At 41.2% G+C, this 288,358-nt stretch overlaps 10 protein-coding genes and 2 long non-coding RNA genes across 22 annotated transcripts; 5 read left to right on the top strand and 7 right to left on the bottom strand.

The window, feature by feature from the left end:
* The first annotated feature begins 30,093 nt into the window (after positions 1-30,093).
* Positions 30,094-30,678, top strand: LOC120552976. Its single transcript, XR_005638072.1, has 2 exons — positions 30,094-30,139; positions 30,282-30,678. It is a non-coding gene; the product is annotated as an uncharacterized LOC120552976 (long non-coding RNA).
* A 53,288-nt stretch (positions 30,679-83,966) lies between these two features.
* Positions 83,967-101,406, bottom strand: il17rel (interleukin 17 receptor E-like). 2 transcript variants are annotated; one of them, XM_039791852.1, is made up of 18 exons: positions 101,320-101,406; positions 95,627-95,654; positions 94,890-95,039; positions 91,886-91,992; positions 91,225-91,339; positions 90,864-90,908; positions 90,289-90,428; positions 89,738-89,809; positions 89,594-89,648; positions 89,320-89,483; positions 88,691-88,735; positions 87,386-87,443; positions 87,063-87,199; positions 86,480-86,539; positions 86,332-86,389; positions 85,501-85,632; positions 84,951-85,007; positions 83,967-84,415 (listed from the first exon to the last, which is right to left on the bottom strand). In XM_039791852.1, the coding sequence occupies exons 3-18, from the start codon at positions 94,954-94,956 to the stop codon at positions 84,300-84,302; spliced, it is 1,428 nt and encodes a 475-aa protein (XP_039647786.1). In that variant the 5' UTR covers positions 94,957-95,039; positions 95,627-95,654; positions 101,320-101,406; the 3' UTR covers positions 83,967-84,299. The 2 variants fall into 2 exon arrangements, with proteins under 2 accessions (XP_039647786.1, XP_039647785.1); XM_039791851.1 differs by lacking the exon at positions 101,320-101,406 and adding an exon at positions 97,024-97,527.
* Positions 101,407-101,547: 141 nt separating this feature from the next.
* Positions 101,548-126,703, top strand: LOC120553454 (protein phosphatase 1H-like). The gene is made up of 10 exons (XM_039791853.1): positions 101,548-101,811; positions 107,003-107,192; positions 110,458-110,829; positions 113,880-113,992; positions 114,858-114,942; positions 116,304-116,422; positions 118,933-118,996; positions 119,914-120,021; positions 123,716-123,867; positions 125,171-126,703. Exons 1-10 carry the CDS (start codon positions 101,573-101,575, stop codon positions 125,316-125,318), a joined length of 1,590 nt encoding a protein of 529 aa, XP_039647787.1. The 5' UTR covers positions 101,548-101,572; the 3' UTR covers positions 125,319-126,703.
* A 5,202-nt stretch (positions 126,704-131,905) lies between these two features.
* LOC120553531 lies at positions 131,906-133,203 on the bottom strand. The gene is made up of 2 exons (XR_005638182.1): positions 132,866-133,203; positions 131,906-132,542 (listed from the first exon to the last, which is right to left on the bottom strand). It is a non-coding gene; the product is annotated as an uncharacterized LOC120553531 (long non-coding RNA).
* A 2,068-nt stretch (positions 133,204-135,271) lies between these two features.
* Positions 135,272-156,913, bottom strand: LOC120553489 (ubiquitin carboxyl-terminal hydrolase 15-like). Of its 4 annotated transcripts, XM_039791966.1 has the most exons (22): positions 156,814-156,913; positions 155,921-156,048; positions 155,430-155,560; positions 152,831-152,957; positions 152,533-152,678; positions 151,106-151,167; positions 150,485-150,574; positions 147,050-147,197; positions 146,553-146,726; positions 145,805-145,963; positions 145,315-145,539; positions 145,153-145,236; positions 144,792-144,886; positions 144,102-144,290; positions 143,738-143,856; positions 143,290-143,565; positions 142,853-142,923; positions 141,940-142,055; positions 141,665-141,814; positions 141,220-141,323; positions 139,706-139,794; positions 135,272-137,836 (listed from the first exon to the last, which is right to left on the bottom strand). In XM_039791966.1, the coding sequence occupies exons 1-22, from the start codon at positions 156,900-156,902 to the stop codon at positions 137,477-137,479; spliced, it is 3,132 nt and encodes a 1,043-aa protein (XP_039647900.1). In that variant the 5' UTR covers positions 156,903-156,913; the 3' UTR covers positions 135,272-137,476. The 4 variants fall into 4 exon arrangements, with proteins under 4 accessions (XP_039647900.1, XP_039647901.1, XP_039647902.1 ...); XM_039791967.1 differs by lacking the exon at positions 150,485-150,574; XM_039791968.1 differs by lacking the exons at positions 150,485-150,574; positions 151,106-151,167; positions 152,533-152,678; ... (2 more) ...; positions 155,921-156,048; positions 156,814-156,913 and adding an exon at positions 147,546-148,167.
* Positions 156,914-157,468: 555 nt separating this feature from the next.
* Positions 157,469-170,280, bottom strand: LOC120553077 (sodium- and chloride-dependent GABA transporter 2-like). Its single transcript, XM_039791155.1, has 15 exons — positions 170,167-170,280; positions 169,479-169,670; positions 167,571-167,705; positions 167,153-167,293; positions 166,986-167,073; positions 166,763-166,895; positions 166,462-166,596; positions 165,504-165,607; positions 164,682-164,806; positions 164,453-164,565; positions 161,213-161,350; positions 159,795-159,897; positions 159,547-159,647; positions 159,223-159,393; positions 157,469-158,584 (listed from the first exon to the last, which is right to left on the bottom strand). Exons 1-15 carry the CDS (start codon positions 170,177-170,179, stop codon positions 158,435-158,437), a joined length of 1,842 nt encoding a protein of 613 aa, XP_039647089.1. The 5' UTR covers positions 170,180-170,280; the 3' UTR covers positions 157,469-158,434.
* A 1,777-nt stretch (positions 170,281-172,057) lies between these two features.
* On the bottom strand, positions 172,058-194,991 carry kdm5a (lysine (K)-specific demethylase 5A). Of its 3 annotated transcripts, none has more exons than XM_039791148.1 (29): positions 193,696-194,991; positions 192,875-192,952; positions 192,250-192,372; positions 191,934-192,104; positions 191,278-191,469; positions 189,579-189,657; positions 189,369-189,460; positions 189,096-189,263; positions 185,305-185,424; positions 184,966-185,124; positions 184,462-184,643; positions 184,082-184,244; positions 183,862-183,981; positions 183,554-183,748; positions 183,149-183,330; positions 182,880-183,004; positions 182,646-182,796; positions 182,357-182,477; positions 181,942-182,118; positions 181,304-181,482; positions 180,991-181,129; positions 180,647-180,826; positions 179,541-180,101; positions 179,250-179,408; positions 178,581-178,709; positions 178,343-178,490; positions 177,912-178,132; positions 177,199-177,675; positions 172,058-173,089 (listed from the first exon to the last, which is right to left on the bottom strand). In XM_039791148.1, exons 1-29 carry the CDS (start codon positions 193,840-193,842, stop codon positions 172,766-172,768), a joined length of 5,262 nt encoding a protein of 1,753 aa, XP_039647082.1. In that variant the 5' UTR covers positions 193,843-194,991; the 3' UTR covers positions 172,058-172,765. The 3 variants fall into 3 exon arrangements, with proteins under 3 accessions (XP_039647082.1, XP_039647083.1, XP_039647084.1); XM_039791149.1 differs by having other exon boundaries at positions 177,921-178,132; XM_039791150.1 differs by having other exon boundaries at positions 189,096-189,254.
* Positions 194,992-195,488: 497 nt separating this feature from the next.
* On the bottom strand, positions 195,489-198,914 carry LOC120553078 (aldo-keto reductase family 1 member D1-like). Its single transcript, XM_039791156.1, has 10 exons — positions 198,801-198,914; positions 197,761-198,029; positions 197,445-197,612; positions 197,219-197,335; positions 197,009-197,086; positions 196,585-196,707; positions 196,319-196,428; positions 195,998-196,163; positions 195,787-195,869; positions 195,489-195,707 (listed from the first exon to the last, which is right to left on the bottom strand). Exons 2-10 carry the CDS (start codon positions 197,857-197,859, stop codon positions 195,665-195,667), a joined length of 987 nt encoding a protein of 328 aa, XP_039647090.1. The 5' UTR covers positions 197,860-198,029; positions 198,801-198,914; the 3' UTR covers positions 195,489-195,664.
* On the top strand, positions 198,233-210,592 carry trim24 (tripartite motif containing 24). Of its 3 annotated transcripts, XM_039791151.1 has the most exons (20): positions 198,251-198,328; positions 198,665-198,967; positions 199,448-199,566; positions 199,686-199,833; positions 200,287-200,419; positions 200,574-200,690; positions 201,160-201,274; positions 201,377-201,523; positions 201,741-201,855; positions 202,982-203,121; positions 203,322-203,594; positions 204,144-204,266; positions 204,411-204,558; positions 204,690-204,747; positions 205,346-205,472; positions 206,561-206,862; positions 207,763-207,874; positions 208,718-208,792; positions 209,229-209,390; positions 209,970-210,592. In XM_039791151.1, exons 2-20 carry the CDS (start codon positions 198,694-198,696, stop codon positions 210,537-210,539), a joined length of 3,258 nt encoding a protein of 1,085 aa, XP_039647085.1. In that variant the 5' UTR covers positions 198,251-198,328; positions 198,665-198,693; the 3' UTR covers positions 210,540-210,592. The 3 variants fall into 3 exon arrangements, with proteins under 3 accessions (XP_039647088.1, XP_039647086.1, XP_039647085.1); XM_039791154.1 differs by having other exon boundaries at positions 198,233-198,967; positions 204,204-204,266; XM_039791152.1 differs by having other exon boundaries at positions 198,234-198,967; positions 200,290-200,419.
* Positions 210,593-212,568: 1,976 nt separating this feature from the next.
* LOC120553673 (fibulin-1-like) lies at positions 212,569-224,300 on the top strand. Of its 2 annotated transcripts, XM_039792327.1 has the most exons (17): positions 212,571-212,825; positions 213,054-213,162; positions 213,919-214,054; positions 214,215-214,368; positions 215,821-215,889; positions 216,004-216,093; positions 216,448-216,585; positions 216,749-216,886; positions 217,570-217,713; positions 217,850-217,972; positions 218,139-218,264; positions 218,396-218,515; positions 218,608-218,739; positions 218,846-218,969; positions 221,801-221,943; positions 222,671-222,811; positions 222,945-224,300. In XM_039792327.1, the coding sequence occupies exons 1-17, from the start codon at positions 212,771-212,773 to the stop codon at positions 223,082-223,084; spliced, it is 2,082 nt and encodes a 693-aa protein (XP_039648261.1). In that variant the 5' UTR covers positions 212,571-212,770; the 3' UTR covers positions 223,085-224,300. The 2 variants fall into 2 exon arrangements, with proteins under 2 accessions (XP_039648262.1, XP_039648261.1); XM_039792328.1 differs by lacking the exons at positions 221,801-221,943; positions 222,671-222,811; positions 222,945-224,300 and adding an exon at positions 219,323-220,278 and having other exon boundaries at positions 212,569-212,825.
* Positions 224,301-225,471: 1,171 nt separating this feature from the next.
* On the top strand, positions 225,472-235,985 carry atxn10 (ataxin 10). Its single transcript, XM_039791800.1, has 11 exons — positions 225,472-225,674; positions 226,263-226,454; positions 226,731-226,816; positions 226,910-227,006; positions 227,386-227,550; positions 227,768-227,848; positions 227,950-228,100; positions 228,277-228,394; positions 228,837-229,021; positions 232,386-232,449; positions 233,843-235,985. Exons 1-11 carry the CDS (start codon positions 225,547-225,549, stop codon positions 234,025-234,027), a joined length of 1,452 nt encoding a protein of 483 aa, XP_039647734.1. The 5' UTR covers positions 225,472-225,546; the 3' UTR covers positions 234,028-235,985.
* Positions 235,986-236,068: 83 nt separating this feature from the next.
* On the bottom strand, positions 236,069-244,740 carry wnt7ba (wingless-type MMTV integration site family, member 7Ba). Of its 2 annotated transcripts, none has more exons than XM_039791798.1 (4): positions 244,374-244,740; positions 243,002-243,228; positions 239,353-239,624; positions 236,069-238,235 (listed from the first exon to the last, which is right to left on the bottom strand). In XM_039791798.1, exons 1-4 carry the CDS (start codon positions 244,454-244,456, stop codon positions 237,753-237,755), a joined length of 1,065 nt encoding a protein of 354 aa, XP_039647732.1. In that variant the 5' UTR covers positions 244,457-244,740; the 3' UTR covers positions 236,069-237,752. The 2 variants fall into 2 exon arrangements, with proteins under 2 accessions (XP_039647732.1, XP_039647733.1); XM_039791799.1 differs by having other exon boundaries at positions 244,384-244,740.
* Positions 244,741-288,358: the final 43,618 nt, after the last annotated feature.

Genomic DNA, 288,358 nt, shown 5'->3' with positions numbered 1-288,358 from the left:
AAAATTGGGGTTATGTGATCTTTCTTATTTGGAAATCAATTCTTTAAATTGTGAAAGCATGAAAACTTTCTTTTTACCATCTTAAAAATGATAAGTAGAAGAAACATAACATTTTTGACACAAAATTCATAAAACAGGATCTAACTACTTTATTAACATAAGAACCAGTCCTCAATTTCTGGACTAAAACACCATCACACGTGCTTATGCGTTGGTATGTAAATACATACCCTCCTACACACACGTACTCACTGTACATATTACAGTAGGCCTCAGGAGTGGAGAGGGTGTGTGTGGGAGGGTGGGACAGGGACGGTATAGCTGTAGGGAACAATGGGAAGCTTTCTAGGGCCATTTCCAGTGTGGTGTAAAGAGCAACACCATCTGTGACTGGCTCTCTAATGAGCACCTTAATGGGCTTGGAACCATGTGGCTTCCTCTGTCTCCCCCCCGTGTGTGTGTTTATTTGTGTGTGTGTGTGTGTCTCTGTCTGTCACTCACACACACGCAGAAGTTGTCACCTGCACTGGCATGACTAACATGTGCTTCTATGTGCATCTAACATGCGTATTTCTCCCATTGTCACACTTTCTGTCGCATGCTCTCTCTCTTGCATGCTCACACACACACACACACACACACACACACACACACACACACACACACACACACACACACACACACACACACACACACACACACACACACACACACGAGCAGATGTCACCCCCAGGGTTGCAGGCATCATCAGCATGATACCTTAGCTAATAGTTTCGTAGGACCTGGGGCACGGCTCTCAGATCATAATGTTATGTGGATGCCAATATACGCTGATATGGTGCAATTTTAAAAAGGGATCGACACAATCCACATGCTTGGGATTACACTGATCTCAGGTTATTGTACAGTGAATGTTTCTCAATCTAATATTGAATTATATCCATGAGGGCTATAAACGTAGCTCCACGCTGACTCGTAGCACTGAGTGCATGGCGGGCACGGTGGAGTTTTTATTAAATTGTAAATACTGCATCGTGTTGCTTGCTGCACTGTAATGAAGACGACATACAAAGTAAACATGTTATATGACTGCATGCTTTGCATAAAATTGCATATTAGGAAAATATGGATATTTATGAACCACTGTCTAAATCAATTACCAGAATGGGGAAACGTCGAGAATGTCTTCTGTCACATCTTAAACAGTAGCAGTAATGATCTGCTTTAGTTTGGTATAAATTAGACAGTTCCCAGCCTTTACCATGACATAAATCAGAGAAATTGAGTGGTAGAGTGGTAATTTATGCATAAATAGCAGCAGGGTGGGGAAACAATGCCGCTAAATTGTGGCTCAAAGGAAAACTAAGTGATATCAAGTAGATGTAGCCTCAATATGTTTGGGAAAAAGAAGAGAAATGAGATGCCAGATAGAAAGAGAAGGCGGTATACCTTTTACACTGTAAAATTAAAAAAATTAGATTATAGAGGCCAAATAACACCAAACCCATTTTGATTTGTCATGTTTAAATGGTAAAAGCTGGTGAAAAATGCAATTTAACAGTTTTTGATGTGTGAATTAATGATTGAGGTTTACACAATAATTGGTAATGATTGTAGATGCACAATAGATGCAAAAAGAGACAAAAACACTGGTAATCACAAAACAAAAAAATGTATTGATTGCAATTATAAATTAATATTCATATATGGTATATATATATATATATATAATGTATAAAATGCAAATACACTAAGTATTACACTGAATGCATTTATTTCATTGATTTTAAATTGTCTCATGAGATGAAAAAAAAAGAAAAAAATGAACATGTTGTTAGCATGTTTTCTGTGTAGAAATCCACGCAGGCATCTTGCTCTAATTTTTGTGGCCCCTCGCTGTTTGTAATTCATCAGCTGAATACATTAACAGTCTACACCACTCTGTTAGGGTAGTGAATCTGGCTAATTACTGCTTTCCTATTGTTTCTGTAATGAATTCAGTTTATTAGCATCTCCAAAGAAGCTCCGCGCTGTCACATGGCGCTGTGTAAAACCATTTAATGAACTGGTAGCGACAATTGGCGCAGGGTCAGGGTTATACCCCTCGATAGAGGCTCCTGTTAGTAGCATCAAATTGGTTTAATTAATTGTTGTTGGTTTTTTCCTTCTAGTTTGGTTTCTTCCATTTGTGCCTTGCTGACTGTAGCAACGGAGAAGAAAAGGGGAAGGGGGTCGTCCACTCACAGAGGAAATTATTTTTCTTTTTTATCGTTTTTTAAACGCTTGTGCAGGCAGACACGCATGCTTGCACACTGGACACCCTGGACACACAAAGTGATCTGTCCTCTTTCCCATGTTTTCCTGTCGCCAACATTTTTTTCATCTATTGTTATTGCTTTTATTCCGTTTAATGTTTTTAGTGATTCATTGTAATCTATGTCTCCCTGTTGAATCCTATTAGATTGGTAGCTGAGATAACCCATTCTTCCCGTGGGGGTTATTACAGTTTCATCTTATCATCTTTAACCTCTGCACTTCCTTCTCTGTGTCTCTCTCTCTCTCTCTCTCTCTCTCTCTCTCTCTCTCTCTCTTTAACCCACGTTCCCTCGACCCTTCCGCCCATTACTTTTGCAACTGCATCCCACAATATGTGCTGCTTTGCTAAGCTAACGTGTTGGCAAGCCAGCTGGGCCACATCAGCTCATGTACAAAGCTCGCAGAGTGTAATAAGATGCTTTCTCTCGACATGTTCTTGATACAAAGATCCCAGCTTATGAACAAGAGAGGAGACAAAAAGGTCCCTTGCAACCCAAAGTGGCAAAGACAGATCAAGGAAAAAGGGGGAAGGAAGAAGGGAGGGTAAGGGGCTTTTAGGCCTGCAAATGGAGGTCCAGAGGGAAACAGGGTTAATGTGACGTCTGCGATGAATGCATTGTCAGGATGGATGGATGTTTGTGTGCATGGGACACACCAGCAGGGCCCCAACTTGTCTCTGGGGCCTGGTACATTATTTGTTTCCCCTTTTGCACTTCTCTAACTGCACACATATACACACACACACACACACACACACACACACGGCACGCTCGGGGGGAAAAGGCATTATTGTGGCTGTCATATCAGACAGATTAACAAGAGCGATAAGGACCATAACATTAAAGGAGCTTCGCTTGACTTGTTCAGTCAAGGATCTTTGGAGGTATGAATGGATAGGGGTGTGTGTGTGTGTGTGTGTGTGTGTGTGTGTGTGTGTGTGTGTGTGTGTGTGTGTGTGTGTGAGAGAGAGAGAGAATAAAGGCCGGGTATCGTTCAAAAATGTTTGATTACGGTACTGATACCAATACCGTGACGTCAATACCGGTTCCTGAACGATACTTTTTATCAATACCAATTTTATACAATCCATTTTAACAAAGAAATAACAATTTAACACATTACGGCACAAATATTTTATATATTTTTCAGTTCAGTTTTTCCTGCCCGGCCTCTACGACATGTAACGTTTAGACAGCCAATCACCAGCATTAATAGGTAGTAGCATGCTGCATGCTTCGAGATTTACTCCTTAGGTATTGAAATTTGGTATTGAACGACAAAGCATTTTTCAATACTCGATACTAAGAAGGGCAATTTGGTCGGTGCCTAAAAAGTATCTAATTCAGTACCCAGCCCTAGTGGGAATGAGGAATCATGATGCCATCCTGATCATGATGGCATCAGGGCCAAGTCAACATTGCAGGTTGCATCAGTGCAGTGCTTCCAGAGTTTCCATATCTCAGGATATAGGAGGATCTGTTTTCATCAGCATTTACTAGTCTTGCCTCAACATGTTGTACAGACAATGCAAGCACTGCAAGGTGCAAACACAATAACACACAAGCCTATGTGGACAGAAAAACAACGTGTCAATAGACTGCAATCAGACACACAGAGATAGAAGACTTTTGAAAGGGTGATGAAATCTGCAGTTTACTCCCCAAACTGTGACTAGTTTAATGCAAATGCAATCAAATGTGGGTGTGAAGAGCACCCATTTGCTGCCAGCACCTGCAGACACACATCAAGGTTTGCAACAGGGGGGCTTTCCCCTCTCCAGATTCTCTTGAAGTTGTAACACATTGCCAGTACTATTTGGGTGACGAGAATGAACTCAACTTCTCTACTTGCTTTTCCTTATAAGAAAAGAAATACAACAAGTTATTTAAACAATTAAAGAATGGAAAGTAAATCAATGCAAAAATATAGTTAGTTTTAGGTTCTGATGGTCATCGAAAATAATTTCCCCCTGGGATTATTAAAGTATTTCTGATTCTGATTCTGATTCATAAAATGTCTCAGGCAGAGAAAATAGGATAGGTCACACATTCACTTTTTGATTTTTATCCTGATAAAGAGAGAGTTGTGATTCAGCGCCGGCGACATCAGCGATTCAACAGATGCATTAATTAATCAAGCTGCAGACATGGTATTAGCCTCACCCTGTTTCTGACCTCCTTAAAATGATGCTGATAATTTGTAGATGAACAGATGCAGGAAGTATAAATCATTTTAAGGGAGATGTTCCTGATATAGTACTCACACTACTTGTGCAGTATATATATAGCACGATGCAGAGCTGCGTTGACATATAGAGGACTGGTGGCCTACACCCACGCCTTCCTCACCCACAGTGTTAGATCAGGAGCCCAACGACAAGGGAGGGATTAATTAATCACGGCAAAGTCAAATTTTTCGGAAAAGGTAAACAAAGTTTTTGTTGACTGAGATCCAGACCCACTGCTCTGACCCATGATATCTCTTTTCATCAAAACATTCTGTTTTACAAGAAGAGAAAAGAGAGGGATTTTGAAACACTCAATTTAAATAAATAAATATATATAGCATATACCAAGAGATAACTAAAGAATGAATACAGGATCATTGAAAAATGTTCTTTGTCACTGTGCTTTTACAGTGAGGTAAAAGGGTGAAAACTCAAATTTGATTATGATTTTAGTAAACAAATACAATACGGTTGTCAGTTTTCTGGCTCAACAAAACATTTGATATTCTCTGTTGGTCGTGACATTTAAACACACTTGATATAAAACAGATGACTAATTATACAACAATTATACAAATTCCTATGAAAGCAGGGTCAAGAAAGTCAGCACATTAACTCTGGTTGTCGAAATCTGAGATCTTATTGAGGACCTTTATCATGCGCACTCACAGACTTGATTCAATTGTTCCATTGTTAATTCTCCATTTAAAGGTTTTCTGCCCGCCACTGAATAGGTGAGCTGTTCACGCTGCCATTAAGACCTCCCGACCTTATGAAAATATTGTCAGAAAGGCTGTCGGTGGAGAGTTTTAGGTTTAGGGTTACACTGTTGGGTTATGGGGTGGGATTATGTTAGCAACAAATAGACAAGTGACACTTTGTTGAACACCTACTTTCTGTTACCTCATTCATGTAGTATCAACCCCAGACTCTTCAAGAAATGTGGTAGTAATTAAAGTGACCACTAATAGTTTTGTGTTCAAGGACAATTCCGGCGCAAAATTAACCTAGGGGTTAACATGTGTACCGAGTCGAACGTTCTCTGAGACATCTTTTCATGCTAATCGAATGCATCTCGAGCTTTAAACAAGCTACCGCAAAATCGGTGGTTACCTGCTAACGCTAGCTTTTGGGGCACTTGGTAAATCACTATTTTATAACACTAACAAGGCTCAAAATAGCACCACACTTAAACAGTAGCATAATGAGGGTCCGATTAGCATGAAAACGTGTCCCAGAGAACGTTCGACTCGGTACACATATGTTATTAACCCCTATGTTCATTTTGGGCCACAACTGTCCTTTCAGTTCAAACATTCTGAGTAGGAAAAGGCTGTCAACAGTTAAAGTGCAGGCTGGATGCATAATTTCAGGCAATTTCATGCATGCATGAAGCATATTCTCAGTTTGCCCCTCTGTCTTAATGTAAAGTCCAACCTAGTATTGGGCAGAATAGCATAGTGTACACAGTGTGCTCTGCTTTTCTGGGTCATTGTTTTGCATTAGTGGTGTATTTTTAAATCTCTGCAGATAACTGGACAAACACAGATGATGTCACAATATTTCTAAGACACTGAGTCTGAGTTTGGAAGCCAAAAAACATCAACAGTAATCATCAGGGTTACAATGAATCTCTTGGGGGTAAAACAACAGAGACAATGAGACAGCATTTGTAACACACTGTAGTTATATCATGAGTGAGTCCCTGTGTATTCACAGCTCTCCTGGTACCGACTTTAATCAATGCCAATCACAAACAAATTAGCCTCGCCTCAGCGCACCACCTCTCTCCTTCCTCACTGACTACACTGGTTTCTTCCCCCAGCCATGCACATCAGAGACATCCCACATGGAAACCTTTCAGAAGACATCCCTGTAGATATACAGCATGTGTGTGTAAATGGCGAAGAATTAGGTTGCATAGAGAATGCCAGAATTTAAACGTGTAAGGCATGGAAAGCATTAAAAAGGCACCAAAGGCGTAGAACGCATATAAAAGAGCGGACATGTGCCTTGAAAGGCACAGGAAACATATACATGGAAACATAAAAGAGCCATAGGAATATTTCCACGTTCACTTACATATCCATGAAAGGTGGCCATTTTCTGAAAAACATTTTCACTGGATGAGTCAGATATCAACTCATCCTGAAAAATGGGTTTTCACAGTTAAAGCGAAAGGAATAGGATTTAATTCCTATGTCTCCTCAATAGAATTTGCTTGGTACTGTAATACACTTTCAATAAAATAATCCGAAGCATGGCTATCCCTCAATAAAGCCCATCTATACTGTATGTACACTGTTCCACTTGCCTGCATGCAAATGCCAACCTAACAGCGGTCTGTATGGGAGGATCTGTGCAGGAGGTGTTTAAACATCGAAAAACTAGTTGACAGTAGTTCATGCTAACACCAGAGAAGAAGCTAATTACAGAGAGGTGTCAATGTGCTATATGCTTGCAGTGTTTGTGTGTGTGTGTGTGTTTGTGTGTGTGTGTGTGTGTGTGTGTGTGTGTGTGTGTGTGTGTGTGTGTGTGTGTGTGTGTGTGTGTGTGTGTGTGTGTGTGTGAGAGAGATAACATACATCCAAGAGTGTGACTACAACCACAGTGCTGAAGGACGGTACTATATGTCACTTTGTGTGTGTAGTGTGTATGAACCAATAAACACACCTCAGCAGCATGTGCTAATAACTGGTGTGAGCAAAAAAGGGCGGGACTGCATCACAGCAGCCACACACACACACAGGCATGCACGCACGCAAAAACAAACACAAGGTACATATGCAGAAATACACCCACATACAAACTGTAGACATATGCACAAACAGTTGCACAATATGCATACTTAAATGCAACACAGACTATCCCCCACAAACCTCATGTTTCATCATACGTTGACACATGCAGCCATACAATTTTTCATCCTTTCAAGTCCTACTGTGAACATTTTCTTGACGGTCGTCTGCTTGCATATATGGGTGTGATATTGGACTCATTGATTTGGGCTTACTGGGTTGTATTTGTGCAGGGGTGGCCACCTGCAGTCATCTCTGTTGACGGTCGCAACAGATTTATAGCAAGGCCCAGACACAGATCAATGGGTGGAGGAGTGAAAGCAGGAAGGAGGGCTTTTGTCACTGTTCCTTACTATATTCAAGTAGGGTGGAGTTGTGTGTGGACACGTGTGGGGAATTTTTATGTGCCTAGTATATGACCATGTGCCTACATGCGTATTTGCATAGTGCCTATCCACAATGTAGACCTGCATGCATGCGCACAATTTGTGTCTCCTGTGTCCATTTCAAAGAATCCATTGTACCAACATCAACATTATTTAGATAGAGACACTCCCCTTCAAAATGTCTGTGCATGCCTTTGAATCACATTCATAGTCTCCTAAGTAGCAGGAGTTGAGAACAAAGAAAACGGACTAATAAGCTCCAAGTTGATATTTAGCATCTTCATACTGAACAATTGTCAAGCCCAGATTTGATTCAGTGTTTTGTCTTATTGTTGGATCTGGTATTTCACTTTTGTGATTAAAATGTATATAAAAAGGCAACCCTACAGTTAACCCTGAGTGGTAAATACACACAGGGTTAACATTTCATGGGAGCAAGGATTCATTGCAAAGTTTGTATGTAACCTTCTGTACAGTAACTGGACTACTGTAGATAATAGTAGTTACAATATTACTCTTTTTATGTTAAAAAATGACTGCTGTACCTAGGCCACTTAGTCACGTAATATGGGAAATGTGAAGAAACAGTTGCAAAATCCCAGTGAATCAATGTCAATAAAGATTTTGGATTTGAGTTTGCCTGCAACCTGTACAATATGTTACTAGCAAGTGGTAGTGGTAAGTCAATTGCATTACATAAATAGTAATTTGGTAAATTCCTATAATGATAAGGAACTATATTTATTTTGTGTTATTATAAACCTAAGCTACAAAATGTTTTGTAGCAAAAAGTGTCAATGAATAACTTCAAAGGTCTGATCTGGGGAAAGGATTCAAGAATGCTTTGAATCGTGTGATGAAAGCAGTGATGAAAAGACCTGGCAGATAATTTTTTTGGAGGGGAAAATAATGGGGCCAAGAATTGAACCTTGAGGAACCCCACATTAAAAGATGATAGCCTTGTATGCAACACATACAAAGAGCTTCCAATTTTATGAACAAGAAGAAATTAGTTGTTAAAACATTATGGTCAAAAGTATGAAAAGTGGCTCTTGTATCAGGATGTTTGTCAAACCTTACTTTATTTTATGTTCAGTGTCAGCACTGAACTATCTAGATAAAGTGTGACCATTATGTTTTGTCACTGGTGCTAATATCTTTCTTCTTTGGAACTTAGGCTTCATTCTCCTTGAGTAAACACTTGCAGGAGGCAAGCATTTATTACTATTGATGCTATAGTTAAGAGCTGCGAATGTCAAGCAACGAGAGCTTGACGTTTAATCAGAGCCCTCGAATCTCATTAAAAGGCTCACTGTGCAGTCAGTGAGCCTTTAATTCACACATGCAAACACACGAAGCCAAACACTTTAGTTCAATCCACCCTTATTGTTGCTCTTTATCCAGTCGCAGTTTAAAATAAAAATAATGACAGCTCTGTTCATCTCCATCTCTGTCATTTGATCATTTGTAGGTTAAAATTATCATAAGTTAGACATAGAAAGGAAAGAAACAGGGCAGAAGAAATTCAATTAAACAAAAGTTGTACACAAAGACAGAAAGCAGGACTGATACGCAGAGGAAGACAAGAATGAGACGGTAGGACGATGAAAAAGACATGCAGGAAGTGAAAGAAGTGAATGAACATGTGAGGAGACAAAGAGAAAGAGAGGGACAGAGTCCCTGGTGTTTTTATCTCCGCACTAAATGGTGAGAACTGAGCTCGCTCCCATCGCTCCCTGGCGACCAATCAGTCTTAGTGTGTCTGCAGGGGGGCGGCTAACCGGTTCACACCCGGCTGACACAAACTCCGTGCCCTCACCCAGCCGGCGGACCACCCTGACAAAAGACACACATTCATATACAGACACACAGGGAGGGAAGGCAACAGAAAAAAAGATAGAGATACAATTACATTAATGTCTTCAAACTACGGCAACCATATTCAAACACACACAATGTATGCGGGATCAAAACAGATATATAAACATTTACAAATTCACACACACACACACACACACACACACACACACACACACACACACACACACACACACACACACACACACACACACACACACACACACACACACACACACACACACTTCATATTCTTGGCCCGTCGTCTGCCCTTCCTCTCCCCTCTGAAACAGTGAGCTTCAACCGGAAGCCCAGCTCCCATTCTGAAGAAAGAGAAGCTTTTGTGTCCAGAACACAGAGGCCTCTTTCTCTAGGCTGTGTAGTGTTTGTGTGTTTGAGAAAAGAGTGTGTGCTGTAGTGTAACAAGTGCAGATAAAAGTTAAGAGTAATTGAGAGAGAAGAAAAGGGAGGGACGGAAGAGGAAGAGGAAAAAAAACATGAGAAAACCAAACTGGGATCTTTGTCAGAAGTTATTTGGAAAGGATTTTAAAAGATGCTGTCAGCCTAAAACAAAATGCAAATTAGGGCCGCTGCTTTCTTGGCAGCAGCATGGTGACATCACCGCGTGTATGAGCGCAATATAAAGTTGCACTTTACTTTTCACACCATGTTTTACTTACTGGAGAAAAGGAGGCTTGTTGGCCATGTCTAGACACTAAAGCCGCTAACATGGTGCCTGACTGTCTCGCTACTGTGAGGCTGAACAAGTGCCGTCTTTCTGGCTGACAGGTCTCAGAGGAGAAAAGGGGAGGACAGTTTTGTCACGGTACTTTAGGGGTGAGAGTGGGCTGCACGGAGAGTGAGAATTTTTTTTAGGATCGTTGATTAGGAGGTTGATTTATACGTTTTAAGGTGGTAATCCCTCTTCCTATTTACCCACTTTATGCACGATAACTTTGCTGCTATAGGATAAGGTTTTGTAGAATTGAGTGTCTAAGCATGAGTTGCACCCCTTGGGTCATTTTTAGTTCAGTCCACTCGTGTTTTTTCACAGATTAAATAGAACATTTTAATACCAAAAGATGTATAGCTTTAAATAAAAAAAATCAACTCCAAAATCACAGTAAAACAGATGAGATGTAAGAGCTTTTCTATGCTTTTGGCATTTTGTTATGACTGAAAACCTGTAGAAGACAATCTCAAAGAAATCTTTCAAACCTAAACAGAATTTAAAATTTTTTTTTTGAGTATGGTCAAGGCCTTTAGGCGTAAAAACAAAACTGCTCAAAAACTTGGGAAACTTGAGGAATGACCACCATGCTACAAAAAACTGTTTAAAGGGGATGACTCCACCATGCTGCCTTCATCAGCATCATTGATCTCTGACGATGTTGGAGGCTCAACAGCCAAACGAACATGCACTGTCATCCCATTTCTTAGAAAGGAAACCACCCGGCTGTCTGGTTGTAAGACTTGAACTTTCACCATCTTGCTTAACTCGGCCAGACTCCTCTGAGCAACGAATAACATCTCGTAATCTGTTACTTCTGCCTCCCTCCATGCCTCCCTGATCTCCGTAACACACATAACCTTTGACCTCCATAACATGTAAGTCCTGCTCACCAGCATTTTCTGGGCCTCAGACCCCAAAGGAAAGTAAAGGGATGACAGGGGTAAAACTTATATATGCATGTGCTTCATTGACACATACCGTATGTATAAATAGTGATAGTATGTCCGCCACAAATATATTTTTTATTTGGATGTCCCAGTGCACTACGGTCCTTTTTAAATGTAACCTCTACTGTTTGCCCGGAGAGGGGAGATAGACATGTGGTAACCATGAGACAAATATGGTTAAATGTCAGTTATTGTAAGTTAAAAGATATTTATTAAAATTTGCAATATGAGTAGATTTAGATCAGTAAAGAGTTCATTATGCTTGAAACAACGTACGCCGTATGAAGTGTTGTCTGACCACATTTAAAGGTGCAAGTGTTAATACCTGTTCTGAATGTATAAAAACTTGAAGGCATGGCAAAAAGCGTGCCATCATATCCCTTTGGTTGACTATCACTGCCTCCCAAACTGCTCTGTGTATTTGTAGTTTAGACGTGATAAATCGTACAAATGGGGAAAGGGCAAACACTTTCGGAGTACCCCCAATGGACTGCAAATCAGCAAATCAGGATTTATTTTTAGCGCTTGGTTGACATAGCTTATTCACCTTATAAAACATTGTCAATTTCGAAAGATTTTCTAATATAAGGTGGCTACAGAGCATCGAGTTAACGAATGAATAGTTGCATGCATGGATGAATGGCAAACAGATGAACGTATACATAAACAGTGTAGTGGGTTGTTAATCTCCAACTAGCAGGATAATCCCATCTTTCCAAAGGATATCCTCCATGGTTTGACATGCATACTTTCACAGCAGGATGGAAGCTTTTTGCAGATGAGTAATCAATAGCCTTCGAGCTGTATTGAGCTTGCATGATGCAGAATTTATGCAGAGCGGCCGCTGGCAATTTGTCAATTGAAGGTTGTAAAATTGACTGCCGTCTTGGGGTCCAGTGTGATTTCAGTCCACTGTAGGAATAGTCAGAACTCATGTGCATGTACAAGCATGAACACACACATGTCCAGTGCATACCAGCTGCTCTGTGGGCAGCCAACGTGCATTCACATACAGTAAGCTACACCCACACGTCCCCCTCCATCCTGCAGTAGTCTTCCCCGCATTACCCCAGGGATGTGACTCAGGCCCCTTGTACAGTAAAAGCACTCTAATGTGGCAAGAAACACAAACACACAAAACACTTTGCCATCTGGGACTCATTTCCCCCCATCTTGAACAGCTGTGGCCGAAGCTTTCATGTGTTGCAGTGGGCAGGCGGAGGAATGCCGGGCGAACGTCCCTATGTGCTCCAGCAGAAGGTAAATTACAGGGCGCCGCATCGCACCATAACTCAGGAGAAAACGCAGCGGCCGCTTTGGAGTTTGCGGCTAGGTCTGCATTGAATCCTCTCGTTTTTGACATTTCTTTCCCGGTTGGTTCAGATGTGCAGTGTGAGTGTGTCTTTGTTTGGTGTGCATGTGCATTAGAGTTCAATATAGCCTTTAGCTACTGGTGATATGAAGGAAGTTCCATTTGCTTGCTACCGACATCAGTATAGTAGCATTGTCACTGAGCGTGTTACCATGCTAATGTTGGCATGTAGCTTAAAGTGTCGCTGTGCCTAAGAACAGCCTTACAGAGCTGCTACCGTGTATCAACATGTTTTAAAATTCCATTTCTTTTTCTATTCCTTTATTTAACAGCATTAATATAAATTTTACTTCGTTAAACAGGAGCTCTTTGTACATCTGCTAAGCCACCTAAAATACTTGTGGTTTGTAAGTGATCCAGCACAGTTTAGTGCCTCTTCTGAGGCTTTAAAGGTTGTTTTAGAGGCACAGTTACTTCACGTTGCCAAGAAAAAAGGTTTGTGTGAAACTATATATAAACTGTAAAAATTGTCCCATTTAAATATTAACTGGATTTTGAATATCGGCAGTTTCAATCACATTTTCCAAAACACTGTGTATGTGAAAGACAGAGCAACAGAGTCATAAACACATCTGTAGGAGATGAAAACCTGCTATTAGCATGTCAGGGAACACTGCACCACTCAATACACGCAGGCAATTACACACACTTACACACACACACACACACACACACACACACACACACACACACACACACACACACACACACACACACACACACACACACACACACACACACACACACACACTTTTTCAGAGTGCTGAACCCAGCCAGAGGGGAAACAATATTATATCAGCATTTAAAAAGTCGTCAAGGGACAGCAAACAGGCTTCCACATGTCTCCACCTCGTTGCGGTGCCATATTTTGCTATCAAAAGCGGTAGCGTAACCCAGGCGTTAACGCTGCAGATTGCATGCAGAGCTGTCACTCAAACATCAACCGGTGCCCCATACAATCAAACGCTGTAAGCTGAGATCAGTGGCGCAGAGCTGTGAACTCGATGGCTTCACTGAAAATGAGAAATAAGAGTTTTTAGCAGCCGCTTTTAGCGAAGTCATCACGAAATGCCTGCTTAGTGTACAGTTCACAATCAGTAATGTTATCCCTCTGTCCTCCTAACAATAGGCCTGCCTGTTCCCTCTGCCATCTCTCTCTCTCTTCCTCCCTTGTTTGTCTTCTTTCCTCTGGATCAGCTTTTTGGCTAATTATTTGTCTCTTATTTCTTTCTTTCCCTCAGTAACTACTTTTCATGTGTCATTTTCCCAGGGGTGAAATGTAACTAAGTACATTTACTCAAGTATTATACTTTAGTACAATTATGAGGTACGCTATTGATACCATTGATGACTATAACAGTCTATGATTGATAACTTACCTGAGAAGTTCCATTTTATGCTTCCAGTCCACTACATTTCAAAAGGGAAATTACTTTTAATAGTACTTTTTACTCTTCAAATATTTGTACTTACTATTAGGTACATTTCTGAAAGCAGCACTCCTACTAGTATTTTGACAAGATAGTATTTCTACATTTACTTAAAAGAATACTCCACTGATTTAGCTTTGCACTCGTTGAACTTGTTGAACCCACGGTGGATAGTTTAAAAAAAAGAAAACATTAAAAACGATGGCGCCTGGTTCCTACATTAGCCACAATGCAACTACAGAGGTCTGGTAACCTCACTTCTTTCTTACTCTGCAACTTTTCATTTTTAAACTTGTAGTCTTCTGCCACAACTGACGTTGACTCAAGTGACATCACTTGAGGACATTTATCAGACTTGGTGCAGCTCTATCTAACTATTTTCACATATGCAGTAGCACTAGTCAAAACCTGTAAAAAGAGTTTGATGTTTAGAATCAGTGGAGTTCCCCTTTAAGAAAATTATCTGAACACTTTTTCCACCAGTGTCTGTCCCTCTTTCATATCCCTAATCACTTCACTCTCAACCTCTGTCTCTTTCTCCTAAAATCACCTCTCCTTCTCTCTTCATCCCATCTCTCCTCATTTCCACCTCTCCTGTCAGGTGGCCGCTCTGCTGTTATCCACACATAACTACTGGTGGTCTAATCTTTCAGTTTGCTGTTCCTTCTGTCGTATACCATTTTTAAATCAGTACAACCAAGTAGACTAATCCCTTTTTATTAGCCCAGTTAACCTATATATAGACCCGACATGTACACACACGTCGACTGCAGACACAGGAAACGGGGAGGAACGACTGTAGTATTAATATTAAGCAGCTTAGCTTGTGTAAGGGACAATGTCCTTTAAAAATACCACAGAGGACTCAGAATGGACTATATCGACCAAACTGAAATTTTCCTTGTGCACGGAGGCTGGAGAGGGATGAAAAGGAAGGAAATAAAGGGTGTAGAGATTGCTTTCAAGGTAAACGTGGGAGTAGGTAAACATGGGAGTAGGAGTCTAGTAGGGCAGCTGTGAAGTACACACACACACACACACACACACACACACACACACACACACCTAAATGCCACTCACATCAAGTTTTGTGGTTATATATAACTGAACTGAAGGGGCACAGGGTGCATTTACTGATGAAAAAACAAACAATTGTGGGTTGATATCAGAGGCTTCACTGCGGCCCCTGTGTGCATGGATTATTTTTCAATGCAAAAGCCACAAAACATTTGTTTTTCTTTTTTCTTTTTTGTGCTCAAGCTGTTGTGATAGAGGCGTGAACCATGAAAAATGTAAACCACATCAGAAGAGTTATTGAGCTGCTTGGGGAATCGGAGGCTTCTGCGCTACGATTAAAGAAGTAGGTTTTTGATCCCTTTGGAGCGTGTTCTACTATTGACTGTTACGGCTTACAAATTGTCTACAAATTGGCAGCGGATTGAGATTTGATTTATGGGGAAAATACATTATTTCAAGCTGGAGCTCTGGTCATTAAAAATAACTAGATTTCAGATCTTCACAAAATGCTGCGCTGCACTGAAATTGGCCTACAAAATATCTGGGACTCTTTTCATACGGTGAATCCACTTAGGATGATTAATATGTCCCCCTACATTCAATATGGATTCATTTAAAAATAATGCTGTGTGTGTGTGTGTGTGTGTGTGTGTGTGTGTGTGTGTGTGTGTGTGTGTGTGTGTGTGTGTGTGTGTGTGTGTGTGTGTACTGTACGCCCCCAGACTTCTAAAATGGTGCAGTAGAGCAGAACCCCTCTGTGTGTGTAGTGTAGTATCCTACGCAGCGCTTGGCAAGAGAGAGCAGAAGAGAGAAATTTGACAGAGTGCCAAGCCAACCTCGTTTCCCCCTTACTCGGGGTGTGTGCGTGTGTGTGTGTGTGTGTGTGTGTGTGTGTGTGTGTGTGTGTGTGTGTGTGTGTGTGTGTGTGTGTGTGTGTGTCTTGCAGTCGCAGCAGTACTGTAGCAGCACTAGCCAGCTTGGCTCAGCTCACAGCTCCCGTATCTCCGCCCTGCACTTTATACATGTAACTCAATCCTCACCGGCGCACAACGTTACAGTCACTACACTACAGCCCGCTTTAAAACTTACCCCACAAATTCACACAGATACATGGTATGTACATGCATGTGCATACAAGCTGTATTGGTCATTTTTAGCACACACACTGTAGATCTCACCCCATCCCACTCCTATAAGCTGTAAATAGCTTACTATATCAGGGACACACAGAAATATCACAGGGGCTAATAATAAGACTGTTAAATGTGATGTGATTTTTGACTACCTTTGTGTGTGTGTGTGTGTGTGTGTGTGTGTGTGTGTGTGTGTGTGTGTGTGTGTGTGTGTGTGTGCGCCTCGACCCTGACTGTTCTCCTCACCACAAGGAACTCATTGACCTGAATCGGTGCAGAGCCGCGCCCCTCCTCAGGGCTGCTGCAGAGACTCTATGGATCCTCTGGTGGCCACAAAGGAGAACTGCACCCTGGAGCCTAAGAGCTACAATATCAGAAGCCTGACTGACTTATTACCACTAGTGGAAGAAGTACTCAGAAGTACCAATACCACAGTGTACAAGTACAAGTATGCATTGTAATTAAGAAAGTACTTGTTCTGCAGAAAAATGGCCCCTATGAGGGTTATATCATTACAATATTTGACCGTTAATACAGATGCATCAATGTATAAGTAGCATTTTAAAGTTGCAGCTGGTAGAGGTACTTTAACTACTTTGTATAATTAGTTTAGTAGTTTATTCTAGTTTCCCAGCATACCACAATTATCTTTTATCGGTTGCATTTTATAAGCTGTTATAATATTATGTTTTATTAAAGCGTAATCTGTGAAGTAACTTTAGCTGTTAGATAAAAAAGTACAATATTTCCCTCTGACATGTAATGGAACAAAAGTACTAAGTAGCATACAATGGAAATACTACCAGAAATAGTAGAAAATCATGCTGAAGTACAGTAGTTGAGTACTTAGTTACATTCCACTACTGCTTACTACTCATGCATTTATAATCCTGTATCATTGGTTAGCATTTACATATTGGTCATCACATATATGGAAATAGTTCCTCTCTGAAAAGCTGCATTATTCCAGCGCTGCCTGTCAACATTGACAGGGTAAGTGTGCGTGTGGATGTGCATGTGTGAGTGTGCGTCTCCCAGGATGCAGTGGGTTAATCTGTCAACCGTTGGATGAACTCCAGTGTTTAATGGATTAGCCTTTCGCTGGATAACTGGTGGACAGACAATGGGGATTACTTTTTCTTGCCAAATTGCAGTTAGGAAGGATGGAGGACTGGACTGAGGGACTAATGTACTAACGTTTTTGCGGCCACTTCAGTCGTATTTGTTTCGCAACGTGCGCGTAAAAGCATGGCGAGGCATGTACAAACATGCCGCACTGAGATAAAAACGCAGACAGCCTGTCGCGGGGACTGAAAATGGCAAATTGCGCTTTTCCGTGTCATGCATATGCATTCATGGGAGGGTCAAGGGGAAAGTGAGAGTTTTCCATAAAGAGTTGGGAGGGGAAGCGTAAAGTGCCCCTAATTATGTATTCTGCCGTATGTACAAAAACCTCCCATGACAGCGCGCCTTTATTTTGCGGTGAAAATTGTCCACCTCTTAAAAGCAGGTGTAAACCAGGATGCGGGTGGCCTCACATACGCCTCCTGGTAAAGGCAGCAGTAATCCGAGCACGACGAAGACATAGGTCAAGGAGACGAGCTGAAAGGATTTTTGCCACAAGGATCACACTTTTTCAGTTGAGTGAACACGAAATTATTAAAAGGTCTAGTGTGTAACGTTTGTAGTTGTTCATTATCAAAATCTGTATTGCCCTTTACAAACAAACTTGCCCTTTTTTATGAATATTGACCACCAACGTTAATTCCAAGTATTCATATTGGCTTGAAATTTTACATTTGCGCTTGCATGAACTGGGGTAGATGCTCCATATTCATTCCATTTAGAAATACGTTAGCCGGTAAGGGACATACAGCTCTGCCTTTCGCGTTTTTGAGTCACAGCTGCTGCTAATGGTTATCGTAGCTTTCCGGCCCACATTGTGAACATTGGAGCTGCTTTGGACGCACACACCAAATCCCAACTAGTTAATTATCCTCCGGACCGCTGCAGTCTCCTTTTCGTTCTCTCTCCTTTCCGTCGTGTGTCACTCGTGGTGTGAAGCGCGCATCCGTGCCACTCTCCGACATGCACTCCAACAACCACGGCTGATAGACGGCCTTTTGTACACCTTCGCTTTTTGAAGCGTGAAGGCTATCGTAGCTGCAATACGTACTTTGAAATGCGTGGCGAGCAGTGCTGCCACAGTTACTTTGAAAAAGTAACTTAGTTACTTTACAGATTACTTGATTTTAAAAGTAATTTAGTTACTTTACAGATTACTTGATTTTAAAAGTAACGAAGTTAGATTACAAGTTACTTTATTAGTTACATTCAGCAACTGCCGATAACACCCCCACAGCCTCAACATAAAAATGACAACCGGTTTACTGTGAGGCAGCTCGGCGTTGCCAGTAGTAGGGATCTGGTTTATTATGGCACGAAAGAGAGCGAGTCAACCGTGTTTAAGGACAGCATTTCCTCTACAAAATAGGCCTACTGCCCGACCAACTTCTTCAACTCTCCCCCACTTACTGGTTTTGCACCGATGTCCAGCTTTTGTTGTTTGGGTGGTGGGGGACCTCCTTCTCTCTGCTTCGCACCACCTGCTGGGACTTGCTCTGTAAGTTTGACTGCAGTGCTGCGACTCCAAATGTTTCTTCAAATTTGACGTAGTGTTTTTGTAGCTAGATAGCACTTTGTCGCCACCAGCACTGGGTGTACAACGAACCTTAACATTGCCGTCTTTAGCTGACACAAACTATAAATAGTGACTGTATTTCCAGCTAGAAAGCACGCATCTCCTTCCTCCCTCCATTGTTGTTTACGTTTGTGTCGCTGCGTGGTACACGTGAACGGTCCTCATGCTGAAAACGTGACTTGTCGCATAGGTGACTTCACTCCCCAAGACGCAAGAAGAAAGAAAAAATATATATTTTTACTAAGGAAAATGACAAAATAGTAACGCACAGTGACCTGGATAAGTAACTTTAATCTGATTACTGGTTTGGAAATAGTAACGCGTTAGATTACTCGTTACTGAAAAAAGTGGCCCGGTTAGAGTAACGCGTTACTAAGTAACGCATTACTGGCATCACTGGTGGGGAGAGAGAGTTGATTGCGATATATGATCTCAACGCTAGATGGGAGAAATTCCTACACATTGGACCTTTAAGCGTTACAGAATTAGCAGCCATCCAATATTACAGTTACTGGAAGAAATCAAAGATGACATTGAATCTCCGACTCCGCGTTCACATTCCATTCCAGCAGTTGTTAAATTCCTCGCTACATTACGATCAGCAGTGGGAATATTGCAGTCTGCACTCAGCCGTAACATAGCACCAGTACTTTGCTACAGCGCAATTTACGGTATAGTGGGTGGAGAAAGGCGCTGACTACCCGATGAACTGCAGGTATGGTAAATATGACATGAGCTGAAGTATCACAGCATGCGCTTTCTGCGGGTTGGCCATGCCGCTGATAACGCTACGTTTGCAAATGTACGTACATGAGGACCTGAGTGTGTGAATGTTTAACTGTCTGCCCCGTCCCTCTAAGATGACTCTGGAGGGTCAAAGGTCATGTGTATTTTCTCTCTAATTAAAAAAACCCATGTCTCAGAGAGAATGCAGCTTATAAACTATAAAAGACAAGAGATATTATTTCTGTCTCACGGTTTGTCGTCATGCCACTACTTCGCTACGCAGAGGCTGTCAGCTGGTGGCAGAAAACTTCCAAAAACCTATTCTTTACACAGATGCAGCCATCTTTGAAGTTCCACCTTTCACACCTCTTGTTGTAGCTGTGGTGCATGGTCATGAAATTACTTGAAATATTTGATTAACGGCCGTTTCTACGCAATAACAAGAAGAATGTCGTTGCTGTCTTGTCTTTAGCAACTTCATCACAACTTGGACAATGTTGTGCACAGTCCACTAATTATTGCCTCCGCCAAGGACATAAAGTTTTCGGATTGTTTGTTTGTAAGTCAGCAGGATAATGGAAAAACTACTTGCCCGATTTTGTGGGTGTAGCATAGGCCAAGGAAGAACCCATTTAATTTTGGAGCGGCTACACAATGTCATTTTTCACTTTCGTTAGCAATGCGAGAGAGGTTTGGGGCTCTCCAAGTGCCCTTCTAGTTTTAACTTAGTGCACAATTTGGGGTACATGTTAATGGTTTGTTCTTGGTGGGGAAAATGCTGTGAATAATTACATAACCACATAAAATAATAATTAGTCCATCATCAAGAGAAACTTTTATAGACTGACTATTTTAAATATTAAAAAATATGTACAAATAAATAAAAAGATTTAAAAATGGGTAAATATCAGGATTATAAATATTTGCAACATAAGCACTCTGTAGTTTAACAGTTTTTTTGTGTGTGTTATTTTCACTCATTCACTTTAATACATAAACAGTTCAATTGGACTGGATTTTTTCTTTAAATACATTTAGCTTTTACTCACTGACAACAACTTCATTTGACTCCATTTTCAAACACATTTCCAGACACACAGCTGCACTTTGGAGCCTACATTTAGCTCTAATGGTTGGTCAGAGAGCAGTTGCTCCAGATCAGCCAGGGGCAAACGCCTCGGTCTAGGGCACCTTGACTTTAACTGTGGAGGGTGGAAGCATTATTTCCTCTCATCCCTCAGCACAAAGCGGCTTCTTTAACCTTTGCCATTGGAACTAATAGAGATAAAAGACCGTTTCCACGAAAAAGCGGATTCCCTTAGAGGGGAAAAAAAGATTTTATTGGATTGTTATTCAGAAATCCTGTGATGAAGAAGAAACATTCAATGTTGTCAGTCTGGCTCATTGGCCCCATTTAACAAAAAAAAAATGTTTAGGGAATAATGCCAGAACAGCTACAGGATATTTTTTAAGGTTTGTACTCATTATGCTGGTGTTCTTGTCCAGAGTGCAGTGGCGCTGCCAGAGATGTGGGGTTGCTCGACGTTTCATCGAGGGTGCTCTGAAAGTTTGAGTTTCCCTTTACACACGTAGCCTACACACACACACACGAAGATACGCACCCACCTCCGCAGCAGTTTACTAAGCGAGCGAATGAGAGAGAGATTGATTGTTTTTCATGCACTAAAGTTGCCAATACAACAGCACCATAGAACTCTGATTAGCCCACCAAACATATTTCAAATACCAGCCAACAAGCCGGGATTACACAATCATTACTGCAGCTTTCATACAGTAGCTTATATTTGCAGAAGAGTCGTGCAACAGGCCAAATACACCACACACGGCCAACTACACACAAAAACATACACGCATGCATCCTCACACAGTATTCATACTTGCACACATGGTAACAATAATGTAACGTTTTTCATATCTGTAGTGTTTTATTTTTTTAAGTTTTCAGGGCTATAAATAAACCAATGTCCTGTGCGCTGGATTTAGGGATCCATTTATTCACAGTTCTGTAAATCACATTTTCACTGTAATGTTCTACTAGGAGACAGAGATAAGCGTGAAGTTCTTGCATTGACCCCGATTAGATGACCCCTCACCCACTGTGGCCTCGCTGTGCCATACCCGTTTACAGCAGGGTAACGTTGAGCATCCTCAGCACCAATCACGGCCGGCCATGGTCAGGTCATCTTCCTCCGGCCGCTTTTCTTCATCCTGGTTGGTGACATAAATAAACCACAACAATTTCTTCGGGGTGCTGAAGGGGTGCAATGGGAATCCTAGGGGTAGCTACAGCACCCCCAAGCCCCTCCCTGGCGTCGCCTATGCCAGAGTGACATGGCATGTATCAAATCTGTCACTTTTGGTCATCTCTGGCGCTGTTGGGCGACGTTTGCTTGGCTAATGATGGCCTCAAACGTTTCCTCTGCTCATCCACATTAAGTCTTTTTATTATATGGCACCTTTCCACATGATCTCCTCAACCTTGTGTCTTCAGTTGACTTACAGGAGGGAGGAGGAGAAGAAGAGTTAACTCTCACTCCACAGCCAACCAGCTGAAGGTAAAGCGTGCAAATTTGCAGTCCAGTAATTGTTCAACTTTTGTTGGTGGCAGGTTAGGGCTTGCAGGAACACACATGGGTACACATAATTTGAATGTTAGTCTTTGTACACAATGAGCAGCCTTTGTTTGCGCTTGCATTATTGTTCCAGAAGATTTGCATATAGTTTATAGTGGATGTTGTCACGAGAGTTTGCAAACCTCTTGCAAAGTGTTAGATACAATACCTTCTTCTGCTGAGATAAATACTACCTTTAACCTTGTGTTGAGAGATTTAGATTTCTTTTTCCTTTCTTAGTTTCCAATTTCCTTTACTTCAGACAGTGTTTCCACTGCGTGGTACGGCTCTGCTTTACTTAGCTCTCCTTGTTATTTTTGGGTTTTCTATGAGCAAAAGTTTTGTATAGTACCTGGCACTTTTTAAAATATCACCTTGGTCGAGGTTTCAAGCGAGTTGAGCCAATACTAGAAGGTGGAGCCAAGCTACCCTCAATAGTGACCGCAATTTGCGTTTACTCGCCCCAGTTTAAAAAAAAAAAAAAAAGGCAGCCCTGCAAAACTACGCCGTACACTACGCCATACAATTGGCGAAGTGCAGACATTCCTCGGTTTGGTCGCACATGAAAGGATTCAGCGAGTGTCGCGTTGAAGATGATATCATGGCAGTTTCACAGGACAGCACTATGGCCCTCAACTGAGAATGCCACAGGTACTATATACAGTGGAATACGAAATAGAGAAAAGGACTCGGTACCAAAAGTGAGTTAAGTCGAGTCGATCAAAACCAATACCATGTAGTGGAAACACGGCATTTGACAGGAACAGGCACATGGCTGCTGCAGGATCTAACATGTGCCCTGCACACACAGCTGACAAGCAAACACAACAGGCTGCAGGCCTTCATGATCAGGTCTACATTGCTGCTCATTATCTCCTTTCCTGCTTGACTGTTCACATGTATTGTAGAATGCAACCCGTAAATAATAACTGAACATTTGCACACAAGTATGGAAAAAAAAAAAAGTCTCATATTTGTTTTGTAGTTCAGGTTAGGCCACATGCTTGTGAGTTTGACTGAACTGAGGCAGTCCTCTTGTGGTTCAGTCTGGTCTGGGAAATCCCAACAGTACAAAAGATTTACTTAAAGGAATAGTTTGACATTTTGGTTAATACGCTTATTTGCTTTCTGGAGAGTTTCGATGAGAAGATCAATTTAGACAAAGCTTAGCTAGCAGTTTCCCCCCTGACTCCAGTCTTTGTGCTAAGCTAAGCCAAGTGCCTACTTGCTGTAGCTTCTTACATGAAAGTTGTGTCAATTTTCTTAAATTAAAGCGTCTGCCAAAAAAGAGAATAAGCATTTTTGCCAAAGTGTTGAATTATTCGAAGTTCAAGAGAAGGCCAAAGATAAGTCATTTGCGCCAAATGGAAAGGGGTTAAAATTGTGTCCCACATTCGTTTGCCCAGTTTGCAAATAATAAAATTCAGCTTTTTACAGTTCACACCGATTTGCGTCGTGACATTTTCCACTACAGTGTGAATGTAGCCGTTACAAATGAAGCGATAATAATAATAATAAGAAGAAGAAGAATAAGAAACATTTTATTTATATAGTGCTTTGCGTAGTGCGCAAAATACACTTTACAGTAAAACCAGCAAATATACTGTAAAAGATAAAAAAAGGATTCTAATTTGCCTCCAAAGATTCACTGTCCTCATGTTTCTTCCCACAGTTCAATAAATAGTTAATTTCTATTTTCTGGTCACACGACGTGTCTGGGTGAGACACAGAACATTCCAGCACTCTGTGTACCCGGTATCACCAGGTTTGCTCCGTCAGCCGAGTAATTGTGTAACGCAAGAGATTTTTTTTATTTTTTTGAGGGTTGTGTGTGGTGTGGGTAAGTGTCTTATGATTTTGTGTTTCTGTACTTTGTGTATGTTCCCATTCTGTCCTGTTCTCACTTTTTCTGTTTAAAACTATCATGGCTTTCCTTCGACACACACTCACACATAAACAACCTGAGTCATCCGCCAGCAGCTGCCTTGTTTTCATGCAATTCTCTGTTTTTTAGGAGACCATTGTGTAACCTTGTTAGCGCCTGGGCTCTGCATGTGGGAAATGTGTCAGAGCTCAGCAGAGAGCTACGATTGGCTCACAGGGCACACTCCCCCGCCGTACAGCCCTTCCCATTGCCTCCAAACCCGGTGTGCTCAGACGCTTCGCCGTGGTCACCATGGCAACTGCCACTTCAAGAGAGTAGCCTCATGTAATTATCCCCTTTTTCCTCCTTATCCCTTCTCCTACTCTACCTTGTGTTTTGGTCTTTTTGCTTCTATCCGTCTTTTTCCATCCTTCTTTTTCGCTTGTTTGTCTTTTTCTCTATTTTCCATCATGACTCGTCTCACTCACTATTTTGGTGTCCGTCTTGTCCTTTTAAGGACTGGTACACGTCTTGTGGGTGTAAAAGAGGGAGTTATGAGGGGTTTGTTTAAAGGGCAAAATACACTTGGCTGTGTTTTTATTGGAAATTCCTTATATTATAATTTAGTCTTTATACAAAATAAAAGGTCATTTCTGTCATGAGGATAACAGTCTGGAGCCTTTTTCCAAATTTACATCCCTCCATCTGAATCCCACTGCCTATTTCTGGCTGCTCACTGATACACACATACACATGAAGGGCAGCTATAACTCAAACATACACACGGCATGTTTAAAACATCAGGACCACACACTCTTTCCATGATTTATTGTACACAGCCTCAGTAATTAATTGTTTAAGTGAAGGTCATTTATTATTTTCACCTATTAAATCCATATTTGGGGGAAATGCAGAGGACATCCCACATTAGAATAACGACTACGAAGGTCTCATCTAATAAATCAAATGTAGTAACTGAATATTGAATAAGTTTGAACTGTAGTACAGTATTGATAGGCTAAATCTCCTGAGAGTGACCGATATTGACAATATATCGTTCAGGAATCACGTCACAATTTTTTTTCGAACTTGCTTTCACACTCACAAGCAGCGTCATTTTTCCAGTAAAGCAGGTGAAGAGTGTGTGTGTGTGTGTGTGTGTGTGTGTGTGTGTGTGTGTGTGTGTGTGTTGTTGTGGATTATCAGTGAAATGCCACAGGCAGATTCTTGGAAAGCTCAGCCTGCAGCGTGACCGTTTCCTGCTCGCCCAGCGGTAATCACATTGCTCCTGACTGACCATCCACTCCGTGACTCACTCCTTCCGACACTCGCTCGCACTCCTTCCATCCTGCCTCCTCCTCTTCTTCTTCCTCACATCTCTCGAGCTTTCGCTGCCTCGCCTTCATCACAAATCAGTGGTAACGGAAAATAGATAGAGGGGTGATGCTGTTGGGAGGTGTGTGCTGAGGATGGGAGGAGTAGTGGGAGAGCCCTGCTGTTGAGCAAGCGCATAAGACCTCCTCGGAAAGTGTGTGTGTGTGTGTGTGTGTGTGTGTGTGTGTGTGTGTGTGTGTGTGTGTGTGTGTGTGTGTGTGTGTGTGTGTGTGAGAGAGAGAGAGAAGAGAGGAGACACCACACACCCATAAGCCCCTTGCAGAAAGATCTGCAGAATACAAAACACTAAGGGGATCTCTCCATCTTTCTTGTTGACACACCGACACACTCACATATGTGCGCTTATTCAGTCAATAATCCAAAATAAGAATCAAACAAACAATCAGTCAAGACAATTGGAGATGGAAACTGACACAGTTTTAGAGAATTCTTCCTGTTTTTAGAGAAGAGGAAGGAGGGATGATGCAGAGGAGGAGACGCGAGAACGAGAGAAGAGGGGAGGCGCGGGGGCGGAGAGGGGGAAAACCTGCATTGCAACACAATCTGAATTATTCATCGACGTCTGAGTCGGTCGCCTCAGACGGAGAGACGGAGAGAAAGACAAAGAGGAAGGTAAAAGGAGTGGAGAGAAAGAGGAAGAGTGGAGGAGCATGGGCGGAAAAGAGGAGGTAGAGGAAGAGGAAGTAGTGAGAGATGGAAGAAGAGAGAGGAAGGAAAGAGGAGACAGCAGTAAGGGTGGATAAGGAGGAGAGAAGAGAAGGAGGAGGAAGAAGGGGAAAAACAGAGGAATGAAAGGAAGATAGATGGGAGGAAAGTAAGGAAAAGAAGACGAAGGAAGGGTGAATGCAGGAAGGGAGGGAGAGCAGAGACAGGGGGAGAGAGGGAGGGATGGCGCAGTAGTCTGAACTCTGTGTTCCCGACACTCGAGTCACATTTGCACTGTCTGCTGCCCTCCCCGGCCTTGCGCACACACACACACACACACACACACACACACACACACACACAGACAGACAGACAGACAGACAGACAGACAGACAGACAGTACATCACAAGCAGACGTCAGTACCAAACAGCTTCACATGCAACAAGCATCTCCGTCGGAGGCAGACCCAACAGCTTCAAAAAAAGGATGCATCAAACAGTCGCACGCACACACACACACACACACACACACACACACACACACACACACACACACACACACAGGGAGACAGAGGGTTAACTACACACAAAATGTGGGAGGATCTGACATATACTGCCAAGAGATGGAGAGAGAAAGGGAGAGAGAGACAGATACAGACAGCGGGGGAAAGACCGAGGGGGAAGAGAGACAGAGAAGTCAAATGAGGAGATGAGGGAGAACAGTATGGATAAAAGGCACGGACACAAACGCACAGAGATTGTAAAATGTCAAAGAGCATTCCAAGAAGAAAGCTACACAAACCTACCTGCATGTATTGCATAAGGTAGCTTTAAAATTGAAGCTAAATAGTTATGAGAGGCCGTATAGGAGGTAATTCATACTTCTGTCTTACACACACTATCATAATCTTGCATATACACCACTATACACATACACACACACATATTATAATCCTTTTACATGTATGTATGAAGGGTATAGTAGTGTGTGTGTGAGAGTATAGCATTGTATGTGAGATAGTATAGTAGTATATGTGAGAGAGTATAGTATGTGTATGTGAGAGAGTATAGTAGTGTATGTGAGAGAGTAGCTATAGTAGTGTATGTGAGAGAGTATAGTAGTATGTGTGAGAGAGTATAGTAGTATATGTGAGAGAGTATAGTAGTATATGTGAGAGAGTATAGTGGTGTATGTGAGAGAGTATAGTAGTGTGTGTGAGAGAGTATAGTAGTGTATGTGAGAGAGTAGCTATAGTAGTGTATGTGAGAGAGTATAGTAGTGTATGTGAGAGAGTATAGTAGTGTATGTGAGAGAGTATAGTAGTGTATGTGAGAGAGTAGCTATAGTAGTGTATGTGAGAGAGTAGCTATAGTAGTGTATGTGAGAGAGTATAGTAGTGTATGTGAAAGAATATAGTAGTGTATGTGAGAGAGTATAGTAGTGTATGTGAGAGAGTATAGTAGTATATGTGAGAGAGTATAGTAGTATATGTGAGAGAGTATAGTAGTGTGTGTGAGAGAGTTTGATTGAAACGGAAGGGAGTTTGATTGAAACGGAAGGGAGTTTGATTACTCAGCTCCTGATTGGTTGACAAAGAAGAAGCGGTATTTGACGGTCAAATTCGAATCATTGTCATTGGCATAGTTTGGCTGAAGTGGGGTTGTAATGGATAGAGAGAGGCTAACTGAAGCTGTGGGTCTTCTAAATAATAATTTAGGAAATGGTGAGCTATTGTCAACGATGTCTCGACAATTAAATTAAGTCCAACAGAGCTCTGATTCGGAGATGCAGAGATTATTCAGGGGTGGAACTGCAAATCCAGTCAGACCTGGCGCCCGGCTAGCACTGCTACTTCTAGCTAGCTCAATGCAACACGGAGGACCCCGCTACCAGATGTGCCGCGAAAATCCAGGAAGAGGTAAGTTGATAAATCTGCTTACATAAGATGTATTGATTGATTAACCACAGTTTATTTACTGTACAATGTACATTTGACTTTGACTAGGAGAAAAAGCTAGCAGCGAGCAGCAGCAGTTATCGAAGCATATTGGTAATTGTAATACCCATTGCGGCCGCTCCTGTTATTAAATTTCAAACACATTGTAATTTGCTATTCAGTGCGCAGCTTATTGCAATGTAGTTCTGCATTTATTGGTTGTCACCTATCTTTGGGTAAAGAGAGTAGGCGAGGGCTTTTACAGCAAAGATAGGTTAAATAAGAATGCTCGGTCTTCCATCGGCTGGCTAGCTAGCTGAGTTGCAATCATCTGACTGGGTGACGATATTTAGCCTGTGTGTGTCTTTGAGTACCATGAAAAGCGCTATATAAATAAAATGTATTATTATTATTAGTAACGAGTGCAATATACATGTTTACATATGTTTATTACAGTGAATAATAATCTAAATACTACTAAGCAGGGCTCTCAAGTGCTTATTAAGCATTTTAGAATGTCACTCTTGCCTGTCTTCAAAACTTGAGAGCCCTGATTAAGTGTGGTGAAGCCACATATTTGTTTTATATTTCTGCAATCTGTGTGATTTGTTTCTGACTTTCATATGAATGTTTAAACCAGGCTTGGTCAGTGCTAAATATACTACTGTGATTAAAGGAGTTAAATAAAAGATGTCATTCATATAAATTCATGCATCACCTAATTTCATCATCACATACAGGCCTGGCCTCCAGGAAAGAACAGTTTAATATAGTTTAATATATCTAATCTTGTGTTGTTCATACTATACAATGATTTATTACAGATTATCTGGCCAATGCTGGGCGTCTAAGGCCTTTGAAACGCATAGAAGACAAAGATCTCTTGGTGGAGGATATCATCATGTTTCAGCTGGTTCATCGAGTTAGTGGAGCACTTCAAAGGTTTGTGTAACTCCATTTTTTAGCAAACATAATTAACCCTTCTAAGGTGTTCATATTTTTGTTCCACAGCCAATGTTGGACCCACCACATTATTAGGTTTTTAAATCAATACAGCCATAAACATGTATATAAAAATACTAAACAGAGGTTTACTTAAGCTCAATTACCAATGATAGATACATCATTTATGGTTCATATTTGCCATTTACTCCAATTATAAAAAGGTAAAAAAATAAAAATAAAATAGAAACAAGATTTTTCATTCATTATCATCAATCATTATCATTATTGGTGCTTATTTCTTAGAACTTAATCAGAACAGGTAGAAAGTACTTGAAATGTAACAATTTTTTAACTTTGTGTGAGAATAGCAGGTACAAAGTTTCATAGCACCTACAATTATTACACTGTAATAATTACACTTGGGTCCAGTAGACCCGAACACCTCATTTGTATTAGTTATGTGTAGGGGGGTGTACCGTGTACACTAATTGAAAATAAGTTATTTTTTATGTTCTTCAAAGAAAATGAGCCAAGGCCAATGAGTTTGAGTTAGAAGAAATAATAAATAGCATCATTTTTATTTTAGCAAACATTGAAAACGGGTCCCACAGACCTGAACAGCTTACAAGGATTAAGAATAATGAAAGATTTTAACATATTTTTAAAAGTCAATGTACAACCAAACACTCTGAATAAAGGCTTGCATGTATCATATAAAATAACTTAAAGAACATCACGTTTTAGATAGTTGTCAAAGACAAGGCCTTTTTGCATAGTCAACAAACACTGAACTGTCTTATAAGTCATCCCTTTCATGTGCTGTGTGATAATTTATCCAATTTGAAAAATTATATTTCTATCTTCTCATGATACATTTTTACAGGTTCAGGGTGGGGATGAAGACTCTTGGTGTTCTTGATGCAATAAGAATGCACCCAGATGCTTTCAGACCGCTGTTTTGTCATGAGCCATTCCCACTCACGCGCGGATGTACTAGAACTGTCAGCAGTGGGCAGGAACAAAAGAAGCGCAGAGGAATGTGTGCATTTTGGAGGGACTACCTGCTGGATGTTGAGGGTAAGTATTATTGCTAGTTATGGAATAAAAATCTTTTCATATGCCCTTCTGTCTGTCTTTGTCTTTCCCTCCTTTTTAAAAGTTTTCTACATGCTAGGTTTAATTTTTGGTTTTGGTGTTCTTTGGTGTATTTCTTTTTCAGAGCAAGAGGGACCCTTGCAACTTGGGGGTATCCTGGCCTTTACGATGGGAGCAAATGATATTCCACCCCTGGGCTTCTCCCCACTACCTTCAGTGGTTTTTCTCCATGAGCTGCCCCTCAGACAAGGCCGTCATTTACCCACCGAAAACATGCATTAACTGCCTGCGGTTGCCAGTCCTGAAAAAATTCGAGGATTTTAAGGAAACTATGGATTTTGCATTAAAAAACACTCAGGGATTTGGTCAGGAATGACTTCCAAGAAGTCCTTAATATACATTATTAAAATCTGTTGCCTGTTGAACTTGACTAAATTGAAGAGGCATCGTTGTCAATAACTCACCATTTCCTAATACATTATTAATGTCTTGTTTAAACAATTAAAAATGGAATAATCATCCCCCCTGCTATTGTCTTGTGTACTGGTAAAATTTATATTTTAACTCAACTATACATGGTTGAGAGAAGGCAAGGTATGTGTATAGGGTGACTGATTTTATTTTTACTTGGTTTTTAATTCACATGTGTATGTATGTAGGTATGTATGTATATATATATGTATGTATATATGTATATTTGTATATCTGTATGTATGTATGTGTATATATATATATATATTTATTTTATATATATATATTTTTGTATTATTTAATTTTTTGTTTTTTCTGTTATTTTTTTAATTTAATTATTTTTATTATTTATTTATTTATTTTTTAATTTATTTATCTTTTCTCTCCTCTTCTTTAACTTGTTGGGGTAAGGACAGTCGTGCGCTACCTGAAGTCATTTTGGTGTGAATGGTGGTTTATTTCCTTCCTGTTCTGACTTGTATGTTGGTTATGTTCTATTTCGATAACAATCAATAAAATCTATTTATAAAATGGAATAGAATAATCATTTGACTAAAAAGAAAACTTTTCACTGGCCTTTTATTAACCTTTATTAATTGCCTTGACACTAATGAAGTTGCTCACTGATAGAGATCACTAGGCTAAAAAAATAATAGAATGCCATGGTTACCGTCATTGGCTAGTGGGTCTACAGTTTCTAGAATTCTGTTCATAACTGTTTAATTGAAAATAAAGTCATTTTCTGGAACAACAACATTGAAGTCTCAAAATGTACTTCATTCATTTCAGCGTTGTCACTCCTAACTAAAATGTTCTGCACTGCTGCGCGCAACTCGGATCGCGAGCCCGTGTAAAATGATAGAAACTAAGGTCCCGTCAGGTCCTGTCGGGTCCCGTCGGGTCCCGTCGTGTTCGGTCAAAGATCTTCAGCTCTACACCAAAGCTTCCCTGATTGTCATCCTCTTCAAACTGCTGGTTAATCAATAGCAAGAAAGAGATCGTCTGAGTATGTTTGTTTGTTTGTTTCTTTTGTTTGTAAAGCGTCTTTGAGTTCCATGTAAAGCGCTATATAAAACTTATGTATTATTATTATTATTATAATTATAACCATTGAGCTCAGAAATTAATCTTTCCAAAATGTCATGTCCCAAATTGTCAGTTTCCCTCACAATTCTCTGAACACACCGCAGTGTATCAGTGAAAAAGATAGTAATGTTTTCCTCATTACCATATACTTCCACAAACAAAAACTGACCTTGAAAAAGAAACTAAATAAAATAAGAATAAATGTTTTCGTCCAAAAAGGTTGTTTTTTTCCTTAAAGTTTATGCTGCTTGATTTAAATGTTCCTTGTTCCTCTGAGTTGGTGCTAGCTGTACTTTCAAAGCAGCAAGCCCACCAGATAATGATAATTTAAAATGGCCCCTTTAGCCAATGAGGAAGTGAGAATTTAAGCTGTCTTCCTGATTGATCAAACCAACTTCCTTTTCAACTATACTCTCTCACACACACTACTATACTCTCTCACATACACCACTATACTCTCTCACATATACTACTATACTCTCTCACATATACTACTATACTCTCACACATACTACTACACTCTCTCACATACACTACTATACTCTCTCACATACACTACTATACTCTCTCACATACACATATACTACTATACTCTCTCATACACTACTATACTCTCTCACATACTACTATACTCTCTCACACTACACACTATACTCTCTCACATACACTACTATACTCTCTCACATACACTACTATACTCTCTCACATACACTACTATACTCTCTCACATATACTACTATACTCTCCCATACCACCACTATACTCTCTCACACATACTACTATACTCTCTCACATACACTACTATACTCTCTCACATACACAACTATACCCTATCATACATACATGTAAAAGGATTATAATAGTGTGTGTGTATGAGTATAGTGGTGTATATGCAAGATTATGATAGTGTGTGTAAGACAGAAGTATGAATTACCTCCTATACGGCCTCTCATAAAATAGCTCAAATGATATAACTATACAATGAAAGATACTTTAATGTGAACAAATAGCACTTCATATCGGCATCCTTTCAAACGCACAGCAACAGGCAGGTTCATACAAAATGTACAGACAGTGTGTGTGTGTGTGTGTGTGTGTGTGTGTGTGTGTGTGTGTGTGTGTGTGTGTGTGTGTGTGTGTGTGTGAGAGAGAGAAACATGCTGTGCATCCAGACAGAAATACTGAGAGATCATTTTAGGAGAAGGAAACAGAGGGAGGGATGTGGGAGAGGAGAAAGGAGAGAGACAGCACTGCTGCAGTGTGAACTCTTTGTCCCTGACGCATCGCGTGCACACACACACACACACACACACACACACACAAAAATAGATATAGCATGCAGAGGGAATGTCATATTAATGCCAAGCACAGAGCCAGGCGGCAAACGCCAGACATTTATATTACATGGCTTTCCTCCACACACACAGCACTACACATGTCAAAGTTCAGTTATAGTACATTTGCCATTATCTTTTCTTTGTCTCGTTAGAACACACAGTGACCTGAACCATTCCCCTAATTTGCGTCAAGATCAGCACAGTATATTGCTGCGATTGTGCTCTCCAACTGCTAGGATTTAAAACGTCTCAAATTATGTTTGTCGGTCACTTCGCAACAGAGATACCGCGATGCTGTCAATCATTTTGGAGCAAGTGAGCGAGTAAAAGTTCTTTTCAAAAGAGGTTATTATAGTTTCGCTGAATACCATCTATTACCAGAGTCCCAAGGGCTTCATAATGCACACTGCGGACCATGCATCAGATACACGCGCGCGCGCACACACACACACACACACACACACACACACACACACACACACACACACACACACACACACAAACACACACACACACACACACACACACACACACACACACACACACACACACACACACACACACACACACACACACACACACACACACACAGAGCATTCAATGGAGTATTAACATTATATGGGTGGGGTTATGTGAGGACAGCAGCGAGCAGAGAGGGAACATGCAGTTCCCTTTAGGTTCTGTGCTTTCCTTTCAATTCATGTTAAACAAAGATCCTGCTTAATTTAGCTTTTAATATCAGCTACATGTAAAGGTAGATATATGGATGGATTGATGAATTGATGAATTGATTGTAGAGCTACAATTAGTACTATTTTGATAGCCTATTAATCGTAATAACTACATTTTCAAACAAAAAATATATGACAGTGAGCTGAATATCTTTACATTTTGACAAATTGTAATGGGCATTTTCACAGTTTACTAATGTTTTATAGACCAAAACAATTATTAGTAGTAGTTGCAGCCGTCATTGATTGATTGCCTTATTTCATACATGGAGCTATCATTCTTCTATTCTTGAGCTGGCAACACTTTACCGCTGTAAAGTGGAAAATGACATCAAGTAGACTTTTGTGTTTGTATCATCAACACCTGAAAAGATAGTAGTCCCTTCTCTGACACTTATTTTTTCAATTGTGTCGATCCAACGCCTTGAAGGAGAGCTACTGTAGGGTGAATAGAGGAAGCTCATCTGGGACTTGCGTTTGTCATAGAAACAGTGGAATAAAGCAGGTAAATATCTTTGTTCCGGCACAAATCTTTAAGGGTTCAGTATGATTGTTTCATTGGCGGTTTCAGACGCTGTGCGACTATCTGAAACGTCTGAAAAGCCCTTGTGTTCGAAGTGTACTGAGGCCTTCAGTCATTCAATGGTATCAACATGTAATAGTAAACTGTTGGGAAAGTGGAAGCAGAGCGATAAATTCAAGCCACAACCCATTTATCTTATGAGCTGGTAGCAAAGCAGGAGTTTAACTATAATAATTGGTACCCTGTACAGACTTTCTTCTCAGCACTACTCAGGCCAGTGGTGGTGATCAACATACAGTATGATGTGCTGCGAGTTCGCTTTCCGAGGAAGTCTTTGTATACACTCAATCAGGGTTCCCCTGGCTTGTGTCAACAGCCTTCACGCGTTTCTGTGTGTGTATAAAGGCTATACTCCCAATGCTTTCTGAGGTATTATGTGATACTGTATTCGTCTTTTCATATGATGATTAAACCTTGAGTGCTCAGGAAAGGACAAGCAGGAAAAAAAAAGAAAAGTGAAATGGTTTGTTCCACCACCTCGAGGCAAACTCTTAGATGATCTGGCTTATAAATCTACTACAGCTCATTTTGAGGATTTTCTAACTGCTACTATGTGGTCCTGTAGCTGTGAACGCTGAGAATCATCGGTTTTATTTGGAAGATTTTTTTGTGGTGGTGGGGTCTATTTTAACAATCTAAGCGCATGGCGTGAAGCGCATGGCGCAGGTGCGTTTAGGGCGTGAACGAATCGACTTTTGCTAGTTTAACGGCGGAAAAAAGGGTCTGTGCGCCGGGCACATAGTTCAAAAGGGTTGTACTTAGTGTCTTCATTAATTCATAGGTGTGTTTTGGGCGTAACATGCAATAAACCAATCAGAGTGTCATCTCCCATTCCCTTTAAAAGCCAGGCGCGTTTGTACCTTGGCGCATTGCTATTATGATGGCAGATTTGCTATTTCACATTGTAATATTTTTATTTTTAATCTTGCATGTGTGCCTGTGTGTGTAACAAGCACCGTGTGCGCGCGCTGTGCACGAGCCTAGGAGCATTTTACTAATGCGCTGTTAAAATAACAATGAAATGCTGCGTTATTGACTTTAGACCAGGTTTTTGTTGGTCAATGGCGCGATCACTTTCCGCTGCCTCAAGATAGCAATACGCCAAGAATTCACCTGAACACACCTCCCTGTAAGACCAGCACGCCCATGGGCGCAAAGATGGGCGCAGGTGCATTTGCTATTTAAACGACATGGGCACTGGACGGGAAATTGACAACTGCGTCGGTCATAAACTAGCAAAGACACTTGCGTCGGGCTACACACTGCGCCGGGTGCAAGATAGGGTCCTCAAAGGACACGCAACCTAATTCAAAGAAGTGTACTCTGAATATTTTTTATTATTTATTTTCTCCACTTTTGTGGACACGTGTTTCCATTAGCGCTAAATCCATTAAATGATTACTCGATGTGCAGAAAGAACCAGTAACATTTTTGATAATTAATCATTTCTATCATTTTTAGGCAAAAATACCAAATGTCCCTAAATCCATTTTTTATTCCAGCATCTCAAATGTTTTTCTTTTGTCAGATATGATAGTTAACAAAATATCTACATGTTTTACTGTTGGTCAGACGAATTAGCCAATTTTTCAGATTGGTGTTTTGGAAATTGTGATGGCCATTTATTATTGTTTTTGACGGACATGTTATAAGAATTAATCGATTAATATAGAAAATAAGTGGATTCAGCGATAATGAAAATAATCATTAATGTAGATGCAGCCCCAGTTTGCATACAAACAAACGATAAACTAGACATCTTCATGATTTTTGCTTTTATTTGAGACTGCTATTAATCCCAGGGATCAATATATTAAGCACAACAGAGCAACACACATACAAAATGTAACCACAACATAGCCAGGCACATTGGTGACATGTCACTGGTGTTGTTGTCATGATTCCTCTCCTCTTTCCCTTTTCCCATCCACCCCTCTCTCTTTTTCATCCCCATCAGCCAAATCCTATCGTCCATGTCTATCCCGGGCTGTCCTTTCTAATAAGAATTTGTTCTTGAGTGGCGCTGGCTTGTTAGGCAATGATTGCATGAAAAAAAAACAAAAAAAAAAGAATAACACTCCAAATTGTGGAAAGAAAAGCATGGCATCCTTTTGCGTGACTGAATGTGTGTGTGAATGAACTTGATGCACACTGTAATAATATTTTGTCCTCCATCAAAGAGGGCTGTAAATGACAAGAGGATAAAAGGCACACAACTGGATCTGCCTTTGATGTACAGTATAAAGATATAGCTTTAGCATATAGCATATACCACAACTAAGTGAGGCTCATCTGAGAACATGATGACTGCTTTTCATGATGCAAATATCAGTTGTGGTGTATAGCTACAAATAGTGACAGTTATTTCTGACAGGCTGGATCAATACACTTTCAAACAAACTGTCGTATTTTAATGGAAGGAATGAGCGAAAAATAGCAAGAGAAAATAAATATATGAAAGTGTGCATGCAGAATGAGGGAGCACTTGTATTGCTGCAAACACCCTCTGAAATTAGACGACCGTTGCGTGTGCAAAGATCAAATGGCTGCAGAATAATGAAGCTCAACTGACTCTGCCGATGGTTTTAAAAGTGTTTGGGTCCATTAGCTCAGTGGCATGATCTGGGTTTGATGTCCATATAAGGTCGTCTTAATATTCCGTGTCTAAAATCGAAGTCATTTCAGTTAAGACTATGATCCATCCATATGAGCCACCGCTAATCCGATCACTGCAGTAGCCACAGTATAGCATGAAAAAAAAAAATGCAAAGGTTGTATTACACTAGACAGTCCCTGTGGTGTATATTTACTGCACGTGTGTGTGTGAGTGTGTGTGTGTGTGTGTGTGTGTGTGTGTGTGTGTGTTTAATACATGCTGTGAAATGTGCTCATGTAGCATGTCACCTCTATGTGTAAATACATGTATCAAACTACATTCTTGCATGTGTTTTGGCCCACTTGCATCGCCTGCGTGTAAATGTTTGCGTGCACACGTCGCACATCCGTGAGTGCACGTGGACAGGCTCCTTTCCAACGTGTGTGTGGCTCAAGCCTATTACAGCGGACGACTCCTGCGGTGCGGCTGGCAGGCAGTGAGATATGAGTGTTCATCTCTGCTCTTCATCCTGCCAAGCAGACCAGCCGCAGTCTGTTACTTAGCGGCAGCGGATGATGCTCAACCAGTGGTCTGCCACAGAGTGGAGAGAGAAGGCTATACATCAGCTGCCACATATAAGGAGACGGTTACCATTTACTGTATAACAGTGTCTATTAAGCTCCTAAATAGCTGCAAGTAAAAGGCAGAACAGGCCTGCAGGATTATGGAGATTTGTAATTGTTGTACTTGTGATCTCTCTTTAATTTATTTAATTTATTTATTTTGAGTAATGTTTAACTAATGCATTGCATGACACCGTGTTGGGTTTTATGCACCATCAAGACCATAGTACGGTCTGTTGTATGGTATTGTACAGTATCTGTTTGTACATGCTGTCTGTGTTTATTTGTTTTTACTATGGCTGCAGAATGGGTTAAGTGCCCAAGACAAATTTCCCATGATGTGGGACAATAAAGTTAATCTTGAATAACATTTTAGGGTTACATTTAGATTTGCTTTCAGTTTATTTTGGCACAAAATTGATAAAAGACATAGGCGGAAAAGAAAGGTTAACCTGGTAGCTAATAAATTCCTTTGGAGCTTTAACTGAAGGCTCTGGTGAACTATGAATTTGTTTTTTGTTTTCAATGAGATTCATTGTAATGTACAACAAAGGGAAATAGAAATGAGAAAAACCTATTATAGTTCAGGGTTACTTTTTGTTACTCCGTCAGGTGTTGCTGAACCACCTGCGCATCTCTATTCCATAAACTTTAAACATTTAGCTAATTCCACTTGCTACAATATATTTTTGTGGTTTAAAGAATAGATCAACATTATAGGAAATAAGAGTTGGCTGATGAGATTAATACCACTCTTATGTCTATACGCTGATAATGAATCTACAGCCACTAGGACACGGTTAGCTTATTGCACAAAGATTGGAAGCAGGGGCTAGTCTGGCTCTGTCCAAAGCTAACAAAATCTGCATTCATGCACCCCTAGAGCTCCAGTGTTTCCCCTTTAATTGTACAAGCCTGGAACCCCTGAAAAACATTTTTTAATGCCAAAAATAATGCCAAATATCGTATTGTGTTTCGGAAGTCTGTTAGTTCACATCTGTAACAGCAAGACAGTCAAGTGTGTTACCTAACCTTCTAAAGTCAGTTGAAGAGGTCAAGTGAAGATCACGTTGTTGGTAGCCTAACGATTACAAACCGGTTCGGTAGTCAACGACACCCTGACGTGCTGATGGAGCCGATGTTTTGTGTTTTTAGCTGAGCTGGACCACAGAATATTTAGTTTAAACAGATCAGTGATGCCGTTTTGTCCTCATTGTTCTACTTGAAATTTGCTGGAAGTGATGTAATATAGCATTTCATGTGGAGTGAGCACTGCGCTGGAATCTGTTTAATAAAAAATAACCTTTTAAATGCTACCTGGCGTGTAAGGAAATAACAGGAGTAATAGGTGAACCAGCTTTAAAAGTGGCATTTTCTTTTTAAATAAGTGCCATGTTGTGGATCCAATTCATGCCAATGTGAATAGTGATTAATGTGGATTTTGAAAAGTAACTGATACATATTTAAAAGGTGCCCTCCCACACATACTTCATTACTTTGTGGTAATGTCTGAAGTTCTCTAACATTTTTTTGTGGAAAAAATGCCTTGGTTACATTGTTTCAAGACATTCTAGCGTGGTATAGAAAGACTCTATTTGTGCCAGTTCTCATTAATATTCAACGAGCTAAGCTGCTTGACTCTGATTGGCTAACAGCTAGCCAATGAGAGCCTGTAAATATAGTTAAATTAAGAACAAAATTTGATGTGGTGGTAGCTATTAGGTAAAGTTTTAGCTGTGGGTGTTTATGTAAGCATGAAATTAGTTTCTGGGAAAAAACAAAACTGGTTCCATCTTAATTCATAAAGCTATAACATCTAATTTATTTAAGGCTGTAGCTCAGAAAAAGAAAAAAAACAACTTATCACAGCTAATGTATTGGTTGGATGTGAAAGCCAACACAGTCCAGACTACAACACAAACTCTGCACTCTAGGTGAAAAACAGCTATGTCATTACACAAACACTTTGTATTTCATGTTCGAAATCAATTGCAAATTAACCTTTATATATATATATATATATATATATATATATTGCCCAGGGATTATTAGCTCCTCCTTTGATGTCATTGAACATGTTGATGATTTTAACTCTGTTTGACAACCATATCGCCTGCCGGTAACCCCCGGGCCCGGACACCCGGAGACACATACATACATACATACACACACACACACACACACACACACACACACACACACACACACACACACAGAGTCAGTAACCATGAAATTACATGAACTGCCAAGATCAGGAGTCAACTTGATGTTGAGAGGTTTCCATGGTTACTGAGCATGCTCATGTGCCACAAACACACATATATAGGTTATTTGAAATACCTAAAATATTTACCCCCAAAAGCCTTAAATTAGCCTTCTAAAATGTTTTTTCACATCTTGACGTTATATGACCCAGTTCATAGAAAATCTTCATTTCATTTTTGATGAAGTCCATTGAGTCAATGCCAAGATAATTCTCAGAGGATGTTTTTTTATTATTATTATACCCTAACAGTGGACTGCAAGGTTTGTCTTCAACATGGACATTAATATACATCAATTGTCCCTGTGGACTGTATTTTGCAAGAGTAACTATTATTGGCTTGATGGTATCCTGATTTTAGCTTATAGCAGAGGACGGTGTATTCAGTCAATCTTCTGCCAGGCTAAAGGTCAACCAAACCATCCCTTCTTCCATTTAACTCCCTCTCTGGCCTCTTGGTAACCTCGCTGACGTTCAGTGGCATTTACAGCCCATTCCCGCTGCGCTCAGAGGACCTTATTACACTTAGGTCAAAGGTCAGTTTGTGTGTTTTTTTGTGTGTATGGGGGGGGGGGGGAGGACAGCACATACACACACAAACAGTGACCTCATCTGATGGTCATGCATCTGATCAATCATCTATCTGTGAAGGTATACTGGCTATTCTGTGTGTGTGTGTGTGTGTGTGTGTGTGTGTGTGTGTGTGTGTGTGTGTGGGGTAAGGAAGCGTTTCATAAATGTATTGATTGGATGAGGTGTAAACACAGAGGCGCTACTGCATTATGCATGGACCAAGTGGATGGTTGCATGTGCATTTTTGCATGTGTCAGTGAACAAATACACGTGAGCATGATTGCATGTGTCTCTAAGCATACGGGTGTGCATCTGTGTGTTTGTGTTTACTGTTTATATGCATATTTGTGTGTGTGTGTGTGTGTGTGTGTGTGTGTGTGTGTGTGTGTGTGTGTGTGTGTGTGTGTGTGTGTGTGTGTGTGTGTGTGTGTGTACTAAGTAGCTTTGGAAGCTGCAGCAGAGAGCACTGAATACAAAGACCCCCTTTAGACATCCATCCGTCAATCAAACACTCTCCAGGGGAACGTGTGTGTTTTATTTTATTTGTGCTTCTGTCAATCAGCTCCACTGATGGCCCACCCATCTGTCCGCCCGTCCATACATCGCCATTACACACCCTGTCAAAGTGAGTTGATGAAGCTCTGTATTCTATGGGATGCAAACAATGTGACTATAGTTTCTTTCACACATGAAACCCACAACATTGGTTGGGTCAGTTATTCTGGTGAGATAAGGGTTGTCTAAATGATGGATTTGATAACTTCATTTGCACTCATTATCCCTCCAGCTGGATTTCCGACATGTAAAGCATCACACTAATATATACATTTGAGGGGGACTTTAAAGCTACTCAAGTCAATATTTTTTTTACATCAACAATGGATGGAATGACAAAGACAAAGTTAGAAACTAGCTGGTGAACATGCTAAAGGTATTTCCCTCATGAGTTGGTGAAGACCAAAACACAGCTAAAAGGAGAGTGAATATTGGACTCACATTTCTCAGGTGGCCTGAATGACTCCAAACGAATGCTCATGATTCTTTGTTTCTGGTAGATATGTAAAGCAGCTGTTGGTTAACAAGTTTTTCATATCAACTAGCCTATATATGATGATGTTACAGTATGTCAATGTTGTGTTTACAACTTGTTTCCACTGCCCACAAGTGGTCAAACAAATCTGTTACTACAGGTTTTAGTGTAAATCTGGTAAAGTGGTTCACCTAAAAATCTGTTGAAATTGATTCATTAATATAAGATATACAAGTTTGAATAAATAATTTCATAGTTTAATAAATAGAATTTAAGGTTAAAACGTTAAGATTTATTGACCAGCAATGAAGTTATTGTTTGTTCAAAGAGAGAAATGCATATTGGGTAATGTTCATGTTTTACTGAATACAGCATTTAAAAGGTTAAATATTTGTTGTGTAATAATCTGTGAAAATGCTTTGAAAATGCCTGTAAGAATAGGAAGAAAGAGTCACACAAATGTTTTGTGAATTTATTTTATTTCTGAAAGTTTTGTGAATGAGCCAATTACATTTGAGTTCAAAGGAAAAGGAAGTGAGTAAGAGGGGAGAAGCGGGTTGTCTGCTGAATGAGAAATACTAGCGGTTAATGTAGTGAGAGTAAACCAGGCCTCTTGATGGTGATAGTTCTATCTGTTTGAGTGGACTACTCAGCACAAGAGGACAGAAAGAAGTTTAACTTAGCTGCTGGCTAAGTGGCTAGTGCTTTCGCATGGACTTTGCTAAGAAGCTAGCGGCTAAACCTGTGTGGAACTGCGAGACCGACGGACGGCGGACAAAGACCCTGACGGAGCCAGATAGCGTTACAGAGTGTGGACTTTGCCGAGATCGTCAGCTGTGGGAGTCTTCTCGTAAACCCTGTAAACCTTCTCTTCAACCTTCTCTTCATCTTCTTTTCATCGTGGATCTTCTCGTCATATCTCCTGCTGCTGTCGCCTTTCATCCTGCGCGCGTGAGGCTACATTTCCATTGAGTACAGGTGTCGGTACAAGATCTGTTCTGCCTGCACGATCCGTTCTGCACATGCGCAAAATGTTCGTGCATGCGCTGTTGTATGAGGATTTACGACACTGCACGATCTGTTCCACGCACAGCTAATTCGGCTAACCGCTAGCTGAGACAGCATGTAATAACTTTAAAAGACCCTCAAAATAAAACTTGAAAATTAACGTTAACATATATAACAGCTGTTACGTCAGTTCTACTTTACTTGTGCTCATTTAAAATGCAATCACTCAATATTTCTCTTTATTGTTATTACTGTAAAGTCTTAATTTAGCTGTAGCCTGCTTCTCCCATTAAGTTTGACTTAACGTTATTTTAGACTAAATCTAGCTGTCAGCTAGCGGTTAGCCGAATTAGCTGTTAGCTAAACTAACGTTAGCTTCCCGGTGGAGGCTAGCCATAGGCTAGCGTGGAACAGATCGTGCAGGTCGTATCCTTGGTAAAACAGTATTATCTTGCGCATGCGCAGAATGGATCGTGCAGGCAGAACGGATCGTGTACCGACAACAGGTACTCTTTTGTTTTGGCCATAGACCGTTAAAGAAATGGAACAACAGATCCCGTTGCTCTGGACGGAGACCAGCGAAGGCTATTAGGCCCGGGACACATATAGCCGACGGCCGACCGTTGACAGAAAACCCCATCGATATGATCAGTCGCGTCCCCAAGGTCCAAAAAACTGCCACAGAACAGACCAAAAAGACCAGAGGAGACGAGACGTAATACATCTCTATAACAGCAGGCGGCGCTAATCTGTAATGTCGCCCAGAATACGATCTCATATTGTACTAAAATAGTTCACTGAAACGTGTTTCTGAAAACATTTTAAGCGAGAAATAGGCCATGCAGTTGCTGAATCTGTCTTCATTTCAGCTCAGCAAAGGTCAGCTTGAGTGCGACATCACATCCGTGTCGAAAAACGAATAACCGCGGGTAGGCTACTGCTCTGCTTTCTGCTCAAGACTCGGCCATTGTTGTCATATAGCAGCCGAGCATCTCTAGCCAATTTCAGCCGCACAAGCTACAAAATAACTAATTAGGCGGTATTTAACTCATAATAGAGTTCGGGATCGTTTCGTCACGTCGCAATGCATTGTGGGAATCACTTTACGGAAGTAGATGTACTGTATACTGACTGTATATAGCATAGCTGTATAGTAGGCTGATAGTAGGCAGTAGGTAATTGAAATTGTAACGTTGGTCATTTGAGAATATTAGGTTTTTATTTAGGTTATTTTAAAAGGAGAATTCCGGCCAATTTTTATGTTAATCTTGATCGCTATAGCTACGCTAGTACTTTCGGAGTAGAAAAAACCAGACCCGAATCAGTGCAGGTAACACGGAGAAGCTGCAGCTACGTGTGGAAGCGCCCCTGAGCTAAAACGGCGTTGTCGGAGCAAGATTTAGAGTGCCTTTGTGCCTCTTAACAGATACAAAATAAAATTAATATGTCTGTGCCACATGAACAGTGCCCTTACGCATCAACAACAAATGCTTTTCAACTCCGACATTGTTTAAATTCACCTACCCTGGTCCCTGTCTCGAATCCTGCCCGAGGCTAGGTTTGCCCTGCTAGCTGATATCCGTTAGCTGCTAGCTGTCCGGTGAGTGTATTCAGACAGGCTTCTGTGATAATCATCCCAATAACTAAGTAACTAAATAAATAAGGGACGACCATCCAACCTCAAAAGGCTCTTCAGTGTGTTGTATATCTGCTATATTCTCCATTACGTTACTCCAAGCTTCTTCCCTTGTAAACAACTCCGCTCTTCACACACTACGCCCCAATCTGCACACTATTACCTTTTTTTTCAGCTAGCTAAGCTTCAGTAACGCGCCGTATTACTGTGCAAGCCACAGACATCATTTATCCCGTTTCCATGTAGTTACATAGTCATGTATATGGTCATAACCACTACAGTGCTCATTTACCAATTTTGTGGGGGAAATAAACTAAACTTTGATGATCTGTCCTATGCGGGACATCCACCAGACCACCGGGCGCTCTGGAGATTTTGTCGACTGCGGGAGGGGATGAAGGCTGCTTGCCTGGCTAAGGGAACTAGCTACCACACAGACTGACACTGACAAGCTCACAGCACTTTCACAAAGTTAATGTATTATTATCAAAGCTGGGTTCTTTTGCTTTGCTTTGTGGTCAACTCCGTTAGCATCGCGACGCTAACGTGATATTTTTTGACATACATACATAAATATGTCCTCATTTTTTAAGTAGCATTGTTTGGCTTCACTATTAAGTTTGTCAGTATACGGTATAGCCAACTTTTTTTTTGTCACGGTCCATAACTCTTCTCCGTGCCGGTGGAGGTGGAGACCGGCCGGCTACGCTATTATCTTATTCCCAACCGGCGTTTGCGTTACCTCTAAAATGGCCGCCGCTACCCACAATGCACCGTTCCATAACGTCTACGCCCGAGCTCTATAAGACTGTAGCGACATGCCTATAGGTAGCAGTATACAGTGCTATGTGTACGACTTCTTCATTTGGTTACAACAAAGACAAAAGTGCTTAAAATTGTAGAAAACCACAATGTTTACTATCTTTGAAAGTGAACTCGGTGTCCTCTGAGTTCAGACGACTTGACGAGTCGTATATACGACCTCGGGGGTGTTCTTTTTGCAACTTCCGGTTCGTAACACCGGAAAACGACTTGTAGATCAACTTCGGTGGACAAAAAGAACGCACCATAATTGCTCTACTATGCGACAGAAAGTTGCGTAGTTATGACACAATCGTTAGCCTATTTTTTACAAAAACGTCTGCTACGGAGCCATAACGTGAGGTACAAGGTAATGGAACATTTTATATATGGTCATGTTTCTTTAGAAATAAACAATGGACAAATAAAGTCTTTTAACACTTCAGATGTAAAGTTATTCGCTGTCAAAGTGACGCCAAAATGAATGGCAGTCAATGGGATGCTAACGGCGGGTGATGGCTTGGTAGCAACAAAATGGCTCCATAGGAGCTATGCTCTGTGGAGGCAGTGTCACTACCAGATGTGAGTCGAGTGCAGATGTGAGTTGCGCATGCGTCACTTTGCGACAAGTAGCCTACAAGATGCTAACGTTTTGAGCTAACGTTAACAATCAAACAATCATAGATAGCTAAAACGTTTTTGAAAGTATTTCCATCTTCTGCATGCGCGACTCACATCTGCACTCAACTCACATCGGGTAGTGACAGCAGGCTTATCCCCTTGGTTTTGGCCTGCATGGTGGAGCCGCCATTTTGCTAAAGGCTACAACGTACCCGAGCTACATGCAGGTCTGCATCATTTGGACATTTGAAGGGTATTTCAAGTTAGGCTAGGTTATTGTCGGCTATTTTATTTTCTTGGGCCCTTATGTTTTGAATGTGAATTCAAATGAATTTGTGCTCTGAAAGGTCACAGGACACATTTAATTACTGACCTACTTTTCCTAAATAAATCTTTTATATGTTTTTTTTTATAAAACAGTTGTGGTTAGTGACTATTTTGATATTTTAAGTAATTAAGAAAAAGAGTATTTTTGGTTTGAAAGTGGAAGTGCTTAAAGGATAAAAGCTATTCATATACATTTCATTTCACATTAAAGTGTGAATAGTAATGCTTAAATGGTGATTTAAAGGGAAAGAGTATTTCATACAATAAGTTAGTAAACACAAACACACACACACACACACACACACACACACACACACACAAAACATTGATAAGGTTATTAGAGAAATCCCACTTAGTTGATTAATTGGATAGATGTTTTAAAGAACTCAGGATAGCCACCTCTCACTATAGCCAAGCACGCTAGAGAGGCGCTACGTTGATATTTTTTTAAATTAAAGCTTTTTTCTTTACTTTCAATTTGTTGTAACAAAACAAGCCAAAGAGAGAGATAAAATGCCTCAAAGATGTATCAGCAGAGAATAGCAAGCAAGCCCTATTTCATGTTACACATTGTTGTTGTTTTCTTCCTGGGCAGGTTGTATAAGATAGGGTAGTTTTTCCAGTTCATTGCAGCCCATACGGTTAGTTGTACACACTTTAGTCATGCTCAAGTGGCTCAATTCGATGGTACATTATTCTCCATTTTCCCTGCGTATGTCAGCTACGGCTTTTAAACACCTGCCCTTTGATAAAAGAAAGCGTAAATATACACCAGATCACACCAACAGCCAACAGGTTACAGGGAGGGGAACTATCAAAGCTTAGCTTTGGACAAATTAGCCCAGTGAGAAAACAGCTAACAGCTAGCTGTTGTTCCCACCTGAAACAGACATAGAAAAAGCTCAGTACATGGTCACATACAGTATACACATGGAATTAGGCCCATTTGTATTTGCTCACTGACACACATTTTTTGTAAGTTTGTGTATGTGTCCTACTGTGTTTTACAGAGTGTGTACTGTACACGTGTGAACAAGATAGCTGCATGCAGATTGTGATCGGACATGTGTGTGTCCATTTCAACGTGCATGTGTTTTCAGTTTGTGTGGAACCTCACATGGAGGGTTCGCCTCCCCTCCGGCAGCTCAGTATGCCGGGACAGAGTTGGCGCTGGTGCCAAGTTCCACACTCCACCACACTCACCTCACATGGCTCCCAGTAGCTCTCCAACCTCCAGTTTTGGTTATTTAAAAAGTATTTTCCTAAATTGTACTTGGCACTTTGTGTGCTGAGTGAGATCCACAGAGCCTCTGAAAGCACCTCAAACTGCAAAGGGGAAATTGGACAGTTTTCCTCAAATCGTTACTTTTTGAAATTACAAATGTTTTTGAAAGATTGTTGTTTTGGTCATTTATGGCACTGAAACGGCACCTATTGCTGTAGTATTATCCCCCACCCCCCCGTTTCCAGTCCTCATGCTAAGCTAACCAGCTGGTTGTAGCTTCATATCCAACAGACAGACATGAGATTGGAGTGGATCTTTCTCATGCGCATTTCCCAAAATGTCAAATTATTCCTTGAGATAAACACAAACAGTAAAAATAAAACTGACAACTTTAACAGGTGGTCCGAGCTGTACTGCCTGTAATAGCTGTGACTTGTACTTTACAGATAATGTAAAACTATACACTCTCACCAGTCCCTCAATGTTATTTTCCACTTAGAAGTGAAAATATGCCATGATGATCATGCAAAGCTTCGGAGAATATGTGTGTATGTGCGTGTGTGTGTGAGCTGACTTTCATCCTGCTGTGTGGTAAATATTTCTTCAAGAGGATCATATCAGTCTCTTCCCAGAACAGCCACCCTGCCTTCAGCCAGAACTATTTGTTATTAACTCCACTATTATGATCTTTTCATCTTTGTCCATTTGCCTCCCAGCTTACAGTCAGCAGCTGAAGCCCCAATGTGTGTATGTGAGAGAGAGAGAGAGAGAGAGAGAGAGAGAGAGAGAGAGAGAGAAGAGAGAGAAACAGACAGTGTGTATGCCAAACAGCATGTGACAGAAACTCCATGCACACATAAGAATCAGGTGACGCCAAGGTCGGATCAAAACAATAACAGATGCGGGTGCACGTGCTCCATCCACACACATACTCACCTCCTTGCCGCTCTCTTTTTTCACAAACACACTCGTTTACACGCAGCTGTCAAAAGTTGACCTCTTGCAGGGATTGCTGGCTTTGTTTTCTCAGAGAACAACCGGTTTTACCCCGATTCTGCAAAACATTTTTAAGCCTCTTTTCCAGAAATTATTTAGCGACATCAATTTTGAGTATGTCAGCAATTATTTGAAGATTCCGTGGAAAGTTTTGTTGGCTCTCATAACCCATTATTAGTTAAAATAAAGTTCATCACTAAAAGGAAAAAACTTAAATTGAATGGAAACCTGAGAGCTCTTAACCATATATTGAGTGTTATGGAGAAGTGTGAAATTCAGGTAATATATAACATTCATACACCGTAATACCCGCTTCAAATGTTATCAGCCCATGAAATGGCCGCTATAGAGTTGTTATCACTACCATATATTTGAGGTGGTATGGCCCTACTCGTTGGCTCAGTAAGCTGTTATCATTCAATTCAATTTCATTTATAGTATCAAATCATAACAAGAGTTATCTCAAGACACTTTACAGATAGAGTAGGTCTAGACCACACTATAGTTTACAAAGACCCAACAATTCCAATAATTCCCCCAAGAGCAAGCATTTAGTGCAACAGTGGTGAGGAAAAACTTTCTTTTAGGCAGAAACTTTGAGTGGTGAGAAAAAAACTCCTTTTAGGGAGAAATCTCGGACAGACCCAGGCTCTTGGTGGGCGGTTGTCTGATAGTGCTGGTTGGGGGTACAATTAACAGTGGCAATTATAGTAACAATAAAGATAATGGAACTATGACTAGAAATAGTAGTTGTAGTAGTTCATGGCATAGCAGGGCACTGCAGGGCATAGCAGGATGTAGCAGGGCATAATCTATTGGTAAGCTGGATCACCGCAGGGAGGTTTGAAATAGTTAAGACAACAACCTACTAGTGGTTGTAGTAATTATGACGGGAGCAAAGGAGGAAGTCAGGTGACGTAGTATAAAGAGAAACAAAGTCCACGTAAGGAGGAGGTCGGGGTGGATGGACGGGTCAAACAAACACAGGACTTTGACCCCGTAGAACGCTTATTGTGTCCAGTGTTAAAGTGAAAGTGAAACTTTAGTTATTTCAACCCAAACTATGATCTTTTCCTAAACATAACCAAGTAATTTTGTTTCAATTCACAACGTTTAAATGTTTTAACATGTTTAAAACGGTGACAGTTTCACAACGTGCAGGATCTTGGACTGGATCTGGAATATTCTTGTATTCTTATCGGTGATCAATGTGACCATGTGAATAGCTTATGATAATGATAATGGCCTTCTGAACTTTCTAGTAGGTGTAGCAGGCCCCTTCTACCTTCATATCTATGAGGCTGATAACCACGGATAATGCTCATTCGATTAAGTGATAATCAAAACGGGTGTAGCATTCATTTGGAGTTGTTTTTATAGACGCTGAAAATGTCCCATATTTACACTATAAGCTTTTTTTCTTGTCTCTGCTACCTCCTGAATGAAATAGACTGATCTGATAATAGCAAAGTCACATGATAATCCTCTGTGGGTTCTTCACTAAAAGTGACTCCATTCCCATTACACACAGTCATGACACATTCTTAACATCAAAATATTGATTAGCGTTGCTTTAAACATTTTGTAACCAAACTATAGTTGAAATATCCTCACACTCAGCTGCAATTTGGTATCCATAAGTATCAATCACATTCAACAGTGAGTTCTTGCTTTCCTGCCTTATCTATCAGGTTTTCACCAAAAGCTGCAATCTCCTCATAGAGTGAAACACTCCTGTGGCTCTTTGTCTTTCAGTTTATCTGCCTTCCATACCCCTGGTTGGATCTGAAGAAATCCCCCACTGCTAATAGGATTATGAGGACGCCGGCCCAATGCAGATCAGTCCTGAGAGGGCTGGATAGGCTTCGGCTTATCCTCCAACTAAGGCAAAGGCTACAGATGGCTCCTTTTGTTGCATTAGAGAAAGGTAGAGAGACACACTGAACATACAGTATATACACTCACACTGTGTTCATCCCGTAGTCTAGTAAAGTTTGTGTGCATTGGTGGACTTTGGAAAATTTAAACACAGCAAGTGAAGTAATCCTGACTGGTGCTAACGCCACCATCTGCTAACGCAGAATCCATGACAAATGCCAAAAACCGCAAGTTTGACTTCCTCATAATGGAAACATGCAATTTAACTATGGAAAAACACCCCGTAGCCTGAATTGTTGGATTGGGACACAGTGTTCTCTACAGGTCGCTTTGCAATGTATGTAATGTTATGTTATTGTGGCTAATGTTACCATCGCCAGCTTCACGGTTGTGATATGTTTGACAGTAAGATGATTCCCACTTTATTACAAACAAACCATAATGTGTAATGTACTGACTGTACAGTTTATGGACATGCTGTATAACGCGTCTGGAAAGTAGTACCAACAATCTCCCCCGTCGAAATAGTTTCCCTGCTTCTGTTCAGCGGGTGTAGCCGACAGACAGTGACTGTGCCCTGGGTACAGATGACCGTGAGGTTGCGGTCTTTTTAGCGGCTGTTGCAGTGACGTTAAGCCCAGAAAAGGTGTCTGTCAGTCGGGCACAGAGCTCTGCAAGGGCTTTTATAACAGTCAACATAGCAGCATCCAGCAACTCCACTGCGGAGTAATGTCTGGCAATGTGAGACTAGCATCAAGCTAACATTGACATTGTGTGACGTTGGGTTTAGCGTTGTCAACCTAGCAACTCCCATGGCTTTCGACACTGGGGAGGAGGGGCCAGGGGAGACGACTCTTTTCAGTATTTTGAATTTGGACTGCAATAACCATTTTAAACGCTAGCTGTCAGTATTACATATTGGACCATTAATGGACCTTGTACCTTGTGATTGTTTTGTCAACTAACTGTTTCCAAGGCCAAGAACAAACCATCAGTTGTTGCTTGTGCCAAGCTAATCCAGTTGTTCAAGGAAAAATGTAATCGTTATTCAATATATTATTTGTAATTTCCTTACAGAACAAACCGTATCAGCCATCTGCCACCTCTATGGTTACAGTATAGTTTTAGGCCCTACTCGGGTCAAGGAAAAAGTACTTTGTTAGGGAAAGGTCGTCCTCATGCCTAATGGTGAAGTTGCATACCACATAAGCCCAACATCCCCGTTTCCATTCCAGCCAGTAAAAAGTAACCAATGTTGACTGTCATAGTAAACGCAAAACAACTAGCAGTCTACTATGTCAAAGTCACATGCTCTGTTGACTCACTCGTCCACCTCCCTATACAACAAAATCGTGCCACTGGCAAAAAAAACAATCAATTATGTGCAATATCAGCAGTGCTACTTTTAAAATCGGGCTGCCTTTATTGCTCCACAATTTTAAATTATTGTTTGGAATTCCCCTCCAGAACGACATACATTTTCTAATCTGACGCCCCTATCGGCAAGCTTATAAACAACTTTCTGATCTGACTACTTTATGGTTAAGGTTTGGTTGGGTTTAGGCACAAAAATTATGTGGCTTGGGTTAAAATAACTTTTTGGTTAAGGTTAGGTAAAGATTATGGTCATATTTAGAAGAATCCAACGTTGACTTTGGGTAGGAAATTGTCTGACATTTTGTTGACCTATCGAACCCCAGTCTCTTGCCACCTTTGGACTTTGAGGCTCTATAACGTATTTGGTCTTTTGCTCTGGACAAACCAAAACCATAATTTCTATGGCTGCATTGTCACCTTTTTAACGACTAATGTGGTTGTTTTTCTCTATTGTTGAAGCTAAAACCTGTTTGCCCTTTTGTATTTAATGAAACAAGACTTGCATCAATAACTGTTTTTTTTCGCAGCTCCCATTATGAGATGCATCCAAATTACCTCTTCATCTTCCGTTGTAAAGCTTGAACATATACCTCTGCAGTAGAACTCTTATTTCAAACATTTACGAGCGCTGACCTTCTACCTGAGGAAAGCTTCTCCTGCAGCTGATTTCCATACAAATCTAGACTGGCATTAGCCTCACAGGGAGGGGGGAAAAGGGTTTAATTTCACCCTTCTTAGTAAGAATCACCATCCATATTCCTCTTATCTCACCCCCCTGGCATTGTGGAGAACAGACTCACATGCACACACCGTCTGGATCAAATCTCTTCAAATCCAGTTGACACGATGCAAAGGTGAGCCAGAAAACAGATGTAGCCGGAGTGACCTACAGAAACCTTTTCATAGCTTTTCTTTGCTCGACTTTCCCTTTTATCCATTCAAATCCACTCAGAATGGAACTTAAGGCCGTTGTAAATGACTGGGTCTCTCTGCATGAATTAGAAGGAAGCAGCTTTTGGAGCCGGAGGAGTGTGATTGGGGTCGTCGGGGAGGTTGGCGGAGTAGAGGAAGGAGTCATTTGCATTTCTCCTCAAGTGACCCCTGGGTAAAAAGTCGAACACAGCATAAAAAGGGTTAATGAATGAGACATGAAGAAAAAAAATATATATATTATATATATATATGTGTGTGTGTATGTATGTGTATATATATATATATATATATATATATATATATATATATGCATGCACAGACAGATTTGAAATATTTACATTTTGACTACGATAGTCAAAAGAAAAGAGCAATTCATCGGTCTGCTCTGTTTGAATAGCAAGTGCAAGGTCACTGCTTTGTAAAGCTTTTATTATGTGAAAATGGGTTATTATGTTCTTTCACTGAAGTTTCAACTTCTTTTTCAGAAATAAAAAAACATTTAAAAAAATGTCAGTATAGAAGCTTTTGGCATTTTTTTGGGGTCTTTTTAATAAGATTCAATTCAATTCAATTTTATTTATGTATCAAATCATAACAAGAGTTATCTCGAGACACTTTACAGATAGAGTAGATCTAGACCACACTATATAAATTCCAAAGCCCCAACAATTACAGTAATTCCCTCAAGAGCAAGCATTAGCAGTGGCTATTGCGACAGTGGCAAGGAAAAACCTCGACAGACCCAGACTCTTGATAGGCGGTGTCTGACGGAGCCGGTTGGGGGTGTGATGAACAGTGGCAAATAATAGTCACTAAAGATTATGGAACAGTGACTTCGAAGGTCATCGTGGAAGTTAATGTCATAGCAGGGCACATTGTGTCATACTGAGTAGTGCAGTCTCCTATACCGGTTCCTGACTGCTAATCTGTTAGTGCTGTCTAAAGCATCCAGGCTTTGTTCGAATGATCTTCACTGCATTTATCTTGCCTAGTGCAAGCGCTGACACTACGCACTGCTCCCTCAACAACACCATCATCAGTAAAGGTGCTCGCATGAGAACAGACTCAAACCTCAGGCTCTGCTGTGTGCATTTTGTATTGTATTCTATGAATGAAACTAAAACACAAACAGAAAACGGGTTTCCCACAAACCATGCTCAAAATTAAATATGTAATTCCTAGGGTTATACTGCTATGATAACAAAATATATTTGACTGTAGAAAAGCACTCAACTGGATAGGTTTAAAAAATGTAAGCAACTCAAGCAATGACAGCACATACCTATGAGCAGATGCCACTATCCTGACTGCTGCGGCCGCCATTGGAGGATCGTAAAAGCTGCCATACTGTGTCAAAGGAGCCAACAGCTGTCCTTTGTCTGCAAGCCCTGTTGAGTATTTTGGGTATCACACACTCAACATGAAAAGGGTCTGTAAAAAAAAGTGTGTTCAACCACTTATGAAGAACAACTGCTGTTGCTATCTTAAATTCATACTTCATACTGTGAATTCCATAAAAATTGTAAGCTAGGTAGGTTTCTTTACACATGCATGCGCTTGTCAATCATCAGCTGTAACCTCTGTGGTGAGTTCAAGTGTGACATTAAATTAATTATCAAAAACATTTGATCAGTCGTCCTTTGTCAGCGCCACTTTTTTAAAGTCAGCTAGATGTGTCTGGGCCCTTAAAGCCATCCGTCCATCCATCCATGGATGAAGCTGATTTATAGTTGCCCGTAGACGCAGAGCATTGCGAGCATTTATACTTGTGTTTTACGGTGTGTCTGCATCTCTGTGCAATTACACCACCAAAACGTTAGTTGCAGGGTTTCTATGCCACGGTGTTGAGTTTCTTCAAGTACTCCAAAGAATGGTGACAGAAACTGAGTGGATCATGTTAGAGTTCAATTCAATTCAATTAACCTCTACTCGATTTGGTCCATGTTCACGGAGAAGGAGCAGCCAGCATTGCTACCAATGGACCAATCAGTTGTTGCAGTCTGCATGCCGCGATGTTTAGTTACATTTTATTTGCTCTTTTTGGGGCATTTTAGGCCTCTATTTGCACAGGACAGCTAAAGACATGAAAGGGGAGAGAGAGGAGGGAACGACATGCTGCAAAGGACAGCAGGTCGGAGTCAAACCCGCGCCTGCTGCGTCGAGGAGCAAACCCTTATATATGGGCGCCCACTCTACCAACTGAGCTATCTGGGCACCCTGTTTAGTTAGATTTTTGAAGAGGTGCACGTCAGGCAATGCCGTAAGGGTACGCATTTATTTCCTTTCTCCAAAATTGTTGCATTTTCTTTAAAGCAGACTGATCTCATGAATTGGCGTATGTATGGGCTGGGTTCGCACCTCGCGTGTGGCGATTTTTCGGCCGTTTTTTTGTTTTTAATTTTTTGTTTTTAATAAGCCTTACCCAATGTTTCTTTCCTAAACTCAACCATTTGTTGTTGTCGTAAGCGTGTTTTAGTCGTTATTTTCCGTGTTTTTGTCACTGTTTTGTTACTAAAGCCTTTCCCTGTGTTCTTTTCCTAAACTCAACCATTTTTTTTTTCTTGCCAGGCGTGTGACGTTGTTCTAGCGATAGTACGTCGCGTTCTCGCGATAACGCGCAATGTGGCGAGGCCACGTGGTGGGTCTGTTTACATCAGCTGTTTCCAGCGTGTATCATACACGTGGATAGCTGAAAATGGCGTAAAATAACACGCCATTTGGCTTTATGAAAGTGGCGTATATATTTACGCAAAGTCATGATGCCATGTTGTTTAAAGAATAAAGTGTGAAATTCCCAACAGAGATGACTGCTTCCATAAAATATCCACAGATGATCATTCATGTTATAGTTTCTCCCTTAACTTCAGCCAAATATATACAATAGGCTTCACAACTCTAAGCATGTTACATATACAGCCCTGGGAATACCTATGAGCCAGTACATAAAGGTTTACTTGCTCGTGAAAAAAATCCATAATCCATTTAGTATAACTTGGCTGAGAATGTGGGGGCAGCGCCACTTGGATTTGTATGGTAATGCTTTTGGCCCTCAGCCAAAATGGACCCTGCAGTTGAACATGAACAAAACACACACACACACACCTCTTCCCAGTGGGAAAATAGGGATGCCCTTTACGCTTTTGGATGGAAAAAGAAATATGTTTCAATTTGCAGCTCAGTCCAAATACACCACTGTAAACACTGTGTGTGTGTGTGTGTGTGTGTGTGTGTGTGTGTGTGTGTGTGTGTGTGTGTGTGTGTGTGTGTGTGTGTGTGTGTGTGTGTGTGTGTGTGTAAGTGAGGTGAGGGGCTTGTGAATAGGCCCATAGAGTTGCTAACCACAGGCTGGCCATTACACCTAGTTACCGTCACCGCTGGATCGACAAGGAGACAGACAGTCTGCAACACTGACAGAACTTCACTGTGTGTGTGTGTGTGTGTGTGTGTGTGTGTGTGTGTGTGTGTGTGTGTGTGTGTGTGTGTGTGTGTGTGTGTGTATGTGTGTGTGTGTGTGTTTTATATCAGGTAGGGGATCCCCTGAGCTGCCCCCATCAGTACCACATGGTTAATAGAAAACGTAAACCCTCCCGAACAGGGAACAAGGCGCAGATAGAGGGAAAGGCGCGCTTTTCTCTTTCCACAGAAAGAGTCCTCTGTAACCTGGAGCCCAGGACTTCAAGTCTGTCTCCCCATCTGTCTCTCTCTCTCTCTCTCTCTCTCTGTGTCTGAGGCGCGGTCAGTGATGAAAGAGGTATTCACATGATTTACGTAGGTAAAAGTATCAATAATATAAATATATAATAAAAATACTCTAGTACAGGGCCTGCTTTAAGAATGTCACTTAAAATACAGTATATATTTAACATAAAATTTAAGTTAAAAAGTACTAATTTTGCAGACAGAATGGCCCCTGTCATTGTTATAAAATTATATTTAGAAAATTACATTGTAAAAACATTGGCCCTGGTGGGTCACACCAGCATTTATGACTGTAACACATTTGACTAAAATCAGTTCATTTCAATTGAATCTGAGCAATCATTGGATCGCTGGAGTTAATTTACCATGAGGCGTTACTTCGGGGAACTTTGACGTGCATGTTGACCAATTTCAAAACCACCTCGATGGCCTTGAGAATGGAGAAAATCAGAGAATCCAAAAGGTATGCAGTCATATTAGCTGGGTTTCAACATCCAATTTTGTATAACCTTCTGCAGGAGTATAAACCGCTTCACAAAAGAGATGTGGCATGGTTTGCAGTTAGGAATGAATGATGTGTTAACTTACTGCCTGACTGGAAGAGCTCAAGTCTTCACTACGACCCTGAGCATCTAGAACCACCTATTTTGCAAGGATGTGGAAACAAAATTTGCCACTTTCTGGTGTTTCAACCAAATAAGGTCATAGAACATGTCATCCGACCACATCTAACCCTTGTGTTGTCCTTCGGGTCCCAGTGACCCGGAGGACAACACAAGGGTTATGTACTTCCATTTACTTTTTTGAGAATTGCTCTCTAAACCCTGTCTCTTGTAAAGTAAGTAAGTAAGTAAGTAAAGTTTATTTCTAGAGCACATTTAAACACAGTTTAAGCTGACCAAAATGTTGTACAAACAAGCACTAAGGTGCTGTATTAACCCTTGTTTTGTCCTTCAGGTCACCAGGACCCAAAGGACAACACAAGAGTCTAAAGGAATAGGTGTTTATACACAAAGCCTGCCATTACAGCTTCCTCTTGGCTGCATCCCACTTCCTCCCCAATCACTCTCGAAGAATTTGGGGTCTTCTGTGCATCTCCGTTGACTCCAGGGATAACAGTGCACACTTTTGGACTTTTGGTCTCTCCTTAAAAAGGCACCGAAAAGTGCAAAGTAGTTGCATGAAAAAGAGCTTGGGAAAGAAACTAAAATCCACTGTATTGTAATGTATTTACCCAAGCAAAAAGTACCTATGTGACTCTGAAATCTAGTGAAGTAGTAGCGTAAAAGGAACCGGCACCTCAAATTGTATTTGGGTAAAGTTCTTACGTAAATGTACTTAGGTAGTTTCTTTCCACCACTGGTCCCTGTCTGTCTCGCTCTTTTTTTCTGTACGACTCGGTTTTCTTTCCTTTGTTTATACACTGTGCTATTATTCTGTCGTAGCTTTCAGTTGGTCTCACTTTCTGTCTCCGTCTCTGTTGATACACAATATTGCTATTCACTCTCCTGTTTTTTTTACAGCTCTCTCTCCCTCTATTTATACACAGTGTTACTGTTCCCTCTCTTGGCTCTTTTAAGAGTCTCCCACTCTTTGACGCAGCCTTAAATGGAAAGTCTATACGTGCTGCCTATTTGTGAAGGCCAAAGAACTCCGTTCAACAGCTGAGCATTTATAATGGTTTGTTTATGTTTTAAAGGGCTTTCCACAGTAACCCGCTGTCATTTGTGGAGCCTAGCTGGAACGGTAGGCAACAGTAGCAGGGTGGGCACACACACAGACATACACTGCTGGGCTCGAGAGACAGCCTCAGCGATATGGATTTAATTAGTCTTATTATTCTAATCATAGGCTGTACATGACAGGCCGTGCCACAGAGAGTGGGGGCAGAAGAGGGAGAGGAGAGAGGAGGGTGAAAGGCAAAGAGGGGAAGAAATGAAGAGGAAAAAGGGAGGGAGCAAAGACAAGGTGGAAAAGACCACTGATTGCAAAGATAGTAGCGTGATTATTGTTAATTTTCAAGCCTGGAAATTCTATTTGAGTGTTATCCTTCCAGGAAAAAGCTAAAATTTTATAAATTGATCGCTGGTTGAAGCTCTCAATTTGTGCTTCTGTTTGATCGATATAAGACAGTTAGGGGTTTTGAGTGTTTGTCTGTTTGCATGCATGTGTGCATCAGTTTATGTTCTGGCCACATGTGCATGCTTACAAATCTGTGTGTGTGTGTGTGTGTGTGTGTGTGTGTGTGTGTGTATCTGTATTTAAAAATGGGGATTTCTGATTGACAGGTGTCAAGCCTCTTTGCATCTGTCTCTGGCATCACTAATGGAGCTGTGAACACAGGAGGTAGAGTGTGTGAGCGCACTTTAGGGCCCCCCCCCTGCAGCTTGATGGAGTAGTCCTCCGTGACACACACACACACTTGGGTGGAGGTGGATGGTGGGTGGGGTGGAGGGACCTCCTCCCTGCTTGTTAATTGCCCCTACTCCGTAACCCGCTGTGCTGCCATGGGGGAGGAGGAGGGTGAGGAAAGAATGAGTACTGTAAAGGGGGAGGGTCAGCAATGTCTGCCATCTGCTCTGACTCCTGACACCCCCCACACACACACACACACACACACACACACACACCGCCCTCCACCCTCCACCCTCCACCCTCCCCTCTTTGATGCACATCCCACCTTTTTTTAGGGTCCTCGGTGGATTGTTTCCTTTATTCCACAGCGAAAAGAAATCCTTGTATGTGTGCGTGTGTACCGCTGCAACCTTCAACAAACAAGTGGCCCACCCCCTAATTACATTCACTACAACCACAAATGATGCACACGTGCCTGTATGGTTATTAGACAAACATTCACATAATGCACAATGTACACTCATCGGTACAAAAGAAACATGATACCTAAAACACGCTCCTTACACAACGTGTCTGTTTATTTGTGCAGAGAGTGTGTGTGTGTGTGTGTGTGTGTGTGTGTGTGTGTGTGTGTGTGTGTGTGTGTGTGTGTGTGTGTGTGTGTGTGTCGCGCGCTAGGGCATAATTTTTACTGGGGACATGCCCCCCCCCCACTTTGCAAAATTGTGTTTGTGTGTCCCCCCCACACACACTTTCAAATTTGTTTGGCATTATTTTTTTAGCCGTCATCGCCACGGAGGAACAGGACACAGAGAGCCTGCCTGTGTGGACACGCATGCACACTCTAAAAATAGTTCACTAAAGAATAGAAATATCTAATGGTGGGATTTTGTCAACTTGATCAACAGCCTGTTATCTACCAGTTATAAATAAACCAATTCAACACTGCTAACCACTTTTGCTATATTTCTTTGATGACTCAAATGTACGCTCTAGTCGATTTTGTGTTTTGACCATTTGTGAACTGAACCGCGTCTCTTGGACCATGCTTTGTGGGTGTGACTTTTTTGCCGTGCCATCACCATTCATATCTATACAAACAATGTGTTTATGGCTAAATTGCTTACAAGCACACACCATTGTTTACTAGAGCACAGATTCTTCATAGATCTAGCCTCTTATTTTTGCTCTCAAAGCGCACCAGCTGCATGCCCCCGTACCCCCCCTAGGGGGTTGCAGGTCCAGTGAGCCTTCTCATCTTTTTTACCCCGGACCAGTTTGCATGCCTGTAGTGGAAATTGAATCTTACGTTATTTAAATTTTATTCACACACAAAACAATAGTGGTGAACATTTTTGACTTTATAAAATTATTCTCTCAAGTCTTGACGATTTGCCACTATAATAAACAATACAGAAAGTAAGATATTTTTCTTGTACATAGGTTAGTAGTATCACATTATGGTCCACTTATTTCCTGGACTTTGTATCACCATAGTCCCGGACTGTATATAGAAATGCAGGAAATGGGATTGACTAGAAAGAGTGGTAGGTGGAAATAAGGGAAAAAAGTGAAGGAGGCGGGGAGGAAAGCAGGAAAGATAAAAGGGCAGAGAGACACAATGCTCAGTGAGAGTGGTAACAAGTGTCTGGCTCTTTGTGTCTTGATGCATTGTTCCAGTGGCAGGAGACAGCCTGTCATGGGGACGTGATTGGCAACTAGATGAATTGTGGATCAACCTTAAAGTAGGCTCTCTCACACTCTCTCACACACACACACACACACACACACACGTTCCATTACAGAGCAGCTCAGCTATATTCATCCATTATTGACATGTAGTTGTCACTGTGGTTTGGTTTGAAAATGCTGAATTATATATCATGTATAGAATATAACATAATTTATACGATCCATGATAAACCTTTAATATTGAGGGATGAGTATGTCACAGGATAATCCTAAAGGGACTCGATGGATTTGATGGTTAAATCTCTCTTAAGCTGTACTCCCAATTAAAAAAGTGACTGTCACGTACTCTCACAAAGTGTTTGGTTAGGATGTGCCCGAGAGGGACATGACAAGCCTAGGCACTAGGTAGTCTACTAGCCCACGTTTTAATCAAGGTAGCCATGCTAGCAGCATGGCTCTATAGCATTGAAATTTGGTACAGACGTTCATGCCCGCTTCTGGATGAATTGTAATAATTTTAATGATCCCTAAATGTTCCATCGTGCCCTATTATCATGTCAAAATTTAAATTTGTCCAATAGCTGCTTTGATTAATGACCAAATATCAGCAGAAATAATGACCCATCATCGGCCTCCGCTGTGCTTTGTGTTTAGTGCAAATGTTAGCATGCTGACACGCTAAACTAAGATGGTAACATACATTATACCTACCTACTGTACTAAAAATCAACAGGTTAACGTTATCATTGCATGTTGCCATGTTAGCATTAACACAACAGTTTTTGCCCCAAACAGGAAGCTCTACATGTACAGCATGACATGACGACATACATAAAATGTGGGGGGAGGGAATGAGTTTTGAGTGACTTAATCTAAAGCAAACCAAAATGTGAGGCACAGCTGGTGTACAAAATGTTCCGCTTGACTGAAAATGCTACCTCAACATCTCTTAGCTGAAGGTGTTGGTGTGTGACCTCAGCTACACCTCCTCCCAAACCTTCGCCTCTCCGAAATGGCAATTATCAACAGTCCATCAGTGCTTTGGCATTAATGAGCTAGCCCCATGGGTATTGTAGTATAATTACAGGGCATTGACCCTCAGGGCCACTCTGATGTCCACACCGAGAGCTTTCCCCAAGAGGGACATCACAAAGTGCACTAAGAGGACTTCCACCATTTTAAAATCAGGTTTGTTTTTATCCGAACATGGCTGTCCGCTGCTTCACATTTACAGGCCATTAGACTCAACAGTCACAGAAAATAATGCAAATGCATGCAGAAATATGACTCGCACATGATTCACACATGCAAACACCACGATGTATGGTACGGGTTGTGCTCCCTGGGGATGTGCGCCTCGGAAAGGTCTCGGGGCCAATGGGGCCAAATCTGGCCCCTAAGGTGACAATAATAATAAAAGGTTGGAGGGGGGAAGAGGGGTGTGTGAGGTGGAGGGATCCAACCATCATGATTACAGCGGAATTGAATTCCCACAGGGGCCTTATATGTGAAGGGACGCGGGCTGAATGTAGGCCAACCATATGGATATGCTGTGATGATGAAATACATTGCTGTGGAGGTACACAATGTGCATCCCTCAAGCTGAACAATGCAATTTTTTTTTCCATCATTTACTACATAAAAGGCCAACGAGTTCATCTGCCATTCCACCACTGCTGCACTGTAACCGTAGTGTGCGGTGGCAGCCAGGGCGCTCTGCCAGTACTGTATTGTTTATCACCATATACTGTGAGGACTGGAATGTTGGATGCAGCCCAAGCTGAGTCACAAGCTTCATTTTCCTGGAAGAGATCATCTGCAGGAAAATAAATGTTTAAAGAACCTTAAAGGACGGGTTCACACTTTGTCAAGTCTGTCTGAAAACAATACTCACACGCAGATATGTGCCTTGAAATTGGTCAGTGTAATCTATGCTACTGTCTATACTGGCTGTGAAGAAAAACCCTCCCAAAGCCATTTTAAAGAGGAAATGTTGAACTAAAAAGACTTTTGCATAGATACTTGGGGAATTATTGAATGGAGTTTCATCTTTCTGTATCTGTCCAATCAGATACTAGACGTTTGACACTGCCAATATTGATCTTAAAGGTCTTAAAATGTCACGTAACAATATACCAGCCTCTTTGTTTTAGCAGTATACCATATCATAAACACACATTTTTGATGAGGATGCCTTAAATATAGATAGTGACAAAAGTATGTTCTATAAGTTAAAAAATAAATTTGTCAGTGGTCTTTCATGGACAAAATATGTAATGGATACACTGCAATATCTTGGAACTTAAGAGTTGGCTTATAAGCGGATACTGATGGGTCTGTGATGAGCTAAAAATCAGCCAATAATTGCAACATGGCTGATGTATCAGTTGGGCTCTAATAGGAATTTGTAGTATTAGTAGAAAGAAAATGACAAAAAATACTTAATTTTATTTGTAAATCACTCTTCAGAAATACAACCTGCAGTGAATGCCCATATGTGATATGCATGAAAAAGAAATCCCATATGGAGGTTACAGTGCATCGTTGGCATCGCCTTGGATTTTAAGTAGCAGTATATCACACTGATATACTCAGTGGTTAAAAGGCCAGCCTCACATAGCTGGTCAGTATGTGAGCCATATGTGAATACCAGCACTGATTTTCCTCCAAGTGTTGCGATGTATAGTAGGTGGTGAATGTGTGTCTTTTCCCACCTGTCTCTCCCAAACTTTATACTTTCTTTTCCACAGTAATCTCTTTTGTTCTGCTCTGACTTTACTGTGCATCTTATTAACTTTTCTTTACCTACCCTCATCTCTCTTTCTCTCCCCTGTGTAATTAACTAGTATCTCTTCCTTTCCCTTTCTTCTATCCTTCTTTGTCAATAAGTCAGTATTAGCAGATGCCTCTCCATCACACACACACACACACACACGATGGGATCCTGATATCTTGTATAGAACGTGTTGGGGAGTAACGGAACACATGTACCAGCGTTACGTATTCAGAATACAAATTATGAGTAACTGTATTCCGTTACAGTAACAATTTAAATAGTTTGTATTTAGAATACAGTTACATTGTTGAAATCAATGGATTACGTGACGATACTTCTGTTTCACGAGTTTATTTACGCTCTAAATAAATTAAGGCAACTCCATGCATTTCCCAGAAGCCCCGATATGAAAACGAAATAATGAGCTATTTGCTGTCAAATTCTCTGATATGAATGCCTGCATTGCATTGTGGAATATCTGCTTCGCATGAGCCCAGCTCGGCCCATATCGTGTTCTGTCTTACAGCATACTGTAATATTTCACCGGTAATAAGACCGAAATAATAAAGAAATTAATACCATGATAACATCTAAATAAATGTTGATAGATGTAGCATTATAGTTTAAAAATATCAACAACAAAGCAATCCAGATTCCCTAGTCATAAGACCAAAATAACATTAAAAGAAATAAATCTAAACCATGATAAAGATCTCATGAATAAATGTTGATTAAAACAGTGGATATTGGGCTAAAAATACCAATAATGGCAAAGCTTCTCTGCTGCAGCCTGACTGGCAGAAAGAATCGTGCCGTGATCACAAAAGATGCGTCCCATCACGAGAAAAAAAAAGAAGAGAGATAAACGTGTCCGTGTACACGAATCAATAGATAAAATTACGTGAACATTTCACGAACTGCCGTGAGACTGGGTTGCACATTCAGCCAGTTGGAGCAGAAGAACCAACCAGAATAGGCCTGTTTAGTAAGCAGGATTTGATGGCCGCATTCCTACACTTAGAAAATGCAATTCAATGTGGAAGTAATCCAAGTATTCAGAATATGTTACTCAGATTGATTAATGTAATGGAATAGGTTACAAATTACATTTTTGGGCATGTATTCTGTAATGGAATACATTTTGAAAGTATCCTTCCCAACACTGTGTATAGAATATGACTGTGGTCTAGTGCAGTGGGCCTGTAACAACAAAAGGGGGGTTGGCAGATCTTTTTGAAGCCATGCCAGTTCCTCTCACACACACACACACACACACACGCACGCGCACACACACACCTTATAGAACTGCAGGAAAAAGGCCTGGCACTCATCCACCCACGGGCCCCTAACCCCCACCCTCTCTGCTTAGCACACAGTGGGGGGTCATCACACACACACACACACTCCATCCACCCCCTGCAGAAAAAACAGCTTCTGTATTGTGTTTCCTAGTTATTCTTTTTCAGCCAATCAGAGCTCTCGCAGTGAAGACAGGAGCGCTGTGATTTGGGGGAGCTTTCACCCTAACAAAGACATCTCACCGGATCAAAGTGTTTGAGGGCTGACGGACAAAAAGACATGCAACACGCTTCAATCATGTTGAATCTTTGTGGTTTCATTTCATAATAAAAACACAAGGAGATCTCTTCATTTGAAGCCACTAAGGACGGCGATTAAAGGGTTTGTTTGTTTGGGTTTTGAGATACAGTATCTGTCTCTGATATTTCTGTTGGTGCCACAATACAATGAAGGTGAAGAGAATTTCATTAGTGGTGACATTTCAAGACAATTTAATAACATATCTTGCCTAGTTAAATGAGAGCATTGATACCATTCCCATGTCTGAATGTTACATACTGTATGAAGCTACAGCCAGCAGCTGGTTAGACTGGCAAAAAACATTACCACGTTATATGCAATTTTTTTAGTCCGTTCAAAAACTGAAGTGTAAAACAAGATTTTGTAACCTCCACAGAGCCAAGGTAGCCGTTTCCCCCTGCCTCAAGTCTTTGTGCTAAGCTAATCGACTTACTAGCAAGTGAAAGTATTTCCGAAGACGTCAAATTTTTTTTTTTTTTATGTTTTTCATGACTGTTAAAACAAGAAAAAGTAATTTCTTGGTGTAACCTTTTGAGTCCCAAGTCAGTTACATTTTAACCCTGCATTTTACCCTCTTTCGGCAACAATTTTTGTTCTGAGTGAGGTCATTGTGTCCCGGCTGCTGCATTTGCCATTGTTTTGTTGTTATCTTTGTAGTACTGTAGTGGTACTCTTGCCCATGTCTCACACACAAACACTCACACCGGAGTGTGGAATCACCGCAGATGGCCAAGAGGCACGTGGCTTGACCTCAACTACTGAAATGTCAAGGGTCACAGGTTGCCTTCCAACAGATGGACTGTGTGTGTGTGTGTGTGTGTGTGTGTGTGTGTGTGTGTGTGTGTGTGTGTGTGTGTGTGTGTGTGTGTGTGTGTGTGTGTGTGTGTCTCGAGGGTTGGTAGGGGCTGATTGTTTGCAAGTACTCACATGGCTTTAACGTGGCAACAAACACAAGCTAGAGGAGGGGCGGGAGTCGAGAGCAGGCCTGGCGTGTGCCGGGGTCAAGACAGGTCAGAGGTCAACGAAGCTGACAAAGGCCAGGGACTCCACTGAGGTCACTAGCTCGGGGCTTCTTTTGGCTTGCACAGCCTTTTATTGCCGAGCTACCAGTGACCTGGCATTCATGGCGCAATCCCTAATGATTTGCCCTAGTCCTGTTGAAAATGAGCGAGGTGACTGCTAATTAAAAAAGGCAGGAAGTAACGCTAAAGGTTATGTTTGATTATGTGGGGAAGGGATTATTCGCTCTCCTTTTCACTCGCTTTGAATTGAGGCATTTACGGAGAGTCCAGGGATGGAAAGAATCGCCACCACTGCCACAAAATATTTCTATCCAGTGTAAACACTGAGCAGAGAGAGAGAGAGAGAGAGAGAGAGAGAGAGAGAGAGAGAGAGAGAGAGAGAGAGAGAGAGAGAGCAGAGGGGTTACAGAGAGATAGGAGCCCATGGAAAAGGCCTTGTTTGCCAGCTGGGAGAGGCATGAGATCATTGCCCCGTGCTACTCTGCGCCATTATCCCCCTAAACCCTTCACTCCTCCTCCTATTACACCCCCCCCAACACACACTTACACACTCATCTGACTGTTCTGTTTATTGATGACTCAAGCTTGCCGTTTCTTTCCGGATACACAGTCAACACTGGAGCTCTGGCACCTCGAGGCCTAATGGACTGATCTCGACTGTTTACAGCTGTGCCCTTTCTAGAATGACTCACAAAAGAAACAAAGACGCCTCTGTGTGCGAGAGAGCTTTTCCTATTCTCATCAACAGGACCTACCAATGCGCACTGTACCTTTCTTTGAGAGCCCTTCTGTCTCTCCTCCTTCGACAAGCTTGTCTTCTCTCCGGGCTCCCTGTCGGCTCGTCCTCTCCCTGGCTCTCATCTGATTATCCCCATCTTTCATTCTTTCATCTACAGGAGGTTCTTTACCCTGTCATCTGTCACCACTTGGACCCACAGTACCTCTTACTTTCTTTCAACTCTGTTTATCTATTTATCCCTTCATTTTTTAATTACAGTCTCTATCCTCCTGTACTCTTCACCCAACTGTAATTTATGGGTCACTTGGAAGACAGGCTTACCAGATAGTACAGTTTTCTTTGGCCAGTTCCAAACTTCCCTATAAGAAGTAAATGTTTATGAATGTAGACTTTCCATCATTTTAAATGCCGGAGTGACAGTGATTTCCTCTAATCTTCCCATCCCCCCAATCCATTCTCTTTTTTTCACCCTTGAACCTTTCCCCTTTGTCCCAGTTCTCCGACTCTCCTCCTATGTACACGTACGCGTTTCCAGATACGTCTTTCCATGCATACCTGGGGACAAGAGTGTCTCTATATGTTAACACTTGCCTGTTTGGCATCAGCTTTCCACTCTCTGTGGCTCTAAGGCCTGTGTTTGTTTGTTTAGCGCAAAGCCCCGGCGCGAGCGCTGTGTCGGCACTCACCGATTAGCCCGCCTGGGAACAACACCCCATCGGAATGTCTGGAATTATACACAACAAGGATTAGCTCATCCCTGTCTGTTGTCTCTGGCCTCCGTGTTTGTCATTCTTTCACCGCATTGGCTTAGAGACAGAGATGGACAGACAGCTAGAGACAAAGATGAAAGCATGGTAGTGTTTACCTGAAGGCCTTAAGCCAAAACTATGTGCGAATGCCAGTCTGAAAAAAAAAAAAAAAAAAAAAGCTCCTGTTTTTTTTTCTTACTTTGTTTCTAATCGTTTGAGGGGAAAAGTCCACAAAAGTCTCCTGCTGGCACTGTACCTGGCATTTTTATCCCTGTGGATAACCAGCCATGCTTAGACAGCATGACATCATGTTCAGATAGTTCCAGCAAATCACAATAGAGTTTAGTTTTAAACAATCTGCAATGCAGCTTCAATATATGTAAAACACATTTTGAAAATGAGGGTGAAATTCTCACTTCTTCTTAATAGGATGATTCTCACTTTCCTCAGCATATTGTTGGAATCAGTATTCCACATTTTCTAGTCATATGTAAAACCTGCAGCTGAATGTATTCAATCTCCGAGAAGTTATCCACAACGCATTCTGGGACTTACAGGAAACCAGTAATTGAGGTAAAACTAGAGCAAGATAACGATCAGATAAATGTTGACTACACAACTCAATCACAAAAGAACAGCACTGAACAACACAGACAGAGGATGTCACAGATTGGATTTTTATCTTCAGCATCATCAGCCAGCCTTTAAGCCTCTTTACTGTATTGTAATTAGATTCCTTTTCAGGTAAATGCCTTGCTCAGGTGCACTTTAAGCATAGCAGCTACTTCAGTTGATTGCTGACATTTGAAGACTCTCAGCCACCTGTCAGACAATACTTTATAGTGGCTGCTGTGTTCATTTAACTGTCCAAACTTTCTCATTAGCCTGATTGTTTATTTTTTTCAATGATTTGCACCATGAACAGAAACCATCCATGCCTTCCTTGTGTGTTGCAGAGTCCCTTCATGTCAAGTCTTGGTGAACACAGCCATCTTGTGGCCACTGTAGAACAACATGTAGGGGCAGAGACCTTATAGGACAGTAACAAGTATGACTTGACTGTAAACGTAACTCACAGGCAATTAAATAATATCTACAGCATATTATATCAGTCTTTAGTCGTTTTAAAAGTTATTGTTTCATATATTTTTCTGCAACAAAACATCTCTTTAATGTTTGTGCTACTCCGTCTTCCTGGGTGAATGCACAAACTGTAGTAACATTTCTTCTAGCAATGATCAAGGGTTAAGTTTTCAGCGTACTGCAATTTTTTTTTTGCTTTGGTGCATGAAATTTATGCTTAGTCTAGAATATATGAATATATGTTTTATCTTGATAGAAACATAATCACCATGTTTTTTTTAAGCCGCTAAACTGTGATCCCATACAGTGGCATGACAAGGCAGCACAGGCCCCAGTGCAAGATGTTCAAAGTGGGACCGGCCCATCACAATCAGACGTCACATAACAATGTCAGTATCGAATGAAAGAAAGCATGCTGCTTTTAAACAACTAGCAACAGCAAAATGCACTGCACAGTTGACGCCTATATGCGATTATTACTAGGAAAACAGACTACTGTGCTATCGAAGAGGAGTCCTAATAGCAATCCCAAGATATTGATAGACTAGACTACTTGACAAAATCTGGTGTCGCAGCACCATCACAGTGAAACTTGACATAGATGAAAACGTAACTGTGACAGTGCAGCTTGACAAATATGAAAACATTATTGGTGACAGCGCACTTCGACAAAAACATTATTGTGGCAGCGCACCTTGACAAAAATGAAAACATCAGTGACGGCACACACGCCTATTGACAACATTACTTATATACGCGCATAGGCCTTATAAGCTATACACAGAATACAAGTGTGTAGGCTTATTATTAGTCAAATTAATAAATAAGTTCTACTTACATGATAGGCCGCAGTTGTCTAATGAAACCCTTTAGATCCAGCCGGCAGGCGCGGGCATTCTCGATAAACACGTCTGTCCCATTGAGCGCCTCAGGTAAGATTTAATAAGGTTCAATTTGGAAAGAAATTGCTTGGCACACGATACAGTCACTGGAATTGTTGAGAAAAGCAGTAAAATGTTCAGATTGCGCGCTTGAGCTAGCATTAGCATTAGCAGGTGTCTTATTCGTCTCTTGCTCATCAGAACAACACTTTTTTTTAAACTGCCTATTTTTGGAAGCTTTGCTTTTCTGTGCATTTTTATTCACCGTCAATCTCACTGGAACACTTGAACAGAACCATTGTTAGTGTTTTTAGTAACACCTATGCTTTTTCTACTATGATCAGTCACAAATGTCTGATGGCACCGGAACAATCCTGGAAGTGAAACGTTGTCAATATAGACTAGCCTATTGGTCACGACACACCTTGACAAATGATAAAAATATTAATATTTTTATCATTTGTTAAGGTGTGTCATGGCTAATTAGCCTATTGGTGACGGCGAACCTTGAAAGATGTCAGTGACGGCGTAACTTGACAAAAATGAAAACATTATCAGTGATGGAACACCAGCACAATGACAACATTATTCATGTATGTGCATATGCCTTATAAACACAAGTGGTTTATTATTAGTCAAATAAATAATAAGTTCTACTTACATGATAGGCCGCAGTCTTCTAATGAAACCCTTCAGATCCAGCCGGCAGGCGCGGGCATTCTTGATCGATAAGAATGGAAAGTCCAGATAAAACATGTCTGTCCCATTGAGCTCCTCAGGTAAGGTTCAGTTTGGAAAAGAATCGTTTGGAATTGTTGAGAAAAGCAGTAAAATGGTCAAATGGAGTGCTGGTGCTAGCATTAGCATTAGCAGGTGTCTTATTCGGCTCTTGCTCATTGAAACAACACTGTTGTCTTTTTTTCAAACTACCTATTTTTGGAAGCTTTGCTTTTCTGTGCATGTTTGTTCACTGTAACTCTCACTGGAACACTTGAACAGAGCCGAGGCATCGACGGCGCACCTTGACAAATATTATCGGTGACGGCGCACCTTGACAAATGTCAAAAATATTAGCCTATTGGTGACGGCGCACCTTCAAAAATGCCGGGGACGGCGCACCTTGACAAAAATGAAAATATTATCAGTGAGCACATCAGCATAATGACAACATTATTCATGTATGAGCATAGGCCTTATATACACAGAACACAAGTGGTTTTTAGATCTAAGCTGGCAGGCGCAGGCATTCTCGATCGATAGAATGGCAAGTCCAGATAAACACGTCTGGCCCAATGAGCGCCTCAGGTAAGATTTAATAAGGTTCAGTTTGGAAAGGAATTGCTTGGCACACGGTACAGTCACTGGAATTTTTGAGAAAAGCAGTAACACGGTCAGATGGCGCGCTGGTGCTAGCATTAGCAGGTGTCTTATTCGTCTCTTGCTCATCGGAACAACACTTGCTATCGTGTCTCTTTTTTTTTTAAACTGCCTATTTTTGGAAGGTTTGCTTTTCTGTGCATTTTTATTCACCGTCAATCTCACTGGAACACTTGAACAGAGCCGAGGCATCGACGGCGCACCTTGACAAATAGGAAAACGTTATTGGTGACGGCGCACCTTGACAAATATTATTGGTGACGGCGCACCTTGACAAATAGGAAAACATTACTGGTGACGGCACACCTTGACAAATATTATTGGTGACGGCGCACCTTGACAAATAGGAAAACATTATTGGTGACAGCGCACCTTGACAAATATAAAAAATATTAACCTATTGGTGACAGCGCACCTTCAAAAATGCCGGGGACAGCGCACCTTGACCAAAATGAAAATATCAGTGAGCATATCAACATAATGACAACATTATTCATGTATGTGCATAGGCCTTATTACTCAAATAAATAATAAATAAGTTGTACTTACATAGGCCGCAGTCTTCTAATGAAACCTTTTAGATCCAGCCGGCAGGCGCAGGCATTCTCGATCGATAGCATGGCAAGTCCAGATAAACACGTCTGGCCCATTGAGTTCCTCAGGTAATTTTTTAATAAGGTTCAGTTTGGAAAGGAATTGCTTGGCACACGGTACAGTCAATGGAATTGTTGAGAAAAGCAGTGAAGCGGTCAGATGGTGCGCTGGTGCTTGCATTAGCATTAGCAGGTGTCTTAGTCGTCTCTTGCTCATCGGAACAACACTTGCTATCTTGTCTCTTTTTTTTTAAACTGCCTATTTTTGGAAGGTTTGCTTTTCTGTGCATGTTTGTTCACCGTAACTCTCACTGGAACACTTTCCTACTGTGATCAGTCCCAAATGTCTGCTGTGAGAAAGGCCTATGGAACAGAAGAAAGCAGATAAATCAGCAGCTGCAGCAGAGAAGAAACTGCTGATGCATCCCCAGCCGCAGGTGGGCAGAGCTCCAAAGAGTTGACACTTGGAAAAGACACGTTCAATGTGTACGTTCCCTGGCAGAGGACTACCATTTAGTGAACAGTCAGTACAAGAAATGCACAACAATGCCATCCAAATCAAACACACCTGCAATGATTTGTCAGCAACAGGTGCGCACCTGTGGCTGTTAAATGCTAAATGCTAACAGGCTGATGGCGGATCCTCCAGCATGTGACTTCTGCGTTCACTTATGGAACTTTTACCTTCGGCGAGGTGTCTGAGGCCTCGCTGCCTTATTGTGAAAATAAAACCTGATTTGATCTTACTTACTTTTTTATCATCATAATAAATATGAACAAAGTGCAAAATATTGCCCAAAATCAATATCATCATATCTTACAAATGTCACACTAAAGGGAGCACTAAGGACTGATGTCCTATCTATGTACTCTGCATTTGGTATAATACAACATGTTTAGTCATTGATAATAATAAAAAAAAGCTTACTTCTGGGAAAAAAAACTGTCCTGAAGATGGCACTGTTTACCATGTATTTTAGTATTCTGTACACTGCCTTTTTATCATTTATCATTACTGTAAATTTAATAATTCTTAGAAAATCAGCAAGTGAAGTTTGATTCTAAATCATTATAAAATGTTGCTAAGCTTTTGTTCTGTAAATGTTTTACCATCAAGGAAATCATAACATAGCAAACATGGACTACATGTCCTCACAATTCGCTCATCATTTTGTGTTTTTAATAATATTGTTTTTCAATATTGATCAAATAGGGACATTATGTATTGCATACAAACATTATCTTGTACATAAAGTATGATTGCCTGCACAGTGCTTTTTGCATGTTGTGAGTTTTTTTCTGAGTCAAAATTGTGATTGTAACCAACATGTTTTACAGTGTAACAGTCAGCGATGCTATCTCTCATGCCAACCTAAATAAATGAGATCAGCGTTGGAATTCAGTGATCCTGTTTATGTTATCTGATGCATGATGTAAACACTCAGAGGTTGCCCCATCAGTCAGGTCTGGACAGAATGGAAAGCTGAAGGAAAATCCCACTTGGCCCTTTCCTGAGAACTGATAAAGAAAGATGATTGTGTTCACCAGTCAAAGGTTTCATCCAAAGTCTCAAAGAGGTGGGATACCATCAGGGCAGAACCACCCACAGGTCGCTCATCAGACAAGACCACACAGTCATGTTCCATTTACTTTCCCTCCGTGCAACAATGCTGTTAGGATTTGTTTTCCCCCATAATATTCTTTAATTCATGTTCTTGCATCCTTTTTCTCAGTGCTGATGTTTGTTGTTTATTGTCCTCAGTATGTCTGTCAGTTTTGGTGTTTTCTTTCTTTCTTGCATTGCTTTCCTTCATATTTGCTGCTTTCTTTCACTTTACCTTTGATTCTTGTATTTGCTGCTTCCTTTATTTTCTATCATTCTTTCTTTCTTTCTGTTTCTTTCTTCCACTTTTCCTTTCATTCTTGTATTCGTTGCTTCCTTTCTTTCTTTTGCTTCTTCTTTTTGCGAGCTGCACAAGCCTTTCCTTCACCTCCCAGTGGTATTCCAGCCATGCAGACGGTTTAGGATTTGCAGTCTGTAAATAGTAGGACAGTTACCTATTTTCTGTTGTCAACAAATTAGGATTACTTCTTTCACAGCATCCACAAGAATCCCCAGGTGCTGAGGAAAGCAAATCATATGTAATATGACAACAAAATCAAAAGGGAATCCTCGCAGACCAGGAAGCTCATATCAATATTCTTCAACAGTTGATATAAATATGGATATGAAATAACAATTGCTACTGTGCTTTTCCTATTTTAAAAAGGGAAGGTTTGGGGAAGATGGGAAGATGGACTTCAGTATTTATAAAATCTTGGCAATGGGAACTTAATGAAGGTTATAGTTGTGTTAACTCTACAGTGCAATACTTGGACCTGAGTGTCTTTGAACAACCGGACTTACAGGGTCACACTGACACTGTGCTGTCGTACTTTAAGTTTTGCACAGACAATGCAACGGTTGATAAACACATTTGTGTTTATCCAAACCGGAAGCCCTGGGTGACAAGTGAAGTTCAATCACTAATGAGAGCCCGAAACTCTGCCTTCAGGTCAGGTGACAGGGCCCTGTACAGCTCAGCAAGAGCAGCCCTGAGGAGAGGCATTAAAGGGGCCAAGGTGGCCTATAAAGAAGGTGAAGGAGCATCTTTCAAATACCAACCCACGGCAAGTGTGGCAGGGATTAAAACACCTAACCAAGTACAACACCACTGTGACTGTGTCGACAGTGTTGACGCCTCGCAGAGGAATTAAATCATTTCATCTACAAGACTCCCCACAGTCGCTGCCACCACAGACTGATAGCTCACATACACTGTCTATCCAAGAACATCAAGTAAGCCGTGTGCTTAGGTCTGTAAACACAAGGAAAGCTGCTGGGCCTGACGGAGTACCTGGCATAGTACTTAAGGCTTGTGCTAAACCAGCTCTCAGCAGTCCTTACAAACATTTTTAGTCTTTCCCTGACACACTGCACGGTCCCATCCTATTACTGTAAAGCCTGCCTCCCCCCTGCATTTGACCCACATCAATTTGCATACAGAGTTAATAGATCTACAGATGATGCTCCTTCCACAGGCCTCCACACTGCTCTCAGTCACCCCAAACATCCTAGACCCTCCTTTAGAATGATCTTCATCGACTACAGTTTGGCCTTCAACACCGTCATCTCCGACATTCTAGTTGGCAAGCTGGATGCCCTGGATTTCCCTCCTGCCACTTGTACCTGGATTAAAGATTTTATCACAAACCGCCCGCAGACCGTCAAAATCAGCAATCACAGCTCCTCCACCCATATGCTTAGCACTGGCTCCCCACAGGGTTGTGTGCTGAGCCCACTCCTGTATGCCATCTACACCTATGGCTGCACACCCACCCATACCACCAACACAATAACACAATTTGCAGACGAGACCACCTTGGTGGGGCTCATAACTGGAGGTGACGAGATGGCCGACAGGTATGAGGTGCAGCAACTGGCAGAGTGGTGTATACCACTGGTACTAGAAATCACTTGAGTCTTAACAGAAAAAAAACTAAGCAGGTGGTCATGGATTTCAGGAGAGACAAGGCTGACCCTGCCCCTCTCCACATCAATGGTGACTGTGTGTAGAGGGTCCCCACTTTTAAATTCCTGGGGACTTACATCTCTGAGGACTTCACGCAGGCAGCAAATACAACAGCGGTGGTAAAAGAAGGTCCAGCAGCGACTCCACTTCCTAAGGATACTGAGAAGGAATGGACTGGAGGAGAGGCTGCTGGTGAGCTTCTACCGCTCCACCATTGAGAGTCTGCTGGCATACTCAATCACCATATGGTATGCTGGCTGCAGAGCGGCTGAAACGAAAAAGCTGCAGAGGGTGATACAGTCAGCAGAAAGGACAATCTGCTGCCCCCTACCCTCCCTTGATGCCATCGCCAGCTCTTGTTGCCTCTCCAGATTTTAAAAGATTATCCATGACCACCTCCACCCCAGACTGCCATTCATTTTGACGTCACTTTGACAGTGAATAACTTTACATCTGAAGCGTTTAAAGACTCTGTTTGTCCATTGTTTATTTCTAAAGAAACATGTATAACAATGTATAAAAGGCTCCATTACCTTGTACCTCACGTTATGGCTCCGTAGCAGACGTTTTTGTAAAAATAGGCTAACGATTGTGTTATAACCAAGCGACTTATTGTCGCTTAGTAGAGGAATTACCGTATAGTACAGGAGAAGCTCGCAGGCAGTTTCAACTTACGTTAGCTGTTTAGGTTTAATTACTAATGTTATCTATCATTTTAGTTAGCAATAATTAGCCTGTGCCCATGTTATCTCCTTACATATACCTACACTCTCCGTCTCTGCAAAATTGGGAATGATTGAGATTTCTCTTGGCACAGCTACCAGAAGACTTACAACTTTCAGACAGGTTGCTCCCGTCACATTTACGGCGTCTCTCTCAGTTGGAGGCTGCGCAGTAACGCTCAGCGCTCACCGGAAAAGTGCTTCTAATATCCTTCACTGGTCTCTGTCCAGAGTAACGGAATCTGTTGGTCCATTCTTATATACTGTCTATGCACCACCCTGGACATCGGCTGCTCAGCCTGCTTGCCTCTGGGCGGAGGTACAGAGGCATAAAAACCAGAACAAACAGATTGAAAAACAGTTTCTTTCCATGGGCCATCAGAACACTCAACATACATCCAAACCATTAACTTGCCTTAATCATCCCGCAATAATATTACATTAATCATACACCATTTGCAATATATTTCCTGCCCCGTCCTTAGCGTTTTTGGGCCCTATCTTGCACTCAGCGCAATTGCCTTTGTACACCGACGCATGTGTCATTCCTATTTTGCACCCGACGCACAGCGGACCTTTCCCTCCACAGACGCACGTCGGTAAATTAGGGAATGGATTTGCGCTCCTGGGGGCAGTTCAGCGAAAAGAGGAGGCGTGTTCCGGCGCAAACGTTACTTTGTGCTATTCTGCAGTTTCAGAAAACAATTCCGCCACTGACCAGGAAAAACCTGGTCTAAAGTCGGGGGGCTTAGTCTAAAGTCAGTAGCGTTATTCAGCTGTTATTTTTAGGGCGCATGCTTGGCCATAATGTAGCGTGTGCACAACGCGCATACACTTCTCTCATCTACAGTTCCCATTTTTGAAAACCATACATAATTACAAAGGAAAATATTACTGAAAATGCGCTTCATGTGTTTGGATAGATCAGGAGGCACTTACAGTCCTCAAAAAGTCGCAGCATTCTTTGTCGCTTGTTGTGTTTTACACATTTCCATGAATCATGGATGTGATGATGACATAAATGAGGAAATATTAGAGGACTTAAGGAGACGGTGGGATTGGACACTCCGGCGGAATCTGGTCCGGGAGTAATGCGCGATGCGCTCCTGGTGGAGCGGGTGGACGGAGATGGAGTGGGGGGAAGAGGAAGGGGCACAACAGGTGCAGGTGGTGCGTTTGGAGGCCCATGCTCCATTGCTGCAGCAATCCTCTCCAGACTTGAGGAGATGCGCCCGAGAGGCCGCAGCAACATCGCCACCCAGCCAAGACGGGCATTTATTACTTTGCCGCATCTCGCATCGGCAGCTCCCGCTGGCGTGCGGCAGGCAAATCCGCTGTCATAATAGCAATCAGCCATGTGTTATATCTGTAAAACGTTCAGTATTGTGTCCTGTTGGACTCTGTTATGTTATGCACGGCAGGTGACAAGTTACTGTGCCTTTAAGGCTTACAGCAGTGTTTTACGGCAAGGGTCGTAAAAGTAAGGTTGGCGGCAGTTCAGTAAACGAAACATGAACGGAGCTACACGGTGTGGTTATTGAGTCCAACACAAACATAATATTTGGCGAACGAGGATGTCTGAACTCGTCTTACCACCACCGCCACCTTTCCTGCCTGTTCCTGGTGATCCCGCTGTCCCCTGGGATCGCTGGCTGACGTCGTTTGAGGATTATTTGCTGGCTTTGGGACACTCGGACCTAGCGGAGGCGAGGAAGTGCGCGCTCCTGCGCCATTGTCTCGGGCAGGAGGGACAGCGAATCTTCGCCACGCTCACCTTAGCGGATGATAAGTACGTCACAGCCACGGCCGCCTTGAAGGCTCACTTTAGCTCCGGAAGGAGCCGGCGGATGCACCGTTTTGAGTTTCGTCAGAGAACCCAAAAGCCGGGTGAGAGCGTTGCCCACTATTTATCAGCATTACGTGAGCTGGCTAGACTCTGTGATTTTGGGGCTTTGGAGGATGGACTTATAGTTGACCAGTTAATAGAAAAACGTAATGTAACCAACTGAGGGAGAGACTTTTACTAGAGCCAGACTCCACGACACTGGCGGACGCTTTAGTGATTGGAAAACAGTTGGAAACGGCCCTGATGGAGGCGCGCAAGTTCGGCCCGGGCTGTGCACGCCCCTGTGACATCATCACCACCACCGTCAGTTCAGCACACAGAGCCTGCAGAGACGGTTGACAGGGTGAGTGACAGTTTGGATGTACAGAGAGTGGACAGGGGGCCCAGGGAGAGTGGGCACAAGAGCTGTGGCAACTGTGGCTCCACTAAACATACAACCAGGGATCAGACATGTCCTGCCCAGGGGAAACGTTGTCGTAACTGCAACAAGTTGAACCATTTTGCACGCTGCTGTCGCTCCTCTCCTGCTTGCCATGATACTGCTGCTGTTCCCATAAACACTGTACAGACCTCACAGCCTTCGTTCAAGCTCTGCACATGCCGTGTGGGCACGGCTCTCATTCCACTCCTCGTGGACACAGGAGCAAAAGTGTCAATCCTGAACAAATGCACATATGACCGCTTTTTCAGTCACGTGCCTTTGGAAGCAGCGGCTAAACCCCTATTAGGCTACGGCCATTTCCCCATCTCCACTCTGGGTGTGGCTCGCCTCCCCGTCAGATATGATCAACAATGTGCACCTTCCACCAAGTTCTGCATCACCCGGAAGGGAGCCAACATTATGGGCCTAGACTTGTTCCTTGCTCTGGGTTTTACTGTGAGTGATGCTAGGGGCCTGCATGTCCTGCAGGCCGCGCCCCTGGCCTGACCGCTACCCAAAACTGTTCACTGGGCTGGGCCGCATGACTGGATTTGTACACCAGCCTACTGTTGACCTATCAGTCCGCCCTGTTATCCAGCCCCTACGGCGCATTCCCCTGGCTCTCCGTGATGCTGTGGAAGCAGAGCTGCATCGCCTGGTGGAGGAGGACGTCATAGAGCCCATCAACGCCTCTCCGTGGGTGTCTAACCTGGTGATAGCCAAGAGAAGGGGCGGTGGACTGCGACTCTGTGTCGACCTCACGGATGTGAACAAAGCCATCATCCCTGATAAGTACCCCCTACCTACGGCTGAGGAGCTCACTAGCCATTTCCACGGCTCCACTGTTTTCAGTAAGATGGACTTACGTAACGGCTACCTGCAGGTCCCTCTGGCTCCTGCCAGCATGGACCTTACAGCGTTTGTCACGCACGTGGGGGTCTTCAGATTTAAACGCATGGCATTTGGACTCTCATCAGCCCCGAGCTGTTTTCAGAAGATAATGTCACTCATACTGGCAGGTATCCAGGGCATCTCCATCTACCTGGATGATGTGGTGGTGCATGCCCCCTCCACCGCACTGCATGACGATCGCCTGGAGCAGGTCTTTCGGCGGTTCGAACAGCATGGGGTCACACTGAACTCTGAGAAATGCATGTTCGGGGTTGAGGAGGTTGAGTTCCTGGGCTTCAGGCTCTCAAAGGAGGGCATCGCCCCGATTATGTCCCACACGGAGGCCATTCTGTCCCTGCCAGACCCGCAGTCGCCATCCCAGCTGTCTTCCTTCCTGGGGATGGCCGCCTACTACCTCAGATTCATGCCACACTACTCTGACTCAACGGCCCCCCTGCGCCGGCTGCTCAGGAAGGATGTTACATGGGAATGGACCCCGGCCTGCCACGAAGCCGTGCGCATCATCAAACGGCAGCTCACGTCCCCGCCTACACTGACCCATTTCAGCTTGACCGCACCCACCATGGTCACCTGTGACGCTTCCGGGGTGGCGCTAGGCGCTGTGCTCTCCCAGACTCAGGAGGGGGTGGAACGCCCGGTGGCTTTTGCCTCACGGGCACTTACTCCAGCAGAGCAGAAGTATTCGGTAGGGGAGAGGGAGGCCCTGGCCTGCCTGTGGGCGTGCGAACGCTGGCATGTTTACCTATACGGGAGGCCTTTCACCATCCGCACGGACCACCAAGCACTGACGTCACTGCTGGCGACTCAAGGCTCGGGGCACCGGCCCATGAGACTGCTGAGGTGGGCTGACAGGCTGAACCAATACAACTTCAGTCTGGAGTTTATGCCTGGACGGGCCAACACGGTGGCCGACCTCCTGTCTAGAGCTGTGTCAGTGACGAAGGAGGCAGGCGGAGTGACATCAGACACAGAGAGCGACGAAGACTGGGTCCACATCCTGCATGGGCCCCTCAGTTCAGTAGTCACTCTGGCGGAGCTACAGCAGGCCTCAGCCGCTGATGAGGTCTTCACAACTCTCCGTACCTACGTCCAGGACGGCTGGCCTGCCGAAGTGGACGACAGGCTGCTGCCCTAACCCGCTTCCGCGAGGCTCTCTTGCTGGGGGCGGTGTGCCTGCCCCGTGGCCACCGTGCGGTCGTTCCGGAGATTCTCAGGTCCAGAGTACTACACATGGCGCAGCGAGGGGCACCTGGGGGTGTGGTCAAGGTGAAGCGCTGCCGTGACACAGTGTGGTGGCCCCACATAGACTCTGATGTTGAGGAGCTGGTACGTAACTCGCCTGCTGCCTCCTGAGTGGGAAAACTGGTCAGCCTGCCACAGCCCCTCTCACCCCGACCCCTTGGCCGTCCTCACCCTGGGAACATATTCAGGTCGACCTCTGTGGTGAACTTCATGGGGCACCTGCTCACGCTCGCTACTTGCTGGTTGTGCACGATCTTCATTCTAAGTGGCCAGAGGTTTTTCAGCTGAGCTCCATCACTGCACACTCAATCATCGACCGTCTGGACAACCTATTTGGGCGCTGGGGCCTCCCCGGTGTCATCACAACGGATAATGGGCCCCAATTTGTGTCGGCAGAGTTCACAGAGTTTCTCACGATGCGGTCTATAAAGCACATCAGGACGGCGAGCGCACCCAGAGAGTATAATGGCGGGGTGGAAAGGCGGAATAAAAACGCTCAAGAACGGAATCCGAGCCTGTCTGGAGGGAAGGGAAAACCTTCAGCGACGCACTCAACCAAACTCTCCTGACCATCCGGGCATCCAAGCATTCCACCACAGGAGTGTCACCTGCATTGCTTATGATTGGGCGCGAGCTAAAGCAACCACTGGACTGCTTGAGAGCTGAGCCAGCTCCTGCACGTGGGAGCCCAGGTCTCCAGAAAGCAAGAGCTCAGGTGAAAGGTTCGCAGGTTCGGATGAAAGAGAGGTTTGATACCACGCACAGAGTGCAGACCCCCTCACTTTCTGCAGGGGTTTGGGTCAGGGTCAAACACCTCCACCGCCAAAATAAGCTACAGTCATACTGGTCAGAGCCCCTGCGGGTGACTAAGCAGTTGGGGCCGGCCACTTACAGGCTGGAGAATGGGACTCGTTGGCACTCAAACCGCCTGCACAGAGTTGCAGCCCCCACAGTACCTCCATCACCTCTGTATCCGCAGCGGCTCTAGGTTGGCAGCCCAGGCCAAGAAGCTAACCGGGTGGGAGGTAATCCACCAGCACCGCCCGACCGCAGCTTCACGGTCCGGCGCCCTCAGAGAATGAGGGTCCCGCCTGTCTGGCATGGGGACTATGTGACATGATGATAGTGCCACTGGGGAATGTGGGCTAAATGTTATTTCTGTTTTCAGGGGGGTGGGGGGAAAATGTTATATCTGTAAAACGTTCAGTATTGTGTCCTGTTGGACTCTGTTATGTTATGCACGGCAGGTGACAAGTTACTGTGCCTTTAAGGCTTACAGCAGTGTTTTACGGCAAGGGTCGTAAAAGTAAGGTTGGCGGCAGTTCAGTAAACGAAACATGAACGGAGCTACACGGTGTGGTTATTGAGTCCAACACAAACATAATACCATGGAACAAGCGCCCTGCTCTTAAAGGGAATGTGAGATGACGCTCTGATTGGTTTATTGCGTTACGCCCAAACCACACCTAGCTACTTCAGACCAACCCATTTTAGATTTGCGTCGGGCGCAAGAGTCATTTATCCCGCCGGTATAATAGCAACAGCGCCCGAGATCCGCCCATAAAGCTACTTGCGTTTTGCGTTTCAGATCGTTAAAATAGGGCCCTTTATGTCTTAAGTCTTATGTCTTTTTATGTCTATTCTTGTTTTTAGCAATTTATTGTCTATCTTGTTTATTATCTCTAATGCACCTTCAGTTGTGGCACTCACAATTTCATTGTATGGGTCTCTGTGCAATGACAATAAAGGTTTATCCTTATCTTATCTTATCTTGAACTGGAAAACTATGAGATTGAAGTCTTTCACCTTTAGTTTGAAGATGTAAACAGCACATTGATTTTGATCAACTTAATAGTTTCCTGATGAGTTGTTCAAATATCCATTATTCAATGCTTTAGGCAACACAAACGCTAAGGCGGTAGAAGTGGCAGTTGTCCTGAAATGTGGGCAAAACTGCATGATTGTGATATCATACGTCCTAATTGGAAACATTGGGTGAACTTACCCTTTAAGCTAGTGCGTTAGCAGTAACTATGTTTTCAGGTTCAGGATCCTTTTTGGGTTAAAGCACCACCTGATACCTTCTGTGGATTTTGTGCTGAGTCACTATGAATTCTAATGATGAGAATCAGATGACCGTCAAATTAAATTATTTCCTCAACATGACTGGGATAAACTCTGATATAATGCTAGGCAAAGGTCACTCATTATTTCCCTAAATGCTTGCTTACATGTTGACATGTTTTATGATGATTCATGGAAGATTAAATTTATTTATACTACGAGGAAGCATTCCCTGTGTATGCAGCTTTTGGGAAAAGGCAAGGTGAACATACTTTCTCTTGTAATATATTTTAAGCCCTGAAAGCATAGAAATAGACTTTTATTATTTTTCTTCCCTTGTTTTACTGACTCATCTTGTTTTACATCCTTGCTTACAGTGCATTCAAAACCAATCTAGCAAGGAAATGTTTACCAGCACACCCGGACAAAAAGACTGACCCATTTAGAGTTTTACAGTAACAAGTTCCTTGTGTGTGAAATCCAGATAACATGGTGGATTGTTTATCACTTGTGTGCACATATGCGTGCCTTCTGAGTAGTGTCGGCACATAGAGGCCACTGTTCTCTTACTGGTACAGTGTCCTGTTTTGAGCAACTCAATTTGCATATGTAAACTAAGCGGAAATGAATCCCGGACACAGAAAGCTGTGAGTAGCACAGTAAAGTGATAGAGGAAGAGATGTAAGCGTGTTTGTCTAGATCTGAAGCTTTTCTCCTTCTCAGGCGACCGTGGGAAATCAAGCTAAAGCACTGGATGGTAATTATTAGGAACGAATGAGCCATGACTATAGAAACAAATAGGTGTCTGATCAGTATTCCTAATATAAGATGCTACTGATGCCCAGGACTTGTGTAGGCTGGTGATCTAACAGTGGGCCTGACATTAGGACATGCTTGCTTGTAGTTTACTTTGTATGGATTATGTGTTTGGATGAAATGAGAGCCAATATATGATAAGTTGAAAACTGAGGGGAATCTTTACAATTAAACAAATGAAGACAACTGAGTTCAACACATTAATAAATGTACTTATTGGGTTCAACTCAAACCTAAACCTGCTGCTGGACACAAGAGCGGTGAAAGCGACGAGAGTGAACCAAAACAGAAAAATTGCAATGAGCTGAAAGAGGATAAAATACTCCAGAGTTTAGGGAAACTGCAGAATTAGGTGATAATTTTGTGTGGGTACATCAGTACGAGCGACACCTTTTACTTTACCCCTAGTCATTTTATGCATTGGTAATATAAAACAGAGCAGCTTTAAAGGTCCAATGTGTAGGAATTTCTCCCATCTAGCGTTGCGATCATATATCGCAATCAACTCTCTCTCGCGCCACGCAGTTCAAAGTATGTATTACAGCTACGTTAGACTTCACGCTTTTTTCAGATCACGCCGGTCTCTTGCTCTTTTCAATATCCTTTTTCTTTTTCTGGGCAAAGAAGAAGACTCCTGTTCCTGAAATTTGGATTTTGAATACGTGTGGTCCTCCATGTTTCCTTCTTCAAACTTGCCGGGGCCGGGAAGCTACGATACCAATTAGCAGCATTAGCAGCACCTGTGAGTTTATCATGTGACCGCGAAAACGCGAAAGTCGGAGCAGTATGTCCTGTATGTCACTTACTGGCTAACGTATTTCAAGATGGCGCATGAATATGGAGCGTCTACCCCAGTTCATGCAAATGCAAATGTAAAATTTCAAGCCAAAAGGAATACTTGCAATTGATGGTGGAGGTAAATATTCATGAAAAAGGACTGTGAAGTTTGTGAACGGGCAACACAGATTTTGATAATGAACAACTAAACACATTACACACTGGACCTTTAATAACATGTGTTACTACAGTCACTTGACATGTGTTATGAGCTCCCATAAATACTTTTTTTTTTTTTCCTTCTGGTTATAATGGTTCATGGGGACTTATAAACAGCAGAATTATGTGAATTTAAGAAACATATGCAAACGTATTAAGGAAGTGGAGTACTTAAAAGGAAATAGAAAACAGCAGTACTGGCTTGTTGGAACAAGTGTTGGAGCCCCAGAGAGTTTCTTGGAAACCTGTTGCCTATGGGAATAGGGTGTGGATAAAAATCAAACAAACACCTTGCAGTACAATACAATAAATACCAGTTTGGTTTGTGCTCTTAGGGTTAAGGGTCAGATGTGGTGATTCCTGTTTGCTGTATCATTTCCAATTGTCATATTATGTAACGCTGTGAGTGATGTGCCACATTTATGGCTGTGACTGTTGTTTGCTACTAATACAATTATCTAAGATTTAAATGTATGGGCAAATGTTAATTATGAAAAAACATAATTTTTTAAAAACTGTAAAAAAAAAAAGGGAAAAAAATGCAAAGAAAGCAGCAGGTTTTATTTCATGTTTTGCATTTTTATTGAAAATATAAATTTAAATTAGGACCCGGAACTGACCGTTTAGCTGCAAGCTAAATGAACATTTTAAGTAAAAAAAAAAGACAACATACACATTAACTTCCAACACAAACAGAACACATAAAAAAACAGCCAATAACTATAACAAGCATACTAACCAGCAAATATACAGTAACATACATAACATTTAAAATATCTGTCCCAACATTACACTGCATTCAACAGAGAACTCATTTGGTTTGTGTAACAACTTTACAGTTTTATACTGTACATTACATGTATTGCTTTTGACCGGAGCACCATTGTTTGGTCAGTCAGAGAGTAGGTTGGCCTTCTCGGTGTTCCCACACTGTGGTGAATCAGGTATGAGGACCCCTCCATGGAGAACAGGTTGAGTTTGTAATACAGGGACCACACAGTCAGGATCTGTCAAAACAAAGGATTAGGTTCAGCTTTTAGGTATTTAAAAAAATGCACATGCTATGCAGTCACCAAAATTGTAGTCTTGCATTGCCAGACCTTCCTCCATAGCGCTGCTGCGGAGGGTCTGGCTAGTCCACACAGCACAACAGAAAAACGTGATCTGGTTTATCGGCATTTCTTTAAAGCAATCACAATTGTCTTGGGCTGTACTAAGCACCAGACAGAGCTACGGTGCCTCTGCAAAATAGCCTCGGGAACTTGTTTTGGTGGAGCATGTTCAAAAGTTGTTTTAGTTGTGCAACAGAAAACTCAGATTGGACAGATAGTCTAGCTAGCTGTCTGGATTTACCCTGCAGAGATCTGAGGAGCAGTTAACCATAGTCCTCGTAAATCCACCGGAATGCCAACACCAAGAAAGCGGAAGGTAACGGACGTCCGGCTGAAATGAGGGACATCCGGCGCAATTTCCGGCGGCACCTGAACAATCCCAGAAATGAAACGTCGTCGATATAGACTACCAAAATTGTGATAATCTTACCTGTTTGCTTTTCAGAGATACAGCCTCCATTTCTTTTTTGTTTCCTCCTCTGATACACTAAAATAAAATACAGTGGAAATCAGATGACAAATTCAGTGGCTCGTTTTATTCAAATGGGTTGTGCATTTAGCACTAACCGACACATCCATTGTACTTGCAAATTTTAGGTTACTGTAAACCATTCACAGAGGAAGTTATACATAAAGTCCATACCCAGCCCATCAATCAAACAAAGAACTAATGTTGCACACTTTGCAAACACTTTCATATCTGGAAATATAATCACCTAATCACAAGCATTACTTATGCACAGCAAGCAGTGTATTATTATTTTGACATGGTGTGTGACTGTACTATTTTTAAAATTAGCACACTAATAATTGTGGTTTCCTCATGCCAAGTCTGCGCTGTTTAAGCCTTAAACAATAGTGTGCAACAAAGTCTGTCAGTTTGAAGGATGGACAAAATAATTTTGGTGTGCTTCCATAACAATGTGTCAACAGAGAAGACAACACAGCAGGTAAGCTTGATAGCGTAATTTTCTACATACCAGTTAACAGTATGTGGAGCACCAGAGTGTTTATGATGATGCCACAGAGGCAAACACCAGCAGGTACAATGACCCAAGGTAAGTCCCAAGAGGCTTGACTGGAGATGACAGCTCTGCAGAGTGATGATTGATCTGTGAAGAGAATTTACAGTAATGAGTTAGCTTTAAAGGTGCTGGTAAGCAGATTCTATTCACCTTTAGACTGAGCCAGGCTAGCTGTTTCCCCCTGTTTCCAGTCCGTACGTTAAGCTAAGCTAATTGGCTACTGGCTCTAGCTTCACATTGAACATCTTGATGACAAAACAATTCTCTGTGTTTATCAGACTTTTGAAAGATGATACAGCCAGTATGCATTCTGCTCCCTACAGTTTCTCAATGTTTTTAGTTCTCAATTATGCATAAAGAAATTGGAGCTCAAATGTATCAAAGACGGTCTTCTTTACTTTCTGCAGAGCACTTATGTTTGTACATAAAGGTTTTATCTATCATTGATCACAGAATTAAAGTGGAGTACACGATGCTGGTTTCAGAGAATCCTTTCATAACAGAAGCCAAGAAACCACTTAGGGCAATGTGCAACATGCGTTTGTGATTACCCTATTAGATTGTGTTACAGTGAACATATGGTCCATTACTGATTCAAAACACGTTTAAAAAAAAAAAAAAAACTATTTGCACTTCAAACTGATGCGCCTCAGGTTGTGAATATTTAAGGAGAAAGAAAGGAAAAAAGTTGGGATAGACCACACAGGATGGGACCAAAACAGAAGACAATAGAAGAAAATGATACATTGATCTCTAGTTTTTAAGGAGCAGTAGAACCATACTTACTGGATTGCTCAAGACAGTGAATGACCGTGGCAGAAAACTTCACATCGAGCCTCTTCACCTATACAAATACATTGTGTATTTAAAGGCATTGTATGTCTAAATGTAAGGGAACATGCAGTTAAAAGATCTATTGAGGACGCAAACATACCTGGAGACAAGAGTTGCATAGTTCCCCTGCCAAGTTTAAGCCAACAGCTTTGTGTTTTGTCTGAGAAAGAGAAAAAAGGAAACAATATACGCTTAGAAAATTTAACTGGGTTGTTGTTATGGAAGTTGTCGTGGTTTCTATTTTGCTGTTATTGTCTCTTCTATGTGTTATCAGCGATGCTACTGTTCAGTTGTTATTCAGAGATGATTGCTTGATGGAGTATTACATTACAGTGTCATTTCAACTACAAAGACATAAATGAGCGACTCCCTGCAACTACCGAGAAAACCTGTTTTTGCATGTTATGTTGGCAGATACACTTTGATTGAAGGTGTAATTAGCTTTAATTGCTTTGTTGAATACAAATAGTGGTTTGAAGCTATACCACCTTAGAGAAAACAGCAGCAATGAAAAGGAAATATATAACAAACAATCAGCCGCAAGACGCGGCTATGTAATCATTGCAAGCACATTGTTACAACTTATTCATATAACTAATGCAGATGTTTTTCATACAGTGCACAAAGGGTCATTGACATGTTTGATGAGTATGAATATATACTATGTTTTATGTGATACCTACCACATGCATGGTGTGTGTGTCGCACACAGTAGAGCCTTCGGACTTAGCACACAGCCCTACAGAAAACGTTGCAGTGACCTGTGAAGACATCTTGATGTCTTCCCGACCTTGTTGTCTCGTCACAATCATCTCCCACGCTGGAAATTGTTGCACAACTATCATTATAATGACCAATTTTACAACACGACACTACATGATGTCTGTCATTATCTTCATTATATAATCAAAATATGGCTCTAAAACAACTTTAAAATGGAGGTATATTGCCTGATGCAGCCATAATCAAAAGATATTTGTGATAAGATAATGACAAAAAGGAGTACCTTGGAATCTGGCATTAGCAAAGGGGCACCTGGTCCAGGACTGAGAGCCTACAGTGAACTGAAGAACATAGTACAATTATATTTTGTAGCGCTCTTCATCCAACAGTTATATGAAACTCATAGTTCTAAGAAAGGAATCTAAATGTGAGAATTTTCATCAGAGAGCCTATAAAACCCATTTTATGCAATGTATATAGGCCTATGGTTCCAGTAAACTGTCTAACCACTGTTGTAAATTAGTACACAAAGTATAAAGAAACTGCAGATAACAATAGTAGCAATACTTCTGCTTTGTGTTAAGGTTACCAATTAACTCTCACTGCTGAATTTAGCTAGAAAGGAAGACTGTTTGAACACAGCGTTCCCTTTTCTTTTGTCTTTTTTTTTTTGTTTTTTTTACTGTGGTTACCATAGTAACATTGCAGTAAAAGCATGATAATATAATACACTGTGGGCTGTCCTCATATAGAAATAAACTGGCGTAGCAAACAAAATGCTACTAGCATTATTCCCAAACAGAGGCATTTGATTGTTTTTTTATCCAATTTATATCCCATTTTGTAGCTCTGTCACTTTGTAGCTTACATTAGCTAACTGGCCATCCAGTATCTGGCTTCCTATTTGACACCTACAAACAGGTGTCTTAGCCTAGCTTAGCTTAGTTTAGCAAAACGACTGGAAACGGGGGGAAACAGCTAGACTGGCTATGTCCAAACGTAACAAAATCTGCCTAACATCACCTCTAAAGCTTGCAACCAGATAGACTTAATGAAGTTAACGTTAATGTAGGCTACCCAGCCAAGAAATAGTCTGGCACAAAAACCCCAATAAAATTGCAGCATGCAGTTTTTTCCTTTGGTTTGATTTAAATAAACAAGTTTTCGAGGTTCTGGTAGGTTAATTTTGTTACCCTTCGACAGAAGTATTCTAGCTATTTTTATTTGCGCAGAGCTAAGTTAACCAGTTGCTGGCTGTAGCTTTATATTTAACGTACGAACAAACATGAGAGTCGTATAAATCTTCTCATCCTACTCTAGGCAAGAAATAAGTGTATTTCCCAACAAATTGAATTATTCCTTTAACCTACAGCCAAGTTATTTGAGCTGAAACCAAGTTCTGCTATGCTGCCTTCATAAAAACAACATTTGCACATTTGCCACAGCAGGTGGAAAGGTCATCTTACCGGAATCAGACACAATTACGGCCTAGTCAAATATTGTGGTAACAATAACATGATTTATGTCAACCCCATTGTTTTTCTACAGTGAAACTCGTGAAGGGCCAAAGGGAACAAGTGATCATTACCTTCATGCAGAGCTGAGGGTGTGGATCCACTTTAGAAAATGATATCTGAAAAGCAAAGATTGATGTTGATAGATGATAGTTATTAATAAAAACACAAAGCAACACTTTAAGTATTTAGTTTAGATCAGACTGACTAGACCCTAGGCTTCAGGGTTTTGTTTAGGTTCAGACTTAGTTTCTTTATAGGTCAGCTGGATTCAGCTTTCAGATTGGAGACTCTCTGCATCACTGGCTATTTAGAGAATTCTCTTTTCAAGTGACATGGCCTCATGTGTTATGCGATGACGATCTCTAATCAATTTACAATTTCAGTTCCCTTTAAGGATTAACAGGTGTGCAGGCTCTCCCTTTGTTCTTGCAACTGCACTGTTTGCAAGAACAACATTTACATGCGCTTATGCAAGAGGTTCCATTGTATACAATTGATCTTTGACATCATACCATGTGTACAAGATGAAAAAAAGTGTTACTGGCGCAAAAAAACCCTATACATTTTTTTTGTCATTGAGTGAGACATCGTCAGAATGAGTTTGTACTTTGCTTATCACGTAAACACCACCTTCAAATTATTATTGACCAGAAACCAAGCAAAGTAAACACAACTGCGGTTTCAACATTGGTGTGTGTACCTTTTCTCTGCTGACATTCTGTGAGGCATGAAGCAAATCCACACAGATGCCGTCCTCTCTTTTCTGACACAACACAACCACAGCAGTCACTGGACAGGTGGGCTCCCATGATAGCGTCTCCTCCAGTGGGTCAAAGTTAATGCCAGACCAAAGTTCCTCAAGACCTGCACGCAGGGGAGGTCACAATATTTACAAATGATATGGTATCAGTTCTGAAATACTACAGCACACGCTTGGTTTACTTTTCGTGACTAAAAGCAATCAAGGTACTTACGGTCTTTGAAGGGGCAGACCTGGACTCTGGGGGCATCCATTACAGTTGACCAACCCTTTAAAGGAATTTATTTGCAAAGTTCAATCCCTTTTCTTAGAAATGATAATAAGTGCTCAAAACCAGGAGTGTTGGCAGAAGCTTTACCTCAATGCAGAGGCAGGGCAAAGGTCGGGAGTAAGGGAGGGTGGCGCTCTTCACGGGTTCCCCCTTCTTTATCTGGAAGGTAAACAAAGCTTTATATCAGTAATCCATCTTTCTTTGGCATGCGTGTTTGTGAGCATGGGTTTGTGTTTGACAATTCTTGGGGATTCCTGAGTCAAATGATTGATTAGCCACATTTTTTCACTGCCAGATTCCCAAGAGATATTAAACTGGGCATCCCTACTAAGACTTTCATAAAGTGGTGAATACTTCTTCATATCAATTATGCAATCAGACGACAGCATTGCATTAGTCACATTCACCTTTGCCCTCTGAGAACTTGAATTAAGTGAGTCAGCGAGTAAGCAGACAAAACTCATTTGTAGGGATAGTCAGAGTGCTTATGTTTAGGAAGGATGCTTCATTCTAATAGGAACCTGCCTATTTTAAGTGAAGATAATGGTATTACAAACATGTGAGTTCATATTCAATATTCAATATTCAATACAAAAAGTCGTTCTGATTCTCAGTTTCCAACAAACTGAGGGACTAACCAGTGTATTGGCCCCTGTGCCAATGCAGATGAAATCCTTATGGCACAGGCGGAGGAGGTAGTCGTGATCTTCCAGCATGTTTGACACACTGACACTCAGCTCCTTCCTCTCTGGGTTTACATCATACGATAGCCTCCCAGCTGAATGAGACAGAGATCAATGTTAGTGAGAGATTTTCATCTCGGTCATAGGTACAAGTGAGGGCCAACATTAGGTTTCCAACCTGAGTGTTGGTACTCCCTAAGGGGCTACGAGATAAATCTGAGGGGTCAGAAAAAGAAATCTTCCTGGCTTATCTTCAATCTTTGCTTTTTTCTTGTTAAATACTGGATAGTTTTACTTCTTCAGGCCTCTAGAATGAATTCAAATAAAACAATCTTAGAGGAGTAAGTCACTCTTTGATTTAATTGCTTCGGGCTAACTGACACATGCAACCTACAAGAGGTCGTAACTAGATTTAGATTTGTTTTAAAAGCTTAAAAGGCAAAAAGGTTGCAGGCCACTGGTTTATAATACTGTATGTTAGACTTAATGATGCATTGCCTCAATGGTTTAAGAAACAAATATGTACTCACTGATGCATTCTGGGACATGACTTCGCAAATCTTCATTGCTGCATTCTGTGGAAAAATTTAACAATGCTACTGATTGTCATGGGGATAAAGATTACAGCAAGACAAAATGTGTGAGTTAACGTTTTAAAGACTTCTTTTATTAAATCATTTACCTTCATCTTAACATAACTGTGATCAAAGTCCTCATAATGTTACCTATTTCAATCAATTACAAGGAAATTCTTGGGAGCTTACACAACACCAATTATTGACTTAATTTATTTATATAATCCCTCTTCAGCTGCTTGATTTTCTATGTTAACAGTTGTCCTCCCATGAGTGTGTGTTTGCATTATTATGCAAGAATGGCACATGTTCTCACCTGGAGCCTCATAAGTTCTTGTCCAGGTCACACCACAGTAGCTTGGCACAGTTTTCACTGTCACTTGCACATGTTGGCTCGGAGAAATGTCGGTGCAATCATTCTCAACTTCCACCTTCAGGAGAACAAATAAAAACACACACTGTCACACTTCTGCCATGGTTTAGAAATGTCATCGTGGAAACTGTACTTTATGTGTTAAGACTATATCAACCTACAAAAAAGTGATTCGGAAACTTTCATTGTTAAATTACATTACATGTCATTTAGCTGAAGCTTTCATCCAAAGCGACTTACAATTGCTATATATGTCAGAGGTTGCACACCTCTGGAGCAACTACGGGTTAAGTGTCTTGCACAGGGACACATTGGTTGACATATCGTAGTGGGAATTGAATGCAGATCTCCCACACCAAAGGCATGTATCATATCCACTGGGCCATCACCTGTTCTGTCTGGATTTTGAGAGTTTAGAGCTTAAATATGGTTTATAAAAATGCACCACATATCAGAATAATTGCATTTTTAAACTATAAAGTCATTACTGATCTGTCATCTGACATTTTGGAAAGTGTACTCTAACAGAAAAGTTACTCTTGCATCACACAAATTATTACAAAGTCAAAAAGTTAAATGATGCCTGTGGTACCATGTACAGTACCTGCATTCCAGACATTCTTTCTCTCGACGCTCTTTTGAAGGTGAACATTTGGCAGTTTTCCATCATCCCTGCTGTGGCGGTGCAGATGGACACACCATGGATGGACTCTGGGGAGAAAAATATATCAAAGTCAGAAGCCAGAAGGTGGCTTGAAGACACAGTGGTCAAACAGTAACTCACTGTCACTGTTAACCAGATAGTTAACCATTCGTGTATTTCAGTGTGAGTCAGCCTAACTTTAAATGTCATACAGGAAGGACAGCATGTGTCACGTTATGTTGGCTGAGTGGACTAAAGTATCAATTAGGATCAAAGGGATTTCCCCATGTCAGCCCGGGCAGTAAAGAAATCCATAGAGATTATTATAGTGTGCTGCAAATATCTGCCAGCATGTGAGTTTTGACCCACACCTTATCAGATCAAGTCTATGTGCGAAATCAGGAACAGAAAACAGCAATTAATAATAACAATAATTTGTTTATGTGATACAGCACCTTTTACAGACAAAGTCACAAAGTGCTTCACATGATAAACATTTGTAAAAATACAGTAAGATCCAACAGAAAATAAGCAAGGAAAACATAACTGAAAGACCAATAAAAATCATTTAAAAGATTAAAACCTAAAACCCAAAGTTACAAACATGAGTCAAAAGCGAATTTAAACTTCAGCTGCTTTTTAAAAGCTTCAACAGAGACTGCAGAACGTAAGACAATAGGAAGGACTTTCCACAGGTTTGGAGCCACCGCTTCAAAGGAACGGTCACCTTTAGTTTTTAAGCAAGTGCGTGGGATCACCAGCAATCCCTGGTTAGAAGACCTGATGGACCTCCATAGTGTACGGATGGAGCAGGTCTGAGATATGGTTGCCTGACCATGCAAAGCTTTATAAGTCAGAACAAGAAATTTAAATTGGATCCTGAACTTGATTGGAAGCCAATGTAATGAGTATAAAATTGGAGTAATGTGCGACATCATGCTGGACTTAGTCAACAGCCTTGCAGCAGAGTTCTGTACCAGTTGTAGACGGTCCTGGGACGACTTGCTGAGACAGGTGAAAATGGAGTTGCAGTAATCAAGCCGGGAAGATATAAAACCATGAATGATCATCTCAAGCTCAGAATGCGAAGTTTGGCAATGTTTCTTAATTGAAAGAGACATGTGCGGGTCAGTGATTTGATATGTTGCTCAAAATACATGTTATGATCAAATATAACACCAAGATTTCTCCGTTTGGACTGTACCGCTGAAGAAAGGGACCCCAAAAGCTGAATAACCTTGGAAGCTGTAGCGTCCGGAGCAACAATAAGGACTTCGGTCTTATTTTAATTAAGCTGTAGTAAGTTATTTGCCAGCCAGTCCTTGATGGAAGCCAAACATTTAAGCATTCAGTCTCTTCCAGGTTAAAAGAGACATACAGCTAGATGTCATCTGCATAGAAGTGATAATGGATAGCTCCAAATTGGCTAATTATATGTCCCAGGGGAAGCAAATACAATCGGACATAATACAGAACCCTGAGGCACCCCACAGAAAAGGGCAGCAGTTTCTGAACAATAGGGACCAAGTGACACAGAAAAACTTCTATCTGAAAGATCAAGCATGATGTTGTTATCCACTGTATCAAAAGCTGTGCTAAGGTCCAGCAGCACCAAAACTGAGCAGTCACCCATTTCAGAGGACATTAATAAATTGTTGGACACTCTAAAAAGAGCGGTTTCTGTTGAGTATTTCTGACGGAAGCCAGATTAAAATGTGTCTATATGTGTGTATTCAAGACAGCAGTGAGCTGTTTAGCAAACACTTTTTTCTAAAATTTTGGAAATAAAAGGCATCTCGGAAATGGGCCTATAATTTGCGGGAATTGATGTATCCAGGTTGGTTTTCTTCAGTAGTGGCTGAACAACTGCATGTTTAAAATACGAAGGGACACAACCAGATTGCAGAGAGCTGTTGAGTATAGAGAGAACCCAAGTATTCACAGACCCAAGAAGATTTTTGAACAAGGAAGTTGATATAATTGACAACATAGCCATGACGCAGAAGCAGAAGTCTCATGGAATTATCAGTCATCATGGAGAGAAGTTAGTTTAGTAAATGTGTCATCAGTGATGACCATCTCTAACCATGACTTCTCCCACATTGGCTTGACCAAACCCAAAAAGTCGCATTTGAAACTTACTTATTATGACAAAATCGAATAAATTGAGTTACACCTTCTGTCGGTATGAGGGTCAGTTATAAAGAACATACTATAATTCTAGAAAATAAAGACAGTGTGGAAAGTAGGCAGTCACTGATAGTGACGTATAAATACTGCAGGCTAGGGGGCCCCATTACTGATTAGACCTTATTCCTACAACAGTCACCTGCATCACCGTATGTGTGATGGGGTAATGTAAGGGTTTTTTGGGTGAAACAAATTCAGTTTTTAAGGTGGCTTTAACATTTTTTAAGTCATGCTGATAACATTTTTGCTTGTAGAAAAATGGTTGCATTACTTAGTATTTCTCTGTCAAATGTGATATTTAAACAACTCCAATTCCACCGGACACTGTGGTTTAAAAGGCAGCCAGTCTACAGTTTGGATGTATTTACTGGCCATTGACAGCTAACTTTGCAAAACCCAGGTGATCCCTTGCTAATCAGTGGCTAACGTTAGCATTTCTCCTCTTTTGGTGCAGGGTAATATCCAATTGAAACACGTATTACAAACAAACTAATCTCAAGAATCTGGTGGGATGTGGTTAATATTTTAAGGTAAAACTGTGCCATAGCTTCAGTAACTTCATACATGCTGTCCCTGCTAAACTCAATTAGTCACTTAGGAATGTCTCAATCAGTCGTTTCAAAAACCACTTGCATATGTGGTAACTGTTCATCACGGTTTCCCAACTCGTGGATGTCCAACATTTCAAAATGGTCACTGTGGAAGAAAGGTCAACTAGATGGACAACTTAGTGGAAAAAGCATTTTAGAAATGCTGTGTTGTAAAATTTACATACCAGTAAGATGTAATGTGGTTTTGATTCTGAGGCGTAAGGAGCACTTTTGCCTCCCCTCACAACTCATGACTGTGGAGAGGCTGATGTTGTGGAACACGGAGGACGGGTTGAGCCCTTCAGTGGGGTCCTGACACAGAGGAGAAAACCAATCTACACGGGACAGGGACAGAGAAAAAATACATGTAACACATCATCTTTCAGGGCCCACACTGACACATACTTGATTAGTTAGAAAACACTGATGCAATCATGTTGTCTTGTCACAGAACAGTAAGTCACACCAACATTTTATTATGTTCTGGTTGGGTATTTCTCCTGTCACACTCCCAATAAAGTGTCACATTGTGTGTGTGCCTCCATGGAAAGTTGGCTGCCATGTCAAATCAAGCATAAAGTGTGAAAAGATCTATCAGCTATGTGTTTTTTATTTCTCTAATCTTTATTCAGAAGAGCAAAACAACAGCATTTCCTCCATCATGGTCTGTCATGCACAAGATCAAAATACCTCTTTAGAGCTTCTTTAAATACACACTTTCTGGGTGTGTTCTGCTCAGTTTTTTTCACAATGGTTTGTTTCAACAGGAGGTTTTAAAACCCTGCCTTGAAAACTTGATGGCGTTTCATTGGCAACATCACTAAATAGAAGATATAAAATGCTTTTTTATTGTGCAGAATCATGTCCTGTGTGCATGCATGAGTGCAGATGTGATGTAGCTGCAGTGCATGTCTATACTCACTGTTTGACTTGGTTTTGCAGTGAAGGCCCTGCAAGGAGAGAGAGAGAGAGAGAGAGAGAGAGAGAGAGAGAGAGAAAGAGTGAAAGAGTGAAACACAGTGTAAGTCTTTTCTGTGAATCCTTTTGAGTAGGAGTTCCATTAATAAAGTAATTCATAACAAAGTGAACAAAGGTAACAGCTCTCTAGATCGGGGGATTCCCGTACAACCAGGAGCTTTTTACATCCTCATTGCTCCTTTTGGTAAAACACAAACACAAGCTCTTTGTCTTTTTGCTGCGGTTTGTCATGGTCCAACACACAGCCAAATACAAAGGGTAAACCTATTTATGAATCAATTACTCCACTTGTCTTTAATTTTTCCAGCTGCAACAAGAGTCTGTGCTTACTTTATATGAAGTTAATTTGCAGACAGCATTCACACAGTGATGCAAAAGCTGCAACAGTGTGCATCACCAGGGTCATTAAGTGCAATGTGCATAGGCTCACTTCCAAAGATTTGTAGAATGCAGCCTTGTTTATTTATCAGACAGGAAATATGCCCTGTGTAAATTCTTCATGCACCCAGTGATGACTGACATATTGTCATAGTGTCTTCTGGGTTTTTCTAAATATGGTAAATACTCCAATTGTTCTTTCTTTAGGAGGAATTGTAAACATGAGTACATAAACATGTAGCAACTTGCAAAAGAATGCCGTCTTAATTGTGCACTTGCAACATGGAGACAAAAGACACCACTAAAATCTTTAGAGTTTATAAGTCTGTTAAGGTCACTGAAAGAGGAGTCATCTCTTTCTATGGTAGAAAAGTAAGTGTGTTATCTAATCACTTTCCACCAAAGTACATTTGCAGCTGTTTTGATTTCCTCCTTAGGCTTGAGTAAATGGTAAGTTGAGTAATACTGTATAAGATTTGAAGAAAAAATACATAGCCTTCGTGGACTACACACTAGCCCCCTTTTAATATGCATGCTCCCCTTTGCATTATGTATCCTCATACAAATGGGTAAGTCACACAGGAAGAGGTATGTGTCATGCATTGGCTCACAAGAGCCCTTTCATGCTAATTACACTGACTCATGCTTAGAGAGCCCTTTCCCTCAAAACAGTGCACAGTGGTTGTTAATTGTAGAATAAGTTGTAGCTGTACAGGTGGTGGTGGTGGTGGTGCTGGTGGTGGTAGTAGTAGCAGATAAATTATGATAGACATCCCATTTCTTTTAACTGGAAACTATACAATAAGCAGCAGTATTATTGTATACTAGTATTAGTAGCATCATCAGCAGTACTAGGAGGTAATGATAGGACACGACTATATTTACAGAGGCAATCTGTCAGTGCATATGTCTGACAGTTTGTATCTTGTTTTGTTTTTAATGTTCCAAAGGATGTGGTTTTACCTGAGAACACCTGGTGCTACATTTCTCTATCCTCTCTAGTCCTGAGTTTTTTCCTGCTGCAGCTCCATTCAGACCCAAACAGCAATGAGACATCAGCAAGGCTGCCCACAGGATCATTTTCACCAGAATCAGGCACCAAAACTTAGACTCCTTCTTCTACGACTCTGCTTCTCTGGGTCCTGCAATCAGTTACTTTTGCTTCTTCTTCTTCTTCTTCTTCTTCTTCTTCTTCTTCTTCTTCTTCTTCTTCTTCTTCTTCTTCTTCTTCTTCTTCTTTTTCTTCTTTATATTGCCTGGTGTGACAGGTAGTTGGATGGTGAGGAAGAGTCTTGAGTGTGATGATATCCAGTGAGGTAGTGTACTGGGGCAGAGCCAAGCACACTGAGTGAAACGCACGCTGGTGAAAAGAGTGGATTTAAATATTCCTCAGTGTAGGAGGAGGGGCCAAAAGCATTTCTCTTTTTTACTCTTCAGCAACATACAAGTCACACTACACATCCTCTTTTTTTCTACATGTATTGCATTTATTGTTTTTGTTTGGTACTTATGACACACTTCAAAAATGTATATTTGACTGGCAATAAACACTAATTGGAAATGGGAATCCCTGTCATCACCACACACACACACACACACACACACACACACACACAGAGAAAACTATTGCTTCAATTCAAACTGTAAAATTCAATTTTTCCAAACATCCCGGTGCATCCTTTCCCTGAAAGAACATATTTTTCTGGGAAATACAACAATCCCAAGTGATGACTAAGACATGGAAACTTGATACATGCATGATGTTCATTATGTCATGTTCACCCTGTTTAACCTTTTTGAAAGCCAAAGGGCAAGGAGGAACGTTTGACATAATTGCTGGTTATTTTTTGGGATTTAAAAGAGAAATTGGGAAAGAGTACTGGATACTTAAAAGTTCAGGAGCGGGTTATGTTTCTGTAGAACAAAAATACTTTCACCCGAGACATGAGTTAGCAATAACAGTGGCCTCTGACATTTAACTCCCCCACAAAGAAAACTCCCTCTTGGCATTTTGCTACAACTACATGCCCTAATATGGACAACACATTGTGGGGTTAAAAGGACTGTTTATTGACTGTAAAATTTAAGGAGTTTGCACATTTTTCTTTTAGAGGATAATTTCTTTAACTTGCCATCACTGATTATATTTGTTGGTGCTTTTTAGGAGCATCTGTGAACACAGTTGACATATTATCACCTTTTAATTCGATATGACAAACTTGTTGACGTCCAGCTGATACAGATAAGCAACATTAGCATTTATGTTGTGTTTCTGGCCAACTGGCAAAGTCAAATAGTTGCTCTTAGCTTTTAACCTGAGTGACCTAACCTAAGAATCTGGCTCTTTAGCAGGTAATAGTTCCACCATGTTCAGCAGCTAGTGGCTCACTGTGTCTGTCTGCTGTTTGGTGCAGATCAGGTAGTGTAACCATTATTAAATCATTTGACCTGTTGTTATTATAAAAAAAAAAAAAATCCTTATATGTGCTAATTTGTGTGCTGCGTTAAATTAATCATCCAGTGTCTTTTTAATATAAAAATGTTTTGTTCACCTTTTTATAGTGTGCACCACGTCTTTCTATTACTAAAGCACATCAAGCATCAACAGCTCTCACACTATGTAATTCCATACCTTCATTCATTTGAACTACTTGTCCTGACAAAAGCAGACTTTTACAAAGAGGAGTCGCCACAAAAACAACCAAAAGGAATGTCTGGAGGCAATGTGTGAACTTCCTATCCCTCTGATGCTGGCAATGACACAGGGAAGAAAATGACTGAGCTTCCAAGCATTTCTAATTAGAATGTCTGGATGGCATTTGACTGATAGCAACATGTGAGTCAACAAAGGTAGAGAGACGCATTATAAAAGTACATGTGTGGGATGTACAAACAGAGACCCTGCAGTACCAATGAAGCGCAAACTTGCGTTTCATCGTCAGACACTGCACTTCTTTGAAATGCTGTGTTGTGCAATAACATCAAAGCAAGACCATAAAAGAGTTCAGGCAATGGAACGAGTAAAATGACATTCATCATGCTCAATTCTAGTTAAAATGATTCTTGTAGTTTTTGGCCTTAAAAATAGATTTTATCTTTACATGACGTAAATGCAAAAAAAAGTACCTGTGCCCTACAATAGCAGTAATTATCCAGCTATGTTCCTACTGTTGTGCCTAACCCATAGGAAAGAGACATGCCTGGCTTAAATCCAACCAATTACGTAGATAAAAATAGACACACAAACAATGTCAGGGAGTTGTCAATAAAGAATGAATCGGTTCCTCAATGAAAACTCAAATAATATTGATATGACAGACCTGGAGCTATTGATATAAGACCTATTTATGGTAGTCATTTTTGTTACTATTTCACAGAAGAGCACTATAACACAGTATAGTTTGAAGGATTTCCTGAAAGAACACTGTAAAAAAAAATCTCTTTGGTACCTTGCACAGTCATTGTGATATCAGGTTAAACCTGTTGTGTAATGGCTCTATCTACTGGGATTGAGTGTGTATTACAATACCTGGGGTTTTCCCCACAGTCATGACATTTGCTGTGGGTTTCTATGGGTAACAATAAAGTTATAAATGTTAGTAATTCATTAATAATTAGTCATTGCTTTTTTTTTTATTTATAGTGAGCCATCAAGGATGCGGTCACAACTTTTGGAAATTCAGTTCTCATTTTATAGCCTGATTAGTCATCAAGTCTGCAGGTATTTCTTGTAAATCATTAATAACGTGGTTCCTCCACTGTGATAACCTGTCATGTTTGCTGGTGCAGCTCTTCTCCAAAATATAAGTGGTCATTGGAGGTGCCCTCCTGGCGAATTAAAGAAACTATGCTGGAGAACATTATGTACAGACATAATTCATTAACAGATAATAAAGACATAACCCTATAAGTTATAAACCTTCTGTAAGAAGTATATAGGCTAAATAAATTGATGAAGTAGGCTTATGGCAACTTAGAAAATACAAAACCGTTTCCTAGATATTATTTTTGCCTTTGCCATCAAACAAAACAAAAGTAATAAGTATTATAAGAATAATACTTATTATGAATAATAAAAATAACAATAATAATAAATAATTAGCATTGTAATATGTTTATAATTATATATTAATGATTAATAATAACATATAGTAAAAATAACATTTTATAAAACTAATAATTTCCATCGTATTAAAAATGTAAATGTTTCCCCTTACCAGTAATGTCCTTCGGCTGCTTATTTATGAATAAGCTATTCAACAGATGGGCCTAGCCTATATAGAGCGAAATACTTTGGAATAGGCTACAGGAGACGCCCTCGGATGGCTTCCTAAATTGCCACCACAGGGACTTAAAAAAAGGGGCAAACTCCTTTTACTTTTGATCATCAAACTAATTCCTGACATGACCTAGCCTCTGCCAACCTTCATGTAAGCGTGGTATCATGTATTACATTGTAATATCATATTTATTTCGTTTATGAGCAGCTGTTTCTATAACGACTTATCTTTAACCTGTCAGCCGCTGTAATAAGCTGCTCATCCTGACCATAGACAGATCCTGACCGCTGCACTGTGAGAATGAGCAATCGTTGCTCATCCTGTACTGCAAAAAATATCAGTCTCACCAAGTCATTTACTGTAGTCCATAGGCGTAATTTACAGGAGGGGTGGGGGAATAATCAAAACTGGCCGGTACAACCCACCCCCCCAAAAAAACTATTATAATTTCCTTTACATAAATAAAGACATTTGCAACATAAATTGATGCAGAAAAATTCACCAGAATGCAGAAAAGGAAGCGTTAGACGTTTGACTCAATGTTTGACTCCCCCCCACCCCCCCATCCGCCCTGCTGTAGTCTACTGAGCTTGAAATCTTATTTTACATTAATGAGTTAAAATGTGTTTTAATAATCTCTACTTGTTTCCAGTGTAGTAGTAGCCTGCTGTTTTCACAATAAAGCTATCTATAATGAGTCATCGCCACTGCTGAAGTTGATCCCTGGAAATGTCGTAAACAATTAAAATTGCCATACAGTGGCAAAAAAGGTCACATCACTGGGCATATTATAATTTTTTATGCTTTAAAAAAATTCAATTTATAAATCCATATCAATCTGGAGTCTATACGGAATTAACATTTTTTGCAGTGTGCATCCTTGGTTGCATCACATGACCCGATAATCTTCACTGTATTTCCGCGTTCACGACGGCCGAGCTGGTATCAGTGACTCTCCATGGGGTGTGCGGGCTTTTACCTAATGCCTAGCTGTTTCCATCACATCCTCTCCTCCGGCTGCGGCTCCTGTACCTCCGCGCTGAATGAATGAAGCGTTGACCATCTGAGGTCCTCCTCCTCCTCCTCCTCCTCCTCCTCCTCCTTCTCCTCCGCCGCCTTCTCCATCGAGCCTGTCGTCGACCCGCGCGGCCGAGCTGGGGGGGAATCCGGGAAAAGGCAGCCGCGGCACCTCGCACCGGCCGACGGACACTCCGCCGCGACGCGCCACCAACATGCTCACCCGGGTCAAGTCCGCAGTGGCTGGGTTCATGGGCGGTATCATGTCCGGGGGCAACTCCGGCGGAGTGGGCAATAACGCTGGTTCCGAGCTGCCACTGAAATTCCCATATATGAGACCCGAGTTCCTTGGACTGTCCCTGGATGAGATCGAGTGCTCCGCGGACCACGTAGCTCGGCCCATCCTCATCCTGAAGGAAACAAGGAGATTACCGTGGGCCACCGGATACGCTGAGTAAGTAACGGCGGCTGCCATAATAAAGCGCCTCCTGCATGTTGTCTTTCAAGTGTCGTCACGGTGGCCTTTTAATTTAAAGCGTCAGCGTTTAGTCTTGTTGAGGCCCAAGTGCTTGCAGGTGTCCATCACAACAGTTTATCTCACTGATTTGCTCCTAAAGCAGGCAGGTAGACATACACACTCTTGGGTCTTTAGGACCTGCACCTGTTGTGACTGACATCCATCTCCAACTTGACCGTGGACCCATGCAGCATCCTTTTGCTCTCCAAGCTTTGTGTCATATTTACATTGACATGGACATGGATGACAGCATTCATCCAACGGATCACAGCACCCACCCAGAGAGCTCAAGCTGGTATTCACGTGCAAGAGGATGATGCACTCTTTACTGTACCAGCAGCATCTGGGTATTAGTCTACAACTGTGCTCTATTTATGGCTAGCTGTGTGTCAGCGTGTGATTGCATGGCAATAGCCTCCAGATATACTGTAGACTGCTGACTCTTCTTTAACGCACTGAAGTAAAGAGTAGGGCTGGGCAATATATCGATATTATATCGATATCGTGATATGAGACTAGATATCGTAATATCGTGATATGACACAAGTGCTGTCTTTTACTGGTTTTAAAGGCTGCATTAGAGTAAAGTGATGTACTCTTCTGAACTTACCAGACTGTTCTAGCTGTTCTATTATTTGCCTTTTCCCCACTTAGACATTACATTCACATTACTAATGATTATTTATATAAAATCTAAGTATGAAGATATTTTGTTAGAGCATCAATTGTCAACATTAGAATATCGCCGCAATATCGATATCGAGGTATTTGGTCAAGAATATCGTGATATCTGATTTTCGCCCAACCCTAGTAAAGAGTTAGTTGCTGCATACTGTAGTATAGCAGAGGACCATCAGTTCAGAAAAGCCCTGTTAGTGTGAGGTAGGCGGTGGTTTATTAATAGTCAACTACATACAGCACATGGGTGTATTTCAAGTTCACTCCCCTTAATATCTGCACAAGGTGTTCTTTCATTCATACCTCTGTTGACTTAATGATTATCATGTTACTGGATGTAGCATGGTGTGCCACACAACAAGGAAAAATAAGGAACTGATTGCTAATCAACCAATTATCACATAGCTCCAGAATGACAAAGAAGTAAAGATAGGGTGCCACCTTAGATCTTTAACGATAATTGCTCCTAGATGTCTGTGAATCTACTACTGCTTTCCTTCAAGAATAATAGTTCTTCCATTAAGTCAAGATCTTTTGATCAGTTAATTTTTAGGAAACAAGTCTGTTCCCATTCTGAATTCTAAGGTTTTTCCTTCAAGTCATTTATTATTATTATAAATATTCAGTCCCTTCCTCTCTTCTCTCCCCCTGGATTATAATAGAATAATACTGAAACTGTTTGTTTATCAGGTCTTTGGTTCCATCTTCCTTCCTTCCTTTGTTTTTCTTTCATTTTCTGTCTTTATGACACACACACACACACACACACACACAGATACTCAGAGATGAAGCATGAAGTCTCTTTGGGACCGGTTTCGTTAATAAGGTCAGCTCGTACCAGCATTCATCTGTAATTAAAACCTCCTTTGTTGTTATTACAGCAGCCGTTTTGGCTCTCGCCGCTCCTACACCTCCCACTTTGCCTCTCGTACTCTCTACTCTTTTCTGCTCACAGCATAAACAGCAGACATCAGGAATTGAGAAATCAAATCATTTTTTGTTGTCATGCTCATAATTGACTGTTCACTAAACCCCTTCCTTATGTGAAATTGTCCAATCGTAGCTTAGCAACTGCAACTAGCATGTCAAGCTTTGGATGTTAAACTGTTGTGCATGGGGCTGTAGTAAAGGCAATAGTCAGTATGTAAAAAGATTGAAAAGTGGTGTCTATGTTGTTCTTTTTTTAAAACCAAAGCACGAGAGCAAACGTGTAACATTAAAGAACGTACGTAAACTGTAAATGTTTGCATGTTCCACTAACTAGCTTACACGCTAGTTGTAATTAAGCATTACTTCCGATGCCAATGAGCAGTTTTAAAAAGCCCTGTTCATAATGTTGGCTTAATTAGTTAGTTCAGCTCGCAGAAATTAACGGTTGCCAACTAGAAATGTGTAGGTGTTTTCTTTTCCTCCGTGTGAAATAAAGAACCCACTGTTTAAAAAATTACTAAGAATTTTCAGTTATACATTTTCCACCATTATCACTGTAAACTGCATATCTGAGTGATGTTCCTCACAGTCCCATTAGAACTACATATTGAAGACGAACCCATTCTTACATTTTCCATTCAAACTCTCCCATTTTGCCGTGTTCTTTTTGTATCTCTTTTATTCAGGTGGTAGTGCAACCCTGGGCAAAACCCTCAAGAAAAAGTGCTAAATTTGGACTTTTTGAACGACTGTTTTAAGTATTTAACTCGCAGCTCTTTCGCTGTTATTGTTCCTTTGATGTTCTGAGTCAAACAGAGGCAAAACTATAAAGCATTGTGCTTCGCCAAATAATTATTTCATCCTTGGGGCCCATGTCTGGCCCAGAATCTGTTGCCAAGGGTAAAGAAACAAAGAGGGCATTAGATGTCTGACAATGGAGGGGGAAATTAGGTTTTGTTCCTAATGGGAGGAAAGCTAATTGTTTTTCCGAATGAAACATGATTGGCAGGGAAATGAAATAACTATCACTCATCCTGCAAATTGTGAAATGAGGACAAATTAGATGCAAGAGCATTTTTAATCACACATACACACACACAATGGCAACAGCTGCACCTACCATGAAATAGAGTAGCACAGAATGATCCATTATTGATTGGACTCATTTAACACATTGTAGTCATAAAGCATGAGGACTGTAAGAGTTTTTAGGGTTAAGAGTTCATATAAACATGTATTTTTTTCATACACAATAATATACAACTTGCAGGACATGATCACACACACATACTTAGGTCATCATATTACTCTTTGTTGACAGCAGATTCGATGAAGCTGACAAAGACTTCCTGGACTTGTTTATCATGAGCTCAAAAGTAGTCGATGTGTCAGAGTGTGTTATGTGCGTAATAACTCAGAGGATTTTCTACTATAATTACGGGTGCAGTGGTAATGTATTATGTTTGAAAGCAGAGCTGTGTAATCATAGTAAGGACCAGCCCTCTGGACATGATGGCTTTTATACTATGCATGCTTGGTGAATGACCCATTCTAACCAAAGTATTGCCTGTTTTAGTATGTAGTATTGCCTACTTAGGATGGAAACTAGTTCCATTGTTAACATATTGCACTTTATGGGAGTTATTAGCACAGTTATAACAAATACTTCATCAACTGTGGCAGTGCTTTATGCAGTTTCTTGACTATTGCTGCCATATCCAGAGGATAAAAAAAATGTCTTGTGTTCCTACAATCCAGCAGAGGCAAATTAACCATGTTTCAGTGGAGCATTATAGTAGTCTGAATGTAGTTTAAAAAGACTCAGCATGAGGCCAAGAATTTGCATCCTGTAAATAATAAATGTCTTGTGTTGAACATTTATCAGACAAAAATGCCATACGCATTTAAAAAAAAAAAAAAAGAAGAAATCAACTAAAAGCGGCTGCTTGGTTACAGGATTTCCACTGCAGTCTATTAAAGCCAAATGGCCAAACAAATTAACATTGAAACCATGTTAAAAATATAAAGTCCTTTATTGATTTGGTATCCTCCCATTTATGCACTACATAGTCTGCAGTGGAAATGGATGCTACACAAAGCTTTCAAGATAATATCTCTCTCTTTCTCTCACTCCCTTTATCTCCCTCCCTTTGTTTTTCTCACAAATTCAAAAATGCTTTACTTGGGTATTAGCCATTGTTACAAAAGCAAGTGTATGTGGCACAACATAAAAACAACAATGAAAAATTGGAACAGCAAAAGGCAAGTCTAAAATCCAGATATGCTTAAGTGCATGCTATTAACATACTCCTATAAATACAAGCAAAAACGTCACTTTCGCTGAGTATCTCGACACAAGCCTTTTCCTGTCTTTTTCGTTCTATCTGCATTTGAGACAAAGAACCAGACATTGATGCTGCCTAGCAGAAAACATCCACAGTCTGTGTCTATAAATAGGCATGCCAATTTCTTACACACACACATTCACAACACCCTCCAGAGACGTCTGTAAGACTCGTTGGAGTTTTCTCCACAATCTTTATTTTCTTACTATTTATTGGTAGCCCAATTACATTAGCTATCACAAGCTGTAATGGAAACGCTTTCATACTTTATTTTTGGTGTCTAGTCAAAACTTTTGAGTATTTGACAAGGGGTGGGGTATGTGTTGGGGGGGGGGGAGACTTAGACCAGTGCCCTCAGTATATTTCAAATCCTGGCCATGGCCTGGCCCAATATAAATATAAATATAAAAAATGGTTGTCAAATGCTGAAATGTGAAAAATCATATAAAAGCTTTTATGTGAACCACACATTTGTTGTGTGACTGTCCTTAATCATTACTAGGTTTCATCTCTCCTCTCCGTCTCTGTGGTCTGCCTGGTTAAATAAGGGACAACTAAAGATGAATAAGGAAACACACACACACACACACACACACACACACACACACACACACACACACACACACACACACACACACACACACACACACACACACACACACACACACACAGGGCTTTGGGCACGTATGTATAGTCGCACAGAAACAAAGACTTCTAATTCTCCCAGAAGTGACTGTCCTGATGCATCAGGACTCTCCCGGCAGAGCAGTACCACAAACAAAGCTCTCGTGTTTGATCTTCATCAGGAACATGTAACATACAAAGCCAGCTGCTTCACTGTGTGTACAGATAGAAACCTCAGGCTGCGGCTCTGACTAATTGTTGTGATGCTGCAGTGAGCCATAATTACCATGAAAGACTGCAGTAGCGTTTCATCCAACAAAAAGCATCAGATGTTGGCTTTCATTCACCGCTTGTTCCAGACCACAGCTGTCAGACTGGGATACCACAGCAAATGGTGCATCTGTTGCTTGTTGCAACATTTTATCTAGAAAAAAAAGAATGCCAAAAGTATGTTGCCAAATGTGACTTTTATATAAGGACCTCTGAGTGTCTGACAAACAGTGAAAGCCTACAATATGAGTCAACCTGTATACGTCATGCCTTTGTTTCAGGGTGATTAATGCTGGTAAGAGTGCGTTGAATGAGGACCAGGCCTGCTGCGAGGTGGTTGTAGCAAGAAGGAGGCCAATGAGCTACTGCCCTCCCTCCACGCCCAGCAAGACCCCCACAGCCAAGAGACGCAACTCCCTTCCCAATGGAGAGGGCCTGGGCCTCCGTATTGACCACAGCAAGCTGGGAGAGGTAAGAAGACACAAATACGCACTCCATTGAATGTGTTAGTATATGCACAAAGGGTATAAAGTGTACATACATTCCTTTTTTTAAACAGTTTTGCTCACAGGCATACTCATGACCGTAGAGTCTTAGTCTTGTTAATATACAGTACAGTATGTGCCAGGGCTCCATGGAAAGCAGTATTGATACTGAGTGGATTATCCTGGTTTAATAAAATAAACTAAAATAGTGTAAAATGAGTTAACCCAGCCATAGCTGACAATGTAATTAAGAAGGTAACATTCACTGTGGACCATCCATTATGAAAAAAACATTGCATTTAAGGAGAAAAGAATGTTTTAGGTTTGGTGGGAGCAGGTTTTATCAAACCACGGGGGGGTTTGATACAACCCCCCCTTGTACATATATAAGATGTATAAATAATTAACTTAATTGTCATTTCAACCATAAATAATGGTAACATGAATTGTTTTGGACTTTAATTCCGATTCTCATGTAAGTCAGTGCCGCCTCCGCAAATTGGCTATCAGCCACTAAACTGCATATCTGTTCTCTTAGAGGAATAGAAGAAGCTGTTGAGAGAGACCATCATAATGTCATTTTTCAAAGTTTCTTTTGCATCCATACTCACTTGTTTCCAGGGTTACACCCACTGCACTGCGTGGGAAAGCTTGCACGGAAGTTTGTTAGGCAATGTGGTGTAATTCGCTTTCTTTCAAGTCCTGGTACAGTTTTAATGGGGCAGGATGTACAGCAACATTATTTGACAAAGAAAGTGTATTTAAGCTCACGTATTACAAAGCAGAGTGTGTGTGTGATGGCACAGACGTCACAGAGGTGTTCCAGAGGGAAATGATGAGATCAGGAGGTTTGGCCTCTCTGCAGCTCCCACACATTTTTAGACAGGATGAGTCACGATGTTTTCTCCTGGGCCTCTCCTCCCAGCGTTCCCTCACACATACTACGAGTCCATCCAGCAGCATTAGTCATTAAGATGTATATTTTCTTTCTTTTTCAAATGTCAAATTGCTGTATGTTTTAAAAATTACATTATTTTAGCCCGAGTATGGTATGATGAGCTGGAGGAGGACTTTTGCCTACTTTTGTCAGATTATTTAGATCAATTATTTGCATCTACACTTATGTTGCTTTACTATGAGCCAAAAGATGAATTTAAAATACAATTTCTCATTACTTGAAAATGAAAAAGGGCAGTAGGATAATCTTTGTCTCGATATTGATTGATATCTTGACTTTTAGTCACTTATTTGTCCAAGGAGGTGACCTTTGACCCAGCTGTGTTTCCCATCAAAACCCTGATTTCATTGTAATACAGTCCATGACTGCCAAGGACTGATGGGCTGTTTTAGTTCACAGCGTGGGAGAAATGTTCCTGTCTGAATTATATAGATTTTCCACTGAAAACCCATTACTGTGAACCCATTACATGAAACCGTACAACTTACAATTCCAGTGAAATTGTATCCCATCAGCTCCTTAAACTTGTGCATGAGTCATCATGAAGTAGAACGTGTCCATCAGATCGGCACACAGAAAAAGAGTCACCCGGTTGAATGGCGCCGGCGCTCCAGGATCCAGCTAAGTCTCTGCGAAAGGAAACCACAGCTCACCCAACATCCCCGCTGGAAACTGACACGGCACGGAGGCCATCCAGCACACCGGTTAGCAGGATGCTCAGCAGAGAAGTTGCAGTTGGTGATTAATTCCTCCACGCTTGCTGCGGTGCCCGATCTGATGTAGAGATGGAGATGGACACCGAGATGGTCTTGCTTGTCCACGTAGTTGGGATGGTAGCCATAGGTCGTAGCTGATAGCCATCTTCACCTTTTCCTCTGTCTTTACTCTGAAACCTTGACCGGCCAGGCTGGCAGAGTCAGCAGGAGACCGGTGAAATGTCTTGATCCTGACGAGCGACTCATAGTCATAAGATGGCCGCAGGGATCGTCTTGCTAGCTTAAGCTCATCTTCTCCATCTTTTCCTCGGGGTTTACTCTGATGTTTACATTTGAAAACTTGACTTGACGAGCTGGCTACTGACGAGAGTCAGCAGTTGATTAGCATGAGGCTATCAGAGTCAGCAGGAGACTTAGAGCAAGTTGATTTCCCGATCCTGATGAGCCTCTTAGCCACATACCATCACCGTCCACGCCAACCACATAAAGCACAACTAATATTTGTAAAATAGACAATTCAGCACAAATTTTGCAGAGCTGACAGTGAGGCGACTGGAGAGGTCTGCGCCTTCAAGAACATAAACATTTGATACAATGGCTCCTGCCCCTTGTAAATACATAAAAAATATGGGCTCCATCAAATTGTTAACAAAATCATAATTACCATTATAGCAAGTAGCAACAGTTTAGTAATCATAATGGAAATTATTTTTTTCTATTGAAAAATATATTACATCTGTGCTTTAAGTTTAGAAAGATGTTTCCGGACAGCCACGACATTTTATTTTATGTAAAAATGAGTCTGGAGTTAAATGCTATATAAACAAAAGTCTGTAGTTATTTCCGTGGCACACTTGAGACTAGAGCTTAGATCGGGCCCAAAAACATCAAGCCCGACCCTACCCGAGCCCGTGCACGTTGTGTCCGAGTCCAGCCCGACACATTAACTGGAATTAAGAGCCCGAGCCTGACAACAGTGCTGCAGAGGGGGGAGACATGATATCAGCACAGTTTACCTCACGCTCAAGTCAGTGCAGGACAGGACATACACCCAGAGCTACGGGAGAAGCTGGAGAGGCATAGGTTTCTCCCCACCGAATAAGGCTAATAAAGTAATGATTAAGAAAACACAAATGCTCGATCAAGGGCCCGGCCCGATCATAGCGGCGTAAAAAAATCGGCCCGGCTCGTGGGTCGGGTCAGGTCCGGTTCGGGCTCGGGCTGAGAATCTAAACTCTACTCCAGACTCCATTTATAAAACATTGTTTATGTGTATTCAAAGCCCCACTGGTGAATTTGGCTTTATAATAAGAAATGAGTCTGAATGCTGATCTTCTTCTAGATCCTCTCTGTGGAAAGTCTGATTTGGCAGTGACAGACAGACAGTGGGTGGGATACTGATTAGTGGGTGTGATGATATTCATTATTGAGTTAAAAACAGTTAAATCCCTTTATCATTTTAATCAGGATTGTGTGGTTGAATGTGATTATGTTTAATTCCACTCTTAATTTGCTGTGCTACTGCATGCTGTTGCCACTTGATATTAAATCAATATACATGATGTATATGTCTGCAGGACAGTGAAGGACTGGTGTTCCACTACTGGGCCTTGTTCGATGGCCACGCCGGCTCAGGTGCAGCAGTTGTCGCCTCCCGCCTACTGCAGCACCACATCGCCTGCCAGCTCCAGGCCGTCATCGAGATCCTACGCAACGTTGCTTCTTTGCCACCGACCGTCCTGGGTGAGGAGCCCGACAACAACCCCTACCTCCAGGGAAACACCCCAGGCCCTCACCGAGCCCTGACCCGGGCCGCTTCTTTGCGCGGGGCCTCAGGTGCACCCGGTTCCCCGAGCAACACCCCGCCTCCGCCACGCTTCTTTACTGAGAAGAAGATCCAACATGAGAGCCTGGTGATAGGAGCCATAGAGAACGCCTTCAAAGAGATGGTAAGAGACCAGTGCAGCAAGGCCATGATGAACTTAAGCCCACTCATCCTGATCGGCCCTGAAAGCTTTCACACTCACCCGAAGCCACTCTGTCCATGCATCATTATATAACATTTTATGATTTGGGCTGAGAGTTTTATGTCAAGAAATTGACCACCAGGTTGCAGAAAATTTTTCATTATTTTCTTGCGGGGATCAGTTGTCTGACCTCTCAGTTACAGACCTGCCTTGTCATCATCCCATTATCAGCATCTTTAGAGCCTGCGCTAGTTCCGCTTTCTCCTCTATTCGGAGTTCCACACTTCGAGAATATTATATCAATGTAATAATCAATATAATACACCTTAAGTTATTTAGGCTGCTATGACATGTCACATGTTTTGTAAACTATTTACTACCTGAAAGTTGTAACGTGAATCTACACACATTTAGACCTGAAAAAAATGTGTCCGTTAATTATGACTGAAAATTCATCTGCATCAGATTTGATGATCAATTACTCTTTTAAGTCATTTTTTAAGCAAAGATGGCAAAAGAAAATAAGTGGTTCCAGTTTCTCAAATGTAAGTGTTTGTTGGTTTCTTAAGTCTTGCTGATAGTCAGTTGAATATTGTTGGGTTAGAATTAAAACAGGACATTTGAATATGTCATCCTGGGCGATTAATCAAGAAAAATAATTACAGATTATTGGGATCATGGACAGTTGACTTATGACATATATTCATAAGAAGAAATGTGTTTCTCTGTAGCTGATGGTCAATAGGTGGTTAGTTGAGTACATTTACCTGTTGAGATACATCTGATTATACTCAGATCAGTTGGTATGTGTTAGATAATAATATATAAATATATGAAATATAATATCTTGAAATCAAGTCATCCCGCAATCACGAGATTCACAAATCCTTAAATTTGCTTCTAAATGTTTTTTATTGAGCCAAAGATTATTGTACAGACAGTAACCTAGAGAAGTCAATGCTCTTTTTTTAGAAAGTTGAAAGTAAGATTACAATCATTATTCTTTTATATACAAAATTTGGTACGGAAAGACAGAATTAAAGCAAAGAAAAAACACACACACAAGAGAGCATTCATTTCATTGATTCGTTTCCCCATACCCTTCCCATTCCTCAACCTACTACTCTTACTTATCTAACTCGCTCAAGAGATACAGTATACCAGTGCGTATGTGTATTCTACAACTTTCACTGTGACAGGTATGACACAAAGGGACAAATCCTTCAATTTGAATGAATTATATTTAATTTGCATGGGAAACAGATGGGATCGGCACAAAGTTTTCTTTTTTTTTCTTATTTGAAGGAAAACATTAGCACTGGAGAGCTCGATCTATTTCTGCTGTAGCAACAGGCATAGTGCCAGTGTGTATGCAGTAAATATTTGCATGAATACTAAGCGTTTATGAAAATTTACGAAGAAGACGCGCCTTTTTTTATCCCGTGAGGGGGAAATTCCCAATTTTTCACAGTTGCACACACATTAAACACAGGCCTGAATTACACACATGTAGTAACTGAAGGAGCCAAGACAATGCAAATAATCACAGATAAACAAAAGCTGGTAGCAATTGCTGAATTAGTTTTTGCTGTCATAATATGACATATGCTATACACACACTGATATTCTGACCTGAGGGCAAAAAGGCACACATATATAACACACACCCTTTTTTATTTTCCGACCAAAATCTTTAGCATCTCTATTTACAGTGTATTTTGACATCTGGCTTATGAAATGATGGCTCCAGGCATACACATTAGACTTAGTCCAGTCATTTTAAGCCAAAATGGGGGTCAACCTTGAAAAAACTGCAACAGAAGCAAACTCAACTGATTTTGTATATGTCCTGAGTAAGGAAAAAAAAAGCCCAGAAGAATCCCGTTAGGGGAAAGTTTCGAAAAAGACCCAAATATAGCCTATTCATTCTTTTTCTAAACCAGCCTTTATTAATTATTATTTGAAGCATCTGACTAAAAGTGTCTCAAGTCATGTGTTTTTTTTTATTAAAGATATTTAGCTGAAATTCTGTGTTATTGAAGAAACAGCTAGAGGCCAATGTACTTTTTTATGTCACCAAATGTATCCCAACCTTTTAAATTTCCCTTCCACTCTTTTGTTTTGTATAATTCTTTTAAATTGCTTTGAGAAGAGAGTGGCTGTAGAAACCAAAGTCTATGCAGTATTTACCACTAGATGGCAATGGAAAACAGTCCACACTGTTCAAGCTGCGGTACCCAGATTAAAAAGATCACTGTGAAAGCTTCTCTCAGATCAACCACCCGCCACCCTCCCCCCTCATGGAAAAAGAAGCACTCTTCCACTTGATTTGACATTCTTTGTAGGAGATTATCACTGCATCAGTTAAAGCTGTGTTCTTTGTACAAAGAAGTCCACCTGCAGGAAAACTAAAACTGCTCATCAGAGAGTTCTGTTTGCAGGGTTTCAGAAAGCAGAAAAAATAATGTGGTTATATCCCTGTTGTAGATGGTGAATTTCAAGTAACAAATGCATAATAAGCATTATGAAATTGAGGGGTTAAAAACGCATTCTAAGTGTATGCATGTACAATCAGTATAAAGCCTCTTCAACCTTGACATGTGAAGGTAATATGCAAACCCTCTCACATATCACTGTCATCACACATTATACATGCACAAACAGTTCTTGTGTACTGACGCGGTCAACGAGAGGTTCAGGTTAAACCGATCGCTAGTCTGCAACAATGCCCACACATCGTCCATCCTTCTTCAAAGTTGATCAGATGTTTTCTCAGTCTTGCTTCTCGCTCGCTTTCTGATTATTATTTTCCCTACGTCTCTGTCTTCATATTTATGATTGAATAGAATAAGGCAGTGACTATGTATTTAAGCATTCCCTCTGCCTGTGTGGGCTGATTGCAGTGTGGATTTTTTACTTTTACTGTCGAATGTGGGTGGATTGTGGGAGGTTTTTAAAGCTTTTTTTTCCTTCTGTTGTGCTTCTTAAGTGATGCTTCATTAAAGATTGACAACTGTCTCTCCCTTTCCCAGGATGCCCAGATTGAGAAAGAGAAGCAAGTCTATAACATCACAGGAGGGTGTACAGCTCTCACTGTGGTTTACCTGCTAGGAAAACTATACGTTGGGAATGCAGGTGACAGCAGGTGTGTATGCTTATCTTCTGTCCACTAAATGAAAGAGTATGTAAAGCAGGCGGAAATAATTACACTGCAGTAGAGGGAGGAACCCAAAAACATATGATGTCAGTACATTGTGACGCCCTTCTCACTGTTTTGGACGCTGTCCTGGCCAACCTCAGCAGGAAATTGGCTGACATTGGAGGGTAGTCAGCTTTCCGTGCTTTAAAAACTGGTCTATGTGCCCTGTCTCTTTCTTCCTACAGCTCATCTTTTTTGCTGTTACACCTTTAAATATAAATTGTTTGTTTTAAAGGTCCCATATTACGCTCATTTTCAGGTTCGTACTTGTATTTTGGGTTTCTACTAGAACATGTTTACATGCTTTTAATGCTTTAAAAAGCAAAAAAAATTCTTTAAGCACCCCATTAAAAAAAAGCCAAGTCTGCTCTGATTGGTCAACGTTTCTGGGTCTTCTGAATCTTCCGCATTTTCTCTCTCTAGTCTTTGCACCGTCATTGCAGCCAGGGAATGATTGTAACAGCACTGTAGCTGCACTTTCTACCTATATATAGTATAGTTGTGATCATAACCGTATAGAAGTCCTGATCGCTCATTTAAAGACACCATTTCTGAATACTGCCTGTGTGCATTTCCCATTGACTGTTTTGATACTTTGATACTTTATTTATATATCACCTCAACCTGCTTTATAATAAAATGGAAATCTCACTTTTTACAATATGGGACCTTTAAGTAAATCTCTTGCATGGACTCCCTCACATTGTCACATTTCCCTGAGCCAGTTTTTGACAACATGATGGGGCAGAGACTTCTTTTCAGTGCAAAGGTTGCATGTACATTACTTGTCCGACTTTTTGTGTCGCTGCAGGGCTATCATTATTAGAAACAATGACATCATTCCCATGTCGACAGAGTTCACACCAGAATCAGAACGACAGCGACTCCAGTTCCTGGTAAGAAAACGCTGTACCATTCATTTTGACATAGAAATACAAAGAGTGTTTATGTGTCTTCTCTTAAAAAGGGTAGGGCTGTACGACGCATAGTCTTTAGTGTCGTCTTTAGTATGAATTTAGTAGAGTCTTTTAGTTCTGAATCTTGACAAATATATGTAATAAGGTTAGTCACACAAAGCCAGGTCTGTTTATTTAGTTGCCCAGAGGATCAGTGCTTATTGTTAGCCACAGTGTCTCACCGTGTGTTCACACACTAAGCAACACAATCAGCAAGGCATCTGAAGTCCGTCAATTTTCTATAGAGCTATACAACAGGGAAAATCAACAGCTGAAAATAGCTGGCCATGATTGACCTTTTTATAGTCAGTGGCAATAATCAGTCACACTTCCAGGGTTGCTTTTCATTTCATGAATACATTACAAAGATGTTTGGATAAACTCGCTTGTTGCCTCTTTAGTGGAAAGCAAAGTTCACTACCAACTGCTTTTGTTCTTATTCTTGTTCTTCTGCCTATATTTCCTGCACAGATATATGTACAGTATCATATATTAATAAGATTGAGTGGGAGCCATTGGCATGGCTGATATTATCACCGATCTATTAGTATATACTGTATTTCTGCAAGTAAATAATAAGAAGTGTGAGTAGTAAGTAGTTCTTTTGTAGATTATGGTGAACTTGTGTGTGTTGTAGCAGTGTTTTGCCATTGAGAACGAAGTAGCATGCTAGCGCTAGCATGCTAGCGCTAGCATGCTAGCGGTTAGCCATCTTGTCTCGGCTACTGACGTAGAAAGCCCTGCAGATTTTGACCAGCTCACCCGTAGACTGAAGGCAGGAATCATTCAGAAACCCATATCTCACTCAAAACAGAATGGATGTTTTTTTTTCAAGTTTGTATGCGTGTCGAAGCACCAGAGACACAAAATAATACCCCAAATCCCAGAAAAAAGTGATTTTTTTTTCATAATATGGGCACTTTAATACTGTCTCCGTTAAATACTTTTTCCACTAGAGAGCAATAACAAGTTTATATTTCAACTGTAAAATATCCTGCTCAGTACAATTCTTTAATAACCAAACTTAAGTCACATTTAAGGCATTTTTAATGTTCAACAAAGGAAGGGATTGGCTCTATCCTACAATCAGCAATCCAATCCAATGTCAATCACAACAGCCATGGCCAATTGGTCACACTTGTTTTACTCTACAATCTATAATCAGCCTCAAAATTCCAGAATGAGACAGGCTTGAGAGTGAAGTGACAAAAAAACCAAAGTGATGGAAGATGATTTGATCTGCAAATCTGCCACACATTTAGCGGCTTGACTGACTTGAAGACAATCATTGTATTCTCCAGGGTTTCATGCAGCCTCACCTGTTAGGAAATGAGTTCACGCACCTGGAATTTCCCCGGAGAGTTCAGAGGAAGGAGGTGGGCAAGAGGATGCTCTACAGAGATTTCACCATGAATGGATGGTAAGTCTTCCTCCATCTTTTTTATTATCTCTTTTACATAATATTTTCAGTAAGTAGACAAAGCACTTCAAGATGGCAGACCTCCAAATGTGTGCTTAAGATGAATGTTGGCTGTCATGGCTGTCAAATTATGATGTCAAATGAAAACTGCTAATTTTGGAGGATGGCAAACATTCCTCTCCAGCTGCATCCACCTTAAATGAAACCACAATCTGAAAAAGAATTTCATTAGTTGATCATGCTGTGGTCTAAATCTTTGCTTCCCTCACTCCCTTTCCCTCTTATATTGCTGCTTTCTATACAGCAAGAGCTGGAGAGACCAGCAGAGAGCTAATGAGGGAGCTCCCTGAGCCTAACTTGATATGATATAATGATACAGCAGAGATGGCCCAATATGTGCAGTGTTCTGTGGGCTAGCGAGGCACCATGCTGTTTGAGCGTGGCTTCAGTGGAAGCCAGTAATGAGATTTTTGCTTTTACTGCTACTCTCACTCACACACACACTCACTCACTGATGCATACTGTAGAGCCACATACAGTACTGTGTGTATTGTGATGATTATTTCACAATAAAACAACCCGTCAAGAGCAGAAATGTGCCAGACAGGATGTGCCACTGTGTGGACTACTGTTATGTTTATCCTCACATCCAAGCAAGGAAGTATTTTGGAGTCATTTTAAAAATGTTTGCCCATATCTCAGAAGGACAGGGTGTCCTTTTGAAGATTTTCAATTAGCCTGGGTCACAAACCAAGGCAGCTGGAGAATCATTTTGAGGGATTTGAGAAAGCCAAGAGATGCATGATGACTCTGCTTATGGCTACTGTGGCTTCTGAGGCAGCTACTTCTGAGGTGCCCCTGAACAAGGCAGTATTCATATGGCGCTTCTCGAGAGCCAAACCGCTCATCAAAATTTCTCAGAGCCCGAGGTGATGTCTTTGAATTGCTTGTTTTGTCCAACAAACCCCAAAGATGTTGACAGATGGAGCAAACCCTGGTCAGAACTTCAAGCCGTTTGAAGTTGTTAATATTCTCCGCCGACTGCTGACACCAAGTCTAATCTAGCTAGTTTAAGTACATCAGCCGTGGAGTCTTTCAGTTGGACATCAAAGCTCCATTTCTAAGTGTGTTTTCAGATCTTCTGCTTCCATTTGCGCACTTCTGAACTCATTTTGGTTTTGTTTGCTTGTGTGTTCTAAGATCCCCTCCCCCACGCTGTCTCTCGCTAAAAGTTTCGGCAGCAAAAACTTGTTATTGCACTCTAGAGAGACGCCAAAATGAGACACAGAATCAAAATCTACAAGGATGGTAGTGGCTTTATTTCCCACCTACAATAGGTTTGTTAACAATGGTTGAGCAAGAACAAAAAAAGGAAATTTATATTTGTTTAATGCAAAACTCACAAACACGAGACCTTTTCAATTTTAAATCACTGGAGTGCACGTGCACAGTCAGTCCCATGGCGGTTAGTGGCTTGCTTAAAGACCTGCTGGCAGAGGCTGTTGGTTATGTTACGTTAGGATGGTTAATGATAGACCTGATGAAGAGGCTGTAGAACAGTTGTGAAGCTCCCAGGGCCAATATGACACTGAGGAAATTGTTGAAGATATTAGAATTAAGAGACCTCAAAGGTCTCATTTTTCTCTTTTCAATACACCTATGTTCTTCTTCTTAAAGGTACTATGTGGAATTTTCTGAAAATCCTCGTTATTAATGACACTGGTGGCCGGCAGCCAACATCCTGTTGCTTGCACTGTGTAGGCGCAAGCGAGCATCCTGGGCATCAGCCAAACAGTGACATGAAATACAAAAGACTGAACTTTGTACCATTTCATCATTTATTGTTGGCTTAAATCAAAACCATTTGTCATAATACATAACTTAGTGGATGGATCACGTTAGCTCGTAAAGGAATTTGGCAAGCTAGACAACTAACTACTACCGTATTTTGCTGGTGATGATGTTAGCAACCAAGCAAACTAAGGTTAGCCACCTAGCTGTAACTTAGCTATGCTGCACGGATGTGACGTTGGTTGCTTCGTACCGTTAGCTGATAACGTAATATTACAGAGCTAGCCAATTAACCAGCCAGATCAGTCCCAGGAGTCTGGATGAATTGTCTGACCTTTTCCACTTCAGATAGCATTTTGCTATGTTAGCTAGCTAGCAATTTGTCCACATTGGCAAGCAAGCTAACTAATTGTTGTTCACTTGTGGAGCTGAAGAGAGGCAAGGCACTCGTGAGTGCGCATAAACGTCACATTCTTTGGAGTCCTTTACATAGAAATCAGTCCACAGGTTCTCATCGGCAACAGAGAAAGTCGGGAAAGTTCATTAAGTTACGTTACAATCCTGTCACACATTGGCAATACAAAGCAATGAATACATGTAAGTTGCTTCACAAAAGTACCTTTAAGTGTGTGTTTATTATTTCTGTGTGAGTATGTGTCAGACAGAAAACGATTCATTCACTGTCTCGGTCTGTTTTTCTTTTCCTTCCTCAAACACAGGGCATACAAGACCATCAACGATGAAGATCTCAAGTTTCCACTGATATATGGGGAAGGGAAAAAGGTAGGGGTGCGTGCGTGTCTACTCCAAGTTCTCTAAATAGACTCTGGAATTTTGAACTGCAGAGAAACTCACTCACTTACTCGAACGTTGTCAATCTGACACCCACTGCATGCCTGCTAGCCACCCAGAGAGTGGGCGAACACTTGGTCTCAGATGTGCGAGTACCACACTGTGCGTGTGTGTATCAATGTATACCCTCACTAGAAGAGGGAGAGGAGACAGTCCATCTGTTTCACTCCAGTAGCTACATCCAACACACACACACACACACTCCACTCGGGAGATGACAGTCATCTCTTTGAGAAGTGAAGTTAATCCCTACTGGGACAGCAGGGGATGAGATGAGAAGAAGAAAACCGAAAATTAAAAAACTCCACCAAATAAATTGTGCAAAACGCTTCAAATTTTCAATCATGTCAGTTTGTTTCATGTTTTCAATCAATTCTGTTTGATGCAAAGAGAGACGTAACGGACAAAAGCATCTGACGACCACACAGCACCAGTGTTGTCTGATGAAAAGCTGGTGAATTCAAAGAATGTACAAAACAAGTTTTTGTACAGGGATAAAAGAGAAGAATTTTGAAAAAGAATTTGATAATTAATGGAACACAGACTCTACAGACCTCTGAACAGTTTCACACATTGTGATATTTGTTTGTTTAGTGCACACATTTACATGTAATACACCAAAATAAAAAGCTATTTTGCAACACACTGTACTGTGAGCAATTACCAGCTCCACCACCGCCCGCATATCTTGTAAATTCATCAGGGTAAAACACTGCAATCTCGGTTACTGTCCAGCTGTCTACAGGTAATAATGGCTAACTGACAGACCCCAGAATTTCTGGCAAAAATGCTGTGTAAAAAATGAAAATGCATAAGAAACCTATACTAAACCAGTCTTTGTTTTACAGGCACGAGTGTTGGCCACCATCGGGGTGACCCGTGGGCTTGGTGACCATGACCTCAAAGTTCATGACTCCAACATCTACATCAAACCGTTCCTTTCCTGTTGCCCTGAGGTAAGAGCCAACACTGCAAATAGTCAAAGTCATGCTGAGACAAATAAGCTTAAAGTCCAACTAAATGTTTTGTGTGTCTGCTACAGCATTCATATCTGCTCTGTAAATCACATGTCCTGTGTTCAGAAACCAAAACGGAGAAATGTATATTATGAATTTTGGGTTTCATGATGGCATCCCCTAGTTTTGCATTGCATGTGTCTACGTAGATGGAGACCTTATTATTTAATACAGCCTATCAAATCTTGAATTAAGCAGTACCGTTAGCGTTCTATCATAGGCAGAGCGGACAGTTACACTTACTCAGCCAGAAGCCTGCTACACAACACAGGAGCCACAGAACAACAACCCACATTAACTTTGCTGCTAAAGTCTCACGTTTATCTAACTTACAAACATGAGCACATCTCACTTTCTTGCACTTGTTAAACGGGCCACCAAACTAAAGTGCACCGCTGACGTCAGCTTGCAGGCTAATTAGCTAATGATAGCCAGCTGTAGCAAATTAAACAGCATGTTAATCTACTTCCAAATGTCACTTTGGGTCCAGTTGGACTCGGTCATGGTCCATACTTTTATATACCACTAACCAGGGGTGGAAGTAATGAATTACATTTACTCTCGTCACTATACCAAGTCTTTATGTACTTTTTTTGGGGGTATCTTTTACTTGACTTTTAATCACAAGTATCAGACTTTGCATTTCAAGTTGCATCCATTACAGAGTAAAAACAAAAGTCACATTCAGTTGTGAGAATTTTTGAGATTGACTTTTTGACTTGCCCCTCGGAACAAAGTTTCAAAGGCTAGTGGTTTAATTAAGTATGTTGCCGGAATCTCGGCAGCAGTATCCTCAGAGATGGCCGCCGGCCAGTCTGACTTGCAGCTATCATCTCCGAAAAAAGTCACAGCAAATTTTTAAATAGGTGTTATTAGGAAAATCTGACCACATATTGGGAATCTAAATGGTTCCTTTCTCACCTGAAAATATATTAAAAACTTAATGAAGTGACATTAACAGCTTTTAGCCAAGCTCAAAATCTTCATGTATTACATGACTGACAGCAGCCTGTGCTGGCGGCTCTTACGCCTCCGAAAGCATCTATAATATATTAAAACAACATAATATGATGGTTATCCTAACTTTTAAATCTTTATTAACAAAAGATAAATACACTTGTGGGTTCCTTTTTTTGTTTTGTTTATGCCATCTTGCCGATATTTCTGAAGGATTTCTCAAAACACTCGCTTTTGAGTGTGCCTATGAAAAACCGTGCCTATGGACGGTCACACCATACCACTTCGCCCTACCCCTCTATCCCAACAAGAACTGAAATCACTACCGCTACATGTAAACGTGTGAAACGGAACAGTAGGGCTAAGTGGTAGGGGCAAAGGGTGTATTGGGATTGGCCATATGCTATCATTCGCTTGGGTGTAACACCGGCACTCTGGCAGCCTGCCAGCTGCTGTCAATCAAACACTGACACGCCCATCCAGCCGGCTGACATGAAAAGGAGCATTTCTAATATTTCCCCAACACCATTTTTCTTCATTTATTTCTTCATTACACTCAAAAAAACCTGGACCTTATTTTTGACTACAAAAAAGTAATTTTTGGTGACTAGTAACACTAGTACTTAGCAGTTGTTTTATGAGTAGGTCCCCATGTTGTTTGTCTCGTGCACACGCACAAGTATGCATGTGCACGCGGGTGACTCAATACAGTCCTGCCAATGGGTTCACACTAAGCCAGTTATCTACAGGTGGTTGTAACACGCGAAGAAACACACGTGTGCCAACAAAGGCAGTGAAGAAGACTGCCATCCAGTAAACGGTTATAGATTTGGGCAGCAGGTTAAAACCCAGTAGATATCACCTTGGGTCTGTGGTTGGCCTGGGTTTCCTGTTAGGATTTATCTGCGTTTGGTCTGTGTTACATGTCAGCATCTATCTTCTTAAACCCATTAACCCTGATCAGATGTTGCAGGTGTTTCTTTCCTCCATTCATCCTGGTTCTTCTCAGCCCCATTCCTGACCTTGTTTTGTCTCGTGAATTATGATGTCCTATATAAAAGGATCAGTCAGTTACACTGCGTCTACCCCTGTCATATCTGCACCTCTGTCTGAACAAGGTCCTCTGCGGCAGGAGAACTCAAGCTCACCTATCTGACTGTCTGGCGCTGGTTTCAAAGCTCTTTCATCTCCTGATGTAGTTTGTCTTACAGAGTTTTACATTTCCCCTCCCAGAGCTCTCTGCTTGATCTTTAATTCATTAATACCCGGGTTCATACCAGGTTCACGTTGAAGACTGAACTCCTCTCAGCACTCTGTGTCTCGTTCTTTCTCTCTCACAAACAGGACTCTCACCCTTAAAAAAAACTTGAGCTACTTCTGCTGAGTGTACTTGATCTTGCCAGCTACTTAAAGAAACTTTTCACTTTGGTGTAACTTTATAATTCTGAATTCTGATGTCATCGTTTTGGTTTCTGATCTGATAACCACCAATGTGTGATGCGACCAGACCAGTTGTTGGCAAGGAAGTAAATTAACGTGGTTCACAAGGGTTCAGCCTTTGTTTGTCTTCTTCTTAGGCGCAGTAGTCAGGGGGGGGGGTATAACGCAGCAAGGGAGGACTCGCACACAGAGAAGAAAAAAAAGTGATTCAGACTGGAGTCTGGATTTTATATTTGTATGTTTGACACATCACAGAGCTGTCCAGGCAATGAAAAACTGTGCAAAAGGGCAATGTTTCAGTGCCTGTTGGACTTTCCTTAGTGAAAGATGAAGCATGCGTGATGAGTCACCTTATATGTGGCTTACTCTACAGGTGCTCCTCGTCAATCATCTAGGGCTTGATTGAACGCACATGAAGCCAATCGCCAGCAGGTCAAGTCATTACAAACACACCAGTGCAATACAAATCCATGGCATTGACACACTTTCATACACATACTGATATGTGTGTGTATATATATATATATACAAATGTTAGCTTTTTCCCTGAGGATGGGAAGCCCTGTAATGTATCAAATAGAAACATTTAAAATCCAGACTCTTAAAGGTCCCATGACATGGTGCTCTTTGGATGCTTTTATATAGACCTTTAGTGGTCCCCTAATACTGTATCTGAAGTCTCTTTCCCGAAATTCAGCCTTGGTGCAGAATTACAGCCACTAGAGTCAGTCCCACAATGAGCTTTCCTTAGTATGTGCCATTTCTGTGTCTGTAGCTATTGAGGAGGAGAGAGGGGGGGGCAAGGTGGAGGGTGTGGGTGTGACCTTGACCAACTGCCACTTTGCTCGTTTGAAAGCCATGATGTCTCTGTCTTTCTCATGGGTGGGCCAAATTCTCTGGGTGGGCAAAGCAGAGAAAGGGGAGGTAACCTTGCTCCTTATGACCTCATAAGGAGAAGATTCCAGATCGGCCCATCTGAGCTTTCATTTTCTCAAAGGCAGAGCAGGATACCCAGGGCTCGGTTTACACCTATCGCCATTTCTAGCATATTAATGTTAAAAAAAAACTCATAAAGTGAAATTGTCATGCCATGGGACCTTTTAATATCGTTTTTATCCTCTGTGTGTGAGTCCTCTCTTGCTGCACTAAGGAAGTAAATTAAGGCATAATATGTACCAAAGTAATTTTGTTGGTACTTTTTAATGAAACCTTTCATGTTTTGTGTTTTGGCATTCAGGTTAAGGTATATAACCTGCAGCAGTATGAGCACGGGGCTGATGATGTTCTGGTAATGGGAACCGACGGTCTCTGGGACGTTCTCTCCAACCAGGAAGTAGCCGAAGCCGTCACCACATTCCTAGCCAACTGTGACCCCGATGACTTACACAGGTCGGCTGCTTGGTTCCTTTTTTCTTTCAGATTTTTTTTCTCTTTCTTTCTTTCTTTTTAATTACAGGGTTGCTGCTTTAATTTTGTAAACTATAGACTGTAAAAATAATGGTTGGTTCTCCGGGTCTGAAAAGTTAAGCTAATGTGGAAGTGCCTCAAACCTGCATTCTATCTCATTTCCAGCAGGGGGCGACTCCACTGGCTCAAAAAAGATGCCCCATTGCATTAAAGTCTATGACAAAATGACCTTACATCTCACTTGATTTATTATCTTATTAAACATTTTCATAATAAGTTTATGGTCTTCTTTTATACACCATGATGTTGTAAATGATGGTCCCATTTATTTTAAAATAGACGATAAAGCAGGGAATGTTTTAGGGTGTGGCTACACAACCTGCCAATCAGGACAGAGGCTTAGCAATGCTAAGCTATGCTGTTCGGTACCATCTTGCCAACCAAGCTTGCTAGCTAGGGTTAGCGTAAGCTAGTAACTTTGAAAAGGTTGCCGATTTTCCGTGTATTGCCGTACATGCAAATAAACGGCGCCAGTGCTCAGAGGTCGCGTTTACCCGTCGGTAAATCTCCATTGGATGACACGCGTCGGCCGGTTAAAAGTTGGCACCTTTTTAGCTCTCTTTACTCTTTTACTCTCAAACTCTTTAGCTTTCACCTTAGTGCAGTACCATTTAAACCATATACAAGACAACACTGGCTTAGTTGCGTCATTATCGTCCCCAGTCCCCCCCCCCCCTGCTTACAAAAATAGTCACATCCGGTTTAAAAAAAACAACATAGCGCCAGCCAAATTGCCAAACTCAAGGCTTCAAAACCAAAACGGTAATTACACAAACCTGCTAATACGTCCATTATTTTTACAGTCTATGCTGTAAAGGAAAAAGAATATTTTTGACTGTATAGTTATACCTTCATGTTAAACTGTTTTATTTAACAGGCATTGTTACCCTTTCAAGGATAAATTACTCCCTTGGCCACGTACCATTTCCTTATAATTGCCACACTTTAATATAATAAATCTGAAAATAAAGTCAAAAATAGAAAGTCTCACCAGTGCAGACGAGGTCCAATATCTTTTCATTTTGTAAAGTCTAAATATGGTATTTTCAGGCAAAATGGAGATTAATACAGTGGGACAGTATAATGACAAAACATTTAATTTACCCCAAAAACTGTCAGGTGGCCTAAAAAAAAAAAAAAACGGCAAAAAAATGCCCGTTAATATGACAATTCAGTGGAAGGGCCCTACATACTGTGGATTACAGGCTTTGTGTTGTTTGTCCAGGTATACAATGGCAGCACAAGACCTGGTGATGCGAGCGCGTGGCGTGCTGAGGGACAGAGGCTGGAGGATCACCAATGAGCGGCTGGGCTCCGGAGATGACATCTCGGCCTTCATCATACCGCTGATGTACGGCAACCGTCAGGCCTGAAGAGCCCACAGAGATGTTGCAGTTCAAGGAACCTGGAGGGTCTCGAACCAACAGGATTGATTTGAACTGAGAATCCCCCTTCAGTTTCCTCAGTGCCGTTTGCACATTTGTTTTCTTCCTTAGACCAAGGATACACCACTATGTTTGGATATTTGGAGTTGTTGGTGTTTCATATCTCCAAAGGAGTCCAGAATTTGTCGGTCACCCAAGTTGGCAGCTCGGGGGAACAGTACAGTCAGCTCTGCTTTGTTAGTTTATTTTTTAAAGCCTCAAAAGTCTGAAAAACATGAAAATGTAGACACATTGTTATTTGATTAGTTTGTGTCATGAATCAAAATTGTCAGAAATAATTTGGCCTGTTTAAACTTAACTTCTGCAGAGATGTGAAAGCTGAAATAGACGAGTGCTCTTACAAAGCAGAGAAAATACCTCTTTTCTTTCGTACCTCTCTTGCAGTGCTGTACATGGCCCATCTTCTTCACTATCTTTTAGTCCTCCCCTCTTTTCCTATAATGTACAGTCAAATTGTTTATAAAAAAAAAAAAACCTCTGTTTTGTGACCATGGACCAAGCTGACTGGTCAGCTGCGTTTTCTGTTTCGCCACAGTGTGGCTTTGAAGGATTCACTTGCTGAAGAACTGCTTCCAGATGCTTTTCAGATCACAGACTGATTGCAGCGATGAGATTTTGGCTCGAACCCACGTTGCTGTTCCCATTCTGAGCATCTTGTTGTCATTTCGAAGGCTTTCAGTTGGTAACAGCCCTGGAAATCTTTTGTCACATGGAAATTTGGGAGAGGGTTTCACCGTTTCACATGCATTCAGTTATGTTATTAAGAATGTGAATGAAGAAGAAAAGATACAAGGACCTGAAGTTGACCATCTCACAGTAGCAAGGCAAATGAGCAATCAGTTTTACTGTAGAGTGAAAGCTCTTCAGCCTGTATGGATCAACAGTGGGGACATAGTTTGATCTGGTTTATTATGAACAAAGTTTAATATGAAAATTGGCATTATTTTACATCTGCAGAGAAAAAAATGTTACAAGTCATTAAGTCATTTAATCTGATATGGAGTCTTCACATTTAAAAATAAATTACTTTGTGTTTAGTTGCAGTTAGTTGGTAATTAGTCTAGCATTGCCAGACGTTCCTCCACAGTGCTGCGGGGGAGGGTCTGGCGAGTCCACACAGAATACAGAAAAACGTGCTCTGGTTAATTGGCATTTCTTTAAACCAATCACAATCGTCTTGGGTGGCACTAAGAGCCGTACAGAGCAGCGGTGCCTCTGCAAAATAGCCTCGGGAAGGAACTTGTTTTGGTGGATGTGTACGTTCAAAAGGTTGAAAACTCAGATTGGACAGATAGTCTAGCTAGCTGTCTGGATTTACCCTGCAGAGATCTGAGGAGCAGTTAACCATAGTCCTCATAAATCCACCAGAGTTTAAAATGCCAACACAGAGGAAGCCCAAGGCAACGGACATCCGGCCTAAATTAGTGAAATCTGGCTGACTTTCCATTGCCACCGGAGCAATCCCGGAAGTGGAACGTCGTGGATATAGACTAGTTGGTGATTAACATTCATGGTTATGATGTTTTAACTTGGCTGGATGTTTGGCGAACGCGGAATGTTTGTTCATGCTTCCACATTTGCTTTTTTTGAGTTAGGTGAGAATATCGATAGCACTCTCATTTCTGTGCGTTAGGAGACCCTTAGCTTATCTAAAGACTGGTAGCAGGGGGAAATAGCTAGCTAGGGGTTGTTTGCTGAAAAAATACACCACACACGTTCGCTTGTGAGCTTTCCAGGTGCTGGTAGGCGCCTTTGCACAGAGCCAGGCTAACGCTTCCCGCTGCTTCCTGTATTTAAGTTGCTAAGGTACCGGTCGCCTGGCTGTAGCCAGCTTCTTATTTAGTGTACAAAAGTGAGGGTGGTATCAATGTTCTTATCTAACTCTTAGCAAGAAAGGGCATATGCTCGTTTCCCAAAATGTCAACCAATTCTTTTTTTAAGTCAATATTTTGTATGCTGTACACTGTGTGGATATTTAGGTTTTCAAGAAATCCCTTTCACACTTCGCTAAATGACTCAGTTTTAACAAAAAAAAAGAAGTGACAACTTCTAAACATTAGATTATGACTTCGGCTCGCACTTTAAACCACATCATTTAACCCAGCAGCTGTGATATATGAAATGATGAAGATGCAAATATTCCCTGTAGCAGGGAGGAATGAATTCAATTCATAATTCTAATTTTAAAAAGAAAATCATGATATACAATCAAAGTCAATCAGAGCAAAAGTTTGACACAGAAAGAAACTGAAAGTTTTCTTTTGCTTTAACATGTTTTGCATGTTTCATAAGCTTTATACATTTGTCTTTTGAGGGACAAGTTTGGGAGTAACAATGTACTGAGTTTGGATGTAGTAATTTACTGTGTGTCAGTGCATGCAGTGGCATATTGTAGGCCTGGGAATATGAGCAACGGTGCAATGATTTTCACTGCTGTTTTGTATATTGATTGAATTTGTATTTCTGTAATGTATCAAAGTGGTTGTTAGTTTGTGAATGTGCACAGACCATGCATTATTTCTAAGGTTGTTGTTCCTCTAGAGTTGTTAGCATCCTGAACATTTAGCATAAGAGCTAAGGGTATGATTCATTGTGAAGGAAGGGAATGAAACGCTAATGCTAATGGAAAGACACAACCCCATTTCTTTGCACTTGGAACTGAAAGCAGAAAAGCGATCATAGAGTTCTGCTTGTCTTAAAACACAGCCTCAGAAACTGATGTGCATTCATTTTTTTTTTCTTCCCTACATTATTATTCTGCATTCATACAGGCTGCACTCCTCAGCCAGCCACACTAGGTTGAGATGCAGGGGATAATACGTGATCTTGGGGAAGTAGAAACTTAAGACTTCAGAGAATCAATAAAAAAAGGTCCTCATTTTTTTAAAGTCTGATTCCAGGCTGAGAAAACAAATTATTGACTGCATACAGTTAAAACCAACTGCATGTTTTAAGTCCTTGACTGACAGAATAAACAGTGATAGTTTCGTTTTATGATTTTTACTCAATAGTGGATATGTAGAGTTTTGGAGTTGTGCTGGTTTACTTTAGGCCTGACTGTAAAGTGAGAATAGGTCTCCTTATTTCATTAGGCGATTTTGACTGAACCCAAAGTAATTAATTTGGAAGTTGTGCAGTGCCAGGAGGAGGAAGTCATTGTTAAAAGAATAGTTTGAGATTTTGAGACACACGCTACTTTACTTTCTGGCAAAGCACATTTCCTGAAATGTCTAACTTTTGTTTTACGTCAAATGATATGTGCCATTGTGTAGCATGGGGCTATTTATCATCTTCAGCTTTGACTTTTTTGCAGTTGACAATTATCGACATTCCTCCAAGCAGCAGTCATTTACATTTGCATGAAGTTCATATAGTGCACTTTTCCTCCTGTATATTCCATGAAAAAAGTATTTAATTTAAAATTGCTGTACTGTAATATAATCATTTGCTGTGCATCTGTAATTCCATCATATAAGCTATCTGACAGTTACCAAGTTTTTTTTATTGTAATTTAACAAATATCTGTTTTTCTTTGTTGAATCAAATCTGTCCTGCCGCAACCTGAGCATTGTCTTAGCATGTATCCCAGTTCAACAGAGCAGTGTCAAACATCCAGACTTAATCCGACATAGAGAGTGAATGTTTTGAACTGTAAACATGTTAAGACAACGTCTGAACTGGGGGGGGCATCAGAATATGTGTTGAATGTTCATCCTTATACCCCTCATTAAGCCTTTTTCTCTTAAATGAATGTCAAAGAATGAATATATGATTTATTTTTTTCATCCTACTGTACCACCCAACTGCTGCACATCAACTCAGGTTCAATTATCATGTGTAGTTAAAGTGGACAAGCTGTTAAAGGTGCTGTAGGTAGGATTGGGAAGATCCAGGACTGAGACAAACAATTTGAACAGCGACAACTTCTCAGTCCCTCCCCCTTTTCTGCTTAAGCACAAAACGGTCTCCTAAGCCCCTCCCCCCACATGGGAGAATGAATGCGTGTACATGAGCAGTGATTGACACGCAGTTAGACACGCCCCCTGGCCCTGATTGGTGCATCTGAACAGGGAGTGGTGGATTTTTGCAAATTGCACTACAGGCTGTAGTTGGTGCTAGAGGAGCCGGATTCTTTTTTTTTTTTATGACCTGCTTCATGTAGTTCTACTGGAACATAGGGTCAGTTTCAGCAAATATGACAGAAAGTTAGTTTTATAAGTCTTACCTACTGCACCTTTTAAAAGTGATTTTCTTAAGGTGGGGAGTCCTCCAGGGGGGTTCAGTAGTTCCACTACATTTGTAAATACATGGCAGAGGAAGCTCTTGAAAGTTTACTTTGTCCCTGCAGCCCGACTGTAGGTTTCCCTTTTTGAAGTTGCTGTATTGTAAAAGTAGTCTATGCTGTTTTTTTCTACCTTTAGACTATAAGGTTCGGAATGGGAAAATGAGAAGAGCAGCTGGGAGTTTTTTTCTGTAGCAGAGGAAGATTGAAGTCCAGTGGGGAACCATTTCTAAGTGACCATTGTGCTACCCTCAATTTCTCCGTTTGTGAATGTGAAATGTACATTTTGTATAACAAAAATATAACTTATAAAGTCAAAAAGAAATATTTTTAATGTTTCCTTGTCCAACTCTGACTTTGGAGGGAAGAAAAGCTGTGTTTACCTTCAGTGTTTCTTTTCCAGAACTGAAAACAAAAAAAATAAATAAATGTTAAAGTAGAAGTAGTTTGTGTCATTAACACTCTGGGGCCGACAACGTCGTATAAGACATCCAGTTTCATGTCATATAATACCTCTTGATCAATTCAAGCTAGCATTGCTCCGATTGTTTAGCATGAAAGCTAACCTCTGGGCCTTGCCAGCAAGGGCTTCTGCGCGATCCTAGGCCTTCCAGAACCTTTGTAATCTAGCCTGGAACTGCAGTGTCTTTTCGGAGACTTTGCATAATAATTCCAGAACGATAAATCCACAACTTCATGGTTATTTATTCATATTTTGGTATGAGAAAAGGTATAGTTTTACTGTAAGGCCATCTTGACTCCCAGAATGTTGTGTTGTGGGGGTCTGTGTTTTCCAATCAGAGGCTGACTTCCTGACTATCATCTTCTTCTTGGTTTTTTTACGGCAGCCGGCATCTGCAATGTTGCAGATGCTGCCACTTTCCTGACTGTTACTTCGCTGCTACATATACTAAAAAATGGAAATCGAAATAATATAACAGCATTAAACATAGAGGGTTAAAAAAGGAACACATGAATGTCAAGTAAACTCAATATGCAAGCACATTTTTCACTTGCAGTCCACATCAGTTTACCAGACCAAATCAATCTAAAGGAGGAAAAAAAAAAAAAAAGAGTAGAGCTAATCAAAATTGTAGCGGTTTCTATTCCCTCGGTTCTCAGGGAGGAAACTAACAAACAGGGTCAACGGACCTCCAAAAGACTAGTTACACTTTGTGAGCAGACAGCAGAGGGATTCATTAGAGGAACTACAGAGTGCTCACTGAAACCCGAAACATTTGACAAGACACATACTGAGGGTGGATGTATACAGTACAACGTGGACCAACTGAATGTGCACAATAATACAGACGCAATTAAGTGATGTTAAGCTGGGTAAAAGCCATTAACCCAAATTGATTTTCTGTATTTATCTGCAATAATTATGGAAGAAATGCAAAGAGAAACAGATGAATTCATTTTTCTCAGATGCAAAGAGAAAAATGAAGTCCCCATTACTAGTACTAACTGGTACAACTTAAATCAGTAGGTTTATTTACTACCAAGGCCACCTAAAAGGTTGATAACATTTCAGGAGTGACTTTATCCAAAACCATGTGCCTCCTAAGGGATAACGATTGGCGTGAGGAGGGAGGCTGAACATTATTTTTATAAATAATATAATTTTTATAATTGCTACACCCACCCACATTATCATAGTAATATAACACTATTGATTGGCACAATTCAGTTTGCCTTAAAGTGCACTTTAAGATGGTGTATGTTAATGAAATAATCAACTAACTAACCCTAACCCAATGGGATTAGCAATTGACAAAATGATGACACATTAAAAAAAACAAGCATCCTTTTTACATAATATTCCTGCCATTGTTTTTATTTTGAACCAAGAGCTGTCACTGTCACTTTATTGGACACACTTCATTTTTATTTATTTTTTACACAGTTTGCTGCTTTCTGTTAAGATACATAATGAAATAAAGCTGTGAGCCCTCCTGAGGGGTACCTTTCAATCACTTATGAGCCGCCTAAAATACTTACAAAATAAATAAGTAATTTTCGTACTGTCCCTAAATTCCACCAATTATTTTATACTAGCCCAAAGGTGAATTCCACTGCATTGGATAGCATTTACATGTTAAGCCTCTAAATTCCAAAAGACGGTCTAGATAAGAACTCGAGTCAGTTCCTTTGACTTCTGGATACACATTCTGACTTTCGTTGGATAATAAATTATGAATTGGAGAAAAGAAACACAAACGCACGTGATACATACCATTAAAATCACTTTATTTTAAAATGTAGTAGCAGATATTCTAGCTTTTCATTCGAACATATCTGTCCAAGTTCACACGTTCTGACAATTTACGCACAACAATGGAGAGGTGATTATTTTGAAAGCATATCCATCTCGGTTTAATGTGTTCTGTTTACCGACTACACAGTGAGCTCAGTCATTCAGTTGGATCCGTTTGACTCCTCTGACGCAAGTCACCAGCGCCAGCAAGGCAGTAGATTGCGCAGTCATCTCCACATAGGGGTAATATGACAACCCGACCAACAGCACAAACTACTACCTCAACCAGCGCTTGGCCCCCGGTGCTCTTTGCCTTTTCTTTTGTCTTCACCCCTCCTCCGTTCAGTCTGTGTCGCTGTGCGTAAAAGCGCACGGCAAAAATGGCGTGCGCGCAAAACGTGGCTGCAATAAAGCGAGACAAAAACCCCACCCAAAGAAAGAAAAAGAAAAAAAAAGAAGAAAAAAAAAACACCTCCTGTACCTTTCCCATTTTTCCTGCACCCGCTGCTCTCCTCGGATGACCTCGGTGGAAATGGCATATGGCAGGTAGGACGGCGGGGCTCTCCGTGAGTTTTCTGAGCGGCACGCAGCCGACATGCGTCGCTTTGTCATACTAAAAAAAAAAAAGGATGTGGTATTAATGTTGTTTTTAAATAATGACATTAAAATGTAGTCCGCTTAACATGAATAAGCCGAACGAAGAACAAAATTTATGATCGGCACAATTCGGCTATGAACAGTCTCCAAACATCAAAACATCAAACTACGCGTGTAAAAATCAACATACATCACAATAGCTACGAATTTTAACAAACTGAATTTTTAAATGTAAAAGTGTAAAAACAATGGTTATTATAGTCCGTTGTTATCGTATTGAAGCACACGAGATTAAGTAGATTAACAAAAAAGTCACAATAAACTCCAAATTAATATTACCAGGATTTTGTTGGATGTGAAAAAAATGCAAAAAAAATCCACCTCGTCATCCAGTCGTTCACCTTGCAGCTGAACTGCAGCAGATTGTTTTATAATCTATTGTTGTCTGTGTCTGTCCCTGCGTCGTGCAGGAAAGTTGTCCCGCTATCAAACCCACTCGGTTCAAAAGACAAAAAAAACAAAACAAAAAAAACTGTACAAATCCACATCCCGAGCAAAGCACGATTTTCTTTTGGCCATTTCTCTCCGCAAATGCCGCATGTCAGGTACGTGTGGAAAATGAGTGGATTTGGCGGAGCGGCGTGGATAAAAATTCGCGGGGAACGTCAGGACGGGTGTAGGCTCGACCGGAGATTAGAGAAAACGAAGAGGTCTCACTCTGACGGTTTTTTTAGAACACCAGCAGCTGTAGGAGAGAAAAGTGTCAGAGTGCGCCATCGGCTGGTTGCATTCAAAAGAGCACAGGTCTTCGTTTCTCCACGGGCAGGTTTTTTAGAGGCCCGGTAGTAACTATGGGCAATAGACCTTTTTCACGGCAGACATGTTGACATATCATAGTAGGAAAAGCACAGGTGTATTCAAAACTACTAATGATGGCTGCATTCCACTTAGGAGAGGCCCTGGTATTGTGCATGCTGACTCACTGAAACAGCTCACTGGGACACTTGATGGAACTGAGCCATCGTGAAGGTTATCAATTTCAGCTGTGCTTTTCCTGCTATGACAAGTCAACATGTCTGCTGTGAAAAAGGTCCATAATCTTTCATCGTGGACAGTTGTCATGATGAAGCAGCGACTCAATGCAAGTGATACAAAAAAGTATATATTACCTCAGTAATGTCAGTAATAATCAGCTTGTTGATGGCAAAGTATAGTTATTTTCCCTGGTAAACTCAACTTGTATTCTTGTTCTTTCCACAATGGCACTGCTATTTTTCTGGAACAGACGAAATTGGATGATAAATAGTTCAAGTGTACTGTATGTGTAATTAAAATCATAAAAAACAATAACACCAACACAATTATTGGTAGCCTAACTCTGACCAGTTTTAACATATATGTTATATATACTTTTCACTGAAATAGCTTATTTTTCACCAGCTAATCAATGGTGTCTGATGAATGAAATCATATTGAAACAGCAGTATGTATAAGTATGTGGCTTATATATTTCTAAAACAAATAAATCTAAAAATATATTTAAAAATACATATAAAAATATGTATATACATGTTTATATATAATTATAGACAGATACATGGATATGAAAATATTCTGCAAGGTCTACAACTCTTTGTTATGGAAGATAGGCCTAACACAAATTAAGCTTTCATTTTAAGATATTTAATTTATTAAGTTTTAATTACGCTTTTAGTATCTACAGATGTTTGTGATGTTCAAATAATGTTAAATATATATATATATATATATATATATATATATATATATATATATAGATAGAGAGAAGAGAGAGAGAGAGAGAGAGAGAGAGAGAGAGAGAGAGAGAGAGAGATTAGATATATATTAGATTACTTTTTAAATTCATAGTATTTTTCCCTGCTCCACATCAGCATTTAGGTTTTGGCATTTTCTTTGACTGACAGAAAACTTGGTTTCCGTTTTCTGAACGCGAGTGGTCCAGCGCTCTGCTCCCAGCCGGTCACTCTTCTCCTCCTTCCTATTGGTTAGAAGGATGAGCAGCTGCTCTGGGGAACCTCCCAGCTGGGAGCGGGCAGAGAACCCGTCAGAACCCGGAGAGAACACGGTGTTCCCCCTCATAAATCAGCCTGCAGTCCCTGCACGCACTGAGAATAGAGTGCGGATAATAATGATGGAAGGCTTATATTTTATTTCTTACAAAAATTAACAACCCAGACATGATTCAGAGGGCTTCTTTATAGGGAGATGTAAGTTACTGCAATAATTCTTACTTACTGTTGTGACCAAGATGTGTACGTGCTTTGTATTTAAAACAAATAATCTGGTTTGGTATTTCCCTTTAACTTTTATTAGGAAAGTGTGCCTTTTTATTACGTTATGAAAGATACACAGTAGAAAATTTCAGGGAAAGTGATGTGACACACACACACACACACACACACACACACACACACACACACACACACACACACACACACACACACACACACACACACACACACACACACACACACACACACACACAATAAAAAAAAGTGATTTACTAGTGCAGCCAAACCTGGAAACCCCGTTATATTGTCATGCAAGGATGTCTGGATTATTTATACAAAAAAATGTCCCAAAACAACAGAACCATCCTTTTTTTTAATTTATTTTTTATTTTTTAAATATTCCCTTCCTGACAAGAGCACAGGCAAGACTTTGCAAACTAGTGTGTACGTGTGGACTCTAGCCACGTCCCCGCCCCTGACATTTCAGGTCTTGTCAAGGTTTTAAATATATTGTCTGTTTATTATTAAATGCTTACATATAAATAAATAAACTTTATCAAATGTGCACTCACAGAGTGAACTCTTATGTACAGTATTGTATAAGCCTATAGTAGCAATCACATCTCACTCAGTCAGGATGGGGGGGGGGGTGAGTCGCCCAAAAAGCAAGGCAGCGCCGAAGGCAATGAAGCCAACTGAAGTCAAAGCACAGAGATGCTCATAAAGGGCATGGCAAGGCATCTAATATTCTGAGGCAACGACAGGTACGCTAATGCTGTTTACAATGGAAGAACAGGTAGAAAAAGAAAAGATAACACTCCACCATGGAGAATAGTTTTATCATGAGTTACACCGATGGAGGAATATCCTGCAACAATCTGCCACAAAATATTTTCACTGTATCATGATTCCAAAAGCTGATAGGCCTTTTAGGCAGACTCACCCCACAGTTTTCAGTTTTGTCCCCTCTCTCCCCATCCTCGAAGCTCAGGACCACAATTAAGCATTTTTTCCCCCTCTCTGGTAAGGGATGCATTTAACAGTACCCATGAATTCATACGGCTGTTCTCAAAGGCCAAGAACCCTTTACCATCACATTCAACCAAACCAAGAAAGGGAGCCATGAAAGGAAAAAAAAAAAGAAAGGAGGAAAAAATTAATCTGGCCCTGTAAAGAACCAAAAAGGCATCAGACACATACATCTGGTCAGTGCTCATTCCATTCAGTGTACATTCTGGCCCTATTGTGGGTTTAAAGAAACAGTTCCGAGATGACATGGCTGCGATGCAACAAGCAGACAAGCAATACGGACATTCGTGCACGAGTGTTGGTGCGTGAAGGGGCCGTGCGAGAAAGATGGTGTGATGGTGATGAGCAAAGAAAAGGCGACCGGTCTGAGATCAAGAGTTAAGGCTGAAGTGATCCCAACAAGAGATGATCCATCCGATTGTCGGCGAAATCACCGATGTTCCTAATCTCAAAGTGCCTCGAATATGAAGAGGGGGGAGAGAGAGAGCGAGAGGAAAAAGCACCACCTATGAATAACTTAAAGAGGGAGAGTTGAAGAGGAGATTTGTGGCGTAGGATCTATGAGTCAGCCAGCTAACTTTTGAACAGATATTTGTTGCAATCCCTGCGCATTATGTTGAGTTGATTAAGACCGAGTGAAACAGCTTTTAATAATTCATTTTTGCACAATAAAATGTGCAAAAGTTGAGTTATTTTGCAAAGTTAGCTGGATAACTTCTTAATCCTGATTTATTTTAGGTTTTAGGAAATATAAATGATCAACAGAGAAGAGACCAGAGAGAGGGACAACAAAGGCAGGACCTTAAATCGCTATGGTTCATGCCGATACGCTAATAATCTGTCTAAAAATGCAAGATCACAGCAGTAGCAGCAGCAGTACAAAGCTAGGACAGTTTGGCTGTACGACATTTTATAAATCCAATTATGAGCATCACTTCTCTATGTTAAGTCTAGACTCTACACGTGTCTCACCCCTAGCTTAATAAAAGGCAGCTTCTTAAGCTTTTTACGTGAGAAAAGCCGTCTGAGAGATGTTATTGTTAAACAATTGCAGTATGTCTGGCAATAATACATAAAAAATAAAAAAAAAAAGGTGGAGGGTTGGTGATTGTGCAAGTTCAAAATGTTTCAGCGCATCATGAAAACCTGATATAATTCAGTGTCTAAAATATTTACAAGGTCTAAATGATAATAAAATGATATGCCAACAATGCATTGCTTTCAAAAATATATATAAAAGAAAAAAAATCAAAAAGGAACACAAAAAGCAGAGAGCGATTAAGAGCGCTACACCGCAGTTCTGCGACGCCTCTAACCCCATCCCAAATGTTGTTCATCGACTCTTATCAGAGAACAGGTGAGCAAATCCTAAACGAATGAACGTGGCGACACACTCACACCTTACACACATATACACACACACATAGTGATCCAACCACAGAGGAGGGCCCTGATTTCTTAGAGTTGCGTACCACGACAGCTCCCTGACCTAACAGCCGCCACCCCCGCAGCGGCTCAGCCTGTGGAGCGGCCGAGTCCGAGCCGCTGGGTGGGACTGGTGGCGCCCGCTGCCATGCTGTGTGTCCATATGGCTTTGGATGGAAAGATCCTAGTCTCTCTCTCTCCGTTTTGTTCATGTCCTCGTTTTGCCTCAGTTGGTTTTCATGGTGACGTCTCGATTGGGCGCCTGCTCCCCTTCCTCCTCTTCATCTCCCTGCTCGTTGTCGTTCTTCCTGCGCCGGTTCTCGTTCGGGTCCTCCTCGTCACTCTGAGCTGCGGCGGAGTTGGAGGCGATGGCGGCACCGGCGGCGGACGAGCCCTGAGCAGAGGAGGCGGTCTTTCTCTCCCGTCTCTTCTCGCCTTCGTTCTCCTCATCTTCTCCTTCCTCCTCATCATCATCCTCCTCCTCCTCCTCCTCCTCCTCTTCCTCTTCCTCGCGGTCGAGAGCGAAGTAGCCGGTGCCTTTCACCGTGTCCTGGCGCTGGTAGAACAGCACGTAGCCTGCTTTGGACTGAAAGAAAGATGGCGAGTACCAAAGTTAGCTGGCTAAAAAAAAAAAAAAAAAAAGAACTCACTGCTGTGGCTTTGTTTTCATATAGAATGCCCTTTTTAACTTGCGTCAACACTTTACATTTTGCATTCTAACTTCTAATAACATGACCATGCAATTTTTTAAGCCTTTGATAACGCGCCAAAAGGATGCGGCATTAATTACAGCCTGCCCCATGGGCTCTGTTGGTGGACATTCTTTCCAAGACAAACCTACTATAGGAATACCTTCTAAATTCTAATTGGTTGAACAAATGATGACTAATTGGTCCGTCAAGGAAAAGTTAAAGGATTAGTCTGGCGATATTCTATATATTTTTTTAATATTGTTCCTATGAAAATATAAAAAAAAAAAAAAAAAGGAGTTGGTCGTACTAACAAGCCTGATATACAGTAGTGTTTTCCTCTGTGTCATAGAGCTCCATTGTTGTCCAAAAACTATTAAATTACACACATCAGTGACCGTACTGAAAGTGAAAGTATTGTGACTAACACGTTGTTAGCTTAGGTCTGTTCATTGGATCGGTTTACAATAGCAAAGAATATAATATCACCGGCCCTACCCTTTAACCTCCTCAACTGTCTTAGTGGCAAAACTGCATTATGACTGAGAACCTGGATCAGTCGTGTCCGGAAAACAGACAAACATCCCAATGAATTAACCCATTAAATAAATACAAGGCGCACAAGCTTTCCTTAAAAGGAACACGCCGACTTATTGGGAATTTAGCTTATTCACCGTAACCCCCAGAATTATATAAGTCCATACATACCCTTCTCATCTCCATGCGTGTTGTAACTCTGTCTGACAGCCCCACCGGTAGCTTAGCCTAGCACAGATCCTGGAGGTAACAGGTTCCAACTAGCCTACAGCTCCGAATAAGTGACACAATAATGCCAACATCTTCCTATTTACATGTTTTGATTTGTATAGTCACAGCGTGTACAAATAAAGTCACATGAGACACAGCCGTCTTCTAACCATATACAAACTGGGAACTATATTCTCAGAAAGGCGAAGCACTGCTACTCTCTGCTCGGGGCTTCTCAGGTGCTGCTAGCATATCACTCCGCCCAAGTAGCAGAAGTAGCAGTGCTTCGCCTTTCTGAGAATATAGTTCCCAGTTTATATATATGGTTAGAAGATGGCTAAGCTAGCGGTGGGTGTGTCAGACAGAGTTACAACACGCACAGAGATGAGAAGGGTATGTATGGACTTATCTAACTCTGGGGGATACGGTGATTAAGCTAAAGTTCCAATAAGTCGGCGTGTTCCTTTAAGGCGTTTATGGACTCTTTTAACACATTTTACAAACAGCAGTAGGTGGAAGTCATTTAAACAGATTTAGCTGCGATTGTGCTGTGTGAACCTGACAAACTAATTTACTGTATGTCTAGTTGAATCGTCAGTGGGTAGTACGGTGTAGAAGCCCCCTATGAACTTTCTCAACACCCCCCACTGTCAACACATCTTAATGAGGCTTCACATTGTTTGGCTCTCTTAGCTGAATCACTGAGCTGTTTATATGTGCCAATTACTGTATATCAAGAACTGTCCAAGAACAGTAATGGCAACAAAATACCCACAACCCCAGAAAAAAAAAATAAGAGAGTCCTCAGTTCCTTATTAGTGCTTTCGCTGGAAGCATCAGCACAGTCGAATGTCTTTGAGAGACCAGCAATGTAATAATTAATCCAAATTGGTGACAATTTAAGAAGTGCATTACTTTGATGAAATGAACCGTTCTAGTTTGTGTCCAGCAAAACTGCCTTTGATGAATAGATAGTCAGTATGTACTGTTGCCTGGCTTTTGCCAATGAGGACACTCACCACTATTTGATCTTCGTTGGCAGGAGACACGCTGCTGTCGTCATAGTTGTACCACTTTCCGTCGTCTTTGTTCTTGGCGTAAGCCGTATCTGAGCAGGCCGAGATTAATGACAAGAATCTAGTATTACACAGGTTTTCCATTCTGCACTCGTACTCGTTTCTTTGATAAAACACTTTGCTAAGTGAACTGTGTCTGCCATGTGCTTGGAGCTCCTGCATTTTCGATTCCAAAAGGCAATTATACAAGATTTTATAATGTTATAAAGATAAATTTCTTGGCATTTTGTTACAGAGCCCACGACTAGGGTTGGGCATGGAGAACAGATTCCTACTTGGAATAGTTTCAAAAATTACGATTCCATCGGAATCGTTTCTTTATTGGAATCGTTTGGAATTGTTTGGATGATCTGGTTTCAAATCTGATCATGGGTTCCAAATTTAACTTGCGCAAGTTTTGGTTTCCGTAGCGGCCAGGCGCTTGTTGTGTTGCAGCCGTGGAGCACAGCAAGTGGTGCTCTAGTGTGGCTTTATTTTACATTGGAAAAAGCCTCGTCAAACTGCAACCCACCTTTGAATCAAAATAAAACTTTCCTCTTATTTGAGAAATAAGCATGTGACCCGTTTCAACTCCACCACTCAAAGAATCAGAATCGATAGGAACCGGAATCGAAAGGAAGAATCGGAATTGGAATCAGAATCGTTAAAATATAAACGATGCCCAACCCTACCCACGACACACACAAAGTACGGATATCAGCATAACTGATGTAGAATAATCTGTGCAAATAAAAAGATACTAGATAACAGCTTTGCATTGTTAGTGAGAGTAACCCCCAATTTTCCACTGGGCGCGTGAATTTGGTAAATTGATTGTTTTGGTAAATTGACTGGATACTTTCGCTGTTTCACTTCCTGCCCGCGGCTGGCGTGATAATAGACCTGGCGTGTATCTTTAGCGGAGCGGAGAGCCGCTTCACGCACGCTTCTGGGACGCGGCGCGGCTGGTGGATTATCAAACATTGACTTGAATGGCCGCGATTGCTCGCAGGGGCCGCAACGCGCCCTGGAACGCAGCGCAGAAGCGCCCGGTAGAAAATAGGGGTGAGAGTAACAAGTGCACACTCATGTTGAAAACTCCGGCTGTGACTACAGTGAAAAACATATTGAAAACACTGTACCATAACACAAGCATAGGGTTGCTGATAATTATAACAATGACAATGCAAAGTCAACAGAAATCAAGGCAAGAAGCCCTTACAGCAAACTTAAAAAATGCAGCGCTGCGTATCCCCGCTGTAATGTCAAACAAAGCTCTGTTTGACAAGGAATAACACCAATCACGACTGCTGTTTACATCAAGCTTGTTAGCCTGCTGCAATCAATGAGTTTCAGGCATATGATGAATACTATATTTGCACAGCATGTTTCTTAAGTGTCTGTGCATAAAGGAACACGTAGCTCTGATAGGAAAGGGAAGATGAACCATGCTCAGTGATCTGTGTGGTGAATCTTACAGTGGCCTCCACCCATCCCGCCGTAGTGGTTGGACACCGCAATGAGGTCGTAGCGACAGGGCCCAGCATTGGGGTTGATCAGGAACTCGGACATGTCCAGGTCTCTGCAGGAAACACATCACATAGTGTACTGCAAGTCAGCATTTGACATGTAAGTGCACACTGTGGAGGCAGACAAATCATCAGGTTTGAAACCCTTCAAATGGAGCTTATTTTACTGAAGGAAATCATAGGGTGTGTTTGTAATGACATCCTTAACGTACAGGAGAGTAGTCATCCATATGTATATACTGTGGGTATGCATATACTGTATGTGTGTGAAGTAAAAACAATGGATACACTGCAGTGTTCTGCTGCAGTGATCTCTGTGTGTGTGTGTGTGTGTGTGTGTGTGTGTGTGTGTGTGTGTGTGTGTGTGTGTGTGTGTGTGTGTGTGTGTGTGTACCTGAGAGGGAAATCAACAAGGGAGTCCAGTTTATCCCTCATGTAACGACTGTAGGAGAACCGTTTCAGATGGACCACCAGCACCGGCGGCAGACACCAAAGGTCCAGCTTCTTAGTGGCCTGTTGGTGCTGCTTACAGTTTGGACAGTACCTATGAGACAGGATGCACATTGCATGTTAGCAAATGCTGTTGACCTCACGTGTTGCAGCGTTCAGCTGATAGGTGGGGTCACCTCCAGCTTGTAACTCGTTTCAATTGTGCTGCGCGCTTCTTACCACGGGTCCTCTGCTCCCAGTTTTTCCTTTGTAGTAAAAAGTTCAATGCAGTCCTTTAGCTTGAAGAAAGCCTTCTTCTGAGGCTTGTACTCCATGCTCTCATGCTTGTCAAAGTCCTGCACGTTACGTTAGACACAATACAAAACGGACAGGATTAGGTGAAGGTAAAGAAAAACATCATATTTCTCTGTAGAGTCCTTTGCATAAAGGTGTTAAGACACCTTTTAACAACAATCTTAGCTTATCAGTGGCAAAAAAATAGCACTTTTAGTGGACGTATATTAACAGTGCGTAATTGCCCTATAGGATTACATTGCAGCCATTTGGCCGCTGCTGGCTGCAGCGCTCTCGCTCTATCCTGGACCAATTTCAAAAATTGTTGTTCCCATTAGTCACTTACGGCACTAAAACATGGGCAAGAGGGTCCAGGTTAAAAAATACCAAATATCCCCTTTTAAGATAGCTGTCTTACTAATTTATAAAAAGTTAAAACTTTTTTTTTTCTTTTTTGTTTTTACAGAACAGGTTTAGTGCATGGAAAGAGAGTGCATATTTAGTTATTTAAATGATGTTATTACAATCTATGAGGCATAACAGAGAACAATGCAGCATAATCATTTCAGCCAAAAACAGCTTATTTGTCACAACTGGTAGTCAGCAAGGTGGGGGTTTAACACCGTTTTTTAAAGGATGCAGTGGCTGCTGCAAATCAGTGACCTTTTGATTACAAAAGAAGGCGTGCTTGTTACCAGGACTTCCTGCTGCTCCTGTCTGGGTCACATTGCCATATTTTGTAACAGGATGTCAGACTGCACTTGTTCTACACTGCACGGCGCGCATGCCAAAAAGTGCACCAGCCGCTCTTAACACTAAAAGTTGGATATCAGGGAACGTCTTCCGATATTGCCTTTACCTCGACAACGGTCTCATCAAAGTACTTCTTCTTCATCTCCGGTTCCCAGTCCAAGGAGAGATAAGAGCGGTCTGTAAAAAATAAAAAATAAAGATACACAAATCTTACGAGTCATCATTAATTTTTACTATCATCATCAATCAGACGGTTATTTCATCCATGCATCTACAGGGTCATTTATTTTGGTGCTTACAACATGATTAATTTGCTTTTCTGTGGCGAGATCATGAATGCAAATTAAGATATCCACCATTTGAAAAATGTGAATACCTAGTTCCAATAACACTTGATAAATAACAATTTAAATGATCGGCTACTAGACGATGAGTCTGAAGATATTTTTCTTGAAGATATTTCTCTTGAGGATATTATGTGAGGATTTGTTCTCTTCCCAAAATGGATTCTTCACTTATTCCCTGCTTTACTCCAGTTCCTACCACTGAGTCGGAGGTGTCCCTCGTCAAAGCGGATCTGCCTGGTGTCCTCCTTGATGAGGGTAAAGTCTGTTTTTCCCATGTTATTGAACTGGAATGTAAAAAGTCTCTTTCGGTTGTGTACGGCCGTCTGCTGGCCTTTGGTGGAGTTCTGTGGACCAACCACACCGTTCTCCAGTTCGTTGTCGACAGAGTCCTCTGACTGGCTGTTGTCGTTCTCAGAGGGCAGCTCCTGATCCTGACTGGACTCGTCGTCCTGCTCATCGGTCTCCATCTCGCCTGACGGGAGGACAGAAAAACATTTTAAAAAGCACCTTGGCTGCCTTTAAAGAATAATGACTTTAAATAGCAAAGGGCTTAAATACAGTGAGACATTTGGAAAGGTCAAAACTTTTACAGGTAAAGTATCTGATTGTAACATGTCTGAGTTTGTGGGTGTTTGTGCACTCACTCGGCGAACCCTCCTCCAAAAGTCCATTAGTGGCGTTACCGTTGACAGTGTGTGATTTGGATGGCGGTGTCTCTTCACAATCCTCTTCATCTTCCTCTACTGAAGATCGTACAAACCGGCTGCAAACACAAAACCACTTTTATTCACAGCGACTTAAGTTTTTTTTTTTTTTTTTTTTTTTTTTTTAAAAGACAAGCTCACAAGCTAAATGACTTCTTCTACAGTTTGTCTAATTGCTTCTTGATTGCCTGCCGAAGTGGCTTGTAGACAAGACAGACTTATCAGCTGACATCAAAGGTGACCAGCATTAGGCTCGTGTGAATCTTCAATAATGGCTATCAAACACAGAGACAAATGAACGCACCAGAGGCGCAGGAGCAGCATGTTGTAGAGTTTGTCTTCACTGAGGGTTCTCGGGACGGCGAGGAGGAAGGGCTGTCCGAACAGCGGCGTGCTGGTGTGGTTGTAGCCCGACTGTTTGTACTTCTCCCTCAGGTGCACTGGGATCACTACATGGTCCGTGTCCTCCACCCGGTTCACCGCCAACTCAAATCTGCCGAAAGAAGCGTGGTCAGTTTTGAAGTCACACTGAATATGCTACAAGTTTTTATCCCAAGCTACTTCCAATAAGTTTGTTTTTTAATTTTTTTATTTTACCTTTATTTAACCAGGAAGAGACTCATTGAGATTAAAAATCTCTGTTTCAAGAGAGTCCTGGCCAAGATAGGCAGCAGTACAACCACACATACAGTACATACAAACACAAAATACACAAAAACACTAGAAATATAAAACAACTGAAACAGCAAGTCCTTCAAAGTCAACCACAATCCTAAACACATCAGGCAAAACATCCACAGCCAGATGTGGCTGCCTCCAAGTCAATCAACATCCAAGTGCATTCAACCATGAAAAAAATACCAATAAGTAAAGCTGTTAAGTAAGACTAGGCTAAAATCTAGGCTTTTTTTTTTATAAACAAAGGCCAGACACTTTAATTTTGTCAGAATTTAGATGCGGTTTTAAACTTTAGATAACGGAGTTTGACACTCACACATAGATATCATCTCTCTCCATGATGCTGCTGAGGTTCTCGTTGGTGGCGAAGATCCGATGGAAACGGTGGTTGTAGATGTCAGTTACAATCATCTAGGGGAAACGAGAAAAGTAGTCAGAAGACTCTTGGGAAATGTAGGCAGGTTAAAATGATATATGAACTAAATCCTAATGCTATTTAGTATTAGCAGACTTAAGATTTTCAACAGATCTGAAACGGAAAAGGATACAAGATCTTTCCCCACTAGCTGCTGAAGCTGGGTGGGCAAGGACAGTTTAAAAGGGGATAGAGCATTTTGGTCTGTGCTGTCTGAGGAGACTATCACTGCCCAGAGCAGAGCTTACTGTGATGTTTATACCTTCTCAGCAGGCACCCCAGACAGGTTGGAGAGGGAGGTACACAGGTCAGAGATGTAGCCCACCTTCGGCACGGTCAGCTTGTACTGAAACGGAAACGCATCACGTGAAATCATAATGTCAGGGTAGGACACTCGGTGCTGTTCAGGTGCATTGCATGTTACCTGTGTGGGTTTGGCCAGAGGGTCCAGTCTGACCAGATAGACCTCCAGTGTCCGCTCCTTCTTCATGGGCAGGGGCAGGGTCAAGTAGCAGAAAGGATCAAAAGTCACAGAGACCTTGGCGCACACAGGACACACCAGGGTGGACTTGAAAAGGCCATGGAAGATGTCCACAATGATGGAGTCGTTTCTCTTGATGTGGTTCTCCCACGCCTCCTCCGCCACCACCTGAGATAAACAGCACAAGACAAACTAGCAAATACAAAATAATGTAAGCTCTAAAAATGTGAAAAATATAGATAAACACAAATCTGAATAAAACATAACTTGAGGAAAAAAGGAGATGTGCTAATTAACCTAATCTTATAAAAAGATATATACATCACTTATTTGTCATAATTTTTTTTTTTATATATATATATGTTTGGCCAGCTACGTACACTTTAAGATCTGGAGACAATTTAACACAGTTTCAGAGCCATTATTATCTCACCTTATCAGGCCTGCCGTTAGCGTCTTTCAGCTGGATGTAGGGCTTCTTCCTGATGCGGTTCAAGTCTTCGTGAAGGCCGTCCAGGAGAAAGGCCAGCAGCTCATGAGAGTCCTGCTGTTGGTAGCCCGAGAATTGTGGGGCAAAGCGGCCCACCTGGGTCTGGAGGACAGAAAACGCATGAAAAGAAAAGACATGGGGAGAGGCGCAAAAACAGAAGAACTAGGATACTTTCTGCCCAATATTAGAAATCGATAAAATGAAAGTCCGTCCGTTCTTAGACAAATTTAACATACTCGTTCTTTCTTGGCCATCGGTTTTAGTGTTTAACACTTCATCACCATTGATTTAGCCCCCACAGTTGTATGCAAGCCTGCACCCAAACTACCGATATCAACATGGCCATTTTCAAATTGTTAAATGTATTATTTTGAGGATTCAAAACTGGTGCTAACTGCACTTTAAAATCCTTCACTCACCAGGCTTTTACACTGGTGTGTTAGGCCATTCAGTGGTCTGCTCCTTGCCTACTTGTGCGTTTGTATCTTTCAGAGCAGTTATGATAGTAGGGTTTATACTCCAAAGACATACATTTGCTTCCTGCTCCAACTGCCTTACTGTGGGTGACACAATGACAGCGCTTTTACAGACCCTCCTTTCCCAAAAAGTATAAGCACTGCACTGTTTTGGTCGTAAACCCAACATATAAAACTGCTTTTTTTTTTTTACTAAGGTTTTTCCAGGTAGTCACCTTGAAAGGCCTTGGGGTGACGTAGCTGAATTTGCCCGACCACAGCTGCTTGATAAGCTCGGCGTAGACTCTGGCGATCTCCCCCTTCATGCCCAGCGGGTTGTCCTCATTCAGCTCCTCTGTGAACTTGTCTTTGAGGAAGTACTCCGTCAGTGGAGGGATATTGCTTAAACACTGAGGGGGCGCAAAAGCAGGAGAGGACAATAATCAGCAGAGGATGGATTTAGGCTCTTCGTAAAATCTGCATTTTGAACTTCCACTTCCGTCACATGCTTTTTTATTTATTCTTATACTTTTATAAAAACTAAATTAAATATTATAAGAATTTAGAAAAATGAGTTGAGTGTTTGGCCACCACAAGCCTTCAGAACCCCTTAAACACTCCTTGGCATGTATACATACATTAATATATAAATACATAAATTCTTCTAGACATGGGGAAAAAAACAGAATAACTTTCCTAGACTGTGTTGAGTTCCCTGAAAGCATGCAGTTACCTGCACAGCAGAGTTCATGAAGCACGTGTTGCCCAGGTTGGAGAGTCCACAGAGGCCGGAGCGCTCGCTTTGCCTGCTCTGGTCTGAGTAGTCATAGCTGTTGCTGTAGGGGTGGTAGGATGGTAGACCATAGCTTGAATTCTTCACGCTGTGCAATAAACATACAAAATTACAAACAGACTGGTTATAAAGAGTTGGATAGCGTTTGCCAAAATGATACAAGCTAAAAAATACCATCTTATTGTACGAATATATCTAAAACCGTTACATCTTGTTAGGTTAACGGGAATATACGGTTTTTAAAACAGGATCAAGTTGTTAATACACAAGACATTAAAAAACACCACCAGGCAAATATACAGCTTCAATTTCGTCTTCAACCAAAGACCAACCTACTATTCAAACCTATGAGCCCCCCTGAAAAAGACTCTCAGGCTTCCTATACAATCAGAGAGAGTTTAAAGCTAGGCATCCCCAACTGCAGCAATTAGCAGACCTCTGGGAGGGCTGCAAGGTAGTGTTGGTCGTTTCTGGCTCCCACTGGTCAAGGGAGACAGCGGTGATGGCGGTGGAGGCACTGGCCTCGCAGTTCAGCACACGGTGGTCCACCCTCCTGCTGTCCAGCTCCACCGCCTCAGGCCTCAGGCACCACCAGCAACACAGGAGCATGGCATCTCAGCCCCGCCCCGGCCCATGCCGGCCCGCATGTCCGCACAAAACTGAACGAGCAGCAGCCTGGATGGAGTTCGGATGGGGTTCTGTTTGGGTCCGGCGCATGCAAAGCCTGTTTTTTAGAGGCCGGGGAAGGAAGGTCCAGCTCCAGTCTCCACTGTTGAGTCCTAATATTAACTCGGCTCAACCCAGTGCAGCTCCAGTAGCTTGTTTGGATATAGTCCAAAACCAAGTGTAGGCCTAAATTTGACTTCCAAGTCCAGCCAGGTCAACAATCAAACCACAGAACGCATTAACACACACTCTTCCTCTTTTTTTAAAGCTAACTAAAGAGCTCCCCTCCTCTCTTCTCCACCCTTCTTCTTTTCCGAGCTTGACCGCCTGTCATCTTGTTATCCTCTTTGCCTCAGATCCCTCCCCCTGTCCTGTCCTGTGCTGTCCTGTCCTGTCCTCTGGTCTTCTGCTCCTCCCTCCGGCCTGCTGCTCTACCGCTCCTGCCAGGCCTTGTCTGGTTTACCGCTAGCAGCAACCGCAAGGGGGGTTCGCTCAGGGGGGGGGTGGTGGTTTGTTGGTGGGGAGGGCTAAGTCCTCCGGTTCTTATCCCTTCCCCATTTATCCTTTTCCGTCTCATTTCTCCCTTCCTCCCTGTCCTCCTCATCTTTTCCTTGCTATCCTTCCTGTTCTTTTCCTCTTCTGTTGTTTGGTGGGTGGGGGGGGGGGGGTGGGGGCCACTCATGTTGTTAGTTTTTTTCTTTTCTGGGGTTTTTCTGCTCTGTCTTATTTCTGTCTTGGTATCTGGTTGTAAGTTGTTCCTTCTGTACTCTTCCTCTCCTTTTGTCTTCTTTTTTTTTTTTCTTTTTTTCTGTGCTTTTCTGTGTTTTTTTTTTTTTTTTTTTTTCTACCCATACATATACTTTTAACTACTACCTCATATATATATATATTCTATACTGTCTTACCTGTCTCTTTCTCCTTCTTATCTCTCTTTATCTCTATTCTCTCTCTCTATATCTGTATGTGTGTGTATGTACTGTCATGCTGTATATAATTTCTGTATGTCTATCTATTCTCATCATGTATATGTATATATGTTACATAATTATATGCATGTATCATATATGTATCATAATGTCTATATGTATATCATATATCTATGTATATGCATATGTATATGCACATATATGTATGTATGCATGTATATGTATATATACATTTTTATATGTATATATATATACATATACATATATAATGGATCAGACTTAGGAAAATCCTTCTAAATTTAAATATGAAAACAATTTAATTCATTAAAAGTAGAGATGCACCAATTACAACTTTCTAGGCCGACTTCGATTTCCGATTTTCTTTGAGTTAGGCCAGCCGATACCGATTTTAACAGATTACAATTTCATTTTGTCAAACCACTTTACAGCACACACAAATATTTATTTTCTATCTTTTCTTTAATAGAACATTTTGCAAAGAACATTTTCTGAACAGATAATGGATCACTATAAAATAGAACTATATAAATTACTCCTGGTGTGGAAAATTCACACACATCTAAAGTGCAATGTTAGAACCACTTCCTTCTTTTCACATCCAATATCCAACTAAAACAAATGTGATTTTGGTGTCGTCCCTCCACGCCCTACTTTTTCCTTGCAGGTGTTGAATATTGCAAACTTGTTATCTTCTGCACACACGCTGAAGAGTTTCCAAACATCTTACATGTTGCACGTTAATTCACGAGGTTCCCTACATGTGTGAGAATAGCGCGGACACACGCTTCACACCGCGAGTGGGTACGCGCGACACACGGCGGAAGAGTTGAGAGAAAAGGAAAAAGAGACTGTGCTGTCGCATCTGTGTGTGCGTGCGTGCGTCCTTGACAACTGTAACTTGTATAACTTATGTTGTCAGTTAATTGTAGTGTTGACCGGCATGAAATCGGCATATGTCAGACTGACCTGCCGGTCGGCGGTCATGGCCGAGCACGTGAAAACCGGCCTATTCCGGTCACCGGCGAGTCTATCGGTGCATCTCTAATTAAAAGTAGATTATGGATATACCTTGGTGTTAAATCAGTGAACAAATGTGCACTAAGTGTGTCAGGCTTGTTACTCTGCTCCAAATACATTGCTTATATTTTATTATTTGAGTATTGTTTGTGATTGAATGGTGTACAAGACAGTAAGGGTGAAATCGAGACCTTGTAGCGCACATTAGTGGGTAAAATAGTTATCACATTAACCATAATCATGCAGCCATAGCCAGCCAGAGCTATCAATTAGTAAGGTAGAAAATCAGATGCAAACTATCAACTAGCATAATTAAATGCTGGATAAGGCACCCAGAGGCACGGGCAAGCCATTTATAGAGAGCACTGCTGTCTGGAGAAAATCCAAAAAAGATCAATCTCTCGTAAGCCCCTTCCCCCTCCCTGCTATCAGCTTTTACAGCTGAATCTGCATCATCACAAGATAGCTTTAAGACCCAAACCACAGGCAGAGACAGACCTGTACAAAAACAAAGTTGTACAAACTTCATACTTGGATACTTCTAGCTGATCCAAAAAAAAAAAAAAATCCAAATAGATGAAGTGACTGAATTTATGGAGGAATTTCTGCTGGAAGCCAATTCGATCAGAAATTCCAGCGAGGTTAATGTGAACGGTTTGTGCTGAGCAATACTCCAGACTCCATCTCTGTCTGTTGGCAATCCAAACCCACCCCCTCAGCTATTCAACCCACTACTAAGCCTTACTTCCTGCTGTTGAAGCTGCTGTTATGATTGTTTGTGAGAGATGAAGGCGAGATCTTTGGCAAAGCAGAGAGATTGGAAGCACCAGATGACCTTCAAAAGATAAAGAATAGATCATGAGTTAGAGTAGAGAAAATAAGGAGCTGTTCCAAAAAGGTGTGCGAGTGTCAATCAAATAAAACGGAGATGAATTCAAACAAGTAGGAGAGATATGTGAGCAACAAAAGGTCAAGCAAAAGAGGTAGACTGTGGCAAAGTTGTAAAGAGAGGAATATTTTTGAAGATGATGAGGTGCTGGAGTGGCAGGGAAACTTTAAAAAAAGGTTACACAATAATAAATATAAATATGCTATTTCCAAAGAGGTGGCTATTGAAAGGCGTTTCAGACAGTTTTCCAGACAACAAATTATGGTGCCACATCATATTACTTTTATTCCCCTTCAAACTGACCAAGTAAAGGAAAAAAAAAAAATTCCTTAGCAATTCAATAATACACTGCCTATATGTAATATTTTGGTAAATCAACAGTAGGGTTTGGATACAGCGTGGAAATTCTATTTTTGTGGTAACGTTTTCCTTTAGTCAACAAAGAAATATAAGCCAGGTGATGTGCTGCTCACTCACTTGGGTGCCGTGGAGCCTCGGGGCCATGAGCCATCCTCACTCTTCTGCTCTATTACGAGAACCTGTGGGAGATGGCAGAGAGAAAATAGGGCTCCATCTGCTTACACTAGTTTAAAGACACCAAACGTGTAAGTATTTGCATCCCATACTGTGGTCTACTGAAACTGAAGATGCTTTCGGCACTCAGAGCAAAAACAAGATGTGTTTAGTTGCATTCATCTTAAGTTGGATGAATTACTTTTTTTTTTTTTCCCTTTCTTTTTTTACTACAATTAATGGGTTATTCAGAACAAAAGTGGTACACTTTTGAAATAAATGGACACAAAGGAACAGATGTGTTTTTCCATTGATTTCTTAAAAGCTACAAGTAGAACCAACAACCTGTTACTGCTATTTCTAATGGGTGAAAACAGGGAGCTGGATGGATATTTTTCACTGTTTGACAAAGTGAGGATTTGTCCGAGGCTAAACAATACTCAAACAGCTGCTGGTGATCTAAAGCCTGCTGGCTCATTGTGGCCAGGTGTCTCAATTAATCTAGGCTTGTATAGAGACTGTGTCTGCTCTAGTCCACTGCCAGGTGGATGCCAGGATGTGTGTGCACAGTTTAAGCAGCTTAAAAAAAGAAAAGAAATAAGAGGTTCGCGTGGCAGCCGATAACCGTGGGTTTCGAAGTGGTAACCATCATATTATAGGACAGTCTTACCACATTGTGTTAACATAACTTCAGCTTGTCAGACATCGATATAAATAGATAGATGTATAAATCAGATTCTGCTTTGCTGTTTTCCATCACCATAGATTTGAATTTTGTTGCATTTGTTGCTCGAACCAACCCTATGTCGAGGTTTTTTGGTGCCTAACATACTTGTTTATGCTATGCGTTTACCCACAAGAGAAATTGGGTAGTAAGTAGACACAATGATGAAAATAAAAAGGACAAGAGCACCACGTAAAGAGACTCAAACTTCTACAGAACATAAAAAGAAGAAACTACCACATACTGCCTTTCAATTATATCACAGAGAAATTAAGAAAGAATTGAGCACAAAAAAGAAAGTTAATCAAGATCGTGGCACTGAGATCAGATAGACTGCCCTCTGCAGGTCATGATAACCTGTTTAATACGGATTCAAACAAAGCACAAAAATAGGGGTTATCTGAAGATCCACTATGCTGTGGCCTAAAAGGGCTCACTGGCAGGCAGCACAAATAAGGAAACGCTATCTGAAAAACAATTAAAACTAGAGCATATTTCACTGAGCTCAGGAATAATAACTGTCTACATAGCAAGCCATATTTGGACAGCTCTGTGTCAATTTGGTCAAATACGATTTTTATTGTTTCTTTTGGCTGACTCCTGGAAAAGAACCCTGCAGAACTATTCAAACTGTTACATAAGGGACACAAACTAGAAAAGTCCCTACCTGTCCTTGGTAGAGGCCGGCATCTTGAATGGTGCTGTCAGGTTTGTTGAGAGGCTCAAAGGTGTTGCTCATGTACCTGTTCCACAGCCTGGTCTCCTTCTCATCAGGGATGCTGAACAGCTTCCTCATCTCCTTCTCAATCATGTCTGCAGCAAAGCGTGAATATTATCCACACAAAAAAAGACTTAACTATTGTTCGACCACAAACGGGGAACTTTCGATTTATTACACTTAAATAACTTAGTGTGGTTATTAGTGGGGAAGAGTAAAATAACAACAGCAAGCAAGATCTTTCTACCTATTGTGTCAGCTTTACTGAAGCGTCTGGTGATCACATTGTCCATGTTGCTGTCTTCACAGAGCTTCAGCTCCGTCAGGTACACCTCCACCTTGCAGTGCTTCACAAACATACCCTGTTCCACCACCTGGGAAATAAATAAAAAAAAAAAAAAACACAATGAAATTATTAACCGTCCACATTATCTGAATGAAACCATGATTAGTCAAATACATTGCATGTGTGCAGAACTCAATTCAAAGAATATATCTCATATATATATATATATATATATATATATATATATATATATAAATTGTATTAACACGACATTCTTACTACACAAAAGTGTCTCTAATGAGAAAGATGCATAACATATTAGTAATCCTCAGGATAATTTCAAATATTTTTAACTGTTTTTTTTTTTTATATTAATGTTGTGCTATATCTGGACTACATTAACTGACTGCAGCAAGTAAAGGCATGGGTCTTGAAAACATCAGGCAGTAACAGGTACATGACAAGCCAAAATACAAGATAATTGGGGTGTGCAAAAAAAAAATCGATTCGATATTCAAGCTCTACCGATTCAAAATCAATCCATAGAATTCCAAAAACAATCGATTCATATTTTTTTATAATAAAAAAAATGTTTTAAGGGTATGTCTACTGCAATCACATGGGAAAAGTAACTACATTTACATACTCTGAATCGTTTTTTGAATCGAAAATCGGTTTTGTATCGAAAATCGATTTTGAATGGAATCATGAGCCTGAAAATCAATATCGAATCCTGACATTTTCTGAATCGTTCACCCCTACAAGATAACAACTGCTGTGCTAATAACAGGAATTAGTTAGCTTGCTATTGTATGTAGTAATCAGCCCATGTAAATCCAGGGTACAACTCTTACATTACTTCTCTAATTATTTATTTGTGGTCTTAAACAATGAAGTGTCTGGTAAATTTGTGGTTGTACTAGCTTCTGTTTCTCATGGTTAACAAAGTACAGTCTGCTGGCCTGGTTGCCACTCATCTGATAGGAGCAGAGTCAGAGTGCCTAAATTAGCAGCACCTCGTGGAAACAGCTGAGGGGTCCCAGTCTATTTATTTCACCGATGCACGCAACGCAACGACACACACACACACACACACACACACACACTGCAATAGTCATACACACGGCTCAGATTCTCCGCCCCCCACCCCTTCCCTATCCATACCCCGGTAGGCCCATCCTACACCTCAACACAACACCCATGTGTTTGTAAACTCGGCACAAAAGCCAAACTCATCGCCAAACTCTGGCAGAATTTCGCAAACCAGAGCCGAGCCAAAACCATTTACCCCTAACCACCCCCCTCCCCCCATACTGGTTATGCCTCTCGCACTCCTCTCAGAAGCTTCTGCGCTGCTTCTCTCAGTGTGACCTCAGCCGGCATTCCTCCACTTCAAAAAACAAGGACACACAGACACCATCCGCCGGTGTTGGCATATCACACCAGAAGAGGACAACGGAAGGAAACGTAGCGCCAAACCTGTGACTACAATCCTCTTAAATCCTTTTTAACGCTTGTGTCCCCCCTGCACCTCAGGATGACAACCCCTCAAAAGAAACAAAGAGTTTAAAAGAAGAGGAAAAACTAATAATGAACCTCCTGCATGTTGTGTCTCGCAGATCGCTCCATGTAGCTTTTCAGTCATCCAGATCGTTGCCTGAAAATAGAAACCTCGCGGCCACCCGATACGTCCCACGACATACATGGCAAAATGGGAGGGTCAATGCAAGAAGGGGAGAAAGAACGAGAGAGAGAGAATGATAGAGCTGTAGGGGCAAGAGGAACCTCTTCTAGCAGCCATGATGCCATGACTAGCGAGATTTGAGGTGGGGATTTGATACCGTAGGTCCTGTTAAGTTGAAGGACGCCATCATTAAGTATTCCACTGAACAAATACAGCCATTCAATAGTTTGTTTCACTCTACACTACCACAATGTTTGTGAAAGTATTTATCATCTCTAAAATAAATAATTGTAGTTGTCAGAAATGAATGAAAAGCTGAAGGAAATGAATGAAAAACACCATAATTGTTGCTTCCTTTACATGCAAACCAAATATCCAACATATCCAGTATTATCTTTATTCGTTTCCAGCTGCTATGCACAGTTTATTTTTTTTGCATATCTAACTGGCCAATCAAGGCAACCAATAAACACAACAACATTTTGTGCCAGACTTTTGCTTTTTGTTGAAACTGTATAATGAGCCGCAGTGGAGCCCTGTCAATATAGTCATGAAGAACTATAGTTCTCTAATATAATTTGGCTGTCTTTTACTATTCTATGTTAACTATGTTACAGAACTCAACTTTCTATTACAATTGGGCTGCACTCCTGATATCCCGATATCTAATGGCCGTAAGAGCACATTTCTCTGTTTAAACCCAACACAAACCATACTATACACCGTAGCTACTAACCACAACCATTAAACTGCAACACAGAAAACCACTTTGCTGTTTTTTCATTGCCCTACTGGTTCTATTCTCAATGCTGTGAGCGGAACATTCTTCAACCTCGAAATCCATTCATAGTCTTATGCTGAAGACGGAACCCTTACCTTGCGTGCAATTGGCTCCTGATTCTCTGTCAATCCATACCAGCTGACTAGCTTATTCCAGCCATCTGTGGGGACCAGGATGTAGTCAAGCTCATCGATGAGGTGCTCTTTGATGGCCAGCACATCCCCATCTAGAGGTAAGGAGGGGGTGAGAGAAAGGTTGAGAAACAAGCAAGCAGACAGAGGGAGGAAAAGCACATTGTGGGACAGCACTTACAACAGTGACCCTGCAGTGACTGTCTCACACGACACAAAACACACAAAAAAAAAGGTATGCTGGAGAGCTTTCTATGAACCCCCCAAAAAAAGGCTAGTCTATGGGGTCTGTCAACAATGTTGTTTTTGTTCTCTTTTCCTCTGAACTCTTTGTTACTACTTCCAGAATGATAAAGCTATACTGAACACAGGGATCCATATGTGCCACACAGTATTTACAATATATTCCTAATGGTGATGTAATGTCTAAGGAGGTTAAGCATCATCTGTCTTACCTCTGAGAAGACCAGAGTTATCAACGGGTCCGGGGTAGACATTCTGGTCACCCATCTGGTATTTGTCCCAACTGTCATATCCCACATATTTCTTCCACTGTTTGAACCAGTGACTGTCCACCAGGTACCTGTAGAGAGGGCAAGCAGTATTATAATTTCAGCTCTGATAAAGCAAGATGAGACACTGCTAATCAGTCTAGATTGTTTAAGGGTCATGCAACAAGCTTTACGGTGTAAACCAGAGCTTTTATTTATTTCTTACACATTAAATGGTGGCAATAGGAATACTTCGACAGGTGAAGGCTACCTTGCTGTCAGTGCTCAACATATCTGACATTGAGAGGCTTAAATAACACAAATTGATAGCTGCAATAGTAGCACTATGGACACCGACTTGAGTTCAAGTTGCTGCATGCCTGGCCAGCTGGCTCTGTGATTTTGACAGGTGCTTCTTTTTCGACTCCGCCCTACCGAAGTCGACGGATGAACCCACTGTGACTGGCAAACCACTTAACGTTAGTGCTGTAGACTAGCCAATTAGCTATTAGCCTGCTAACTATATCAGATAAATGCAACATCACGGAGTTCGTGTCATCAGATAAATAGGGAGATGTTGATTTGGAAGTAACGCATTTAACCATCATAATACAACATTTAACGTTCAAAGATGTGTGGGGTCTATCGTTCTTCGTTAACAGCATAGCGTTAGCTCAAGCACCGCTAGCCTGCCAAGCAGACACATGAAGCTGACAGGCTCCCGTTAGCTAGCTCGAAGCTAACTGTCAACACGGCCCGTCACCTCGGCTTTCTTATCCTTCGTGGCTTTGACAGCCTCGGCAGAGCCAGCCGACGTCCACGCGGTATCTTTGAAAAGGGTTCAGCTCAAGTCTTACCATGTGTCTCCCTTTTTTAGCTGTGTTTTCAACAGTGCCGCGACCTCTCCTCTCTGGGTATCCAGATCCGCCGCACCTCCTTCCGCCATCTTTCCTCAGACATCACCCGCTGCATGGTGGGAAAGTGCGGGGCGTCACCGAGGCACGTAGAGAGTGACGTTGCAGTTTCAGCCAATCATCAGCTCACCGACAGTACAGCAAACGCATGACACCCAGTGGTAAAATTATTCTAGAAAACTGTTCCAAAACTGCTCCATCATTGTGGTTTCTTTATGTCTAAAAAAACTGTACCCTTCTAAAAAACAGTCTTTAACAACTCCACATCTCTTTGTCCAGCCAGGGGCATTATATAATTTGATATTTTTAACGTGCTGTATGAGTTCAGTGTATCGGCTAATACAAGGGGTTAAAATGCAGAGTCTCATTTCATAAAGAATTGTATTCATTTATTTATTTTATGCTAAAACTGTCCCTTTATCTTACCTGATTTTCCTGATCAGAAATTATACAGTCTTTCCTATTGTGAAACAATATGGGAAACAGCGCTGATAGCACCTAGGCACATAGGACTAATTTACGGGGGGGGGGGTGTTACAACCCCACCAATAATCAAAACTGGCCAGTGCAAAATTATTCAAGATAACATGAATTTTTGCATGTTTATTTAAAAACATACTTACAAGTTTCTTTGTACAGTTGCATAATGTTACAGTTCAAAATATGAAACTACGTTTGTACATTGTATATGTCATGTTAGTTCTACGACTTTTGCAGTGGTACAGTATTATAACTTTCACTGATATTATATCCTTTCACTACAAGGTCTAGTCATGTGAAATACAACATTTTTATTTCTTGTCAATACAAAAGAAAACTTTCCCCAATCAGTTTATGATAATACAATAGATGATACAAATGTGGCAAAGTAGCCATGAAGTGACGTCAGATACACATGATACTTTAGTTTAAAAAGTAACATACCACAACATACATGTAGCGGTAACAAATGGTTAACCTGTTCCATACTGATTTTGCTGTCTTAGTGTTACATTTGCACAAACGTCATCCTTATTATGCAAACTATAAGATTTATTATTAAACTTTTAGTGTAACCTGTATGTTAGTCTCTACAATTAACACCCTTGAATGAGATTTTTTTTAAATGCCATTAACCTCTATTATAACATTGTAACATTTTCAACAACAAGGCTGACTAGTAGATTTCAGCTGACCCTGAATCACTTCATTTACATCATCTGTGAAATGCAGAGCTGAACAGCATATGACAATGTATTAATAGATGTCAGATTAAGTAGCGTAAATAACTTGTATCCCTGAAAAAAATACCTTTGTTCCCTCTAAAGCTTCTAAGTAATCCAATAGATGACTTTTTATTTTCTTTATCCTTCTTTTATCACATTGCTGCCATCCCTGAAATTTACAGGCACTGCCAAACATACTGTAGTCCTATTATCTCCTGAGTCCTCCCATATTCTGTTATGCATTTAAGTAGACAATGTGACATCTTGTATCTTTCCCTGCAGTGTCTTTAGGATGAAGGCAATGGTGCAGCGAGTCAAGGATGGAAAACCCACATGTCTTTCCCATCCCCACTGGGGCCTCATAAGTTGGAGTCTGTCTCTAAGACAGGTAAGTAGCCATTTCTAGCCATGGAAACGTCTCCCTCAGGAGCAAAGATGGCCAGTAACCTTTCCTGCTCCCTCTTGGTTTTGGGTAAGGTGTCAGATGGTGTGATAAGCAACTGGATGCGCTGTAAAGAGATAAACCAGTGTTAATGGGCTCCAGTCTTGACCATCTTTATTGAATATATTCCACAATGGGATACGTTCAAGTCAAATCAAGATTCACAGTTCACAGAAAGTCTGTTTTAAAGGTCCCATATTGTGCTCATTCTTAGGGTGCCTATTTGTATTTTGGGTTTCTACTAGAACATGATTACATGCTTTAATGTAAAAAAAACAAACAAACAAACAAAAAAAACCATTATTTTTCTCATACTGTCTGTCTGAATATATCTGTATTCACCCTCTCTCTAAAAGGCTCCGTTTTTGCGCCTGTCTCTTTAAGTCCCCCTTCTGAAAAATGGTTGGTCAGTGTTTCCAGGTCTTCTGCATCTATAATCTGGGAGTCTCTGCACCGTAATTGCAGCCGGGGAATGACTGTAACGGCACTGTAGTGACACCTTTTACCTAAATTATATATAGTGGATTTCAATTGACCTGCTATATAATCAAAAAAATCTCACTTGTTACAATATGGGACCTTTAAGACCAAAACTGGCACACACATCCTTTAATTTCAGACACTGAGTTAAAAAAAACTAAACACGTCATCCAGCTCCTACCTTACTTTAGAACTTCAAACAGCTCTATAATGATCAAAACTTACCTCTCTGAAAGTCCCTTGGGTGGTGCTGATCTTGTACACCATCCAAAGCGGAATACAGACCATGGAGGAAAGAGCGAGCAGCCAGCCAATGACATAGCCCCACCACGGGTACACATACTCATTGTTGTACTTTAGAGGGGTATATTTGATGAGAGAGAAGGCAAAGGTACCCTGGAGAGACAATTAGACAAGCATTACTATTGGTGAAGAACAAACAACTGATTTGTTTTGATTTCTGCAAAAGGAGAGGAGGTCTCAGTGTCTGTCAGCCTTTGTCATTTTTAGGAATCCTTGATACTACTTAATTAGTTTGTTGATACTCACAATGCATGTGGCTGGGGTGAAGAACAACCAACAGTATTTGATGTAAGGTCCTGGGCGGTAGCCGATCATGTCCTCAATGTTATCATAAAAGCGATCTGCACCTGGAAAAACACAGTCAAGACATTTCAATCCACGTTGCGCCTTTAAACAGGACAAATACTCCACAGTATGTTAATTTAGTCACTGGAAAAACTATTTCTCCATTTTCACCAGTGAAATTAAGCCTTTTATGTTTGAGGACAGCTTACCATAGACCCATGCAATGCAGACAGTCTCAAAGATGGACATGAAGAGAAGACACATGCCACTGGCTGCGTAGTAATCAAAGAGCTGGAAAACATACATGCCTCCCTACAAATAGAGAGATATAAAGCACTAAGTCAAAGTTACAATTGGAAAACTTACCTGCCACAGTACAATACATTTGTTTTAGGACATTTATCCAAAATGATTTTAATACTAAAATAGTAAAAGAAGAGTTTATGTTAAGTTTATTTAATGCTCTTCATATTAATCAAACATCTACCTGCAACCACACACAAACCAAACAAAAATGGCTCCAACAGAAATATAAAAGATTAAATTGCTTTGGTGACCATTCTACAAATATCCTATAGACTTATTATTTTAACTAACATTTTTTGTGACTTTGACTACTTGACAAGCTTCAAACGTTTACTATTGATAACACAGTTAACTCAGTGGTCACGTATGTCGTCCATTGATATCTAAATGGCAAAATGAAATGTCGGTGTTGTCACAGACTTACTGGAGACACTGGTGAGGGCAGCTGATCGCGAAAGCATGGGCTAAGTACATCATGACAGTGTCAGGGGAGTCAAATTAAGCACCAATAAAGCTAAATGTGTTTCTACTAAAAATGTATAGCAGCGTCTAGATTGCCTTTTTCAGATAATAAAAAATATAAAGATAAATCTACTCTTTTATTGTTAATATTTAAAGATATACAAGTTTGTGAAAATATTTGAAATGCTGAAGCCCAAAACTAGAGACTTCAGACAAGCTTGACATGCATTACCTGAGACGTTTTGCACAAAACCTCTGACTTGCTGCTTATACTGACAAAATGATGACTTGTTGACACCTCTGCAAAGCATTCATGTTTCCAGCTTTGCAGAGGTGAAACTGTTGGCCATGGGCCCCGTTCTGACCTGGTATTAAAAATCAGATCTGAGTGATCAGATCGGATCGTGGAACTGTCGGAAGTGGACAGCTGTAAGTAAGTACAGGTGTGAATGCACCCAGGACGCATTGAGGATACATTGAGATCCGATCACACGTGTCAACTAGGTTGTACTCTGTAAGAGTTAAGTTCAGCAGAACAAGGCATCCTTTCCTGGATTATCCCTAAAACAACAATCAAGTGCAACCCACCAGCATCCACTTGATTTGAAGTGTATCTGTGTGTGAAATTATTTTCAGTGATGTTAAATGATTATATTAATGAAGGCATTTTTACCCTGCTAGGAAATATATATTAAGGGAAAACACCTTAAAGCTTTAAAAAGTAAAAATTCAAAGACACTGAATGTACAAAATATTGTGACCTTCAGTATAAAAACTTAGGTTACTGCCCCTATATCAACATATCGGTCAAAAACATCTTCATGCTTGCCGATGTATGTTTGTCTGTGTGTCCCCTTACCTCCATCAGCATGATGAGGCCCATGAAGAAGGAGAAGAAGACCACACCTAACAGGAAGAGCTCCCTGCGGTTTTTACGTCTGAACACAGCAGGGTACATGTCGACTATCGCAGTCACAAGGCTCTCGACACACACAAACTGATGGGAAGGAGGTCAGAGGGGTGAGGAAAAAAGGGGGAGAGAGGTGAGCACAGGACAATTAATAAATCTCTGTTTTTTTGTCCATTTTAATGAAGGAAAGACTTGCCCTGCTGGCTCAGTTAACACAAACTACATTTCCAAGCCACCAGTGGTGGAGGAAGTATTCAGATCCTTTACTTAAACAAAAAATACTAATACACCACTGAAAAGATACTTTGTTAGAAAAAACCTGCATTAAAAAATGTTAATGATATATAAGTACAATCAGGAAAATGTACTTAAAGTATAAAAAGTAAAAAAAAAACTCAATGCAGAAAAATGTGTAATCAATCAAAATAATTAAAAGAAAAAGCAGCGAATCTTCATATTTGAGAAGCTGGAACCATGAAAAATGACTTAAACGATTATCAAAATGGTTGTCGATTAATTTTCTGTCAATTGGTCAATAGATTAATTGTTTTAGCTGCACTTGTACACTTGCATATGTTTTGTGTGCAAAAATCTTAATTTGTAAAGTAACTAGTAACTAAAGCTCTCAGATAAATGTAACAATGTACAATGTTTCCCTGTGAAGTGTAGTGGAGTATAAGTAGAAAGTGTTCCTCACATTTGTACTTAAAGGTGCTGTAGGTAGGATTGGAAAGATCCAGGACAGCCAAATAAGGGGCCATCCACACGGAAACGTTTTTTTGTGCAAACGCACATGTTTTGCATCGTTTGGGCCGACCGTCCAGATGAATCCTGCAAACGCACTGCCTGAAAACGCACTTTTTTGAAACCTGGTCTAAGGGTGAAAAAATCCGAAAACGGCTCTCGTTTGGATTCGTATGGATGGTGAATACGAATCCATATTGATGATGTCATCGCCACACCCCTCTTTTACACCCTCTCCCACGGCCGCTGACGCACACAACTGCGGTGAAGCTAAGCCAGCATGTCCCATCTCCATGGTCAAACCAGCTCACTTCATCTAAATACTGTGTCTCTGCTCCCTGACCCTTCCCTCTGGATTCTACACAAAATATTTTGCTAACGTTATGTAGCCAACGTTAAACATCGCTAAAGCAGCTGACCGCTCCAGCAGCGAAGTAACGTTAACGTTAGCTGCTATGGCTATCTGTTTATAAAGTGGAAGTAGACAACTTATACCTAGCTAGCTAATCTGTCTGCTTATCAACTCCTTGAACGGATTATAGTAACGGCTTATTGTAGAAAGGCTACTGCAAGAAAAACTTATAGATTATTAAAAAGACATCATTCATGGATCATTGATGTTTGTTTGACTGCCGATGTTAGAGCTAGCTAACGTTAGCGCGCTGCAATCATGCGAAATAAAAAGCAATCCAACAGCACATTATACAACGTAAACAAAGACACGTTTTCTTGAGGCGGCCTTTATAAAATGAGCAGTGGTGAAAGTTATTATAGTCCACGGATGTATTAAGAGAAAGTTATAATCTAGCTAGTCATGTTATGATGGGAAGTGGAAGTGACTATGCTCTTCTTCTCCGTTTTTTTGTGAATTTCTGTAGCAGAAACAGCACCGCCTATAGGCCTGGCATATGAAGTAGCGTATTGAGTCATTTACAAGTGGATTTGTTTGGACGCAACTATTCTTGAAACGAATCCAGGGAAGACGGGTAAAAAAAAAGATCGTTTTGGTACGTGTGGACTAATTTGACCATCAACAACTTCTCAGTCCCTCCCCCTTTTCTGCTAAAGCCCAAAAACACCCGTCCCTGATTGGTGCATCTGAACAAATCGCACTACAGGCTGTAGGTGGTGCCGCGAGGAGCCGGATTCTTTTTAAATGACCTGCTTCATGTAGTTCTACTCGAACATAGGGTCAGTTTCAGCAAATATGACAGAAAGTTATGTTATATAACTTTCAGTTTGTGTTGATTTCAGTTTGTTGATTTCAGTTTGTGTTGATTTTAGTGTTTTTACCACACCTGCTGTCGTAAAGGTCTTTTCTTTACGGTTCTGTAATGCCCACTGAGGTAGTGTTACCGGGAGGTAGTATAGTTGCGATGAATATTTTGCTCAACCAGAAAATCTTTCATTTACAATAAGAAAATACGTTACAGATGCATCGTTGCATTTCAAGTGTTTCATACGGTAACTTGGATGTATCATGAGCTAAACCGGGTAACGTTATCACTGTCACTGTGTCCCGAGCCAAAGCATTAAGAGATTGTTGTAGCAACCAACCTAGTAATAAATTATATTAAGTACAGGGGGACAAGGGAAAAGAAAATAGTAGGCCGACACAGGCCGACTAAAAGGAATATAAAGTCCACGCTAAATGGAAGGGGGAAATAATTTAATAAAGGCTACTGGCGTATAACCACATCACACATTGTAAAGTTATTCTATGAATGAAATAGACATTCGGGGACAGTTTTGAATTATTTACAATCCCGTAATTGTCTCTATCTGTTGAAAGCCCGATCAAGATTGACTCGGTTTTGCCCGTTGTCTTTCACTTTACTTTTAGCTTTTAGTTGTTCTTCGTTTAATTTACTTCTTTTCTGTGATGGCTCTGCTCCAGCATCAGCCATAACTACAGCAAATAACTTCTAAAATAAAATTAAAATACAATTAGGCCTATATAAAGAAATCTCCTGCTACCTTTTACCTGCATGCTCACTAGCACAGGCTTTTCCGGTGTTCAGCCGAAATCTGTGTCCCATCAGAATATGTGCTCTGTAGCGCCGTCTACCTGCCGTAAATCATTCTGTGACTTTGATGGAAAAATCGGACCCGGGCAGTGGCATTAATAAAAACTATATAAAAATAGCGTTCTTTTCACTGTTAGTCTCGTTTGCTGTTACAGGTCATTTAAGATCATCAGATGGAACATTAAACAGAAGTGTGTAAAAGTTACATATAGTCACTTTAAAATACTTAGTTACATTTCCCCACTGCAAGCCACACAAGAGAAAAAGAAATGTATCAGAAACAACGTCTTCAAAAGGGAGTTTTAAATGATTATGAAATGTGTGTTATTTCTTAAGACAAAATCTAACCACACCCTATTGTTGAGTAATCAGTGTCATTGTGGAAAACAAAAAGTGTTCATTAACTTGAGGAACCAACCTGGCTGTCAAGCCCCAGAAAAACAATCATGATGAAGAAGAGGGCGGCCCACAGAGGAGAGAAAGGCATCATGCTCACAGCTCGGGGGTAAGCTATGAAGGCCAGGCCAGGACCTGCAGACACGAGTAAAAACAACATAAACTGGAGGATATATGAACAGATTATATTTGCTATTCTATTGCTATTCATTTTTCTTGAAGCCTCGGATACAGTTGATAAAGAGCCTCACCAGATTCTGCCACCTCTGAAATGGGAACATTCTGTTCAAATGACATGAAACCCAGGATGGAGAAGATTGCAAAGCCTGCCACAAAACTGGTGCCACTGTTCAGAAAGCACAACGCCAGGCAATCTCTGCAACAGACAGCAAATATTTCACAGGGAGTAATTTCAGCATCATTAAGCTCCAGATTCAAACAGGTGATCACATGAATCACAGCTGATGATGAAGTTGATGTTAAAGTGCCCATATTATGAAAATTTATGAAAAGTTATTTTGTGTCTCTGGTGCTTCCACACACATGCAAACTTGGAAAAAAAAACATCCGTGCTGTTTTGAGTCCACGGATGAGTGTTTTGAGTCCGACTTTTTCCCACATTGAATCATGGAAACATGTATGTATGTAAAAATATAACACAAGTAGGTAACACAGGTAAAAGTGCATAGATGCACATTAAAACACATTAGCGTTTAAGCACAGACCGAAGCACAAAGCACATACAGAAACACAATAGTAGCACTAGCACTAGTATCTGAGCATGCAATCAAGAGTGCATATTAAAGGTATAGTAAGTGATGCTAATCCAATACGCTTTCACCTATAGCTATCTATTTTCTATGTGTGCTGAAAAAAATCTGGTGTTAATACACAGCCCTGGCTATGTAAATAGTCTATAGAACACAAACAGAAAGGAGCGCACAAGCCACAAAAAAACATTCCAGCCAATCGACAACAGGCGATGGTTGATGGTAGCATGTGGATATGCTGGCCAGCCCAAGTCAACAATCTTTGCACAGAATTGCTTACTGCACTTTTAACAGTTTATATACCTGTAACAGTTATTGTTGTATTTGTTGTAGCTTCCCAGAGCAGTCAGCGACCCTAAACAAATGGCATAGGAGAAGAAGATCTGGGTGCCAGCATCCATCCACACCTTACACAAAAGACAAATTAAAAGAATAATAATAAACCACTGAAACTAAAGTGATGCTAAATTTTATGTAGACACACATGCAGTACTTAGGTTGATGTTAATGTAGTGTTTACATAATCCACAGGAATTCATGTACACATTCATTATAATTGCCTAAAGTAGTTGCACAATAGTTAAGCTGTTAAAAGTCTGTTATTGGTCTGAACATTGTTTAACGGACCAAGCTTCTATACATATAAAGAATGCAGGATCTGTAACGGCAGACAAAAGTCATCCCTTATCAGGTTCAGAAAAGGACAAAATGATAAGCCAGCAATATTCAGGAGATAGAGAGAAGGAAATTGAAAATTTAATTATTAGTTTGGTGTGTTAACTCTAGTTTGTTTGGTTTTGTTTTGAGGCAAACTAGTGTACGACTAAACCAGAATGAGATGACACAATAACAGCAGAACTTAACAACAAGAGAGACACATGAAATGTTTGAGTTAAGCAAGGGACTCAGCAGAGCTCTTCTGATCGGACCTTTGCTGGTTAGAGTCTTGTCCTTCCAGTGGGGGTGGGGTGGGGGGGAGAGACCCTGGTTAGCTGACTGTCTGCAGCTCAGTCCTGGTAGAGCTCGTGTTTACAGTCCCAGTGGTGTCCTGACCCTGCATTCATTCCTCTACCATGGAGAGCAGATGGACCCAGCAGAAACTAGGCTCCCCAGCAGAGAACCATGGGATACCTGCACCTGGTGTGCCCTTGCACACAGGGATCACTACATCTTCTAAAGGCCCTCATAGGAAGATTTGTGGTTTTGTGTAATGGATGTGGATCTGCACTTTGCCTTTCATTTTAAGATGACATTGTGGTACCTGTGGGTCTGCCAGTCGTCCCAGGTCTGGATAAAGGTAGAACTGGATTCCAATCCCAGCTCCAGGCAGCGTGAGCCCTCTGACCAACAGCACAATTAGCATCAGATAGGGGAAGGTCGCAGTGAAGTAGACCACCTATATAGACACATACACACACATATAGCAATGTTTAATATGTAAACAAATAAAGAAACGCGCCTAATTGAAAAAATAAATACCAGATGTCATCCTGAAAGTGCCCTTGAGCGGTCTTTGGTGCAAAAGAAAAATCATAAATAAAAAGGGTCAGCAGGTCACCCACCTTTCCAGTGGATTTCACCCCCTTCCAGATGCAGAAGTAGCACATGACCCAGGCGATGAACAGACACAGGGCCAGGTCCCAGTTCAAAGAGCCCATGTGGTCAAGGCCTGGGGAAATCCTTAGTGCTCTTCTCCTGCAGAGACGGGGAAAGAAACATACATCATTGTCATTTTCACAACAGTAACGTATCACCAAGAGGAGGTTAGGCAGTCTGAAAACTCACTCCCAGAACTCGATGACAGGAGAGGTGGCGTTTAGGTGCATCGTTTGGTTGATTGAGGTGTTTCTCCTCTGAAACTCCATGCAGTTTTCTGCAAAATGTAGAAAAATGTAGAAACTCTTAAACGAATAAAACCATTGGTGGAACATCTTGTGAAGTGCATTTGTTACCTGTGTTCCATGTGTTGTTACAGGACGACCAGGCCAGGTCCGAGGAGAAGGAGAAGTACAGGTAGAAAATCCCCCAGGCCAGAACAATGATGTAGTAGAAGTTCAACAGAGTCACGATCACCTGGGTGCCATAGCCAAGACCTGCAGAATAATCAATACAAATAATCAGTATAAAAATAATCAAATAAACACTTATTAAAACTTTAACTTTAATTTAGAAGATATTGAAGAATTAGCTTAAAGGAATATTCCACCGAAAATACCATCTTCCCTCTCTGAGTGAGCACTCAGGTATTTATTTATTTAAATTTTTTGTTTTACCATGGCATGGCTTCATAACATTTGCCTAAATGCTGCATGCTTTGCCAGGATCCCACAGTGGCCTCACTCTCCATGGTGATACACCTGTCCTACCTACCTTCAAACAGGGGACTGATTTTTCTCCAGCAGGTAATGCCTCCCTCGCTGGTGTACTGGCCCAGGGCTGTCTCCAGGAAGAAGACGGGAACACCACAGGTGAACAGGAAGATCATGTAGGGGATGAGGAACGCACCTGAGTTGAGAAAGAGCAAAGGATTTAGGGTTAAAGCTTGTAATAATAATAATAATAATAATAATAATAATAACTTTTATTTCATGAAACGCAAGGACACTTTACAGAATTACTGTGGCTAAGCTAAAGGAGGTTGTAGGCTGTGGTAAACAGGTGGTGTTTCAGGAGTTTTTTTAAATGTCCAAGGGATGTAGCATTTCGGATATCTGCAGGGAGGGTGTTCTAGAGGGATGGGGCTGCAACACTAAAGGCTCTGTCTCTGAAGGTACAGAGTCTGGTGTGGGGAATGGGGAGCAGGCCAGCGTCTGAGGACCGCAGGTTTCGGGGTGGGGTGTATTGTACTTATACTTTCTGTTGGTGTTACTGTGTTTTAGAGGCCACGTGATGCCACAGAAAAATGCAAAAAATTATCGACTATCTTTGTCCAGACGTAGTCTCGGCCACTGGTACTGTATGTTGAGTAACATATTAAGAGTTTCTAATCCACCCGTGGCACGTTTTTGGACTTTGTGGGAAATCAGAGCACCTGGAGGACAAGGCCTTCTTGCACTGCCATAAATGTGGACCCAAATACAGACCGTAGCTCCAATAGCTACAGTCAATCTGCTCAAATATGGCCAAATTGTCCTAAAGTCCAAGTTGAGACCCATATGTCCTATCCTGCAGAAAGATGCACATTTTAAAGAAACTATAAGGTACAAGAAAACATAATAATGATTCATGGAGAAAGTCTCTCTCTTTACCCTCTCTCTTCCGTTCTTGGATTACCTATTTCTAATAACATATTACCTATTACATGTTGCTTATTTTTCCTGTCTCTAACTTCATGTGCTGCCACTGTTGGCACCAGATTGCCTTTTAATTATTCAGATTTCAACCAGATGAACCTGGTTTGGACAATCCTAAAATACAGTAAAAAAGTCAGTAAGGTCAAGTGTAGAGGATGTAATATTTCATGTACAAGAATTAATAATTTTACTGAGTATATGAAAGAAAACATGCCTTAAACAAACTACAACTACAAACTAAATTGATCTGAAGTTTTATTAAAACTCTTAATGAGAACAAGCACTGAAAGGTATGACGTACTGCAAGAAGACATTAAAAAGGTACTGAAAAATAAACTTTCTTTAATGCTCTTTTTCTTTAGACCTGAGCCACTGCCACTCTCTTTCGGGATTTTGTGTTGATGTCCCGTCGGGTGGCCGAGGATGTTTGGTGTGCTCAGATTTCTGCCTCTCTGCAGGGACAGCTGCTGTGAGCAAGGAGCAACAACAGCTGCCTGACCCCGCTCGGCCCTGAACCCTGACCCTGCCACCCCATGGAGGGAGAAAGAGCAGCGTCCGATTTAGCACCTACACAAGCATGCCCAAAAGCAAACAGGGTCTGATTTGGTTAATTGGGAGTCTTTGAATATATCTGTTTTTATTTCTTTCACCTGAGCTCAAGTGAGTCTAAGATTGAATTTTGACTCAGGTGCTCTATAATGCCATATATGTGGATTTTGTACACATTTACTCTGAGTTCACTTTAATGTCAACTGCCATGACGTGTCTACTCATTTAGTGCATGTACAAAAAATAACTCCATGGTTGACTGTAAAAGTGCACTAGAGTAGTATTGAACTTTTTAAGCATGAGCCTGAGAGAAAGTATTTAAACTCCATATGCATATATCTTGGTGTTCATTTATAAAGTCATAGAAATCTGCAGAAGAAACTAAGGGACATACATTAACCCCTTCCTCCATCCACACAGCTCCTCTTCCACTCACCTCCTCCATTTTTGTAGCAGAGGTACGGGAAGCGCCACATGTTGCCCAGGCCGATGATGGAGCCGGCGACTGACAGAATAAACTCTATCTTGTTGCTCCACTGGCCCCGTTCCTCCATCTTCTCCTCCAAAGAGGGCGTCTGGTCCTTGGCTTGGCTGATGCCATTGGAGAGGCCCGCTTTGGCAGCATCGTCTACAAAAAAGACGGGGAAGATGAGGATTGCAGCGGGTTAGAGAGGCTGGTTGGTGTTGAGTTAGTTTGTTTTCCCTGTACGTAGTAACAGTTCAAGATGCCCTAAACCAAGGCACCAAAGACACCAAACTGTTCCAGCTGCAGAGTGGGCAACAGTGGAATAATATAGTTTTACAATGCACCAATAAGATCTGAATGTGTAAAATTGTATATGTGTTAAGCATGGTATTCAAAGAAAAGGAACACGCATGCTACGTCTTCTCTTACAAACAAAGAGGTTTACTTGAAAACTCACGCAAATAAAAGAATACATTAGAGCTTTGTATCCATTATGAACTGTATCCATTTCAGTCAAGTGCAATGTAATTCTTATCCATACCTTAAACAAAAATACAGTATTTAAATCATAAAACAAAATGACTTTAAATCAACCTAAATTGCACTGTAAATCTCTAGATAATCTATTAGCAAAATGACCAATCCCCTTATAGCTTACCTTTCATTGCCATGGCACCTGCTCTTGTGTGTATAACTCTCGTCTCAAGGCTGAAGCATTCTCTAGAGGTTTATGTGTGAATGCTCATGTTTTAGGATTTTAACAGGACAGGAGTCAGGGACGGGGGGGACGGGGGGGTTGTAATGCAACACTTAGGCCAGCCCCTTTCTTTCTTTCTTTCCTTCCCTTTGCCTGCCCCTTTCAGAGCAAAGTACATCACCTACCATGACTCCATGCTTAAAATAAGGTGCAACTGAAGAGTCCAATAGGATGACACCGGAGCAGTCAGTAAAGTATTGGGTCAAGCTGTAGAAACTGTACTACAATTAGTTTTTAAAAATGTACGCATATAAATAATAAAAACCAATTTGTCCCATTGTACACTTTGAGGAAAGAGAAGCACCCAAATAATGAGGTTTAGAGTTTGGGTTCTATGCATTTCCTGTCTGCAATGCAGTAAGTACGTCTCAATTTCATGTCTGAGGTTAAGGTTTCCCCAGTCGAAATCAATTACACATTGAAGTGTTAACTCTATTTCTGACTGATGGAAGAAGCTCATGTCTGCATTACATGTTGCCATGTAAGCAGTGCTATAGTTTGCTATGAAGTGAGCATTATTATATAAGGCCAAAACTACAGTTTCGGTCATAAATTCCACTCTCAGGCAGGAACACAACAAACAGCGGGTGATGAAGATGTAATTATAGCATGACACGACAGAACACATTATGCAATCAATTATGTTCCATTACCAGTAATTAAGTTGATGTCTTGCAGCCCCTTGTGATCACATATTTCTAACCCTGCAGTCAGCACAGGGACAGAGGTCAGCGACTCAGACAGAGGCAAAAGCTGCCGAGCTCAGTTTGGACACCCCCAGCCCCCCACCCACAATCCTCCTCTCTTTTGCAAACAGTCAGGTCTCTACACATTTAGATATCCATTTCTAAATAAGAAATAAGTGGAATGAAAAAACAAGGTCACCAGTCATTCTGTTAGACACAAAATGTATTTTTTACACAGTGCCTATAACTAAGGAGAAAAACACATGTAACATGGAATTCAACCTTCTAATCTTCATACCAGAGCTCCACAACATGCCAACACACCTCTCCTCTAATTGAGCTTAATGAGTAACACAGGAAATGTGAAGATTAACTTACAACCACAAATCAACCTCTCGATGACATGGCCATAAGTCACTGCTGGGCCTTTCAGAATTCCACCCACCAATCATCCTGACATTTTAGCCATCTAAAGGACACAAAAGCTAGATTTTATTGATTTACTGATAAGGAAAAAGACAGGAGCTTTCAATGGAATCCCAATTAAGGAGAAAATTAAGGCAGGCAGTAATGTTTAACCACAATGTGCTACCGTGTTCTGCCGTCCCCAACTCTCTCAAGTTCCTGTCTTCCTGAAGGTGTATTTCAACTTGTGCTGGAGGTGTTAAGTTTAGCTGAACCTTCAATGTAAACAATGATATTGCGGGCGCTGTAAACACGTTGTACGTTTAACCCAAATGCCTCAGCAAAGACAGAATGTGTTATTTGTTTACTTGCTCCTCAGCAGGAGGAGACAGCGCCGTGTTATTGTACAGCTGTTACGTCTTCGGTCATCTATGGAAACCCAGAGTTAAACTGCTCCTCTGTCTGGAAAAGGTTATGAGGTTATGTTCAACACTGACCTGAATGAGATTGGGATACCACTGTCTCAATAGCATAAATTCCACCACATTTAGCCTGCTTTATTTTTATTTTGATATATCCATAAAAAAAAAAAAGATCGCACTTTAAACATTTAATTTTTGCTTAGATTTGTTTGCGAGATGTTTTTTTTTTTATTATGTTTGTATATGGAATATTAAAGGAAAAGAGACAACACAATTATCAATCATTTGACTAGGAATTGTTTATTAAAGGTGAGAAAACAAAACAAAAAGCCACAATCCATTTGTTTAAATGCTTAAAAGTATGTACATTATAAATAATTCCACTACATTACAACCATTTGTGTTTTCTAGTCTGGAGTCCTACATATTGAGATGTTACTGTCTGAAGGGCCAGGCAGAGGGCAGAGGGGAGGGATTCAGGATGTCCAGTAAAACACGACTGGGGACACATTATTTGCCTGTTTTCACCGAATACAACAGCTGGAGCAAGTGGGTGTTTGTTTGATTGAAAGTAAGTATACCAAAGATGTGTTAGTGTTCAGGAGAAAGCCCAGAAGTAGCTGGTGGATGTTTTTTTAGACCTAAAACTGCTGTGGGAAGACTTATGTATTGTGTGTGTGTGTACTAACAACCTTTTCAACAGATCTTAGCGCTCGGAGAGAGAACATGTCATTGCTGAAGCCACATGGTGACAGTAGGACTCTTCTCTTCTTCTTTCTTGTGCTCTATAATCCAAGCAGTTACAGAAAGGCGCCTGGTTTGTCCCTTTTCTTCCAAGCTTATTCATAAAAGGGCTATTTTTTCCCCCTCACATACTGTACAGTCTTACAGCTTGAGAGGTTGAAACACTAGCCTGAATGCTAGGTTTTGTGTTCATTGTGTGAGGTACAGCATTCAAACTCAGTCCTAGGCTGTTTTTTGTAAGCGCTAACTGCCCTGCTGAGGCTCTTGCTGATGCTGATGATGATGTGAAGCTGCTGGGTTTAGATGAGAGACGGAGGACGGGTGAGACCACGAGGCCACGACAGACGATGATGGCAGACTCTGCACGCTGCACATCGATGTCGACAGCACTACGACGCTCTCCTCTGCCACCTCCTCCACAGTCACGGCTCCGCCGCTCGCCCCGGCAGCCTTCCGGGAGCAGTCCACGCAGATGTAGTCTTCGTTCTCGGCCATTTCGCACGACACGCCCACGCACACCTGGTGGAACCACTCGTCGCAACCGCCGTCGCACTGCACCCAGTCCACCTGGAATACACAAACAGGCCAATGCAAACGTGTGAGTGAGGAATAAGGATTCACAGAGACAAAGGAAACATTACGACATTTTTTTGAAAAAACAAAAACACGTTAGTTAGCCTGTGTCAATTTCCCGTGTTACTGTTCCGGACTAGTGGACGAGGCTAAACTGGTTTGACTTTATGCTAAGTGGCTGAACCCGAATTTGTCTCTATGACACCTTCTGGCATATAAAAAAGTAGCCTACATTAGCAGCCTGTGCCGAGGCATCATAGCCTGGTTGACACCAGACCCTTCTCAGTTGGAACTGAGAGTAGGTCTGGGAAAGGTTCATTGACAGCTCATTTCCAAAGGGGCGTCACCAACGGACGCCGCTCAAATGCCTCTGGGTGCAATTGGATAGTCCTTCAACCAATCAGACCAACGATCCGGGACGCTGCGCTTCGGTAGCTGTCATGTTGAATGTAATCAAAAAGCTGCTCGCCGTCGCTGCACTATCGTCGTCGCGTAAAGCCCGCCTCAACGGTTGTGATTGGTGCCTCGATTTTGGGGGACATTGGAAATGGGTTTGAATGGGCTCTTTGCCAGACTGACTTGCAGAGAAAATCTCAAATTTGCCGGAAGTTCGTCAGGGTTTACCCAGGCTAGAGGCATCACGGCACTAAATCCAACTTGTATTGCAAGCAGTGTTGGGCAGTAGCTTTTCAGTATCTTAGCACTTTTATTGATCAAGTTGTAGAGTAGCATTTGGTTTCCCAGAGGATTCTGAAGTTAAAGCACAGCTTTCTGCTGCTGTCTGAAATAAAACTGCTCGCCACCTAGTGCCACACCTAGTGGTAAAATTCTGTATACCGGTCCGGTCTGGTGTTTGGCTTGATATCAAACCGGTTTTAAAATTTTTTGACACCAGCCCAAGCCTATTGCGAGTAATATTTAACAACACACGTTTAAGTTGCAAGTCAGTTTGATTGATCTAATGTACTGGAGGAAAGAGCCAAACGTAAGCAGAGACGGTTTAGAACCGAGACGCCCCAACTTGGAGTAGTTTCCCGTTTCTGTGTCACGTGGGCTCCGCCACGGCCACGCCTATTCAGGAGACTAGCGGGCAGGTCCTGAGTGTATTGATTCCAACGGGAGAAGTGAACGTGAACAAAGATTATGAGAGATTCTTTTGCCACATATCTCCAGAACATTCTGACACTAAAATGGCATTTTTCAGGCGGACACATCAGGAGAAAATTTGTTTGAGACCTGTTTCTGTCTCAGGACCAAACTGTCGCAAAATCTGGCAACACAGAGAAGCTAAAATCAGCTAGAGCTGGGCAATATATCGATATTATATCAATATCGTGATATGATATTAGATATCGTCTTAGATTTTGGATATCGTAATATGGCATAAGTGGTGTCTTTTCCTGGTTTTAAAGGCTGCATTACAGTAAAGTTACGTCATTTTCTGTTTTAACTGTTCTATTATTTGCCTTTACCCACTTCGTCATTATATCCACATTATTGATGATTATTTATCAAAACTCTCATTGTGTAAATATTTTGTGAAAGCAAAAATAGTCAACACTACAATATCGTTGCGGTATCGATATCGAGGTATTTGGTGAAAAATATTGTGATATTTGATTTTCTCCATATTGCCCAGCCCTAACGTCAACGTTCATGAACGCCCTCACAAAACTAATCTCCGTGATGCTAAATACGTCTTTTAGCTGTGTAAATACAGTATCTAACGTTAGCAAAACAACATAATAATACATTTTTTACATTTAACTTTTCATCCATCCACACAACGTTCACTACACGTTCAAACGAGGTCACGCCCCTTTAGGAGACAGGAAGTGTGTACCGTTTGATTCCATTGGCGCTGCTTGAAATGCGCCATCGTTAGTATAAAGGATCTTTGACATAACCACAGCCAAACACTGATTAACTGTAGATGAGTTTGTGTTTCACACACCACTACAGTACCGTCGAGTACAGTACTGACTTATTGTAGAATAAAAAAAAATAAAAAATAAAAAACATTTCCTCGCCTCTGATTGGCTGCCCTGTGGACACACAGGGGAAGGAGACTGGCCACTGGTTAACTTGGTGGACAGTCTTGGTCCATCAGTGCTGTCTCCGAAAAGAACCACATCGGTGTGTCCTGTTAATACGTTATGTGTAACTCTCTTTAAGATGTTCCAGTGCGGTTTTCAGCTGTTGATATTCTTTAAAGTTCCATGATATTCATTTTTAAAAGTGTTCATTATTAACTCCACAAACAAAAAAACCTGCGTCACCTGTGATGAAAGTATCAACCAGAATTTACTGCCTCTCTCAGTGTGGTGGGGATGTTACTACAGAGGGTCAAGAATGATCTAACAGGCCAGGTCAACATCATGGTCCTCCAGCAGCGTGGCACAGTCCAAGCACAGCTACATTTTAACACGGCATCATGTCTGTTTTCATTGGCTCAGTATGCACTTGAGGGCTTTTCACAATGCAGAATGATTATTGAAGAGGCTGCTATTCTGCTCACAACTTAATGGAAATTTGTATGACAGAAAAGATACAGAAAATGGAAGACGTAGTAACGTAACATACTAGAAAAAGAAGAAATGCTATCTATTCACAGCTTCTAATTACAGTATTTTAAGCCTCTTCACATAAAGTGAATTTGTGTGGAAACACATTTAATTGTTGCATTTTGATCTCCCAGATGTAAGACATCTCAACCTATTACAGGCCAATTTAATATCCAAATTTCAATACAAGGGGCTGTGTGAAAATTCAAGTCCAGCCCCGTGTGCAAGTTTCTCGTATTGACAATCTGTAGTTCACAATTGTCAAGTATAAATGTGAATGACTGCAAGACTAAATATGTTTAAATATTATAAGAGAAATATTTTGAAAATTACAATATAGATGAAACTTAGTAAATTAATCGATTAGTCGTTCAAATCAAAATCAAATCAAATTGGCAAATATGCCAAAGAAAATCTGATTCCAGCTTCTCAAAAGGGAAGGATTTGTTATTTTTCTCTGTTTTATATTATTACCGCCTCAGCGTGACTGGTCGTCATAGCGACTGCCGTGGGCGTGGCTTAGTAGCGTTGTTTTTCCCCGACTCATTTCCTGGTTCTCCGTCTCCGTAAACAACATAATATCAAAGAGATAGTTAACGTTTACTGCTCCAGATTTCCCACCGTGGTCAGAAAGAACAGGGCAGACACTTTGTTTCTCTCACATATATATGACTCTAGAGTCGCTACTCGCTGCGGAGATAATCACCGTCACTCTCTCACTTCTCCCTCGCTCACCAGCTCCCCACATCACACATGCACACACCAGCGCACAAGTATAAACATCAGGCCACTTGTATGCTACGGAGAAAGCTCTGCGTGGAGCCTCCGGCAGCAAAAAAACACCGCTGGCTAAACTATTTAAAAATGCCGTCTCTCGCTAGCAATGCAGTGATCAGTGACGATTCTTTCCGACCAGTCAGCAGCCTGCAGGTTTTCACATCACCTTTTCGGCTCGCCTCAGCTCGCTTGGAACCTCGACTGAGGTGGTACTAAAAAAAAAAGTATCTGTAGCAGGTACCAGGTACTTTTTTTCGTAATGGAAAACCAAAAAAGGCGAGTAGAGTCGTGGCGAGTAGAGCAGGTACCATGTAATGGAAAAGCGCCATTAGCACAAAACAGAAAATTTGGAGACGTCACCATGGGCTTTGGGAAACGGTGATAGGCATTTTTCACTCTTTTCTGACATTTTATAGACCAAACAACGGAAAAATAATTGGGAGGATACTCAAATATGTAACTTATAATTAGTTGCAGCAGTTATTGACTCCATGGGACATAAGTTAGGAACATTTTACACTGTGGTTTGGAATAACGTAACAATTTCAATATGTCAATATTAGATAATGCTGAGATAATTATCACATTAATTTAGTCCATATTCGTAGTTAAAACATGGCTTTAAATGAATATTCAAAAAATATTTAAAACATATACAAGTTATATATAAGTTTTGAAAAGGTGCACAGTCACATGGTGGCCTTTGGCCTCTGTTAATTGCTAAACTGTAGCTGAAGAGCTGAAAGAGGTCAATGTCCTCACCTTATCTTTACAGGGTCTCTGGCAATTCTTGGCCGCGCACACAGCATTCTCGTCGTTGGAGTCTTCAGCACCGGACCAGTCATACTTGGAAGGAATGTCAAGAATCTTCTTCTCCTTCCTCTTCTCCAGCCCATCCCTGATGGCCTCTGCCTTGGCCACTGCCTTCTCCTTTCTCTTCCTTTCCTTCTCCTCCTTGGCTAACCGCTTGGCCAGCTGCTTCATCTCCCGGTTCTTGTCGAGGTTGAGCTTGAGTTTCTTCTTCTTGGGTTTGCCCCCAAGACCCAGTTCCAGACCCACCCTTTTAAGCTCTTTGGATTTGGCTGGTCGCATTTCGCCCATTACTGAAGCCCCTCCGGCGGCGGCGGCGGCAGCCATCAGCATGTGGTGGTGCTCGGCTCTTTCCAACTTCCGTTTCCGCTTCTTCTCTGAATCTTTCAGCTTGAGTTTCAGAGGCTTCTCCATCAGAGAGTCGTCGGGCTGTAGAGAAGGAAGGAAAGACGAGAAGAGAATGACTATTTCCATTCTAATTCTGTAGTTATTGCAGGCATGTTTTCCCCTAATTTGACCTGTATCGATGCATCAATTCACAAAACTCTTCATTGGAAGCAACCAGAGTAATTTATTCAAACCCAAACCCAATGTTTAGTCACTACACCGCATTTGCTATGGGGTCCAGCTGCGCAATCAGGTTGCATAATGGATGACCTCCCTACCTCCATTACCTGCAGGAATCTTTCCTCAGAGGGGGGGTGCGTGGCCTGTAGGATCCTCCAGATGTGCTGGGTCTCATCCAGGGACACCTCCAGCAGGTCTCCCAGCATCATCAGCTCCTCCAGCTGGGCCTTAGCCTGCGGGGACAGCTCGAGCACTGGCGGCTCCAGGCTGCGAGGTACCAGAGGGGTCTTCCTGGGCTGCTTTCTGGGCGTTCCCATGTCTGAAATGTAAATATTTTGAGTGTGAGATGATGAAGGCCCGTATTTCAGAGGAACTCAGAGACACAAACGAATTAAAATGTGTATTAAAAAAGTGTTCAAAAATTAAAGCTGTCCTTGAATCATTTCTGCATGAAAACAACACGGGATGATGATGGGTAGGCAGACTCAAAGCAACAGAAGTAAGTCGTAGTAAGTGAATGTGGCCTCACTTTGCACACAGGACTTGGAAGCTGATGAGTAGGCGTGTTCGGCGCAGAAGGAGGGCGTGGCAGCCGGCCACATGTGACTGACCACCTCTTCAGACTTAACAGGAATCTCCTCATCACAGAACAGGTAGGGCTTCACCTCGCCTGGGTCCTGGAACAAAGCAGACACCAACAGGGAAGAATCACAAAAAAGTCCTGCTTGCTTATAGGCGGCTTGAACAGCATCACTTGCCTCACATACCTTCATGTCATAACCGTAGGTCTCCCTGATGTCCTCGTCTGAGTCGGTCTCCTCGTCATCGTAGTCTACGGACTGGCGAGGGGATGCGGCTCTGCTGAAACCTGACTGCTGAAAAGTCTGGATGTGGCCCTGAGGAAGGGCAGAAACACACAAGCCACAAATCAGATGAAAGTACGTTTTCATGGTCTGTGTATGTAGTCCTTTTTTCCCCCCAGTCACACAATGCCTGACATGGTGTGTCAGGTTCACAAGAGCAAAATACAAAAAGCATAGATGCCTCTGTTTTCCTTTACAGTATGATGCTAAATAAAAAAAAAAGCCAAATGCTTTGCTAGACACATTCAAAAGGCGTAATTAAATAACATGTAAAAATAAGATAACGGTTCTGTAGGTTTATTACATCTATGAGAAATCAGTCATCTGCCACCTGTAATTCCCTGCATTTTTTCACATTTTAAAAACGTCAATCCAGTTTTGGGGTCTTTTTCATAATTACACATTAGTGCCCTCTTCTGGTGCACTCCATTTTTACAGCCAAAGCCCCAACAGGAAACCACAATAATTACAATCTGCAAAACAGGATTCCTAGAGTCTCACTGATGTTACTGTATTAGAACAGAAATGAGACTAATGTAATGTAAAATCATTTAAGATGACATGTACAAGTACCTGCAAGTCCGGGTTGGCGGCAGCTTTCTGCAGCTCGGCGTTGATGATCTTCTCAGTTTTCTCCCTAGCAGCCTGCTCCACCATGCGCTGGCTCAGCACAGACAGCTTTGCCAGGGCTGAGGACAGCTCCTCCGTGGCCAGAGATTGACGCGCACGGTCCTGGTGGGACAGTCAGACCAGTGTGAGGATGGGCATTTGGTAGGGAACAAAAGCAAACAGTGGGAATGAAGTGTTCAAAATAAAGCAGATGATGGTTGTAAACTGAGTTAGTATGAGTAATTCCATGCATACCTGCCAGCTCATTGCCCTCTCTGTCAAACACTGGAGGGCTTCTCCTTCTGGAAGACGCACCGGCAGCTTCTGCAGCGACACCAACAGCGACAGGATGGTCTCTAATCTCGGCCTCCTCGACCGCTGACACAACGGACACAGGAATTTGGAGTCTTTGCTATTGCTCTGCCAACCCACACCCGCTTTCTTCTGAGAGCCCGTCTTAGGCAGAGGCACGCAAGCGCCGTGGAACCAGTCCTTACAAAGCTCGCACTGCAACATGAAGCCGCTGGCCGTCTTTCGACACAGGCAGAACTTGACCTCCTCGATGCGGTCTGCCATGGCCATCTTGGCTAAATTGGCAGCCCGGAGTGAGTGGATGGCCTCCACTTCTTTCTGCTCTTTGGATTTGAAGGCTGCTACGACGGTGGAAGGGTCTCGCACCTCTTCGAGGCTCTCCTCCAGGTCGCTCAGGGCGTCAGGGTCAAAGCCTCCTCTCTCCTTCTCCAAGAGCTCCTTGACGCGTTTCCTCTTGCTCTTGCTGTTGCCGTAGACCCCGATGTCCACGCGAGGACTGAGGACCTAACAGCAGAAGCGCACAAGAATAGCAACAAAATATTAAAAATAAAATGAATTCTTAGAGGAGACAAGACATACTCCCCAAACCATATTGTTACATCTCCACAGCACTTATTCGCCTTTAAGTGCCCAAACACAGCATGATACAGGGGTGCAACTAATGATTATTTTTATTGTTGATTTATCGGTCAATTATTTTCTCGATTAATCGATTAGTTTGGTCTATAAAATCTCCAAAAATGGTGAAAAAAGTCGATCAGTGTTTTCCAAAGCCCAAGATGACGTCCTCAAATGTCTTATTTTGTATATATATTCAGTTTACTGCCATAGAGGAGTGAAGAAACTAGAAAATATTCACTTATAGGAAGTTGGAGAAAATAAAATGACTCTGATTAATCAATAATCAAAATATTTGGAGATTAATTTAATAGTTGACAACTAATCGATTAATTTTTGCAGCGCATGATATATGCAGTCTTGACTAAAATCTTATGATTCATACATCTGAGAGGCAAGCATCAAATCAACTTTTTTTCATAGTGGCCCACCTGGAGTAGTGTGTATGTGGAGTTCTTTTTGAGGAAGGTGCGACCAGTCCTCTCCCTCCAGGCTCGAGCTGCAGCCACCTGAGAGTCCACCTGGGCCAGTGGATCAAGCCGGACAGGGATGGAGCGACCCCTGGCCAGCAGGCTCTCCAGCTGCTCCAGGTAAGCGTAGCTACTGCCACTCTGTGTGAGGTGGGTACACAGGAGAAGAGAGACATGTTTTGCCAATGCCTTTTTCAGAGCAATGAGATACCGGTTAAGTCTCAATCAACGATCCTAAAGAGGACACATGGCTTTAAATAAGGGTTAAAAGGGCTTCTAAAGGATGTAGTTTACACAGACAGTACCTGAATGGCTTCCACCTTAGATGTCCACTCCTTGGCCTTCTGTAGGGCCTCTCGGAGGGCCAAAATATTAGGTAGGTATGCTGGGATGTTCCTAGCTTCCAGCACAATGCTCTCCAAGGTAACCATGCTGTGTCGAGGCCTTGGGTTATCAAAGGACAGACGGGCATGGGATGATCAAGTATGACTCAACTAAAATTAACTAAATTTCTGTAAGTAGCAGCAGTTGAGGTCTCTAATATGGTTAGTTAAATGGCGAACAGCACAAAAGTCACCATGAATGTGTCTGTATGCGTTTGTAACTGTGCAACCTTACTTGGCCTGTAGGCAGGCGCGGGCCTTATCCTCCCATCTCTCCGAGACAGTGAGGATCTCTTGCAGCTCGGCCATGGCCTTCTCCACAGCGTGGTGGGGAGCCAGGCCCACCCCAGAGTCTATCAACCGCTTCATCAGCTCCAGGGTGACGCGGTGAGGCTCGGCCAGGGTGACACGCACCTGGGATACGAGGACAACGGCACGTGTTACATGAGGCCAAAAATAACAACAACTCTTTCAGAGACCACAAACAGGTTGTGGTAGGGCTGCACAATTGTTTCACTAAAGCACTATCGCTTTTTTAATCGCCATCGCGATATCAACTGGCGTTATAAACACATCACGAAAGGCTGTGACATATCAAGAAAGAACCAGAGATTTGTGTGTATTGAAAGAAAATATCAGTAAAAAAATGTTAAGGTTCGGGATTAGGGTGGGTGCCTTTATAAATTCAACAAACAATTTGTTTTATGTTAGTAGAATACTGAAAGCAGCAGAAATGCAGAACTGAGTACACTTTAATACCTTTTTATTTTTCGCAAGTAATATCGTTCTCGCAATATTCAAACAACATGATCGCAAATTGCATATTCTCCTCGTATCGTGCAGCGCTAGTTTGTGGGTGTTGTAGGAGCCCACCTCATCAAGCCAGCGGGCCTGCTGGAGCTCCTGTTTCAGTCGGGGCAGCTCTGGCAGCTCTACATCCAGGCCACTGCCCAGGTCCAGCAGTGCCTGCAGCTTGGAGGAATCAGGCGTCTCGTCTGACAGTGCCACCTGGGCTCGCTCGTGGAAGTCCTCCACATTCTCCAGTAACTCCTGGAGGGAGGTGACAGACACAATAGGAGTGAAGGAAAGGAATGAAAAGTGAGGTAGAAGTTTTAGCAGGTATTGAATAGTATGGATGGTGAAAGAAGAGGGTTTATAGGAGGAATAGGGAAAAGAGGGAAGAGATAAAAAAAAAAATTAAAAAAAAAGGAATTAAGGTGTGAACTGTATTTCATTGATACATGGGGGTAAGCCATGGGGCAAGCACAAAGGCATAGAGAGGACTCACTTTGACTTGTCGTGCTTGGCTGATGATGCAGGGCAGCCTATACAGCTGATCCACAAAGGCCTTGAGCTCATCCACTGTCAGTTTGGTACGGTTACGACTGCTCTCCGAACGCAGACGGCTGCTGCAGACGTAAAGGGGAAAAGAGCGACGGTTCAGTTCACGTTTGAACCTGAGCAGATACAGTACTGACTTGCAAATGGAGTTTTCTTTCCGTACATGCTTTCAGGTCAGCAGTAAATTGCTTTTCTGTTGGATTACATTAAGGCTTCGTGCATCCACGTCCACTGACCTGTGCCGCTGTTTGCGGCTGAGCAGCAGCTGAGCCACGGAGGAGCACGTCTCCGCCTCTTTGACCATCTCCCTCAGGCGACGGAACAAAGCTTTCTCCGGATACTTCCTGTCCTCTGCATCCTCCAGCAAAACCTTGAGCTCAATAAGATCTATGAGACACAAAACGATCATGCAATAGCACAAAGAGATGTGCAACATGTACATATCTTGCAGTAGTATCTAAGTATAAAACCTTTCTTGTTTTTCTGGTCGGCAGCCAAAGCCTCTGTGACCCTCTTTGCCCACGTGTCATAAGACTGAGCCCGTGTCTTGACCCCATACAGCATGGACGGAAACTCCTCCAGATCATAGCGATACCTGAAATATATTGTGCGGATAGCTACTTGAGAATATGGTGTTATGTGTTCAAGTAAATGTCGAGGCCATAACAAATTAGATTTCTTGACCACGTGCTGTACGTGGTTGTGTTTAGTACTGGACTAAAAACAACAGGTCTCTTACCGAAGACACTTGCTGCCGAGTGGACAGTCACAGAGATCTGCTGCATGGGTCAAACAGACCAGTCGGTCAGGGCTGCAGGAACAGGTCAGTGCAGACAGGAAACAGGTTGTCTTGCACTTGTGACACTGGCGCTCATCGTCAGGTAGAAGTTCAAAAACCTCCTGCTCTGAGGACAGCACCCCCTGCAGATAAGGAAGAGAGAGAACGGATGATGCCGTCGCTAAACAACCTATTATAACAATATTAAGCTTGCCATTTGAAAGGGACACAAAATAAGCACAAGTTGAGGCTGTTAACAGCTGTGTGAAACTACAGAGTCAGGCACAGGTTCAAAGCCAGGTAAATGCCAATCACAAACGCCTTCTACATGCATAAGTTGAGCAAAACAAAGAAGAAGACATTTACCATTTCTTGGACAGCCTGTCTGAGTTTTGTCTCCTCCTCCATCATTTCTCCCATTTCCTTGAAGACGGCAGCAGCTAGCTCCACGTCAAGACTCTCTGGGTCAGCAGCCATCTTGCACAGCAGCTCCTCGTGGGAGAAGACGCAGTAGCGGTGAAGGCGTCGGTAATGGGCCACACACTGACGACCCATAGGTAACTAGGGAAGGGCATGCGTTAAAAATAAAACTGCACATTCAACCCCCCAAAAAATTTAAAGTTGTTATTATTCTTTTTTTTTTTAAATGCAAGAAGTATTTGCTTTCCCCTCACCCAGTCAGCAGTGCAGAAGTTAACAGCCTCTGCGAAGTTGTAGCCCTGGTTGAAGCCGCTGTGATAGGCCCTGGGGAAGGTCACCACAAACTCCCCTGCACACTGATTGGTCCTGTACACCTGAGGGGGCAAATACACACATACACGTCACTTATAATCAACATGAACAACATGACTAATATCTAATCATCCAACCCCATTAAAGGCTAAGACTACATACAGGGACACCATGCTCCATGAGGACATTGGGATTCATGATGGTGACCAGTTGATGGAGGAGGTCAGGTTGGGAGTCAAACAGCTCTGGAGCCAACTTTTTCATAACGGCCTCCAGCTTCTCTGCTGCAGAGGCCGGCACGCCGTACCAAGTCTTCGGTTCACCCCTGGAGAAGAGGAATAAATGAACATTAAAGATACTTACATACTCATGTTTTTTTTCCCAGAGCGACACACAAGTGGAATTAAATAAGGTTAGTTTCTATAAGGATTTTCAAATCTCAGCAGTATTCTTTGCTTTAAATAGTGTAATTTCCATTTCCACCAACATTCATATGTCAGAATTGAAATTAAGTCTTGTGCGGACATTTTTTTCAGTCTCACCAGTGCAGGAAGTTGATGGAGTAACTCCAGTGGTCCTCGATGTGCCAGCAGAATGAAGAGAAACACATGCCCACATAGAGCCAGGGCACCTTCATACCCGAGATGTCCACATTGATGTGGGTGAGCACCGACTGCTCCAGCACGGGCATGTTATTCAGGTTCCAGCCTGAGTTGGCATACTCCTAATAGAAGAGCAAACAAAGTGCTTTCTTTCACTTCAGGGCAAATGACATGTTTTTACTTAACCCTTGTCAAGGAGAAAAAAAGCTTTTAGTGGATCTCTTAGATGGAAGTCTGATGGATAAAATGACCCAGGTGATGTCTACAGAACATAGGGGAATCCCCATCATGAGTCCTCTACTGGTTATAAAACTCTAATAGAAAGTCTAAGAAAATAATGGAACTGCTCGGAGTCTAAAAGCCATACTCTAAGACAAGATGTGAAAAAATTAAAACCAAGTCAACACTGGAAGAGTTTATGATAATACAAAGTAATCTTCTCACCTCTTCATCTCCCAGTAGCCTCCTTTTACCGTCCCTGACAGGAAACCCGCTGCCCACCTCCTTGGAGCTAATGTCTGCTCCGTACTCTACGATGACATCCTCCTCGATGCTGCTGACCAGGCGCCAGAACTCTTTCTCCACCAACTCTGTGGGGACCATCTGGAGGGCGCAAGGCGGAAATAATGAAATCCCCTGCCTCTCAACAGGGACAAGCCTGTGAGCAACACATGTAACCTCGAATTGTTAAAGCAGAACGAAAGCAGTGTGAAAGCCAGATGATGGAAGGACACCTGTGTAACAGTACACATATTTGAGCTCACTAAAAAGGATCTTACATACATGAACAGGCATGTTGAAATAGTCAGACTTGAAGTGGTCAGCCATTTCTCCAAAGCTCTGGAGACTGTACTCCCTCACCGCCTGCTCGAAGCCAAATGCCTCCCTGGGCTTACTGCACTCCTGTGAGGGAAGATGGACCACACTTTTATTAAAATAATACAAATTTGCATCAGAGGGTTAAATATGTAACAGAACGATAAGGGAATTAATAATAACTCTTATCATTTGTTAGTAAATACTATTCCAAATTCACTAGAAACTATTTGGCCATTCTTCGAAGAGGATTGTCAGTCATCACGTTTCTGTAATAATGTAAGATTAACGTAAGAGCAACAACTGATATTTATATACACACACACACACACACACACACACACACACACACACACACACACACACACACACTAATAAAAAGATTTTTAAATCAAAATATGTATTTCTGTATATGCAAAAGGAAATGTGAGAGAGAGAGACCCATTCATGATTTTGAACGTTCCCAACACTGATCACCTGTATTGGGACTCTCGGCCTCGCTATAAACGACAGATTCAAGCTTCAACACATAAACCATGGTGGTTGCGTCGGCTTTATTTCCACCACAGCACCTCATTTCCTTTTCTTTTTTTGAAGTTCCACACAGAACTGATTGACAGCTGTCATCGTCGTTGCACGTTTCTCCTGTTTGTACAGAAGCATCTAGCCCATTTCACAGCACGCTAGCAAAGGCTATACTGCCCCCGCGCGGAAAAGAACCGAACTGAACGTGGTACACACGTTTTACCTGCGCAAAAACAAGGGAAAGGCTATCCTTAAACACAAGACGATAGTGGCTTAAGCTATTCGAATTTTTATAATTTAAAGTGACTATATGTAACTTTTACACGTTTCTGAAACTGTGTAATGTTCCATCTGATGATCATAAATGACCTGTAACAGCAAACGAGACTAACAGTGAAAAGAACGCTATTTTTATATAGTTTTTATTAATGCCTCTGCCCGGGTCAGATTTTTCCATCTAAGTCACAGAATGATTTACGGCAGGTAGACGGCGCTACAGAGCACAAGATAGCAGGAGATTTCTTTATAGAGGCCTAATTGTATTTTTATTTAATTTGCTGTAGTTATGGCTGATACTGGAGCAGGGCCATCACAGAAAAGAAGGAAATTAAATGAACAACTAAAAGCTAAAAGGGAAAGTGAAAGACAACGGGCAAAACCGAGTCAATCTCGGTCGGGCTTTCAACAGATGGAGACAATTATGGGATCGTAAATGATTCAAAAAACATCCCTCAGGTATGTAATATGTCTATTTCATTCATAAAATAACTTTACAATGTGCAATGTGGTTGTACACCAGTAGCCGACATTAAATGATGTCCCCTTTCCATTTAGCGTGGCCTTTATATTCCTTTTAGTCTGCCTGTGTCGGCCTATTTTCTCTTCCCTTGTCCCCCTGTACATGAAATGCACTATGTAAGTTATTACTAGGTTGGTTGCTACAACAGTCTCTTAATGCTTTGGCTCGGGACACAGTGACAGTGATAACGTTACCCGGTTTAGCTCACAATACATCCAAATGGTCGCAATTTGTGACCAAAATTTGAACGTGTGCCCCTGAATTTTACATCAAGTCGCACATGTGCGACCAGTAAATTTGCCCCCTTTTTTTACACATTAAACATGGAAATTTCGGTACCCGAGAGCTCGTAAGCGCAAGCTTATCTGTCCTCTCTGCATATAACAGAGAGCGGAGCTCCGGCGTGCGCGCGCTCACGGACACACACACACACACACACACACACACACACACACACACACACACACACACACACACACCGCAGAGGTGCGGACAGAGCAAACTACTTAGTTAGTCACGGAAATGCCGACAAAGTGGATGCAAGTGTGGTTACAGTTGTTCAAAACTTCACGCAGACAGCGTTTGCTGCGATAGGATATTAACGGCGAGGCGAAAGCAGTCGCGATGCTGTTGATGTACACTTCCTGACAAGCAGGCACAACTGTGGTTTATCTGCCCTGGGTACTGACTGACAGGCTGAGGCTGTAAGGCAAGGCAGCTTGATTTCTACAGCACCTTTCAGCAACAAGGCAATTCAAAGTGTTTTACATGAAACCGTAAAGAGTAGGGTTGGGTACCGAAACTCGGTGCCAATAGGGAACCGGTGCCGACGTAAACGGTAGTAACGAGACCGAATAAGAACGAAATTTTCGGTGCCTCATTTCGGTGCTTGACTTTACACTACACCTGACAGCATGTAACGTTAGCCTACCTTTAGCTAGCAGCTGGATTAAACACCGGTAAAATGCTGACAGCTAACGTTAAACAGTGTAAAGTGTGACTGTATTTCACTGTGGAGGACTTCAACAGCGGGATGTAACAGTCTGCTCTGCAGCGCAGCAGCAGTTGCCGTTGTCGCAATTCATAGATATACAGTATGTTTATATGGTCGGAATTAAACAACACAGACGTTCACTTGCAGCTGCCGTTGTCGGAATTAAACAACACAGACGGTGCATTCACTTAAAACAGGTAGCCTCGTGGTGCATTCACAGTAATTGTAAAATACCCTTTTCCCATCTGGGGTTCAACAGCAATTTACTGGTGAAATAAGTTATTGTTATAGTTATTACATTATTATTAAATCTTTAAACAAGTCACTGACTGTTGTATACTACCCTTATTTTTTTTCTTCTTTTTTTTTTTAAACTTTATTGAAAAGTACCGGTTCAGGCACCGGCACCGTTTTAAAAGTATCGATTTAGCACCGGAATCGAAAAAAAAAAAAACGATACCCAACCCTAGTAAAGAGCAGTTAAAAACGGTCATGATGAAAATAAAAAAGAATAATATACAAACACAAGAATAAAAAAATAAAGAATACAAGTTACAGTGAGTAAGAAATGAATAATTATTCAACTCAAGGTTGTAAGGATGGGTTTGGGAGGAGAGAGGGAGGGGTTTTATTTTTTATTTTTGTTTAGTAGCCTAAACAATGCATTTTTAATTTTAAGTTGAATTCATTGTAATTGTAAACTGGAGACTAGAGCTGGTATATTTTTTTTTAAATATTTTTACTGTCATGACAGCAATGGTGCTGTCAGTTTACCTTTTATGTTGCATCTTCAAAAGTGCACAATAAAATGTGAAACTAAATTTGAAACAGCACATTGTAATTTCTATTATCAAAGTGTTTATTAGTAATACAGTGGAAATTTGTAGAAATGTGAATATTTGGTTAGCATGTTGATTTACGGTGTGTGCCCCTAAATTTTCTGGTTGCGCCCCTAAAATTTTCAGTTGGGAGCCACTATGCTCCTAGTGAAAAAAGTTAGTCTGGAGCCTTGTATTTTTAATGAATGATTTTCCATCTGAGCAAAACAATCATCGTGACTATACGAACTCCCGGTAACGCTAACTCAGTAATCTACAGTGGGCAATACAGCAGCGTAAAGAAAAGACCTTTACGACAGCAGTGTGGTAAAAACACTACCGCTAGAACACTACCGGCCGCTACAATCAACACAAACTGAAAGTTACATATACTTTAAGTAGTATTTGAAAAGTCGAAAATCATGACCCATCCCTATTTGTTAGATTAATATAATCGTAAATCAGGACAATGCCACGAAAAGACAAAGGGCCTCCATTCATTGTTGTCCGACTGTTAAATTGACTTTTGCGTGTTCATTTGCACATGTGTAAATTATCCATCTTATTTATATTTCCTCTTTCTTTAAGAATTTTGATTGGCCAGACAGCGTTCAAGCCTTACCTCAGCAACACACTTAGGGCAGCGCCAGTCCCCCTTGGGCACGTCTTGTAGAGGTGGGATCAGGCAGAAGGTGTGGTAGCTGTCGTCACAGCCGTCACACAGCAGGAGCCGGTCCTCCTCATCGCCCCGGCCACACACCAGGCAGAGGTACAGGTCGATCTGGGGGATCAACACCACAGAAAAATACAGGGACGGTCACGCACAGGTTTTTTCCAAGATATAATAAACCATCAACCAGCAGGCAAATGCCAAACACAATGAAATGACACTCACAAAGTTGACCTCCAGGGTCTCCTTGCGTGGTCTCATTTTAATGGCAAAGGCCTGGGCTTTGAGGTGACGCTGCTTCCTGTTGAATCCATCATCTAAGCGAAAGGGAAAAGGTGCTGGTATGAGAATAAAAACTCTCACAGTAACACTGACGATTTATTGCTCGGTGTCTGCCGTGTGAAAAATTACAGGTCAACCAAAAAAGACCCTTACCAGCTGATACAATCTCCAAGCCGACCATCTTGGGACTTGTACCAAAGATCTTTAGGCCTTTTGGCTCCTTGTTTTCCCTCTAGAGAAACACAACAACAGCAGTCTGTGAACCAGAGTGATCCTGCTAAACGGCCAAATGTTAGACAGCTTCTTCTTTTCAGATTGTTGCAGGGCGGTTATGTTCTAAAACACAAATAAATAAATAAACACACACACACACACCTCCGCGGGAAGTTACCGCACTGATGGATTATGAGTGAATGCAGAGCTTCATCCCGTCTCTCTGTGTCAGTCAGACATGTGCCTCAATATGAGATACAAGGGGCATAGTGGTGGTTGGAAATTATAACGGGCTGCACAACCTGCACGCTGTTATTGGCTGGGGGTTGCCCACCCACATGGGGCGCAAAGGCTCTTTGTTGACGCCAAAAAACATCTCTGCACTCACCAAAATAAAAGAAAACAGAATACACACAGAGGACAGGGGCTCTTGCAGATACAGACACCACCAGACACTTCTAGTGAGTCATAATTATTGATTGAGGGCATTTTCACACCTATAGTTTGTTTGCTCTGTTCCACATCAGTTGATGAGTTTATAAACTTGGAGCGATTTCCCCTGGGTTCGGTTTCGTTTCACACATAGAATCCAAGGCAACCAAAATGCGTCATTAGAAACCACGCAAGAACGTTCACTCCGCGTATTGGTCAGAAGTGTCTGGGGCGGGAGCAAGAAAGTAAATGCAGGAAGAAGGTCCTGTGTATGACTTGCGGAGTAGACAATTGGTGCGGTTCGAGGTCGCATCGTGTTCTCACCACAAACGAACCGCTCCAGGGATCGATTGAAAGCGTACCGAGACCACCTCATCAAGGAGGTCTCGGTATGCTTGTTTGGTCCGCTTTTGGTGCGCATCCGAGTGCGATTGCTGCATTCAAAACTGCCTAAACGAACCGCATCAAGGGGGCAAACAAACTAATGCGATAATATCACAGAGCTGTACAACAACACTCTTTGAAAATGACTTAAGCATGATTTATGGTCCTGCAGAGGCTCCATGCAGAGCTTTCGCCGTAGCCTACGTAAGTGCTGTGTGCGTCGATCTCTTTAAGAGAATAGCAGAGCCTGTGTGTGTGTGTGTGTGTGTGTGGTAGAGCGAGTGAGAGAGTGACAGTGATTATCTTCGGAGCGAGTACCGACTCTAGAGTCATAGTGAGAGAACCAAAGTTTCTCCCCTGTGCTTTCTGACCACGGTCAGAAATCTGGAGCAGGAAAAGTGAACCCTCTCCTTGATTTCATGTTGTTTATGGAGAAGGAGAACCAGCAAATGAGTCGGGGTAAATGCAACGCTACCAAGCCACGGCTGAGCGACGTGCGTCTCCGCGACGTGTAGTTACATTTTTCGGGAGGTGCATGTCGGGCTATGGCTTAGGGTCCGGCGTAGGTCTGTGTCTCCACGTACCTACATACGTAGCAACGGCGTCAATTTTACGCAGAAGCATAAACCATGCTTTAAATTGAATACTGAGCACAAAAAGGATGCATTTGTGACCCAACAGTAATGTTTAATTTTACAATTATATATAACTTTTATAATTTTTTAATAAAACACTTTTGAGATCAGCTTGGCAAAAAGACAACGTTTTGTAGTGTGTCCCAATCTCCTAGCCATTCCAAATACTACAAATAATCTCTGTTTACCTCAGACTTAAGGCGCCTGGAGCGTCTCTCAGGCAGAAGCCGCTCCTTGGTCTGCATAGCATCGCCCTCCCAATCTTTCTCCTTATCCTCCTCATCCTCCTCATCTTGCTCCTCATCCTCCACTGCCTCCTCACCAACTCCCTCATCCACTTCTTCCACATCATCCCCTTCCTCGTATAGCCGCTGGATGCCCTGGTTGGAGAAAGGGGTAGAGTGGAAACAAATTAGGTTTTGGAAACCTTTTATTATTACTGTGACATTAGGCCCAAAAGCTGGATGCACCATGTTTGATTTGGTTAGGCCAAGTTTGGTTAATGTATTATAGTATAAAACGATCCAAGAGTTAAATTTGAGAGGGACACTGGGAACAGCCAAAACTAATTTAGCTCAATGGGGAATAAAAAGTAAACACTCACAAAATGTACATTTATTGCACAACAATGTGTTTTGTATGTCTCATGTGCAATGGTGCTAAATAGAAAAACAGTATGCAAGAGTATGCATAAATCATGGTTGTATAATTCATGTAGACACTGTGTTGTACATGTTGGTGGGTGAGCTTCCATTAGGGACCGGTTTTCTGACTTCGATTGTGCAGCTGTGTGAAGCATGGTCAAACTGTGTTAGTTTGTCTATGTTAAATGAGCAGCACTCACAGTCAGCGTGGCCCCAGACTGGAAGAGTTCATATGGATAAAGGATCCTCTCATAGTGGGAGCGCAGCAGTGAGCCGGTGCCTTTCCCAGCTGGGAAGCCCATCCGGCTAGCCACCTTGGACCACCTCTTCTCTTTACACACGTTCTCAAAGCCGCCCTCTGAGGACACAATCTGAAACACACAGGTGTTCAATATGCGCATTTATACTAACATTAAGAACAAAAAAAAAATAAATCAACATACACCAGCTGAAAATCAATGTTATATAATTAGTCAAAAACCAACAGTGCATTAAAAAAAATGGATCTCGTTTTACCTTGCTGAGATGATAGAGGTCCAAAACTTTTCTCTCCACATGAGGAAATCTGGTCTTAGATCCTTGCAGCTCCCAGAACTTTGCGATTTGATCCAGAAAGTTGAGCTTAACCCGAGTGAGGGCCTGGACAGGCAGGAGAGAGAGAGAGAGGACACTGAATGCAGGAGCCCACTGTTCTGCTGTTATGAACACAGAACACCTCAGGCAAAATTATGTTTGAATGGCTGCACTCTGATACACAACCATACTGTGAAAACCTTAGAACTCCCATATTGGAGCTGTCCTGCTGCCCTTGTTTTACATATGTTAAACGACATAAAAAGAAGTAGAAGGCTTGAAAAAAAAACGAAATCTCAACAGGTGCAAGACAGAAGGTATTGTATGTGAAGACAAAGTCTGCTGCTATTTAAGAAGTATGTATGTAGCATAGATCAGTTCATTAGCAGCACACATTGAAGCAGCGTACAGTATGTAGTGCTTCATGAAGTCATGTTCTTCGTGAAGTAAGCAAGCAAGCAAAATGTATTTATAAATTGCTTTTCACAGACAAGTAGCATGAAGCAATGCCTAAGACAAACCCTTACTCCGTTTATGAAGGTGTGATGCATTTTCTTGGCAAACTTACCTCCAGTTCATTAAGTCTTTGTACTCGAGGAGTGAAGCGGAAGTTGCGTACATCGCAAGCAAACGGAGGCTGCCAATCCTGATAGACAAGAAAATAGAATCTAACTCCCAAAACAATATCAACAATGAGGAAATGACAGAAGCAACTCTGTCTGCAACTTAGAAGAAATCAGTGTTAATAAAGAACATGGGCAGAGCTTATAAAGTTATGACTATTTATAACACAATACTTAACACAGTATGAAAAGTGCACTTGAGCCCATTTTATAACAGCACTAATGGTGCATAAATGCTTCCAATTTGAAGCTATTATTTTCAACATGTAATTATGTCTATTCTGAAAGGTTAATGCATTGCTGGCCACAACAGTTAAACGGTCCTAGAAAATGTACTCGAATGGATGCTTGTGTCCATGTAACAAAGCATAAATATGGGTTTATAGTCTGACAGGCCTGCATGTGGCCCAATGTCGCATCTTCGCAGCTAACGTAACAATCACTGTACTGTTACTTAGCTAGCCACGAAGAAAACAAAAACAAAGGAATTGTAGCAGGAACTGTTACATTCATTTCGCCTTTCCAAAACTTTTCTGGACAACAAAGGAAACCCAATGTCACCAAAGTACAAAATATGTACTGTTGAGTGCAAAGAAATTAAGCCTTATTTGACCTCTATTAGAGTAATGGCAACTAGTAATGCCGTTGCACAAATCCACGCAGGCCCTGGTAAACCACCACTACATACGTAGGAGCATAATAGGCGAATCCTCGCAGACTTTAATCCAATGCTTGTTCCAATGTTTAAAATGATATGTGAGTTTACCTCGGGGGGTCGAATCTTGCAGATGCCCGTTTTCTCTGCAATGGGTCGGATCTTGTTGATAAATCCTAAAGGATCCGAGAAATCCTCCCAACTCGGCTCAAAAACCGGGCATTCAGGAGGTGGGACGAACTCAGCAAATGCAGACATGTTGGTGTGGTGCCAGTAAAACAGTCTTTAAAAATAATATCTGATAAAAAAAAATGCACCGAGTTGAGCTCAACAGTCCATGACTATTTCCAATAATTGTCGTCTTGGGGAACTTCCTCCGTGTCCATCGTGATCCTTTAAATCGCCCAGCTAACCAATTACTTCAACGTCAGGGCATCCCAGTCGCGATGGAGTATCATAATCTGGTTTGAAAGTGAATGCATTAATACAACAACCGAGCTGCTAATGATCAATGTTTTCCCATCGTCCGTAAACAGCGGGCCAAGCAAGGCCGGGGAGTCTTCACCACCACTCCTCTACCTGGGACGGAGGGCTGGGTTAGTCCGAAACGCCATCATTCCTTCTCTCACAGATGAAAACTTCACACAAAAAACAGCTCTGCAGTGGAGACTTGGGCCAGGGACAATCACATAATTTGAAAAGAAGTTTGTAAACAAAAACACCCCGGCTTTATCCTTCCAATGTTGGTTGTAATATTATGTTAACGTTACGCAAGCTATCATTGCTATTGCTAAGTCTATGTACCTGGGTAGTGCATGATTTCTTCGTGATGGTGCATTTCCAACAAAGTTATCCACGGTCCTGTGGCTAGCTGGTAACGTTAATGTTCATTAGTTAGCTAGCTAGCTAACGTAATTAGGCTCGCTCGTCCGGCTTCAATAAAAACTCTAGCTAGTCTTCACGTCCACTTCTTTGAGCACCTGATACCAGCCAAGCTGGACCACAACAAGGAGGAGGCTATTACCAAGCGTACATTGTTGACTGATGTCTTCACTCCGTGCGTAAACCCCCATTCATTGAAGCAATTGAGGCTATGGAAAACTAGCATGCAGCTAATTTAGTTGGCTAAAATCAGCTTAGCGACCGCTACTCATTGCGCAGCTAACATTGATGTTTGCTGAGAAAGTCAGCTGAGCAGGACAGTCCGTCATGGCTTTAGTAGGTTAATCGGAATCACATAGAAAAGAGGCTATAATCCTTTTGCTTTGTTTTACAGGGTGTCCCTTTCCGTATAATTTAACGTCGTCTGTATGTATTGTATCCGCATTAGCCAACGTGCTAGCTACAACTAGCAAGGTTGGATAGCTGTTATGGTGCCTTCAACAACACTCGGAAACGTTATACTACTTCCGAGTTCGAGGCCGAGTTGTATAAAGGGCAGTGTTTTGCCTGTAAACATCAATTTGCAACAACTTGTGCTAAAAACAACAAATAATGGCTGCTATTGTGTGTCGAATCAGTAAAATGAAGGGGAAACAATGCCATTCAGGTTGTAATTAAGGATGCATTTTGCAACCAAACGCCAAGGTGTGGTCGCAATAATCCCTCCTGTTACATATCTAGACGCCACGTTTGACCAACTATGTAGCCTACCTTTGAAAATATCTCCTTTTTGTACTACTTCATGTACACTTTCTCTAACTTTAACTTGTTCCACAGCACCATAACGCATTATGTATACAGGAGTTCGCTGCAAAGACGGGTCAAGTATGTTCAACATCGGCCGAATACGTGATCAAGCTTGCTGCGTTTGCCTAAAAAGTGAGGCTGAGAACTGTGTTTTCCATTTGTCTTTAAATCAATCACAGGGGCTTGTAATGAAAAATATGAATAAAGAAATCTGGTCTGTTTTAATAAAGTGGCTTTAATCGATACAAGTATTTATTTCATAAAATGTACTGTAATAATAGTGCTATAAAAATTCTTTTTCAAGTAAAGGCACAAAACATTGTAAAAGCAACAAAGTGAACAAGCCAGCTTATTTGATCCAATTTAGCTGAAGTCTTGACATCTATGGCATCTAGTAGTCATCATGAAATGGATACTCTGGGTGATCAGACCACCTGTTGAGTCAATTAAGAGAAATAGTAATTACTATTTATTTATTACAGGAACAGAACATGACTCACACAGTATACTCACATGAGAAGTTCCACAAAACGAGTATTCTTGTTCAATCCCTCAATTGCCTTCATCTCAGTCTCAGAAAGAGAGAAGTCGAATATCTGCAGTTTTAAAAAACAGACCGATCGCAACAAATTTCATATTATATTTCCTGTTTTTGAAGATGATCTTTTGCAGGCTATACCCAGCATGCTGAATGGCTCTCTTAACTGATGCCATACAAACAAACCTGAAAGTTTTCCTTTATTCGAACAGGGTTGAAGCTCTTTGGGATGACCACCACTCCTCTCTGCACGTTGAACCTCAAGGCCACCTGGGCGGTGGTCTTGTTATACTTTTTAGCAATTGATGCCAGTAGCTCATCTTCCAACAACGGGGGGCATTTTAGGTTCACCCTGTTGAAATGATTGTGAAATTGATTTTACTATGACACCGCACATTGCATTTTCACAGTTAAATGCTTACTTTATTAGTGAAAGGTCATATGAACGCAGACGACTCAGTTATAAACTTAATGCGATGTGACTCAATATGCATTTCTCTCTCATACCAGGATGCATCTCTAGATGTCCCCAAAGGGCTGTATCCCACAATGACAATATCATTCTGCTGGCAGAACTCAAGCAACTTTGGCTGAGTGAAATATGGATGGCATTCAACCTGCGTTTAAAAAAAAAAAAAGCACAAATAGTGTTTGTTAGTTGCTGAACATATACTTAATTTGTCTTTGTGAGACTTGTTTACTGTGTTATTCAGTATGTATGTACCAAGCCAGTGCGTTCTATTTTGCCATAGGTGTATTATTAACCTCTGTACCTGGTTTGACACAGGCTTGTGTTTCAGCCCAGGTTTGTTAAGGATCAACTCCAGTTGTCTCTTGTTGAAGTTGGATACTCCAAGAGATTTTATCAGCCCAGCATCTTTGCAAGCCTCCAAAGCCTGTCCAAAATGGAAAAAGAGCACAACCAGAAGGCAAAAAATTAGACTTTGAAACAAAAAAAAAGTTTTATGGCACACAATATGGCCATGGGTTAGGTTCCTGACATTGAGCACATTAACCAGTGTTACTTATCTCTTTCTACATGTGTCATTGACCTATAGGCAGTTCATCTGGATTTAATAGGTTGTGAATGACTGTGAATTTGTAGACTTAAAAAGAAAGAAAAAAGGCATAGTTAAATTTCATAAATACGTGTTAAGTTATAGATAGTGTTCTCCATAAATGATTAACATGTCTCACCTCCCATGTTGCACAGAGATCTGTTTGGTGATAAATGTACTTCCCATTCTCATCTCTGGGGTAATATGTATCTCCTGGCTTAAAAAAATAATAATATTCAGTGATTTTGGCAATAATTCACAGCTATTAGTATTGATCAAATGAAAATGTATTGCTGTTTCGACAATTTCAACAGTTATCTTTTTAATGTGACATTGAATATATGATTACCTTGAAGGCTGTGGGCATTTCTACAATATAGAGGTTGACGTAATCCAGCTGTAATGTCTTCAACGTTTTCTCCAAAGCAGGTCGAACCAATCCCGGGGGATGGAATGTGTTCCACAACTGCATAAGCAGTGCATACGAAAGGGAATTATAGTTGTTGCAAAGTAGCCCTAGTCAGAACAAAATAGCTATTTCCAGAAACTCACACAAAGAAGCAAACTTTGCAAACCTTTCCACAGTAAAATATGTCCTCTCTTTTTACAGTTCCATCTGCAATTTTCTCCCTTATAGCTTGTCCCACCTCATGTTCATTGAAATAGACCAAAGCCCCATCAAGGTGTCTGTACCCTGTTTCAATAGCCACTTTGACTGATTCATATGTAGTTCCTTTAGGGGTCTATCAAAAAAAAAAACACAAACACACAGCTTGAGAGTAAATAATATTTTTGAAGCAAAGTCAGTGTCAAGTGAAATTGTTTTTGTGTCTTGCAGGTAAATTATAAATGTCTGTCCTATAAGCAATCTGGCTAAATACTGTGTCTTACCCTGCGGGGATCCCCATAAGTTCCCAGTCCCATCAAAGGTATGCTGTTTCCATCACTCAGAGGAATGGAGTGATTCTCAGCTGTGAAGTCCATGCTCATCAAAGTGTCAGTCACTTTCCCAGTGCTGCTGTTTGTGTCTTTATTTAAGGACCCAGGTTATATATGCCAAATGGTAGACGTTGACACAGTCAATGTCCTACTGCACTTTGCCCACAGCAATGACTCCTCCCAGGTAGAAAGAGCATCCTCCCACTCAAACTGGCAAATAACTGGAAAGAGTGATAAGACAACAATATCTTATAGATAAAACAACAGTATCTAACATTCTCACGTGAATCAAGGAGAGTTCATGATTAGCATTTTAATTTTTGGGCTCAACATATAGCATAGGTTAATGACCATTGGTTGAAAATGTCAAATTTCAATTTGCCTTCTACAGAATGTGTTGTGGCCTCTACAGGACACTGTAGCTTTAAAAACACCGCAGTGCCGTCTGGGTAAAATATGGTATGTGTTTTGAGCAAAGAATGCACAAGTCGCCATGGACATATGAGCTTCAAAATACTATGTATGTAGCGTAATTTTAATCCACAAGTGACTGTGTGCTGTTATCATTCGCCTGTTTAAATAGGAAACGCCATAAACCGGGGACTTAATCATTTATTGTCTCTGGTATATTTGCCATTAAAATAGGCTACGTTGCTAATTTAGTTAGCTTCCAAAACGGAAACAATTAACAGTTACACTTCAACTAAAACTGTTATCGCACAGATAAATCATCTTGTAGGATGAAATGACCGTGCCGTTAATGTTGTAATGCATACTATTACTATTTATATTGCCTATCGGGCTTGTTAAGTCAGGGAAATTATAGGCTCTCCTTTGTTTCCAATCGCAACGCTAGATTGATTGATCGGGAAGCAGCCGAAAAAAATGGATGAAAGTGTAGAAAATGTTGATAACGACGACATTGTCATTATCGTGGAAAACGAGGCAGAAAGTTTGCCAGCCGAGGAAGAGAGGCTGAAACAGCAAGGTACCTTCGGGCTCATGGACACTTGTCCTATCTGCAAGTTGAGCTTCCACAACCGAGAGCCCAAACTCCTACCGTGTCTTCACTCTTTCTGCAAGAGGTGTCTCCCGGCCCCCTTCAGGAGTGCTGATCCGAGGCGTGACTCACAAGGCCAAGTCGACCACAACAAATCACGTGAGAAAAGTGTATTGTAGAAACTCTGATAGAGTTGTGATTAATGTGCAGTACAGAAAAGCTCTTTATAGAACTGAAGCAGGTTGGGCTAGCCAGCAGATACATGTAACGTTATCGTTGGTTAAGTTATTTAATTTTTGAATGTGCAACCCATTAGTGGGGCTAGATGATGTGACCAATACAAAATCTCAAGATCTTTTTTGACATTGATATAATATGACAACAGCTTTGCGATGAATTCTGTTGACTGACAGAATCCTCACACGCCAGACAGATGTTGTGTAACTAACAACCAAGTCTCAAATTACTAAGTCAATAGTATAACTGTTGGTCGCCCATCTCTGTGTATTTATATCTTATTAAAGTCCTAGGTGATTTCTAGTCTCATGTCACCCAGCTCTGTGTTTGTTCTAAACAATAAAGGCATTTAAGTAGTTTTGAGCTGACACCTTTAATATTGTATCTGGTCTCTTGCTCCAGTGGGTGCCATTCGATGTCCAGTATGCAGACAGGAATGCTGGGAGATAGACATGTTGGATAATTTCTTTGTCAAAGACTCTGCTGAGGTGCCGAGCAGCACCGTGGAGAAAACCAGCCAGGTCGGTCCTCACTTTCCCATCCTGAGCCATTCGTCTCACAACAGTTTGTTTGTAAGACACCACTGTCCCAAGACTACAGTGCTAATTTTTCATTTGTTCTTTATTTTTGTCTTCGAAAGGTGTGTATGAGCTGCGATGACAACACCGAGGCAACAGGTTACTGCGTGGAGTGTGTGGAGTTTCTGTGTGTGACATGTATTGAGGCGCACCAAAGAGTCAAGTTCACCAGGGATCACACCATACGCCAGAAGGAGGAGATGTCTCCAGGTAGTGTATGTCGTACGCAGCAGGAAAAAGCAGTTTCTCTGTAATTAGATTATCCATTTAAATGTTGTATGCTGCGCTGTAGTGATTATGCATGGTACATATTGTACGTTTAGAATTGTAAGTGGTAGAACTCTTGAATATTCCAGTGTTCTATATATATATATATATATATGTGTGTGTGTGTGTGTGTGTGTGTGTGTGTGTGTGTGTGTGTAATAAATACACAAGGCACAGTTAGCCGTTAGGTTGTTCAACAAGTGAAGAGAGGGCTTGGCAGCTGTTGGCAGCTGTTCAGAAAAGACGCTGACAGCCGTGACAATTTTTCTATAGTTTCGATTACTGTTCTGGCAAGATGTCATGATGATGATGGTATAGGTATAAAACTGAGCAAACATCTAGGGTGACATAAGCTGACTTGACATTTGTCTATGTTTCTTAATTCTGTTGTCCCAGAAGCATTAGGTATGTCCACACAGAAGCCTGTGTTTTGTGACATCCACAAGCAGGAGCCACTGAAGCTGTTTTGTGAGACGTGTGACCGACTCACCTGTCGGGACTGTCAGCTGCTTAAGCACAAGGATCACAAGTAGGCTGAGTTCCCTTGATAGGCTGATTGTGTGTATAAAAAGTTATATCAGTCATATTATTCAAAGTTTTATTAGTGATACACTAAATTTAATTGGACCAAAACACAATGAACAAGTGATCAAATCATTAATGCGTATATTCTTTGTGTCCAGCTACCAGTTTTTGGAGGATGCATACAGGAACCACAAACAGTATCTGGAGAACATGACGCAGCAGTTGCAAGAAAAAAGAAAGGCCATTGAGGACATGTCCAGCTGTATCAGCACTGGGTAAAGTTCTCATATATATATATATATATATATATATATATATATATATATATATATATATATGTGTGTATATATGTGTATATGTATATATATGTGTATATGTTTGCATTATAATTTGGATGATTTGATTCTCATGAAATACTCATGGTGTGTCCACACCCACGAGAATCAAATATTTGTGTCGCTATAATCACATGAGTTTGATTGCGTATGTTTGGTCGCAGGATCATATTGTGATCATTTGTATTTACTCGCATTTGCCTTACTCACACCAGTGTTAAAATATTTCAGCTCACGCAAGTGCCGCAAATTTTGCGTTATTCGTGTTGCACCATTCCTACTGCATGCCGCCAATCAGCATCTAATTGTGTCTTTGCATTGACTTTGTATGTAATTGTGCCACCGCGAAAAACGCCTGGTAGTGAACCTTTACAATTTTACCATGGACATATTACATTTATTTTCACAGACTCCAGCAAGTTGAAGAGAACCGGAAGGCTGTCACTAATGAAATAAAGAAGTCTATCTGTAACTTGATTATGGAGATCAACAGGAAAGGAAAGATTCTGGTTAACCAGCTTGAGGTATGTTTAATCTGCATTGTTTAATGACTTTTCAAAGGTAAATATGACATTTAAAATTACTTCTTTTTTTTTCTGACAATTCATGCACACATTTACCCCTAGGCTCTGACTAAGGACCATGAGCTGGGTTTAAAAAAGCAGCAAGAGGACGTCAACTGTCTGACCAGGCACCTGGACCATGTCATCAGCTTTACCAAATGGGCTACAGCCAGCCATAGTGGAACAGCCCTCCTGTACTGCAAGAGACTGGTGAGTGGCTTTTAACATCAAACAGCACTTTAAAAATACTTTGTAATATTTCAATCAGTGTAATTGTTACATGTACTTTCTGTTGTTTTAGTAAATGTAGTAAATAAAAAAACTGAATAAATACATAAATAATTAAAATAATAATTTGACAAAGCCCTACAATACTTTTATAACGTTGGGTAAGCCTTTGAAATTTCCCTGTCTTTTTGTCTTCTAGATCCTTTTTCAGATCCATTACCTGATGAGAGCAAGCTGTAATCCCTCCATCGTCCCTCAGAGTTCTGTGCGCTTTCAGTGTCGCTCTGGTTTCTGGGCCACAAATGTAGACCTTGGTAAGATATACACTTACTTAGAAACTTACATTATGAGTCAAGCAGCAACGATTTTTCATTGCTAACCAATTCTAGAAGTAGTGTACAGTTTATTTTCCCGCAGCTGTCACGATTTCTGCGAATTTAGGATGCTGATATTAAAACAAATCAACCAATAACATAATGATTTTTCTCACAGGATCAATAGATTTCCTGGGACATCAATGTCATAATTAATAATTCTGTTTTATACGTCACACAACAACATGGATATTGATCCATTCTGTCTCGCAAAATAGTTTCCACTTTGACAAACAAAATAAAGGTTATAAAGACAAAGAAGATAAAGACGAGGGGAACATTTTTCTTAATCTTATATTTTCACTTTATATAATCTTCTATTCTCCACTATCTTCTTTTTTTTGTTGTTTAACAGCATTTATGGATTTCTTTGATGGAGAATGTCAGGTTGCAGACAGTAGTCTTAAACAGGAACATTAATATATGAGAGGCTGGACACCTGTATGAATTCTCCATTCCGCTGATATATATTTACTTAAGTGATGTCATGTGAGTCAGCTTTGGTTGTAGCTCAAGACTACAAGTTTGAAAATGAAAAATAAGGGCGCCTGGATAGCTCAGTTGGTAAAACAGGCACCCATACACAGAGGTTTACTCCTCGACGCAGCCCAAAAATGCCCAAAACAAATCTTGAAAAAGTAAAAAATTTATCTGGGGCTGTGGAGTTAGAAAGACTTCGGGTTAAAAGACCTCTGTAGCCAGCTACTCATCTCCTGCTTGAGGCTAGCAGCTCCAGGCTATATTAGCATCTACTAGTGCACTAGCATAACGCACTCAAATATCTGGACAAATTGTCGCCGTTTGAGTTGCATTGTGGGTATTGTAGATGCCAGGTTTTGATAAAAAAAAAAAAAAAAAAAAGAATGTGTGGAATAAAGAAAAGCGATATCTCTATATAGTTCTGCTGCTTTGATTTTGATCCTTTTCTAACTGTCCGAGTCTGACAATGGTGGACTGCTCTTTTAGCTGAAGCGGCAACAACATTGTTTAGGTAGTACTCTCTCCAACTAGAGGACTGGGATACAATTTATGATTTATTTCTTGATTGTTTGCTTATTCTCTTCAGGTTCTCTGGTTGTGGAAAGGGGTCCGGGCCGGCCGCCCATCACCAACCACCAGGCCGGTCCCAGAGCAGAGGCACCCGCTGGAGCTCTTTCAGTTTCAGCTCAGCAGCGACAGAACACGCTGGCTCAGCTCCAGCTGCAGGTAGGACTTTCATCCCAGTCAGTAGTTTTTAATACCCTGAGAAGTTATGTGTGACAGAGACAGAGGAGCCTAAAAACCCAAAGCCACTGTTCTGCTCAAATTTGTTAAATCTTCCTTTAGCTCACTAATGTTACCCATACTAATTACTAAATACTTTTCTTTTATTTCATTGATAGTCATCTCTAATTCCTCTGTTCAAGGTGGACAAGCTTTCCCAGCAGCCTCACAGGCATCCTCCTCCTAACCATTGGTCCTGGTACCAAAATGTCAGGCTCCCTGGACCCCCAGGACCCCCAGGACCCACCGGCCCTCCAGGACCTCCCGGCCCTCCACCCGCAACTAGACCCATCCACGGCGGGTCGTCCCCCTCCCAAGGCTTGGGACAGCCAGGACGCAGATACGGGAGCTCCCACCCCAACACTAGAAGCCCCACATCATCCATGCATCACAACACAGGATACCCAGCTGCTCAGGTAAGTTAGAGCATGAAGAAATATATTAAAGAGAATGTGTCCCTGTGTGAGGAATGAACTGTATGTTCTGAATGCCAAACATGGCCTGTCACGTGTAAAGGTTTTGTAAACGGTGCTTATCAAAGTGTCAAATAACAGAAAGACTGCGTAAAGCACCAAGTTCCCAACGCTGGTGTTGTCTTCAGCCCACTTCATGTTTTTTTTAATCACATGAGGTTTCGTTGACGTAAATATTGTTTGAACGGTTTTGATAAAAGTTTTATCTTCTGCCTCAAGAGTGGGTTAATTCAAGTTTGTTTATCTACTAGATCATATTGGATCCTTTTAAGCTTGTAGATACCACCGTTCCTTATCTCAGGATTTTATCCTCGAGCTATGTCTTGGACTAAATGTTTGACTGGTAAATAAAAGTGAATAAAGTGGTTTTAGTTACGTCTTAACACCTATTGTTTCCAGTCAATCAAATCAGAGTGACTTGATAGTTCATTCTCAACTTGCTTTGTGAAATCCTAAACTATTCTTTTAACTTCAACTTTCTTCTACATCTAGTCTCTGAGAGATCTGATCCAAAGCTCTAGCTTCCCTCCTAAACCCATGGATGTGTTGCAGGGTACGTCTCGCTACCCACAGCCTCTGTCTGCCGGAGCAGCTACACAGATGTCACTGCATCAGGTTGGTACGAGAGGAGAATGGAGAGGGACCTACGAGGTCTCCAGTCTAACATGTTTCAACAGAGAGAAAGTACTGTTGGGTTTGGTTTTGTGTAACTTTTATGAAGCATTTAATTACACCCTGTTTTGTTTTTATTTCCCAAAGCGGGGCCCAACGGAGTCCTCCTTCCTGAAGAGGAGTGAGACTGGTGGATCTGTCCCCTCCATCACCATCTCTATTCCCAAACCCAGCTTTGCTCCAAGTCTAGCTTCAGCACCTGCGGACAAAACAAGCACATTTAATCACATAGCAGGTCATTATCACTGCTGTGCTCTAGCAGCAGCCTTGAAAGTTCCTATCCTGTGTGAAAATAATTTTTTAAATGTAATCTTTTCATCGTGGCTTTCCACACCTAAAAATGTTTTCATTTCATCTTCTCTCAAGTTCAAGTAAGGCAGAAATCCCCGATGGCCAAACCATCTTCTTCAGACAGAAGCACAGGGTAAGAAAAGATCCTAAAATCGGTCCTCATCACAGTTCCTCCCTTCTTCCATTAGTTAATTTTTTGCGATTGAGTGTTCAAATATGTTGAACATTTAGCCTCTGTTCCCTGTCTCTGGGACAGATTATGACTAATCTTTTTCCTTTATGTTGTTTTGAATATGTGCTTGTTAACTAGATAGACCTGTGGGAAGGGCTACTTGCTGCTTTTAATATGTGATTAGAAGCCTACGCACAACACTGAAATTACTTTACATCCTGTCATGTTTTGACAGCAGTTGTGTGTAATCAGCACTTCAGTCTTACACTCCACTCCCTTGTTTTAGCCTACAGTATAATTTGCTCCCTCAAATATCTTTCTTAGTTAATATATCTTATATGGACCCTATGCGACACTTATTTTTATGTTTTTACTAAGCTGTCACTATGTAACTAATATGTAACAAGTGGCGTTCAAGTGATTCGGAGGACAAACACAATCTGATCTTCCAAAGCAATGCATGAAACAAGGCCAGTGTTTTTTTTTTTTTTTTTTTTTTTTTACTATATCATGGTCACAATCTCCCCTTCTAATCTCACTGGCAATCTGTTTGTTGAAGGACGACGTCCTGGAGGCAGACTTCTGAACCTCCATCTGCCCCCTCAGCCAAGCGACGGAGAAGGTCGTCCCCGGGGCCCGTCATCGTCATCAAAGACGAGCCAGAGGATGAGGATGAAGTTCGATTTGTAAGAGAATCACTGGGTTTACATTAGGGCTGGGCCATACGGCCAAAATCTTCTATCTCGATGTAGGTCATTTCATATCTCAATAATATACAGTGTTTATATATATATTGATATATCTATCTATCACGATAGAGAATGTTTTCTGGAATTTCAATAAATAAATAGTCTATATGAAATAACCACATGGTAAAGCCTATTTTTGTATACTACTGTGTAAATTAAATACTTAACAAATGAAATGTACTGAGTATTTTCTCATTTTATTAAGTACTTGCAAAGTGCAAAATTAACAAACAGTTTCAAGTGAAAGTATAGAGAATTCTTTTTTTCCCCCAACTATACACTGACTATGTTTACGTCCATGCACACAAATGCAGAGAAATGAGATTAAGACAATAGTTTGATTTAACTACAATAAGGTATTCCCATAAACAAGTCTTGGGTGTAGGCACGTGGGAGTTCAACAATAAAGCTGAATGAAGGAATGAATAAAAACCCTGCACACTGGTGTTGACAACACTACTCACAATTTATTTGAACCAACATTTAGGTTCCAAGTCGACCTGTTCACATTAATATGCAGAGAGGACCCAGTCCTGAGCTGTATGCATGTATTGTATTTCTGGGGTAATGGAGCTTAAAGTTGGAGAATCTTTTAACTGGAAGGTTTCCAGTTGGAGTCCAGTTTGTTATAATGGGTAATGTATAGTGTGATGTAAAAAGAAAACCGCAATCTTAAAATGGTATTCCCTCAAAGTATTTCACATCAGATTTTCTGAGAAATGGGAGTCAGTATGTGCTTGTTATCAAATTAGATGACATCGTTGTTATCACAATATCTCGGTATATGATTTCATCACCATAGGTTTCCATTGAAAGGCGATAAATTATCCTATTGAATTATCGGCCAGCCCTAAGTTACTTAAGTGCAGAATGTCTTAGTAAATTTAGCATTTTGTTTCGAAATGTCGCATGTAGACAAAATGTCAAATGCTCACTTCCCCACTGTCTGGTTTTTTTTTTTTCTTCTTCTCTGAATCATTGTATCTAACTGCATACAGTACATCCCACTTTTCCTATGCCTACAGGTGCAGTCCAGCGTAGGGTCCAGCCTGCCGGACAGCAGCACCGGGGCTCAGTCAAAGCCTCGGCAGCAGCTAAAGGTGTCAGTGTCAGTCCCAGTCCCAGTCCCCGGATCGGAGTCTGGGAAAGAGCAGCGTCCGCAGCCCGCAGCACAGCCAGAGTCCGAGAAGAGAGCGGAGCCGGAGGAAGATCCTAACGAGGACTGGTGCGCCGTCTGTCAGAACGGAGGGGAGCTGCTCTGTTGCGACAAGTGTCCCAAAGTCTTTCATCTGGCCTGCCACATTCCCGCCCTCAATGAGTCTCCCAGGTGAGAGACAGATTGTCATTGTCTCAATGCTATGGTAGCACAATAGATCATCATAATGCTGGTTGGACACATAAGTACATTTGAAGGCTACTGTGTATGTCTACATTTTATTTTTTTGAAAATTATTATTTTATCCTAGTTTTTCCAAACCAAAGTTGGAGAATAGCGTCATAACTGCTGTAATAATTGGCACACCCAACATTTTAATCTTTCTCTGTAATTTAAAACAATCTAACACGAAATGTTTGTGTTATTAATTAGCCCATTCTATCAACATTGCTTGTAGAGCATATTGTGGTGGTCCACTCTTCCTTTGCCTTGAACATTTTGATCTTGAGATCCTTGAGCATATTGCCAGTGGTGTCCTTGTGTGGTCTAATCTGACAAGTATGATAGTATGAATATTAGTTTTTTTAAATTATATTTTAATGCAGCTGCAATATTACTTTGTGATACTGAAAGTTTTGTTACTGAGTGGTGGTACATCTGAAAAGCATGCTCAACAAATTAGGGAAAGTATTTAACCAACAACAAAAAAAAACGTTTATGAGCCTATTCATGATGCAGTTCTTCAATTTCTTGTAGTAAAACTCAAACATTACTACACCCGGTTTTAATGTATCAGTCATGTTTGCAATCATGTATGATAGTATACAGTATGTATGTACTCATTTAATAAAAATAAAAAAATAAAAATGTTTTTTTTCCAATCAAAAAAGAGAAAAGTATTCTGATGACAGCCTGTTCTCCAGGTCTTTGTAACGACTAACCCTGGCTGCTCTGTGCAGTCAGCCCTGACAGCAGGGACAGACAGTACAGGTTTTGGTCAAATTCGGCAGTAGTCGGCCACTCCGTGCGTCTGTCCTGACAGCTTCTCCTGTCCCTGATGTCTTTCTGCAGCGGGGCGTGGTTCTGTTCGCTCTGCCGAGACCTCGCCTCTCCTGAGATGACGTACGACTGTGACGGCAAGGATGACCCCATCTCTGAAGGATGCCCACCTCTTGAAAGAAGGGTATGCTCACTCAGCTGTTATTCACGTTTCTGTGCAGGATATTCTTCAGCGCCTAAACCTGATCGTTGTGTTTTCGCAGTCATTCTTCTCACTGTCTCCCATCCGACAAGTTTCATTTTCTCTACATAGCATTAGGGTTGCACGATATTGACTAAATGTGATATTGCGACGTCGATTATGAATATTGCGATACCAATATTAATTTTGATATTTTTAAACATATGTAAAGTTACGGGAAAACGCATCAAAATAGATTCATAACAAATTAAACAAGTTTTCTTACAACACAAGGTTTATTTCAACTGACGGTCATATTGGAGTGGTCCAACATGAATAAATAAATAAGGATCATGTCTACAGAACAGGACATGTTTTACTGGTTGGACAGAATAAAATATATAAATAAAGAGAACAGGACACAACTTTTCTTTCGCTTCTCTGATTCGTTCCGTTTTGTTGTCTCTATCTATTTCTTCACTTACACTTACTCTGTCGAAATATGCACACACGTGGTACGCTCCATAGGGTTTGTCGCGTAGTGGACCCGTGCGCTGACGTGCACTAACGTGAAAGTGGCATGGTAACTGGCCAAGGAAATGATGCTCATTATAGCGTTTCAAACGGGCTCTAAATCAAACACAACTAAGCCATACAGCCAACTGACGGGACGCAGCGCTCCACAAAATAAATAAAATATTGCATACTTATTGCAACACTTTCGATATAATATTGCGCAGCGTGATATCGCGATAACGATATTGAGTCGATAATATCATGCACCCCTACATAGCATGGTCAGTTAAATGTCTGATCTAATGTTTCCTTTTATTTTTATACATGCAGAGGTGTGAGAGGCTGCTACTACGTCTGTTCTGCAATGACTTCAGCACTGACTTCCAGCAGCCTGCTACTCCATCAGTAAGCTACTCTATTACGTATTTTGTCAATAAAGTAAAAGCTGTGCTGTTGCTGACACTTACTTTGTGTTGGAAGTAGGTAGACGAGTAAAAATCAAATGTTGTAAAAGGTATTCTATTTTATTTAGAAAGGAAAACATCAGTGGATGTCATTTTAATCACTTAAGAAAAGAGACTACTACATTGTTTTGAGTGGAAAATTAACTACAATGTGAGCAAATTTGTACTTTGATAGTTATTTTAAATCATAATTGGAAAGGGTTAACTTGCCACCAGAAACTAATACATTTGTGAAGTCTAATCAGCCATCACATTGAGTTGTAGTTGTGTTTTAGTATAAAACCTGTGTTTGAAAGTGGCTATTAATTTTTGAGAGAAAACCTTATTCTTATATCAGTTATATTAGGGGCTTAACATTGACTGTTTTTCTAATGTAGGAGACAAAAAGGTACAAAGAGCTGATCAAGACTCCGATGGATCTCTCGATAGTCAAGAAGAAACTGGAGTCCAAGTCGCAGGAAGGTGAATGCTATAGTAGCCCGGATGAGTTTGTCGCAGACGTCCGCCTCATATTTTTCAACTGTGCAAAGTACTACAAGGTAAACATCACTTTATATACAATATACAATGTTTCCTCTATGTTGATTTTGTAGTGGCGGCCCACCATGGCAAAACTTCTGCCACCACGGTATCAGAAATAGGGCTGTACAAAAAATGTATTCGAAGTTGCCTTTTTAAATCATCCTGCCGCTCACATTGCAATTTAACAAGTACAACTATTCCGAGGTTATTGGGCCCATCCAGTTTAACTCCACATACTGTTGTGTTGATGTAGTTTATTGTCAAAATGTTTGCTTTCTTCCGAGTCGACTATTAAACGAACAGCTCCACCAAAAACATCACCGCGGTGGGTCCGTTCTAAGTGTAGACCTGTTGTAGACAGGTGCCGTATAGTTCTTCTGTTTGGACAGACCTGCCCCCACTGCTAAATATCCTGAAGGAAACACGGAAATTAACCAGTTATCATCAAAATATAGTAATGTCTAATGCCATAATGTGAATTACCCAGTGGCATTTCTTTACTTACTGTATCACACATGTTTGGCGTATTGGCACTACTTAACAATCATTTGCAGGTGCTTTCTTGAACCTAACGTTTCTGTGCACTGATTGTACAGGCGACCTCAGAAGTGGGGAGTGCAGGCTTGTACTTGGAGGACTACTTTGAGGAACAGTTGAAACTAGTCTACCCAGATAGGGTCTTCCCGGGAGGGAGGGAAGAGCAGATGATCCCTCCTTTGGAGGACGAGATAGATGAAGAGGAAGAGATGATGGACGAAGGCATGGCTCCCATTGAAGACGATAAACCACAAAGCCCTGCGGAAAACGGAATCCCGCCTGTGGAAGAGGACTTGCCGCCTCTGGAAGAAGCGGCAGTCCCGGCAGAGGAAGAAAAGTCGGAAACAGAGGAGAAGGTGATTGATACGAGTGAAAAGGCGGCGGATGAAAAGGTTGCAGCCGTGGAAGGGGACTTGCCCCCCGCAGAGGAGGCAAAGCAGGACGAGGAGACTCCTGAGAAGGAGCTGGAAAGCTCCCCAGCTGCCGATAGTGAAACAAAAGACAAAGTAGCCCCCAGCTCCCCAAAAGAGGAGAGCCCTCAGCTCCCTACAGACACGCCCGCGGATCCAGCTGAAACCCAGGAGAAGGAGTCAGCTCCTGCAGACACAGCCAAAGAGGAGGAGGGATAGATGGATTACAACAGAGAGAAACTGTAGAAAGGATGGATGATTTCAGTTTTTCCCCCACAACCGCCCCCGGGGGGGCCAAATTTTTTTCCATCCAAACAATTTTTTTTTTTTGTTATAATGTTATATTTTCCACAGGGGGGGTTTTTTTTTTTTTTTTTTATAGATAAAAGGGGTTCTGCTTTACTAAATAGACTTGTATAGTAGCGGTCATGCTGTAGATGCACAACGAAAGGAGTAAATAAGCGTTTTTGTTTTTTTTGCTGGACAGAGGTTAACATTTTACCGTAACTGAAAGTTATTTTCTTTGTCGGCGACACTGAAAAGCACACTTAAAATCGTCTTTGTCGATAGGATCATTTATGAGTTGTCATCATCAAAATAAGAAAAAAAAACTTGTTTGGTTAGTAATGCATGCAAGATGTCTTAAATAGCCATTTGGCTCATAAAAAAAAATCATGTTTTATTGCAATAGTATTTTTTATTTGATTAGTATTGTATTAATGCTTTGTATCTAACATATAGGGCCATTGTATATAGAAAGACCTGACATTTTAAAAGATTATGCTGCTCGGTTGTATGAGAATGAAAATGAATTGCCACTATTGTGGCTTCATTTCTGTGTTGCCAGTTTGAGGCCTCTTATCCCCCAAATCCCAGCAATGTTTTATTATAACGGCAGTCTGGTTGTTTTTGTTTTTTTTATCAGGAGAACAATTCTTCCGACTTTGTTGACTTTACTTTTATCAGTCTGAGATAACGCAGAGACATGATTATCATTATATCATTATATATTATATGTTTCTCATCATCAGCCCATGACAACAGTGTGTTCTCCATATTGTGTCCTTGTACTTCTGCAGCATGATTCATTTTTTATTATTATTATTATTATTTTTTTTACATGAGATTAGGCCTAAACCTTATTGTTTGAGCTGGTTTCCCTTACTGAACGTTTTGAAATTGTGCAATTATCAAAAAAAAACAACATTTTTGACATAGATTCAATTAACTAAACATGTCTGTATGGCCATCATGTCACTTGAGGTGAAAAGAAGGAATCAAAAACTGACGCTTCATTTTCAATATAGATAATGGTGTCTAATATTATTGCTTTTGTTATTTATTGAGGATACACAGGACCTGCTAATGAACTCTGCAAAAAATGTTGAACATGAAACCTGCTTTTACAATATTTGTAATAAACAGGGTTACATGTAGATCTGACTTGTGCTTTCTCCCACTATTGTTTTTTTTTTTGAAATGATGCAACCTGAAAAAAAGGTGGTTCTGATCCCTGACAAGTTATGCTCATTTTCTAATACTTGCCCTCTAACTTTGCTTCATTATGAATTACTTGATAATTTTACACCTTAGGAGTTCTAATCTAGTCAATTGCAACCATACCTCTTTCAAAAACCTAAGCATTATAAAATCTAAAAAAAAAACATCACTGAAGGAGTTTGGACACTTTATAGGCCAGAATAACTTTCATTTTTCTTTTTTCTTTTACCGACTTTTAACCGACTTTGGTAACACGTTACAATAAGGTATGCTACACAAAAAAATAGGTAGTTGATTAGTTTTTCCGAAGGGTAGTTACTGTTTTTTGAAAGAGTAACGAATGATTAGTTACTGATTGGCTGTGATTCGAGCACTTCTGAAAAACTGTAGGCCTAACTAATCATTCGTTACTCTTTCAAAAACAGTAACTAATCATTCGTTACGCTTTCAAAAACAGTAACTAATCATTAACTACCTATTTTTTGTGTGTACTAACTTATTGTAAAGTGTTACCCCGACTTTTATTAAAATACCCCTGTGTTATTTGTCTTGTCTGACTCAGGCCACATCTACTTTGGTTTTATTGTCACCCATCGGGGACAATAAAGTATATCTTATCTTATTATACTTTGGACTGTACGTATTGTCGCATCGATTAAATCCAATTATCGGCCGTGTTTGAATGATTCAGTAGTCCTGGCAGTTGGAACACAGCTCCCTCCACCCCGCCCTCGCCGCCTCTCTAATCGCAAAGCCCACAAGGTAAGATCTGTGTCGCCTCTCCTGCTGCTCTGAAGGAGATGCTCTCTCTACTTGACGGGTGGATTTTACACGGAGGAGACGCACACCGTCCGCTGCTGCAATCCATCCGCTGTTCATCCTTTGCCCATTTCATATACACCTTTGCCATTTAGACGATCGGAGAGCGGAACATTTGAAAAGCGGGTCCGATGGCACAGTGGACAATACTTGTGTTGTCTTTATACGGAGTTCTGCATGGACAAGGTAAGACGGAACACCGAAAAGTGTGACAATTGAGATGCAGATTTTGAATACATTTTATTTTGGGGGGATATTCCAGCCTAATGTGAGTTGCTGAAGGGTAGTGTTTTCCATGTAGGCTACTGTCTGTCAATCTGAGAGTTGAATTAAATCTGACTCAGTCACTGGCACTCAGGAACAGCCATCCTATTTTCTTCCATCATTCCTCTGCTGTGTATTTCTAATCCTCAGAGATTCAGCTTCCTACTATACAAAAGTGCTGTCAGGATGGGATGACTCGGGCCCAGAATGGACAAGTCTGTACAATCCTCCCGCTCATCTCCTCCTCCCACATCTGCATGTAAGTAAAGCAACACCTGGTTTTCTTAAAGGAGAGGGTCTCAAAATGTGACCCAGGGACCAAGGAAGGGTCAGTACAGAAGGGAGTGCATGAAGTTGTTTGTATCAGAAACTGTCTTTTGGGTATAGCGGTTCAGTTGTGGGTCAAAGTAAATTGCAGACAAATCTTCAAATGAGTGTGGAATTTTGCAGTGGGAAATGTGTGTATCCTGTAAGGCAGCGTTTGCGACCGTATGTTTAAAAGCAGGAAATACCCCCCGGGGTTGCAAGCCCCAAATCATTTCCACAGCCCTCAACCATCCATCCTGCTACAGGGGAGGAATTGCCACATAGTAACTATGCAGTAAGTACAGGTGTTAAGTGGCCCCCTGGAGCATTTTAAAACCAAAGGGCCCTGTTTGACTGTAAGTACATGGAGGTGGTGAAATGGAGGAACACCTGGTCAACACATGGAGGTCAGTGGAGGGAACATTCACAGAAGAACGGAATGGAGAGGGAGACTGTTTGTTTATATCGAAATGAAGAATTTTGAATATAAAAAGATTCAAACGTTTTAAAGTAGCTGCTAATGGTTACAATGTCTTTTAAGCTAAGGTTGCATAATTTACAACATAAACAGACTTGCTGTCAGCTGATCGACTGTATCTAACGTAATAGCAAGCATTTCTTCACATGCTTCTTAGCCAGTTCTTTTATCATAGAGCAAAGAGTGCCGTTTTTGTTCTGAATGAGGGACATTTCTGCTGTTTATTTGCAGGATCGCCCAGGAGCAGTGCTGTGCAGCAGCAGTAAGAGACCAACTCTGTGACAGTGGCATGGAGATGGCCAAGGGACAAGGGGCCTGTGAGAGGCCCTTCTTCGAAGGAGATCCCTGGGAAACCAAAATCTCTAAGGTTGTCCTCTTTCTTAATGTCAATATCTTCAACCTTTGCACATCTCCTCTAACATTTTATAAATCACTACATACTGGGAATTATTTTCCTGACAATATAAAGATTTCTTTTATTTCAACTGCCTTTCTTTCCTGTTTCCCACTCTCTGTCCCCTGTTCAGATGTGTTGTGACTGCTGTATGCTCGGCCTGATGATGGCAAGCGAGGGTTTGAGCTGTGAGCTCCAGGGTTTGTTGCTGGGGAGATGGTGTGCGTACCCAGCTAAAACCTGCTGTGGCAAAAACACAACAGAGGAAACCGAACCAAGTACTATTGGTAAAAGACCCTTACAATCTTGTGCTTTCAGTCTTTTGTGTCTTGATTAGCTCAACTCTTGTCTTATCATGAAAGAATGGCTACTTGCTGTCCGTGACTCTCAAAACGATCTCGAAAAGGGCTTCAAATGATCTGGACCAAAATTGAATTTATTTTATTAACACTTACAACTGCAGACTTGATGACTTTTTAGAAATTGGGGAATCCATGACCATTTGCTAGTGGATTACCAACATGTATAACTGCAGTGTTACCAAATAAAAAGGACTAACACCAGACAAAGGGATTTTTCACAACCTGGTGACCAGAATCTGTTCTCATTAAAAGAGTATTGCTTCCATTTCTAGAACATTGGCGGACTCACAATGGACTGTTAAAAAAAAAAAAAAAGGATAAAAGGAAGGTAATTGAAGCAGCAGAATCATCGTATGTTTGTTTTTAATCCACGCCCTTTTCTTCCTTGTAAAAACCTGGGGCCTACATTAGCCACAATGCAACTCAACCACTGACAGTTTGGTTAGATATTCAGATGTGCTATGCTAGTTGCGGGTAACTCCCAAACATGGACTTGCTTCTTCAGCCCCAACCGACATTGACTTGTGTGACATCACTTAAGGCAATTTATCAGGATTCTCTTTTTTGTCCCTCTGGGGACTTTTTGCAACTTTATCATATATGCAGTGGTACTTCTCAAGACCTGTAAACAGACTTTGGGGTATAGTACGCTGACATTCTCTTTAAGTCGCTTATAACAGATCTATAATAAATTAGCAGTAAGCTTTTTTTTTTTTACTTTTAGTAAAGCTATCAGATACAACTTACAAGCCCTTTATAGTACCTTATTACCTTATTAGAAAGTGGTATTAGCGTAGCGGAGTAAAACCATGAAACTCTTTGCACAAGATTTGGTTTCGCCAGAAAAGAGACGGTTTTCCAAAGGAGCGCGTCACATCAAAACGGGCAGCGCAACTAGGAGCAGAGACAGCAGCTTGGATTTTTAATAAATTGGATAAATGGCCTTGATGTGGCAGCTGTGGAGCAGATCGCTGCCAGACAGAGAGGCAGACAGACAGACAGACAGACTGGGCAACAGGGGTATTCACTAGGCTGATCTGTAGACACCTTGCCAAATGGTTACTCAGGGCCAACTGGTCTTGTGGCTTGTAGTTTTTGTCACCTAGGTGAAAAACACAAACGTGTGGGAAGGACAGAGCTGCAGAAAACACTCAAGTTATTTGTGAAGAAATGCAAATCGGTGTCTTGCTGATGTAGAGCAAAGGCCAGAGTGATGAGAGCAACATACCAATGGAAAGGCCACGGATTTTTGTGTCATACTATGTGATGGGGCACTGAAGTGTTTGACCCTGTGCTCTTGAGTTATTCAGAAAATTTGATTGTCTTTACTGTCAAAAAAATAAATAAATCATGAGTTTTTTTCTTCTATATCACCAGTGACAGAAAAGCTTGAGGCCGGAGTTACCGTTACCGACATGCCTCCTGAGGGATTGATCCCCTGTAGAGGTTTGGCACCTTCATTTCCTCAATGTGATCTCCTTTGTTATATTAAAGGAGTCTTCCATCAGCCAGTGACATGATTCATGTCTACTTCTTTGTGTGTCTCCCTGCTGTTTTCAGACTCCAATTGCTCCCAGTTGTGTGTAGGTGATGGTTTATGTGCTTGCTTTGGTGGTTATCAACTGCAAAATGATGGAGTGACTTGTGAGGGTAAGTAATGTATAATGATCTTCTTCTTAAATGTGGAATGTGTAGCCCTTCTATGTGGCATGGCTCTATGGATGGCAAAATTACATTCATGGTCCAGAATACATTTTAATAACTTCATCTACTGCCACTAGCAGGTCAAAATTTAATTTGTTCAATACTTTGGTTTATGATGAAATATAGGGGTGTAAATAACATGTTATAGCACGAGACAGTGTTATATTGATTCTTAGGTCAACGGTACAATATTTACTGATCTGCCACGACACGATTTCGATTTGATTTAATTCAGGGGCCTAGGATCGATATGAGACGATAAATAAGCCCATTTAACACAATCGATGTCTCTCTCCTCAGATGTTAACGAGTGTTTGAATGGCGGTCACAACTGCGTCCTCGGCCAAGTTTGCATCAACACAGAGGGTTCCTTTCGCTGTCAGAGGGAAAGCAGCTGTGGCACCGGGTATGAACTCAGAGATGACAACAATTGCCAAGGTAACAAGCCCAGAAAATCCTTTCTAATCCTGCAATTTTAGTTCCTTGATACCAACCACGACATGTCCTTTAGTTGACAGTGTTTCATGTAAAAAAGAAAAACTATTTATGCATTGTATATTTATGCTTTCATTCATTTTTTTCCCCTGCTTGCCTGTTTCAGACATTAACGAGTGCACTTTGGGGACCCATAACTGTGGAGCAGAATTTGTGTGCACCAACACAGAGGGCTCGTTCCGCTGCCACCCAAAGGAGAGGTGCTCAGGCGGTTTCCTTCAGGACGCCATCGGCAGCTGTATTGGTGCGTTTAGTGTCACACTTAGTGACACTTTGTGTCAAGTAACAAAGTACAAATACTTCGTTACCTTACTTAAGTAGAAATTTTGGGTATCTATACTTTACTGGAGTAATTATTTTACAGCAGACTTTTTACTTCTACTGTTTACATTTTCACACAATTATCTGTACTTTCTAAAAAAAACACAAATTAATCATATCTTCTGCTCCATGAAACACATGTTAATGCTCAGTAGTACACATTTATGGGTCTTTAATGTATTTGCATTGTACTAAAATGCGTTCATTTTCAATGGGCATCAATGCAGCTGAAACCGGTGCATCCCACATTTTTCAACATTAACATTTTAACAAAACATTATAGTCATTATGGCCTTAAGAAAATTGTTGTTTTTGTGGAGGTGGGGTAGTGCACTATAGGCCCCTGTGGCGCGGCTCACGCTTTTGTCCTTAATGGCATTACTTTTACTTTTATACTTTAAGTAGTTTTGAAACCAGTACTTTTACACTTTTACTTGAGTAAAAAGCTTGAGTTGATACTTCAACTTCTACAGAAGTCTTTTTAAACCCTGGTATCTAGACTTCTACTTGAGTAATGAATGTGAATACTTTTGACACCTCTGCTCAGGGAATAACATTCCCCAGGTAAAAAATAGAGCTGGCTTGCTTAATGTGTTTTCTCATTAGACATAAACGAGTGTGTGGCCCATACCAGTCCATGCCTGCCTGGCCAGACGTGTATCAACACAGTGGGCTCCTACACCTGTCACAGAAACATAGTCACCTGTGGACGCGGCTATCATCTGACTGAGGACGGCACGCGTTGTGAAGGTAGATACTGTCACAATAAATGATTTCCTGTTCGTAAAGTCTCCAATATTGTGTTTTCCTTTGCTGCAAGAAGTCTTTGTTTCTCACTTTCCCCTTTTCAAACTAACAAATGTAATTTGTCCCCTTTGTTTGACAGATGTGGATGAGTGTCGTACAGGGAACGTGTGCGTCAACCACGGTTGTGTCAACCTGGTAGGCTTTTACCGCTGTGAATGCAGAACTGGCTTCATCTTCAACATTATCACCAAACTGTGTGATGGTGCAGTATAAATTCATTACTATCTTTTAGTTTCGGCTATAATATTTTGTGCATATCAGCTAGGAAAAAATGTATTTTTAGGTAAGTAGAGGAGAAGAAGTGGCACAAGACAAGTGGATCGTTGGTAAATTCTGACGCAGATTCATAGTCTGTGCCCTGTGTTTAGACATCAATGAGTGCAGGGATTATCCCGGGCGACTCTGCACCCACAAGTGTGAGAACACAGAGGGGTCCTACAAGTGCAGCTGCACCCTTGGCTTCAAGCTGTCCCAGGACGGCAGAAACTGTGAAGGTCCAATCACTCCTCATTTCATTAATTTGTTCAACCTCTGTTGTGGATATACAATATCTCAACTGATTCCTAGCTTTTGAATCCATAAATGACGCATTTTGATGTCTGTATCTGTGCCTGTATGCGGACAGATGTCGATGAGTGTGAAGCCAACCCTTGCAGCCAGGAGTGTTCAAATGTCTATGGCTCATACCAGTGCTACTGTCGCCGTGGTTACCAGCTGAGTGACAACGATGGGATAACATGTGAAGGTACTGATAGACTTCATGGTCCTAATGAATGTAGCAAATCAACATGGAAGTGATCACAATACTAACTAGTCTTTACTGTCGGCTGCTTTCAGATATTGATGAGTGTGCTCTGCCTACTGGAGGTAATGTGTGTTCCTACCGCTGCTCCAACGCCCCGGGAAGTTTTTACTGTACCTGCCCACCCACAGGCTACACACTTTCACACAATGGACGCACATGTCTAGGTCAGTAGGCAAACATTTGGTATCCTCAATAAAAACTGAGTTGTAAATTACTGATGTGTTGTTATTCAATAAATGTCTAACCTTTGCTCCCCCTCTGTGTTTTTAGACATTGATGAATGTGCAGCTGGTAGACATACCTGTTCTGTCTCCGAGAGCTGCTTCAATGTCCAGGGAGGATTTCGCTGTCTGTCCTTTTCATGTCCTCCAAACTTCCGGGTAGCAGCACAAGGGTGAGAGCTGATGTCTATTTGGTTATGTCGAGCTGTTGAAATAAAAGGGTTGATAGTTTACAGTTGAGCTTGATGCATCTTATACTCATCTGTAGTTAAGTATCAAGACTCTGTTTTCTTTTATTATTATTTTGCACCCTTTTTCTTATTTGACCCATATTTTCTTTCATGTGGACTTGGTCGGTTTTTGGCCTGCTGTTAACTGCCTGCAGATGTCAGGCACAAACTTCTCTCTCACTCTCCAGTTTCTGTCTATCACTCCCTCTATCTCCTCTCTTTTTCTATACGCATGTACTGTACATGCAGCCGTTTCTGTCCTTCATCCAATGAGTATTTCATTTTTTCCCTTTCAGCCGTTGCGAGCGATTAACTTGCGAGGTCACGCAGGATCCTGCGTCGTGTTTCTTGCTCCCGCTGAGAATCTCCTTTTACAACATCAGCTTCCCCACCAACACTCCCATCCCCGCTGATGTTTTTAGGATGGGACCCTCCAATTTCGTGCCGGGTGACAATATGCAGATCAACATAGTCTCCGGTGACGAGGAGGGATACTTCCTCGTGCAGCAGCATGCTCATGGAGGAGAGATCTCACTGCGCCGTACCTTAACCCAGCCCCGGGACTTTATCCTGACCGTGGAGATGAGGCTGATTCGCTACGGGATGGCACATCTGTACATGGCCAAGATTGCTGTGTTTGTCACGCACGAGCAGCCCATCTGGCCCTCAAGAACATTTCCATATTAGAAGGCTGTGAAATTAATTTGGAGGGTTTTAAGTCTATCCCTATTTTGTCCTCACCACTGCTCTTATTACATTGTTGGATTTCATTTTCATCTATCTTTTTCTTTATTTAGGAGTTACAGCTCCAGGCTTCCATCTACTCCTCAATACAGTTAATATGGGCCATATCTATAATTCACCCATAGCTATAATGATGCTACAGCAGTTTGTTATGGTGAATTTGAGTGTTTATTCAACAACAAAAATCGATTTATTGGTATAGCTAAATAAAGTGCCATCTTTTCTTTTCAGCATCCATCTGAGATAATTGATAGCACTCTCATGTTTGTATGCTGAAAATGAAGCTTCAACAATCAGCAGCCGGCTAGCTTAGTTAAGCACAATGTAGTCTATATCCACTACGTTGCGTATTCCTGTATCATAGAGTAAAATAATTGATTTTACAGTAAATGATTGGTTATCAAGGCAAAAAGTTACAATTGTTAATTGAATTGCATTTGTATATGTAATATGGTCTTGGGGATGCATTTCTTTAAGCAATACATTGTTTTTCAGCTTGTTATACTTTCTGGCATTTTTATATATATATATATATATATATATATATATATATATATATATATATATATATATATATATATATATTAGGGCATTGTACCACTAGATGGGGCTCTTTAGCTGTTGAGGATCTCTACAACACTTTGACAGGGTTGTTCATGCGTAATTATTTGCATTGATTCCAGCCCACTCTACCTCATGTCTGTGTGGCAGCTTATCTTTATGTGTACTTTATATGTGTTTGGAATTAAAAAAGTGACAGATAAAAATGGCTCTTCACTCTTTAATATTCAAGCACAAACACACACCGGCAATGGTTTCTGCCACTACTCTCGTGCTGCCTCCGCTGTGGTCATTTCTAATGTTGAAAGCAATTTTTCCTATGATCTTTTCCAAGCGGCCTCACCATAGGATCAAACAGTCCTCGCCTTAGCGGATAGCAAGAAAAATAAGCATGGCACTTATTTATGGGTACCTGGGGCTCAGCCAGCATGGGGGCTCAATTAGTGGTGGAGCAGCATTGCAGCTCATATGATGGATGGGGCTTTTAGTGTTGGTATTGGGTGGTTACTAGTTAATTTGCTGTAAATGATACCAAAAGGCCAGTAGCTCTGTTGGTCAGCTGGATAAATGCAGCTAGACAACTTTTCCACTGTTCCACTTTCATGCTGCTGGTTTTTGGGGTTTAATGCATATTGAGTATGCATTAAGATTGAAAAAAAAAATGCATATACATGAGGTAAGTATTCTCTTAAATTGTCGGATCATGTCACTTTCTACTTTCCAAAATGCTAAATTAATTATTTATTATTATTATTATTATTATTATTATTATTTATGTGTAAATAAAATAGTGAAATGCTGTATGTAATAATAATAGTATCTGTATTTTCCAGAGGCTTATTTTGGAATGGCATTACGTAATCGTTTGGAAATGCTTTTATGCTGATTCTGTCAAAACTGTGATCTTTTTACATAGTCTACCACATGAATATGATGCCATTGATCACATCAAATGACATTCATTCTTACGCCTGCTTTTTACCATCCCGATTTCCTTTCATGGCATTTCCCTGGAATACCACTCAATCATCTCTGTGGCTTTGGCCTCATGCTTAGCGGACAACTTGGACTCACCTGCTTGCTGCTAATTACATGGCTTTGCTCCCTTTGCAGTTTTTAAGGTCATACTTGAAAGCGCTACTGTCTTCACGTTGGGGAACCCAACAAACATGATTTTAGGTTGTCAAATCGGAGTTTGGCCTCTTTTTAAGGCACACGTTCCTTGGTTAACCATGGAGGTCTATGGAGCTATTCAGGTGTTGCCAGGTTCTTTTTGCTCAACCCAACTGTGGAGCTTTGGTCAAATACCTTTCTCATAATTGCTGTTGCATGTACTGTATAGGCTGAAATTGTGAGAAATTCACACTTCTCCTTCAGATTGTGTGTATTCCTCTAAATCTCCCTTTTCCCCATTTCCTTCAATCCTTCCTTCTTGTCTCCTTACAATCACCACTGTTTGTCCTTTCCAGATCCAAACAAGATGCTTCAGTCAATCTGCGTTGTAGTAAGGCCTGCCAAGCTTATGACATCAACTGTAATCGCGACACCTCCCACCTCATCACCTACACCTCCATCTCTCTGCCAACCTTCAGAGACTTCAGTAAACCAGAAGGTAAGACAAGGTCTTAGTATATGTGCAGCCTTGATGTCCTTGTTTACCAGGTGCATTTAGAGTACATGTGGTGATGTGCATGAGTTTCTATAATGCAGGTGTGAAGTTTGGTTGATTCCCATAATCCTTAATGGGTAATTGGTTATAATAATCTAGTAATAGTTACCTTTGGAAAATGTTTATCATACTTAATTTTTGCCTGTTTTATTTATTGGTTACAAGACTGTTGAAAGGCCATAGTTGTTATAGCTAAACTTAGCAGAAAGGGGGGAGGGACTGAGAAGTTGTCATTGTTCAAATTTTTTGGCTAAGACCCAGATCTTCCCAATCCTACCTACAGCACCTTTAAATTGCATTTTTTGTCACGTTTTCTAGGCGAACCTAAATTCTACATATTAAGATAATCCATCATAAATCCTGAATACAATTGTTTTCATAAGATATTCATTTTCATAAACCCCTGGTTATTGTGAACACAGTTTTTGGCTCAGGCCTGAAAGAGTTACCTCGGTAGCTTATAATAGCAAATTCTAAAATTATTCACAGCCTCATTGAAATACAACTTTCCACCCACCAACCTGCCACAGCACTTAAGATTCAATTACTTGTTTCAACCCACAAAACAATTGTTTAATCAAATCATAAATATCTAATTTGAAGAACCAAATGCACTTTGTGGTTTGCTTCTATCAAACGAAAACAAACTTTATACCAATTCTCCCAACAGAAATCATTTTCCTGCAGACAATTACGGCAGATAACCCTGCTCCTCTCCCCGGAGCCACCAGTATTTTCTTTGACATCCTGGCTGCAGATGAACAGTTCTCTTTTGACGTTGAGAAGCGCTCCCACAAGGGCATGATTATGGGTAAGTGGAGAGAGTATCACTTGGAACCAGGCAGTCAATCATTCATGAAATCCTTTAATAAACATTATACAGATATTGCATTGACTTGAAACTGAATCTCCGTCACTAATCCCAATCTGTGTCATTCCCTAAGGTGTGGTTCGGCAGGTGAAACCTATCACTGGCCCCAGGGACTTTGAGTTGAAGGTGGCTATGAACTATGTCAAGTCAGGGGTCATTACCCATAGCAACGCTGTCATCATCCATGTCTTCATCTCAGAGTTTTGGTTCTGAGGGAGGGAACGATACTCCATCAGCAATACAACACATAACGTGGCAAATATAGTTTTTAATATCTGGAGGACGCCACACTTGCTGAACATTTAAAAACACCTCAAATGTTAATGCTGTTGCACGCAAGATGAGATCATTTCATTTGCAAATGTTTTAGATGTACTGAAAACAGTTACAGAAGCAGTTTGTGACCCATCCAGGTAATTAGTTTACAATTAGGTCTTTGTAATTTTCAACACAATATACACATATTATTATTATTATACCGGTAAGACAAGAACACAAAAAGATACCGGACTTTGATTTGATTTGATTTGATTAGGATCCCCATTAGCTGATGCAGAACATCAGCTCCTCTTCCTGTGTGACATTGTTCTTTCTTGCAACTATAACTATACATATTCCTCTTCTTATACTCTTATAAATATTACACTAAATACATAAGCACTGAATATAGAAAAGTTAAATCTTACAGCATCTTTGTATACATATAAATATTCTTATACATAAAAAGTACAAAAGTAGTTACAAAATATGGTTACAGGCTTAGGGCCCTTAGATTTAGATTAGATTAGACTAAGAGCCATGCTGGCAGCTCTGTACTTTGGCACAGTGGTGCTTTGAGCTTCATGCTAATTTAAGCACGCTTACATGCTCATTTCCTCATTTTAGTCAGTTAGCATGCTAACATTTGCTAATTTGCACAAAAAACAAGCTGAGGATCATGGGAACGTCATTACGGTTTATTCAGAAACCTAAGTATTAGAAAAGGTGAAAATTTGACCTGGTGGTGGCATTGGATGGTCAGGGGATCTCCAAAGTTATTAGGATACACCATGTGTCAACCATGAATGTCTGTACCAAATTTTTGCCAATCTATCTGATAGTTGTTGAGATATTTAAGTGGTGGTGGACTGACCAACCAACCAACATCGTAAAACTTTATAGAGCCATGTCGCTAACATGGCTAAAAAGTTATTTTTCACTCATAAAAATACTAATTTCTCACTTGATACCCCAGATGTGAGAAGTTACATTTAAAAAAAGTAATGTAATAGATAAACAGTGTGCCCTTATCTCCCTAATTTGTATACCGTGTTTAACTTGAATTCAGACTTTGTTGTCATGAGTGCCACTGTAATAGACTGTTGGTTCATTTCGTTTTGAACGACCAGATGTGACATGCTTCATTTGATAATAAAAAGCTTAATCTACACACTTGCTTTCAACATTGATTGTGTTTTGTACCATGAGACTGTAACAACCATCTGTTAATTATGTTCATGTTTTTTACTAAAAAGAGCTTGATCCTCTACCACAGCAGACTAAATCAACCATCCTCTACTTAGCATAACTGCGGTTTCAGAATAACTCAAATCTGATAGGATGTCCTGTTATTCCTGTAACTCAACTCTTCAGATTCCCTATCACAACATACCACTTCCAGTTTGTGAGGATATTTCCAGTTATTCTACTAACTAATGGGAATCCTTTCCTGGGAATGTTTTGATCTTCAAATACCTCATCTTAAAGCTGACAAATCGCTTGAGGTGGATACTTCTTACCATCCATAATCAACTCTCTTCCACATTGATCTGCCTTTTCACCACTGCTGTGCTGTGCCTGGCCAGTGAAAACACAGGGGGCAACCATACGGAGGCCAATCCTGTAATCTAAAATTTGCCACTGCATGGAAATTCCAAAGGCTTGTCCTGTGGCTTGTTGTCCCACAAATTGTTTGGGCTCAATTAATTGATCTTCTGACTTTAAACGTTGCTTTAGGTGAATGGATTTCAGATGTGAGTGCAGCTGCACCGTACAGAACTTCTATCTCAGGAATTATTGGATGTTATAATTTGGGTATATCTAAGTATAGCTACACAGCACACTAATAAAATAATACATGTAATGGGAGCTGCCATCCTGCCCCAAAACAGTCCCAAAGACCGTATCTTAGACCCATGGTGGTTGATGTATATAACACTGTAAAACATGCTTATTACAATTCTTACAAAGCAGATCTTTGAAATAAATTGCGTAAAAAATGATGACCGAAAGAGCTAAAAAAAACTAGTAGTTTGTTTATTGGTTACACCGTTCCATGAATTATCAGCCCAGTTTCTCTCAATAAATTGAATAACATTTTCAGAGTTCTCTTTATTGTGTCTCTTTCTGTATTTTTGTACCACAAAGGAGTGACTTGACAACTGTGTGAAAACAGCAGCACATGCTCTAACTCCGCCTTTTACCTGGATTAAACCAATAGCGTGTTAGATATTTATCCGGACGTCCCGCCCACACGACTGAACCCGCTGATAGATGCTAGATCAGATCCGCCAAAGGACTTACCTCGTGGCCCGCCTTATTCGGCCTCTGATTGGCTTACTCTGACCAATCCCCACTCCTGCCTAAACCTAACCACGTCTAGTGGATCCGATTTAGCATTTACCAGGCAAACAAACATGGCAAATACCGACAGCACCCTGGACATCTCACCGTCTATCGCTGGTATTTTGAATGAAGAACACTGCCCTGAACACTTACAGGTTTTAAAAACATTCACGGCTGCGTTACGGGACAAGGAATACAGGTGCAGACAACGTCTTTTACTGCCCCTTTGAGAGGAAACCTAGCTATGTTAGCTTAACGTTACCCGCTAAGCTAACGCTAGCTTGAAGTGTCTGCCAACGTTACTGTCAAATATAACGTCCGGACACCGGTGTAACGTTAATGTTGTGGACTCGGCCGGTTTGTTGTCCTTTCTGTGTTAATAAACAGTAAGGTGGAGTTCGTTAAGCCACATAACTGCAATATAATTCCTATGTTCACTATACTGACCTATTCATTTTAGCTGTTAACGTTACTTACAAAGACGACTGTGCTAGCTAGATATCTGGATTCAGACATTTTTGAATTGTCATAGCAGGGAAAGCACAGGTGTAACTAATTACTAATGATGGTGCCGTACCGTCGAATAGTGTTTCCCTCCTGTTGGAATCCAATGCGTAGCGCTTACACCTGTTTCGGTTAATTAACATGTCTGCTGAAAAACAGGGCTATTTATCTGAAGTTTCACTCCACATTTTTACTCTGGTTGCCCCCAGGCTTGGGTAACGTTACCAGTGCAATACATTAACTTTCTTTACTTATTTTTTTTTGGTCAACTTCCTGCTCCCAGAGATGCTGTGAAGGAGGAGGCGTTCTCCATTCTTCTAAATGTTTTGTCCCGACTGTGTGATGAGCTTCATGCTGCCAGCTGTGACGATCAGGACCTGCAGTCTGTCGCCCTGCAGCTGCAGTTGACCGCTGAGTGCTTTAGGGCTCAGAGGAACTCCTGTGTCCAGAGCACTCGCAACCAGAGTCTGCTCAGGTAATAGGATTAGTAGATGGGAGAATATTAAACGGATATAGGAAGTTCACAAACTGTATGGTCTCAAACATTACCGTAAAGTTAAACATCTTTTTGTCACGTATCAAAAATAATTCTACTTTGTAAGTTGCTTATTTTGTTGTTATTACATAATTACATTCGGTTGCATTATACAGTAGGTGTTCATGTTATTGTGTCCACCTTCTTAGCATATTAATGAGGATATAAATATACAGGAGGTATATCAAATAAATAATTTGTTTTTTTTTCCTCTAGGGAGCTTGGTTTCATTGATGTATCCCTTAAACTCCTAAGCTTCTTTCAGACCGCACATCTGGAGAGCAGAGATGGCATATTTGAACGTAAGTCTAAAATGAGGTAATTGTTATAAAATTATTAGATTTTTTGGTACTGAACTTATATTTATTTATTTTTAATCTTCCTCTATGGCCCAGCTCTTCGTTGTGGGATCCAGTTTCTCGGTAACTTATCGGTTGGAAACCAAATGTGTAAAGATGACATTTGGCAGCTGAGCTTCCCAAATCTTCTCCTGTAAGTTTTGCGTGCCACAGTTGCTGTAATGTATTTTAACACCGTGAGCAACACTGTTACATAAAATTGTTATAATTCACTTCGTGTTTATTCATTTATTATTGTTGTTTTAAAGTTCCCAGTAAATGTTTTGTAGGGGCATCCTGGTGGCTCATTGAGCTAAGGTTCCCAAACTAGCCCTAAACTTTATCAATATTATCCACATCTCTCTGTCTCTTCCACACTAAAAACCGAGTTGATTTGAGACCTCATTAAGCCCTTTGCTTTATACACTAAAAAACATTCTGTATTAGTATTTGCATTTGTGAAATCTTTATTGTAGACATTTGTAGGCAAGCATTTGTCCTAACATTGAATCAACCCAAACATGTGTGAACAGGCAGCTGCTCAGTGTTGATGATGAGAAGGTGGTAAACTATACCTCCATGGTACTCCACACATGTCTGGATGAAGCCAAAGTGGAAGAACTGTCTGATCCTCAGAACATCCAGCTGGCACTCAGGGTGATGGAGCTCTGTAGGACCCAACCTGACCTGGACTGGACGTAAGAGTTTGTGTGTGTGTGTGTGTGTCTGGGTTGGTGTGTGAAGCAATTGTAATTGTTTGTCTAAAGAGTTCAGTGTGTGTGTATCATGTCAAAGAATTACCTACTATTATCTACTCTAGTTTTTCTCTCTCTCTCTCTCTCTCCTTTTTTTTTTTTTTTTTTTTTTTTTTTTTTTTTTTTTTTTTTTTTTTTTTTTTTTTCTCTCCATTCACAGGGTTCTCATTGCTACCCAGTATTTCCTCAAGTCTTCAGCTCTGGTGGAGAGCATGTACTCTGGGATGTCTCACCATGAAAGGTACTTTACTTTCAAAGTAGTGACAGACAATAAACTGCAGTTAAACATGTTGTTTGGAAGTTGATGAAAAGCTAATAAAAGTGTGTGTGTGTGTGTGTCAGAGTTACTCTATTAGAGCTGCTCTTTGCCCAGCTACAAGAGGAAGACTCTTGTGGTATCCCTCCTAGTGTTGCTCGCTTCCTGGCTACTTCCTTCCAGAAATGTTGTGGAGCTGTGTTGACACTCGCCACTGGCTCAGCTTCCAATGATGAGGTACAGATAGTAAACCTGACTGATATATGTGAACACAGAGAAGTGTTGGTATTATGTTATTTCCCTCATGAAACATTTGGAGAACTTTTCTAGTTTTCCATTAGTCCCCTCCCTAACATCTCACTTCCGACATCCTTTCCCCACGTGACCAACTCCTTGGTTGCAATCCCCTGTAGGTCCTGCAGGAGGCACTGACCGTGATTAGTCTGCTGGACGTGCTGTGTGAGATGACCTCAGACCACAGGCAGTTCATGTTTCTCCAGGACCATCCTGACCTTCTAGTGACCACTGTTGGTAAATGAAAACATAGACTCACACAACCTCTCTGACCGGCTCCGCAACTGGAGTTTGTGGGTCCAATTTGGCCGTCTTATGGTAAATATGTTATGTTTACACCATAGACACTCCTTGAAATGGTGAAAGATCCAGATCCCCATCAAATCATCCACAGAAAACAGATTTTCCTGCAGCTTCCTGCACACCACTGTGCCTTATGTTGACAAGCAATAAAAACACAGCAAAGTTCATATACAATACAAGTTTGACAGAAATCACTTTATGGGGTACTGAAACACCAATAACAACACGTATATTTATCAAGAAATTAAAAACTATAATTCAAAATCCATAATTAGAATAATAATGAATTTAAGATTGGGGTATATTATGTGTCTTTTTCTACATCTTGCTACTCTGTGTGCTCTTTTGCTTTTCACTCTTTACTTTTTCTCTGCAGAGCTCCTGGGGCAGGTACATGCTATAGGGAAGGCCAGTAAGAATATTTTCAGTGCTGCTCAGAACTTCTCCTCCTTCAGTGGAGATGGAGACGCTTCCTCCCATTCTCCTGTCATCAGTTTCAAGGCCCACCTCATCCGGCTGATAGGAAACCTATGTTACAGCAATGCCAACAACCAGAACAAGGTTAGGAATGGCTGGTTGGATGAAAGAACAGAAACATTGGTCCTTCACACCTGAAGTTTGGTTCAGTTGGTCTGGACCAAGTGAGAAAAGTGTTTAGGCCTGTTACGATATTCAATAAATCAATTAATCGCACGATAAAAAAAATGAGCTCAATAATTTTTCCGGCCGCGATAATTTCTATTTGCATGCTTGTTTGTTTTCCTTCTCTCTCTCTCTCTCTCTCTCTCTCTCTCTCTCTCTCTCTCTCTCTCTCTCTCTCTACCAAAGAGACTGGGTGACCACTCTCTGTTCCTTAGCGTAACGAGGAGTGAACCCTCTTGTCAGTCGCGTGGTCTTTGTGTGGGCGGGACTCCTGGCGAAGAGAGAGAGACAGAAAATGCCAGTTGAGAGTTGGAGCAGGGTTTCCCGCAGCACTTTGCAGTTAAGGCGCCGTCAAAAAAAAAAAGTAAAGTATATCCGCTGTGTTACTCGGCGTTCCGTTTTCTCCCTTTCATCCCAAACCACAGTTGACATACTGCAGGTGGAGGTGGTGGAGACATACACGGACATAGACGCCGCTGTGGACTTGTCAATCTCGCAGTCGGTTTCAGGAAAGTGTGTGTGTGTGTGTGTGTGTGTGTGTGTGTGTGTGTGTGTGTGTGTGTGTGTGTGTGTGTGTGTGTGTGTGTGTGTGTGTGTGTGTGTGTGTGTGTGTGTGTGTGTGTGTGTGTGTGTGTGTGTGTGTGTGTGTGTGTGTGTGTGTGTGTGTGCGCGCAGAGGAGCAGAAGCTGCACCTTTGCCAAAATGAAGACTGAAAAACAGAACTATTTTGGTACAAACATTTACTCGCCATGTGGCAGATTTAATTTATTAATTATATATTATTTAAATTTTATATTTAGTGTTAAATAATTGTTAAATGTAGTACAGAGTCTGTAGTCTATCCCACAAACACTCGAGGAATGCTGCAAACATTTGACAGCCAGTACGAATTGCCTGGGAGAACATACGTGTCACAAACGGCAATTCCACAACTGTACAACAGCGTGAGAGACGACATACTAAAGGAGATCAAAGACATATTGTGGATATTTAAAACGTCTTCCAGTTCCAGTGTTAAATATTCTTTAGAAATAAGTGTATTGATCTTTGAAAGGGTTTACCTGCATTATTATGCCATTATCATTATGTTAGATGAAAATGGTCTCTCAACGACAATATTATCGTTTATCGCAATAATTTCTGGGACAATTTATCTTCCAGCAAAATTTGTTATCGTGACAGGCCTAAAATTGTTGCCTTTTAGTTCTGTTCCAGTTTGTGTTTCAATGTTCACTTGCCTGCATTTGTGTACTGTATGTGTGACAGCAGCCTTACTCTACAAGAGAGTTCAGTTGACAGCTTTCTAAACAAATCGTTCAAAATGCTGTTTTATTTTTACCAAACCAAGCAGGTTAGGTATAAAAGCACCCTAACAAACTGATGGCTTATTTTTTAGTAATTAATTAGCAACCTTAAATTATGCTGATGCTACATCTTGGACAAGAGTGAATGGATAGTTAAAATTGCATTCAAGGCAGGTTTCCTGTGAAGGTCAGAAACAAAATAAAATAAAACTTTAATTTGATGTGATTAAAATCAGCTTTTACAAAATTACTACCATTGTAATATTTCACCAAATGATGGTCCTCAAGAAGCTGATGTCTGGAGATTTTAAGAAAGAGGAACTGCATAGAATACCTACAGCTAGATTATTGTTGGTTTTAGTCATTAGATTTTTTATTTATTTTTTTCTCTGGGATCTGAGGGCTTTTGGTAAGCACCCTTGATCAGTCTACATAATGGGGTCATAGGTCAAGAAGAGGACTGGGAGGACCCCTGGTCTTTCTTTGACAGAGCCTCTACACCAAATTAGCATGTTTGGAGTGCAGGTTCTAGTAGTGGGCTGTTGTGTCAGTGAAAACTGAGGACTGCAAATAAGTGTAATGCCTAATGAAGCATAAGGCTGTGTGTTTCTGTGACTGCAAGCCTACCAGTTCTTTCAACACAACAACTTGGTTTTTGCACTAAAATGTGAAACATTCCTTTCCTCTTTGGTGACTTTTATCAGTTCCCTCATCAGTATCTGTCCGCATCTCACTATTAATACAAAGCACAGCAGGATCATAAAGCGGGTGGGGAGGAGTTTGCCTCCATCTCCAGCATATTATAGACTCAGTCCTACTTAATAGAAACAGATTTGTGGAATGCTTGTGGGATGGCCACCCTCAGTTGGCCTCTATAATGTTTATGGATGCTGATCTGTGGTCTGTCAGTGGTCTGAAATCACCCCATATCTGTTTTCACTAAGATCGCTTCCAGTAAACCAAATGTCATTCTGTTCACCTTTGGGAGAGGTTGTAATTTAAGATGCATGCAAGGCGCTGAACTGCGTGTACCGGACTGAAGTCAGTGTCCAGTCGCTTGTTATTCATGTCTTTATTGGGTAAGCAACTTCAAACAATAATTTTGAAAGTGGAAAATCAGACCTGGGAGCTTGTACTAGTCAGCGACTTTGTTTCTTTGACAATTTAAATGACATTTCCATTTTCGGAAACTCAGCGCTTCGTCTCATTCTGAAGCACCCACCAGTATGTTTGGAGGGTAACCACAACGGCAAAAGAGAGGCAACAGCAAGCGAAGACGATAATTAAGCCTATAGAATCAGACACATGATACAGAGCAGATCCCTCTGTTGTGACGGCCCTAGACTAACCCACAACCACACTGCTGCTTATGCATGGATGTGAGGCTCCGCTAAGGACAGGGACACTTAGGTTGAATGAATTTCTTGCCTTCAAATGAATTTGTTCTTTGTTTTCTCTTTAAAAAGTGATCACTGGCTAGACTGCACTGTTTGACCAAATCCTACATCTCAATGTAACATTTCTCTGTAAGATTTAAATATTGTTGATGAGAGCTTTCTCTTCTCTTTTTTTCAATGAGAATAGGCATTATGTGCTAGTATATCTGTGTTTTTCACAATATATAAAGTATGGACTTCAGAGTTGTGTGGCGAAAAGCAAAAACTATTGGTGCCATTGATACTACTATTGCTTTGAATACGATATGAGAGGCTGTAAAAACTTTGTTTTTCAGTGATGTAATTTCAGATTTTCTATTGTCCCAATGATGTTTCATTAAGACAATCCATACAGAATGTCCTGATGCATGGTGTAGCATATACAGATACTTGATTGAACACTGTGGAATTAGTTTTATTGAGCTAAGGAAGTTGTCAACTAAAGCATTGTTCCAGAACTGGTATTAAACCGTGAACATGGAAAGTGAAAACAGACATGTTTACCAGTCCATTATTTTAAACTTACTGACCTTGTTTCCTCAGGTGAGAGAACTGGAAGGCATCCCCCTCATCTTGGATAACTGCAGCATAGATAGCAACAACCCATGTATCCTTTAACATAAGTTGATGGTCTGGACATACAAAACCATCTGTGTTTATGTACATATATTTCAAGTTTATCTAAAATCATTGTTCATATTTATGCCGAAAAGTCCTTTTAGGCCTTGTTTATCTTACCCTGGCACTTTTAGAATTGAGTTTGGCGTGTTTGCACAGGAAAGCTGGTGGGTTTGCAACCAAACATAAGTGTTGCATCAAGCTTTGATTGCTGCATTGTGTGTGTAGGCTGGCCGAAAAAAAAACTGTTGAATATTTTGTGTTCACCACCTCTCGATCGTCTTTTGCTTGCAAGCTGGTTAATGGTATCAACTGATTAGCTGCCTTCATTACTGCAGTCTGTTGTGCGGCTTATGAATGCTACTTTTTGTTTTGAGGAGCGTTCAAGTCTGTCAATGTATCAGAAAGTTAAGACAGTTACATGGTAATTAGTGGTGCTTTTGTATTAGTCTGCATTTTGTGCATGTGTTTATAATGGTTTTCAGCCCCCGTTTACATACATTGGGGAGGCATAATATTATAAACAGGTGTTAATTTGATACAACATGAACAACATCACTAACGACTCGCATAGTTTTGTTCACATTGTCAACAAAAACAGTAAGCTTCACAAAGATAGGATCTATTGAATGACTGTTGTATCAGTTTGTATTAGATTGTACTGGTCTATCTAATACAGTGATAACTGTATTGAGGTCCATCTTGAAGTGGAGGTACAGTAGTGTACATATGTGCTTTTTGTGGCCTTTTTCACAAGACTTTGACAGGCTTTAAGAACACACCCATTTCTCTTTTATTTGGAGTACACTGCTAGTCACTAAGCTCAAACCCCTAAGCCTTTCTCATCTCCATCACTGTCTTTTAACCAGGTCAATAGTCTGAGCCCAGCCTTAGTCCTAGTGTCCCTCTCCCATACATGCACATACACGCACATACAATCCACACTGTCCACCTTTTTCATGTAGGTGTCAGCATTTCTGTTCAGAAAAAGATTGTCAAAGAAGAAAATGTTTATAGATTTATGCGGGAAACTTGGAGAGGGGTGAGCTGAGAATGTTTTAAATCACAAAACACAACAACTGTTTGTTTGTTGGGCTGTCTGCGTACTCCTCGACCTAAGGCGAATACCAGGCACTTGTGAGTTGACATTAAAAATGTTTGGCCTGTTAAAAATGTTACCACTGTTACCTCTTTACCATTCTACCTTTTCAATACAGTATAACTACAACTTTTTGTTATTTATTTTTCTCCGCGTATGCATTTTTTCATGAAATCAATTTTGTAAATTCATCTTACAATTACAACACTTGCACATGCTCATGTTGTGTTTCTTTCTGTAGAATTGAAATTCCGATGTTGCTGTCCTTAACCGATACCTCTAGTTATCAGTCAGTGGGCCATCTTTACCATCAGGAACCTCTTAGAACACAACGTGCAGAACCAGGAGCAGGTCAGCGCCCTGGAACGTCGTGGCACCACGGACTACTCTGCGCTCAAGGAGTTGGGTTTCTTGGTGGAGGAGCGAGATGGAGGCTTGCTGCTCAAAACTGTGAGGAAAGACTGTTGAAAACCTTGGAGGAGCACCCGGAGAGAGGAGGCCCCCAACCCGCAAGCAGGTTTTCATGCAAAGTATTTGTTTAGAAAGGAATAAAGTACATGTGCACACATACACACTTATGTGAACATGTGCTCTTGTTGTGCTACAAGCCTCCATTAATGTTACCTAATACTTAAGCTTCTTCTGCGGGTGAATTACCTGTCCACTACTAAACATATACATGTTGTGTCTGTCCAGAATAACTTGACAGCCACACAGCCGCTAGATTAAGAAGAAAAATGCTTTAGAATTATATATTTCTATCAGAGAAGTATGTTTAAATTACTTTTCTACCTGAGTAATGCTTGCACTCATGCCCAGATGGGGCTTAAGATATTATTGATACACAAAAGGCCCATGGGGTCACCCTGGTAAAAAAGCAAAGGTCAAGACATCAGGAGCTCTTGTTTTGTCTTGACCTGGGTCTAGGAAATGAAGAGTTTGGGAGAAGCGAACGCATGCTGGTACCTTTTGGCAGAGCTGATGCTTTGTGGTATAATCCAAAGACAAAGAGCACCGCAGTGTCCGGGCTTTTCACTTTTCACAGACACTGATGTTACCAGCAGGGGTTGGGATTTAATCCCAGGCCCATAGTGACTTCTGCAGTAACCGCGAAAAACAGAGAATGACCAAAACATGAAGTAATCAACCCCCTCACCGCCTTACCTACTTAAATGGTGGTGTCGTTGCCAGGGGGACATTCAAACGCTTAAAACAATTTCTCTAAACTGGTGTGATATTAATATTATAATCTAAGGACATCTAAGTGCAAAATGCAATACTAAAACTAATAACTGACGCTATGCATGTTTTGTAATTTAAAAACTGCTCAGTATACAGCATGAGCTTATACTCAACATAGTGAATTTCATCTTATTCTTAATGATCTTTTTTTCCATCTTATTGCATAGTACTATAGATACATACTGTAAGAGATGAGGTCTTATGGCATGCATCATAGATCGTTATCCATCTTTAAACTCACAACATTAAGTACATGTTTTAGACCGCTTCTCTTTGCTCTGGGCAAGCTACATTTGAGTTTTTTACCAGACTGCATAGACTTTCTTAGAGATTTAGTGAATATGGTATTTTCTGTTTAGAGGTGTGTGTGTGTGTGTGTGTGTGTGTGTGTGTGTGTGTGTGTGTGTGTGTGTGTGTGTGTGTGTGTGTGTGTGTGTGTGTGTGTGTGTGTGTGTGTGTGTGTGTGTGTGTGTGTGTGTGTGTGTGTGTGTGTGTGTGTGTGTGTGTGTGTGTGTGTGTGTGTTCATTTGATAAGAGATGGTGATTCTGGATCAGTAGACAACGCATGAGAGCATACTGAAAGTGTATGTCCAAAGAGTGAGTGGGAAGCATTAGTTTGCAGAATGACATCCCTCCCTGCTCCTCCCGTTGCTGGATAAGCTGAACAGTCCTGACACCTCAACAATGCAGCGCTTTACTGGCCTGCTCGCACCCTGCCCCACCCTGTTTGCTCTGCCTCTGATTTTTAATGACAAAATGTATTGAAACAATCGGCTGGACTCTCCCCTCAATCCGCCGGCATAGTGAAGGGAGCTTATGTGGTTCCGGTCCCCAGGATTTCAGACAGCTAACAAAACAGCTGTTACTTGCGCTCGACTGGCTGGCTGCAATGCTTTTCAGCCCCACAGGAAAGAGGCTGTGCAAGTCAGCCGGGCTGAATGAGGTGGCATGGCCGCGGCTGCCTGTTCACCTCCTAACACATTAGTACCACATCAGTCGAGGCCAGAAGTTCTTGTGTTTCCCATATCAGCGTTTTATACCACAGGCCTCTACTATATAGTATTTGTGCCTTCTGGTTTGATATTTGCCTTCAGCAAAAAACAATTGTCAGGATGTAAAGTATGTTTTATGTTTGGGTCAAATAATGTTTATATAATGCTTAATAAAGTATTGTGTGTGTGTGACTAACAGCTTTATTTTTTTTCCTGGTAATGATTTTAATAAGGCCAATAAAGGCCAGATGTGACATAAAACTCAAGAGGCGATAAAAGGATGCTCAAATTTTATTGGTAAAAAAAAGAAAAAATACAACTGTCCATGTTTGTAAGTGATGCAGACCTTATTATTGTATTTGGTCTGTGGCAGTTCTGTGGTATTTATAGGTACAACTATGCTTTTAGGAATCAATGAGTGATGAGGATCCTAGTTACTGAAAGAGCCATGTAGACAACTGGGAACACAGAAATCTCTTTGATGTAAAGCTGCAAAACTCGTTGGTTGCTGACGCTTTCAATGTGTTATCTACTCGCAATTCCATGAATTTACTCCAATACTTAACAGCAGTTTACACAACATTTCCTGGACTTTCCAACACTTGATGAATCATTCTTGCTTTTATGAGCTACGTTGAATTGTGAATGAGATGAACAATCTGGGCTACTTTGATAAAACACGTGGAGTATTTACAATTTGGCTTTGATCAAAAACATAAATTCCAAATAATTTATAGTTCTCAAATCTGAATACAATGACATTAGAAAACACTTGTAAATAGTGACTTTCTTTTCCATCTATAAATGACATAAAGTGCCACGTTCCTCATATAAAAATATACTCTTCAAATTGTTTTGTAAGTTATATAAAGCCTAAATAAACATTTCTGAATACATTAAGGATGCTTTCCAAAAATAGCTTTGAGGCCTTTGATCCTCTCATACCCCCCTCTGTGTTGTTAGGGCACATGCCATCCACCCAGGCAGGCCTAAACCGCGCTGGAAGGCCTTGTGTAAGCAGAGGCCATCATGTGGAATTCCACGTCTCTGCCATTCATGGGAATGTTGGATGTATCTGAACCTGATTGCACCTCTATGGAGGCTTCCATGCTTTTCTCAGAAGTCAGGAGCCCTCCGAAAACAAAACAATGAACACGGTCAGGATGGAAAGTGCCGTTCAAACTGACAAGTTGGATGCTTAAAATAGTTTGGGAGTATTTTCTGCCTCTTTGCCTCTTGGCTTAACAAAGGGTCTGGTTTCAGAGGGGAATTTGTCCATGAGAGAGATGTCAGCACAGCACTCAACCACACAACTTACTGATGTCCCATGAAAAAGAGAAAAAAATGTGACCGTGAGTGCAAAAGAAAAATAACTCCTCCATAGAGAAATAAGCCACTGACGATTGATAATGGCCATGTGACTCAAAATCTGTTATTTTCAGCTTGAAATGTATCAGAAGCAATTGAAGATCATAAAAGAGAGGAAAAATCTTAAAGAGCAATTGAGTTTGCTATCAGTCCTATAAGACTAGGTTTAAAAAATGTCTTAACATAAATAATTTTTTTTTATTTTCAGTGTTCAAACAGAATACAGTGTGAGCGTACAGTTAAAAGTATTCCACTGCCATCTTTCAATCGTCATCAGGAGCCCGTCTTCTGTCATGACAGTCTGAAGCGCCTTGCTGTCGTAGCATTTCCAGTTAATGTGTTACAAAAGTCTTCTCAAGATCCAACAATAGTCCTTGTTTTTCCTTCTCGTGCGTGACATCTGTAAGCTACATCTTACAGATGTTGCAAGATGTTGTCTTCCGAATATTTTTTTTTTTCTTTCTTTAGAATTCCAAAATAGGATGTAAAAATGTGCAAATTGTTGAATAAATACTTCCAAGTCCTTCACTTCAAATTCCACTTTGTCATAACCTTTTGATCTTTAACCACAGTGTCCCGCTTCCTCATTCCCTACTTGCAGGTGAAAACTTCTGATTTCTCACTGCACGTGTTGCACTTGACAAAACAGCACCAGTGGAACTTGCAGTTGCACTGCCAGATGCGTGTGTAGTGGTGTGTGTTGTAACCCCGGCCGCAGCACATCAAATTACAACTGTCTGTTGTGTGTGTTGAAGTGCCGTTGCACAGTCTTCCCCGTGTTCCTGTGCTTCCTGTGGCTGTGTCCTCCTCGCAATAGTTGGGCGAACGCTCCAGGTACACCAGGTCTGTGTCCGTGGGCTTCTGGTAGCCCCGAGCCTCTTTGAGTCGTAGGAAGGAGGGTTGGCGGAGGCGCGAGGCCCGGACCGGCTCTACTTGAACTGCTCCGCTGTAGCGTTCCTTCAGCAGATAACCAATCTCTCTGAACTTTGGCAGGGTGATCCAGCAGGTCTTAGTGGTGCAGGAACCGGACACGCCGTGACACTTACACTCCAGCTTCATCCTCTCCTCTAGGATCTGATCACATAGAGAGTAGAAATTAGGTCTGTATGAATTAAAAGAGATAGTTAAAGAGCTGAAAATATATTGTGCGTGTTAATACATAGATGGTTTTAAACACGTCCGTCGCTTGAAATCGAAACTGTAAATAGCAATCGCATTGCCTTTATGTCCGTCTCTTTTGGTAAGCTGGGCTTTTTGCGGACACTTCCAACTTTCAGCACTCTAACTGGTTTGCCAACTTTATGTCTCAAAACCTGGGGAAAATAACTCGTACCCCAAGACTGTAGTCTCTAATTAACTTTACCTTTCTTCAGACCACATATTGGCGTGACAGCCCGAGAAAACTGACCAGAGCTGTTGTGCAACCATACACGAATAGAATTACATTGTGGTTTGAGCCAGATTTATATGATAATGCCATACAAATATTTTCAAATGACAAAATTGACAGGTGACTGTTTGCCCATGTGACTGCGCGTGGTGTTGATGTGAAAAAGATTACCTTCACATTTTCATTATAAGAGTGATAATGATTTTGAGCGACTAAGCTCATTCTTTGAACATCTAGTAACTTGCGTGTCAGGAGCCCTGGTCAAATCAGTGACTCCGTCTTTCCCTTCGTGGCTATCACATTCTGGGGGAGTTTGCTCTTGACTTTGGTTGCTTTAGAGTGTGCGACGGTACGGAAGTATGGTCTTTGGTGCTGCCACTAACAAAGGAAGAGAGTGAGACTTCCAATAACATTCTCTATCCTCACCTAATGTGTAGTAATTCAATGAATTACTAGACATTATGTAGTAGGGCTATGGCACAATTCCATTTTGGCAGCTGCATCTTCCAAGTTTTGCCTTTCTGTCGCAGATACACACTCCCACTCTAGTGTACAGGAGCTTTGTTAAATCATTTCTGCACTCGTACAGGGCTGATACAGTTATAGTAACTGATGCAAATACACAACAAATAAACTAAAGTGTATAATCATGGACAATCTATGCCAATTTAGGCATTTCCCTCTTCCTATTAATGTTACACGTATTCAAACTGGAGTATGGTGTTGTATGATGTTTTCATCATTAAACCCCAAAAAGAGATTAGATGGATTCAGTTTGTTTTGTCCTTTTGCATGGGTTACCTTTCGCCCTGCCTCATTGTTGTGCAGGTTCATCAGCCGGCGGGCGTTTTTCTTGATCTCCCGGGCGTCTACAAAGCGTCGCGAGAACTCCACACCGTACTTAATATCAGCTGAGCAGCCTCCCCACTTCCAGCCCTCCTCTTGGTCGTGGTAGCCCTGCTTCTCACGATCACAGCCGCACTGGCTGAGGTTGCCTTGGCTACAAGCTGTGGTCACTGCGTGGGCAACTCCGGCTGCAGTGATGGCATAAGTGAATGCTGCCTCCTTGCTGCCTTAAGAGAAAAGAGCAGAATTTGAATAAATATAAGGCGGAGTAGACCGTAGTACCACAAGTACTCTCATTTAAATCAAGTGGATTTTTCATGTACGTTTTTGTAGACATTCTTGAATCAGTACTAACAGTACTTTCCTCTCAAAGGAAATTGCATGCCCATCAAACAGTTACACTGTTAGGGCACATGATGATGATGTCATCAGGGGTATTTCAACTTGGGCTTGAGAAGATGTTTTTTAGCAAAAACGTTTAAAAGAAGTGGGCATTTAGGAGGCCCGGGTGGTAAAAAGACACTACTGAGTTGCATTATGGGAAAATGTAGGGTCCAGCATTTGTGGAGCTTGACCCATACTAGAGACTAAACCTCAGACTAACTGCTTCTGCTGCATCCATTTTTTGGCATTCTTTTCTTTAAGAGACCCTAACACCCACATGGGTTTTTACACTTATTCTGGCTTGGGCAGAGACACGCTGGAACTAAATGAGGTCACCTAACTTCATGAACCAATAAAAAAATGTTAAAAGGTTTCATTTCTCCCACCCAAACGTGTAGCAAAACTAATAGGAGGTAAAGAGAGATTTCAATCAAGCACAAGCTGTACACACCCACACAGTCCTAAGAAGATGCCATGCCTCTCTCTCCATTCCATCTGTATGTACTATCAGTCCTCCTCCTGAAGTGCAAAACTAAGTTGCTGGACTGCTCCTTTAAGGAAAGATAGTCACCGCTTTGGATGGCATCACTGATTTTGAGATGAATCAGTTTGTACAGTATATTAATGCTGAAAGGATGTCACAGAAGCCATTTTTTTATGTATATGTAACTGTGTAACTAAGTCGTTTTCAAAATGGCTTCTTCATGTACTTGAGGAGTTTTCAACCCCTATATTTTTTAATATGTCAAGTATCGGTACTCTTCAGTCTCTTTTCAACCTTACTTAATTTTAAATACTATATGAGGTAGGTTAAAAGGCCAGATATCAGTATAAAGACCATTATATATTATATAATCTCACAATAACTATGAGTTATATATTTTTTCATTCTGCCTTGTTTCATATCACTATATCACTGGTAACAGTAATCAGTATAGTGAAGACGACACAAGTGACATCTACTGGCTGAGTAGGGGAGCTTTTTTTCTGGATCGGTACTCCTAGTGTTGCTGTGTCTTAATGTTTTTCATCAATGGAATTTCTCACGCGGCTTAAGTGTCATTCTGTGTCTGTGTTCGGCAGTCCGCATTATTATAGCAAATGATACCACTGTCTTGCATGTTGAAATAATCTGTGGCCAGGCTTGACTGGGATATGCCCAGTTCCAAGCTTTTGTATGTCACCATTTGACTTCAGAATAAACACATTTATAGGGAGGGGGGAAATGAATTTATTGGCACTACAACTGGTAATAGGATATCCTCCCTCTCAAATCAGGATAATGCTGGGCCTCTGTTAGTATTAATGCATGGCGTCTCTGGTAGAGGCGATTGTAATGGCTCCCTTCCAACCTGACAAACTCACTCGCAGAAACCATCGGGCCTGCGGTTCCCCCAGTCCATAACTCATAACAAACTCTGAAGTCTTCTCTCATCATGCTAAATCCGCGACCCATTCAGATATACTGTATGGTGAGCATTTCTCAAAGTATCAGGCACATGCGATAGCCAAACAGCCATCTCCTCGCACTTTGATTTGTTTTGATTGTACGGCAGTGCATGCAGGGCTCCATTGTTGCCATCCAGCTGCTGGAGCTGACTTCAATTAGTGGTTAGCATGAAGCTCTCTGGTCTTTCTCAATGCTTAATGAGTTCGCCCGGCAGGTCAATCAAATGACGTGGTGGATGGTACATTAGCAATAGGGGGTGGGGGGGCTTACATTACATTACATTTCCATTTTTTTAAATAGCAAGAATGGACACAGAGATGGCCAAAGGAAACCAATCTTACAAATAATCCATGGAGATCAAAGGAAATCTGGCATGCTCAGTGTTTTAGTTTTTACAATAATTAACAGTCTAATTAGTTTTTTTATACAGATGTAATAAGTATGTACTATAAAAAATGATGTAATAATCTTCCAGAAAGTACTTATGTGGTAAAAGTGTTTGCGTGGAGAGGACATGAGGACCTGGGTCCAAAGCGTTCTTCTGAGCTCGTTTACACACCACAGGAGAAAAGAGACATTTCCTCTGACAAAAGAAATAAAGGGATCCAGACGTCTCCCCTGCCTGTCTCCCGTGTAGAAAAAAAGTGATTGCTCCCAGAGCTGCTAGATTAAACATGGATCCAAACCCACAGCAAGACCGCAACAAAACATTTCGGACAGAAATACAATTTATATAAGAGGTTCACATTAGGAGCAAACAGGCTTCTGTGAGAAATAAAACAGGGAAGAATGTTGACTAAAAGCAGGGAGATGTGTTAGTTTGTGTGTTCGTGTAGGTTTGATATATAAATGCTTTCAGAAGATGACACGCCCAGATAAGCATTAGACCCTGCTTTTAAGGAAGTCTTCACACTCCATTCATGACTGCTTTGCTGTGACAATATGTGTCGCAAGCACAGTGACGTCACACACGTGAGGTACAGATTGAACCTCCTTTGGGGACACTACAAGGCGTTTGAGTTTTTCTGTGTTAGTGTAGTCCTTGCGTGTGGTATTCCAAACCTAAATTCTTCCATTAAAGTCTCACCACCAGTCTTTAAGTCTGTTTCGTTTCGTCGAGCTGTGCTGCAGCTTTTTCTCATCACACTGACAACACTTAACAGGAGGTTCGAGGACAATACAAGGAGAATGAGAAAACAGACCACATTGCTGAACTGTGCTCATCCACAGTTCTTTCAGCTTCAGTGATCGAAACCACACTGCTCGGTTTGGTCTGGTTAGGCCAATAAACATACCTGCTGTGTTGACACACCTGTGGACAGATTAAAGTACCACCAAAAGGAGGGATGTGCTGCTCTGATCACACATCAGTCCACATTTTTGCCTCTAAGTTAAGATTTCCACTTTCTGTGTCTAAACTTAGTTTGATCTAACTGGCTGTTGTGAAAATGTCGAAAGGTAAAAAACAGTTTTGCCCTGGGGTTTAAAGTGCCGACCACAAGACGCAACATCCCCAGAAAGTTGTCCAGCCATTGTTGCATGTCATTTTCCATCTCTGTCCATTCATTTCCTTTCATCTATCTATTGTTAAAATATCTAATAAAGGCATAAAAATGCCAGCAGTGTTGCCCCAGAAAAATAACTTAAGACCCCTGTCCTCTAAGTAACTTTCTTCCCCTCGCTCAGCCTACTTTGCTGATTTCCTATTGTCTGTATTGTGATGAAAATATTTCAAACAACTTAAAGAAGCTGAGTTTTAAACAGACTGACCTACTCTCAGCTCTTGGCCAAAGACGGTCCTCTCTCCCAGGGCTGAGCAGTTCCACCGGCCGTAGCGGAACTGGTACTGACACTCATTGATGCCCAGCTGGGCGCCTTCGCCAATGATGATGATGGCGTCAGGGCGACTCTGACAGAGGGCTCTCTGACGGGGGGCCAGTCCCGGTATCTTGTTGCAGATGATGTTAGCGCCTAAAGCTACCACAGAGGACAGCGCCCTGGGCAGAGAGAAACAGGGATTAATGAGAGGGACTTTGAAGACAGACTGTTGCTTTTTACATGGAAAAAGTGGCTACAGATAAAAGGAAATGGAGAAACAAAAATGTTCCTACTTACATAACATATAGTTTGGATTGAACCCTGTGCCCCAGTCGAACATTACCTGGCTATCATTTGGGCATAAAGTGATAAGATCTGTTTCCAATAAGCTTGTTTTGCTATATACTTTTCATTACATTTGCCAGTCTATAAATCATAAAGATAAAACGAAATAATCAAGACTAAATGAGCAGATAATGTGTAATCTAATGGACCTTCGTAAAGATATAGACAGAGAGAGGACAATAGTTAATTATAGGAATGGGTCCAAATCCATATTATTCTGCCTCTCTCTCTATGTCTCTGTGTTACAGAAAACAGGAACCACCACAGGTATTTTAGGTTTTAGGACTGTCCCTTGTTATGAATGAGAGGCATGTATGGTGCAGCAATCATTCTCTTTGTGAGGGCCTGGGTCTTTTAATGCCATAAGAAAGAGCTCATTACATCAGCCCGGGCCTGTAGGCAGAGCATGAAGTAGTCCAATATGTCTCTTTTTCCATATGTTGCACTCCCATTATGGCCCTTGTCTGACGAGGTGCTCCTGTGACAAAGTGGCTCTGGTGTAATGTGCAAATCCATAAGAGCAGGTTATCTCATCAGCTGCGTGTACATGTACATCAGGTAGATTAAATATTGGCTCCTTTATGATGAAAATATCATTTTATGGAGAAAAATCCGTGGTAGTCGGTTATTCCCTTGTGAAATAGAATGAACATGACCAAGCGACCCAATTACGCATTTCCTACCAATGTTTTTTTTTTACATGTAGGTTAAATGGATAGTCTAAGTTACATTTTATGCCATTTCTAAAATAATCTCTCTGCAACACCATAACAAAAATATTGCCATTTACTTCATTTAGCACGTTAAAAATGGTTTCCTCGTCGTAATATAACACCTGCAACAACCAGCTAATGCTCTTAAGGTGCGATCTAATTTGACAATGCGTGCGTAATTGGCCAATTTGAGCGTAGTCACAACTACTTAGAAAATCAAACAGACTTGTGTTTGAATTAAGCAGGTGCATTGGTAAGAAACCTACAGGTAGCTACCGCTGGTGAGGATGAGGAAGATCTGTGGGTAGTAGACGGACAGCAGCGCGCTGCGGGACGAGATGATGAGCATGGTTGCGCATTGAACACAACTGTTTATGCTCTCCTGCGGTTAGAAAAGATAAGAAAAACAACAAGTGGGAAGACGTATATCCTTTTATCTGAAGTCCAAAGGGTTAAACGCGGGAGCGTCGTCTCTTCTTTCCGCCGTTGAGAGGTGGTGTCTTCAGCTAGTGGAGCCGTGTCGCGCTGCGGTAGCTCCAAGCTCCGCTGTCCATGTGTTGGAGATGAGAGGCTGCATCCCACGGTCGAAGTGCGCTCTGCCACCTGGACCGATAGAGGACTGAATGGGGGGAAAAGGAGAGAAAGGGAGGGGGGCGGACAGATGGGGTTCCGGATGTCCGATATGCGCCGCTCACGTCTCCAAAAGTGGGACTGTTGTGGCATTGGAAGGGTGGGAGACAGTGGCCTCTCCCGGTGCACCAGCCCCCGGGATGAGTCTGCACCCCGCATCCTACCGTATCCCCACCCCCAACACACCTCCTAACCCCCCATCCTACTCTCTCTCTCTCTCTCTCTCTCTCTCTCTCTCTCTCTCTCTCTCTCTCTCTCCCATTTTTTTGTTGATGCCCAAAGTTGTAAAGTTGTAAGTTATGTCTGTACCATCACTATTTGCATTCACTTTTTTTTTTCTTTTTCTTGCTTCTGATTAAGGGGGAGGCCGGTTTCACCTGTTGTAGGATTAAACCTGTGACCTTCTGGGTACAATTATGCCAACATGTCACCCAAAATTCAACTTTAATGAATTGTACATTGTACTACATGTCTATAGGCTAACAATAAAAAGGCAAACTTTTCTCTGTAGTATTAGTAGTAAACTGTAATTATTTCTCCATCCTGAATAAGACAGTGTCCATGAAACTTTCTCAAATAACTACACACGACTCGTTTTATCACGTCATATAGCTCCTTTATTAGTATTAAAGTTACATTAAATCGTGATTTAACTTTTCCATGAAGTTGCCAAAAGTTTAATTAAAAGTTGGCCAAAGAGGGTGGGGAAATGCAGTTTCCTAGTACCTAGCAGTAAAGACAACCAGAGCTAAAGCGGTCAGTTGATGAATACATTGGCTGATCAACAGAAAATGATTCAGCAACTACTTAAAATATTGATTCATCATTTCAGTCATTTTTCCAAGCAAAAGCATTTGTTCCAACTTCCCAAGTGTGATAATGTGTTAAGGAATTTCTTCTTCTTTTCAGTTGTCAAAATTCTGGTTTAGTACTGTGCTGCTGGACTTTCAGTTTCTAATGCTTGCTGAAATGCTTCAGACAGTCATTTGATGACACTGTGGTCTTCCAGCTCATATGTTCTGCTGGTGTATCACCAACAATACGCCCTCATGTGGCAGCATGAAGCAAATGTCATCATCCCAAAACATTGGCCTAAACATTGACGCTAGTGTGCACAGCAGATCAGCAGTATCAGTTAGCTACAATTTAACAAGTACTACTTTTTAATGAACGAGGCAGAATTGTTGTAAGAATTTGACCTTTTGGAAAAGTTTGTCACATATTTCTACATGGTGACTTTTCTATATATTTCTATATTTTCCATATAGTCTTTGAAGTGTCCAGGTCTAATCGGATGGAAAAGCCAGCAAAGATGACACAGAAAGGAATTCATGCTGAAAAAAAAAACTCTTTAAACTCTTTAAAGTTCCACAACAAACAGGGTGCTGTTTGCTGTGGAACTTTAAAGAGTTTATTTATTTATTTTTTTAAGTACAATGGGAGGGGACCATCCTGTTCAATTCCACAGCACCTTCAAAGGACGAGGAGTTTTATAGGTCTACTTCACAGAGTGGACAGAGTACATATCTTATTGGCTCGTTGTTGACATTTTGGAGACCGAAAATTGAGACATTCTGAGCTTCACTTGAGCTAAACAAATGACCGCGAGGAGATAATATTAATATGATTTGTTCCAAAATGAGATATCAATCATCTGAACAAAAGTGAGACCTTCTCCTAGAAAATGGTTGTGGGCAGTTTTGTGGAAATGAACCTTTTAATTTAAATTCCCTTAAACTGCCAACAAAGCATTTTGAGAGATTGCAGTGATTTGGAGTACGATATAAAAGAATGAAATACCTTTCATTCTTTGGCTGTTATAAGATTGGCCTGATCCTTATGTCCACTTAGATTGTGTGTAACTATAGCTGCAGTCAGATATACCCAGTACTGTAAAGAATGAGAAACACTTTTGCCACTAAATTGGACCCTCGTGGCTGCTGAAATTTCGTCACAGGAACTCAATCTGCAGCTATTTCAGTGGACAACTCAACGATAATGTCTCTGGCTCGTGGTCAGCAGAGGCAGAACTCATTATGTGTGTGTTCTGTATATCTCTTACTCTCTGTCTCTTTCTCACTCCCAATCCCTCTTTCTGTCCAAATAATACTCCTAAACCACAATTTCCAAAGCCAAGATAGCACTTAAGAAGCGTGCACTCACTGTCCTGGCACTCGCACTGTGATATCTGTTTCTTTTCATATTTTTGCGCAGAAGACAAGGCGAGCGTAGAGACTTGGGAAGTTTGGGGCTGCGCAGGAATTCTTCTCACTGCTGAACTAGACGTCAGATCAGTGATAAAAGTGGCTGTAAAACTAACAGGACTTGTTTTTGTTATGTATTGGGACAGATGTCAGAGTTTTGACAGAGAAAGGTTTTGATAGCATCATCCACATTATGAGGATGAGTGACTGGGCTGGAGTCAGGCAGGGAGAAACTGGAGCAGTGACGCAGAGGGGCCTCAAGCCGGAAGCAGGCCGAAAAACGTCCAGATTAATAATAGTGTTTTACAGTATGACTCCATGGGCTTTTGGGCCTATCTTGTCCTTGAGCCCAGAATCCCTAGCTGGGTCTCTGAGTGGTTGTCAAGGAAACAGTATTGCTGATCATAATAGTAAAAATCTGATAATTCATCATAAGTGGCATTTTTCTGCAGAATAGCAGGGCTCGTAGGTGGAAGAGTTAGACATAACAATCCCATCCACTTGCAGTAGTTGAAAGTGGAAAGGAAGGTACTCCACGCAAGCCCAGTTCATGAATTTGGGGTTGGGGGGGGGGGAAATAACAGCATAGTAATGTGATAGTTTCTGTGTTAAAATACAGATACCAAAACTATAGATACATGATATAGAACATAGAGTTAGTTCAGGCAGAGCACACTGTATTAGCTGATTGGCTGCTTCATCCATGCTTCGCAATCACTGGCTCATTCACAGCTGCTTGGCTACCAGCTGATTAAAACATCCACTCAGATATTTATGAAAGGCCATTATAACCTGACACTTCTAACTGTATGATAGTCAATTATCTAATGTAAGTGACTACATTGTAGTAATGCAGTTGTCTCTTATGTCCTTTTTGAAAGTGTTCACGCTGTTTACTTGAGACCTTTCTCTACGAAAAACAAAAAATGTACTAAATCAAAATATACAGTATATAATATTGCGAAACAGCACATAGCAAACAGCTAGTATCATGTTGTGGACTAGAAAAGAGTAGGTCTTTAATGTCACTGAAAGCCAGTTTAGTTTTCAGACAGTAGTAAAAAATTAATAATACCCAATGCACTATATTGTCATCATCACTATCACCAAGACCATCTAAGAGAACACCCAGGGGCCAGCCCGCTGTTGACTGTCACTACATACAAAATGCAAAATTACACTGCATTTAAAAAGGCAATGGCTGACAAAAGCACACCAACAGAGTGTGGTGTTACAAAAAAATCTTAACTTCCTTAAGTAAAATAACCCATGGCTTATTTTTTTAAAAGATACAAATCTTACAAGATTGTCTCTCTAAATACCTTAACTCCCCTCCTGTGGAAGTTAATAAACACCTCTTTGGTCCTAGACATATACAGTTGTACAAAGTATATAACATATTCTGATAATATTGTGTCTTAAAGATAAATTCACATACTTCCTATGCAACTTTAACATTATTTTAAAGCTCCAAAGGGCTCCATTGTTGTTCAAAAACACATCAATGAGCCACATTGGTGGCATGTTCCTTTATGACAATGAACATGGGGACTGCTGTCAATCCTACACCAGCCTGGTGCTGTAAACCAGCTCATATTAATCCACACCAACATATGCACTTTTTTATCCACTTTTCTGATTTACTCCTGTTCACATATTTGACCCATTTGGAAAGATAGAAAGTGATGGGCACGGGGCTGAGTGCCGCTGACAGTATGGAGACTGTTGACAGGGAAATATGCAATAACGCCAGCTTTATTCTTTAAGTATGGCGTTTGAGTTTTAATTAGATGGGAAAAGACATGCATCAAAGGCCTTTGTCCTACGTATATATATCGTGTGTGTCTCTGATCTACTAAGACACCCTGATGGGTTTAATTTGTTAAGGTCAGACAAGTGCATATGGGCAATTTTGGCATACAGCTACATGCAACTCAAGTGGCTTTCAAGCTTTACCACAATGTCATAGGCATTGTTTAGACTGTAATGTAGCAAGACAAACACATGGTGCTTATATGTTTAATGGGGTAAAACGCATGCTGGAATGCACAAGATATGCAAGTGTGGTGGGGGAAATGAATATCGCCCCCTTGCACTGTGAGGGGATTACGGAGTGTGACAGATAAAAAACAAAACTACCCTGGGGGTGAACAGGCAAGAGAGTATTTATGACACAACTAAAAGAAACTACTTTGTAATCAAATCTAATTTACACAGTTTTGTGCATTCATGGAACCCGACAAAGCTGACAGCAGGAAATTGTTCCCATGTTGGGGAACAACAATTTCACTTTGAGCAATTATTGTCTTTGAAGCATCTTGAACCTTTTTTGAGAGCAGATGAAGGGAGGGCCATATTTCCAACAATGCCACGAGGCACATAAACTTCTTGAGAAATTATTCCTTTTATGTAAACAGGATTTATGTTTTTGGTGTGGAAATACAGATTTGGAGTTGTAAACATGTTGCAGATGTTGGGGGAAAATGGCTCCACGGCATCACCAGAAATTACAAGACCTTCTTTGCTCATTTTGATTCATCCAGGAAACAGCACATTCAGACACGCAGGTTAAAACGTCTGCTTATCTGTGTGTTATTTACATTGTTCATGGTTATCTACAGGGAGTCATGAATGCACAACTTGCCCTAGAAAAGCACATTCCAACTGTGTGCATTCCAAGCACCAAAACACATATTGTATATCTATACAGATTGTATAGTACAAACTCATAACAAGTTAAAAGTATTATCTGTAGTGATTAATTGGAATAAACACATGCAGACTATTTGCTTTACATTTAGTATGCATGCAGTGATTTGCTATTTTTCCACTTTTTTATTTTTCCACATTTTTTATTTTTCCACATTTTTTATTTTTCCACTTTTTTTATTTTTCCACTGTCAGCCTATTGCACCTCGCTCCATTGTTCTTTGTTGTCAAACTGTCTTCCCTCAGTTGTAACTGCAGAGGGAGACAAAGCACCAGAGAAGGGCTTAGTTCACTTCTCTGGTTTGGGTAAAGCATTTCTTTTTATACACCAGCATTCTGTCTTTTTTTGACATTAGAATAGCAGCTATTATACACTTTATCAGAAACGAACACTAGTGTTACATCATCAACACGCTAATAAAGGTTTCATCATCACATTGCATTATTATCATTTAGTTTTAAACGAATAATGCGTATTCAGTGAGACACGTGTTAAACCTTTCTGATTTCTTTCTTTCCGTTTCCACTTGTTTCAGATTCTGTTCAAATATCCAGCGTTGATCCTGAGGTGACTCTGACATTGCCATGTCTCAGCATTGTGTATGAAGGTGAGTAATTTTAAGATCCTCAAGGGGGCTCTTTACTCCCATGTTTTAAAGTACAGGAGGCAAAGCTGTCCAGCAGCCTGTAGTCCCCACCATCCATCGGAGGTTCCGCCATCTTGGTTCCTACCATCGGATTTTTAAAATGTAACCGTTACGTTTGTTCATGGAAACACGGGACACATCACATTTTTCTCCTAGTATCTCTACGTTTTTAGTGAACCCGAAATCAAAGATAATTGTGTTCACTATTGCTTTTCATGAATCTGTAATCCTTGGGTTTAAACTAGAGTAATTAAAGAGATATTTATACACTTTATTTCACCATCAACTAGGAATTGGTTTGTTCACTCGCATGTGAAAAGGGCAACGTGTGCTTCCCTATCAGCAGACGGTACTGTGTCTTTACTGTAGGTACAGATACACACACACGAGCCAGATGTTAGTATTTGAAAAATAGATTAAAAAGCCATCAGATCTGCTTCATTGTAGACAATGTAGAAAGCAACAACAAGAACACATCTAATTATTAGCAGTGCTTTCTGAACACTGGATCCTGTCACACTATAGTGCCACATTTTTCATTTTGCAACATGCTGTTTTCTAAATAATAATTCCTGCTATTAGTAATAATTACTGAAATGATAATCCAGAGTCATGCATGCAATTATAAATTCAGATTTTGCATAATTTAAAGTGTGTGGTGGTCATCAGGCCCATGAGCCGCATGTGTAATACTGGGTTCAAATCCCATCTGCTGCATTTTGTGCTGGTTTCGGAGTTGTTTTGGGTCAGATCAGGACCCCAAAACAAAAGTGAAGCCACTCCACATCCTTCTGCTTCTGGTTAACTCATTTAGGTCAATTTACTTAGTAGTGGTTATTTATTTATTTGTATATGCTTTTTATTTGCTTTTTCATCATGCATTATTTTAAATAATAAGAAGAAGGTGTTAGAAACCGTTTCTAACCCTTTTAAATAAAGAGAAAATATTTAAGGAGGGAAACTTGTTGAATTAATTGTATTTGTTCATTTACATCGCCAAAGATTGTTATTCCGCTGCAGCTAGTTTGATCCAGCACAACTTGATCTGTTAGTAATTCGTATGTGAAGAATTATTGCACTGGGGCTTTAGGGATTCAAACATGTGTTACACTTCTGTAAGTTTCTATTCCCTTGGAAATACTTGGCCCTTAATGGGTTGGCCTATACTGTCGAAACACACAAAAAATCGCTCACACTCTCTTTCTCTTCCTCTCTCTCTATCTCACACACACACACACACACACACACACACACACACACACACACAAATTGATATAACCACAACCTCTTAACCGGTTTTAGCAGGCTCTAATAGCTCAAATCAGAGTAAGTCAAGAAAAAAAAACTTTCGTAAGACTCACATCATGTTAGTGCTGACCTTGCTGATTGAGTTTGCTCACAATCACACGGGTCAAGGCTGGGGTCAGGCCCATGGATCATTTAGTTTAATGGCTGTTTCCTGACTGCTCAAATGTACGTGCCACATTGTAGGAAACGGTCAGATGCAACCATATTATTACAGGACACAATGCATCAGGGAAAAGGGGTAGAAAAAAAGGTTTGCAGGGAAAGAAAGAATAAAAGAAAGAAAGGCACCTATAGACAAAGTGACATGGAGAGAAAGATCAAGAGCAAGAAACTGAGAGCCAGAAGAAAAGAAAGAGATGGTGACAAAGGCAGAGGGAGAAAGCTCTACTGATTTTGTGGCCTGTCTGTGTCACCAGCACCCTGTTGGGACGACAGATGTGCATATGATGTCATGTAGAAAGGGGATAGGGTGGGAGGGTGGAGCGATCGGAGCGCGGGAGGACAGTGGACAGGCGGAGCCTTGATCTGAGAGAGGGAAGGGAGAGAGAGGAAAGGAGGGAGAGAGGGAGCACAGGACTGTGGCAATCCATTGCCCTGCAGTCACACAATTATTTAGTTTTCCTAAGATGTGACTCAGTTTGCTTTAGAAAGTGTGAGTGCTTTTCAAAAAGCTACTTTTGCTTTGTAACAGCCTTCACTGTGAGTCGAAAGTGTTTGCATGAATGCGAACCATACCAATCGAGGAAGGAAAAAAAAGTCTGCCTTTGCCGTTCCGTCGTCATTTTGTACAGCAGAGGCAACAAATGTGTTGAACTGGTGGTTTTAGTTGCAGGACCTCTCACAAAGTGCAGCCTCTCCAAACCACACAGGCCATTGGAGCTATAATTTACTTAGTGCAGTCATTGCTGAAGTTTACCCTCCCATCCCCTGACCGGCCACAGCATAAGAACCCAATTGTTCTCGTGGTCTGCAGTGACAATGGCTGTTTGTGGTCATCCAGAGAAAAAGAAAGTGAGAAAGAGAAAGGGATTGAAGAGGGGAGAAAGTCGAGCCATACGATCCAGTAATTTGTACCGTTCACTGCTAAAGATATAGTCAGGGTCGAGCTCAGAGTGGGGGGGTCAGGGTGATCGCTGAGTCCTGCAGGGATCGCCGCAAGGACACCATTTTCCCAACAGTCTGTCCTGTGTCCTGTGCTTTAACCCATCCAGCGCTCTAGCATTTACAACTGTGACCAACTTTAGCTTGCTTGCGTTTCAGCAACAAGCTTCCCAGCCTCCTCTGCCCCCCACCTGCGCCCTTTCAGGCCAATTGTGCTGGCATGGCAGAGGGAGAAATTGAATGAATTAGGCAGACGGATGTTGCCTAATGGTCGTACTGCACAAATGCAGCCATTCCTGGCATTGTTATGTGTTTGAGTGAGACTGAGAGGGATTGTGCTCTTCGGTCCAGCGCAGGAAAGCAGCTAATAAGTGAGGCAACCTGTGGGAATCGGCCCAAACCAAAAGAGGACTGAGGCAGTTTTTTCCCCCCCTCTGTGTTTCTGTTAGCTTTACTTTTTGGAGCCTGCTTTTAAACATTATTGATGTGTAATGAAAGACAACAGTCCAGTCATTGATTCATTGATTTAATCATGGCTGAAACACATGGCAGATCTGTATTTAAAGCAACCCAAAATAACCATGTGAATAATATAAAAAATTTAGCACCTACTTGTTTAAAATGACCACTTGCAAAAAAAGAAAAAAAGGATCATGTCATCACTTCATAAAATACAGCATAAACTCCTGAAGCGTGGCCCCGCTCATATCACAGCCCGCACACACAATGTGAACACAATGCAGCTTTTCAAGCAGATAAGACACTGATAACTGCGCAGGCCTAGAGTTACAGATGGCAGCTGCAGCCCGCTGTTGTCTCTCACGGGGAAGTAGTTCTGACCTGAGCTTGAGGACATCCTAGGCCCTCTGGGTAATCATTGACCTGTTACCTGTGGCAACCTAGCCACAACAAACTGTACAGCCACAGGACTGCTGATAATAATGTGACACCCCAGGTCCACGGACACATTCAGACACGCACGTGTGCTCCCACGATTGATTTCTAAAAGATGAAATTAGCTATACGTTACACTGAACCATTAGGGACACATGCTCTTCTCAGTAACCCAGGAAAAGCTATTATCATTTACTAATTTTCATTATTTCCCTAAATAGGGTGTTACTGTAAAAACATGCATGCTCAGCCAACCTACACTAAACAAAACTTGAATAAAAAATATTGAGTGCACACCCATCACAAAGGATCGGGCACGATACAGATCCGGTGTATCGGATCACTGCACCCCTACGATATACCTTATAGTATATTCTCTTTTGGTGCATGTGCAGCAGCCAAATGTAGTTGCCAAGAGTTTATTGAACTTCATACACTTGAAATACTTATCTATAATCAGATTTTGCTCAGAGTGACTAAAAAAGTAAGGTGTAGGGGAAAAGGTCACGATCAGCCCTCTGGGTCTGAGCAGTGTGAACGATCAAGTCTCGAGTCTTTTCATGGTGCTAGGTGGGGCGTGGCACTGCACTGCAGCATGTTAGTGGGGGGGAAACAGGCTGGGGTACCATCCAAGGAGAGGAAGGAGCAGCTTGGAGGGTAGGCAGTGAGTGCAGTGGGGGAGAGACAGCAGTTTGGCCCTTGACAAAGCCTCCTCCTACTTGTTTTCCACACCACACCTCCCCTCGCCCTCTCCTCCGCTTCATGCTCCGAACTTGTTCCTTCCTTCCCTCCTCTCTAGCTGCCGTACTTTGGGTGCTCCATGCAGAATGGTCTGTGTCTGAGAGCAGTGGCCTGAAATAAAACTAAGAGGGGCCTTGGTCGGCGGAGAATGCTAGCTTTGTCTCAGCTGCCATCCACACTGTCTGGAGACATGGTAGGGAAAGAGCTCAAAGAGAGTGTCTGATTGCAAATTAGCAGTGCCAAATGGAGCGCCCTGCCACCTCCACAAGATCCCCTGTCCTCTCTTCACCTCCTCGGACATGTTTCTGGTTCAAATTATGGGAAAAATCTTGTTAAAGAAGGTTAATGGTGGAGTCAATACTTTTCCCTATGACAATACTCTTTTCCTAATTGATGTGATTGAATATACAAATTGTATAAAATGAAAGATTGATGAGTATTGAGTGCTAAGGTCCATTTAGGTGTAAGGTTTTGGATGATAAGTGCTTAATACAGTATATCCATTAGTGCTACAAACATCTCTTAATATCATACTTAAAGTGATATATTTATGCAACGTTTTGATTTTTCAGTGTATTATAAGGTTTGAAAGCTGCTGCTCAAGGACGTCTCATTGTGGATATTATTTTGTAAAGACCACTTGAGTAACCGGAACTATGCAAAATGATTTCCTCCTTATTATCTCTTCTTTAGCTTATTCATTTATACCTTAAAAAACTATAAATATTTCAAATGCAAAATAAATGAAACAGTCACAGTGGAAGAAAATCAGTTAAATTCAAATAGCTTTATTAACAATGTTTTGTTACCTAATAAAAATATATAAAAAAAGAACAAAAATAAATGTATCGATAAAATCGATACATTTTAAGGCTTGCCCGAACTGCAAATCGGCATACATCTGTATGTTCCATAATGTGTGATATATTCTTACATAATAATATAATTATAACATATGGACCATTAGAAGCTCCAATAACAGGCTTGTATATAAACAAATACAGACAGCTGTATAAAAATGAACTCTGTTTACTGATTAAAATAAAGTCATGTAAAGTCACTATTATATATGTTAGAGAGAAAAATCTAATTGGATTTTACACTGTTATAAGTACTTTTTTATATATATATAAACGCTTTGACAAATAGTACTCTAATTAATTACATACTGATAATAATGTCACTCATTTTTTAAGCATTTGTTTAGAATTGGCTAAAAGGATAAGCAGTGATTTAGTCAATGATAATAAAGTGCACACACAGCTTTTATTTATAAAGCAGTCTTTCTAACCCATGGACCACCCAGTTTTTAATACTTGTTAACAGCTCAGCTTTATTTTACTTTTAAACCCTGAAAAAAAGAATGTGTATGTTTGTCTTGAGTCACATCAGGTGAATGTATATCAAAATGAACTTGTGTCACCTTCTAATCTCTGTAAGCCACACACACACACACACACACACACACACACACACACACACACACACACACCTAATCCTATATCTTTCTGATGGATATAGGCATACTGTACACAGAGCACGGTCACTGAGTGCAGCTGTAATATCACCTGTCAATACAGATTTACCACCACTCAATACACTCGCCTCTGTTGTGCAGGTTCACAGTCGGACTGGTGCTTCAACTCGTGCAAAAAAAATCAAACACACAAACTGTGAATTGAGCATGAACATTGTTTTTTTAATTACATTATTCATTTTGACTAAACTTTCTGTGTTGTTCACAGATTATAATGTTTAATGTTTTATTTTATTTTTTGATGTAAAGCATTTTCTTCAAACCAGTTTACTTTTAAGGGACAATAACAGATCCATATTTTTAAATGGATTGAACTGAAATTCACCATAAGGACATTGTAATTAATTTGTAAATTCAATAATTGACTTATCAAAGTGAAGGAGTGTGGTCTTAAAAATTTCAGGGAGTCCATATTAAAAGTTATTTTTTATCCAGGCCTTTAATTTAAAAAGTATTATCCAGGCCAAATCTGAAAACAGATGCACTTTATTTAACATGCACTTTCATTTCTGTCCCTGCATTTAAAATCGTGACTCTGCAGGTGTCTATTTCAGTTATTGTTTGAAGTCTTTATTCTACTGAAAATCTGTGTGTCTGCATTTGCAGTGTACTGTATGTGTTTTCAAAAGTAAAAACATTTTTACAGAGCAAAACAAATAAAGAAAATGGACGTAATCTCATATGTTGTACTAATAGATATGCTCATTCCCTTACAGATTTTCTTTTTCAATAGCAAATACAACATTGCCAATTTGAAGTCCATGTTGTATTGTCATCTACTTAAATTAAGACTCATATTAAACTGTTTAAGAGATTAAATGTAGCTCTTGTAGCCATGTTTTGTTACTGGGGATCATTTTTTAATAACTTTTTGAATGACAGAATGGTTCTTTAACAGCTTCGTCTTGCCTCCTCTCCACAGCTGATTAATCAATAAAGTGTCTGTGAGGCAAATCGGGTAACAAGTCTAGGCTTGTCTTCAAGTCACCTGTGGTGTCTAACTGGATAGCTAGACCTTCATTAACTTACAGAGGGGAAGAAGCCGAATCAAGCCAATTAACGCAGGCAAACAGGTGTGAGAAATGCAGCTTTAAATTACGTATGACTGTTTTGTTAGCTAGCATAAAAAGAAAAACATGTAGGCCTAGTTAGTAGAGCTAAAACTATAGTTAGCATGAGAAAGTAATTTAGCCATGTTTTGAATGTGTTTATTTCGGTTATCGGTGCTCTTTGTGCATTATTGGAGGGTGATACAGCCACATTTAAGGTATTAACTAGCCTATTAGCCTACTTGGTTATTGTTAATTTTCTTTAACACCTAACGTCTGCTGCTTGCTTGAAATACTTTAATATGAATAAGAATGTATAACTAAAGCATGTGGCAAGCTTACATTGCTGTTAGACATAGGTGGGGGATTATACAAACGAAAAAAACGACATTTTGTGTCTAAAGTAATCCAAGATGGAGTTGAAGTTTGCGTACGACACTAAAATTGTGACATTAAAGTGACCTTGTCTTACATTATTGGAATTGTATAAATAAAACGGTGTTATTCTGTTAATAGTCCCGTGTGATAATGAAGTGTTATTTGTAATTTCGCGGCTATTTTCAGCCCACAGTAAAGTGTACGACACACTGAAAATGTATCATACATAAGGCTGACATCAGGTAAATTCACTAAAGCAAATAGTGCTTTTTAGATCCGCGGAGGGGGCAGGAGGAGGAGGGGGAAGTGAGGCAGCCCTTAATAATCATCTCAACACAGCCTAGTTTTTGTAGATATTTTAATGTGGTGTGCCTTTTCTTTTTTCCTTTAGGAGACATTAAATAGCAGGCCGATAGTGCATGTCGCTGCACACCCATTCCGGTTGTATAATGAGGCTTCACCTCAGCTGAACTTGACACATCTGGTTCATCGGCGGCGAAGGACGCGCGACGCAGCCTGCAGCCGGTGCCCCCACTGAACCGAGCTGGATGGCTGCGGAGAGACACAGAGAGGGGGGGGGACAACTCTTTCGTGGCCCGGTAGCCGCTCACGGAGACTGTCTCCTAGCACATACAACACGACGATTTATTTTCTACCTCTCAGCCTACAAATAGGCTATGGCTTTGTGCTTTTTTATTTCCGTTTTTTTGGTTCCCAGAGACGACGAGCCACCGTATAGAAGATATAAAGCACGCAGACTTGGAGTTGGACACCCCGGAGGAAGATACCATCCAACTTGAACTCGAGACCTGTCGGTGCGTAGTCTTGAATTTACCATTGTCTCTTTGTAAGGCGATTTTTAAGAGGTTTGCATTTGCGTAAAGTGCGTAAAAATTACAACGAACATCGACTTTTTGAGCGTAAGCATACAGCTATAGGCTAGATATATTTCCCCCAGACTGGGTCAGTGGATATTGACACTGTTATGACTGAACCGATCCACAGTCCTTGGGGGGGGGAGGGAGTTTCCAGGGTGCTAAAAACAACCGCTTTCCGAATAACAGTTTAACAGCTTAACATAATTGTATGTAAATTTGCGAACAAGTCTCAAACACCTCCCAGTCTTTACGTGAAGACAAGACATGGTCGCCAGACTGTAAATTCTCCCTCGCAATACAAGGAACGAGGTCGCTTAGTGCCCTAGTTTCCCTTCGCAGAGAGGCATAATCTTTTCCTTTGTTGTCCCCGATGCAAGCAGAGATAGGCAGCCGGGCAGATCACGTCAATCCAGCGGAAAACACCACCGCTCTCCTTGTGAGCAATTTACAGGATTTCAGTAAAATGTGCATTTAATTAGAAAAGCGGCGTCTCCCGAGCTGTTCGCTCTGAGATAATCAGTGTATGTAAGACATGAGAACATATGGTAGAGCTGTGCGGTTTCCCCTGATGTTTCACTGTGGTTTTCCTGAGAGAAGTTTTTGATGAAATGAATGAATTGAAACCTGAGAAGAGCTATCTCAGAATTAGCTGAATGTATTTTTAATGGCTAAAAGTCCTGTGTGGGCTCCCTTTTTGTTTGTCAGGTGTACAGTGAGCTTCTTTCAAATACTAAAAATGTTGTTTTCTAAAGATTGAAACTTAAATTGCTTAGAGGAATTAAAGCGTGGATGTAGATAATATGTATTTGGCGTTATATGTGTGTGCTTGAACAGTCATAACATGAGCTGCACATTCATCAGGTACTGTAGGACATGTAAATGTTTGCATTAGAGAACAGAACAAATAAGTAGTTTTTAAGGTTCATATAAAAGTTTGATGTGTGGCCTAAATCTTTTCTTCTTTCTTCTCTATAGATTATTCATTGTTAAAATAGCACATGAAAAAAAAAAATCAATCTGGACCATCATCTTTCTCTGAGCAACTAAAGCAAAATGCAACAGTGCATTTAAAATAGTAGAAAGACTATTTGTGTACTTTGCAATAGTCTCACATTATTGTTTACATTGGGTGAAAATGCAGGATTTAAATTGTGCGTGTCCTGCTTTACAGTCCATTTTAACATGTCCCCATGTTTTTTGTGAGATTCAGACTTTGACTCTTTTTAGCTTAGATGTCTCAGATCATGCCACAGATATCGTTCATGCCAAGGATAACTTTTACCTACAGCACCTTCAGCTCAGCACAAGTCAAAAGTTTAAATGTGGCACACACACCACACTTCATTAGTTTTTCTTAAGGGGTTGTTCCTCCTTTCGGATCATCTCTGGCATTGGCACATATGTATTTTGCTTGATCTGTGTGTGTGTGTGTGTGTGTGTGTGTGTGTGTGTGTGTGTGTGTGTGTGTGTGTGTGTGTGTGTGTGTGTGAGTGTGTGCTCTCAAAGTTCGTCTGCAGACTGGCCTGACCTGCCGGGTAAGATTCTACTCATACCGGAGGGTCAGTCGAAATAGCAACGCAGCGGTGTTTCCTGAGAAAAGTTCTGTGTTGGCTGACAGAAATATGGTGTTGTGCTACTACCACATTCTCTCCCCCTCCATGTATCTTTCATTAGAAAGAGGAACAGAGCTGTCAGAAGCCAAAATATGAACAGGGTCCGAATGACCTTTTGGCCGCGGCCGTTGGTCGCAAACACAGTCTTTTAATGAGACGTATTAATAACTGATTTTGTATGTTTATAAAGCCCAGTCACCGCTATAAACAGGAACATGTCATTGTGCCTTCGAGAAAATGGAGCAGAAACACAGGTTGCCCTCAGACAATGGATTGGGGCTCATTTCACCACTGTGAGTCAGTGGGACAGGAGCATGCACATAGCGACAGAATGAAAATTGGCGTGATTATCATCTGATTTACCCTGTAGCTCAGAGCTCTGTTGTGGGCCATACTGGCAGTGGCCAATATAAGGAGGAGAGGAGGCTTGGATTCACCCAAATTTTTCTCTTATTTGCTTTCCGAACAGCTTCATTCTCCCTCCCACTCTCCATCTCGCCCTCTCATATCTCACGCAATTGATTGAAACCCTAAACGGCAAGATCAGGCCGAGTGCAATCCAGCCTTTCTATGAATAGTTGATTGGATGTGATGGTGATATGGTGTGTTGTTTCTTTAAGGGCATTTCAGGTCAGAGGGTGGGCGGCCGTGGAGTTGGGGCGGGGATTTTCAGTGTGCACGGCTGATGCTGCAATGTGGCGTGCTGTGCTGTGCTGTCCCATCCTGTCCTGAGCTGTTTTGTAGAGGCTCACAGAGACTCCTGTCACTTTACCCATCAGGTCATCTTGCGTTTTGAGAATGCATGCATGTAGTGCGTTAGTTTCTGCCTGTGAAGGGACTTTAAAGGTGGTTTTCTGAGCCTTTTTTTTCTTTTTTTTTAAATACACATCATTTATTTTATTGTGTGTCCGAGCCACCTTGTCATGTTCTAAACTGCACAGATGGATGGTGTATTAACAGTAGGAGCAGTGGGTGTCTGACCGATTATTTCATCTTCTTTTTTTGGTATTAATAATGTTGCAAGCCATGAGATGACAGTATAACGTGTAGCTTGTATGAATTTTCAAGTGCAACTAGCGTTTGTTTGTTTGCATTCATGTTTGTTGCCCCAGTATGCCTTTGCTGTCCCCACCAAACACTTTTACGTTTAAAATCTCTGTGCATCTCAGTGCATTTAAGTGTTTGACCTAATTTCTTTTGCTGCGAAGAATCCACTAGTGAAGGCCTTCCACTGTGTGTATTTGAGTGTGTATGTGCGCACGCGCGTGTTGCTCTGGGTGTTTCCTCCTTGCTTTTCTAACAGGAAGCTGATGTGGAGTTCAACTGAGGACAAGGAAAAGGCCTTTTCTTTCCACTGTGAATCATTTGAGAGCGAGAGAGAGAGAGAGAGAGAGAGAAAAAAAAATGAAAAAAGAGAGGGGAGATGAAAAAAAGGGACCAGGCCGCTGCATTGATTCAACCCTCTGCAATCTGGCCTCCTTCTCTCTCTCTCTGTCTCTCTCATTCCCTCCCTCTCCCTCTCTTCATTCTCTATACCATATTGTCTATTTCAGTTTGTATTTTTTCTCACTTTTGTGTTTTATGTCTAGTTGTACTGATGTCGGATAGACAGCAGCGTTCTGGGGGAATCGGCGGGTTTATGTAGAGTTCATGTGAGAAGATGGGGAGGGGGGATAGGAAAGGAGAGACGAAAAGCAAATGAAGCAGGGCTCTGTGGGGAACAGTGCAGGTTCTTCAGGTTTAGTTTTAACGTACCCACAGCAAAAGAGGCTTCCCTCGTTATGTACTTAGGAGGTGACAAAACAAAAATATAAAACACCTACACAAACTGTACCACTGGCTTTATCAAGGCCAGTGTTGAGGCACAGTTAAGGATTCTGAATCCCTTGTATTCTTTAAAGCTGTGATAATAAGGAAAGAACACAAGCTAAAAATAACTGATAATCCTTCTGGGTGAGCGATAAATGGCTCAAATATTTAAGTAGATTTCCTGTGGCAGCCACAATGCAACTGATATCCCAAACTGCGATCATGTTTTGGATGTAAACGTCAAATGGATTTATTTGGTTAAGGTTGCTGAGTTTGAATTTGTTCTCAGACACATTTCACGTTGGATGACACTCGTTCCAAGAATCAAATGCAGGCCAAGGCAAATGCTAGAAATGTTGAAACGGCATGACCTAAATTGTAGATCATCTAATTTTCAAGGTTTTGTGTACAAATTGCAGTAAAAGGGGATTTTTAGGAATGAAATAAGTTCTATGATATTCTAACTGAAACACCTTCTCAGCCTCTTTAACTGTTTGACTTGTGTGTCTGCAAGATTGAACTTGAATGTTGTAGGACACACTGCTGCTGCTGCATGACAGAAATAAGAACAAAGGAGATCCACTCTAGTTTTTCAATGAACTGAACTGTTCATGGAATAATACAGTGCCCTTTTTCTTCCCTTTACTTGGTGTGTGTGTATATAGACGTTTGTATCAATATAGCAGAAGGGCTGATTTGCTCTGAGAACATATCCACTTAAGCCTCCACCTTGACCAGATCTCCTTGATCCTGACGCAGACCTCCAGGAGCCTCAGGTCCGAGGCTGCAACTGACTTTTTGCTTTGAAATTCCTAAAGGGCAGACAATGAATCAGTAAAGGGTTTGTTATCGTACAGTCTGAATAGACACATGTTAGTGTTGAATGGCTGCTCCTGTATGCACAACCTGCATCTCAGTTGTTCCAACTTTGATGTTTATTTTCACATGCATCTCCTTTATTGTGCTTGTTTAATGAAGGAAAGCATAGAATAGTATGAGCTTTTACCTCGATTCACCTCATCATTGTACTTAATGAAAATAAAGTATCTTTGATATTTTTGTACGTATAAAAAAACATAAGTATTATTAATGATTAATGAATGCTAATTATTTTTTATGTAATTACAAACCAAACTTATGGTTGAAAAGAATGAATAAATCTGAGCTGGAGCTCTGCCCAACAGCGCTGACATGTAACAGCAGAAATGTTCCAGAATGTCCTGTGCTCAGCTTCTACTGGCACACTGTGTGAGAACAACGCGCAACAAAACGGAGCGCCACACATCCTAATCAATCACTGATCGCGATCATTTTTCACAGTGCAGGTCGAAACAAGGGAGCATGACGCTCCACACTTTTAATTTGTCATTTGAGTCTTTTTCTGTGTCTTGTGTTTTCTGTACAGGGCAACTGAGGACACAAGTAGACGTGGATCCACAAGACCTCAAATACTGCAATGCAGGTGAGCACAAGGCTAACACACACAAATGTCCCCTCGGCTTGTATACAAAATCATAGTCAAATACAAAAATATTGGGTTGATACTAATCATATTTTATGTATAGTGCAATACTTTAACCCATAAACATTTGGCAAAGGGACTAACCTGGTTATATTATGTTTAAAGAATTAAATTTAAATTGAAACTCGATCTAGGAAATAAGCATTTCTTAATAATATCTGTCGAGTTTCAAAGCAGAATGCACTAAAAAAATCGAATGCACAGTGGGCATTCTTCCCCAGCTCTTGTGAAACTGTGAGTGACAAGACATAAAATAAGAAGCGCTCAAAAAGACAATCTTCTCCTAATGTTTCAATACAATCAAGTATATTTTTAACAGACCATAATGAGCAGAATGAGATTTGAGTGATGAGCCGCAGTTTGTCCAGCAACACCATCAGCACTTAGATTTTCCCAGTGAAGGAGAACGATGCCTGGCTTTAGTTTTGGAACGTCATCATTATGTAGGAGAGTTAGGGGGATATGACAATAGTGGATTTTATGTAAGGAGAAAAAAAATAGTTGTGTGATCATTTTTGGATTTTGAATTCTTCCATGAAGCTGGTTCTAAAAGGTGACATCTTTGACTCCTCGTAAATCTGATTTACGTATGTTGTCATAGAATGTAGGTTATGCTATTTGAAAATGTGGTTTGGAGTGAATAGTCCAGTGAATAACTAAAATGTTATTCAATAGGGACATATTTAGTCATCCCCAAGCTTTAAAATGCTGGAAGAAAAGTTAATGGAAAGATTTATGACTTGTGACAACTTATTGTGTGACAAATTATGTGCATGGAATAAGGAGTATTTGTTTTTCATATTTATTTTTCACAACATACAAATGAACAGAAAAGGCAAACTGACACTACAAGGACATAGCCAACAAATTATAGACAGGACAAACAAATGAAATATGGGGGGTGGGAGGGGGTATTACAGTGAATAAATAATTTAATTTGACACCAAACGTGACCACGGAAACACATGCATGGAGGTGGTTTTACATCAACATGTACATTGCTATTAATACACTTTATTGTTTTATAAAATATTCTTAACCGGAAAAGGATATGATGGGACCAGGACTAGAGTATTAGGTCCAGTGAGGACATTTTTATATTACGAAGGGAAGAATGTGGGTTGTGAGTCCAGGAACTATCATTTTGTGGCCCATAAGCCATTCCCAACCCTATCAGGATACATCAATAACAAGGTTGCTTTTTCTATACTTATAAGGTTCCGGAACTACTCCAGCCTATTATACAAGTCAAAACACTTTGCCTTCCTGACTTTCCAGTTCATAAGGATTAAGCGTTTTGATGCAAGGCATGCTAGTGTGATATTTTTTTTTTGCTGATTTAAAATTGATGCCTTGGGGCTTAATACCAAAATAAACATGTGGCTGGATATAGGACTACATTCATGCTTAAGAATTTGGAAAGTGTATCTCTGACTCCATCCCAAAGGGCAGTAACGGCTGGGCTTAACAAAACCATAACGAGTGCACAAGGGTAACCAGTCGGATAAGGTTGGATGAAGAGCATTCTTGACAAAAAGACTGGTATACATGTCCATGGCCTGGGTGAAATCAGAATTCACTTAAGCTGCTCGAAACTTGTTCCTCTCAATCTGTGTGTCTTTCCTAAGTGAGAAAACCCTCCTTCACACATATGACAGTGTCACATGCATACTGTATTCTGTATGTAAGGCTTCGTTGAAGCCACAGTATGTAATGCTTGTACTAAATAAAATATTCAATAACCTTAGGATGCTGTCTTTTTAAGGCCCCACCATTACATGAAATGAAGAGCTTTTGCGTGTCTCTTACATCAGTTTCTACTATTTCCTCTTCTGAATTGCAGAATGAATTAGCAGCAAAATATTCCTATTACCTATTCTGAATAACAGTCCCCTTCAGTTAAATAAAGGAGATGTAAATTATTGATTGAAGCAGTTTTTTTTTATTGTAGCTGATACAGGTGGCACTACATCTAATGACTTGTAGTGTTGGGTAGATACAAGTTTAGCAATGTACCCACCTGCAATATACAGTATAAGCAATATGTTTTGCATGTAAACCCTCAAGTGTTAAAGTAACTAGCAGCTTTGGCAGACTGATAAAGGTAGAGGAGTGAAAAGTACAGAAAATGTACTGTAAAATAAAATGGCTTCAGTAGTAGTACAGAAGAACTCAGTGTATTTTCAGTGTTTGTGTGTCTCTACCTAATAGTTACTAGCAAATAAAGCAGAAAAGACAAAGGTATTGGGATATATAAGTAGAAAATGAAGAAATCTACTTTTACTTAAACCTGCTGCACTCATTGTATTGTTCTATATAGCAAACTGCTCAGGCCCACAAAACAAGCTTTAACAGTCCATACAAACTATCTGTAAATGGTGTTAGTAAAAGTCTGGTCTGTCATCTCTCTGTCTCTCTCTGGTGTTTCTCTTCCCTCTCCACTTCCTCTGCCCTTCTCCATGCAGAGTTTTAGCTCATGTGTGACCTCTGCAGGTGTCCCTCTACATACAGCATGGCCAACTGACCCACTGCAGGATGTGGGATCAGCTTACTTTTCTTGAAAAGCCTACCACTTAAAATGAAAAGTAAATAAATGTACGTACTACTAACATATCTCAGCTTAATATTTACATGTCAAAATAAGTTGCCAGAATTTTAGATGAAAAGTTTTTACTCAAAAAAAAGCAGAATTGGAAAATATTCTGTTTTGTCAGCATGAAAGCTGCTCTTTATGTTGTGTGTCTGTACCATGATACGTTTATTAACTAATATTTAAAGGGGTGATAGAATGATTATATAGGGTATTTCACACTGTTCCTTATGGTCTCCTAATGGGGTATGTAACATTGGTTGGGCTGAAAATGGCCTGGTTGATATTTTACTGGCCCTTATGCATCCCTGTGTTTTGGCCCTATTTGTAACAAGAGCTTTTCTTTCTCCAAATATGGTATAGTCATGAATATTTAGATGAGCTGTGCGCTGATTGGTTGAGCGACTTGCCATACGCAGACATTAGAGACGCGCGCTGATTGGTTGAGCGAATCCCCAATACACATACATTAGAGAAGCGACAGAATCTCATATTCCAGACACTGCAATGTTTCATTACCAAATTCACTTCTGAGACTTTTTTAAGCGAGAAATCAACTAGTTTTACAAAAATTGATGGCTAATTGCAAATTTGGTAAGACGTGTCGGACTTTAGGAGCTCCACACAGTCTGACGAGAAAGCGGCAGCCTGCTGGGCTCCATACCCAGCGCAAAGTCACCCTTTGTGGATACTGCACTACGGGGCTCCGCGGCCAGCTGCCGGCATAACTAATATATTTACGGTTTGAATTTCGTCACGCCACTTATATAACATCATTCCCCAATGTCTTATAAAGCTAACCGTCGTGTTCCGATTTGATTTTAAGGCATTTTACGGTCGTAGCGTCTTTGTAGGACGAGCAGCTGCTTGCTATATGTCCCATTCATTACAATGGGGAAATACCGCAGCTAGCTAGCTACACTGTCGCCATAACTAAATTATATTTACAGTTTGAATTTCGTCCACACCACTTATACAACATCATTCCCCAATGTCTTATAAAGCTAACCGTTGTGTCCGATTTGATTTTAAGGCATTTTTATGAACGCATAAAGGCGTCTTTGTAGGGACGAACAGCTGCTTGCTATTTGTCCCATTCATTACAATGGGGAAATACCGGAGCTAGCTAGCTACACTTCGTCATAACTAAATTATATTTACAGTTTGAATTTCGTCCACCACTTATATAACATCATTCCCCAATGTCTTATAAAGCTAACCGTTGTGTCGGATTTTTTTAAGGCATTTTTATGAACACGCATAAGCTCTTTGTAGGATGAGCAGCTGCTTGCTATTTGTCCCATTCATTACAATGGGGAAATACCGCAGCTAGCTAGCTACACTTCGTCATAACTAAATTATATTTACAGTTTGAATTTCCGTCCACCACTTATACAACATCATTCCCCAATGTCTTATAAAGCTAACCGTTGTGTCCGATTTGATTTTAAGGCATTTTTATGAACGCAAGGCGTCTTTGTAGGTGGAGCAGCTGCTTGCTATATGTCCCATTCATTACAATGGGGAAATATCGCAGCTTGCTCACTTTCGCATAACTAAAGTATATTTACAGTTTGAATTTCGTCACGGCATGAATATTATAGGTTCCTCAAGGTCTTACAAAGCTTAGCTAACACTTGTCCGATTTCGGATTTCAATTGAATGTATTTTTGTGAATGTCAGAGTTAGGAGGAGGCTAGCTAGCTCTCATTGATGGACTCCATCTCACCGCCGCGCTCTATCAATGAGACTCACGGACAAGAGGCGTTTATTTCCCGATTGTTTGTTTAAATAACTCAACACACATACCCATTATAAGATTAACTGGAACCTGCGGGCTGCGGTAAAAGATTGCGGGAGTAACAAGCTCGCTGACACTGCGGTCAGGGCGGCGATGTAGCAACCCAGGCAGCACCAACACCGGCACTAAACTCCGACACACAGTCGGAGAAAATTGCAAATAGCCATCCATTTTCGTAAAGCGGCCCATATTTGAGCTTTATATGGTTGATTTCTCGCATAAAAAAGTTTCAGAAGTGAATTTTTGTAATGGAATAACAGAGATCTGCGTGACCTAGCTAGATTCAGAAAACTACCTGATCTCAGGTCAGTTGTGTAGCCTATGTAAATGTTGCGGGTGACCGTTCTCTTAATACACCCAGGCGCGCGGCTACATAACGGTTCGGTTTTGGGAGGTTGACGTCAACTTCCAGCTTTGTTGGGATTCGCCCGTTTTCAGCGGCAGTTTCAAAATATGAGATTTTCATAGTAAAGGGGTGTCAATGGGATTTTGAGCTTCTATGTATGTCCTATTTACCCACCAAACTGTCCTCATTCAACTATGACAGGGTAAAATCGGTTTTGCATTCTATCACCCCTTTAAAGGACCAGTGTGTAGGATTTAGGGGGATTTATTGGCAGAAATGGAATATAATATTCAGAATTATATTTTCTTTAGTGGAATTAAGAATCGTGTTTTCATTAACCTAGAATGAGCCCTTCATATCTATATCTTGAGTGAGTCCGGCCATATTGCACTGCCATGTTTCTACAGTAGCCAAGAACGGACTACCAAATGCTGGTTCAGGAGAGGGCCTTTCACGTTTTTAGATTACCTGAAGGCCACTGTAGGTTCTACTATGCGTTTGGAAAGGGATGGGTGACGGGTGACGATAGGGGTATTCAGTTGGTTGCAATCTGCAACCTCACTGCTAGATGCCATTAAATCCTACACACTAGTCTGTAAGCAGATTTTTGGTGATGGTTGGCGCTCTATGCAGCAGCCTACAATGTGAGAAGAGCAGTAAAGGAGGCAAAAAGGGAAAAAAATGTTGCAGCCCCAAAAGCAAAGTGTAAGAACTATGACAGATTACAAACTCACCCCCTCCTCCTTGTCAAGTGCTCATGCATCTATAGCAGGTGAGCTAAACACATTTTATGCTCGCTTTGAGGCCATCAACAGCCAACAAGCTAAAACAGCTGAAGCAGAGGTTAATGAATGGGTGGTAACTTTCACTGTCATCCCTAACACTGGAGCACTCCAAGGTTGTGTTTTGAGTCAGCGGCTGTACTCACTGTACCAATACGACTATGTAGCCACTTTCGACTCCAATATATTTTATTCTATATGAATTTGATGTGTTATTCTTATGGCACCGACATCAAGTTTGTTGACGACACAGCTATGGTGGCCTGATCACAGACAACAATGAAAAGCCCCCCTCTCTGTGGAGAGAGTGGACAGCTTCAAGTACCTAGGTGTCCACATTACCAAGGGTCTGACTTGGCTCAGACGCCTGAGGAAATTCCAGTTATCCCATCAAATATTGAACCATGTCTACTACATCATTGATAGCATCCTGATGGGGAACATCACTGCCTGGTACGCAAACAGCACCGAACAGGACCGCAATGCCCTGCAAAGAGTAGTTTATTTGGCTGATCACACAATAGGCAGTGCCATACTCTGCCTAAAGAATATTTACACCAGGCATTAAAATACCCTTGGATAATCATTAAAGATCAAAACCACCCAGGTAGCAGCCTTTTCTCCCTATTGAGGTCACAAAGAAGGTACTGGATGCACCAGGGCAGCACTGAGAGGCTCAGGAAGAGCTTCTACCTTCAGGCAACTAGTACCCTAAACAAGGACACTGCCTAAGACTAATGTGTATACCAGTGTGCGTCCAACCTCAGGGTGACAGGCCAGGTGAGAGGAGTGCCCCAACTAGAGGACCTGCAAGCATAGGTGAGATGGGACAAAAAGGTGAATAGCAAGACAACCACTGGGAGCTGAATGTTCTTGTGTTCGATTCCCCAGGAGACTACCTCTGTGATGGAGGTAGGGAGGATCTCCACTAGCTCAGCAGAACGTCCTAGGACTTGAACTGGTGGGACTGAGAAATATAGCTTTACATTATTGGAGCTTTGGTGGTAGAAAAGTTTTCTGGGTAGGATAGTTGAGGTGAGGTTGGGAGCTGTGGTGAAACGACGCTGTAACTCCATGAAGGCTCCTCAGCAGACTTGGACCACACAAAAGCAGTTTTCTGCCGCCTGCAGTGACAATGAACCCCAAAGAACAGCTGGTTCTCCAGCAGTCTTTGATGGACATACTGCACATGTTGCACATGCTCTTGCGCGGTCTTGGAAAAGTGGATGTCATCCAAATATACAAATGCAAACTTGTTCAGTATGCAGGTCATTTTCTAGGGCTTGGAAAACTGCGGGAGCATTGGTTAGTCAAAAAAAACTAGAAAACCCCCCAGAATGACAGGAGGTTGAGGTGCGTCTATCACAGTTTTGTATAAAGTACTAGAAAGCAATACTTGAGTAAAAGTACAAGTATCGTACTAGAAAAAGACTTTGGTAGAAGTGAAAGTTACCTTTTAGAATATTACTTAAGTAAAAGTCTTAAAGTATCTGATATATACTGTACTTAAGTATCAAAAGTAATTTTTTATTGTGGCTTTCTTATAGTAAAGCATAAAGCATATTCAGTGTTCCCATATCTTCTTAATCTCACTCATCAAATCAAAATCACATTCTTTTCTAGGACTTTTCAGGCACAATTCTCTTAAGTTCAAAGAACAAACAGCAGATTTTTAGAGCTGACATCAATGTACAGAAACATTTCTTGCAAATACGGCCACGGGTGTATGACGTTATCTTCACCACTACCCTGTTCACAGAGTTCACCACTATCGTCGGGGTGGTCGCAGGGCTCAACATAAAAAAAAATCCCCACTGGCCCCCGGGGCCAGTAGATCAGAGTTTTGCTGCCCCCTTCTACATTTTTACTGGCCCTGAAAGAAATATAGGTGTGATTGGAAAAGTACAAAAAAGCAGGAAAATATATGCCGCACCTACTATGAAGCTTTAGAAAATGGTTCTAACCCAGCTAGCCACTGCCACTGGATGTTGTGCCATTAGCAGCAAAGCTAGACCAGGGGTCATCAACTACATTTTTCCAAGGGCCAGAATTTTTTTAAGCAGACACTCCAGGGGCCGGACTTTCAAATAAAGAAAATAAAATTAAACCTAATACGCATCATCTTCTTTGATATTTTCACTTTCTTACTAAATTAATGCTATATTTTTTACATTAGTAAGCAAACCCCTAAAAACATGGAAAATCCATAATGATAACTAGATAGGCTACTTAACTAGAAAATGATCTCAGATTAGTCCTGTATGCCTAATTTGAAATAAGACAATTCTGTTGCTAAATAATACCACATCATCAAGAATAAAGAACGCGTCATTCACGTGCATATTAATTAGCCACATGTATTTGTTTTGGTCTTAAAATACATCCATAGGTTTACCGCTCCAGCAGAGAGGATGGCTCGTTTAGACAGCAGCTACGTTTACAAGAGTTTGTCCAAAGTTCAAGATTGGTTGCAAATTAAGACAAACAGTTAGACTACAAAATGACATCTTTCATTTTAGCTTGTTGTAAAGTCGCTATTTGCAGAGTAGAGCTGTGTTTGCACAGCGCAGTGGACGAGAGTGGACAGCGCAGACTGAAATATCGGTTTCTACGTGTTTCTGCCTGTAGAACAGGTAAGTGGGTTATTGATAAGTATTGACTCTTTAATCATGGAGGTTTTATTGTAGGCTACCTACTTACAGTAACGAGTGTAGCGTTAGTTCATCTGCGCCATCGGCGGTAAATAATCCTCGGTAACGTTTCCAGTCAGTACAGGTACACACCAGTGACTGTGGCTGCAACCAGCCCGACATACGTTTTTAATTTATGCGGCGAAAGTGCGGCATATTTGAAAAAATGCGGCCCACGCGTGAATATGCTGACTTTGGCTGATTATGCATTGAATTATGCGATCGCATAATCGCGTTTTTCTGGAGGGACTGACTGGTTAGGCTTGCCTTTTACAGGGCAGGAGAAGACAAAACAGCCAGTCCAGTCGCTGTCTACCTCTGAGGAGAGCTGGGTCCAACCCAGTTTTATTGGCTCAGGGTTGCCATTGGGGGCAGTTGTTGCTCGGAGGATTGGGTGGCGAATGCAGATAGTGAAGGCATCCTAATCTGGGGAAAGCTCCCGGGCGCCGAGTTCAGACAGTGTGTTATATTATGCATCGTACAGAGAAGGAGTCTACCACTAACTCTATGCAGGAACAGTTGTGAACTAAATGGAGTAGTCAGCCATCCGCCTTAGATTACGATTAATAATAAAGGGACAAAATATTTGTATTGCACCTTCACATTTAATAAACGGAGCACTGCTTTTACTTCCATGTTGTGCTACATTCCTGCTAATGTACACACTTTTGCATCAAACTAAGTAGGGCTGGACCCTAATATTCGACTAATTGGATATTTGTTTGTTGGGTTGGTATTCGGTTTTCAATTTTGGGATTCAGATATTTGTTTTTTCAATACTGTAGAATAATATAATCCTTAAAAAGTAATGCCTTTAATTAAACCAAAAGATTGTTCTACCTGAGTGGAGTTATAACTGAGTTTGTAACAGTTTGTGGAGATCTGTATGGGTATACTGTAGCAGCCTGGTGTGGTTTTCAGGCGTTTTAATGAAGGTAAACAAAGCAAATGGCTGTGTGTAATGCCACTGCTGGCGTGGCACTGGCTGAGTCTTTCCCGAGTCATGCCATTAGTTTAGGAAGTGCTTGATTTCATATGCAACTGAGTTTTCCATGAGCGGAGCATGCATTTAATTTAATTGTGGGAAGCCAAAATTGTGGGAAGCCAAAATTCTGATTGCGATTATTATTCAATTAATTTTGCAGACCTACTCTCATGACAGGCACAGATATCCTGCATGTCCCCCACAATGAATCGGAGAATTGGAGTTGAGTGGGTTTTTATGGGCGTGATCATACTGTAAAGCCTGGCTCTGAGACTTGTATAATAGAAAGTACCACACAGGCACAAGTCAAAACCACCAAAATATTGTTTTGGCTGTGTGTTGGATAATATGGGAACAGGCTAGAGAGCAGAAGTCCAAAAGCCAGGCAGGGGGTTATAACAGACAAAACCCAGGTGGAGAAAGTGGCTGAAATGCTAAGGCAGAAGCTCAGTAAACAATCTGCCTGGGAATGAATGGAAGTGGGCCGGTATACATTATATGTTACTGGGCTGATGGGGATGTCGGAACAGGTGTGCAGGTGGGCAGGGGAGGTCAGATGATGGGGAATGGCAGAAACGGGCTACTGCAGGGTAGGTGGGACTATCTCGGATCTCAAAACAACAGGAGAATTTGTATAAGGCAGGAGAAAAAAAACAGACTTGGATGCCATTGTGACACATGGAGGTTGGTGCTTTAGGCAGTTCAATACTGCATTTCGACAATATTAAATACAGTTTCCAAAATATAATCAGGTGAACCTAGACAAGATTCATTATTATTATAAGTCATTAAGCCAATTACAAAGGAAACTAGAGTAAAATGAGTCAGAGAAATATAATGTTATGTAAATGTAATATTTTGTCCATCAAATTAATACTATGCATTTAGTTTCTACACATTTACAGTGTATTGGATTCAGATAAAGTGAGTTAGGGCAGTTGGTTTACCTCTCAATACACCCTGCTTTTGAAATAAAACCCTTCATTTGATAGACCACCAGTTTAGTGGAGGTCCAGTAGACAGCATGCCTCAGATCAGGTGTTGTCCAGATGTGCTGGTTTGAGCCATCTTCGGTCTCCAACTAATATCTTATTTGGAGAGAGGAGATGGAACAAGAAAGCCCTCCTTGACCTCCAAGGGCCTATTGTGCTGTATACTGTTAAAAAAGGCTTATTATTTTAGTATTGGATGAAGATTTGTGTTTTACTGAAACAGTATCCTTGTGTCACATTTACAGTCAAGTGAGCACAGAACTGAGTCTCTGCCCCGCACATACTTGTACATACATGTCAAATTTAATTTAAAGGTGGTTTGTTTGGCATTTTAATAAATATTTTCATCCCAGAGCCTCCCACAGTGCCTTGACTGCATTCATTTTTAGCATCATGACTACGTTTACATGCTGAAGAATTTTGTTTTTGTAACCCAGTTAACCCAGTTGTGGGTTGACGCATACAAATCTCATATCTCAGTTTGAATAGCTCATACTCTGATTAATGAAAACCTCAGTTGGGTTGTCTGGCTCTCTTCCATTTCTGTGGCATGTAAACACCTTTCTCACGTTTTAGTTTTTTTGACATTGACACAAAATCTATCTATTGGGGTCACTTGTTCCCCCTCATCCCCCACGCCGGTCTCCTCTCTTTTCCACTTGGTCCCTTTCTTCATTTCCTTTTCTATACCCCATGGACAGAATTAAAAAGTAGGATAAGATGTTAGCCATAGGGACGCACTGAGTATCCCTGCGAAAGCCAAGTTGGATAAAGCAGTGATTATCAAGCAAGGCTGGTGTCATGCTTTATAACAGTCAGATCCGCTGACGCCCAATTGCAAAGTATTACATACAAGGTAATTATGAAATAAAGTTCATAGCAGTGGAACATTGTTTGCGAGAAGGCCTAAATTACTACAGAGGTTTAACTTTATCTTAAGTGTGTGTCTGTGTTCACGAAGGAGAAGTAATGAGAGTGGATGGTTGCTCTCCACCAGACAACCAAATTGAACTGTGCAATGGCTAAAAGAATCTGTCTGTCTGTCTGTCTGTCTCTCTCTTCTCTCTGTGACTGGGGGCTGCCCTGCCTACACAGAGGGCTCGGCCACTGCTGCATTGTGGCCCGGGGCCTCATTTGAATAGGCCTTTAGTATTTTTTGTGAACAAGTCAGCGCCATTTGCATTTGTTCCAGTCACAAAGGTTTAACAGGTCAATAGGGACTCCCTGGCAGAAAACTAACACGCCAGGGTACCTTTTTTTTCCCTCCCTCCGTCACGTCTCCTCCATCGCTTTGGTTGTCAGGTGCCTGGCCAGCTTGTCCTGGTAGTATGTAACTCAAGCATGTGGTTTCTATACATGTGTGCATGTATATGTAAATACTCTTCAGACTGTGCTGACAAAGGTTTAATTGACATACATTTAAAGCAGTAGTTTGTTTGACAAAGAGGGTTTGGTGTGTGTGTGTGTGTGTGTGTGTGTGTGTGTGTGTGTGTGTGTGTGTGTGTGTGTGTGTGTGTGTGTGTGTGTGTGTGTGTGTGTGTGTGTGTGTGTGTGTGTGTGTGTGTGTGTGTGTGTTTAAAAGAAAGAGAGACTTTTACACATACATTACATACCTACACATTTGTGTCTGGCCTGCAGAGTTTAATTTCCCAATCCTGGAGTATTTACACTCTTAATAAAATGTGTAACATGGGGAAGAACAATACGTGACGATATGTGGGAGCTAATTGCAACTCACCGGTTTCAAAACAAGTGTGATGGCATGATAAATGACCATTGTGACATTTATAAATGTGTATTTGAAGAGCTTTTAGTTTGTTAATTCTCTTCATTAGGAGATGGACACATTGGGGAGTAAAAAGTCTTCTGTTTTGTATTTAGATACAAACAAAAAACTTTGTAGCATTGTTAGCTTTACTATTGAAAATTAAAGGAAGCTGTTAGCTTAAATATGTCAAACTAACTTAGGGCTAGCAGTGCACATATCTTTTAAAGTAACAGCTAACCCTAACCTGCAATTATCCAGTGCAGTGACTGCTAGGACAGAAAATCTTTCAATTATGTTTCTAATATATGTTATTAGCTCTATATGAGCTTCTAAGCACATTCCAACAATTTCATATGTCTAATTACTAGCTTGCTAATTTGTGCAAAAGTGCTTTTAGGTAAACCATTATACCCACTTTTCGTCCTAACATTGTAAAACTGTTGTTTTTGTGCCAGCAAGCCTATATATATCCAAAGAGAACAGAAAAACATCTCATTAAAAATGTATTGTGATTTTTGGATGGATAGCAGAATTGACTTTTTATGGTTCTCACACTAACCTGAGGGTTTCTTCGGAGTGTTGTTTCTGTCACTCATGTGGCTGGGTTTGGGCTTTCACAATCTAAAACTAACAGCACAGTGATCAAGTAATTTTGTATCGACGAAATACTTAAGTAAGGTTTTTAAACATGTTATGTTAACTTACTGCAAGCAGCGGGCTATGTACTTGAAATAATAGAATAATACTGGTCCACAGCATTTCTATCCATATTATGTGGGTTTTAAGTGCAGTCAGGGCAGCAGGGTGCCCTAATGCTCAGTGAGATTGTCCTCCGTTTAAAATGTCAAAGGCTGTATTCGCATAGCAGCCAGGTGTGCTGCTGAAGGGTCCTCAGGCAGGGAAGCAAACCCCCCACCTACTCAATTACTCTGGTTAAGAGCTTCCACCTCATCTCAAGTGAATATACTATAGAATACTACAGAACAAAACTGAAACTGTAGTGTCAGACGTCTACTTTTATGAATACAGTACAATAATATCAAACAATCACCTTCAGCCTTTTATCACTTTTTCTATTTACAGTGCGGCTTTATCAAAATATAATCTTCAGCAAACAGCGTGACACAAAATTATATATAATTTATCACTGTGACCTTGCACTGCAGAGTTATGTGTATATAATATATACATGTAGTGCAGAATGAAACTTAATGCCCTATTCAAGGTCAAATCTTTGTTGCTTTAAATGCAGGCGTAGCAGTATGGATTTTATTTTGCAACATCTCATTTGTGCTGTATACGTCTGGATTTGTTTGCATCAACAGCATAATTCACATTTGTGTAATCCTTCTCAATGAAATAAACTTGCATTATTGAAAATATTAAATAGACCATGTAAAGCTCAAGAAAAAAGAAAGATTAGTTTTCAATGACAATTTGTAGTTTTGGCTTGTACACAGATAGGAAGTGCTTACTTTATGAATGCCCTGCACACCTAATATATGTATACAGAAAGTTTTTTTTTTTGAGGGCAGACGAATCATTTCTATAGAAAAAAAACATTTTCAAACCCATGGGTTTCTTGCTTTTGACGGTCTGTACTACCATTTTAAAGCTTGTTCCAGGCATTAGCTAGTTTAATCACTGTGTACGCCAATATGTACACTATAAGGGACTTGCCTTAGAGACTTGGCGCACATAGCATAAATATAGCAGAATATGCAGACACACACAGACACGGTGTATATAGTAGGATACAAAACTATGTACACATCATGCACAACTGTACACATGATTAAAACTTGGACTGGTTGTATTTATATTGAAGAGCATTTTTAAAGGGATATTTGACAGACAGCAGAGGAGGGAAAAATCTAATATTTTCTGACAGACCTGAGTGGGAGACATGCTTACAATTGCTCCTGTCATGCTGATTTGAGCTCGCCTGGCTACAGCGCCGTGCTCTGCTGTATTTTGTAGTGATTGTTTGTGTTGAGCTGTGTGACCCTCTATTTGGACTTCTATTCCATTATCTTATCAAAACTTGCTGCACTTGCGTCCCAAGCAAAAAAAAAGCAAAGTGAGAGCCCAGCGTCAGGTGTTACAAGCTGCTAGTTAGGCCTGTAGCCAGGCCCAGAGAGCCAGACCTGGCAGTTCCTAGGCTGCGACGTGTGAAACGCTGCACACAAAGGACCTCGCTCCATCTGTATGCACCCTACATAGGCAGGCTTTTGTTGCAGCCGACAGGCACATGACTGCTAGCATCTTAACCCCTGAGAGCCAGCGTCTCTTTTTCCCTCTCACTAGACTGCACACTGCAGTAGACACCATCGTGGTTTAATACTTTGAGGGGGAAAAAACAACACTTTTTTTTTTTTTTTAAGTAAGAGCTAGTGATTTACTTGTTTGGTATTTCTCTGGACATTTCATTTAGTAGAAACTTCCCTTAGAAAATATATTTAATTAATCTAGTGTAATATTTATAGACTCATACTTTAAGCAAAATGAATGCAATAAATTGTTTGAAGAACTGGATCAGGGCTTCATTTTTAACAATGATTTGGAGTTAATATTGAGGTCAGCCATGAATGGGGGGGCGAGTGTTCAGTGTTTTCACATTAAATATATGTAAAAATATGCAGATAAATATTTTCTGTGCGGCTGTATAGATTTGCAAAACAATAATTCTGTTTACTGCCAGGCCCACTTTGCTTATTTGTCTGTACGTTCTGCATAAGGTTGTAGGGACAGTTCAGAAATGAGACCGCCGAAACCCACTGGGAGATCCCTCTGTAAAATCCAATTAAAGATAAATCACTAGCATCAAGACTCGGCAGCTGTGTCAGTTAGGAGACGCTCCGACCTATTACCAATCTTCATTTTTCTATTTTAGTGTGCTACGTGGATGTCCTCGAGTAGATCATTGAGTCGCACTCACACACACACACACATATAGTACATACAGTACACACACGCACACACACACACACACACACACACACACACACACTTTCTCTGTCTGGGAATGTTTTTCTGTGTGTGTGTGTGTGTGTGTGTGTGTGTGTGTGTGTGTGTGTGTGTGTGCGCGCACTCATGCTCGATATGAAATCAAACAAACACTCTATTTGTAGTGTTCCTGAACCCTTAGTCAGCTGAATTGGCAGTCAGATAAATGGCAGATTTTTTGGAAATAAGAAAAGAACAGAGGGAAATAACAGGAAGGACAGATACGTTGCAGGTAAAATAAAACATGGGTTCACATGGCACCACCTTCCTCGTATGAAATGTGCATGTACGGTCTAGCGATGGGGGCTAGGGTGTGAAGAGCTTCTATCTGGGCCGAGCTAGGTCACGCAGGCCCATCTACGCTGCAGTGGCTCTGTGACGTGGCATTAAACTAAAACCAACAGCAGGTCCGAACCCTTTAAGAGGTGGCACCGCTCTCTGAGAATGCCAGAGAACTGCATGTAAGCTGATGTTTGATTAGAGCTGCAAATATAATTATTTATTAATGCGGGATGGACCCCGAAATGTGAGTAGCAATTAGCTGGGAATCAGGAGAGATGTGTGCGTGTGTGTGTGTGTGTGTGTGTGTGTGTGTGTGTGTGTGTGTGTGTGTGTGTGTGTGTGTGTGTGTGTGTGTGTGTGTGTGTGTGTGTGTGTGTATATGTTTGTGTTTGTATTGGGAGGAGGGGAGAGGAGGGGTAAGTTTCAAATATCCAAAAATGTGTCTATAATATATTTTTAATTTATCTTGTTAGCATGTCTGCAGTTTATAATTTGCCTTAGTTTTTTTGCATTATTACTGTAATAACGAGTTACTCCAGAGTAACAGTGTGATCAAAAATGACACAAATGTTTGAGCTGAAATGTTGCAGCCTTGAGAGCACTTGACTTTGCATTCAGAGCATTTTTCCTGTGTCATTGAAGAATATTTCGATGCCTCATAATGAAAATCTATTTAATGCGAGCTTGAATAAGACCAAGGTAGCAAGAATTGCAGCGTTAGGTTTGTTGTAAATTAAATTTTTGCTCCACACATTTATTTCAAATCACAAGGGGGAAAGCCCTGTTTGCCAAGGATCAGAATGGCGTTTCATTGTTACATTTTCGTTTTCGAATGTCCTCAAATGGGCAGTGTATTCTGTTAAATTAAAAACCAAACTTAAAAAAAAATAAATAAATACTAAAAGAAACTGACAGTTGCAAAGTGACCTAGAGAGGGGAGTGTCATGGTTAACTAAAAGTAGGACAATGATTCTCCATAAGCACTGCCTTTACTTTAATGCGAGAAGAGCTGCAATAAAGGAGGTGAAGCTCTCAAAATGCTGCTTGTTTGGGATTTGTTGTTGGTTAGGCTGTTTTAAAAGCTGTGTAGGACACTTGTCTCTCACGAGCGCAGGTTGATTTCGTCTCTCCTCTTTTCCAACTTTTGCTCTGCTCTGCTCTGCTCTGCTGCCGAAAGGGCTCCCTCCACGCAGAGAAGCTCGGTTTTTAGAGGTGAGTGGCTTAATGATTATCAAAGGAATACATGTGAATCAAAGTGCTGAGTTAGTGCCCTTGATAAATGTGAACTGGTGTTCGAAAAACACTTGAGAAGGTTTTTTTTTGACCTTGTAGGCTTTCACCACTTTACCCTCTTGTGCATTTGTAATATACAAGTTTTAAAAATCATATTTATAGAGTGATGAAAATGTATAATGTATTTAATACTCAGTTTCAAATGTGAAATAATAAAAAATGTATAAGATAGATGCAACTTGCAGTCATGATAGCTGCATTTGAAAATTATGATCTTTGAATTGCACGTCCAAAATGTCTGAAAAGTCTGAAACTCAAATGACTTTGTACACAGATAGCCACTTATTTGAAAACAATAATGTCTTTTTATTATCCCACCTTTCTTAAGACATTTAAAGTTTCAGAAGAATTTGACATCCTGGTGAAAAGCCTTTTCAATCACATGTTTAATTGAACAAACAGAGAGAAAATTCTCATTAATTTTTAAGTGTTTCCAAATGAAACTGCAGCTTGAGTAGTTTTATAAAATTGTCATTTCATAAATGTTATACAATAATTAGAATTTAAATCATTTAGTCATGATGAAGCTTTGCTTGAAAATAAGTACATTACATTTTCAGTTTTGCCATATTACTTCCCAGAGTTAAGTTTATGAAAAGATTTCAAAGTTAAATTTATCACGAAAGTCTTTCCGGCAGAATGCAGGAAAACCTAAATTATCATCATTTTGTTATTGAAATATACAGAATCTTTTCAGAATAAAAGTATGTCCTTTTGCAGGGGTCCCTTTTTAAAATCGAACATAATCTCTTATTATATCACATAATGTAATTTTTTTTTTACTTTTTCTTTTAAACAAAGTCCTATATTCTGTCAAGCCAATTTTTAAATGAATTCATAAATGCATTCAGCGTTTTTAAAAATGTATCCGGAGCTTAAAAAAAACCCATTTTGATCCCTGACTGAAACATTTGCCTCCTTTTTTCCTGCACTTAATGCTGGTTGAACGAGCTCTCATTACATGACCAATTATTCACAATGTGGCCTTTATTTGGACTCTATTTTAGTGATACAGTTATATCAAGATTAGTATTTATGCATATATATGATGTATATATTTGGTTTTCAAATAAATGTATTGGCTTGTATTCACTTTATTTCAATTATGTGAGAGAAAGAAATGCTATAATAGTTAAGACTCTTTTTTTCTCTCTCATTCTGGCATGAAATAATTATATTTCATACTTATTCTGAACTTTGAAATAATTTAAATACTTTATTTGTCCCTAACAACATCTTTTGAGCAAAAAGAAGAAATCCTGAAATATAATGTGAACTAATTATTGAATTAAAATAAAAAGACAGACCTTGTCCTAGACAGACTGCAGAGGGTTAACCTTTGTATCTATTTGGTCCCAAAGTGACTAAAGGAGTTCATATCTGTATCTTCTACATTCAAGTCAGCGTAGCTTTCTGTTTTGGCATTTGTTAAAAAATAACTTTTTTTGTCTACAGTATAGAGATATGTTGTATAACATACATTCTTTTTGTAGCGATTTGGCAAGTTATAAGCAGTGTGTGAGTGACTGCATCACTCGGGCCGCCATGTTGTCTCCTCCTGTCCTCCATTTTGTGATTTTATCCTCTCGGTTATTGCTCACCTGATTCTGTCAAAGTTTTACCAAACTCTCTCTGGTTCTTTATCAGAGTGCATAAAATAAATTCTATTGCTTTCACATGATTTTCAGTTGAGATTTATTTATTTTAAAGACTGTCAGGCTTTTGTTTAATTACTGAGACAGATAACCTAATGGCTTTTTACCTTAAAGTTGCCTTATTACAAACTGAAATCTACCAACTACTGCAACAAGATGAAAGCTGCCTGGAAAAGCAAAACTCCTCAAAAGGAGAACTGTGTCCTATGTGACAAGGCGTTAACTCTTAGAACAATTTGTCCATGTAATCAGCAACACCCATGTTAAAGGTTGAATACGTCGTTGGGTTTCACAGCTCTTCAGCGTGAGTGACTGTGACCCGCTGCCCCATAATGGCCACCGGGGGTCATGGAGGTTAATAGAGACTGATGTATGAGGCCCCAGAGTGACATCCCAAAGGGGATGGCCCCTTAATCCTTATTAGGCCTCTGTGTTAGTGATCCTTACCTTTCAAAGCAAACAGCACGCTCCCTTTGCCGTGGGGCCCCGGCCTGCCCCCGGCATTACACTTCTGACCCCGGGGTCGTGGCCTTTGTTCAGAACCCTTCAGAGACTGACCTTAGGGGTCACGGCTGTAATAGAGAAGTTGTCAAGGCGCGTGCTGCCGAGGGGCCCCTCACTAGACCACCTTGTAGAGGGAGCGGGCGTGCCACACTGGTCACCGAAGAGTAGAGGAAGTGTGTGTGTGTGCGTGTGTGTGTGTGTGTGTGTGTGTTCGCCGGAGTGTGAACGTATAGATGACTGTAACTTATAAGGTGTAAATACAGTTAGGGTTATACGTCTGAGTTATTACCATTCAGGACAACCTCTTAAGCTTGTAAAAAAAAAGACCCGAACTTTGGCGTTTTAAATGCAATAAGTCATGTATTCACAGAAGTATCTACCGCAGAGAGGGTCACATCTCTCTTTACTGGCATTACCAGGTGGTTCTACTTATTTAACTGCATTTTATTAGCTGCTGACTTAAAGCTACAATGAATACATTGAAGAAATAGCATTTTTGGTGCAGAAATGGATCACAATGGTTTTTCTTTTGCTTTGCTAATGATACATTTCCTTTAAGAGAGAGCTGCTTATTAGCTTATCTGTTCAACTTCATATAAAAACAAATAATTTGTTATTTAATTACAATTCATGTTATGTTTTTTCTGTATTTATACTGTATGTTTTTTGTTTTTTTTTACCACGGAGTATTAACAATATCTTGGCTCATACTTTTCTCAAGTACTGTTTGTCCCAGGGCAGTACAGCACTGAGCGTACGTGTGTGTGTCTGTGTGTGTGTGTGTGTCTGTGTGTGTGTGTGTCTGTGTGTCTGTGTGTGTACTATTAATGTGATCTGTATATGTTGATTGGTCCTGTTTGTTGCACTGGATCCATGGGATGATTAATAAGGATGTGAAGACGCCTGGGGTCTGATAAGAGCACTGAATCAACAACTCCATTGTTTCAGCTCATAATCCTAACTCATTTTGATTCTGAGACATTCTGTGCCGTGTTGCTACTGTGCAACATGAGTTGTGAATCACTGACACATTTACTGCGGTCGGTTTATTTGATATTGTTTTGTATTTAATTCCCCCCTCCCCCCCATCTTTTAAAGATTGTCGTTAAACCCTAATCACTTTACTGCAGCTTCTCTTTCTTTACCTGCTGTGTTCCAAATATGCTGAACTTTAAAATATGACTTACATGCATATCAGATATCAGCAAGGCAATATGCTTTTACACACTTACAATGAATATAAAGGTAGAGCACTGCTTGGATTTAACCTGGGGGTGATGGGGGTTGATGAAAAAATTGTGGTTGTGGACTCTTGGAGGTGCCATAAATGAGGTTGTTAATATTGGAGTTTCATCAATGGCAGCATTACGCAGGCCGCTCCTGCAGGGGCGAGGCCGCGCAGAGGGCTACAGTGTCAGAAGTTGGCAGCTGAGCCAAAACCAGAGTCGTATCCTCAAGTGAACTCTCTGCGACGTACGGTGCAACAGGCTCTGCCAAGTTTTTTGAATTCCTGCCACATGTTAGATGGTAAACAACTGACTAGAAGAAACGGTGTCTTAGATTGATAAGGAGGACTAAGGGTCTCTTGAAATTGCAGACGAAACATGCATTTGTTTACACTATTGTTTAATTAATATTCAGCATGCAGTTGTGGTGGCGTTTTATGCCTGCAGCCAGTGCAATTGGTTCAAAGATGTGGCGAGATGTGACGTCACAGGGTCAATCTAATGAATGTTTGGTGCTCGATCTGTTTTTCTCATCAAGGGACATGAGTCATTTATATAGCTTGACAAAGTGCAGTGAAATCATGGGTTACCTGTGTTAAACCCCTGTAGTAATTTGATGTGATTTTTGTCTCACTCATTTTTTGCTCATTTTTTCTCAAGGTTTTGCGTTCGTACATTGTGTGTTTTTGATATGTGAATGGTGCAGCAAGACACAGGGAACCTGAGTTTCATTTGAGGCTGAGGAGAGTTAGGCAAGTGCACTCGCTCTCTGTCTCTGTCTCTCTCTCTCTCTCTTTCTCTCTCCTAAGGAAACACAGCAGCGTAACGCCTTTTCTGTCAGCCTCCAGGACTGAGAGTGAGGAGGAAGGAGAGACTGCAACTAACCAAGCGGCCATATTAGTTTGCTGTTTTATCGCTCATACTTGCTCTGGTCTTCGTCTTCTTCTCCGTAGTAAAAAACACACACATATGAAAACGGTGGAGTGTAAAAAGGTTTCCCCACCTTTATTTGTTTTAATGTGGGCAATTCCCCTTTACACTCTGCGTGAGCTATAAAGACAGATTGAAATCAAGACCAGCTAGCTGTGCTCCATGATGTGAGATCTGTCGTTTTTTGGACAGTTTTCCCTTTTTCCTCTCTCTTTTGTGTGGCTGCTACTTTGGGGAGAAAGAGGGAAAATTTGCCTGTGCTGAGTTCTAGGTTTCTTTTGGGGAAGAGAAGACCGGAGGGGAGGGGAATGAAGTCCAAAAGAGAGGAAGTTGTTTTTCTGCCATGAGGGATTCTGTTGCAAACAGCTAAGGGGCATTACAGCATTTTGGCCACAGAGTTTTCGGGGAGGGAAGTCGCGTGGAAACCGGACGATTGTGAATAACCTTCAGCAGGCTGATGCAGAGGTTGGTAGGTGTGCATGAGACAGGGAGAAAGAGAAAGACAGCAGGGGTGGTATCTGGCACAAAAAAATATAAAAAGGATCCTCCTTGCAGGCTTAAATTAACACTAGCTGTTCAGAGCAGGGCTGTTTATTACTGTAGGCTATAACAGTGCTACTGAAAGGACAAGAAAGGGTGGGAGACAGAATAGGCTGGACACTGAAGGGGAGGCGGAGGGGAGGGGAAGGAGGGAGCAGGACACGAGTCATCAGCAGAGTCCATTTTATCGTTCGGTTACTGCCCGACATTTCTCCTTTCCTTATTCGCACGCAGGACCGCTGCTGCTGCTGCAGATAGCAGCAAGGCGAGGGTGGCCTAGTAATGGCACATGGCGGGCACACTGCAGTAAATATTCCAGGATTTTACAGCATGGTTCACTGTTGCAATCATGGCATTGCAGGCGCACCTAGGTGACTGTAATTGCGTGCCAAAACAGTCAGTGTAGCTGTTCAACTCATTATGCTTAGCTTTTATAACACATGTCTGTGGTCGAGAAAAATAATCAAGACGATATTCATCAGTGATAATGCCAGACCTTTTTTTGGCCTTTATTAGGGGAACGCCATTGCTTCTGTTGCCCCCTGGACGTTTTGTAATGAAGTAGATGTTAAAGACAAATGTCTGATATACAACTCAAAGCAGCAACAGCTCTGAAATGAAAAGATAAATCGTTAATCTTTTCAATGAATCTCAAAGTTAGCCGTTGCAAGTTGTCCAAGAATCCTTTTAATCATTTGTGAGTGTGCGTTTGCTGTGACTCTCCTCCTAAGGAGAAGTGCCCCCCCCCCTACCCACCTACCCCGCCTCATGCACGCGCACGTCGTGTCGGGCCAGTGATGCAAATGCGTAGTGTGCACACACTCCCACACGTCCCTGTTTCATCATCAGCTGAGCCCTTTCTCCTCCACTCACAGCTCTTCTCCCCTCCCTCTCTCGCCCCCTCCCCTCTCGGCTCTTGCTTCTTTTTCTATCTATCACTCTCCTCCTCTCTCCCTGGGTCCCAGCCACATGCAAGAGGGTAGACTGGGACGCTGCAGCTCTGAAAAAAAAAAGAGGGGAAAAACACTCTGCTGCTATTTCTACAGGCGGGCCCTCCCCTTTAGCTAGTCTGTGCCAAAAGAGGGAGGGATTTTTTACTACTCCCAGTCCCAGGATTTTAACCCTCTGCCTGCACTCGCTTCTCTCTGCAAGATCTGAGCTCCTCAATATCATGCAACAAGTGGCTTTGCTTTACTCCTACTTCGACATTGCTGCGCTATTTGCGAATACATTTTTCGGGACACCCATTTTCTTCACTTCGCGGGCACTGATCACATGCATTTGGTCAGTTTTTGCTGCTTCTGTGTTGTTGTCAATGTAGAATCCGTGGTTTTGGTTTGTGCGCTACTGCGATGCGAAGGCTTTTTTCAAGCACGTGCCTCTTGATTGCTCGCCATGCTTCCTTTTCTCTTGATTCGTGAGGACGAAGACAGCAGGTTTTTTGCTGCTTGATTTTATGTTACCTGTGCATGTATCTTGATTTCAGCAGATGATTTCTTGTGTATTTTCATGTGTTCTTATCTCCTTTGCCCTCCTCCTTCCTCACCCTTTCCATCTCTAAACCTCTCCCTCTTTTGGGTTTTCTGCTCCACCCTCTCTTCCTCAGGCTCTCTCCCTCTCTCTCTCTCTCTCTCTCTCTCTCTCTCTCTCTCTCTCTCTCTCTCTCTCTCTCGTGGGCAGTCTCCAGTGAAAGGGGAGCAGGAGGGCGGAGCAGGAACGGGGCTTTTTCTGGGACAGGTGCCAATTCCAAACAAAAGACACAAAAAGCCAAAAAAGAGTGAGATAGTTCCAAACGAAAGGAAAAAAGTGGCATGTTTCAAGAACTGATTTGTAGGAATGACATGTGTGTGCATGTGTAACTATTCTTCTCTCTCTTTTTTTGTATTGCATGAGTGAGTAGCAACAGAGAGCTTGAATCCTCTCTCTCCCCCCTCTGCTCTCTTGCTCCCGTGAAGGCATTTGAGTTTCGAGCAGGGAGTTTCTGCATTATTCATATGCCCGGGCCAGTGCTGCGATATGACTGGCTGCCTGGCTTAGCATTCACCCGACATTCAGCGGCTCTGTTTGCTAACATTCCTCATTCAAAGTCTTGTTAACTGCCAGACGGGAGGAACACGCGACTCCATGGGAAACCCACATGGCCTCCTTATTGTGGTGGGCCCTGACTAGGAGGTGGCAGACAGGAGAGAGCGAGGGGAGCCGGTTTGTAAATATTAGAAAGCAGTTAGCTGAGGTTAGGCAGCTTACCCGAGGCTTAGAGATGGGTTTGGGGTAAGGTGGCCAGATTGACAGGGTAAAACCCAGACAGAGGGGCAGACAGACATATAGACAAGGCGTTGAGGCAGACAGGGAGGCTGGCACTTTCTGGGACTCTGAATGGGTCTCTCGTTGGCATGCCCGCCTACTCCTTGCAGGGAGTGCAGAGCTGTGTGACTGAAACGGAGCTCCTTCTCTGCCCTTCTCTACAGAGAGGATATGTGGACATACTGTGAGCAGCCACAGAGGGATCCAGCACAATGAACGGCGGAGATTTCGGCGCTTTACCCCGGATAGCTGATGACTGGTGTTTATGCCAGTTGCCTGCAAAGTCTCAGTGGGTAAGTCAGAGTGTGTGTGTGGGTGTGGAGGTAAGTGTGTGTATGCATGTATGCCTGTTTATGTGTGTGTATGAAGCCTGCCCACATGCAGAGGTTTTCTTTTGACATAACGATGACACACAAAGACAAACGCCACAGTGACTTTTGTGTGTAAAGTCTGGGTGTTACATTACTATCCAGAGAGAGGAGGCTTAACTAAATATAGGCAAACCAGGGGGGTAACGTGGCATGAGCTTTGAATTTCAGACGAAACTGAGCTACTCTCTTCTGGTGCGTTCCTACCTGCAGTTTTGCAGTCCAGGTCGGCCTTTTGTGAATGTGAAAGAGAGACGGTTTTTGGAGGGAGCAGAGAGGGACTAGTGCTGTAATGTTGGGCCGAGGGCCAGACGAGGCCTGCTGCACAAGGCCGAGCCCCACCACAACGCTCATCCCACCCCCACCCCCCCACCCACCCCCCCTTTCTCTCTCTCTCTCTCTCTCTCTCTCTCTCTCTCTGTCTCTCTCCTCTTTTCTTTTCTGGTCAGCTATTAGAAAACTATTAACAGCGATTCTCATATTGAGTTTTCTCATTTAAACCTCATCTTAGTGAATATGTGCAAGGTTCCTGGTTTGTAATAGGTTTAACATTTGATAACGGGTCATTGCTGACACGTGGCCACATGTAGCTTTGATACAGCTCGAACAGGCCTTTTAGACATACCTGTTATTGTGCTTTTTAACTAATTAAAATAACATTTTTTTTCATTTCCTTTACATAAACAAGAAAAATGCTTCAGGGAATTAAGCTGTAGACATTTCTCTTAGGTTCTATTAAGCCGTATGAAGACGCAATTAAATCCAAAGCTATGTAACCTACATACACAGTATTTGGGTTGTGTAAGTTATTATTAATTAATAAAAGTTGAATTGTCTTTAATATTAGTAACACACCTGCTTTATCCCTCAGGAAGAATACCAGCACTAATTTTGTCTGTATTATATCATATTTTCCACATAATTAAAAAACTCAATGTGCCACACCCCTCACTGATGCCTTCTAGTAAGGCATCTTTTAATTATCGCCCATGAATCGTTGTTTTGAATTAGCGCTAATTTAAATTTCTTTCCACATTGCCTGTTGATATGGCTTAATGTTGAACACCTCAAGGCACATCAGAGTCTACGATGACCAATAGATAGGAGTGGAGGCAGCGTTAGTCATCACAGAAAGCTCCAGTCATCCCACCTACGTCCTACGTTTGACA

Source organism: Perca fluviatilis, chromosome 23 (assembly GCF_010015445.1).
Source record: "Perca fluviatilis chromosome 23, GENO_Pfluv_1.0, whole genome shotgun sequence".
Classification (NCBI taxonomy): Eukaryota; Metazoa; Chordata; class Actinopteri; order Perciformes; family Percidae; genus Perca; species Perca fluviatilis.
Note: the sequence above shows the minus strand (reverse complement) of the source record. Positions and strands in the feature narration are given on the sequence as shown.

Bases quoted from the DNA above. Each gene is read 5' to 3' on its own strand.
- LOC120553077 (XM_039791155.1), bottom strand. The intron at 167,706-169,478 runs GTGAGTGGAAGA...TTCTCAACTCAG, and splicing joins CTGCTACAAAAATGGAGGAG to GTGCGTTCCTCATCCCCTAC. The intron at 159,898-161,212 runs GTAAGGGGACAC...CTCTATTTGTAG, and splicing joins GCCTCATCATGCTGATGGAG to GGAGGCATGTATGTTTTCCA.
- LOC120553673 (XM_039792327.1), top strand. From the start codon at position 212,771: ATGGCACAGTGGACAATACTTGTGTTGTCTTTATACGGAGTTCTGCAT. The intron at 216,586-216,748 runs GTAACAAGCCCA...TGCCTGTTTCAG, and splicing joins AGATGACAACAATTGCCAAG to ACATTAACGAGTGCACTTTG. The intron at 222,812-222,944 runs GTAAGTGGAGAG...TCATTCCCTAAG, and splicing joins CCACAAGGGCATGATTATGG to GTGTGGTTCGGCAGGTGAAA.
- atxn10 (XM_039791800.1), top strand. From the start codon at position 225,547: ATGGCAAATACCGACAGCACCCTGGACATCTCACCGTCTATCGCTGGT. The intron at 227,849-227,949 runs GTACTTTACTTT...TGTGTGTGTCAG, and splicing joins GGGATGTCTCACCATGAAAG to AGTTACTCTATTAGAGCTGC. The intron at 228,101-228,276 runs GTACAGATAGTA...AATCCCCTGTAG, and splicing joins GCTCAGCTTCCAATGATGAG to GTCCTGCAGGAGGCACTGAC.
- kdm5a (XM_039791148.1), bottom strand. From the start codon at position 193,842: ATGTCTGCATTTGCTGAGTTCGTCCCACCTCCTGAATGCCCGGTTTTT. The intron at 192,373-192,874 runs GTAAGTTTGCCA...CTGCCTGTCCAG, and splicing joins AAAGACTTAATGAACTGGAG to GCCCTCACTCGGGTTAAGCT. The intron at 178,710-179,249 runs GTACTTGTACAT...GCCCTTCCTCAG, and splicing joins CCGCCAACCCGGACTTGCAG to GGCCACATCCAGACTTTTCA.
- LOC120553454 (XM_039791853.1), top strand. From the start codon at position 101,573: ATGCTCACCCGGGTCAAGTCCGCAGTGGCTGGGTTCATGGGCGGTATC. The intron at 113,993-114,857 runs GTGTGTATGCTT...GTGTCGCTGCAG, and splicing joins GGGAATGCAGGTGACAGCAG to GGCTATCATTATTAGAAACA. The intron at 114,943-116,303 runs GTAAGAAAACGC...TGTATTCTCCAG, and splicing joins GACAGCGACTCCAGTTCCTG to GGTTTCATGCAGCCTCACCT.
- trim24 (XM_039791151.1), top strand. From the start codon at position 198,694: ATGGATGAAAGTGTAGAAAATGTTGATAACGACGACATTGTCATTATC. The intron at 201,524-201,740 runs GTGAGTGGCTTT...TTTGTCTTCTAG, and splicing joins TCCTGTACTGCAAGAGACTG to ATCCTTTTTCAGATCCATTA. The intron at 208,793-209,228 runs GTAAGCTACTCT...TTTCTAATGTAG, and splicing joins AGCAGCCTGCTACTCCATCA to GAGACAAAAAGGTACAAAGA.
- LOC120553489 (XM_039791966.1), bottom strand. From the start codon at position 156,902: ATGGCGGAAGGAGGTGCGGCGGATCTGGATACCCAGAGAGGAGAGGTC. The intron at 151,168-152,532 runs GTAGGGACTTTT...CATCTCCCACAG, and splicing joins CCGGCCTCTACCAAGGACAG to GTTCTCGTAATAGAGCAGAA. The intron at 141,324-141,664 runs GTACACACACAC...TGTTTCCTGCAG, and splicing joins CTTGTTGATTTCCCTCTCAG to AGACCTGGACATGTCCGAGT.
- LOC120553078 (XM_039791156.1), bottom strand. From the start codon at position 197,859: ATGAGCATGGACTTCACAGCTGAGAATCACTCCATTCCTCTGAGTGAT. The intron at 196,708-197,008 runs GTGAGACATGTT...CATTTTGGACAG, and splicing joins ATCTCTGTGCAACATGGGAG to GCTTTGGAGGCTTGCAAAGA. The intron at 196,429-196,584 runs GTACAGAGGTTA...TTTTAAACGCAG, and splicing joins ACAAGCCTGTGTCAAACCAG to GTTGAATGCCATCCATATTT.
- il17rel (XM_039791851.1), bottom strand. From the start codon at position 97,140: ATGATCCTGTGGGCAGCCTTGCTGATGTCTCATTGCTGTTTGGGTCTG. The intron at 95,040-95,626 runs GTGAGTATAGAC...TGTCCCGTGTAG, and splicing joins CTGCAAAACCAAGTCAAACA to ATTGGTTTTCTCCTCTGTGT. The intron at 86,390-86,479 runs GTATGTTTGCGT...GTATTTGTATAG, and splicing joins TATGCAACTCTTGTCTCCAG to GTGAAGAGGCTCGATGTGAA.
- wnt7ba (XM_039791798.1), bottom strand. From the start codon at position 244,456: ATGCTCATCATCTCGTCCCGCAGCGCGCTGCTGTCCGTCTACTACCCA. The intron at 243,229-244,373 runs GTAGGTTTCTTA...CTCTCTGCCCAG, and splicing joins CTCACCAGCGGTAGCTACCT to GGCGCTGTCCTCTGTGGTAG. The intron at 238,236-239,352 runs GTAACCCATGCA...CTATGTGATCAG, and splicing joins ACAATGAGGCAGGGCGAAAG to ATCCTAGAGGAGAGGATGAA.